Below are 272,009 nucleotides of genomic sequence, written 5' to 3'. Positions count from 1 at the left end.
CTGAACAACAGCAATGGTCTTTGCCAGCTTTAATATTCTGTAGCTCTATAGGGATCAAATCCAGTGTTCTTTTCCATCGCTGAGGCTCAGAAAAGTTATGTCACTTGTTCATGGTAATATAGTGTAGCAGGCCCTCTGGGACCACTCCCTCCACCCAGCACTTGTGCTCACAGGTTGGGACATCCAGAAGGCAGCTACTGCTACTCTCAGGACTCTAGGGGTAATACCGAGGGGCTGGGTCCTATTACTGTCACTCACCAGCCCCATCTCATATGCTCCCTATGGAAGATCAGTTAGTTGACTCAATTAGCTTTTAGCAAAGGCATTTAAAACCTCAGATGGTATAATAATAACAGTTGATACAAAATATTTACTCCCCAAAACCCTAAGGCACACTGTCCCACAAATAATACATAATTTATCGGAAGGGTGGCCTCATGCTTAGAGTACAATGGCAATGTGGCGAAAGAATAACTCGTAACTCCTTCCTGATGCTTTATGACCGAGAAATCTTTTCTTGGAACTCTAACTGGCATTTTTCTCTGGTGCTAGGGTTTACATTCCACATTTCTTGAAGCTGCTTTCTCCTTTGGTGGCTTTATATCTGTATCCATTTTTGTCTCTGTTTGTCTCCGTTTGCCTGTGTTTGTCTTTTGTGTCTCTTTCTTTGCCACTGACTAGAAGTGTTGTTTTCTATAGGTACAGTCTCTTCAATAGTATGATTGAGGAGGGGTGAAGAAAGGGGAAAAAAGAGCAAAAGGAAAAGAGCAAGAAAGAGGGGTGGGGCACTCATAGGATATAAACCTTGTTTATACATTTAAAACTTCACTGTGTTCTTACACTGGTTAGTGGGAAGGTGGAGTCCTCTCCCCTAAAATAGTTAGTATCAAATTCAAGACTTGAACCCGAGTCTTCCTGGCTTCAAATCTACCATAATGTCCATCACCTTATGCTGCTCTCTCTAAACAGGAACAATAAGGTATTAAGTATTACAGGGAAGTAATGAGATGTCTCCCAATTCAATGAGGCTGCAAGAAGTGCTCAGCTGGCCAGTCACTTGGACTTCATAGTAACCTGGTATGCCCCAGGAATTAAGAGAACCATCCTGCTATTCAGCAGCCAGCAGCAGAACATCTCCCCCACTGGCCAGCTGAAATAATAAGGAGAAAACAGAGCAACCTGGTGTTTTGAAAAGAATAAGTATTTATCCTCTAGGGATTCCAGCTTGCATTGTCTGTGTGTAATTACAGTCATGTTGTGACCTGTTTACTTAACTAGGGAGTAAAGCTCCATGATAGACACTTTGGGAGACTGAATGGAGGTGCATTAAGCCAACATCCAAGGCATTTCCTCTAGCAAATGACTTGGAATGTCTTCAGTGTGGTTCACTCAAGGCAGATCTTTTGTTTTCCAAGAATGGCATTCACAGACATACTCAGCCCTGAAATGACCAAACTGCCTCAAAGATATGTATTATCAGGTAAAAGAGACTAGCAAGAGATACACGTAGCCTATAGCAAAGACTGGCAAGGCTGATAAGTGGTCTCTTGGATCTCTGCTCCCTTAAGGCTAAGATTACAAGAGTATTGAGGAACTTGGGCTGAGTACTCTTTTCCTATGAGATAATGGGAATGTGATGAACCTTAGGCTTCTTGAGATCTGAGAAAAAGGATAAAAGAACCAAAGACAAACGCCAAGGAGTTTTTCTCCATCTTGTAGGAGACTGTGATATACTAGACAGCATACTGAACCTGAAGGCAGCAGATCTCAGTTTGAGTGTTAGCTCTGGCAATTATTTACCAAGTGTAGGCAAAGTCATTTGATTTTCCTGAACCTCATTTGTAAAAATGTGATCATTTCTGTATTGCTTGTCTTATAGGGTTGTTGTAAGAAAGGACAGAGAGGGAAGGGAAGAGAGGGAGAGAGAGAGTAGACTTTATAGATTGTGAAGTGCTATGTACATTAAAAGAGAACTTTGCCATCACTGTTAGTAAAAACTCTGTATTATCCACAAGTACCTTTCCCGTGGCAAATCTCTTCCCCTCTACTGTTTTCCTCTTCCCCAGCTCTGTTGCTCAGCTATGGAAAATGCAGTAAGTAAAATGCAGTAAGTAGAGCAGTATCTGACTGAATGTGCGTGCCTGACCAAATTCCAGAGTCCAAAATAAATGATTGGGGGGATTATCTCTTTTTTTTCCCCATTAACCATATCCAGTCCTAACCAGGAGTTCAGATAAATCTTTTAGTGTTAACTCAAGGAAACAAAAGAAGTCATCCCGAGGATTAAAGGCTTAAAGATCAAGAAACAACCTAAAATGTCATCCAGCCAAACCTCATTGTACATTAGGAAATTGAAGCCCGGAGAGGTGAGGGAATATGCCTAAGGTCCCAGAGATAGAAAATAGCAGAGCTGGGGTTCAAGCCCAAGGCCCTTTGATTCCAAATCCAATGTTCTGTCCACCATACCATGCTGCTTTGTATTTGGCCAATTCCCTAATTTGAACAAAACCCAAGTCTCAGAGTATTTATATATATATACACACACACATACACATACATATATATATACACACACACATATATACACACATATACATATATATACACACATATATATACATATACACACATACACATATATACACACATATATATACATATACATATATATATATATATATATATATATATATATATACATATCGGACAAATGTCTGAGACTCTGTATGTATTCTCTCTGAAGGTTTATAATGAATGGGGTTCCCAAAATAGATCCTTGCTGCTTTTAATCTGTTGTTTGTTATAACCCAGGAAGAACAGGAAGTTGTCAAGAAAAACCAGATAATTAAATTTCTAACATGCTTAACCTGATTTTTCATATGATCCTAACACAATAAGCTTTGAGTAAAGCCAAGTCATGCCTCTCCTGAAGAAAATGCATGAGCTTTATGATAGCTGTTTCCCTTAGGTACAATGCTTTCTCCCCCTCCCTTACCTCCATCAAGAGACTTCAGTTTTCAAAGCTGTGTTTGGGATAGTTGATCTGACTTGTTTTGTGATGTTTGTCATTTTTTTCATTTGCATTGTTGTAATCATTGTGTGCATTTTTTTGACTCTGAATTAGTTCATGTAAATCTTCCCATGCTTCTCTGCATTCATCATCTTTGTGACTTCTTTATAGCACAGTTTTAGTTGTAGACCAGAAATTTTAGTATGCATAATAATAATAATTAGCATTTACATAGTGCTTGCTATATGCCAGGCACTTTACACATACTATCTCACTGGATCCTCACAACCCTGCAAGGTAGGTGCTATTATTATCTCCATTTTCCAGTTGAGGAAATTGAGGCAGAAGTTATGTGACTTGCCCAGAGTCACTCAGCTTTGGAGCAATTTGAACTCAGATTTTCTTGCCTCTAGGCCCAGTTCACTGTGCCATTTAGATGCCTCATCATTATTTTTTATCATGTTTCATCATTTTCTTTCTTTTTGTAAAAAAAAAAATAGCATTTTTTTCTAATTATATGTAAAGACAATTTTTAATATTTTTTTATAGAATTTTGAGTTTCAAATGTTCTTCTTTTCTCATTTCCTTCCCACCTCCCTAAGATAATAAGCAATTGTACATAGCTTATATATATGCAATCATCACATTTTCTTTCACAAAATTATTGTTTCCATGATTTGCTCTTTAACTCTCTTGTTATTTAGGATTTTATTGTTTAGGGCTCCATTTGGGTCTTTTTTTTTCTTTTTTAGGCAATTAGGGTTAAGTGACTTGCCCAGGGTCACATAGCTAGTAAGTGTCAAGTGTTTGGTCTAAGGCCGCATTTGAACTCAGGTCCTCCTGTGGTTTATCTACTGTGCCACCTAGCTGCCCCATTTGGGTCTTCTTGTATGTGTATTGTCTGAACTAATTTCTAATTTTCACTAAGTCATGGTCTATAAAAGATGTATTTAGTATTTCTGCCTTTTTATATTTATTTGCAATATTCCCTAATGAATGGTTAATTTCTTTTTAAAGTCCCATGTCATGCTGAGATATATGAATAATAGCTTCATTTAGATGACTCCATAATTTTTTTTTATTTCTAGTTTTTCCAAAAATTTGTTCAATTCTGTATTTTCCCTTTAGCTTATCTTTCTGTTGGATTTGTCGAAAAACTGGGAGAGGGACATTAAAGTCTCTAACCACTAAAACCCGTGTTTTATTCTCTACATCTTGTAATACAGTTATTTTTTACATTATGTATTTATATGTGAAGGCATTTGGAGCATATAAATTTAATACTGATATTTGTTTATTATCTATGGTTTCTTTCAGCATAATGTAGTTTTCCAGTTAATCTCTATGTTGCAGTTTTTGTTGTTGTTGTTATTGCTTTATTTGATAACAAATGTGCAACTTCTGCTTTTGGGGATTCACTGGATGCATACTAGATTTTGTTCCAGCTGTTGATCTTTTATTCTGTGCCTGCTTTGGCCTTTCATGTGTTTTTTGTAAGCAACAGATTTTGAGCTTTTGCCTTCTTATTCAATTTGTCACTCTCTTTTTGTTTTATTGGATTGTTCACATTTCAAGTTTTGAGTTAGGTTCATATTTTCTTTCATTTATCTCTACATTTGCTTTTTTAGGAATTAGAATCCTCTACACACACACACACACACACACACACACACACAAACACACACACACACAGAGTCCATAAAGGCAGTACTTTGTCTCTTAAATTTTTTTAAAATTAATCTATTTTAAGGCAATCCTATTCCCACAGGCTCTCTTCCCCTTGCCCTCAAATCCTCCCTCCCATTTTTCACCTCTTTCCCTAGTTGTGGAGTTTTATTTAACTTAATTCCTGTTTATTTCTTCTTTTTAACTATTTATCTAATTGTTCTCCTCTTTTTTCCTGTCAGTTAAGTAATCAAATAAAATTTCCCTTCCTCTCCTTCCCTTAAACTTCTTTTACTTATTTTTAAAAATTTTCTGCAAAGTTTTCTAAAAATAATTTCTTTACCTCATTCTCTTCATTAATTTTCTTCCTTTTCTGTCTATTCTAAATATTTTTACTCATGTTCCTTATGCTCATTTATTCATATGATTATAAATTAACTATTTTGAGTTATCTCCTAAAATAAATTTCTATTATTACCTTATAGATCTTGCTACCTCCATAACTACCACACCATTTTCTGTTATACTTTGCTTTTAGAAGTTTCAAATCCTGTAGGAGACAGATGTATTGCCCTAGTGTCCTTTATTCCTGTGTCTTTCAATCATGTGGTCCATTCTTACCCCTTGCTTTCCTTATCATTTTGTTTTCCATCTGCCGTGAAATATCCTTTTTGGATCCATGCCCTCTCTGGATGCATGCTGCCCCCAGGAGATGTTATTTCCCCTTCTGAGGTATGGTACTATCCATAGAAGCGCACATTGTCTCAGAACAACAAATCCTTGCAGATTCTACCCATTGTAAAATCCTCATTTCCCATTATAGAATACATCTCTCTCCCACCATGGGAGTGCTCTTCAGAGGTACCTTTGTCAATCCTTGAATTAAGGATTCCTCCTTTCTTTCCCACTATTTTCTTTGGCAACACTCCAGTTTTCTCATAGCCCCTCTTCTTCCTAAGAGAGTGAAAGAATTATTTTCTTTTCACTGTTTACTATTGCCTGGATTAGGATCATCACACATTCCCCTCTATATTCTTTTTCCCTTCTCTTTGATGCCTCCTCCCATTCCAAAGTCTAGTCCCTCAAAAAGAAAAAAAAAACACGGAGGGGAGAGATGGGGAGAAAATTTGGAACTCAAAATCTTGTGGAAGTGAATGTTGAAAATTAAAAATTAATTTATTTTAAAAAAACACATTGATTTACCTGAAGAGGGTGGATTGTGATGTTTAGTCCATGGTATCTCAGACCTGGTCCTCCACTAATATTTTCCACTTTAGGTTCTATTGTATCTTTAACTTCTTATGTGCTTTTTTTCTCTTTTTTTATTAATTTATTTTGATTTATCAACAATCACTTCCATATGCTTTTGACTTTAAAATTTTTCTCCCCCTTCCTCCCACCCTCCCTAAGATGGCACACAATCTGATATAGGCTATATATATATATATATATATATATATATACATTCTTATTAAACATATTTTCAGATTAGTGATGTTGTAAGTAAAAATTAGAACCAATATGAGGAACCACCAGAAAGAGAAAACAAAACTCAACAGAAGAGAAAAAAAAATAGCAAACAGTATGCTTCGATCTGCATTCAAATTCCATAGCTCTTTCTTTGGATGTGGATAGCATTTTCCATCATGAGGCCTTTGGAGATATATCTTAGATCCTTGTATTGCTGGGAAGAGTTAAGTTTATCAGTATTAGCCATCGCACAATGTGGCTGTCATTGTGTACAACATTCTCTAGGTTCTGCTCACTTCACTCAGCATCAGATTATACAAGTCTTTCCAGGTTTTTCTGGAGTCAGCCTGCTCATCATTTCTTATAGCACAATAGCATTCCATTACATTCATAGACCACCACTTGCTCAGCCATTCTCCAACTGATGGGCATCCTCTCAATTTCCAGTTCTTTGCCACCACAAAAAGAGCTGCTATGAATATTTTTGTACATGTGGGTCCTTTTCTCATTTGTTTGATCTCTTTGGGATATAGCCCTAAAAGTGCTATTGCTGGGTCAAAGGGTCTTATGTGCTTTTATTTATTTATTTAGTTAATTAGTTAGTTAGTTAGTTTGCTTTTAGGCAATTGGGGTTAAGTGACTTGCCCAGGGTCACACAGCTAGTAAGTGTCAAGTGTTTGGTCTGAGGCCGGATTTGAACTCAGGTTCTCCTGACTTCAGGGCCGGTGCTCTACTCACTGCGCCACCTAGCTGCCCCCTCTTATGTGCTTTTAGAAAGAAGTCTTTTAATGGTCTTCCTGCTGTTATTTTATTGTTTTTCGCCCAATCAGTGTCTTTTTGGGGTCTGTTTTTCCCTTTTAATATTCCCTATAATGAGATAATTTATTTTGCTACTTGTGCTTTCCTTGACAGTTGTATCTATTTACTTTTCTTGTGTTTTCATTGCAAGGGTGTTCGAAAATGGAATAATCTGCTCACATTCTTTTTTCCTCTTATTTTTGTAAAAAGGCTACAAATGTCTTTCTTATTGAGATGAAATCTTTTTTTTAAGTGATGGCTAGGATCAGGTTTGCAAGGTAGTGTCACTTTGGCTTGCATCTAGAGTTATTTTGCTCTTCAGAAGATGTTATTCCAGGGGCAGCTAGATGGCCCAGTGGATAGAGCACCGGCCCTGGATTCAGGAGGACCTGAGCTCAAGTCTGGACTCAGACACATAACACTTACTAGCTGTGTGACCCTGGGCAAGTTACTTCACCCCATTGCCCAGCCCTCCCCTCCAAAATAAAAGAATATGTTATTCCATTCCTGTCTGTAGTTTCTTATGGGAACGGAATAGTCTTGTGTTATTTGAATTTCCTTACCTTTATATTTGAAGATCTTTCTCCTGCTCACTTGTAGTATTTGTTGTTTATGGTCAGAAATGTTAAATTCAACTATTGTGTCTTGGAATTCACATAGAGTTGTTTTCCTGCCTGGTGGCATTCTTCGAATTCTTTAAATTGGTGCTTTTGATTTTTAAAAAATATTTTATTTTCCCCCAATCACGTGGAAAAAACAATTTTAATATTCCTTGTGAACTTTTGATTTTTAAATTCTATTTCTCTCTCCCTTCCCTCCCTCTTCCTGAGATGGCAAGCAATCTGATGTAGGTTATACATGTGTAATCACATAAAATGTTTCCATATTAGTAATTTTGGTGGAAGAAAAATAGAACTAAAAAAGGCAAGAAAGAAAGTGAAAAGTTATATGCTTCAGTTTGTATTCAGACACCATCAGTTCTTTCTCTGGAGACAGATAGCATTTTTCTTCACAAGTCTTTTGGGATTGTCTTGGATCATTGTATTTCTGAGAAAAGCTAAGTCATTCACAATTGTTCATCATAAAATATTGCTGTTACTGTGTACAATGTACTCCTGGTTCTGCTCACTTCACTCTGTATCAGTTCATGTAAGTTTTTCCAAGGTTTTCTGAAATTACCATGCTTGTCATTTCTTATAGCACAACAGTATTCCATTACATTCATATATCACAACTAGTTTAGCCATTCCCTAATTGATGGACATACTCTTAATTTCCAATTCTTAGCCCCCACAAAAAGAGCTGCTATAAATATTTTTGTACAAATAGTTCTTCTTCTTCTTCTTCTCTTCTTCTTCTTCTTCTTCTTCTTCTTCTTCTTCTCTTCTTCTTCCTCTTTCTCTTTCTTTTTCTCGGATATGGGTAGCGATTTGTTTTTATCTATTTAGGTGTTCTGGGAAGTTTTTAAAAATTAAGTTTTTAATTATATTTTCTGTTTCTTACATCACCATAGTTATCCCAAGTATCCCTTCCTCTCCTCCTCCTAGCGAGCCATACCATATGACAAATAATATTTTTTTAAAGAGAGAAAAAATCAGTGTAATTGATTAATACATTGAAATAGTCTGAAAATATGTGCAATGTGAAACACTTGTGGACCTCCCACTCCACATAGGGTTGGAGTGTCTTCTCATGTCTCTTCATTTTTGTCCTGCTGATCTTTATAATTTTGTTATATTTACTTTTGACTTTTTGGTGTATAGTTGGAAACATTTACATTGTTGTATTTGCCATGAATATTGTTTTCTTGGATCTGCTTACTTCACTCTGCATCAATCAATTCACATAGATCTTTCCGTGCTTCTCTGAATTCATCACACTTGTTATTTCTTATGAATAATAATATTCCATTACATTAAATGTACCACAATTAGTTTAGTCATTCCCCAATTGATGGGCATCAACTGTGTTTCCAATTTTTAGCTATTACAAAAAGTGCTACTATAAATATTTTGGAATATATGGAGACTTTCTTCATATCAATGGCTTTCTTGGGATATTATAAATCCAGTGATGTAGTCTTTGGTTCACTTTACTTTGTATCTATTGTCCTTCTTGGTTTCAGCTTCACAGAATAAAATCCCAGAATAAGTTCATCACTTCTAAACTCACCAGCCCGCTTCTAATTCATCTTGATTGACACCATCTCCCTCAGTTTTCTTCTCTCCCTCTGACTAGAGGGCTGGAAGGCAGGGTATCAAATTCTTCCCAATGCCTTCCTTTATGGAGGGCAGAAAATAGACTCTAGGCTCAATTACCTTTGCATCTGCTGCTCTGAAACCAGGCTGGTTTCAACTCCATGAAGCAAGATGCCTCCATGCTAGGTACCCTCTGGTGCCCCTATCCCCTGTTTTTTTTTTTTTTTGCCTGTTCTGTGTGATGTCTCTCTCTTTAGATTGTAAGTTTAGAATTTTTATTATTTGTAACTCCAGCATTTAGCACAGTGCATGGCACATAGTAGGTGCTTAATAAATGTTTATTGGATTGAATTGGTTCAAAAGGTACTGGCATTTTAGCACTTTATTTGCATAGTTCCAGATTACTTTCCAAAATGGTATAACCCTTCCAACATTGTCATTTTTGCCAATTTGCAGGGTACGAAGTGAAACTTCAATGTTATTTGGATTTGCATTTCTTTTCTTATTAGTAATTTGGAGGACTTTTATATGGTTGTGAATATTTTACTATACTTTTGAGAATTGTTTGTTCATATCCTTTGACCATCTATCGATTAGGAAATAGCTATTAGTTATGCATATATTGTTGTTCTTCAGTTCAGTCATGTCTGACTTTTTGTGACCTTGTGGACCATAGCATGCCAGTACTGTCCGTGGGGTTTTCTTGGAAAAGATACCAGAGTGGTTTGCCATTTCCTTCTCCAGTGACTAAGGCTAACAGAAGTTAAGTGGTTTGCCCAGGGTCACATAGTAAGTGTTGGAAGCCAGATTTGAACTCAGGTCTTCCTGACTTCAGGCCAAGTACTCTATCTAGTGAGCAATCTAGCTGCCACTTGTGTATATATACATATATTCATGTACATAAAAACATCATTATATAATATGTATGTATACACTTTGATACAAAGATGTTTTTCTTATTTGACCACTTCCATTCTTATCCTAGGTACATTAATTTTGTCTCTGCAGAAGCTTTTCAGTTTCAAGTAATCAAAGTTATCTGATTTATCTTTTGCAATTGCTTCTATCTCTTATTTGGTTAAGAGTATATCTCCTACTCATAGCTGTGAAAGGTCTGTTTCTCTTCTAATTTTTTAATATTTTTAATATTAAGATCATGTAATAATTTAGAATGTATTGTGGAGTATGGTGTAAGGAGCTGGTCTAAACTTAATTTCTGCCAGACTGCTTTCCAGTTTGTTTGCTTTTTTTATTTTAACAGTTTTTAATCAAACAAGAAGTTCCCCCCCTCCCAGGTAATTTATTTTTTCCATTATATTAAATAAACACTGGGTTACTGAGTTCCATTGTTTCAGAATCTCACTTGTCTCATCTGTTCCATTGACCTATCTATTCTTTAACCAATACCAGATGGCTTTGATGATTTCTGCTTTATAATATAGTTTGAGGTCTGAAAGTGCTAGATTCCTTTTGTCCCTACTTTTCATCACTTCTCTTGATATTCTATATTTCTTTCTCCTCTTTTTTCCTCTCAGTCAAGTTAATTTCCCCTCCTCTCTATCCCCTTCAATTAATCCTATTCATTAGATTTTTTAATTTCATTTTTTTTGCATCTCTTTCCATCTTCTCTTTCTGTTTACTCTAGACCCTCATTCTCTGATTCATGACTCCTATAATTATCTAGTCTCAATCTTTTCTCTGTATTCCTCATGTAATCAAACTGACTCTCCCCTCTAGACAGTTTGTGCCATTGCCTCATAGAGCTTGTTCAGTGGATACCCATTTTCCATTGTGCCTCACTCCCAGAACAATTCCAATTATTGCAAGCATTAGAGAAGATACTGCCCCATGATTGGGCCGCTCTCCCACTATGTCTCTGATTATGCAGCCTGCCACTGATCTATACCCTTCTTTGATTACCTTTCTTTACTGATTTGCCTCAAAATTCTCTACCCTGGGTCTATTCTCTCCCACTTTGCCAAGAGCCACTTGCCTCCACAGGTTTCAATTCCACCTCCTTCTAATGTAGGAGAGTAGACTTTTTGAGCACCAAGTTCCCCAGACCACACTCAGCATAAGGTCCCCATCTCCCTTCATAGATCACCTCTCTTCACCCACAGAAACATTCATTCATCAGTGAAACTCCCTCCCACTACCAGAGTGAAGCCTCTTTCCTTCCCTCTCTCTCCTCACCCATTACCCGTGAGGTCTTTCTGAAACCGCAGGAGTCACCTTCCCCTCATTGCTAGTCCTGGATTTGACTCAGGCACATCACACATTTCTCTAATTCCCCTGCTCCCCTTCATGTACCCTCCCCTGTTATAAAGTACTTCTACAAAAAAAAATATATTGATTCACCTGTAGGCAGAGTGTTACCCAGCTCTGCTCCTAACACCCCCATCTGCCTGTATCTTGTTACTTCCATCAGATTTCTGTCTTTACTCCTGTCTCCTTGTGCACATTTAGAAAGAAGTTTCTTCTTGGTCTTCATGCTGTCACTCCGCTGCTGTTGCCATCCTTGGCCTCTGTAGCTATTCACTCCTCCTGCATTTCTGTTGTTTGGGGTCTTTGAAAAGCAAACAATCTCTTTAACTCTGGTTTTCTTTCCAAAAAGATCTCAAATGCCTCTTTGTTATTGAATGCCCATCATTTTTCATGCATGATTAAGCCCTGGTTTTCAAGGTAGGTCACTCTGGGCTGCATCTTGAGCTGCATTGCTCTTCAAAGCACATTATTCCATTCTCTCTTCTATTTTTTGGTGGGTGCAGAATAGTTTTTTGTTATTAGACTTCCCTTTCCTTTGTATTTGAAGGTCTTTCTCCAGATCTCTTGCAGAACTTGTCTCTGAATTGAGTTAAATTTAACCACTATGTGTCATAGAGTTTGCAGCCTTGTTTTCTCTGTTTTGTTTTGTTTTGCTTTTTCCTTCTAGAAGTGATCTGTGAATTCTTTCCATTAGAATTTCATTTTCCATGTTCAGAAGTTCTGGGAAGTTCTATTACTTTTTTCATTTTGGGCATTAAGATTTTTTTGTCCTGTCATGTTCTTCTGGGAGACCTATGATCCTTAGGTCAATATGCATCCTGTCTTGGAGATCAGTATGTTTTACTTAGTGAGCATATTTTCTTTTCATGTTATTGTTTTTTGCTTCTCTTCTCCTAGATTATCCTTCACTTCACTGTATTTGAGTTCTCAATCCATTGTTCTTTTTTGTTTGTTTATTTCTTTGGTGAAACTTGCCATTGTAGATTCTAGTTTTTTTTTCCTGTTCTCTCTTGATCAAATACCACAATTTGTTCAGCGATTCCCCAATTGACGAGCATCCCCACAGTTTCCAGTTGTTTGCCACACAAAAAGAAGTGGTTATAAATATTTTAGAACATATAGGTTCTTTTCCTTTTTCCCTAGTCACCAGACTCATGGTGGTATTGTCAGGTCAAAGGGTATAACAGTTTACTAACTCTTTGGGCATAATTCCAGATTGCTCTCCAAAATGATTGTATCAGTTCACAGTTCCACCAATAGTGAATTAGTGTCTCAATTTATCCATATCCCCTTCAACATTTGTCCCTTTCCCCTTCAATCATTTTAGCCAATCTGAAAGGTATAAAGCAATATCTCAAGGTTGTTTTAACTTGCATGTCTCTAATCAATCATGATTTAGAGCATTTTTCTATGACTATAAATGGGTTTTTTTCTTCATCAGAAAACTGCCTGTTCATATCCTTTGACCACTTATCAATTGGGGGATGACTCATTTTCTTATAGAGTTGACAAAGTTCTTTACATATTTGAGATATGAGACCTCTATCTCTGAAACTGCCTATAAAATTTCTGCCCCCCCCCCATTTTCTGCTTTTGTTCTGATCTTGGCTACATTTGTTTAATTTGTACAAAACCTTTTAAATTTAATGTAATTGAAATTATTCCATTTTACATCTAATTTTGCTCTCTATCTCTTGTTTATTCGTAAGTTGTTTGCCTATACATAAGTCTATGTTCTATGTTCTACTAATTTTCTTGTAATATTTCTTTATATCTGGTCATGTATCTATTTTGGCCTTATCTTGGTAAATGGTAGAAGATTTTGCTAAATTTCTGCCATACTGCTTTCCAGTTTTCCCAACAAATTTTTACAAAATAATGAATTCTTATCCCCAAAACTTGTCTTTACATTTGTCAAACACAAGGTTACTATAGCCATTTACTTCTGTAAATTGTATGTCCACCCTGTTCCATTGATCTACCTTTCTATTTCCTAACTAGTACCAGATAGTTTGGATAATTACTACCTTATAATATAGTTTAAGATCTGGTACTGCTAAACCTCCTTCCTATACAGTTTTTTTCATTAGCTCCTTTGATATTCTCAATTTTTTGTTCTTCCAAATGAATTTCGTTATTTTTTTCTAACTCAGTAAAATATTTTTTGGTAATTTAATTGGGATGGCATTGAATATATAAGTTAGTTAAGTAAACTGTAATTTTTTTAACATTGGCCCTGCCTACCCATGAACAATTAATATTTCTCTAATTATTTAAATCTGATTTTATTTGTATACATTTTTTTTTAATAATTATGTTCATGCAGTTCCTTGGTTTGTCTTGGCAGGTATGTTCCCAAACGTTTTGTACTGTCTATGGTTATTTTAAATGAGATTTCTCTTACTATCTTTTCTTGCAACATTTTGTTTGTGATGTAGAGGAATGCTGATGATTTAGATGGATTTGTTTTACATCCTGCTACTTTGCTAAAATTATTAATTGTTTCAACTAACTTTTTAGTTGAGTTTTGGGATTTTCCAATCATATCATCATATCATCTGCAAAGAAAGAAAGGCTTATTACCTCATTCTCTATTCTGATTCTATTTCTTTTTCTTCTCTTATTGCTATTGCTATGATTTCCAATGCAATATTGAATAATATTGGTAACAGTGGGCATCCTTGTTTCACACCTGATCTTACTGGGAAGGCTTCTAGCTTATCCCCATTACAAATAATGCATACTGATTTGTAAATGCTTTTTTTAAAAATAAATTTAAGGGAAAAAAAGTCTTTTATACCTATGCTTTCAAGTGTTTTTAATAGAAATTAGTATTTTACTTTATCAAAAGATTTTTTTTTGCATCTATTGATACAATCACATGATTTTTGTTACTTTTGTTATTGATATAATCAATTATGTCAATAGTTTTTCTTATGGTAAATCATCCCTGCATTCCTGGTATAAATCTTGCTTGGTCACAATGTATAATCTGTGTAATATACTGTTGTAATCTTTTAGCTAGTATTTTATTTAGGATTTTTGCATCCATATTCATTAATAAAATTGGTCTATAATTTTCTTTCTCTGTTTTTACTCTTCTTGGTTTAGGTATCAGTATCATTTGTTTCATAAAAGGAATTTGATAGGATCCCTTCTTTGCCTATTATTCCAAAAGATTTATTTAATATTTTAATTGGTTGGTCTTTAAATGTTTGATAGAATTCACTTGTAAATCCATCTGGTTCTGGTGCTTTTTTCTTAGGAAGCTCATTTATGGCCTGTTCAATTTCTTTTTCTAAAATAGGTCTATTTAGATATTCTATTTCCTTTTCTGCTAGCATAGACAGTTTATATTTTTGCAAACATTCTCCCATTTCACTAAAATTGTTGAATTTATTGGCATATGGCTGTGCACAATAGCCCCTTATAATTGCTTTGATTTCACTTTCATTAGTGGTATATTAACCATTTTCATTTTTAATACTAGTGATTGGATTTTCTTCTCTTTTTTAAAAAATCATATTAACCAATGGTTTATCTATTTTATTTTTTTCCATAAAACCAACTTCTAGTTTTATTTATTAATTCAATGGTTTTTTACACTCAATTTTATTAAGCTCACTTTAAAGTTTTAGGATTTCCAATTTAGTTTTTAATTGGGGATTTTTAGTTTCTTATTATATTTTTTAAATTGCATATGCAATTTTTCTACTTTATTGATGTAGGTATTTAGAGATCTAAATTTTTTTTCTGATTACTACTTTGGCTGTATCCCATAGGTTTTGATATGTTGTTTCATTATTGTCATTCTCTTTAATGAAATTATTGATTGTTTCTATGATTTGTTCTTTACATCACTCATTCTTTAAGATTAGGTTGTATAGTTCCAACTAGTTTTTAATCTGTTTACCCCTTTAAAGAATCTCTTCTTATCCTCACTCCTTACTCTCCTATTTCTTGTTCTACCCATACTTCTAAGAGAACCTCTTTTATCTTCTCCCCTCCACATACTCCTAAATCTTAATCAACACACCCTTCTAAAATTCTCTGCCTTATCCTGTCCCCTTGTCTTATATGAGCAAAAGAGCTGGGGTTGTGACCAGCAAAGTTGAGTATAATCCTGAATGAAAAAAAGAGTTATTTCATGACTGAAAGACTGTCAGGTATTTTTGACAAAAAAGACCAGAACTCAATGGAAAATTTGATATATAAGATCCAGAAGTAATATAAGGAAAACATTAAAGACCAATTATAAGTGACTCATTAAGGTCAAATAGTTTACTTCTCATATATGCAAATGTTATCTGTATTCTTAAAACTGTCATAATTACTTGGGTAGTTTGAAAGAAAGGTCGGGGCTGGGCTGAGTATGATGGGGTGATTAAAAAAAACAAAATAGGGTGGTAAAAGGTAAAAAGGACCAATTATCTCATGCAAATGGGGTGTGAAAGGAAGAACTGATACAGAGGAAGCTGGTAGAGGTGGAGGGCTGGTAGTACTGATGAAACCTTACTCTCATGAGATCTGGGTCAAACACGGAACAACATGTACATCTAAAAGGGTATAGTATTTTTTTTTCTATTCTGCCCGTTATTTTTGCTGTGCAGGCCATAAATTCTGCTCTCATAATTCTCATTTTTCTTTTAAACCACTCAGAAACAGCGTTTTGTTTTTGTATTTGCTTTCTTTGTTTTATTCCATAGGATTCTTTGTCTCATCAAGCATTGGATTGTTTTCCTTTGATTTTCAGCATTTAAATATTTATTCATAGATGCCTGAACTCATTTACTAGATCTGAAAAACACATTTCCCTCTGCTGTTACTGTTTTCCTATTGATTTATCAGGTTATATTCAAGGTCTTTGAGCTTTTCTTCCTGAAATCTCTCATAATTTCAGGTATTCCTTCCTCTTATTTTCCCCTATCATTCACTTTCTGACTCCTTCCTCTCTGGTCATAATTTCCTTAGGGGCTAGATCTCAAAGTGCCACCACCTCCTCACATGCTGGGTAATTCACAATTCACCAGCCTAGATCTCTTCCCCACGTGACTTTCAAGTGTTCAGAACTGGCACATCCGGATGAAGTGCTCTTTCCCTCAGGCTTAATGGAGTGCTGCATAGCCCTCCATACATGCAGTGTTCAAGAGCTAGTGTCTCCATAGCACTGGAAAGAAGGAAAGAAAGACAGGGTATGGGAGAGGGTTTTATTCTAAGTCTATGTCATGCCCTGGGGTCTGCAAGTGCAGCTTCACTGCCAGTAGCATGAGACTACTGGCATGAGAGGGGGAAAGGTGCTGAATAAGATCAGAGTCAGTCAATGTCAGTTCATGGGTTTGGAGGGTTTTTTTTTTTCAATTTTTAAGCCTTCTTTTTGGATTCTGGGTGTCCCTAGAATAGGGAGGCAGCTGAAGTTGCTTTATCTTGGGTGCATAATTTCTGTTTTGGAGAGGTTTGTGAGGTTGTGATGATCAGAAAAAAATGCTAGTCCTCCATCTTGTTGCTCACATGACCACAATTATCTTATTTCTCGCATTATGATTTCAGGTTTTTGACTTGTCATGTACTTCTAGGAGACCTATGATCCTTAAGTTGCCTCTACATATCCTGACTTTGAGATTAGTATATTTTGCTGCTGCTCTTTTAATGTGAATTCTTTTTGCTTCTTTTCTTCTAGATTGACACTCACTTCTATATATTTGTATTCTCAATCAGGTATTCATTTTTTTTACCTTTTAAGAGAGAGTCACTTCCATAGATTCAATAGTTTTCTATTCTGAGTACTATTTCTGCTGTGCACTATACGGATTTTGCTTTCACAATTCTAATTTCTTTCTTGAACAGTTGGGAACATTCTGCTGTGGTTCCTTGTCAGGATCCTCTGCCTCATCAAGGGCTGGGTTCCTTTGTCTTGAGATATTTATTTAGAGATATTTGGACTTATTTAGATGTCCCAGTGACCACCTTCCCTTCTATTTTAATATCTCTTCTGTTGAGTCATCTGTTTTTGCTCAAAGTTTTTAGTTGAGTCTCCTTCCTCCTGTTTTCCTTTGTCATTTCAGTCTTTTTCCTTACGTTCTCCTATTGCTCGCTTTCTGACTTCTTCACTTTCTATAGAGACTCGTCAAGGTCTGGACCTTAAAGCTGCCCCAGTCTTCTCCTATTTTGGGAAATTCACTTTGCACTGGTCTCAGTCCCTGCCCCTAAATGACTCCTAGGAGTACAGGACTGGGTCCAGCTAGATTCCAGTCCCCTTTGCTTCAGATTTATGCAGTCCAACATACGTGTTGGTTTTCTGACCCAGTTTCTTCTATTCTTTAATTCTTTGACTGTTACTATAGCAGCGTAGTGCCACCCCAGGCAGAATATGCTTCCACATTTCTATATTTCTCTCCACCTCACAAGGGAGGAGGGGTAAGTAGCATTGAGAACCTGCTGCATATGGTGTGGGCAGGGTCCAGGTGCATTGGCAAAGACTGCAAAAGCAACAAGGGACATATTCTGAATGGATTCCTGAGCACAAGCCTGTAGGTCAGGTTATGCTGCCCTTCCAGAGTGTGAGGGCCAAGTGAATACATTAGGGATCAGTGATTCTGTGCTGTCAATTCATTAGATTGTTACTTTGATCAACTTCTTGGTGTCTTGGCTGGCAGAAACAGCTGTGATTACTTTACCTCTTGCACAAAATTCTTTTTTTGAGGAGGTTTTAGGGTTCGAGAGGGTTGAAGAAAACGTCTAGTTCTCCTCTTTGTTAGCCATGTGACCTGAACTCTCCAGCCTAGTTTCTTACAAGGCATATGCACTCAGTAAATGTTTGGTGAATTGAATGGATTAAAATTTGGCTGAATTTTCATTCAGGATACATCACCTTACAGTGAACTCTAAAATATTGCCCTAATTCAATGTTATGTTGAATGTTATTCTAAGTTAAGTGGTCCATCAACTGGGGTTTGGAAATGTTTTCGCTCTGCCATAATTGTTTTGCTGATATTGGAGCTGATAGGTATATTGTTTCAAATAGTATTTTAGGGCAGCTTCCTTGAAGAGGGAGGAGGAAGTTGGAGATTGGCAACCTTTCCATGTAATGGATTGGCTTAGAGTGGAGTCAAGGTGGTGGCAGATCAGCTGGTTGCTTCAGAACAGGCTGACCTATTGCCAAGTTTGCTTTACAAATATCCATGTTTGTTAAAAGGGGCTATAGGTGCTCAGGACACTACTATTCCCTAACCCTGCTGGACAAAGGGAATAAATACAAGTGATCCATAAAGGCCCATCCACAAACAGCCAAATGTTCACTGACTCTGGTAGGTGCATACTTGGAGTGTTTGAGTCAAAAATCTGCGGTCCACCTCAGGCACCCCCAACCCATCTGGGTTTTATTCTGTCCCTAACCCTGACTCCATTCCTACCATAAAAGCCACGTGGTTTACTGGAAAAGGATACGGTTCCACTAGAGACATAGTTTTATACCTCAAAAAGTGAAGGGTTTTGCAACTTATGAGCTCATGATGTTGGCTAAATCCCTTCACTTTTTTGAACATTGGATAGACCCTCCCCCCCCCAACCCCACTGATGAACTTGCAAAGGGGCATAGACAAGAATCACTCAGGAATGGAAGAGTTGCAATTGATATCACTGTCTGGCAAAATCTACATAAATCCAATGGAATACCACCTCCACCTAGAAATACGCTGGTAAACATTTTACAACTAGCTCTCCAAGAAAACAACAACAACAAAAAAAACCTAAATTTTAAACACAATACGCTTTAGTGTTTAATCTGCATTATTAACATTTTCTCCATCACTTTCTTAAGTCTAGGAAATCAATTAAACAAGAAATAAAGCCCTGATTTGTAGCATTCACCAATGTCTAAGGTGTAAATACTCACACAAATTGAACAATTTGAGCTGACTCCAATACACTCCCAACCTGGGGGCTCTGTGCTTATCAACCAAGATGACTTTCCTTCACTATCCTCAGGGCACCTGATGGCCAGTCACCTACTGGGGCTGCCTTCTGAACCAGGCTACTCTAATTTCTGACGTTTAGAGGTATGTTTTTATCTGCTGGTCAAATCAATCAGTCCCAGCTTCTGTCACTTAGCTCTTCCCTACCTCAAGGCTGTTAGTCGTGCTTCAGCAAACCAACTCTATCCATCTCATAATTAAAAAAAAAAGCATTTATTGTTTTTTGTTTTGTTTTGCTAGGCAATGGGGTTAAGTGACTTGCCCAGGGTCACACAGCTAGTAAGTGTCAAGTGTCTGAGGTCAGATTTAAATTCAGGTCATTCTGACTCCAGGGTCAGTGCTCTATCCACTGCGTCACCTAGCTGCCCCGAAAAAAAAAAAAACATTTAGCAAAACTAGTATAAGAATATACAAGCATATCAATATCCATCCCCATAGGTCCCTCAATACAATTCAAGTTGAGGATGAAGTGGAATCATCAGTTGCCCCTGAGCCTGGATCTTCAATGAGGAAGTGTAGCCTCACACACCCTACTACATATAAAATGTGTTGGTTTTGAATGATCTCGAGGATCCCTTTCAGCTCTGCCATTGTAGGTGTATACCATATTGGCCCTGGATATAATAGATTTTAGTTTTCCTCCACCCAGGTATGAATTTATCATTCCAAGAGCAAGGAAAAAAATGCCTTATGGAGGATTTAAAGAACAAAACAAAACAAAGATTATTGAAAAGGAAAAAATCTAAGAAACAATATTAGCAGCTAGCCTTTACGTGTGTGTGTGTGTGTGTGTGTGTATTGCTTTGAGGTTTACAAAGTCACATGCTATATCATTTGCTCTTTACAACAATTATCCCCATTTTACAGGTAAAATATTGAGGCCGAGAGAGTGACTTGCCCATGGTCACATGGGTAGCAAGTGTCACAGGTGAGATTTGAACAAAAGTCCTTATATTTTATGTAATTTTTAATGATGCTTGCTTGGGGAGAAATTTCTTCTTATATTGAATGGCCAAGGATTGGCATATGCACTCACTGGCCAAGAGAAACCATGAACAGGGAAACTTCTCCTCAGGGTTTTATAGCCCAACAAAATTCAGGATGGAAATATGTCCTAATTAACCCTCATCCTAAAGTTCATATTCTGTGAAATGGTCTCATAGCAAGCAGTGAGCACATTTCCCTTGAGATGGTGGACGCCTTTGATTGACTGTAGTCTTTGTGTGAAAGACACAAGGGAGGAGTTAGATCCAGTGTTATCTTTTTTTTTTTTTGCCTCCATGACAGGTGTTTCAGGGGTTAGTCGCTTTGCCACTCACCACTGAGAATATAATTAGGACTCACATATTCTTGTCTGTAAGTCTGGAAAACAAAGTCTCTGGAGATGTAAAATGCTTCCAAATCCTTTGTGAGATTGCCTAAGGGAAAGGAGGACTGCCGTTGGATTCGGTGAGAGTAGAAAGATGTTTCTAATCAAATGTACTTTCATGGGATCATAGATTTAGAGCTGGAAGAGACTTAAGAAGCCAACTAGTCCCTCCATTTTACAGATGAGGAAACTGAGGCCAAGATCACTTAAGCAACCTGCCCAAGGTGGCACAGGTCCTGGATAATAGGGATCTGATTGGAACCCAGTACCCCAAATGTCAAATTCTGTGTGCTTTCTAACACACCAGCTGCCTTCCCTTTATTAGACACTCCTGATGGCATTGTATTATTTTCTTTCCTTCCTGGCCTAGCTCTTTGCTCCCCACCCCAACTTCCAGTCCCGACGCAGTGGTGGGATCTCACTGATTTAAAAGCAAGATTCAAAGCAGGTGGAAGAGCTATTAAAAATGAAGGCTAAAGCAAGCACTGGGGCCAGTAGAAGGATGGTTGAGAATTTCTAGTAAAACTTTACAGTTTCCTTATTCCCCTCTCTTCTCCATCTCTCCATGAAGCCCATATATCTGTGGGGGCATTGTGGATGATTGCTATTCTGTGGGGAAGCCTATTAGACTTCCCCAGTGGGAAGGCTGCTCCTGCCTGCACAAGGACCTTTCTATCCTCATTAGAGCCTGGCCCCAGCTATTGCTCTCCCCTGCCCCAGTCTACTAATTGGAGCGCAAGGGAATCCGAGGAAATGTTTAGCAACACAGGGAAAGACTAAGAACTGCCCTGACTATCCTATCAGGTGCCAAGAGTCTTCAGTAAATGGCTTGGTTTGAGGGAAGAGAAACCAGTTAGTTAAAAGACGGGCTAACTTTGGCTACCTCCAGTTAGGAGTTACTGGCTTTACACTTGCTGGGCCATATTTGTCTGTAGGATGCCCAGTTGTTGGGCCTTTCATGTGTATTGACTTAGCAGAGTGCAAACATGTTAAAAGTTCACTCTCTCCTTTATAGGAGTCTATAAAAAAGCTCTTAAACTGGAGTCATAGAGTTTCAATGAGACAAATGAATGATCTGCTCCTTGGAGCCGCCCTTTCTGAAGACTCAGCCCAGTAGGTGTGAGCAGTTTTAAGATGTTGCTTCAGCTTGAAGACTTGGTTTGGCTGTGAGGCCTTTGGCAGTGGGCTCTGGCCACCGGGAGACAGGATGGGAGGTCCAGGGAGGTGGGAAGGAGCTGCCCCTGTGGAATGGCAGGCGGTGAGCCCATGCGGACAGCCCCAGCCAGCCTGAAGCAAGGGCAGACTGGGTACTCAATCTTCTTCAGGCTATGATGGCAGGATGCTGAGAAGGCTTCTTGCCCTTCCAAGTTTTTCCTTCACTCAGCACGAGACTTTATATGTAGTGGCGGAGAAAGACAATGAGACAGAGAGAGAGAGAGAGAGAGAGAGAGAGAGAGAGAGAGAGAGAGAGAGAGAGAGAGAGAGAGAGAGGTCTTAGAGCTAGAAAGACTGAGGTTCAAATCACATAAGTACCTTTATAATCATCTCAGGGAAGTCACTGAACCTTTTTGTGCTCTGGGCAACTTTCTAAGGCAAAGAAGGTGTCAGCCTGCACTGGGAGAGGGAGTTCTTTCATCAGAGTGTTCTCTGTACCGAGGAAATCATGGGTCCAGGCCCTATCCCTAGCCTAAGTGTTCAACAAATGTGCGTGCGTGCATGCATGCATGCATGCGTCTGTTTTAATTTGAATGAAATTGCCTGAAACCAATCAGTCAACAAGCAGTCTATGTCAGGTACTGCGCTAAATGCTATGAATACATAAAAGAGATTTAAGGATCTACAAGCATGGGGGAGGGGGAAACATGTAAATAACATCTGAATATTTGATAAGCATCTAGTGTCAATGGAAAGCTTTCTCCAAATGAAGGCACTAGAAACTGGGAGCAGCACTTTCTGTAGAAGGTGGGTCTTAAGCTGAGTCCTAAAGGAAGCCAGGGAAGCCAAGAGGAAGTGACAAGGGGACAAAGAATTTTGGGCATGGGAACAGTGAGCACAAAGTCATGAAGATGGGAGCCAGGGAGGGGCCAGGTTGCGAAGGACCACAAGGCCAGAGCAGTTTATATTTGAGCACGGCAGTGATCGAGAACCACCACAGTTCTCTCAGTAGGGTGGTAACACTTCCCTAAACTTTAGGAAGATCACCTGGGCAGCTGAGTGAAGACTGGAATGGATTGGAGGGAGGTTTGGAGCAGGGAGATCAGTTTGAAGGCTAATTCAATAGTTCTGGTGAGAGGTAATGAAGGCCTGAAGTAGGTCTGGACATGGTGGCTTGGTCACTTCTTCCTTTAAAAACAACCCCCTCTGGAAGGAGAGGATCTGCTCATGGGACAGAACAAAGCAACATGAGGGTGTTAGAACCTTAGAGGATGGGAAATATGTGGGGAGGAAAAGTGGAGGAGGGTCAAACACAATTTTGGTCTACACCACCATTTCACCTGGCTGTCCTGGTGGTCTCCACAGTCTTGATTTTGAAACAGAAAGCAGTATCTCAAATTGTGAGCCAGCGTTTTCCAGGATGGGAGTTACAGGTGACAGTTCCTGGAATCACAGATCTCATTGAAAGGGTCTGATTTACATTTCAAGGTGGCCTCTCTATTTTGACCAATATGGTGTATCCAAAAGTCAGCATGACATAACTGAAAAAAATATTTAATTTGGAGTCAGAGGACCTGGGTACAAATTCCAATTCTGTCACTCTCTGTGTGATCTGAATCAAGCCACTTCATACATGTACACTCACATACACACCCACAAATTCAGAACTGGAAAGGGCCTTAGAAGTTATCTATTCTATTATCATTTTATATATGAAGAAATTGAGGTCCAGAGAAGTGATACAACTTGCCTTTAATCACCCAGATAGGTAAGTGGCAGAGCTGGGATTCAAACCCAGGTCCTTTGATTCCAAATCAATATTCTTTTCACCATACTACTCTTCTTTCTCAGTGCCCATTCCAACTTTGATTAATTAATGACTTTGGTATAGGGCTAGTGATCCCTGTTCTAAATAATGTGAATTATTTTATCTCACAGTAGAGAATATAATAATAATAACAATAATAATACCATTTACATAGCTCTTTATGGTTTGTAAAGCACTTTAGAGATGTCATCTCATTTGAACCTCACAACAACCCTGGAAAGTAGGTTCTATTATTATCCCCATTTTACAGATAGCTGAAGCCAAGACAGGTGAAGTGATTTACACAGTTCACATAACTAGTGTCTGAGGCAAGACTCAAACTGAGGTCTTCCTGACTCCAAGTCTGATACTCTACCAGGGGTGAGGAACCTGCAGCCTTGAGGTCACATGTGGCCCTCTAGGTCTTCAAGTGTGACCCTCTGACTGAGTCCAAACTTCACAGAACAAATCCTCTTAATAAAAGGATTTGTTCTGTGAAGCTTTGGATTCAATCAAAGGGCTGCACTTGAGGGCCTAGACAGCCAGATGTAGCCTTGAGGCTACAGGTTCCTTATTCCTTGCATTCACTCCACCACTTAAATGCCAGATATAATCAAGAGAGGGAAAAATAAGACATAAACTCTTTGGGACATCATATTATTTTCAGCACCTGGGAGACAGCAAACCCATTTTTGTCGAAAGGAAATCTAATTCAGCAACACTTATTTATTAAGTGACTCTTCTGGTACTTTACAATGGAGAGAAGTATGAGTATGGTGCCAGAGGACTTGGTTATGAATCCCAGCTCTGTCACTTACTGCCTATGTGACTTTGAGCAAGTCCTTTACTCCCTTTGTGCCTTAGTTTCCTCTTCTATAAAATGAAGTGGGAGGGAAGTAGGGGGTAAGCATTTATATAGCACCTACTATATGCCAGGGACTGTGCTAAATGTTTTTTAATTTTGTTGTTTTTTTTTAATACTATCTCATTTGATAATGTTGGGTAGACTTCGATGGCTCCTAATGTCCTGTCCAGCTCTTGTCTGAAATCCCATTATTCCTAGTCAGATTAGATGAGGAGATGCTTCCTTGGCAGGATAACCGTTGGTGCCAGCTGATGTCTGAGCACTTCTGTCTCATTTCTGTAACTGGGTCCCAACAATCAAACAGTACATTTATTTGTAGGTGGTTGGCCTCTCAGTGTTTTCAAGTGTGGCCTTCCATTTTGATCAGGGTCAAGTGAATTAAACAATGCCACGCGATCCTTAGTGAGAAGGAGCAAAGAAGAAACGAATGTGGTCAGGCCCACTTCACTGAACGAAACAGTGAATACCTGAAGTCCCCCAAATGAAAAGAACTGAATGTTCTGGATGGGCACATTTCATTAAGAAAACATTATCTCTATGCTCAGCATGGGGAAGACAGTTTAGCTAAGACACAATCTCTGCTTTCATGTCACTCAATTTGATTGAGGAGAGAGGTGAGAGAGGGTAATGAGATACAAGCACAGAGAATTATAATAAATAATATCACATAATAAATATGGGAAGATTTATATGAATTAATGCAAAGTGTCTTAACTACTTATGATGCCAATAAAACTGCCAATAAAACAATGTACGCTAGGAGTACAACAATGTAAGTAGAAAGAACAAATAGAAAACAATTTAAACTTGAATGTCTCAAAATTACAAAAAACAAACTTGGCCCCAAAGAACAGATTTGACAAGAGAGTGCTACTCACACCACCGTCTCCCTCGCCCACACCCAGCTTTGCAGAGGTAATGGTTCACTGTTGTCTAACACTACATCTATAGATTTATTCAAAGTGTTGAATGATTTTACTGATTTTCCCCCTCTTCTTTCTTCTTTTTTTTTAAAATTTTTTTTTAAGGCAATTGGGGTTAAGTGACTTGCCCAGGGTCACACAGCTAGTAAGTGTCAAGTGTTTGGTCTGAGGTCGGATTTGAACTCAGGTCCTCCTGACTTTAGGGCTGGAGCTCTATCCACTGTGCCACTTAGCTGCCCCCTTATTCTTTGTTATACAAGGGATGACTCTCTAGGATGGAGGAGGGATAAAAGATAACATTTTAGTGATGTAAAACAAAATATAACAACCCAATCTATTTTAAGACACACAGTATTTCGTGATGAAGATGCACAGCACTTTGTGAGTTTCCAGAGGCGGGTCAGGGGAAGCTGCCATCATACTGTGCCTGCTTGGCCAAGCTTGCTGGGTAACTTGGGTCTCTGGTTTCAGGAAGCAATGGACCCCAAGCACCTTTGTGTGAGTACCACGTGCCTGGCTTTCACACTAGTGCCGCGTGAGGGACAAAAGCCAGCACAGGATCTGGGAGAACGGCCTTAGTTTGGTTCATCAAGAACATGCTCTCGCCATAGAGAACAAGTTTGCCGGGTGCTTTTATTGTTCAGTCATTTTGGTCATGTCCCACTCTTTGTGACCCCATTTGAGATTTGCCATTACTTTCTCCAACTCATTTTATGGATGAGGAAACTGAGGCAAACAGGGTTAAGTGAGTTGCCCAGGGTCACACAGCTAGTAAGTGTCTGAGACCAGAGTTGAACTCAGGTCTTCCTGACTCCAAGCCTAGCACACTCGCATTTGCATCAACCTAGCTGCCCTATGCATTTAGGGCCCTCCATGGTTTGGCTTTAACCTACTTGTCTAGCATTCTCATCCTGTGTTTTTTTATTTATGCCACAATTTTCACAAACTGTACTACCCTCCAGCCCCATCCTCATCTTTCATTCTATTTTGATGTGACCCTTTACTTTGCCTTATCTCCCATGCTTCAAAGGTCTCTACTCCCATCTTTGTTGAAGATCTTCCCTTCCTTCCAGGCCTCACTGAGACGACATCTCCTCCATGAAACCTGCCTTCCCCTACTCTCCATCTAAAAGTGACTGATTGTTCACTGCTCACTTTAGCACTTTTCCAGATCCTCTCCTTTGCACTTATCTCATTGTCGCTATTATAGTTATTTGTCTAAAAATCTTTCTCCTGAGTAGATTGTAAGCTCCTTGAGAGCATGACCTCTGTCAAGTATATCTTTATGCGGGAAATGGATAAACCAATTGTGGTGACTGAACCTAATAGAATATTATTGTGCCATAAGACACAACAGCAATGAGGAATTCAGAGAAACACAGAAAATATGTAAACTGATGCAGAAGGGATTAAGCAGAACAAGGAAAATAATGTGGTGTAATTATAATGACCAAGCTTGGCCTTGGGGAAGAGATGAAAAAATGGACCTCCCTTTTTTTGTTGAGGATGTGGGGAACTACGGGTTTAGGATGTTGCACATACTATCAGACAAGGTCCGTGTGTTGGTTCACTCAACCGGGTTTATTGGTTTTTGTTTTGTTTTTTTTTAAATCTCATTACTTGCTGGGTAGGAAAAGGGGAGGAGTATATTCAGAAATGAATACATATAAATGGAAAAACCAAAACAAGGGTGTTTGGTTTTTAATCATCCGAAAATATCTACAGAACAATGACAACACACAGAATTTAGTAGAGGAAACACTACTATTTAGTAGCCTCTGCAGAGGCTGCTTAGGGACCCTTAGGTGGTGCCATGTATAGAGTGCCAGGCCTGGAGTCAGGAAGACTCATGTTCACGAGTTCAAATCTGGTCTCAGACACTTATCAACTGTGTGACCTTGGGCAAATCAGCCTTGTTTTCCTCAGTTTCATCATCTTTGAAAAGAGCTGCAGAAGGAAATGGCAAACTCCTATAATATCTTTGCCAAGAAAACCCCAAATGGGGTCACAAAGTTGGATATGACTGAAAATGACTGAACAAACAGCAGCAGAGGTCACTTAATTTTTCTGAGACTCAGTTTATTCATCCATGGGTACAATATTTGTACTACCTACTCTAAATATTGCGGTAAGGAAAATTCTTTTTAAAGTGTGAAGAGCTGTATAACTGTCAAATGGGATGTGGGGTGGGGATAAAGGTTGAATCTGGACCTGTGATTTCATGAGTGTAAGGAACTCCTTGGTGTAGAAACTCTGATCAAATCTAAAACAATAGGTCTATAACCTACATAGTTTTAGAGAGCTGCCTAGGGCACTGAAATATTACTATTGCTCATGACCAATGACATAACTAGTTATCATAAATTTCCAGTTAGCTTGAGGGCAGGGGTAATATCTACTCCTTATTTGGAAATGTCATTAGGAAGCTAAAAGAAATTATAGGTTGAAAAAAATCAAGTTTTCAAAGTCGATTGAGTAAATGTATATTATAAGGAAATAGAAAGACATTTAAGTGATAGTTACAATGATATTGTTTATGTATTCTGATTAAGTAATAGGTATGAAGAATCCAATTAATCATGTTTGAGCTTATAAATGAAAGCACTGAATACAAATAGTCATTCTATGGTAACTTCAAAAAAAAAATCTATGTTTGCATTCCTAGGGCCAAGCATAAAGCCTTGCATATACTAGGTGCCTTTAATAAATACTGAAACTGTTTTGCTAAATTATTCATGGTTGAGACTGGCCTGACATTACAGAAAAGAAGGAAGGATGATTTGAGGAAGTTGGATATCAACTCTGCCTAAAATAATTTTAACTAATTTTTTTTTGTGGCTCCCAGAATTGTTATCTCTAGTAGAGATTTATACCTAGACTCTAGAAGGCAGATCTAGAACAAAGATTGGACATCCAATGGAATTTCATCATACTCACTATAAGGAAGAACTTTCTGACAATTGGTGCTTTTCAACAAAGGAAAAGGTCAGATAGTGAGCTTCCTGGTACTGGAAATGTTTAAGCAGAGCCTGTGTCAAGAATAGGTAGAGGGAATTCCCACCTGACATGAGAGATCAGACTATTTGATACTTTTTCCAGCTCTGAGATTCTAGGATTTTATGATTTTAAGAATCTTATTTAGAAGTACAGCTGCTAGGTAAGGCCACACAATCAATATCAATTATTATTGTCTCAGTACAATTACTCGGATTACTCTGGCCTGCTGAATTTGGGATAGGAGGAAGAAGGAAGTGATGGTCCTAGAACATTAGAGTCTCATATGAGGACCTCCCAGATGAGAAAATTCCCTCCACCAATGCAAATTGGCACCCTCTCTGTAATTTGTAGTCTATGAGAGTTGCCTAGAAGTTGTGAGGGTTATCCGTGGTCATACAGCCAGGATATGTCACTGGAACAGCACTGGAACCCATATCTGTCTGACTCAGAGGCCAGATCTCCATCCATACTGTCACACTGCTTCTCTGGGAAGAAAGTATGAGGTTGTTGGTGGGGAGCATGGCAGGGCCCAAGACCAACTTCTCCACATCTTTAACCAGGCCTGGCCATATTGGGGTGGCTGACAAAATTTCTGTCCTGTCTTGGGACAGTTCAGAGCTAGAGTGGAGAAAAGTCCAAATCCATCAGTTCCCTCCAATTCAGCACTCACTGCAACCTAAATTTAGTCTGGCACAGAAAAACCAGCCTTCCTGGCTTTTCTGTTGGGCTACCCAGAGGAAGTGCATGTCTGGGGTAGCCTGTTTTCCAGGATTCCCAGCTAAGCTGAAGTGTGTGTGTGTGTGTGTGTGTGTGTGTGTGTGTGTGTGTGTATGTAAAACGTGGGAGGTGGGAGCAGGCTTCACTGTGTGGGGTGTGGAGTGTGTGGGGATTTGGATGAGGAGGCAACTGGGGTGAAACGTATCTCAGACATGGGGCACTCGTTTCTTTCAGTTGTTTGGATTTGCCCATAATTAAATCCTGGTGGAGCTGTCAGTGGCTGTTGACAAATATATTACAAGCACATTGAGTTAAGTGAAAGTTACTTAAAATTAATCCTGCCCTTGCACAATATTCCTATTTTCCCTTCAGAAGAATGCATTGTGCAGCCGGAGTACAATTTCTGTCAAGGTTCTGAGAGACAGAACCACCTAAAGGTGGAAATTTGCAAATCAGGCTCCTATAGAACCTAATGAGAAGCTGCAAAGGTTTCAATTATCCTCCCCAGCCTCTCTCTTTGCAGCCTGACTGACAGCTAATTATGCTGGTACCATTTTTTGGCAGTGGAATTTAATCTCCCAGATGGTAAAGCAAATCAATTTGCCCATCCACTGCAGCTGAGCCTACTTGGGCTCAGTTTTAATTTATTCTCCTAAGCCTAAGAAGACCAGTCATTTCGAGTACAAAAATATCAAATTTCTCCCACTTAGCCTGGGCAATGGGAACATGAGGCTAGGATGGCCAGGGGTGGGCAGTAAAGGCCAAAGGAGGTTTTGTAGGCTAGCCATGGTGAGAGCTAGTGATAGTGTCCTCGGTGAGGCCTTGGGGAAGGCTCAAGGGAAGGCTAATGTCACCGAGGAGCAGGCTGCTAGGATAATGGTTACCCATGAGTCAGAGAGGCATTAAGCTGGATTCTAAGGAAGATTCTAAGTAAATCTCTAAAGGATACAAGACAGAAAGGAACTGGTGGCAATTTCCAAGTCTTTGAGCTAGTGGCTGCTTTCCACTTCCCAGCAGGGATGGAAATTCAATCCTCTCCTTACCTGCATTCTTTGGGCCCAGCAATTACGCTGCCCGCTGCTACATCTTTGGGCATTGCAACTTTCATTATGGGAATGTTATGGAAGAATAGGGTACTTTTACTCTGAGACTTGAACACCTTCAATCCTTTTCTTCTTCCTGCTAAGTCTGAGAGCCACTGACTGCAAGTCATATGTAGCACTCTTTCATGCAAGGCTGCCTTGCTGCTGATATGAGGACAGCCTTCCTTCCCCTTCTGGCATAAGTCAAGTCATCAAGCATTTATTAAATGTGTACTAAGTGCCAGGCACTATGCCAAGTTTTGGGAATACAAAGAAAGGCAAAAACAGTCCATGGTATAACAGGGAGACTGTAATGTTGTTGACATAAGAATATTAACCTGAAAGCTCCATCCACACTTGGCTGGCTAGGCCAGCTCATTTCCAAACGGGCCAAAGCAATGTTCGCGAAGTTTGTGTTGTGATTGCACAAAATCACAGAACCTCACACTTGGAGGGAACCTCCAAGGCCTTTGAGTATAACCTGTATCTGTTCAAGAATTGCCTCTATGACATCCCAAATAAGTCCCCAACTTCCTGAGTCAATCCCTTCTACTTTGGGACAGCTTTAATAGTTAGGAATTGTTCTTTTTTTTTGTTCTTTCTTCTTTACCTTGAGGTATGCCTCTATGCAACTTCCAACCCTTATGCCTAGTTCCAAACTCTGGGGCCCAACAGAATAAAGCTAATCTGTCTTCCACAAGAGAGTCCTACAACTGATATCCCACCAAAGTTTTTTCATTTCCCAACTTGATATCCTCAGCTCCTTAAACTAATCCTCTCTGGTATTTCCAATCTCCTCACCATCTTGGCTACCCATCTTGATAAGCTAGCTAGATAGTGACCAGCTTATCAATGGTTTTCTCAAAAATGAGGCACTCAGAGCTAAATAGAATTCTTCAGATGAGGTCTTATCAGGGAAATCTTTTAATCTTAATGAGTTATGTAGAGCACTGAAGTTAAAGACCTGCCCAGAGTCACACAGCCTGTATGTGTAAGAGGTGAAACTTGAATTCAGGTCTTCATGATTTCAAGGCCAGTTTAACCACCACACCATGCTGTATAAATAGGTAGAGATGGAGATATCTTAGGCATCAATATTGCTACACAGGTATACATATTCATGTCCATGCATATATATATCATCTCCACCATCCTTGTCATCTTGTCATGCTTGTCAGGAAAGACAAGAATACCATGTAGGGAAGAAAAGAAGGAAAAAGAAAGAGAGAAAAGGAAGGAAAGAGAAAGGAAGAAAAGAGGAAGGAAAGATGGAAGAAAAAGGGAAGGAAAAACAAAGGAAGAGGCAGGAAGGAAACAAAAAGTGAAAAAGGAAAGAAAAAAGAAAAGGGAAGAAAAGGAAGAGTTAAAGAGAAAGAAAATTATAAAAAGAAGGAAAAGAAATGGGGAAAGAAAAAGAGAAAGCTAGCTACTAGAGTTATCCTGAAAGTGCTTCCAGTGAGTCCCCAGAAAACGAGTGTATGCCAGCACTTTACTCAATTAAAAAACATAAAGTCATATCATACACCTGCACAATAGTCCCCGAGCATTAAACATTAAAAAGAGGAAGGTGACTTGGCCCCAAACCATTTCTATCTTAACTCCATAAAGTCTAAAGATGAAAAATCATAATAATGACAATTCTGCCATGTTAAAGTCTGCAAAGTACTTTCTATACATGACCTAGGACAATCCTAATTCTGTCCCAGGCTAGAATTTGGGGGAACCAAAAGAAAAGGGGTCTTCAATATATTGGCATGGTTTGGAGGGAAGGTGTTCCTAAGAATCTTCTTAACAAAACCCCACAGGCTGGGTCAGGGAAAAGCCAATATATTTACACACCTGCTGAGCAGCATAGGGGTGTGTGAGAAAAGGATTAATGAGAACTCTTAGCATGGGGCTTGTCAGTGGGTTCCTATGATATCATTTTGCCAAAGACAGTGGGTACAGGTTGTAAAAAGAAAAAAACAAACAAAAAGAAAATGACCTCAAACAATCCCATTTAGCTTTCTCTTTTTCTTTCCCCATTCCTTTCCTTCCTTTTATATTTTTCTTTCTTCCACTATTCCTTTCATTCTTTTTTTTCCTTTCTCCCTGTTTCTTTTCTTTCCTGTTTCTTCCTTTTTCATTTCCTTTCTTCCCTCCTTTCTTCCTTCTTTTCCTTCTCTTTCTTTTTTTTCCTATGTGGCATTTTTATCTTTCTTGAGATAATTAAAGAGACAGTTATATAGCCCAGAAAAAAAGGTAGCCCACATCCAAATACAAGCATATGATTTCCCTTCACTAAGTCTGAATGTTAAAAACATCAAGTTGGAAAACTAGAACCCAAGAGCTTGACGTTTATTAACTCTGGAGAATATTGAAACTAATTTAATTCCCTCCCTTCCTCCCTCCTTCCTTTCCTCTCCTTCCCGCTTTCCTTTTATCTCCCTCCTTGTCTTCTTCCTTCATTCCTTCCTTCTCTAACTTCTTTTCCTTTCCTTTTCTTCCTTCCTTCCCTCCTTCCTTCTTTCCTATAAAATTATATTCCTGTCAGTGGCTAAAAGCAGCTGTGACCTAACACTGCAGTCTGACCATGAACGTAATGGAGTAATTTTATAAGATAAACAAATCACATGGATGGACAAGCCAGAAGGTGAGAGAATTCTGTAGGAGCTGGACTGGAAAACGAGGCAGATCTACAGTTACACATCTCAGGATGCGTCTGAGCAAGAAGACTTTGCTGACTCATGGCTCTCACAGTGCAGTCTATTCTACCCTAATTTGTGGCCAATCACAAACGCAAATGGGAAATTTGACCATTTACTATGCATCTGCTGCATTTACCTCATCTGCCTGATGTCTTTCTGCCTCAGTTCCTCAACCCGAGCTTTTTGGACTCTTGCTGCATCTTCGCTCACACCATCTCTTCCACCTGGAATGCCCTCCCCTCTCCTCTATATCTGTTCCACTACCATCTGTCCTTAAGGTTTCAAGTACTCTGTGAAGCTTTCCCTGACTAACCCAGCCTACCTAGACTTGTCTTTCCTCTGAGCTTACAGAATTTACCTCTACCACTCATTTAGGCATGTGATTCCTCTAACTGCACTTTCTAGCTCCATGACAGAACAAGTCACTTATTTCTGAAAGCCAGTTTCCTTATCTGTAAAATAGTTATGCTATTTCCCTGGGTTGCTTTGAGGAAAATTTTATAAACCTTAAAATGCTCTATAAGTGCAAATTAGTTACTAATATTAATAATCATTTTGTGTGTGGATAAGGACCCTTATTTCCATTATTAGAGAGGATACTCCCTGAGGGCAGGGATCTTGCCATGTATAAAGCTCCACACAGAAGGCACTCAGTATATGCTAGTGTATTTATGACTAAAGATGCATAGCAACCTGTCTTTAAAAGACAGATGCCATTTTTCTTCTTTCAGGACAGGGTTGTACAGTGATTCTCAGAGTCACAGAATCTGAATTGGCAAGATCCTTGGAAGTTTAGTCCAGGGACTTCTCTGGGGTCAAGTCGACACCAAAGAAGAAAACGCTGGTTCTCTGTCTAAATCTTAAACAGAACATAGCAATTAAGATAAATTAAGGGAGATAACCAAGACAATCAACTTTTACCCAGATAACTTAGGGCAGAAAAAAAAGAAAAAAAAACAAATCCTACCAGTAAGGAAAAAGTATTGCTTTAAGGTTTGCAAAATACTTCGCGTGTGTGTGTGTGTGTGTGTGTGTGTGTGTATGTATAGTCTCACAACAAACCTAGAGGCATAATATATTCTCTTCAGTTTTTACATGGGTAAACTGAGATTGGAGAAGTTAAGAGGATTGTCAATGGTCACATAGCTATTATCAGAAGCAGCATTCAAACCCAGGTCTCTTCTGACTCCAGGCATATCTTTTGATTCTTTCCCTCGGAACTATCCAAATGAATTGATTATTTTATTAATTCTATTCTTCAGAGCACAAAACCTGCAGGGCTTTCATGGAAAGGAGGCAAACTTTCCAAGGAGTCCTAATGTATTGGGGCATGATTGTGAAGCAAACATAGGCAAATACCATAGTATGTCTGTGTACTGTATGTCTGTTTCTGACTGTTCATTTGGATAGGCATACTCGTCTGCCATAGGCACAAGTTATATTTTTTAATACAGATATATAGATATTTAAATTTTCCTGTAAAAACAAAATTCAACATTCAGCACATTATTCTTCTGAATGCACAGGACTTTTTTGCCCATCTGAAGCAAACTGTTTTTGTGGAGCATTTTCCTTTGTTATGAGGTAGTCTTCTGGCTAGAAAAAAAAAGTGTGTTTTATGAGAATTTCTTTGCAGTGGTGTGGGTGTTTTTCTTTTTTTAAAGGAAGAAACATTTCTCTCAAACGCTTAGCCCTAAGGTAATTACTGTTGGAACTCATTTTGTTAAATAATTTTAATTGTGGTGTAGAGATCAGCATGGAGTAGTGGCAAGACTACTAGATTTGGAGTTAGAGAATCTGTATTTTAACCCCTATTCTACCACTTTTAGTAACTCTAGGCCTCAGTTTTCTCATCTGTAAAATGTGGAGTTCTCTTCCAACTCTCAATCTGTGGTCCTGAGTACAAGACCGTAACAGATAGCAATGTAACATTGTAAGACCACAGATTTAGAACTGGAAGGAATCTTAGAGACTACCTACTTCTTTATAGACGAGGAAACTGAAGTCCAAGAGGCAAAATGTTGTCTATGGTCACAAAGGTAGCTGGGGCAGAGGCAGGATTCAAAACCATGTCCTCTGGCTCAAAATCCAGCACTCATTTCTGGGCACCATTTTCTTTTGAAATTATTGCTACATATTGCAGACTCCCCATTCACATACAGAGTTAAAGTGTACTTAATTTTTCTGAAACTTCAGAGATCCTCTGGTAATTATGGTAAATAATTACTGCAAACTTCACAGGATCCACACAAATTATGCCTTTGTGTGAACACATGGACAAATCATTTACTTTCCAGTCCTTTTAGCGACATCTAGTGGAGTCTTTACAAAATACAGGGTTTGATTTACCCAGAAAAGAAAGCCACGCTATTCCAGGACAGGCACATTTGAACTTTCATTAGACCTTGGACTTAAATGTCCATCTTCAACCCAGGTCTTAGAAGTCCTGTTCTGTTCAATCCCTTCACCAATTGGCCAAATTCTCTCGATTATATTCCTATGAAGTCATTTCATCTGCCCAATTATCAGCAGCTTAGTCACACAAAAACAACATCCCCCTATTGCTAAAAGTTTTTGTCACTTTAAAAACACCTTAAGGAGTGGAGAAGAAATCTCTTTGGGGGAAAAATCTGATACTTTGATAACTGGGTTACACTTACAACTTTGGTTACGAATTACACAGAAACCCAGCAGAGACCATGGAAACACAAATGAATGTACCTAATAATAGTACTTAATAGTAAGCTGGCTATTTAAGCAAGCCACATTTCTAGCTTGAATATGAAGTCACCAAATGCTGCACTACCTTGGTTGTTTTAGGGAGGAAACCACCTTAGGACAGCACCCAAATGAAACCTATTATGTTGTATTATATTTTTCTAACCTTTAAAATATAATTTAAGCGTAAGAATCATAGGAGAGAATCATAAGGTGGTGCGTTTTTTTTTTCCCAGAGCTGGGCGAGTCCCTAGAGATTATTCTAGTAAAACCCTGTCATATAAGATGAAGCAGGACTTCTAAGAGTCCTTGACAATGGTGAACTTTTACCTCCCCCAGGGTGTAGCTGTTTGTTGTGTGCAGAGAATAATAAGACCACGGCTGTAGAGCTGGAAAGGACCACAGTCTTACAGAACTCTGAGAGATTACGTGATTTGCCAAAGGTTACAAAGGTAGTAAGGCAAAACTGGGAGAATGTGTATGCCAGACAAGATTGGAGCGGGACAAAGTGGTCTGTGTTTAAAACAAAATAACAGTTGCTGTGCAGCCTTTCAGTGGCGTCTGACTCCGTGACCCCATTGGATCACAGCATGCCAGGCTCTTCTATCCTCCGCTGTCTCCCGAAGTCTGGCCGACCTCATGTTCATTGTTTCAATGTATCTATCCATCTCATCTTCTGCCATCCCCTTCTCCTTTTGCCTTCAATCTTTCCCAACATGAGGATCTTTTCCAATGAGAAAAGAAATAATAGAAGCAACAAAATTATTCTAAAAGGGTTTGTGTTTCCAATTCAAGCATTCATTATGATTTTTACAAAATTCCCTAATGAGGTGGGGGGAGGTACAGACCTGAGATTTTATTGAGATAGAATCTCTTGATGAGCAGACTCTTAACAATGCAAATTGGAAGCTATTCTTCAATGAACAGCTCTAGAGAGAGTTGCCTGGGGCCTGAAAAGTTTGAATCTTCCACAATTATGAAGTTTGTAAGGGCCACAGGCAGGACTTGAAGCCCCACCTTCTGGATATGGAAGGTACATCAAAGATGTCAAAAAGGCAGCCCAGTGCTGCCCTGGCAAAATTAAAATTAATTGGGAAATATTTAAGAGACTAAATAAAATACAATACATGTGGTTTTCTAAGTCAATCTGCAGCAGGGATCTTTATGTACTGTTTTGTGGCCCCTCTTCATATTTGAGTGTGACCCCAAGGTTCGATATTAAATGCCTCTCACTGAAAAATCACATTAATAAAGTCACACTGAACACTTGTTTTTAGAGACCCGGGTCTGCAACTATAGGAGGATGGCTGCAGGAACAAGTCCATGACAAAGGTCCCTTCCTGAGCCTTTGGACCTTGACCCACACGGCTAGAAGGGAAGTATGATACGCAGCAAAAGGGTCCATCATCTTATGCAGAGCTGGAAAGGACCACAGTCTAACTCTGAGAGATTACGACATAAGACAAAAGGGTCCATCATCTGACTTTGCAGGTAGAACATGAGCTTCGTTGCCTGAAGACGTGAGTGGGAATGGATGGGCTATGTATTCTGAGAGCTGAAACAGGGGCTAGGGAATGAGAACCCTGGCCTATCCTCTTCTCTAGACAAGCAAGATCTGAGCCGTTCCTAGAGTCTGACATCCTTCCCCCGATCACTGTGAGAAGCCAGCCATGGGCCTCTCTGGCATAGTTACCCAAAAACACACCATGACACAGAAACAGTTTAACATTTTACTAAATCAATTCACACAAATTCCAAATTGCAAATATAATTAAGGACAACAGGCTTCTCTTTCCCCCCCATTTCCAGATCCATCATTAAGACAATAAGTAAACAGAAATTAGATGTGATTTGTCTTTTTCTTTTTTTCGTTTGTTGCTGATTTAGGGAAAAAAAAATGAGAACAATGTGATGAAGGAAACATCACGCAATGTAGGATTACGTACCACAACACAGTTACAAAATAGGGCTTCCTGGTTTCTTCCACATGTAAAAGACAATGTACTTCCCACTACTGTCTGCATCAATCCGGTTTTCATTAAAATAAAACTATAAAATCTCCTAGATTACACTAAACTCATACAAGGGCTGAAACAGTGCATTAACAGCAGTAACGCCAACTATCAGTGCTAACATAAAAACATTTTAGAAGGTCAAAAAAAAATTAACCTGAAAAACAAAAACAAAAACCAAACCTCATTTCCCTAGATGAGCAAAATTGAAAATAAAGGGTGTTGCCTCACAATTAGGAGTTAAGGAATTTTTTTTTCTTTTTAATTTTAAATTGGAGAAAAGGACCAAGTGAGTTTGGGCTGCTTCTGTAATTCTTTCAACTCAGTTAGCATCTAGCTTTGCCATTTCCTGCACATATATCCCTATACTCTCACTGTCAAAGAGCACGAAATAAACCGTTTTGATTGACGAAGACATTGTGGACACAAAGTAGCTGGAGATGGCTCTCAGGATCAGCTGTGCTGCTGTCTGTTTGGGGAAACCATTTCTGTGAAGGGAGAAAGTACATCAGAGTTAGCACATGATTACCCCAAATGGGGGGGTGGCGGTGATTTGAGGTCAAAAGTAGCAGCGGCTGCCCCCCCTCCCCATCAGCTAGTTATATGTGTCCTATGAGCTATCCTTCCAGCTCTGTCCCTCTGAATTATTGGTCCAGTAAGCTACGACGTCATTCTCTCAGGCTGTTTCATGCAGATGTGTCAGATCGAAATCTGAAAGGGCAAGGTTAGACCATTTACTTTTGTCTAGCGTATTTGGTCTGTGCAGTAGGCACTCAGTGTTTGCTGAATGAATGTGACAGAAAATGAACAGTGATGACTTAAGTGTTGCTCCTCCAACAGAGTCTAGACTTTGCCCTGTCGTTTCCCAAATGGACATCAAAGTGTTTGAGAATCGTACAGATACAGAATGGGAAGGGCCACTTAATCCAACCTTCTCATTTTATAAATGAGTAACTCAGGCCTACAGCAGAAGTGATTTGTCCCAGGTCACAGTTATAAGCGGCAGAGCCAGATTCTAACTCAAGACTTCTGCAAACCACAAAGCACCATTACTTCCATTGTGCCACACTGGTTATGATTCCTTAAATAGTCTAAATACCCAGAAATGGAAGCATTTTAAGGCCTATGATTCCAACAGCATGCGGATTTCTGGTAGAGGAACTCCTACCAATTCAAATTCTGCCTAAGTCACACAGAGTTTATGTAAGGCATGATATGCTCATAGATCTAACTTCAAGCCCTGAACTCTATTCAATAAGTCACAGGGCCTTGACTACACCTCTGACATGCTCATACAGAATATCATACATACACACATATTATTCAATATTATATATGCTCATACAAGGCCAGCTTGGGCCTTGAAGGGTCTGTGGGCATGCTAACACTAAAACAACCTAAATACATAATCTCAGGGCATATCACTCAATTCTCAACACAAAAGTTCTTTTAATTCAATTTAATTTTTAACAAAATAAACATACTTCATAAAGCACGTTCAGGAGTGGTGGAGCAAAACCACAGGACAGGAAAGGCTGGAAGCCATAAGCCTACACCCTGTGGTGGGTGAATTTCTGTGCATTTCTCTAAATGCCATCCACAAACACAAGGGCCTGAAGCAGAACTCGTAGACAATTCGGCTCCTAATTCTCCAACAGTTGATTTTTGTCTCAATGGAGACCTTCTTAGAGTGGGGCATCTTTGAATTTCTCCTGTTGGCATGCGCCAAGATGGAGGGAAATTTAACAACTCAACATACTTCCTGTATGATTGTTCTTCTAGATGTGTCCCATGCATGGCTCTCACATACCAAGGCACCTAAAATCACGGTTGGGCAAGAAACCCATCCAAAAAGGCCAAGGACAAACACTATGACGATAACTCCTGTTAGGGCCAAACTGGGTATTAGGAGAAAAAGCACGTCCACGTAGGACATTCCAGATGAAAGCTGGGATGCCAGTTTTAGGCAAACCTAAGTAAACCATACTACGATCTGCAAAGAGCGATCACTTTACCTCTTCTTCAGGGCCTACTTCCTACATTTTTGGGGCCTCCCTGCAGTAGCTAGCATTTTTAATACTGTGCCAAATAATAATGGTGACAGTGGACATACTGATTTTATTAGGAAACATCTAGAGTTTCTTCATTTCTTCATTCATTCAGCAAGCATTTGTTAAACATCTACTACTACTATACCTGGAAAGGCACTGGATTTATAACTTGATTCATACTGGGAATTTCCAGATGAGGAAATTCCGTCTACCAAAACTTCAACTTAGAAAGTACCAACTCAGGGCACTGAGGGCTTAAAGGAACTTGATCAGGTCCATGTGGCTAGTATTCTTCAGAGGCATCACTGGAACCCAGGTCTTCTTGGTTTCAAGGACAGATTTCTGTCCACACTATCTCCCATAAATAATTCCTATCCTTAAGAAGCCTATAATCTATTGCAACGTAAATAACGCTAGATGTTGCTTTTAAATAAATGCTTTTCATCTTATTAAGGCAGGGTCTTTTCATTCTTTTTTTATTTTTTTCAACAAACATATCCTGATGATTCCAAGTAGCTGTCCCTCCTTCCTTTCTCCTCATTCCACACCCCCTACCCCTGCCCCTGCCTGTCGTGGAAATTACATTTCCTTGGCATATATTTAGTTCTATTTATTTACCAGGATACATATTGCTTCCCCAAGTAAGCTCCTCAAGAGCAGAGAATGTTTTCATTTTTACCTTTGCATCCCCAGTGCCCAGAACAGTGCCTGACATATTATAATTATTTAATAAATGTTTGTTGAATTACTCTGAAGGCTAAGTGTCTAGTCTAGGCCTGGTTTTCATATGTAAGGAGTCAGTCAGTAGGGTTCGACTCACATTAGGCTCTGCACACATACACTCAATTTTCAGTACAGAGCATGAGTTAAATACATGTTTATATGCCTGGAGTCAGGAAGCCCGAGTTCAAATCAGGTCTCAGACACTTACTAGCTGTGTGACTCTGGGCAAATCACTGAACCTGCCTGCTTCAGTTTCCTCAACTGTAAAATGGGGATAATGGATATGGAGATAATAAGAGCCCCCACCTCCCAGGGCTGTCCTGAGGAACGAATGAGGTAATCTGTAAAAAGTGCTTAGCACATAGCAGGTGCTTTATAAATGCTTATTACCAGATTCTCCCCCTTTCCTCTTTACATGACCATTCTGGACAGATGGCCTTTTTGTAAAACCCTGAAAGGGAATACAGGTTTAGTGCAATTATTCCCAAACAGGCTGGGTGGGACTAAAGCCTTGCTTAACATACCAAATTCTGTACATCCAAAAAAGAGTGCGGGAGAATGTAATCTCCTTGAGGGTGGGTCCTGCTTTTTTTTTTTTTCCTGAATCCCCGTGTTACACAGAGACAAAAGTGAGAATGGTGACTTCGTTAATCTACCAAGGCAACAGCTTCTCCGCTGCTTCTAGTCCCAGAGTCACCTGGAGCACCCACTTGCCCAGGGTCACACAGCTAGCGTGTTTCAGAAGTGAGACCAAACCCAGGTCTTCCTGGTTCCAAAGCCTCCTCTCTAATCAATATACTATGATGCCTCACTTGGGCCTAGTATACAGTAGATGCTTAACAAATGTTTACTGAACTGAACTATCTTCTTTAAGATGTACTCTTTAGAAGACTGTACACTCATTTCAACAACGCTGCTACTGCCTAAAATATTTCTGGACTTCCCTTCAGGAAATCATCCATTCATCCATAGCCAGATTACAAGCCATTTCATTAATTGGTAGTCATACTTCCATTTTGCACTGAAAACACTCTTACAAGCTTAATCACATATTGGACTTGGCTGGCTCCAAGGGGCTTCTGATTATTTCCAGAAATTAGATCCAGCCTCAAAGGAGGAATATTTGCTACCATAGAAGATTCGAAAGCCTGTGCCCTGGGCCCTTGATGGCAGTTCCCAAAAGGGAAATCTGGAATTGTTGTGGGGAAAAGCAGCGCCACTGGATTAAATAAGCAGCATGTTGTCTCCCAAAAGAACTACTTTAAAGAGAGCAGTATTCATCTGGAGGGAGAGTCTCTCTGGTAGATTTTGAAAAGTAAGACCTCTCTTTGTTGGGGCAATGTTTTCATGGGGTTGGCAACATGATACAGTAGGAAGAATGCTGGATTTGTAGTCAGAGGACTTGGGTTTGAATCCTGACTCTGCCACTCATTACCTGTGTGTCTGTCTTCTTATGTGTAAGAGGAGAGGTTTGGACTAGGTGATTTCCATGGTTCCCTCTAGCTCTTTATCTATGGTTTTACAATCACAGTATGGAGAAGGCAGTATAGACAAGTTCTGGAAGCTGAATAGGAAAATGAATTGGCACATACCATCAGCACTCCAGAGATGGAAAAGACATACCCAGTAATAGGACAGAATGATTTCCCCCCCTTTCTTTAGATACCCATTTCTGTTCAAATTTTTTCCAGATATGTATTATATTAGCCTAATTTTAACAGAAGGGGGAAAAAAGGTGGTATGCTCTATTCCTGATTCATTTTAACATAAAATAATGCACATCATTTTAAATTTAAGATAGGAAGGTAGAGTCTGTGGCATATATGAAAGAAGCCAGCCCAACTATCTACTTTTCCCAGGATTTCTTTCCTCCATTTTGTCATCTAAGCATTTAATTTTAAAGATATCACCATGTGTGATGATGGGAATGTATGTGGAAAATCTTATCATTCTGAGTATGGCCAAGGTTAGGGCGAGGCTACATGTAGCTAAGCTCCCCTTCATAGAATCATCAATTTTAGAACTAGAACTAGGTTAATCCAGTTCAACCCTCTCATTGTATGGGAGCAAAATGAGGCCTGAAGAGATGGAATGATTTGCCCAAGGTCACAAAGGTAATGAATAAGCAGAGTTGGAACTTGACTCCAGGGACTCTGAACCCCAATTGGATATTCTTTCCCCTGTACCATACTGCCTCCTCTCATTCCCATGGGTCGTCCATGGCTGAGGACTTGGCAAAATCACACTAGGTCTACACAGACCCATTCCTGAGCTAAGCTAACATAGGCATGGGGGTGGGGTGAGTGGTGCTGAGGGTCATGTAGAGACCATTTGAATAAGAGATCATTTAAGTGTCACACAAAGAACGAAAGATTATTTTCATGCCGTAAGTACAGCTGCTTCTTAGAGTACCTGATCAGGTTACAATGATTCCATTAATTTTGCCAGCTGTGAGAACAACCCAAGCAGGCTGGACTGGGAGGGAGTGGGAAGCCTTCCCAGGACTGCAGACATAAATGGACCCAGTAGCAGCCAAAGATGTGGGAAGGAGCTCTAGAAACACATGCCTGAAGAGAAAACTCTGTTCACTGTAGGGATCAGTCTGGGTTCCTGTTGAGTCTCAAAATACCTCCTTGATGAAGGGGGAAGCTGTTGGCTGTGATTGCAGTGCCCAGCAGGGGCCCTGGCTGATGGGGAGGGGGAACGGGATTTCACCCCATTATTCTCTGGTTTATTTGGTTTACGCTGATACAATCTGCTTCTAAAGTGGCGTGTGGTTCTCACTGGAGCTGGAGGACCATCTCTATTCTGACTTCATCTGGCATACGCTATGGCACTGGGCAGAAAAGAAGGCTGAGCAACACAACAGGCATTCATTAAGTACCCATCTATATGCCAGAGGCGTGGACAAAAACCTCATAGTCCCTCCTACCCTCAAAGAGCTTTCATTCTACTGAAGGAGGTCCTAAAAAAACCAATGTCTGTGTCAATGCTTGGCCGTCTACTGTTATGTATTGTTCTCTAACAGCACAGTTCTCTACGTTACAAGTTCTTAATAAATGTTTATTGAAAAAAATAAATGATCTTATGTCTTATCTTCCCTACAGTGGAGAAAATGCTGGATTTGCAATCTTAGAACCTGGGTTCAAATCTCAAATTTGCTACTATCTACGTGACCTTGGGCAAATCATTTAACCTCTACGGGAGTTGTGGCTCCTGATCTGTAATGAACTAGATGGCCTCACAGTTCTAAATCTATGAACTTGTAAACCAGGTCATGTTTATGTGAGTAAGAGGCTATGTTACCTACTTCTTTGTCTGGACACAGTGACAAGCACATAGCAAGTACTCAAGGGCTCTCTGATCCCTGAATGACTTACAATCCTGCAGCCAGGTAATGTGACCCTAGGCCTCTCTGCTTCTTGATCATCTGAACCATTCCAATCAAATTAAGAGCTTGGGAACTGAATGGAGATCATTTTGGTCGTGTAGACCTAGCCTCTTAACATGGTCCCAAGGGATATATCTGGAAACTGATATAAAATAAGAACATACTTATAATACCTTCCTATACATAAGGATAATCTCTAATAGACCCTCACTCAGTGTTTTTAATGGTGTTTGTCTCAAGTCGCTGGAAAAGACTCAGAGCAAAGAGAGGAGGTAGTAGGAGAGAGATTATTTTAAATCCACTCCTCTACTACCAGTGTTTACTTTGCAATCTAAGCCCTCAAAATTATCTGTTTCTGCGGTCTGACAGAACCAGGACAGTAAACATTGGAGAAACTCGCTCAGGTGAAGAGAAGACAGAAGCTGTCCATTATGTCTAGGAACTTAAATTCTGGAACATTTTTCTGAGCACCATACCTATGTATGGACATGCAAGCATGCATGTACGACATACTAAACAAACACTGTCATAGATCCACCCACAAGGACACATATGATGTCATTCCTAGAATTCTGGTGAATGAATTTTTTTTTTAATATGGAATGCTTCATGAATTTGCGTGTCATCCTTGTGCAGGGGCCATGCTAATCTTCTCTGTATTGTTCCAATTTTAGTATATGTGCTGCCGAAGCAAGCACTGGTGAATGAAAGTTAACAAGGATTTATTAACAGAAAATTCTCATATTAGTTTTCCTGAAATATGTTCCAAGTGTATGCCACGTTCATAGTAAACATTTCCCTCTTGCTGTCCGACATGGGTTTTTATGACAAAAACAAATTCTTTTCACCCTTTCAGATAGGGGTGTAATTCCAGGCAGCCTGAAAGAATGACACATTGTTTCAAAGAGGGATAACAGAAGGCAACAACTTCCAGAGTGTTTTCAGTCCATGAGAACTGCCTTGCCAGTCAGGAATTAAGTCTATTTGCAGCCATTTCTCCAAGAATGTTTTCTTTTCTCAAAAGCTGAATTCAATGTAATTCAGCAAGCATGTCTTAACCACTTATGTGTCAGCAACTGCACTAGGTGCTGAGGATTCAAACCAAAAACAATTCTTCAGCAATTGCACCTTGTCCTGAGAAGAAGCACACACAGGCTTATAAGTGAGGCCTCTTAGGGAGATGATACCTGATCTAAGCCCTGAAGAGGGTTGTGTTTCAAGAGGAGGAGATTCGTTCATTATAAAATGGAGGGGAATCGAATAAGGACTCACGTACTTTACCTAAAGCTGTGCGTTGACGTGAAAAATAGAGGGGATCTTGGCAGTTTTATGTACTGGACATGGCTTTTCTGTAAAATGGGGATAATAATAGTCAGAGTCCCCACATTACAGGGCTGTTATGAGGTTCCAATCACATGTATCTATAGCACTTCGCAAATTTTAGAGCAAGGGTTCTTAATCTGGGGCTCATGAATTTGTTTTGTTTTTTTTTTAATATTTGATAACTATTTTAACATAACTAGTTTGCTTTGTAATTCCATGTGTTTTATTCATTATGCATTTTTAAAACATTACTTTGAGAAGGGTCCCACAGCCTTCAGCAAACTGCCAAAGTGGCCTACAACACAAAAAAAATTAAGAAATTCTGCCATAAAGCAATAAATAATAGCGTCAGCTATTAGCATTATTTGGCTATTTTTATTAGATTCTGAGTTTCAGTACTTTGGTGCCATCACTAAGTAAGTGAGATCTTTGAAATCTTGAAAGCAAAATTTTCCTTCATGGGTCCTCTCTGTGCCTGGGGCATAAACTGCTCTGTCCTTGCTATGTGACGAAGAAAGAGCTCCATGAATATTCTGGTTCACTTCTCAGCCTGCAGGGAAAGCCTCCACTAACACTCCAGAAGCATGACAATGAGAAGAAACCTTATGTGTATACTCAAGTAAAAAGAAAGAGGTCCCCAAATGACCATGAAACTCCCCCTTTTGTCCAGGGTGGGCTTAAAGTGATTTTTAATATGAAATTATTTTTATAACATCTGTAGTAGGAGAGCAGGGAGAGTCAGCATTTTCTTTTTGTTTTGGTGAGGCTAGGGCTGGGCACAGGAGAAACACTGGCTATGTGATTCCTTTCAATACAGATGAGCACCTACTCTGCCACTCATAGTCTTAGAGAGAGGTACTCGGAGAGGTGCAGTGTCTTGCCCACTGTCACAGCTGCCGTGTCAGAAACTGGATTTGAATCTACCTCTTCCTATTTCAAGGCCAGCTCTCTACCTACGATGTCATACTGCCTATCTTTTTCTTATTCTTCTTTGCAGTCAGGATCTGTGACTGCACTGGTACAGCTTCATTTTATACCACATTTAAAAAAAAATGGCTCCAATCTACAGTTCCAGACTTAGACACTCTCTGCTCCGGACGGTCTGGTCTATTTGTCGTCCTCCCAGCTCTCCCCATTCTGCAAGTCCAGTTTCCAAAACGATCACCTTCATGATAGATTGTAGAGCTGGAAGGGCCCAAAGAGATCATCTAGTCAGATCTTCTCACTTTACACATAAGGAAGCTGGAGCCCAAATGAGTAAAAGAGCTTCTCAAAGTCACACAGGAAGCCTTTTCTGACAATGATCTCTTCCTTCCCTGAATTCCTACTTTACTATTTCATTTAGTAAGTAATTAGCACACACTGTCTGGTGTTGGTGGTTATCTTTTTATACCTGTACATCATGTCTCTCTTAACTACACGGTAAGTCTCATGAGGATAGGAATCCAGTTTAATTCCTAGGATTATGGAATCTCAGAAATCATTTATTCTTTGTCTCTTGTTTACAATAGCTACTTAGAGAACTAATGCGCTCTATAAGCACACGTTCAGTTGCTGAGTTTGTTAAACGGATATAGTGCAAATGAAAAGAATCTTACTTTTTTTAATCATTATGATTTTGGCCAAGTGAATAAAAAGTCTCTACTTCTAGCTCAGCATTTTTGGCCCCTACTTTGTGAGTCAGACTAAGATACATGGTAGTCTCCTTTTTCCAAGAGTACTCACTGCTTATGAATAATGAAACCATCAGGGCATTAGGAAGAAAGTGCAGAGCCCAACAATCCACCAACTGAGTATGAGAGCCAGCTTGGTGTCCTAGAAAAAGCCTGACACTCAGGATAATAGAACAGGGTTCTAATCCCTGCTTTGAGACTCCGGACATATCACTTCTCTCTAGGCCTCAGTGGTCTTCTCTCTAAAGGAACCAGTTTAGATTATATGATTTCCAAATACCTAACTAATCGGTCCTTCAATTATGGAGCAATGATGCTTATGTATCATCCTTAGTCCACAAACCCCTTTATTTCTGTACTTTATAAGCAGATCTTAAATGGCTTTATCCATTTAAGTATAGACATTTGCCAAGCTTACTTCTCTGGAGAGGCAGGATGGCCTAGCGGACACTACCTTGGGAGTCAGAAAATCATGGGTTCAAGTTTGGCCTCTGACACATATAAGGTGTGTGAACATGGGCAAGTTACAACCTTTCAGCATACAGACGACTCTCTAAGACTATAGGTTACAAGAGTAACAATTATTATATAACTTGAACTCAGGTTTTTCTGACTCTGATCCACTGCAAAGTTGCCAATCAGTGGAGTTTCTATACCAAGAATTCCTTACCTTGATGAAATCATAATTCCACACCAAACAGCAACAAAAAAATTCCTCCAGCTTTACTGTTCTAGTCTTGGGTCTATCAAAAATATGTCCTTTAGTGTCAACCTGCCTGATTTGGTGCTTACTTTCAGTTCTGTCTGACCTATCAAGATTTGGGGCTGTGTATGCAGGCTACATATTAAGCTGGTTTTATCTCGAGGATACACTCATTGGCCCAGAAACGTGGAGGCCATTTCCCTGGAAATGTTACACCATGACGCATTCCTGCCTTCCTGCTGTGTCCTCTAGTACAGCTGGGCAGTGGCAATCAGAAACATTTTCTATTGTCTTAACCATTTAGGAGATGGATGAGACTATGATGTCTAAGAAAGGAAATGAGCAGCTGTGCTGCATCTGCTGCTCTTCCAAATGGACCACGGTCCTATTACCATTATCATTCCTACACTTTTGAAATGTCTTCAACAGTGTCCTGGCCTTGCTCTGACATTTGGACGAATTTGAAGCTACTTTTAAGAAATTCACAGCTTTCACGAGAAGGTGCCTTATTTAGCAATAAAACAAAGAGCCTGTTCTGAAAGCATATTTTTTCAAGCAGTGAATAGTGGAAACTTGAACAAGCTGCTATGTTAAATGCCCTCATGCCCCCTGAGTTCCTAGATAGTCAGTGATGGTAGGTGGAGTCTCAAAAAAAGTGTTTCCGGGGGCAGCTGGGTGGCACAGTGGATAGAGCACCGGCCCTGAAGTCAGGAGGACCTGAGTTCAAATCTGGCCTCAGACCAAACACTTGACACTTATTACCTGTGTGACCCTGGGCAAGTTACTTAACCCCAATTGCCTAAAATAAAACAAACAAACAAACAAAACCAAGGGTTTCCAACACAACACAATGCTAATTCATTATCTCCCATTTTATGCCATGATGCTGCATCTGTGATCTCTTTTTGCTTTTTCTCTAATTTGCTTTTCTTCTAGGACCAAATGCCAAAGACACAAGGGAGAGGCCTACTAGCTATAACCCTGAGCTTACTGGGTGAAGGAATTCCAAAGTGTTTCCTCCTGCCACCCAGTCTTTGCCTGCTCAAAAGGCTTGGAGAGCCTACCATGCAAATGACTGCAGGGCCTGCACTTGCCAAATGGAAAGGGGAATAGAGTCCTACCTAAACTGGCTTTCTCAGAATCATAAATTCAAGAAATGTTCGTGCAAAATCCCCTAACTAGAAGAGAGCAAATTGACTCTGTTTTTTTCTCCTGGGAGATTGTGTGCACACTCTTAATGTCAACCAGAGCCCAGGAAGACTTTGCATGGAGTTGAGGTTCAATACATATTGTGGTCTAACAGGCTGGAAACAAGATGTCTAGATGCCAAAGGTAGTTTCCTGCATCCCATGTTACAATGTTGGGCTTTATTTATCCAAAGCACATTTTAAAAGAAATCATTTGAGGCAAATGTCCAGTATGGAATACACACCAATGCATGCAGTATTGTGATTGTTACAGCTGCGGGAGGCTGTGGATATCGAAATACCGTTACATGAGAATGCCATCGCCAGGCCTTTCCTATAGCATGCTGGACTTAATTTTTTTTAAATCCCAACATGACTTTTATGCTGGAGACACTGAATGCCACAAACAAGCTTTTTTATTTCCCCTACTAAAACCCAACATGATTTATTTGAACAGCTCTGGTGTAATCCCATTCTTGAGTCATGAAAGGGAATGAAACTGTTTACATGGCTTTATAAGGTGATGTCTGCTTGACAGATGTCTGTAACAGAACAGCTGTGTGCATGTGGTGCCTTCGGCACTTGTAGATCTTAAAAGTTTTTCAATTTATTATTTTTAAAAAATGTTTTACTCCATGAAAAATGTAAATATGCTTGAAATAACAGATGTACTTTTATGGGAATTAATTTTCATAATTCAATTAAAAGCTTTCTCAATAGCTAAAGGAAAAAAATACTGCTACCAATAAAGAATAATATTACCTCTCACGTCTGAAACACCTTTTATCAGCGTATATCAAAGTGCATAATAAACACTAATTAATGGAGCCTCATAATACTTCTATGAGCAAGGTAAACCCTATTAATCTCACTTACTGATAAATAAACCAAGAGGCAGAGAAGTTGACTCATTTATCAAAGGTAACACAGTGAATTCAGTGATAAAGAACAGACTTTAGAGGCACAATTACTTTAGACTTCTACAAGACTGGTTTGTAGAAAGTGATTCTAAATCTACTCTGGGCCTGCGCCTATGTTACATGCAGTAATTCTCCTTAATTGCAAATAAAGGGTATTCTACCAGAAGCTTGTTGACTGCCTCCTATCTTATAAGGCACAGTCACTTTTCTTCTCAACTGAAAGGGCTCCTAAATGTAGTGATATCTACATCCATGTTTTTTTAGATCATGCTCAGTTAGATAATACTGAGAGTTTTTAATATGTGCAGAGCAAAATAGCCCACTGAAAAAAGTAGAATACATCGCCAATGTAAATTAGGCAATGTAGTTGACTGGGAAAAACAAAGCTCTCAAATGAGAGGGCCTCAATCTGAATCCCAGCTATGCTCATTTACTGGGTGACGTGGGCAGGTCACTGAACTTCTCTGGGCCCCAGTTTCCTCATCTACAAAAGCTGAATTAGGTGACCTGCAAGGTCCCAAAATACTGCAAACAAAGATTCCACCATCTACCAGATAATATCATATGGCAGGTAAACAGAATTAGCTTTCAATTCTGCCTTTAGTGGAGGATCCTTGCACAGCTGGACCATGTTCCAAGAAGATGACCCTTAGGTCATTGAGGGGGACAGCAAGACAAAAAAGTGAGAAGATGTTTACAGAATGAGGCGGTCTCCAGTCTGACCCTCTCCAGTCAAACTCGCAGCTAGGCATTTAAAGCCCTTTACAATCAGTCTCCAACCTGCCTTTTTAGTTTTGTCTTTCACTCTGCATAGCCTATCATTTGGCCAGATTTGACCACTCAGTGCTCCTCAATTTCATCCTTCCCTTTCCCACCTCTGTGCCTTTGAGGATGCTATCCCTCAGGCCTAGAGAAAACTCCCCATACATCTCCATCTACTTAAATCCTTCTATTTTCAAGGTCCAGCTTGGGTACTACTTCCTCCATAAAGCCTTCCCCAATCCATTCCTCTCGTTCCCCAGTTAGAAGTGATTATTCTTTCCTTAAATCCTTAAACATCCTAGGCTTCTATTTAATCTCTCCTCCATGTTTATCAAAACCTGATTTGCACTACAGTTATGTGTACATGACCTGAACTTCTACTAGATTGGAAGTTCCTGGAAGAGCAGGACCACATCTTATTTTAAATCTGTATTTTTAGTACCCAGCACAGGGCCCAGATATAAGGACTAAGTAATTATTTATTGGATGAAATTAAACTGAATTATGTAACTTTTTGCATCTTATCTCTTCAACTAGACTATGAACCACATGAAGATGAAGAACTAGCCTTACTCATTTTTGCCTCTAATCACCCAGCTGAGCATCCACATTAATCCCTCAATAATTGGATAAATGAATACATTCCTTGAGAATTATCTTCGGCACAAATATTTGGACTGGTGGGATCTCTTACCGGCCACTGCCAATTGATGGAAATGCAATTGATTTCAGCTTCTTGTCATCTGCCAAGGCCAAACAGTTCTTCACCGTCTTTTCCAGAAGCTCTTCGCACTTGTCAGAGCCCCATATTGGACTGTTACAGTGGATCACAAACTTGGCAGGCAAGCCATGGCCTGCACTGACAGCCGCTGGTGGGAAGAAGAACCCAGACCTTTAGCTCCCATCCATTTGCAAATAAAAAAACAATTTACATGTGTGCATGGGGCTAAAAATAAGAACAACAAAACAACTCAACCTTAAATTCAAACCACGTGCAAATAGGGTGTCATGGAATAACTGCTATTAACTAGGGATCAAAAGACCTGGGTTCTAATCCTGCCTCCTGTACCTACTAGAAGTAACCTTGGATTGATGTCTCTGTCCTCTCTTTCATCCTATTTCCTCCTCAGTAAAACAGGGATGATCACACTGCCCTGGCTCCCTCACAAAAACCGTTGAGCCAGTCAAGGGGGATAATGCATGTGAAAGGGCTATATCAATGGTAAATCACTGTACACCTATTTAAAAATTATGCTAGTTCTTTGAAGTCAGGAGGGTGAAGAAGGAACAAGAGCACTTTTAAGGTACTTGCATTTGTATCCTCGGTTCCCATGGTGGTAAAACATATGTTTAGTTATAGTCATTTACAACTGCACTGACCAGCCAAGGCACAGCCTTGGAAACTTGGCATTCAGTATTCACTGAGCTGCTGCCAGGAATGGGCTCCATTATTGTAGGGTAATCCCCTTGCTATAAAGAATAGTTATTCAGGGCCAACCACAGTGAACTGAATATGCCAGACTAATAACCCCTTTCGGTGTTCAAAGTGGTTGTATCCGCTGGTTCCTTTTGCTGCCAATGGGTTCATTTGAAAAATCATTAGGTGTGATCAATAAATTTCCCTGTTATGTCAATACAGACACATTAGGAAAACTTTGGTTTATTTACTGAGTTTAACAAATACCCTAGTATCCTGCTTCATTGGCTTTATTAGGGAAGGTCTTGAGAGTTCACACAACTAAATAATGCTATTTAGTTTTGAAGGAATTAATCAGTGTGCTTTAGGTAGGATTATTTCATTTTAACAGAATGCTCAATGATATGTCTCTTTTAAAGATCCTTCCTTCCTTTCTCATCTTAACTAATCATGAAGAATCCTCTCCCAAAGATTTAGGACCCTTCTATGCACCTAGGAATGAGACCTGGGTGATTAAATATGACTAAATAAATGATTATAAACAAATGGAAATATACAGATGCTTAATGATGTTATTACAGTGAAATGATTATAAACAAACACTTGATTAAACTGGCCATGCCTGACTTATGAACACCCAGAATTCCCTGCTGCCCAAAAGTCACTGATAAAGACTATGTCCCGGAAGTCCTGGCCCAGCCTGATGAGGAAGTGGGGAAGGTTTTCTTTCTTACGTGTGGATTTTGGTGCTTGAGGCACTGGTAGGGAAGGGAAAGCTCTTTAATCAGAAAGTCTTTCCTATTGAGGGTCTGTGGAATTGAAACTAAAAACTAATGTGTAGAATGGTGATTGAGCTTACTGATATGATCGTGTCACTGTTCACCTATCTCAGGGGTGGGTAACCTGCAGCCTCAAGGCCACATGTGGCCTCCTGGGTCCTTGAGCGCAGCTCTTTGACTGAATCCTAACTTCATAGAACAAATCCCCTCAATAAAAGGATTTGTTCTGTAAAACTTGACTCAGTCAAAAGACCGCACCCAAGGACCTAGAAGGCCACATGTGGCCTTGAGGCTGCAGGTTCCCCACCCCTGACAGGCCTATCTTACGGGTTCAAAGTGCTTTTGTAGACTAGCTTAGGAAGCAAACTGGCACATCAAACAACATTTCTATCAGAAAATGTGTTCTGAGATCCAGACAAATGACCTACAACTAAACTTTTGGTACACAGCCAGCTATCATGTTCGTTCTCAGATCATTTCATAAAGTGCAGGCGTCCTCTTCCCAACCAATCTGCAAGTTCCAAGGGCTGGGACCATATCTTCTACTCCTTTGTTAGCCATGGTTATAGCCTTTGTATAGCCACTTTCCCTATTTGGGACTTGGCTTTCTACTGTAAGATAGAAGAGTTAAATCTGACAGTCTCTGGGATCCTAACTGACATTCTGTAGTCTACTTTGAACCTTTGTGTCTTTACACGTGAGTCTGTAGTAGGTTGGCTTTCTCAACTGGATGGACTTGAGAACTTCATGAGGCCCAACATAGTGTCTCATTTCCTCTGGCAGTAAAAAAGGGTAGAACTGGTTCTATCATCACCAAATCTGTGGGCAAAATATTGCCTAATGCTTCATGCTACAAATATTCAGACCATCTGAAGGAATCCCACCACCATCTCATCCTGATGAGCTTTGGTCCTACATAACCATAGAAGGCATAAGGATCTGACATTGTCAGAAATAGTAAGACCACAGAATTCTGGACAAGAGAGAAGAGTGGCCTAGTTGCAACTGGCTTGCTAGTACTAGAGCTATCATTTCGTGTACATTCACACCCAGCAACTTGGGTGACATTGTACTCTGCCATCATCAATATGGATTAAAATTTGCACTGATCTGTATACTCAACTACATTTTCTTCCAACTTCAGATTTTAAATTGGCCTGGATAGGGAATTTTTTAAGGACCAGAAAAAAAGTTAAAGCAGTTAATGAAAAGTTTTGCCTGCAGTTCAAAATTAAGCTTTTCCCTTTTCCTTTCGTTCTGGGAGAGTTTAACTGGCAAATCAGAACTGATTTTATTTATTTTTTGCAATTATAAATAGAGGTGGCTGAATGAGGATTTTTAATTTATAACATTTATCAGCAACTTTACAGATGGTTTAAATATTGCCATTTGTAATTTATCAGTGCTTATGTGTGCAGTGTTCTTTTCTTTGTTTTGAAATTCCAGAATCTTAGACCTACAAAAACTGATGAACTGTTTTGAGTAATCATATTTTTAAAGGTGATTTGATAGATTTTAAGTTTGGACTCTATGCCTACAATAAAATTCTGTTTTGTAAAGGTAACAGCTCTTCAACTTCACTCCATTGCATGGATGGGATGGATGTCATATTGTAATTTTCATTTTGAGACTCTAAAGTAATCATGCAGGATGGCTTCCGTAACAGTGTTTTGTGAGGATTAAAAGATGGCACAGCTCAGAAATGTGCCCAGGTGGAGCAAGAACCAAACCTAGAAATTGGCAATGTTGCTTTAGTCTTACCTCCAGCGATGTCCAATGGACCATTTTTTTTCCGAAGCTCTAACACTGCTTCCACAAATTCCTTGCCACCTTTCTTCTCCAGGGTATTCCCTAAACAAGGACAGTGTCTGGTTAGATTCTAAACCTCATCACTTGGGCCCTCACAAGCATGGTAGCACGTCAAGCTACCATGCCAATTACAAAACAATTTGACCCACTCAATTTTGGAAGGACTGCAAAATAGGAACTAAATGTTAGTTTTGTTAATGTAAAACTTCAAAGCCATTCCCAAATAGCCAATGGGCACCTTTCACATTGTCTCTTGCTTTTCCTGTCTCTGTTGGACCCTGACTCAGGTATCAGTGAGTCTAATTCTGGCTGGTCTCAAAGATGCCCAACAAGAGGCCAAGAGAACTGGGACCTTTTTGTGTGGACCTGCTCCTATTTGTTTTGTTTTTGTCAGAAAAGAAGCTACACAGGGCTAGAAACCAAACCGGAAGGCATTCTCCCACCTGAGCTTCTCTGAGAAAGATTAAATTCTCCCCACTGCCCCTCCTTCCTTAAAATAAGAAGGTCTTTAAAGAATCCTATCATTCTTCCACCAAACGTCCAACTTCTTCTGTCACTGAACCTAGAACAAAAAGAGAGCACTCCAACGTTTGGTGGGAGTCATCAAGGGTTTTTATCAACTCATGGCCACCAATTATTAAATGACTTAGTTCTTATTTTGCAGTTCTGTCATCATAGTCAAATACAAAAATGGCCCCAGACAAGATTTCCTAAATTATACGAATGACCCCCAATTGTTGTATGTAAAGATGAGCAAAGAAAGAAACAGAGCTTAAAGATGTTCTATCATATATAGACTTTTTGCATTCCTAGCACTTAACACAGTCCCATGATATACATAACACAAGTTTGTGGTGATTTGCTCAAAAGCATACTGTACTGTACTGTAAGGTACTGTAATGAATTATTCCAAATTTGGTTTGGGTACATGCTACAAAAACGAGGATTGAATGTTTTAAAGAAATCTACCTTATTCATATGGGGTTCACATCTCAAAAATGGGTGGACTGCATGGGTAAAAAACTCCCAGCATGCATGAAAAAAATAAAAAGACAAATAGTTCTGTACAAATAGCAGGTACTTGAAAAATGCTTGATGATGGATTGGAATGATTACTGAATGTTCAACAATGCAGGCTCAAAACATAAAAATAGTAACTAGCAAATCTGTTCACTTGTTTGTTAAAAAATCAACTGGAAAAACACAGTAGTGCAAAGAGCACAGGATTTGGAACCAGAGGTCCTAGGTTCAAATCCTGGCTCTTCCACTCTATGAGGGAGGAAGATTAAAATAGACAACGTGTGATGTCCCTTCCGACTTTACGTTCTACTGGGGGATGTTTTTCTAAATGGAAATACAAACTCACAGAACAATCTAATGTTAAGTATTTAGAACTGGTCCATAGCATTGTTCTGATGGACAACTAGAAAAAACAACAGATTTTGGCAAATAATACTGAACTTTTCTGACTGAAAAGAGGTTGGCTTTTTTTTTTAAAAGCTCTGATTCCTGTTTTGCACATCTTAAAGTTACTTTCCCGAAGTGAGGCTGAAGTACACCCTTTTAAATAACTTACTTATGCTTTTACTTGGAAAAAAAAATCATGATATACATAACACAAGTTTGTGGTGATTTGCTTTTGAGGCACTGGAATGAATTACCTCAAATTTGCTTTGAATATATGCTACAAAAACAAGTATTAGATGTTTTAAAGGAATCTGCCTTATTCACATGGAGTTCACATCCCAAAAATGGGTGGACTGCATGGGTGAAAAACTCCCAGCATGGATGAAAAAAATAAAAAGACAAATGGCTTCAGTACAAATAGAATTTGGGGTTAAAGCTACAGTTATGTTAGCAGAGTCCTGACCTGGAAATCTGCAAGCACTGCTGTGAGTACTGAAACGGTGATAATCAAATCCCAGTCAACTCTCCTTAAGGCAGAGACATTAAGGTGTTAACCTGGTCCTGGGCTGACTTTCAGAGAGAGGTGTCCATTTTAAGATTCTTTATGTGAAATCCAGTCTTTCCCTCTACAGTCTAAAGTTCAGAAGGGGCAATAGGGTGTTTCGATGGCAGAGATCATGAGGCAAAAGCCACTACCCAATACAGATTTCTGAGCTCCACTGATCTTAAACTCAAGTGGCAGGAAATCTGATTTATACGTGACATCTGACAACGGTAGCAATGAATAGCAGAGAATAAGGGAAAAGCACTTACATAGTGCAGGCTTGAAATGACCAGAGAATTGAGGCAAGGCCGCTATGGAAACGAAAGATGCAAACCATAGCCTTGATTCTCCATTCACTAATATCTAGAATGATTGTATCACTGCTTTCACTTCAGATAATACATGCAAAATATATTGCAAAGCTTATAAAAGCTATATAAATGTGAGCTATTATTATTATTATAGCACAGTACTACTTTCACCTTACACTTTAGCTTGATTTGAGTGGAGAAGAAGCATTCTACGGTAAATTAATAAAATTCAAATTCTCTAACTGTATCTATTAACTAACACACTAGACTAGAAAATGTTAAGAATAGCATGCTACAACTATTTCTTAAGCAGATATGGTTTATTATCAATATTCTACTCAATGAATTAAATTACTTAACAAATTGCCCTATTTTTTTAATTGGAAAGGAAACTAAAATTAAATTACTCTTAGATTAAGTGTTAGTGATGTCTGAATTCTACCCAAAATTGTGGACACAAAACCAAGGCCCACTTTGATCCTATACATAACTATGCATGCATGAATGCATTTGTATTTTTTTTTTAATAAGATGAAGACATTTCCCCTAGTTAAAATTCTTAACAAAGAACATTTGCTTCTTTAGTCTAATATCAGGGTTAATGGTAAAGCAATTGGCTTATTTTCTCCCAAGCATAACTATGTGTTACTCTCATGAGAATAAGAGCATTATCTCATGCTTACAAAGCAGGCATAATAAGTATTACAGTGCTTAGAACAGCCTAAGAAAGAATTTTGGCCTAAATGACTTGAGGCTTTATGCCTGTGGTAAATTCCACTGTTAGAAAGAACTTTAGGTGATCAAAGTTAATCATCAGAAGCTAAGCATTCGTGCAGGTTCATTTCTTCTTCCAGCAGTCATGGGACCTGGGAATTTATTACCAATGGTGAGAAATTAGATTATCAGGCAGGGGTTTCTCTTAAAGAAGCTCACTTCAAAGCAGACACTAGACCCAAATGGGGTATAAGTTTAGGTCAGGTTTGGTGGAAATAAAGTTTGGATCTGGTTTAAATTGGTTCACCAGGTATCACTCCTAAAAACAGCCCCATGCTGGCATATTCTACCCCTGGCTCTATTATCAACCAACTATGTGACCTTTAGCAAGTCTTTCAAATTCTCTGGGCCTACTTCCTCATTTGTCTAATTGTGAGACTGCACTTGTATGTGAAGGTAAAGGTACTCTTGAGAAAACAGAAAACTATTGAATGGAAGGTATCACTGACACCATTGTTTTGCCAGTGTTTCAATTAATGATTCAAGAAAACTAGTTCCATTAAGGGTTAACGTGGTTTCCTTTGGCTTTTGTGTCACCTGGCCACAGAGGTATCACATCATACTGTGAGGTGGGTGTCAGGAAAGAATGTAGGGAACTCTTGTCTTCCCTAGGGTTGTTTGGAATTATCCTTGTCTGGGAAGAATTTCAACAATCTCATTCTCAAGGGGTCCCTTCAACTTTTGAATCAAAAGACCACAGTTCAAAGGAGGTCTCAGAGCAACTGGTAATTCAGAAGGTGGCCTTTCAGGTCCAAAGCATATTTAGTAGGTATCATGTGTCTATAGAGGCCCTGTCTTTGGGTACAGGTTAAAAAGACAGGTTAGTTACTATGGAAGGAGTACACAGTTCTCAATTTTGTAAAATTTACTATTAAATTGTTTTGTTATTCATAAAAGACCTTTTCCTGCTCATCACATTTTCATTTGGTCAAGTGAGGAGTGAAGCTCCTGCCTCTTTTGATACTTGGATTTCAGTTTATTTTAGTTGTTAGAACTAATTTTGGCATGATAGCCTCAGCTTATCCAGACTCTGCTTAATATTTTCTTCCTAGATGCTGCATTAGAAACCAGAATCTATGGGATTAACTAACTTGAATTACACAATGGAACAATGATCTATGGAGACACTCTACAAATACTATGTTTTCTTCAGTAATAGTGAAAAAAAATAGGACTGCTATAGACTGCAGGATTATAGCCATTTTGGGGACAGTATTAAATGGGTCTGAAGGCCTCGTCATCTTTGGCCACCTTTAATATAAGTTGACATATAGGTATTCGGTAACATTCTTTGTTTTACATTTTGGGCGCTGTATCTTTGAGCCTACAACCTCGTATTTCCACATGATATACTGTATTAGCATTTCTATACAGGTAACCCTCACTATAAGGCAATTTAATACACTTACAAAACTACAGGATCATAGAATTTAGATTTGGAAAGGATCCTAATGAGCATTTATTCCAACCCTTTGGAACCAGTCAACCCAAAGAAAACTCTTCTAGCACCTAGAAAAGCACCTGGTATGCAGAAGGTGCTCAATAAACACTTGCTTATTGATTAAATTAGCAAATGATAAGAAAGTCCTTTTCAGAATTTAGGGTTCTGAAAAGTCTTTGGAGAGGCTAAATATACAGTAATGTTAATCAATCAACCAACAAGTATTTATTTATTTATTAAGCATCTATTATGATGTGCCAAGTACTATGCTAGGCACTGGGGCTATAAACACAAAGAACTATGAATATTTTTTTAGGAAGGTACTGGTCCCATATCTGTTCTATACATTGTGAGATATCTGTATATTACACTGAACTATGGATTCACTTTTGATTCCTTTAGCTCTTGTGAAGTCTAAGGTGTGGTGTCTCCATGATGTTAAAATAGCTTATTAACCCAGTAAAAGGTTGATGGAAGATAAAAACGAATCAATTCGGTGATTAAAACAAACTGTTTCATGTAGAAAAATTATACTAATAATTAGATGATTGAGTTTTTTCTCTTCTAATTCACTATGATGATATTGTGAATGCATTCTGAAAGCTTTATTCAGGTTTTAAAAAAAGCGGTCATTCTTATGGCATGCCTCTGCCAGAGAGTGAGTCCATGTGACACGATCCCCAATGGTCATAATTATGGGTGGGGATCACCTGCAAAATTTTAAGGGGGGAACTTGTGTTGCAAAAGCCAGATTCCTCAACCAGAAGCATCCACTTGATGGCTGCATGGCCCATCACCACTGGTCTTTTTGCCTTTTACATTGAGCCTAGGGAACACAGTTTAGAGCTATGACCAGGGGACTTTGGAGGAAGGTTATTTCACTTTTAAGACCCCATGAGTCAGGACTGCTGGAAGTGCAAGATGAATGCAGCCCTGCATAGCTATCAGAACGATCAAGCTTTTGTGGCTGATGGCCCATGCACACACACAAACTCCGCAGCACTGGGCTTTCCATTACCTACTTCACCACCGCTGTAGAAGTCAGAGTTTGTCGGGTGAACGACAGCATCACTGTCGATCGTGGCAATATCAGCCTGTACAACTTGCAACTATAACAGGTAAACAAATGTAGATCAACTGGGTTGGACTGAGACCCACGCATAGGCTGTACATTCACTAACGCACCAATGGAAGTGTGGACCTACCTGGTGGATTCCAAAGTATGAGCCAAAACGGTACTCCAAGATGTGTGTGCACGTGTGGATGGGGGTGAGAGGAGGAGGGATATCAAATGTGACATGTTTCAATTAAATGTCTGAATGACAGGTCTGAAAAAATCACATGAGATCATTTCCAAAGCTTTTAAAAAAATGGCTAACACCCCTTTCACTTTGCAGAAACCTATAAAACTGGCACCCCACTGAGAAGGATACTAAAATATGGCATGTTTTTTTTTTAATTGCGGATCATCAGGCCAACCAAAATAACGAGTTTCTCCATTTTGTCAGCAGCAATAAACTCACAGGCCTTAATTTTTATCCTAGTGACATTTATCATCTTGTCTACCTTCAAGGCACCTCTCTTTTAAACTGAGAAAACAGTATATTTATGTGTAGAGAACTGGTAATTTTCCCCCTTCTCCAATGGAGTGGAATATATTTTTCAAGCCTACCACTTATTTAAGCCAATTCTGCTTTAATGTATTTTGCATTTTTAAGATATACTCTATCGGTACCACTTTTCCTCTCCCTTTGGTTGTCTTTTCATTGAAAATAATATCTGGCTAAGTTATGTAAAATACAAATATTTGAAATGGGGTTAGGCTTAGTATACATTTGTAGATTTGTCTACTCCCATACTTTGCAAAAATGTTTATGCACAATACCTGAACAGTAGAATGTAATTATTCTTCCATTAAGGAAAGCTGATGCTTTATAAAAGCAGAAATAAAAAGAAAACCTAATAGGTATTCAGCGCTGTACTAAAATGAATTCCTAAATTAGCATTTACTGGAAAAGAGTTCCTTTGAGGACTTTCGATGTATTAGAAATACCACACACAAAGCTAGAGGGAGAAGGCAAGCCATCTTCACTCCCACAAACTGCTGCTGGGGGAGCAGAGGTGTTGCTAATAACCTATCACCTATCAGTGAAGGCTAAGATGTGTTTCTAAGCATGGGGATGATACGCATAGACCCGTCTATGTTCCCTCACAGATGTCTTGTCTGGTCTATGGTGTTAGGTGGAGCTCTAGCACAGATGTTTTCTCTTCACAAAGTAATTTATCAATCAAGAGACTGAATTCCTATCTTCGTACTTTGGTCCACTTTCTCTAAAGCAGAGGTCAGGGAACCCCTGCTACATGAGGCCTTTCTGACTTCCCCCAACTTGAAGTTACTTTTCATTACTCACTCGTGTATGTGTTGTATCCCCTCAGGAGCCTGAGCTGCGAGGTGGGTAGGGTGGAGGGACACTCACTCTTCTTTCTTTTCTCTGTATTTCCAGTATCTAAAGCAGGGCCTTGCATATAATTTGTTGAATCAAATGCACTCTTTGATACCACAGTGTGCTCTAAGTAGGTGGCATTTATTATTATACTGTTTTCCAATGTAAAAGACAATGCAGTGAAGGCAAATAAATGTTGAGAAAATCAATTTGTTTGCTAATTAAAGCCAGCATGACAATTTGTAGCCATATTATATTATTCTCTTCTACTCTTCAATTATTTCCAGGCTTAGTCTGAATATAATATGTAATGAAGGTTAGAATGGAGAAATTCTCATTTTGTTGTTACCTGAGTATTTCAGTCAGTTAAAAAAAAATCCCACCTCCCCCCACCCCCAGAAGCCAACAGTCAGTTTGATCATTATGGAAAAGAATTTAGATATAAATGTATCTGCAATCAGGTGAGAAGATGCCAATCAGAATCAATGATATGTACTGAGTCCCTTATACCTGGGCTAAGGTTGGTGTAAGCTGGACACAGCTATGCAGGCTCAAACATCAGCCTAGGATTTGGGAATTTGGGTTAAACTATTTTACAGAAAAAAGTTGTTAAATAGCTAAATTCTGGGTTCCATAGTTTTCCATCTGACAGCTGGTTGTGCCAAACCCATTCCCCCAATTACCTAGGTCATCTTTAAGGTCAATGTCAGCATTGGTAGGATTGATAATGGCCTCCACCTCAAAGCCGGCTAAATTACTGATTTCACTGTGAATAAGGTTCAGCTGAAAAGAAAAGCATGAGGTGGGAAATAACAGGACAGCTGGGAAGTCACAGAAAAGCTGCAGAGAAGTGAGCCTTGCGACACAGAGGGAAGTAACAAATACTCAAAACAAAATACAGGCCACAAACAAGGCTGGTGATGGGTGCGGGGGTGGGGAGGGTCAGTGCTCAAAATGAATCCATTTCAAACACAAGACTCAAATGCTACTCAGAATGCTGAAAGGAAGATTTTTTTTTTAGGTGCCAGCCTTAGGGATACCATATTAATGTTAATATGGGGGGTCTGGGCAAAGTCTAAACTGTACTGGATACATATATTGCCTGAGGCAATGTTGATCATTCCAGAGCCTCTGTCCAGGAAAATCACAACCATGAGACTCAAAATCTCTCCTCCTTATACGAGCACAATGTTATTGAATTCCTGTCCCCTCCCAGTGGCTTCACAGTACCAGGCTGGCTTTGTCAGAAATGGGGTGGGCACTGCCATGTTAAACAAACCTATCATATATCTTTAGTACTATTCCAATCTATCTAGGAGGAAGTCTGTTCTGATTCAGTCAGGAGGCCAGTTAGGAGCTATAATGGTCTGTTGCTTAGAAACACCTAATTTCACCTGTCCATTCATCACCAGACTCTGGATTTCTCCAGGGAGAACCAAGGGGAAAGGAAAAATGGTTCCTCTTCAAGAAGCAGTTATTTTAAAATTTGCCAAACTCTTTCGGCACTACTGTCCTGAATTCCCCCTCCAGGGTATTTCCCTCGAGCAAGTTTATTTTTACCCAATAAATCAGCTCCTTTATATTCTAGCTCTCGACTGTCCTTTTATCATATTTCCATGGCAACCTTGAGTATCCAAGTATGAGGGGAAATTTTACACTGTAAACTCAGCAACCAGTGGGGTGCTGGGAATTAATTAAGGTAGAGACCAATGGATGTTAGTATCACATTTCCTATTTACTGTTTTTTAGAAACGAATGTTCAAGTGGAACTTTTTTTTTGAAATGCAATGTTAATTCTTTGTTTGGTATTTCAGGAACAAAACTTGTGCCAAAGAAAAATAACAATGCCAGAGAAGGATGCTGAGTTAGATTCTAGCCAGGGTGATGATGAGAGCTGTGGGCATCAATTTGCTTAAAGAAATGTAGGGCCTCCCCAGAGGAGAAGATGATCCATTGCTGGTAAGGAATATGTCCATCCCAAACAGCCAGAACCCACTCTAGCCAGAGCTGTCTTATCCTGGTTTTCTGGGAAAACAAGGGAAAATCATATCAGAGGAGCTGAAAGCTGGCAACAGGGCCAACTGCTGCTTAGGCTTCAATCCTCTGAATTAATTGAGCCAAATATTTTATTGAAAACAAAACAAAACAAAAGCCCAACACTCTCCAAGCATCAGAAACATAAACCTAGGTTTATGATTCCCAGAAGCAGCCAGCACATTCTCAAAATCAGGACCCTGTTTAGACTAAGAGTAATCCTTTCTTAGGAAGACAGTAGTGGAAACACACTCTATGTAACTATGCCAGACCCAGGCTCAGGGGCAGGTCTAGCCATCTGACAGTGGGAATCACTTTTAATTACTAACTAGAGAGGTAGTAGACTAGTTTTCAGTTTGAACATTTAGTGGTTTAAGACACTTTTCCAAATGGCCTTGAATTGAGATCCTCAGATGTGTTTCTTGGAACTCATGTGTGGTGACTGGGGGGAGGGAGGGGTGGCCCTCGAATAAAGAACTGCAACCTGGGACTTCAGCTGCCCACAGTCCTGGCTTTTGGAAGGAAAAAAAAACTAGTTTGGGATGATTCTCATTCATTCATTCACTCATTCATCCGAAGGATTCTTCCTGTGCATAGGAATAAATGGCATTAAAGAAAGTCAAGATTAATACTTGTTAACTATGGGTCTACCAAATGGGTAGGAAATGTGGAGGCAATTTAATGGTTACTGTGCCTTAACACATGCACAATTGTGAACAAGGATTGGTTGTTTCCAAATGATATCATTTGAGTCTTGCAATCTGACAACATGCAAATGCTGTTTAAAAAAAAAAAACTCAAATTAAGCCAATACCAAAGAAACACTGTTTCAAGGTTGGGGAAAGGGAAGAAAAGAGGGGAGAAAGGAAAAGGGAAAGAAATACTTCATTTGGCATGGTATGGATGAGTGCACTTTTTAACTATATCTATCACATTACTGCATTTTTGTATGTGTTTAAAACCATACATGCTTAAATCCTTAGAAAGTCACACTTTTTTCCAGTTATATAAACTGTTCTGGTTTTGTGTTCAGAAATGCCTCATAGGAAAGCTGGTTATTTATGTAGGATCCAGTTCAACCAAGCTATAAAATACCCTGCAGCCTTGAGCTGGCTTTGTCCTAGGGAGACTGACTCTGCCTACATTTAGTGGAATTGGATTCTCTGCTGAGAATATGGAGCATAATGTGGGCAGAATCTTATATCCTGGCCTGGTAAAGGGACAGCAATTGCACACTGAAGCCATGAGGCTCCACAGACAATTTACAGCTGGAGTGTGGAGATGTCTGTCTTTACATCTGGCCAAATGTGGGTGTCGTGCAGAGACAGGACACCAGAGAACAGCCATTACTCATCACTATGGATTATTACTGAGCAAGGTTTATCTAATGTACTTGGATAACAGACCAAAGAGCTGATACCTTAAAAAAAAGCTTTTTTCTTTGTTCTTTTTTTGAGGGGTAGGAAGGAGGAAAGAAGTAGATGAAAAGAGGTGCAGGTACCTTGATTAACTGGCACATTGTGTAGAAAAAAATGAAATTCAGCAGAGACAAGTGATACATCCAAGGAAGAACGAACAGTGCACAGAAACAAAGGCAGTGGGCTGGGCACGAGCAGGTATGGCCAAGGAGATCTCAATGCTATAGCACATAACAGACCAGCCATGAATTAGTCAGCCCTTCACAAAAATGCAAATGTAGGAGGCAGAAATAAAAGAGCTAAAGATGGAGAAATGTAAGGCCACTCTCTGATTACCCTAGTAAGAACTTGAATGGGCAACAATGGACTCCCCCTGAAAGATGGGTAGAAGAGAACAGGTCTACTAGGCAGTTTAAAACTGCCACATGGGTAAATTTAGGCTAGACACAAAGAATAATTTCTTGCCAATAAGACTGTGAGAGCACTGGAAAAGGTGAAATAAAAATGTTGGTGTGTTTATAAAAAAATAAGATGGTTTCTCATAGGTCAATCAGGACTTAAGTAAAGTCATATCTGAAGGACACCATGGATGACTTCTCAAAGTTGCTGCCTCCACAAGGAGTCCATGGTCTTAATTTTGATTAGGTCTAAATGACATTGACCTTGTTCCTCACCATTTCATGGCCATTTGTCTTCACTCTGTATTTTTGACCTTAGATTATATTCAGCTGAGCGGTAGATTGATATTCTTTTGCACTGGTCTTTGGGGGGTGTGTGTGTGTGTGTGTGTGTGTGTGTGTGTGTGTGTGTGAGAGAGAGAGAGAGAGAGAGAGAGAGAGAGAGAGAGAGAGAGAGAGAAAGACAGAGAGAGAGAGAGAAGCCCGACTAGAATGTAAGCTCCTTGAGGGGGAGGGACGATATCTTATGCTTCAGCTGTACTCCCCATAGCATCTAGCATAGGGCTGGGCGGCAGATAGTGAAATAAAACATTAGTTGAAATGAATGCTAAAACATCTGCAGACATAAATGGTGAAATGAAATGATATTTTATTAGTTTCTCTTCCTTCAATGTAGAAAATAGAGTGAGTCTTTTTAAATTTTCTAGATCTATCCATTACAGTGACAGAAAACTGCCTCAACAAATTTTCTGTCCATTCAGAGCCACATGGTCTTACTTAGAAACAACGACCATGCCTATTTGGAACAGACTTTGAATTAGCTTGTTAACTGAGCTGAGGAGATGGTATCAGCGACATACAAGCACTGAAATTTGAAGCTACTATATATACTATAGTAGATATGGTTTCAATATATACCAAAGTTTTATTTTTTCTTAATATCCTTTGGATATAAATGCAGATTTCATGAAAGTAAGGTGAATGATCAACAAAAAAGACTTGGAAGATTTTGATAATCCTCTTCTGTAATGTTGGCTGGGTGCTAGTTTATATTAATTCTCTAAAGGGGAATTTAGGTGAAATTAGCGTTATCTTCCAACATTACTCACACAGAGTAGAACATTTTCCACCATCCCCAAAGGAAAAATCCAATCCTGTTGTCTTTGTTTTTCGATCCATTATGGGAAATAGAACTTAAGGCAGTGTTTGTTCATCTTAGTAAAGAAGTGGCTTCCTGAATGTGTTTCCATGTTGGGGAGAAGGTTAATCACCCTTACTTTTCTGAGTTTCTTATAAGTAGGCCTACCGGGGGGTATCATGAAACATCCAATGGCCACCAGGCCTTCATAATGTTGATGATGGAAGAGCTGAGGCAATTCTGTGAGTTTCAAACTGGCATTTCCCTCATAGGAAGCTTTTACTTCGTTCTATACAGACACAACAACCAAAGTTCTTGTCTGTTTTCTGAGTTGGTTCAGGGAAATTTTCAAACACAACAGATGAAATAGCCACAGTTTCAGGAAGGGAACATGAGAGTCTTTCCATAATCTGGAATTTTAAAAGTCTAGAACTACAAGAGAAAGCCGAGGAGTTGAAGGTCCTAAGGCTGCTCCGTGACCATCAGGAAGATTTGTAAGAAATGACTCATCACTTCCTAGGCTGTTCTGAAAAAGTATTAACTCTATTAAGAAAATCATTAAATTAAATTTGCTATCATTTGACAGTAACTTATGGAAATCTGTGTTGGATGCTCCTTGGAGATGAAGTATCAAGTTTTAAAAGCTCTGCGAAGGGACGCTGTCTTTTAAGCAGCAATTGCATCAGAAATCACAAAACAAAGGCATATAATTGGTTCAATATCACACATTGCCTTCATTTTCACAACAGTTTTACAATGCAATATTTATATGTGTTTGTTAAAAACGTAAAGCATAATTAAAGCAATTATTTCAGGGATTGAAATATGTCAAGTACAACATCGTTAACAAGAACAATTAACTTCCAGTCCCCAAAACTCATTTGCTTTTTCATGTAAGTAGCTTAGCAACCAACATAGAGAACTGTAGCAACCAAACAGCATGTTCCTGCCCAACCCTCCTGCCACGTGCAGGAGGCACCAGTTTTTATTTTCACAGATGGGAAGTCATGATACATCCTTGAAAAATATGACTTGAGCAGTACAGAAGACTACTATATAGAAACTGTACTGATGTGAGACTTCTGAAATCTTTCCTAAGACCAAAATTAGCCTGTAGGTTAAAATGGCCAAATTAAATTGCCTCAATTAAAAGGTAAACTGAATCTGAAAGTTGGACATTGTTAATGGGGTTTTGAGGTACAATGAAAATTATCTCCGTTTATCTCCATTTTATGGTTCAGAACATATGGTGTCACTTGTTTGTCTAACTGTTATATTGGACACATGACTGGAAAATCCCTTGTCAAAATAACATTTTGTTAAATGTAAAATTCTTTCTCTGTGCCTCAAGGGGTGAAAACGAAGGCCTTTTTTGACTTCAGGGACAACAGCACCCTTTTATAATATTAGCGTCAGGGTAGAGAACAGTCATCCTAACAATGAACTATGTTATATATTGTTTTACTTTATGGAATTATATTTGGGCAGTGGGTAAGGAAGGCATGATTTGAATCACAGAGGCAGTACAATTTAGTGAAACAAGAACTAGATGTGGAGTCAGAAATTCTTAGATTCAAAACCTGGCCCTGACATTTGCTGTCAGTGTGAGCTTAAATCACTTAACTGCTTGGAGTATCAGTATCTTCATCTGCAAAATGGGGATAATATTACAGGGTTGTGAACAAAGTGCTTTGTGAAGTTTAACGTGTCCCATAAATGTGTTATTATTCATACAAATCTAACAGTGAACTGCATTATAAGGTTGTATAAGAGAGGTCTCTCCTGCTGGCTTTATGTATCTTTAGTTCCTATGTTTAATACGTGTAGGAACAAGTGGTAAACATTTTTTCCTTGTGTTGATTAGCCTTTATTTTGAAGCTGTTATTTGAAGGTGGTCTAAATACAATTCATTCTATGAAAACTTTGGGAGTACAACCGAATAACTGCATACAACTTTAAAATGCTAGAGGATAATTTTCTAACAGCCTCAAAGTGTTGAACAAAATATTTGCTAAGAGGCTCAACAGTTAGGTTGCAAAAATTCAGTCTTAGCGTTGTATTATTTATTTGTTTGTGTGAAACTGATTTCAGCAGTGTACTGAATTCCTAGAGTGTAAACTTTCTTCACCAATGCAATGTAATAATTGTCCTGCAACTTAAAAAGTCTTAAAAAGTTGCCTGGAGCACTGAGAAATTAAGTGCCTTGTCTAAGATCCCACAGCCAAGATGCAAAGGCAGAAGTTGAACCCACATCTTCATTACTTTGATAACTGGCCTTGTAGCACTACAACCTGATGCCTCTCATGGTCTATAGATACCAAATTTGTACAGAGGAACAGTTCAGTTGTATGGAGTACCGGCACTTAACTTTACCTGCATGTCTCCAAAAGTATCCAATATTCTTAACTGAAATACATATTAAAAGAACAGTGTTGTTTCAGGGACTTTCTTGCCAAGGATTAAATAGCCGAACAGGGATATTGATTTCATTGTTGTACTCTAACAAGGCTCCTCAAAATTTCCCCCTTTCCTAAATAATACTGAACTAAATGTCTGCAAGCAGTTTAAATGGTAACAGCACAAGTTACAGGCTTGCCGTGTACTTCGTCTGGCTGCTCCTGAACACTGTTGTGCAGTTGGCATTTACTAGTTTTGCCTGTTTAAAAAATTCTTTTCTCATAGCAAAGACATTTCTATGGAGCCTGGTAATGAAACATAAACGAGAAGGAAGAACAAATTTAAATGACTCGTGTACAAGTCTCACCTCTTTCCATCCTAATCTTCAACAGACTTTTGAATGTATGAATAATAAATCCATTTACATGGGAGAAGAAACTTCTGGTTCTTTTATGTGCACTGAAGCCCACACACTGTACTTAGGGGAAAAAAGGGGGGGGGAGGTGACTGGGTTGAGTTCGCTATTAAGTGTAAAGCACCGTACTTAAGTAAATTTGAAGACCCCCTAGTCCCTTCATCCAAGGAGCTTACAAAAGACTAGGAAGGAGATAGGCAAGCCAGAGTTGCAGTTTCTTGACAAAATATAAAAGAGTTGGGGAAAGGGAGAGTTTCTCCTTACCATTCACACATATAAAGAATTTCTATTTAGCAATGTGGGAAGCATTTTTTCCCCCTATTCATCAAGGCAGGGTGAGGAATTCTGACACAAAGCAGGAATGGGAGTTAGCTATAAGTAAGTAGCAAAGATGGGAGCAAGCAGAAGAGGCTGGCTGTAGGGACAAGCTGCCAGAGAGCAGGGAAAGGGGACTGGGGAGGAGGGGCTGGGGAGGGGGTGGAACACTAAGGGCTCTCTCTATGTCTTCATGTACTGAACAGGTTACCAGGTCTTGGAAATTCCATCTGGGCCAAGGAACTTAGTACAAGCTAAGGGGAGGGGGGCAGGGCTCAAGTCGCAGCACTTTTAACCCCTCATTCCAATCAAGGTAATTGATGAGTCACATTAATCTGGGATCTATTGCCCAAAGAACAAGTAAAAGGATATAAAACTATACCCAATCAATTGACTTTCTTACTTTGTGCAATTAAAAACATAAAGTGAATAAAAAATGTTAAGCAAAAATTCCAAACCCCCACACATTAAAATAACAAATTTGTGCTGTTTTTACAAAAAAAAAAAGTACTAAAAACACAGATAGCATTTGCAAAACAGAAGCTGTTCTGGTTATGTTTTACAACACTAAATTAGCATAAAATTACAATAAGAGAATAAGTACAACCTGGTTTTGGAAAAAAAAACCCAAAGGATTCAAAGGAGAAATCTCAGTGGTGTAATAAAACAGACTGAATCACCTATGATGCAAAAATAACCTCATAACTGAGGGTTAAGAAATGATGCCATGCCGAAATAGAATGGCTTTTTTTTTAAAAAAGAGGTCAATTCAACCCGTAAATTGTACCATTTAAATTTCAAAAAAGGAAATGATCTGAATATAATATCTAATTCTCTTTTATTCATGATATTTTTTAGGCAGTGTTATGTTTTCAAGGCTTAAAAGCTCTTGGTATCATTTTCATTTGCAATAAAAATAAATTATCTTTTATAAATTGTGGCATCTTTTGCAAAGCTGCATCACCAGAGCAACTAAAAATACACTGCATAAGATTAAAAAACAAACAATAAGGCTTTTTATAAATTGATATGTCAGTAAGCGAAAACTACCCTCATACACATATTCTATACAAACCAACCACCATTTAGGTCAGAAAGACCAGTGTATTGGAAAATGAAAGTGATATTCTTCCAGATATGGTTAAGTGACCCACCATCTGTTCACTTGCTTTCTGCCAAGGATTCTTTTTGCTTCTGGCTAAACTCACAGTCTACCATTTGGATAAAGTTCCACCTGTAGGAGGAAGCTTATATGATCTGCTGACCATGTTGTATACATATCAGCTTCTCAATCCCTTATATGTGAAATGCCCACACTTTTCCTCATCTCCACAGCACCTCAGTTCCCTGAACATTCTTCCACCACTCCCACCAATATTTTCAAGTCTTCCTGCTGCCCTCAATGTTTTCCCAACAGATCTGACACCTGTAGTTCCTCTGGGGTCCAACCTAGTCCTCTCCTCAATCATGGTGGTGTCTTAGGGTCCCAAAGTCCCTGAAACAGGACCAGATCACACCTCCAAAAGTCCCCAGCCTTCACAGTGGAGGACATTGTATGTGTGTGTGTATGTGTGAAAATCTTGAAGGTCTGTCCAGTAGCTCATTCAATTTTGAAAAGTGCTCGCATACCTTCTGGCCGAGGAAGAGGCTTTTGGTGGAGAGGACGGTGAATCCATCAGCAGGAGTGCCCTCTGTCGTGCTGTCTGCACTGGCTGCTTTGCTGACTTCTCCCTGCTTCTTCTTGCATAAATAGAGTTGATTAGTTTAAATCTGCATATGAGGAGGTTCTCATTTAACTGAACATTTGTCTGCTGAGGCTGGCATTGTAGCACTTCACTGCAAAATCAAGAGAACAATGTAAAACATCCAATCATATGGTTTATATTTAGAGCTGAGCAGAACCTTAAGGTTAATATAGTTCAACGCCCCTCATTTTGCAGAGAAAGAAATCAAGGCTAGGTATCACACAGGCAAAAAAGTGGCAGAGCTGGAATCAGAACCTGGATTTTGTGATTTTAAATCCAGTATTCTTCCCAGTATGCCCATGACTTACTACCAGTGATTCTCAAAGGATGGATCAAGGACAGTGCTCCTCCCTATCTCTACCAGATGCCCAGGCCCTTAATCCTACTCTTATCTTCCTCCCTCTTATCAAAATCCACTCTTAGGAAAGTATGTGATAAATTCATTCACATAGAGGTGTAACTGACTGATAACTTAGAGGATACCTCTCCTTGGTATTTGCATTTTCACAAAATCTTGAGCTAGACAAATGAATCTGGTGAAATTTCAGGCTTAGTAAAAGTTGTGTATGTACCCATAGGTTTTCCTGGCAACTCAGAAATAATCGGGTTTGCCTTATTTTATGGCAACATCTATACTTCTGTTTGGGGCCAAAATCAACGATTTGCCTCTGATCTCCCTCATCAGTGTCTCACCTGAAGCAATGCTCCTGGTTCCATGAATTCTAGCTGGGATGCTTTAATAGTGCTCAGCAAAAGCAAAAGCAGGGTGATGTGAGGTCTTCTATCCCAAAAGAATGGTCCCTGGACCCCTAAATGTCTGAGAGTCAACAAACAGTCTAGGCAAGAATGAACTACTCCACAGGTTATTCGTCTGCTCTTGTAAGGGCTCCACTGGGACACAATTCTCCTTAACAGGACTAGCTCATGAGGGGTTTGAGAACAGCACCCAAGATGGTTGTTTTTAATATGTACAAACTGGATCTCATGGGTCTCATGTGAATTTTAATGAAACAGAAATGGCTTCTTGGGTTATTTTTTGCCTCTTTTACACTCTGCTTAGCATTTAGCTGGGAGTTGAATGAACAGGTTGGTGACACTTGAGTCCAGAATGGATGGCAGTGAATATTATTATCAGAAAATATGACCGTAGAACTTAAGACTAGAAGGGTACTCAGAGATAATCTAGTCTAATCCCCTGAGAAAACTGAAGCCTAGTGGTTAAATAATTAGGCTCCTAAAACTTAGTGCTGGAAAGAATCTCAAAGATCACCTTGCCCAATGTCACATAGTCGTAGAGCCAGGATTTAAACCCATGTCTCCAAATTTCAAATCAGTTCTTTTATCTACTATGCAAAAGAGGGGATAGCACCATAGATTCTAAAAGAGTCAGCTCCGTCCTTCACAGGGCTGGCAATCAAGTGAAAGAGTGAGACAGTGGTGCAGTGGTAAGGAAAATTTGACCTTGGAGTCAAAGGAACTAAGTCTGAATCCAAACCCTGCCACTCATTCCTTGAACACTTAAAGTTCTCTGGGCTTCAGAATAAAGAGGTTAGACTAGGCCAGCTCTGAGGTCCCTTAGAGCCCTGGGCCTGGAGTTCAAAATCTGGCTTCAGTCTGCCTTGGTTGCTTCAACTGTAAAATGTGGATAATAATAGCACCCATCCTACCAGGATTATTGTGCGGATTAAATGACTAAATAATTAAATTAAACTTAAGTATCTGTGCAGCCTTAGCACACAGTAGGTGCTTAATAAATATTTCTTTCCCTATTTTCTTCCTTTTTTCCTTCCAACTAGTTCTACGATCCTATAAAGATATCTAAGTAATTTTGAAACTCATTCCAGATTGTTTCAACTTCCCAAATGTTTAGGCTGACCTATGGTTAGATTTGCATGCTTAAGAAGCAACAGTATCCCTCTTCTTGATTCCATCAGTTGGATGGCACAACCTCAGTTGTCACTCACGGGGGAAGAGTCTGACTCCTGAGTAAAACTTCACCAAAGAGGCAGCAAAACTACTGAAACAGAAACAGCTTTTCCAAGGAGCCATTTCACTTTCTTGTCATCCTTACTTAAACATTCATCCTTAAATTTGTGGCTAGAATATTTATACCTCCAAAAGACAGCAACTATACCAAGATCACCCAGGGTCTTGACCAGTCTATGATAAGAGAGAACTGGTACAAATGTCTGTTTTTTTTATACTGGGTAAAGGGAAAGATTCTGAATGAAAATTATCTTCACCCTAATTTCTGGCTAAAAAACCTTTTCACATTAGTAGACTATCAATTCCTCATGAATAATCTAAATGTTATTTGTCCTTAAGTTTATCCTTATTTATCTGTAAGTTCCTTTCCTTAACTTTATATGCATATAAAGTTTATACATATAATTTATGTCCCCATATAGATATGGATTAGATCTATGATTTCATTGGGATAAACAATTCCTGGATGAGAGAACTCCTTTCAATGCAGGTGGCACTCTCCCTGCAACTTAGAATACTAGAGAATTGCCCTAGACTACTACTGAAGTTAAGTGACTTACTGGTTGGTCAGTCACTCAGTCCATAGGTTTCAGAGGCATATTTTGAACCCAGACCTTCCCAGTTCTTCCCAGATCTATTTATGTTTACACACACACACATACACACACACATACAAGGATGCTTAAATTCAAAGACAATTATAAAAATGAAGTGCTTATAACTAACCAGATTAAAATGCATTATCTATGTACAGATGAAAAATTTCAGTATCTGCTTATGAGTCCATTGTAACAGATTCAGCTGTTAGACTTGGAAGGAGTTTAAAAAAAAATTAAATGACATAGAATTGAAAAAGAATATGGTGTGCTGGTATTGGAGGTTTGACACTTGATAAGGAGCAATGCCCTTTCTCTTCAAGTGTTTGGGAATGTTAGGAGGCATTCCAAGTATCCTTTGACAAGGTATTTTAGGAACAGGAAGAGTGGAGAAGCAGGGCTTTCCACTGATTTCTGGGAGCTGACACCACAATTCACATTAAACAAATGTTTGGAAAATTAGCTGTTCACAGGTCCAATTTCAATTCCCCTCAGGGTTTAACGTTAGCCAAATACTGGTACAGTAAGCAGACAATGTGCTTTATTGTGTGGAAGAAAAACAGACCACCATTACAGGCTTCCTGCTTTTGTAATCAAGGAAAAAGTAGAGTTTTGGAGTGATCATTCGTGTGTGGTTATTAGAAATTCTGAGCTCTAAATATAGCTCCACCAAGAAATGTTCCCCACCACCTTCCTCTCTCCTCTGTCCTAGTCCAAAAAGAAAACATGCCTGGATTTGGAAGGTCTGGAAGTTGAGAAAGGCAGTGGGAAAAAATAAATAAATTTTTAAAAACACCTGGAGGTCAAGGGAGAGGGACTGGGAATGACCAAGGGCTGGATTCTGCAAACACAACAAAGAGCCAGAGACTCTGTTTAGCAACTCAGGCAGGCTCTCTCCAGGATTCAGGAATTTAAGAGAGTCCATTCTGGACTAAACATACAGCAGGGAAGCTATGACTACAAAAAATGAAACTGTTCTGTGGAGCGACTCAGACCAGTCACTGAACCACAGCCCCCCGTGCTGAGGGGGATGCTGTTCAGTGGGTGGCCAGAGCCGGCAAATCTCTTAGACAAAGAGTGGATCTGGATTCTTCTCATAAGCTTCAGAACGAATCTACCTAACCAAAAAAAAAAATCATCTCAACTGCACATATGAGAAGAAGAAACCGTTCAATCTGCTAATTTTATACTTTGCAAGAACAAGTATGGAACGTTCCATGGAATCCCTGAGTAGCCCTGAACCACCTACGGGACTTCTGAGGGAAGTGGAATTCAAGTCTGGAAATAACTTCTAGTGAGTTATTCAATATTGCATTTCCCTTTCAAAAGGCTTGGGGCAATTCTCAGGTGGTCTGGGAAAGGTTTTTTGAACTGTTGTTTTATGGGAAGTACCTCATTGCCCTGAAAGAAATGAGCTTTGCATGGAAGAAATTTCTCCAAGTTTACTTTGACTCCACTCAAAGAGACATTAACAAATTCTAAGGGAAACAGACTCTATGGCAGACAAAAGAGAGGCAAGCTGGTGCAGGGGTTAGCGAGCCAGTCTTAAGAGTTGGAATGGGGCTGGTTGCAGTTCTGCCTCTGGCATATATGGAACAGATTGGAAAAGCACTCATTAAGTGCTTACCAGGGGCTAAGCACTAGCAATACAAACGGAAACCAGTTCACATTCTAGCTGACAGAGACATCAAATAAAGGGGAGTTCATTTTCATGTTAAGTACATGGAAGATAGAAAAGTCAGGAAGTAATCGGGCAGGAGAAGTAGCAGGGCAGATGGCAAGGCCCCAAGGACCTTGGAGAACAATGTCAGGGCAGATGGTCTCAGTGGGTCCAAGGGTTAGAAAGGAGTGGGGCTCTGGCATACCTCCAGCAGAGGCAGGGAGATTACACACACACACACACACACACACACACACACACACACACACACATACATATGCTGTTTGTGGTTCAAGTCACTTAAGCTCTCAGCATCCTCAGCAACTCTCTAAAACTGTAAGTTAAAGATGAATTGTTAATCTCCTATTTCAACAGGGAACCAACTCTACCTCAACAGCCTCCACCCCAAAACACCAATAACAACAAAAAATGCAACTTGAGGTAGTTGGTCGTAAGCTGGCCTCAGAGTCACCAAAAAATGAGTTCAAGTCCTGCTGTTAACACTCCCACTGGGCAAGTTACTTAATAAACTCCCAAGGCTGCACTTTCCTCATTTTGTAAAATGAAGAGGGTTGGAGCAGATGACCTCTAAGGACCTTTTCCTGCCCCAGTTCTGTGACCCTATGGTTAAACAGGGAAACAAAAACTACAGATTTTGTCACAACTCAGGTAAAACCAGGCTGTGCTTATCAGGGACATCCAGGAGGTGATACGCTTTTTTCTAAGAAAAAGTCTTTAATTGGTATGCTACAGGAATGGATGGAAGCTCATTTAATTTTATCATTCCCCTTCTATTATTGTCCAGGCTTCCAAAGGACCCCATTCTAGATGGAATTAGAAAGACCTTCCTTATTGGTAGAAACTACAATAGGTTGCCAATCACCATCCCAGGAAGCAGAAGCAGCCCTTCTAATTCTGCCATTCACCTTCTGTGATTCTAAGATCCCCTCCAGCTCTGATGTTCTGAGTTTGTATGAAGAACCATGTATGTTCTCCATGAAATGGAAATTAAGATTTGTCCATTTAGGGAACTCTGAAATAGCATTGCTTTTATATTTTTAAATACTTTCTAGCAGTATAAGGAAGGATATCGTAGTGAATAGAGAGTTGGTCCATAAGTTAGGAATACCAATATTCAAACCCCACCTTTGACACATACTGGCTGAGTAACCTTGTACAAGCCATTTGCTCTCAGTGTGCTAGGTAATTTTCCAAGACTACAAATTGCAGGAGGTCTCAAGCTGAATCAGAAAAGGTTTTCTCCCCTCCGAGTTCCTGTACCAATGAAGTCCCAGACCCAGGCCCTATGCTCCACTAGTCATACTCATCTGCTTGGAGACAATGTGGTACACAAGGCAAGAGGACCTAGTTTTGGGCCCAGGTTCTGCTATTGACTGTATAACCATGGGTAAGTCATTCAACTTTTCTGGGCCTCAGCTCCACATCTGTAAAATGAGGGGAAGTGGGACAAAATGGCCTGCAAGATCCTCTCCAGCTCTAAATCTATGAGGGATGAATGATGATCCTATGAACACAGTTCTTTCCTCTCACACAGAGAGGAGGTAAAGGAAGCAGAACACGGCATGCGCTGTCAAATTGCTTTGTGGTAAGTTGTGCTTAGCTGCTTCCTTATTATAAGGACTATTTTTTTTAAAAAAAGGCATCAATAAAGCACTTTTTAGAAAGGATGTGTTACCAAGGAATTGGGAGAACAGATTTTTCAAAACATAATAGCCAGCAGGATGTCCTGGGCTGTCTTCATTGGCCAAAGAGGAGATAAGGAGACTACAATGAATGCCTCTTAAGCGCTCCTTCAGCTCAAGTGTTGTGGTGCCCACCTTATTTAAAAATGCATCTGATGAGGCAAAGGGAAAAGTTTCACCTTTACTCATAAGGCCTCTTGATTTAAAATGGAAGTCACAAATCTGTAGAAAACAAGACAAATGTGCTTATAGTCCATTTTCAGCTGCTCCTCTCTGGGCAGGTCAAAAACAAGCATATCATTACGTTTCATAAGGAGACAGCTTGATCTATTTCTCCATAGAAAATACAATGCTACAAGTAGTCTGATAACCAAAATTCAGATCTGTAGGAACTTTTTCATGCTCACCTACTCTCCCACTAAGAGAAAGGCAAATCACTTCAATTTACTTGTTTTATTCCATAAATTAAAAAATAAAATTAAAAAAGAGCAAATGTAATCAGTGTTTTAGAAGATAAAGCAGAACAGTTTGCTCATAAGAGTAAAGAATCACCCACCTACCCCACCCCTCAGTAACCATTAGGCTCCCATCCCATTCTCTGAGCAGGAATACATGGCACTAAATGTCTGGGCAGCACTTGTGTTTTTCTCATTGACGCTGGAGTAATAACATTCCAATGAAGAAAACATCTGGGACATTTGGGAATGCTCCCATTCACTGGGAGATATAAAGTCACTACAATGAGTAGTGACAACTGGGGAAAAGGTATTTTTCAAGGGGCCAACATATTCCTTTGAAAGTAAATTTTCCCCCTTGAGTAATCAACCAGCATGCTCTCTTATATGTTGGACACTTAATTTTTGAGGAATGTAGATTGCTTGAAGGAAAATTCATGAACAGCACAGCCACAGGCAGAAGTATCTATATGGGAACATAAGAACTGCTCCACTTAGTTGCCCCCTAGGCTACCTGACCCATTATTTTGTACCCAACATGACACCAAGGGACAAGATATGAAGGGGTTAGCTGTCCTACATGACACACCCCATGAAGTTAAGACAGATGAGGGGTTTTTTAGAAGGCCCATATAATTCTGTTGGTCACAAATATGTCCAACTCCTTAAATCCATTTTTACTTCCTGCCTCTAACAGCTCTTGGGGGTAACAACTTCCATAAGTAATTAGTCATTGTACAAGTAGGACTTAAATTTACTTCATCCACAGTTCAAAAGAGACTCCCTCATCCGAGAGGACGTACACTGCGTTTACGTGGCACTTTGCTGTTGCTTCCCCAGTGCCTTGCACACAGAAAGGGCCTAATAAATACATGCTGGCTTGAATGGGGTTATAAGCCTCAGTTCTCCCACGGTGGTGTGGCAGAACAGCATACCTTAGATTTCCTGGGTCCTTTCTTGCCCCCGTTTTCTTTGACACAGGTTTCTTCTGCGATGGAGATTTGGCCTTTTTGGCTGGAGGAGGAGTAATGATGGCTTCCAGTTTGCCTTTAGATCCTCTCTTCTTTGCTAGCAATTCTGGGTGGATATTTGGTAAAACACCCCCACTGGCGATGGTGACCCCCTTTAACAGCTGCCGGCAAATCAGAGTGGCACATTATAAATCCATGTTCCCAGGCCTGCAGAATGACTACTTTTTCATACTGAAGCTGATCACCTAGAACCAAAGAAGGTCAGAATGGCAGGGACCTTAAGGATCATCTGAAATCGTGGCCCAGAAAAAGGAAAGGCCCCATGACTGAGCTGGGACAAGAAGACAAATGTTTGAATTTTTTTTAAAAAAAGTGCTCTTTCCCCAATGGGCCTCTCCATCAGGAAAGCTACATCATGTATTCCTACATGGGTAGGAGGTTGTACTTCATGATCTCTTAGGTTCCTTCCAATTCTGAGATTCTAAGGACTCACTGAATGTGAGCACTGAAAACGGAGTGATTTTTTTTCATCTACTTCCTCAGCGTCTTTGCATTTACATAGCACTTTTCCTCCCTCAAACTGTACACACTTTATTTCATTTCACATCAGAAGAATGCTGGTAAATGTTTAATAACCAGCTCTCCAAAAAACAGTATACATGACACACTTTTAAGATTAATCTGCATTATTACCACTTTCCCCATTACTTTCTTAAGTTTAGACAAAAAACAAAACAATAGTCAAGCCCTGATTTTGTAGCACCAGCCAATTTTTGAGGTACAAATGCTCACACTGAAAACGTAACAATGGTCTCTCGTCAGCAGGTATGAGCTACCTGCAACCCAGCAATGCTTCAGAGCCTCCCCCTTCCCTTCTGCAGAGTCAAAAGAAAAGACCTATCTACAATTAGCATGACCCATGAATTGCCTGGTATAGCATCAAACTTTTGTCTTGTGGCTCACTAGGAGAGATGATCGTTCATTCCTGTGGATTTCTTCCTTCCGAATCCTATGCTCGAATCCTACTTTAACATTTGATTGGGCAGTGGTGGTGATGTGGAGTTCTCCAAGCCTATGCCAGAGGATTTGAGTGAGAGCCACCTGACAAAATGTATACACCTGGTGCCTAACGACCACACCAGCTAAGTCCAGAGAGGCTTATTATTAGCAAGGTGACCACAGTGGAGGTATAAACTCCCAGCCCCTTCCAAGTGCACAGAACCAGATTAAAATATAATTGGCAAATGTTTTTTAAAATTAAAATAAAACACAGATAATGTTAATTTGTGGTTTTATAAGTCAAAATACAGCCCACACCACTCAGTTTTTCAACCAGAATATCTCTTAAACACAATCTACTAAAACTGTGGGTTTAATAACTGAAAATTAGCCCTGGCCTGGAGGCCATGAAGTTGCAGGTAAATGAAAGAGAAATCAAAGTGGTGACGCTTGATGCTGATCCCATCCTTCAGAACTTGCAGACATGGAAAAGCTTTTGAGGAGGGAGAGGCTGATAAAAAATTGGACTGTCTCCTGGAACGTTTGACTGAATGCAAGAAACTTCCTCAAAAGTGGTCAACTACCCGAAATCTACCTGAGGCACACCCAGGCTTGTGTTCCTACCTGGTTTAATTCCTCATCATTGGCTACAGCCAGAAGGATGTGTCGAGGAGTGACTCTTCCCTTCTTGTTGTCTCTTGCTGCATTCCCAGCCAATTCCAGAATTTCTGCTGTGGATGGGGAGAGGCAGAAGAATATGGCTCTTGGTTAGTGTCACAGAAGGGGGAAATCTCCCTCTCTGACATCTATTGTAAATTCCTCCGTTAGGCACTGCAGCTTGGCCACCTCATGAAACTTTACAATTCTGAACAAATGTCTCATTCTTTCTTGATTCTCACAACTATCATTCAACATGGTAACGTGAGAAAATTATCTTCTATCTATCTGCTATGAAGCAATACTCTGTATACGGCTTCTTCACAGGATGGTGGTTCCCTGCAGGTACCAGTGTCTTTCCCTTTCTAAGCCCCAGTTTTCTTGTGAAATGAAGAAAGGCCTCAGATTACATAAGGTTGAAGACTGCTTCCTGCTCTGACAGAGGCAGTACAGTGTAGTGGAAAGAGAACAGGCTTATTTACAATCAAAAGACATGGGGGTTCACATCCTCACTTTATGACCTTGGTTAAATCACTTAATCTACCAATGCCTCAATTTTCTCTTCTGTTCATGGGGGATTATGATATTTATATCTCAGATTAATATAAAGACCAAATAAGATGTGTACATAAAACACTTTATAAACTGTAAAGCACCATAAGTAAATGTCAGCTAATATGGATGGATGGAAACCTAGAGCCAAAACAGCACGGTGGTATATGACATACCACGCTGCCTGGAGGATGTGGGTTTGAATTCTGTTTCATATTGACTAGCTGTGTGACCAAAAGTTAGTCACTTACCCTTTCTCAGCCTCAGTTTCCTCATGCCCTTCATGTCTACAAGTAGGGCTTGTGATACCTAAATCATGAAGATTTAATGAGGCTACGAGATAATCTATGTAGTATTATGTCTCAGCTCTAGCCCTTACTAGCTGGGTGACTCCATGCAAAGTCCTTCAATTTCAGCTTCCTTATCTGTAAAATAGGAGTGGTGAAACATGCACTACCTACCTACATCACATGAGGAAAGTACTTTGTATACCCGAATGTGTGACCAAACTGAGCTATTAGCAGAAGTGTTATTGTTCTAGGATTCTACACCTACTAAAATCAATAACAACTTTCTTGAAGGCCAAAATTACTAATTCCTTCTCACTTCAAAGGATACACTTGTTAAAGAGGTCAGTCACCAATCTGAATACTAGGGCACCTTATCTAGTCTTGAATATAAGAGATTTTAGAACTTGGGAACTTTTGTGTCTATTCAGACTCCTCGTCCACATTAACTGACATCTGTCTGCAAACTAAAGCACTGGGTTTCCATGGCAAATGTTCAACTACTTCAACTAAAAAAAAAAACCAAAACAATATAGATGTTGTATACTTTGTTGCACCAAATGTGGATAAGGAATGGATCAACCAATCAATAAACATTTATTAAGTGCTACTACCTGCTACACAAAGTTCTAAGCACTTTACAGATTTTATCTCATTTGAACAGATAACATGTACCCCGCCCCCCTCAGCAAGAGATTTCTTCTTTTAGCACCAACAGAATAGACCATTAGAGTTGGAAAGCACCTTAGATATCATCCTGTTCAATCCCCATATTTCACAACATATGAGGTACTTGAGTCTTCAAGGGTAAAATGACTTGTCCTTGGTCACACAATGACTGAGACTTGAAAACAGGTCTCCTTAATCTCACCATCTAAAGCTCTTCTCAAGAATGTTATTACCTACTACTCACGCACCTTTCTAAGTATTATGCTTCAACCAAATTGCTTTCCTCCCTGGTCCCTGAACACATCTGGCACTTTCACACTGGACTCAAGTCCTCCACCAGAAATGCTTTCCCTCGCCCCTGCACTTATCCAAAACAAACCATTGTTCATGATCTGGTTTACATAGAGCCTATTTCCAGATGTCTGTTCAGCCCATGGTGATCCCTACCACTTCCAAGCTCTTCTAGTACTTAACTTTCCAGGCTACTTTTTGGGATTGTAATTACTGTTCTGTCTTATTTGTGAGATCATGTTGTCGTTTTAAGTTTTTGCTTGTGTTTCATTTCCCTAACTAGTTTATAAGCTCCCTGAAGGCAAGGGCTTCGATATTTATAACTAACCACCTTGCTCACCTCAGTGATCACAGCATAACTGATGCCTTGTACACAGCTGAGTACTCAATAAAAATCTGTTAATTCAAATTAATTCAATAAATATTTACTCAGCTTCTACTTACTAGGCACAAGCCAGTATGGTGCATACTAGAGATAAATATATGAAAAATGACAACTTCTGCTTTCAAATAACATAATATTCCACTAGAAAATATAACGTATAGACAAGTAAAAATAATATGAGCAGCAAGAGAGCATTTTACAAAGCCATTAATTGATCATACTTTATAAAGCCATTAATGGATCACGAATAACATCACTGACTTAAGACACAGAAGGGAGTTCAGAGGCCATCTAGTTCAATCCACTTGTTTTATCACTGAAGAAACCAAGGACCAGAGAGGTTAAGTTGTGGCTGAATGCGCAAACACAGGCTCTGTATATACAATATAGAATTTACTACTGTGCTCAGCCTTTTGGCCTAACTTTTTACACATAAATTACTGCATATAATAGCTATAATTGAAATAAACATTACAAGCATATTATTACTATAATGATTATTTATTAAATAGGTATCCATTGTTTTATAAATATGTTACTGCTTTTGAGAAGTCATTTTAGTTACACTGATTGACCTTTTCCTGTGTTCCTGACTTAACACCTGTCTTTAGAGAAATAGAGATGGCCCTATTTACAAGGTAATTGAACCAAGTTTATGAGTCCTAGAATAACTTAGCTTTTTGAAGTTATTTCAAGGTCAGTCACTAAGCTTATAATGGTTTCGGGTTGGAAAAGATGAACTGTGTTCACTGGAGGAAGTTAAATAAAAACTGCATACAATTCTCAGTTATTTAACTCAAAAGACTGACAGAAAAGGAGAGAGGAGTAAAAATTAAGAAAGAGAAGAGAGGAAAGAGAGAGGGTATCAAAAAGACCTCAGTGGAAACTAAATACATTAGGGGTTAGAGGATCTTCCCCTCCACCACTGAAATCATCTTTCTACTTGTATTCTAATATACAAAAGCCACTAGCACATGTTCCAGATATTTGTGGTGTTAGGAATAGATGCCAATTTCCTTCCTTCTGCAGAGCCATAACTAGGAATCTTTCTTCTTTTTCTTCTTTGGAGGCAATCAGGGTTAAATGACTTGCCCCGGGACACACAGCTAATAAGTGTCTGAAGCCATATTTCAACTCAGGGCCTCTTGACTCCAGGGCTGGTGCTCTATCCATTACACTACTTAGCAGCGTCTAATTAGGTATCTTTCTAAATGGCTAGAAACATATTCTTTACCTTTGTCATTTGGAGGGAGAGAGTAGCAATAAAGGTGAAAATAAAATTGAAAAGTAGATGCCTATCAACTGGGAAAGTACCTGTGGTTTATTAATTAAATGGGGTTCTAGTGGACCCTAAGAAACAAAAAATATAAAGAATTCAGAGAAACGTGGGAAGAATTTTACAAACGGACACAGATCAAAGAGAACCAGGAGACCAATATGACTTTACAACAATGTAAATGATGTACAACAGGTAACTGAACTCAGATTAAATACAATGACCAATCTTGACACTGGAAGCCAGATGATGAAAGACAACTTTCCTCCTTTCAACAAAGAAGTGGGAAATGTGGGTGGAGAATGTTGCAAATGCTATGAAATAGGATGACTGTGTATCTTGGTTTTGTTGAACTATTTCTTAGTTACGAGGGATGGATCTATTGCGTGGGTATGTTTGTGGGGAAGGGCTAAAACTAGGAAACTCTAACTTGAAGAATAAAAGTGTACTAATAAAACTTTTTTGAAAAACAAAAACAATTTATCTGCAACAGACTACACTTAATCATGTCATGCTTTATGAATGTTATACTACTATATTTTCATGCATTTATATCTTCTCTCTCTGACTACACTGCAAACTTCTTAGAGGCAGGAACCTTACACATATTATTCTTCATTTCATCCATTGTACATACTTATCCTAAGTCCATAATGATCACATTTTAAAAACATCAGCATTCACAATTAAAGTCAGAGATATTAGTACAGACACTAAACCAAAGGCATGTCTCTTAAATGTTTTGACAGGAATTTGGTTATGTCACTCTTCTATTCAAAAATGTTCAGCAGCTCCCCGTTGCCTATGGGGTAAAATTTCTACTCCTTTACTCTGTATCCAACGTCCTTCACAAGTTGTAGCTGTCCTCCTTTTCAGAGGCAGTTTGGGTAGAGTGAGGATAAAGTTGAATATGAATCCTGACTCAAGCCACTTACCAGTTGGGCGACCCTGGGCAAATCACTTAACCTCTCTCAAACCTCAGTTTCCTCAGTCTGAAAAATGGGAATATAAAACAATAACATAATGTAACCTAACATAATATAACATATGTCACCTACCTCACAGTTTGTTTTAAGGATCAAATTAAATAATTTATGTAAAATGCTTTGCAAACCTTCAAGTGCTATATAAATGTTAGCTTATTATTTTACATTACTTCCCTCAATACCACCAAACTGTGCTATTTTCTGTACCCTGAACACACTCCAATCCTTTACTCATCTTTTTTTTCCCTCAAGTCCTCCCTCCCTTTCATCAGCCGAATCCTCGAACATCCTTTAAAACCCAATTCAAACGTAATTTGCTTCATGAAGCTAGCTATTCTTAATCCCTCTTATTGTTAATAAAACTTTTCCTTGAGTTTCAGAGTTCTTCACCTCTCTAATAAACCTATCCACAATCATTATGTCAGAGTTAACGGAATGGGTTTTACCCTGCTTATTCTACAAATAAGCTCCAAGAAGGCAGGCGGACCAGGTATGATTAAAATTTTGTATTTCTAACCTATAGTTCTCAGCACAGAAACATGCACACAGTAAGTTAAGAGATGTTTAATGTACAAGTGGATGAAATGTGTATTCACCTAATTAAGCAAAAGACATGTTAGGTGGCCTATTTTCAACAGGTCAATAAGAAATCGTTCATAGCCAAAATAACAAAAATACCAAAAGATGAAGTGGAAGCAACGTTGAATCTGGAGTCAGAGGACTTGGATTCAACTATATTAACCTTGCACAAGTCATTTAGTTTCTCCAGACCTCATCTATGATCCTAAATGAACTGGGAAGATTATTGCCATGTATGGTATAACAGAAAACACTAGATTTGAATACAAAGAAATTCAAATTCCATCCCGGAAAGCTGTACTATGACCTTGAGCAAGTCATAAAGTTACTTCCCCTTTGGGGGCTCAGTTTCTTCACCTGTAAAATGAAGAAGTTGGACTAGATCAGAGGTTTTAATCCAAGGTTCCTAAACTTTAAAAAAAACTTTAATAATTGCAAATCAATAATTGGCTTTCTTTGTAATCCTATGATCTTATTATATGTGAGCATGCCCTAAATATAAGACCTGCCCCATGAAAGTAAAACAAAACCACTCAGGAATCCCATACGGCAGTTGCACATAACAGGCAAAGATCCTCACAAAAGCATCACAAGGAACATCACAGAAATGAAATGAAATGAAAGTGAAAGTTGACATCATGATTCCACTTTTCTGGAACAGGCAGACGACCTTTGAAAGTCCCTCTCAGGTCATAGTTTTATATTAGAGTAACCGGAAGATGTCCTTTCCTCCGTACCCTATCAACATAAGTCAACCAAAAGAGTAAGACATCTCCATGTTGTGTTTTCTTTATCTTTCATAGCTCACATTTCTGAACTGCTTTCACATTTACAAAGTGCCTTCCTAATAAAAACCCTATGAGGTGGGGAGTGTTAGGACCATTATCGTAATTTCATAAATGAGGAAATGAAGTTCAAAATTTGCCTGCAGCTACACAGCTAATAAACGTCCAAGCAGAGATTCAAGCCCAGGTCTCCTGACTCTAAGACCTTTTCTCTTTCTACTAGGTCACACCAGGTCCACTGATCATTTTAAGTATTTCCCTTTGTGTTAAGTACAGAATGATATAACTCCATTGATCAGATCATTTTAAGTATTTCCCTTTGATATTAAATAGAGAGTGATGTAACTACTCCATTGATCAGGACATAAAGGGCAATGGTTCTGGTCACTTAACCGATTTCAGGCGACCAGTAATTTATCAGATATGCTGAAACAAAGTCTTGCAAAGTTTGCTGGCCAGATCAATTTTTACTATATTTCTCTTTCATTCATTAAGTGAAGCAGTAATTATACAAACTTACTTGCTCCCCTGAGAGAGGTGCCCCAATCAGCTCAGGCACAATTTGCCAGGCACTGAAACAAAGTATTACAATAGCTTTGACCCTGGGGTAGGCAAGCTAGAATCAGGGAGACTGCAGGGTGGGCCCCTGCCATTATTAGGATCTGTACGCCCGCCCTGGGTGAGAAATAAGGAGAGATGCTTTTTGAAGTTTTTCTACTGGATTTATTTTTCTTTCTCTCTCTTTCCCATAGGTACTTGGAGAAGTTGAGTACCAGTAAGTTTAGGACTTTGTCAGCACAGGTAGGTTAGATGGTGGGTGTGTTGGGTAAAGTGGTGGACCTGGAATCAAGATGTGAATATATTTCCTACTTCAGTCACTGATTAGCTGTGATTCTGGCCAAGTCACTTAACCTTTCTCAGCCTCAGTTTCCTAATTTGTAAAATGAGAGAACTGGACTCAATAGCTCCAAATCTGTTATCCTGTGATTCTGTGCGTGACTAGGCTAGCAAGTTATTTCACGGCTAAAGAACTAAAGAATGAACAGGGACATGGGGGAGGAAGAGGGACAGGGCAGCATTACACCACTGAAGACTGCTGTATTTGTCATTGAAAAGAAAATGTTGCTCTCACAGAGGAATGTGATTCAGCTAAATCCTGTTCCTTCAGCAGGAAATTCAGTTTGAAGTTATGGTTTTCTAACGGCCGTTTATGGAAGCTGAGGTGTCCTACTTTCTTTCCTGTCTGGTAAACAGTATGAGGGGGTTCCCTGTAAGAGGACCCAGAAAGGCGGAGCTAGAGTTGTTAAAAGAATTAGGGAAGGGAAGGGACATAGAAGAAGAAAGGAATTTATAGGGGAAATTAAAAAAGAAACATCTTTGTTTTTTGTGTTTTCTTTTTTTAATTTTCTCCTCCCTCTTTACCCTGTTACTCTACGCAAGAAAGAGAGTAACAGATTCCAGCACTTATAGGGCCAATGTAACCATGGCTAGTTAAAGTTGAACCTAGAGTTGAAAAGAACAGGAATAAGCAGTCTGGGGTTTGTACTTGTATGAAAACAGTTTTTCATGAGCATGGGACCAGCAAGTGGATGGAGAAGGTAGAAAGGTAAGAAAAGATAGCGCAGTGGCTTGAAGAGGGACAACATGGCATCCAGGGATAATCCTTATTTGCTTGTTTCTGTACTTCCTCCCTACTTATCCTGTTGCTGAAACTTCAGCAGCCTCAGTGATTATACTAGGGAAATACTTATCATGGTGTTTACTTAATGGCAATGATTTCAAAACACCTGACTGCAGGAGTGGATATAGATATTCTAAGAGAGGGAAAGTAGCGCCAAAGCAGAAGACTCTACATTTTGGCTATTTGAATTCTGGTTCCCTTTCCTAAAATTCAGGGAAGACCTAGGCTCCCTTCCAAGTCTGCTATGTTGGAGGCCCCTTTCTCACACAAGCTATGCAGACAACTTATATTGTGAATTCACATGGTTCTGGGACTTAGTTTAGGAGAAAGATTTAGAATGAGAGAACTCTTTTCTTCTTCTGATGACTGACTGTATGGCTCTACCCTCCTGTAGGCCTGTTTTCTTATTGTAAAAAAAAAAGGAAGGGCTTACACCTGGGAATCCTTTTATTTATCTCTTGCTGACTCATTAGCACACATCATCACACAGGACCTATTCCAGACTTTCCCTAATTCCATTCTCATTTCCTTCCCTTCATTCTTGGATAAATGACCTTGATTTTTACTTTATTACAAAATGGAGGCAATTTAATGCAAGTTCTGAAACGTACCTCCCTTTCCTCTGAACATATTTCTGACAGTCCCTATACCTATTCTCTATGACTTCCCTCCAATCTCAGACTAAGATACAGACATCTTCTAACATTATGCCCTAGACTTCATTTCTTCCTGACTACTGATGAATACAGATTCCATGCTTATGACCTCTCTTCCAGTTTCTTCCCTCTTCTCCTTCCAATAGCTCCTTCCTGCCTTGTATAATAAAGAAGCACTGGCCTTACAGACAAATACTGGGGTTCAAGGACTACCTCTGCTATCTATTATCTGTGTCAGTAAGTCCTTGAGGGCCTTAATTCCTTCTTCTGCAAAATGAAGAGGTTAGCCATTTAACTGGAAAAGAAATAACTTGCGAGTCTCGTGATGCACAAAATCACAGATTTCGAACTGGAAGGGATGTTTGAAGCCATTGAGTCCAATCTGCTCAGGAAACTGAAGCTGAGAGAAGTAATTTGCCCAGAGTCATTTCCTGTTCTACCATGCTATAGATATATGAGCTGTGACCTGCATTTAGCCCTGTAGCAAGGTGAAACTGAAAAAGAGTACAGTGCTAGGTTTGGAATCACAAGTCTTGTATTCTAATTCCAGCTCTGTCATTTACTATTGTAATCTTGGGAAAGTTCCTTAAACCTTCTCCATCTGTTTGTTAAGCTCATAGACAAAATGAGGGGGTTGGCCTAAACAATCTCTTAGATTGCTTCCAGTTCCATTCTTCTTTCTTTCGATAGGTTATATCATATGCTTTTATTTGATCATCACCTACCATCTCTCCACCTCCTGAAAATCCCAGAAGCAGAGGAACAACAAAAATTTTGAGACTCCAAAAGAAATGGAGCCACTGCCATTGGCCAATGTGAACCTTATCCAGTACTGCTCCCTTCATGAAACAGTTCCATGTTGTATATATGTCTATGATACAATCCAAAATGGAATCCAAAATCAAGTAATACAAAATGGAGTCCAAACAGAGGTAACAGGGACTGTCAGCATAGTAAGAAGGCATGTTCCCTACCCACATGAATTTGTGAACTCCTTTATGTGATGGGAGGACTACACAAAGGGAGTACTCACAGTTACCAACTGGATAGCTGTGCAATGGTGTTTATAACTGTTTACTCAGGCACTTTTTTTCCCCAGATGGACAGTTACTATAGCAACCCCTTCATCAAGGGACACACAAGACACAGCACCCCAAACCACACCTTTTCAAAAACAACACTCCACGCCCATCCCCTCCTCCCCCTATATGGATGGCTGCATGTTTCACAATAGAAAGGGAAAAACGAACACAAAGACCCCAAACGAAACAAACCCCTAAACATCTGCTGTGCTTTCCAAGTTTCTAACGCAGTCTCCTTCCACACTCTTTAGGAAAAAAAGGGACCTAAAAGTGCTTTCCTGGTAAGAGATAAAGCAGCAAATGGCCTATAAATGAGTGGAAAAAAGAGAAGGACATGCCAAATGTTGGCAGCTTGAACATGATGTGACAATTCCCTTCTTATTTCCGGAGGGCACTGTACAGGCCAAGAGGGAGAAGGAGGAGGGGGGAGTAGGAGAAGATAAAAGGCAATGGGAGGGAGAGGGAGAGGGAAAGAGAGGCATGAGAGAGACAATGGGGCACAAAGGTAAGAGAAAAGGAAAAGGGTTGTAAAAGAAGAAGGGTGAGAAGGAGAAGAGAAAGGAAAGATGAGAAGGGAGAGGGAGAAAAAGAAAGAGAGAAATTATGGGAGGAGGAGAAGAACAAGGAAGAGGAGTTAAAAGAGGAGAAAAGGAAATCAAAAAAGGGAGACAGAAACAAAGAAAGAGAAGGTAAAGAGACAGAGAGATAGAAAATACAAACAAAATCAGCAAAGGATGTTTCTAGGCTTTGTTTTCCTGCAAATGGGTTAGCCCCTCCTTTTTATGCTTTAACAAGACACAAGGTCACAGAGACTTCAGGCATTGAATTGTGCACTAAATTATTAACAGCCAAATTCTGCTCCCCAAAATGATTCTACATACCATTTACATCAACTCTACCAAAACCTTGGTGATTTTCAGCAGGAGGTGCACTGTTTTGCATTAAATCAGAACCAGCTTCAGTTATTGCCTAAAACTTGAACTGAGCCCAAACTCTTTTAGGGGAAGGTTCTCCTAAGTTCAGTTAATTTGTTTGGGGGAAGGTTTTGTGCATACTTGAATTTCCTGACTATAGCTGGATTAGGGAAAAGAGAATCTCAGGAGCCAAGAATGCCCTGAGATTCACAGACCAGAACCCTCCTCTCGAAGAGACGGACAGAAGAACTTTTGGATAAAGTTTGGGAAGGAATTCTCAGGTGTCACAAGTGACTCTTCTTGGGACAAAAGAACCTGGATTTAAGAGCAAAGGAAACCCAGAGGAAAGTAATTAAGGAAGAGGAAAACAAAAACAGGGCCCCTCTTGTGGCTTCCACCAAGTCCACGGCTGCCTTTGTTGGGTCATTTTTGCTCAGCTGAGGACAAAAATCTATTTTCTATAAAGCATGCCCACCATGGACCTGTTTCATACACATAAGAACCTGGGGTGAAGTCTAGAGGGAATAAAAAAGGTGGGGCAAGTTTACCAATTAGAAAAGTTGTAGCTGAAAAAAAGGCAGGTTGAAAAGATGAGAAATTCTCTCCAATCTCGTTAATTCTTCATTTTGCAAAGCGGCCTAGATTTAGGCAGCTCTCATTTCAGCTCCGCTAGCTTTAAAATCTATACTGGCCCAAGCTCACCTACACTTCATAACCTGCCAGCTACATCATTTGCAATGACCCCAGGCCTGAGAGACACAGCATCCTTTTCTCTCCCCAGAGCAGCAATCTTGACAGATTCCTCACTGGCCTAAATGTCCCTTGGCCTCATTGAACATGATATTTTAAAGGCTGTTCTGACAAAATTCCTGCAGCCTTGAATAACAGTGTGATTTGGCAGCCTTTTCAGCCCCTAACCAGCTGTCAGAATGTGAGTACCTTTGACAGGTCTACTTTCCGAGTTCATCCAGAGACCAAAGGCTTAGGTTTTGGGGGGTTTTCTTCCTTAAGTTTAGTGGTTTTTTAAAAAAATTTCTTGAACTAAACCATATCTGTTGTATTGAAGCCTTTTGTCTATCTTCCCTTTAGGGAGATGAAGTCATGGTTTGCAGAATTAGGCTCATAACAACTAACAGGTGATGTGTTGAGGCCAAGCCAAATTTTTAAATACAGACCTTCCAATAGGAAAAAGTCAGGGGCCTTTTCAGAGCTGTTTGAAGAGACTCATGTAACAAAAGAAAAATTGAAAATAACATCTTGAAATCAAAGAAAAGCAAAGGCTGTTGTAATCCCAAGGAGAAAACAGGCATTTGCTACAAAGCCAACAACATGACAAGGTATCTGTTTATTGTATTTCTTTAAGTTAATCAACCTTCCATCAGCAGTTTATTGAGTTCAGGATTGTTTCACACAATTCCGGAAGGTTTTAACCCAATCAACCCCAATCTGGGGTGCCTGTAGAGTTTCTTGCATGCCTCCCCCAACTATGGTTTCCTCCAATCCCCTTGGACTCTCCCAAATCTTAGCAGTTAAAGATGGATCCACATGCATTCCTGTGCTTGTGCCTCATCTGAGGCCCCGCAGGCCTGCTGTCCCAAGAGCTAACATGTATGAAGCACATGAAGTTTTTACAAAGTTCTACACAGACACACGTATGAAGATTTCTAAAGTTCTATACATATATACAAATATAAAGAACCTCATTTGATCCTTACAATAACTCTATGACAGCTGTATTATTATTATTATTATTATTATCATCCCCATTTTACAGATGAGGTCCTAGGTACACCAAGCTGAAAGTCATCCAACCCTTAGGGTATACACACATCATAATCAATTCTCTGGGCTTTTTCCCGGACTTAAGTCTTCACTGCAGGAAGAAATTATTTATACGTAGAAGAGCACTGGACATACAGAGCACAAGGTCCCCGACTTCTTTGTATCCCTAAAAGGTGCATAGCACCTGGCACATAGTAGACCCTTAAATGCTTGCTGACTGAATGACTGGACTTGGAAGTCAGTCAGAAGATGTGGGTTGAGTAAGTAACTTCTTTTTATGTGCTGTCTTCCCTTATTCGAATGTAAGCTCCTTGGGGGAAGGGACTGTCTTCCTTTTTATTTGGGTTTGTATTCTCGAGACAGCAGAGTGCCCAGAACACAGTTAGGTGCTTAATAAATTCTTCGTCTAGCTACCTAATGTTGACAAAGTAAAGGTACAGAATAGCATGATAATCCCATTTTGTAAATAAAGTCCCTGAAAACAGGATGTATGTTCATTCAGCTGGTGAAACTTAGCTGTAAAGATGATATGGGAATAGATGATATCGGAAGTGTCAAACGTTCAGCCTGCAACACTCCCAAGTGCATCTGGAACCGGATTAAAATGTACTTGGAAAATATTTAACAAAATAAACAAATATATATATATATATATATAATAAAAAACAAAGATAATGTTAATATGTAGTTTCCAATGTCAATATATGGCCTGTAGGGATCCTTACATATGAGTTAAGAGTTTGATATCACTAGACTAGATGACCTCCCCTCAGTCTGTCTGACTCACAGAACCAAAGAATTGTAGGCAACTGATAGAATTTGAAAATTTTCAAAAGATCAAATTGAATTCTCCCCAATTTACAAATGGGTCACATCCATGCTTCTTCTTGTCTTCATGTCTCGTATTTTGCACAAAAATGTCAGTTCACTGCTCTTATTATCAGGAGACTATTCCTATATTTTGATACTTTGAAGTGAAAAAAGTATCAGGATTTTATTTTTTTTATCCCTAATCTAAATTCGCCGTGCTTCAACTGAAGCATGATTTTCTCTTGTTCCATCCTTGCTGGAGCTAGTGAGCAACTAGTCTCCAGTAACAATGTTAAAGCCTCACAAGTACCTTGAAAGGCATAAATATGCCAATTACTGTATTAACAATAACAACAATAATAACTGGCATGCAAAAGGTGAACACAGCCAAATCACCCATGCACCTCTAAATTCCCCTCCTGTATCACAAAAGGTGGAAAGCTCAGAGATCATGGAGTCCAGTAGTTCTCAGACTTTTCCACAGCACTAGAACTGGTCAGTTTAAATAAAACTTTGGCAAAACTCTTACAGTAAAATCCTCTAAAATAATTAATTTTAATGTCTATTAAACAACAAAAGGTTCATTTAAAAAACAAAAACAAAAAACCCTAAAGTGTTTAGGAATTCCTTAAAGCACAGTTTGAGAAACACTAATCTAATCCAACCCCCTCATTTTACAAATGAGGAATTATGACCCAGAGTAATTAAGAGGCTCAGCTAAAGTCACCCAGGTACCAAATAGCAGAATCAGAATCCATACTCAAGTGCTGTGACTCCAAATTCAGTATTCTTTCTACTGCAAGACAGGTCACACATACAGATTATACAGACTAGCACAGTCAGGATGAGAATCTGTACCTCCTGGTGCCTTGTGAATCCTGGGTCAAATCTACTTGTTTTAATTAAGAAACTTTTCTAGCTTCTCTCATTTACACATTCATTTTGACATAAATCAGTAAGGGCTCTGCAGCCAGCATAAAACAAACATTGCCACAAAAATGCCCCCAAACCACACACTCTACTGAAGAGTTTATAAAGATCGGCAGACTTGATTTTCCAGCACATATATGTATATGTGTGTGTGTGTGTATGTACATATACATATGTGCAGTATATATACTCTGTGTGTGTATGTGTGTGTGTATGCGTGCACGCGGAGAGGGAGAGAGAAAGAGAGAGAAGGAGAAAGGGAGGGAGGGAGGGAGGGAGGGAGAGAGAGAGAGAGAGAGAGAGAGAGAGAGAGAGAGAGAGAGAGAGAGAGAGAGAGAGAGAGAGAGAGAGAGAGAGAGAGAGAGAGAGAGAGACTCATTGTGGGGGAAGAGGGAAGGGAGAGCAATCGAGAACCTGATGTTTCCTCCCCTCGATAGTTTACACTTTGCTGTTACTCCTAACGGTTTACATATGTTTGAAAAAATGCACTTGAACCTGATTAACCTAAGTGCTGCCAGACATGACTTGATTGAACACAGAGTGTATGTCTTGGCCCAGCAGGCTCGTTATTCCTTAGAGTTGGGGGTCTTGGTTCTTAGCCCCTGACCTTCTTCTGCATTTGCCAAACTTGCATTTGTGAGGGGAGAGTCAGAGCTGACAGGTGTCAGCTGCCAATCACTGGCTAGTGCCCACACCACATTTGCTGAGGCAGCAAATGCCAGCACCATTAGTAAAGAAAAGGAATGGAGGAGGTGACCTCATCAACCCCAGCTGGTCTGAGGAAAGTATCTTTGAGCTCTAGCCATTTGGGAGGTCTCTGTTGTCCCTAAGAACCAATTTCTCCTTTTGAAGACTAAACTCATTTGAGAGGAAGTGGTTAATTTGTATATTTGTCTACTGAAATACCAAACTGCAATGCTTTGCCATTCATTCATCTCAAAAGAGAGAGGTAGGCACAACACAAAGAGATCTGCTAAAAACTGAGAACAATCAGGGAAAATTCATAAAATGTCACTGAAAAAGAAGCAACCCTCCTCACTACCACTTCAGCAAGATTTTAGAGACAGAGATCAGTCACATCTTTACTTCCTTCATTAAAAACTTTTAGTCTTATCCTCCCCATCCATCTTGTTCCTTGGAGTGGAAATTAACCACATGGTGTGTCTCCGACTCTCTCTAACAAAACTTTTGAATCTCATTTCTTTCTTGGTTTACTGGGCTTCATTCCGAAGCACTGTGAGCTTGGTGATTAAGAAGGCAATTTCTGAAACTTTATAATCCAAAGATGTGGCTACTCTCCAATGTCTAAATCAGGAGAATCTGTGGGCTAGGCATTTAGCACCCTTGTCTCAGTCTCTCCCCAACCAACAGTCAAAAGGTAGAGAAAAGATGATGTTCTAAACATCTCTCCTGGCTGCAACTCATCTGGCACTATTTGATTAATCTTCCTAAAACATGATTTTGATCATAGGATAGAGGTCATTTAGTCCAACCACCTCATTCTACAGGTGAGGAAGGTGAGGCCCTCACAGGCCTAATGACTTACCCAAGGTAACACAGATAAGTGATAGAGCCAGGATTCAAACTTAGGTTACTCTCCTCTCAGAAACATCCAATAGTTCCCCACTGCTGAGAGGACAAAGTACAAGCTCTTCAGCCTAGCCTTCAAGGACCCCCCCACAACCTAGTGCCACCCTACTTTCTCTATCTTATTCCATACTGCTCCTCTATATGAACCCTCTATGATGACCAGACCGGTCTCTTCACTGGCGCCCCACACCTTTCACATTTCTGTCTCCACCCCTTTGTTCACATCATTTCTCCTTCCCTAGAGTACTGCTCCCCCTTCTCACCACCTCTCTAAATTCGTGTCCATCTCTCAAGGACCACATCGTCATGCAATCTTTCCACAATTCCGCCATCCTCTGTAGTCTCTGCACCCTTGGGCCTTACTGCTTGTATCCCTTATTTGACACTTGGTACAAGCTGTTCTTTATTAAGAACACAGATCTAGAAGGAACTTTGGTCATCTAGGTCCAACTCCCTCATTTTAAGGAGGCTGAAGGAGGTCAAGTGACTGGCACAGGATCACAGATAGAAAGCAGCAGAGGCAAGATTTGAAGCCAGTCCTGAGCCAGAGCTTTTTCCACTGAACCATACTAATTATCTCTTTATATGTATATGTCTTTTCTCCCCAACAGATTATGAGCTCCTTGAGGACAGAAACTACATGTTGTGCACCTCTGTTTCACTCATGTAACCTGGAACAAGCACTCACAGGTAGTATGCATTCAGTAAACATTAATAAAAATAAGATACTGAAAATCGACTAATGACACTTGTCCTAATTGTTCAAACCTAAGCCCTGGGCTCTGACTGTTAAGCTTCCCATCATGCTGAAGAGAAGTAAGCATGGAGGAAACTCTATTTTGAGGGAGAGATACTATGCAACAGAAGGAAACTTTGCTGGAGCCTCCATGGGGGCTTGGTGGCTCACTCACTCTGCTGAGCCTCTCATCTCGCACCAGCTGCTCCTTCGGGCAACTCTGGCAGGTCTCCCCTTTGACTCACAGAAGATCATAGGAATTAGAGCCGAATGGAACCTTAGAAATGATCTAGTCCAAAGTTCTAATTTTACATATGAGGCCCACTGATGGGAAGTATCTCACCTAAAGTCACACAATTATTAACTATAAAGTCCAAATTGTTGGACTCTAAATCCAATGTTTTCCTAATAGGAAACCCCTGCATGATCCATCACAGAATTTAAGGAGTTGGAGGGAAGGAAGGAGAAGAGAGATGGGATGAAGAACTCTCTGTTCCATGTTTATTGTTACACAGTGCTTTAAGGTTTACAAAATGCTTTCACAATTATTCATTGATATAGGTAATGCAAGCATTATTTCCATTTTATAAATGAGGAAAATGTGACTCGGAGGAGAAGTGACTTGCCTATGACCACACAGCTAATAAATATAAGACCTAGGAGTTGAATCTAGTTCTTCTGTCTGAAAGTCTAGTGTTTCATCCTATAAGGCAAAATCCAAATCCTCCCCTTCCTAGGAGGCCAGGAAGGTTCCAGGGAAACAAGCAGCATGGAAAGGGCCCTGATTTGGAGTTCCAATCCTTCCATGTGCTATCTGGGTGATCGAGGGCAGATTATTTAACCTCTTCGGGCCTCAGTTTACTTCATCTGTAAAATGATATGGTTAGACCAGATGACCTCTAAGGTTTCTTCCAACTTTAATTTTATGATTGCTGTATTACTAAATCTTGAATCAACTAAAAGCACTGACTGTAACATCTCCCTGCCTGTCACAAAAATTCCAGAAGTAATTTGCACCTACCTACTGGGATCCTCTTTTGAAAATTCTAAAACCATATTCTGTCAGATCCAGTACAATGTCCTCATTTTACAGAGAAGGAAACTGAGGCCCAGCAAGGGAAAGTGACTTGCTCCATATCACACAGCTAGTTAGGGGCACAGCTATGTCTTCTAACTTCTAACTGCTGGTCTAGGGCTCTTTCCTCTATACCACGCTGCTTCTCTAAATAAAGCCTTCCCAGCCACTCCAGCCAACGCTGACCTCTCCCTTCTCTGAGCTCCAGGAGCACATGTGGTCTATACTGCACAATTTAGCACTTAATCATACACACTGCTGCCTGTCTTGCATGTGTGTAAGACTAGTGATTGTGAGCTCCCTGGTCAGGGTCTTCTCCTCATGCACAGTTAACACTTATGGAAGCGAAGAGGAAACTGAAACAACATAGCCATCACCCTATTCCATACGATACAGTGGGGCTGGGGGGTGAATACATGGAGGAAGTGGGCTTTGAGGACCAAGATGGTTACCGGCTGGTATCATGATTAACATCTGGCAGTAGCTTCCCTGCAGGATGCTATATTACCACCTAGGAGAGTCCTATCTGGAAGCACAGGCTCCCTGGTCCATCTCTTTTACTTTGATCACGACCTGCTCCCTCCATGCCTTTCTGAAGTTTGCACTTGCAGATGCCTGCTCAGGGCCTTGAACTTTACATCTCAGCTAACTGCCCTCAAAGGTACTTAAACCAGGCCAGACCAGGAACACCAGAACCAGAACAAATCACACTAATTTACTTAACCTAAATTGTAATTTAGAAAAAAGATTATGGTTCATGAGGAAAAACTACTAGCTATCGAGAGGACCTGTCTTTGAATCCTGGATCTGTGTGACCCACCCTCTTCAAACCTGTTGGCTCATCTGTAAAATGAGGAAGTTGGGTTAATCTAAGGTCCCCCCAACCTCTAAATTCTAGGATCCAAGCTAAACCAAAAATTCCCTGCCCCCTTCTTTTAATACCTGACCACTGCACATAGGATTGTAGATTTTGAGCCAAAAGACACTTGGCTCAAAAGCCATCTACTTCAATCCCGTCATTTTACAGATGAGGAAACTGAGATTGAGCAGGGTTAAATGACTTCCCCAAGGTTCAGCAGGGACCACCAGAGCTTGAATTTGAAACTGGATCCTATGTCTCTGGGGTCAGTGCTCTCTATTTCTATTATCCATCATTCTAAGACACCTCAAATTAGAGAGGTACCAAAGAAACAGATTCAGTATGAAGCCAGTGTACCTCTACATGGGATCATAACTGAAAAAGGCCTTGGAAACCATCTAGCCCAGCTACCTTGTTTTACACGAGGAAGTCGAGACCCAGAGAGATTAAATGGCTTGCCCAAAATGGCAGAATTAGAGTCCAGGTCCTCTGATTCCAAATCCAGAATGCTTTCCCCTAAATTAAGAATTGCCAGAGGCACAGAGAAGATAGTGACTTATTCATGAGGACAAAGCTAGTATGTATGTGTCAGAGGCAAGTCTTGAACCCTGGTCTTTATGACTCCAAAGCCAAGCCTCCATTCACTATGTCTAGCTGTCAGTTAGGTAGTGGAGAGTGATAATAGTACTCAAGTTGAGAAGACCTGTTTTCTAATGAATGATTGATACTGACTTTTAGTAGTCAATAACCCGATTTATGGACCAACAGACAAATTGTTACCCAAAGACTAACCTTGGCTAATTATTACTCCAGGGACAACAAATCAGAATTTCAACAAGAATATGAAGCCAGTGTCTCTAGGATCAATTTGGTGATGCTGTGAATTTTCCTAGGTTTCCCAGGTAGTGAGTGCAGCTTTGTGGGCAGGGCATTTTGTATACGGCTGTCATTATTCAGCCAGTAAAATTAGAATCTGATTGAAATACTGGAATAAGAAGTAGTTCCAAAGGAGGGGGACTGATGGAGGATGGAGAGGGGGAAACCCACAAAGATATTTCCCCTGACTTCTCTTCTCTACCCTAACTTCCCCAAAACCAAGGCAAAGTTATATACCTGTGTAGTTGTTGGCCATCTGTTATGTTAGACACTTAAATTATAATATTAAAGTATACGGAGAATACAGCACTTTGTACCATGGAAACAATACAGCCATTGTCTGTGTGTCCCTCTCTCTCCCTGACCCTGGCACGATGGGAAAAATCACTTGAGTATCTGGAGATACAGGAAATAGGGGAAGGGAAGGAAAAGAGAGGGAGAAGAAAAATTTATACCCTTCTGACAGCCTTACCATATCCTTCTACTAGATAATGAATTCTAAGAGGGCAGGGTTCCTGTCTTTGGCTCCCCAAATTCTGACAATCATGCTTTACAGACAATGTTTGCTGAATGAATGGATAAATGGATGGATGGAGAAGGAGAAAGAAGGAAGGGAAATGAGGGGAGAAAAGAGAGAAAGAAAAAGGAGGGGAGAGAGGAGAAGGAACAGAGCAAGGAGTTGTTTCATGTAGCTTGGCAGATCTGAAGAAGGATGAGTATTAAACTCCTGACAAAGAAGAGGCCATGTAGAAAAAGACTATCTTACTTGAGGACTATGATTAATATTCCCCCCTTAGGGCTGGACCTTCAACTGTATTTATTTATAGGTCTGAACTTTAGGTTTTGCTTTCCTAACATGTTAGTATGGCTTAAATAGCTAGGGAGGGAGGATAATAAATATATTTTTATTAGTTGTTGATATTTTGATGGAACAAGAGTTGGAAAGACTACTCACAAAACGTGTACTGGTTTCTTTTCTCCTCTCCATAGGGGCCCTGGTATCTCAAAAACAAATTCTAATAATAATTTTCAATGGTTCAAGGCACTTGGGAGACTTTTAAGAGTGCAGAACCCTCCCTAAACCCTATAGCTTAGTGATTCCTACAAACCCACCAAGGAGAATACTATTACAACCCAATTGGATTGTTCAGCCCTTGGCTACCTTTTTGCCTTAAAAAATATTGCTCATTTCGTGCTGTCTTGGCAGAAAGGAAAAGACCGTCTCTTGAAATATTTAAGACAATTGGTTGCTTTTCTAACAACTACCACCTGTCTTATCACTGACTTAGCCTTGACAAACTTAAACACTTGATTTCTACTTCTTTTTGGACTGCTAATATCATGAATGATAATGTCACAGCTGGGTCTAAGGTCAGAAATGCTCGTCTAAACCATCTTCTTTTTCTTCAGGAAAAAGACCCATGATGGTATAATCATAGTGTGTGGAACTGACATAGCATTTATCACCTAAAGATCTCACCCTCCTCAGTTATTCATTCTTTAACTGCTTCTCTATATTCTCAGGAACAGAGGGAAAACTTTAACCAGGGAATGATGCATCTTACTCAAGCTACACAGTAAGCAAGTCCTCTAGGATTACTGCAAATGTCACCTTCCCAGCTTCTAAGACCAAAAGAACATAAGTTTTCCTACTGCATCAGGATCTACTCAGCTCCAGAATCTGTGTCATAGGAAGCAGCGAGGTATCATTATGGGCCGGGCATGAGAATCCTTCCCAATGCTGACAGATTAAGGATCACAAGACCAAAAGAGGTTAGAATTATAAAGGCCCTTAGAGCTTATCTAGTCCAACCCCTTCATTGTACAGATGAGAAAACTGAGACCCAGAAAGGCGGAGTGGCCTGCCCTAGTGATGTAGTAGCACAGCTGAGGTTCAAACCTAGGACTTCTGACTCCAAATCAAGTACTTTTTCCAATCATTCTAGCTCCAATGTGTCTGATGTTGCTTCCCTTAAATTTTTGGATGATAGGTTCATTCTAAATTATTACTTTAATCCTTTTTTGAATCTGTGTATCTATTCCATCAGTGCTCTTTCTGTCAAGTGGATACACTGAAGGAGACTATGGCATTTCAGTTGACAGATATTCTCCAAATGACAGTCACCCTCCACAACCACTAAACACTTGAAACTTTTTGCTGGGTTCTGGCTTACCAAACAAGACTATATATCCAAGATGATACCATTTTGGAAGTACTAAAAGCTTGCCAATCCCCAGCATGAAATAACCCTGAAATACTAACACTGGATACCCCAAGAAAGAAGCAGAACAACCTAAGAAGATACAAGTTCAACTCAGACAATCTGTCTAGAAGTATGTAGAGCCCAATCCTAACACAAAGTCCACAGTCAGGAAGCAGACTAGCAGAATCAGTAAACGAAAAAAGAATCCCACCATAAAGAGCTAAATCCCACCATAAAGGAACACTCACGATACAAACCTAGAAGAAAATAAATGACTCCAAAACATCTCCATGCAAAGCCCCAAAAAGAAACACTGCTTAGACACAAGTTCAACTAGAAAAGATGATAAAGAAGTTTAAAAAAAAAGTTTAAATGATTTTTTAAATTGAGAGTACTAGAGGAAAAAAATGGGAAAAGAAATGAGATCTACGGAAGAACTGGAAAGGGAATTAACAACTTGGAACAGGAAGTATAAAACCTACCCAAGAGACAAACTCCCTGAAAATCAGAATGGGCAAAATAGAAGCTAATGACTGCAAGAGACAACAAGAAATATTAAGACAAAGTCAAAAGATTTTAAAAATTGAAGAAAATATAACATATCTCATTGCAAAAACAAATTATTTTCTCCTCTATCAATTTTCCAGGTCAGTCAAGACTTACTGGACTGTATGAAAGCTATAATTGAGAGAAAGACAGAAAGAGAGAGAGAGAGAGAGAGAGAACGAACCTAGACATATTCCAAGAAATCATAACACTGTCCAGATCCCTTAGAACCAGAGAACAAAGAAGAAAAAGAAAGAATCCACTAGTTATCTCCTGAACGAAATCCCCAAACAAAAATTCCCAAGAATATTATAGCCTAAATCCAGAGCTCTCAGGTCAAAGAAAAAAAATATTGCAAGCAGCCAGAAAGAAAGAATTCTAATACCAAGAAGCCACAGTCCAGATCATATGACATTTAGCAGCTATCACTATATAGGAGTGAAGAGCTTGGAATATGATATTCCAGAAGGCAAAAGATAAGAGGCTTATAACCAAGAATAACTTACCTAGCAAAACTGAGTATAATTCTACAAGAGGCAGGGAGTAGGAGGGAGTAGACCTTTAAAAAAACTGAGGACTTCCAAGCGTTCTTGACAAAACGACCAAAGCTGAATAGAAACTTTGAAATATAAACAGAGAAACTGAGAGAAGCATTAAAAAGGGAAACATGAGAAAACAATCACAAACAATCATGGTCCTGAATACGGTTCAGGACTGAACAAAGATAAACTATTTACATCCTAACATGGGGAGATGACACAGGTATCCCCTCAAAACTCTATAATGATCAGGCGTTATAAAAAGAATTTAATTATAGACAGAATGCCCAGGAATTGTTCACTATGTTTTGATGATCTGAAAAGAAGAACAGAAAGGGAGGTTGAGAGGAAAGGTGGGGAAAATTATCTCACATAATTTGGGTGAGCAAGTAGAAGTCTATGTAAACAAAGAAGAAAGGGATGTGGGGAGTGGATGACACTTAAACCTCTCTTTTATCAGAACTAATCAAATGAGGGAAGAAAACATACACAAAGAGTTGGGCTTAAAAATATATTTCACTCAACCAGTAAACAGGAAGAAAATGAGAAAACAGAAAGGAGAGAAAGCTTAGGGTAAATTAAAGGAGGGATTAGTCTTAAGCAAAATAAACTCGAACTAAGGAAGGTGGTACTCAGATACTGGTTTAAAAGAAAAGAATGGTTAACAACCTGTTACTGGGCTCTAGGTGAGCACTCCTTTTCTCTCACATCCTATTCTTCCTTAAAAAAAAGGTGGCAGGAAACAAAGAAAAGTATAGGAGAACAGAATGAAAGGAAATATATAATTAACAACAACTGAAGGTCAATGGGATGGATGCATCTATCAAATGGAGGAAGAGAGCAGAATAAATTAGAAAAGAAAATCTAGTAATATGTTGTTTTCAAGAAACACACTTAAGATATACACAGATAAAATAAAGAGCTGAAGGAAAACCTATTATGCTTCTGCTGAAATAAAAGAGGGTAACAATCAGGAACTTGGACAAATCAACAGCAAAATCAGATTTAATTTAAAGATAAAAGGTACCACAGACAATGAAATTATATCAATACAAAACACACGTGGACCAAATGGCAGAGAATCCAAATACTTAAAAGAAAAGCTAAATTAATTGCAGGGAGAGAAGTAAAACTATAACAGCTAGACATCTCAATTTATTCTTCTCAGATCTAGATAAATCTAAACAAAAAATAAAAAAGAAAAGTGAAGGACTTGAAAAGAACTTTGGAAGAGTTAGACATGATACACTTCTGGAGATCACTGAATAAGAAAAAAGAATGCATATTTCTGAGCTGCACATGGCAACTTCACAACAATTAACCAGTGTTAAGTATTAGGGCATGAATCAGAGCATAAAAACTTCACAAACAAATGCAGAGAAGCAGAAATAATAAACATATCTTTCATGGACCAAAATGCAATAAAAATTATATTCAAAAAAAGGGCTGCTAAGGAAACAAACAGGTACTTTAGTTTAATTACTGCTGGTAGAGCTGTGAACCAGTCCAGCCATTCTGGAAAGCAATTCGGAACTATGCCTCAAAAGCTATTAAACTGTACATACCCTTTGACCCAGAGTTACTTCAACTAGGTCTGTACTCCAAAAAGATCAAAGAAAAATGAAAAGGACCCAGGGCTGCTAAAAATATTTTTGTACAGATAGGCAAAGAATTGGAAACTGGGGGTGTGTATCTCAATTGAGGAATGGCTAATTGAGTTATGATAGGTAAATGTAATGTAATGCTTGCTCTGCTCTACATAGGGGAAACTTCAGTTTAAAAAACATGTTTTAAAGAAGAAATTATATGAACGAAGAGGCATCACTATCCATCTGCTCTGCTGCTGTACTCTAAGGGCCATGAGACCTTTCTATCTTACTTTCAGTGGAAACCTCACATATATGTTATCTCTCCCATTAGAATTCCTTGAAAGCAGGGACTATCTTACTTCGGTATTCCCTGTGCTTAGAAAAATGTTTTGTACATTGCAAGTCCTTAAATGCTTTTGTCATTCATTCATTCATTCATTCATTCATTCATTCATTCATGTAGGGGAGCTAAGGTGCCAAGCTAGCGGTATGAGGGATCTCTGAGCAGGTCACAAAAGTTTTGTCAATTAAAAAAAAGAAAAGAGAACCAATATTAGGCAGCTGTAAATTCAGGAGTAACAATTCATCAGAGGGAAGAAGAAGGGCATGAGCTAGGGCCTAGAAACCAAAGTCACCTTACTTCCACAATGGAATGATGATGGCCTCAGTATTTCCAAATGCCACCATTTACATGGCAACACACGGAGGAAGTGGAACAACAACCCAACTGGGAATCACCGGTATAAATACACTTCTTTACTATGAGGAAGGATTCAAGTGGCACAGTCAGCGACATTTGGGAAATGATGATTATAATAAAAACAAAGCATCAACAAAACATTTTAAAAAATAATCACTGGAAGTAGCAGCCTAACAACCAAAGAAGAAACAGAAATCAGCTCCTATCCCCAAACAACCCCGTGATTCTGCTAGCCCGCATTTACCCAACTTCTACTCCATTTTAATTCCTCTTAACAGTCTTGATTTAAAGCAGGATAGTTCTATGGAAAATATAACTGGCAGAAGATATCACTCCCACATGTCAATCGCAGTCAAGGAAGGGCTGCTGGATGACCAAGCTACTCTGTGTGAAGCATTCAAAGAACTTACAACCTAGTGAAGGCAAAAATCATACCAATTTCAGAATCCTCACAAAGTTTTCCAGCTTGTCAATACCTTTCCTAAAACGTGGCACCCAGAACAAAATATTCCAGTTGTATTCTGACGAGGTCAACAAAAAGCAAGACTACCCACTCCCTCATTCTGGACACTGTGTCTCTCAATGCAACCTAATTTCACGTTAACTTTTTAACGTATTATCATGTAATACAATTGACACCTATTGAGCCTGTAGTCCACGAAGACTTCCAGATCTTTTGCATGTGATCATGCCATGATTTCCATCCTTGTGAAGTCAAATCCTTGAACTCAAATGCAGAAATTAAAATTTGTCCCTATTAATATTTCATCTTCTTAGATGCAACTCTCAATTCTAGACAGCTGTGTTCATTTTAGATCCTGATTCTACTATCCATTTAGGTATCTTTCCCAGCTTCACGTAATCTGTAAATCTGATAAGCATGTGATCAATGCCTTCTTTGACATCATGCTGAATATTATGAGCAAATCTTTAAGTTACTACACCAAAGAACTCCCTCCAAATTGGTACTGACCCATTAACAACTACTATTTGGGTCTGGCTGATCAACAAATTCTGCATTCACCTAACTGTCCTATCATCTAGCTCATGTTTCCATCTTGTCCACAAAGACAGAATGAAAGATACTTTGCTGAAATCTAAGATATAGATAACTATACATATCAATCTAATATGTAGTATATACACATATATATATGCATATGTAATATGCATATATATGAAAATTCTGTCAAAAAAGTAAATGAAGGTAGTTGGCTGGTATGACCTATTTTTTTATCAATCCATGAAGGTTCCTATTAATCACTTCCTGTGAAAAAGCTCAGAAACAATCACTTTAATAGTGACTTTCATAATTTTTCCAGGAATCAAAGTAAAGCTTATCACCCAATTCAGATTCCAACTACAACAATATAACACCTTCTCTTGTTCCCCATGATTTTTCAAAAATTACTTACAGCAACTTGTTAATTACAACACCTAATTCCTTCAGAGCCTTGGGATGTATTTCTATTGTTGGTAACTCATGTCACCTTTAAGGGCAGCAAGATCTCTGGTAACCATTTTTATCTTTTCTTCTGGGTCTCAAGATTATCTTTCTTAGCAAGGAAGAACTGCAGCAGTGATCATACGTATCTCATAACGTTTGAGTGTCCACATAATCCTTTACACATTTGTATGGTGCTTTGCCACTGACACACTGGACTTTCACATAAATGATCTCATTTGAGCTTAATAATACCCTTTGAGAGACGTATAGCAAGGATTATTTTTCCTATTTTGAAAAAGGAAGAAACAGAGGCTCAGATCAATTAAGTGACTCTTCCAAGTTCACAAAGCTAGTTAATGGTCAATCCACAGGATGTGAACCAGTAAACATACTGGCCTGCAAGCTCAATTTAAGTCAACAGTATGATATGGCAGCGAAAAATGTGAATTCAATTTTAGGCTTATTTAAGAGTCTCACAATATCCAGAATAAAGGAGGTGGTAGTAATAAGTTGCAGTACTGTAGTCAGTTCTTTTGGGAAAGATATTGATAAATTGGAGAATGTCCAGAGGAAGACAACCAGGATGATGAGGAACCCTGAGACAAGAATTAATTGAAAAATACTGGAGACAATTAGCCTGGAAAAGGCTTAGGAAGGTCATGGTAGCTACTTTAAAGCATTTAATGAGCCTATCATATTAAAAGGAAATGGGATTAGATTTGTTCTTCTTAACCACAGATGGCAGAATTAGGAGCAATGAGTGGAAGTTCAGAGAGAGAGTGATTTAAATCAGATATAAAGAAAAATTTCCTAAAAAAGGAGAGCTATCCCAAAGTGCAATCACTGTCTCAAGGCAGGCTGTCTCCCCTTCACTGGACTTCTTCACCCGAAAGCTAGATGACTACTGGTTAAGTATGCTGCTGGGAGGATTCAGAAGAACTGGGTGTGAGCAGTCCACAGCTCCACTGTTCATAAGACCTATCTAGATCTCAGTTTCCTCATGTGTAAAACACAAGGATTAGATTAGATGACCATTATGGTTCCTTCAATTTCTATGAGGTCGACTGCAGAGTGATGAATTTTTTCCATAGTATTCCATTCCTGCCATAACAACTCACTTACTACAATATAAAGGAGTTTAAAGTTACACAGACAGAAGAAGTACTCATCCCAATGAAAGATAAAAATGTGCCAACACAAATATATAAATACTCACACACTGAGAGATCATGTATTAGAGAGCTGGCCTTGGAGTTAGAAAGACCTGGGTTCACGTCCTACCTCTAAGACATAATGGTTATGTGACCCTGGGCAAGTCCACTTAATCTCCAAGTTCCCCAGGAAGTTCTCTAAAACTATAAAATTTCAAAACAGGTGCCAATCTGCACAGTTAGGGCGAGTTCCCTCTACCAATAGAATCACAGGTCTGTTTCAAAATATGTACATAGAGGAACATAAATATGCATATATATGTACACAAATACACACATATATAAACACAGTGACATATATGCCATCTTAAAAAAACTGGTGAAGCATTCATAGAGTCAAAGAATCCAACCCTTCATTTTACAGAAGAAAAACTCAGAGACTTGTTCAAAGCTAAGTAATAAGTAGAAGACCCAGGATTTGAACCTAAGTCCTCTGACTTCAAATTCAGCACTGTTCCTATCCTCTCTCCTGACCTATTTCCTCTCCTCTCTGAAGTCACAGTGAATTTGTGGCAGAATCAGGACTAGATTCCAGATGTCTCGACTCCTATTCCAATGCTCTTTAAATCATGGAAACCCAATGATGTCCCTATTCTGTTTGGCTGCTGTAGTTAAGTGGTATTCAATGAGAATATTTGGGAAAGACTGGAGTGACTAGAGGTGAGAGGCAGTAAATTTAACCATGACCTCTGGTCTTAGAGCTAATGTCAGGGCCAGATACACATACCTTCCACCCCTAAGCTCTCTGAGCCTGGGGAGATTTACTTCCTTTCCCAAGGCCAGAAGCCCTAGCAATGATGTATGTTCACTGAAACAAGTATCCGTATAAGCAGGATGTGCTGACAAGAGAATTCTCTCACGCCCCCGATTTGAGAAGATTGGAGTAGCTGAAAAACTGATGGCAGAAGGATAGAGAACATCTGACCCAAGTTAAAGATCAAAAGTCAAGCAAGCTGAAATATGGAATAAAGAAGATCATTCTATTAGCTTAGACCAGACTTCAAGGTGTACTTTTAATGATTATACCTTTCCTCTGTGTTTTATTACAAAATGAAATCAGGCTCCAAAGTATACCTCATCCAGTCTGTCAAGTGGCTGAAAGATCACCCAAGGGACACCTATTGTTCCCTGGGTCAAGAATCAGCTGTGTAAAAATACACATTACTCAGGTCAATTAACTACAGACAGCTGCAGAAGGGACTTCTGTTACCCAAGGACACTAGGCTCCTATTAAGGAAATCTTTTGTTCAGTAGTTAATATGAGAGGGAAGACAAAGAGGGTGCAGAGTGCTGAAAGGAAGGAGAGTGGGTTGGGATTTGGGGAAAACCACAGGAAGGACAAACAGAAAGAAGGGGAAGGGAAATGGAAGATATAAGGTGAGTTCAATATGCTTACAGAGAAGACAGAAAGCAAAACCAAAAATGAGAACTAAAATTTAAACATAAATGCATGGTGTGGGATATATGCAAAAGGCATCTGAAGGCTTAAAACATCAAAATAAACATTGGTTCCCCTAAAGTAAAAAGTAGTCCCTTTGGGGGGCCATGCACTTATTCTGGTGCTGCTATCCTAGTTCATTTCTAGACCGAACTTTGGGAACTACCTTCAAAGCATGTGATAGATCATTAGAGTCGCAAGTTACCTTGGAGATCCTTCATTCTGTACTTGAGGAAACTAAAGACCATAGTCATTTGCCCAAGGTCATACAGGCAGGAAATGTCAGAGCCAAATTCCAACTATAATTCTTTGGCTCCAAATTTAGCAGTCAAAATACTATGACTCACTGATCCCAAATTCCTTCAGTCTTGCCCAACTGGACTTCTGTCTCCCACTGAAACATACCTGCTTTTTTTCTGCCCCCCCACCCATGCCTTTAGCTTACATGGGTTTCTAAACTTCCTCCTCTCTGCCTCTCCAAACTCTGCATATTGTTTAAGCTCTTCCATGAAACCTTCCCTAGTTCTCCCAGTCGACAATTACCTTTCCCCTCAGACCTCACAAAACACTTTGTGTTTATCCCTCTAACACAGTTATCAATTTTTCTTGGTCAGGAGTAATGTAGGGAATTATACAGTGTAATTACTTACATGAGGATATGTATTATCCCCCTACTAGATGGTGAACTCTCAGAGGGCAAGAACTGTGATTTAGTTACATTCCCCTGTACTTAGAACAATTCTCAGCACATAGCAGTTGCTTACTAAATATTAGGTGAATGAGTGAATGGGATGGCAGAAGCCTCTTTGGCTTTGCTCTTCACACCTAAATCCAGCCCAGCCCAGGTAGCCTCCTGGAGACTCACAGAGGGGAAAAACCCTGCCAGTTTTCTCCCATGCTTGGCCTCTGCTGGCCTGGATTCTGTCCTGAGTCTCCAGCAACAGCTGCTCCACGCTGGTGGTGGGCTCAAGTCTCACTCTTCAGGAACCTGACCCACACTGAGACCTAGACATTGATGCACAGGATGGAATATCCACAATATTTTTAAATCCCCTGTAGGAGTGAATTTGATTTGTGCAAGCAGCTAAAAGTCACTCAAAACCAAGACTGGTGAATGATGTGACAGGGCTAGTAACAGCATGTCTGGTTAAAAACGAGTCCAGATGTAGTCTAAGCAATGTCAGAAGCACAGAAACAACCTTGCAGCCTCCCAAGAGGGTGGCATTCATTTGGATATACAAGTTTTGGTCTGTTTATTTTTAAAATAAGTCACATGGCTACACAGTCAGACCTCATCTGGTCCATCTGTTAAAAGCCTCTCACTGATAGATGGTCGGCTACACCTTGAATGAAAGTGTGTGTGAATGCAAACAGACAGACCAAAACCCAACTCTTTATACATGGAGCTTTGGTTTTCTCCTACAACTTGGTACTAGACCTCACCAACCATCCCATATCTCATAGGTTAACCTATAATGTCCAAGTTAGACAAATGTATCAGAGAAGCATGGAATATTAGAAGTGGGATGGACCTTAGAAGTCATCTAGTCCACATCCCCAGTCCTCCTTAACCCAAATTTTATAGATGAAGGAACAGGCCCAAGGAGCTTAAGTGACTTGCCCAAAGTTACATGTGAAGTAAAGGACAGAGCCAGGATTTGAACCCTGGTCCTCTGACCCCAAATCCATAACTATTTGCACTGTACTACAGTGCCTCCAACACCATATCCCTTTCAGTTTCAGATTCTTATATCCTAGTGACATAAGGCTGTAGATTTAGAACTGGAAGGGACATCAGAGGTCATCTGGTCAAACCCTCTCATAAAAGAATGAGGAAATTGAGGTCTAAGAGTAGGAACCTGCCCAAAATCACACAGGAATGAAGGGAACTAGGACTGAAATCCAGAACCTTTGACTATAAATCCGGTGTGATTTTCTCTATACTTTCCTATCTATTCTACTTTCCTGACTCTGTCCACTCTTTGACCTGCAAGAGTTTTGCTGACTGAACCACACGGTTTGGCTTTGGTTAGATTCAATTTAGCATTTAATTCCATACTGTCACAATTAACTCACTAGTCTGTGGACTGGGACCATACCATATTCTCCAATCTCCCTTGCAACTCCTAACACCATGGTAGGCACACAGGAGATACTTACTAAACACTTCATACTTTGCTGACTTCATGATTTCATTATAGTGGGCACTACCTCAACTGGGAAAATCACAACCCTTCTGTGTCTTTTTATCTTCTGTGATTCTTATCTATGCCTTCCTGTGAATCTTCTACCAAGGATCCACCCAACAGAATCCTTCATCTTGTTCTCAGGGGCAACCAGCAGCACTCAGGCTGTCTTTCCTCAGTTTGCCCATCAGCTCTCTCTCATTCTGGCTCTATGATAGCAGCATCTCCTTTTCAAGTCAGACATGCCTTTTATATCTCTTATGGTTTATGCTCAAAGTCAGGAAGATCTGACACAGAATTTAAATCCTATCACTGACTTGTACTGACTGTGACTCTGAACAAATCATTTAACATCTAAGACTATGAGTTTCAGAGAAGATTACAACTGAATTGAGAGGGCATTTCCTCACCTTGGAGTGTCCTATAATAATGAAATCCCAAGTCTTCCCTTATTCCTATACCACTTCTTATATACGTTTCCACTGGTAAGATGCACTACCCTGCTTAAACCCAGCTTGCATATTTTCTTTGGCCTTTGGGATATTTATAATGTTATTTATTCTAAGATTATGGTGTTCTATGAGTCACAGACATATAGCATCACTTGGAGAACACCAGTGTTAAAGAATGCTGGACTTTCTTTTGAAGTAACAAATTCAAATCATTGAGAAGGTTTATACAATTTCCAACAGAACTTGTAAAGTTCTTGAGAAACACAATCAATGATGCAAAATGGCAGCCAAAAAAGTTAGTGAGATCTTGGGCTACACTGAAAAGTATATCGTCTAGGCAAAGGAAGTGATAAAGTGATACCAGTGTGGTGAGGTGGAGTGATAGATAGTCTAAGGATCTGAGTTTTGATCCTGACTCTGGTACTTACGTGGTAACTTTGGATTACATACTTCACCACTATGGGCCTCAGTTTCCTCATCTGTAAGTTGAGCCAAGTGGACTACTTGAGCTCTAAATTTCTTCCAGCTCTGAATCTATATTCCTAGGATACTCCTGTTATATTCCGCCCTGGTCAGGCTACATCTGTCTCCTGAGGAAAAGCTAGAGAGTTTCCAGAGAACTACCTAGCTAAAGAAGGAAAACATTAGAAATATTTAGCCTAGAAGAGATTTAAGTGGGGACACAACAGCACTTCAAGGGACATCATATGGAAGAGGGATTGCTTTGTTCAGTCCTAAAGGGCAAAAGGTGGCAATTACTGAGTGAACTTCCCAATAATTAATTTTGTATCAAAGTAGAATGGGTTGCCTCTGGAGATGCTGTGCTCCCCTTTGTGAAAAGTCATCAAGTGAAGGCTGATGATCACTCCTTAAACATATCACAGAAGGAATTTTTATTCAGGTACAGATTAGATGTTCTCTGAAGTCCCTTCCAAGGCCAAGACTCATGATTCTCTTTCTGCTTTACCAATTTGGTGACCTGCTCATTCTTAAGCTTAAGCACTCGTTCAAGACATGCATACAGAAGACTAACTCAAACAGCTCAGGCTGCATATTTAAGTACTTACTGAATAATAACAACAAACATAATTAAAGCTTACCATTATGCAATACTCTACAGTTTCAAAGGGCTTATCTCATTTGAGCCTCACAACAACTAGTTGGCATTATCAGTCCCATTTTACAAAGGATAAGCTGAGACCAAGAGGGGAAGTGAATTGCCTAAGGTTACACTGATTATAAAAAGAGCATAGTTAGGGCTTGATTCCTGATTCCAAGTTCAATGTTCTTTCACCTACAACACACTTAAGTCAATGTTCCCTTTTCTTTAAAAAGGAAACATGCTTTCTGAACCATGTTGCAAAAAAGAGTCAGCCTCGGACACTTACAAGATGTGTGACCTGGGCAAGTCACTTAACTTGTTTGCCTTAATCTCCTGGAGAAGGAAATGGCAAACCACTTAAGCATCTTTGCCAAGAAACACCAAGGACAGTCTTGGCACATTATTGTCCATGGGGTCACAAAGAGTCAGATACCACTGAACCACTGAACAACAAAGTATTACCTAGGAGAATATGGGGTAGAGATGATAGAGTGGACTGAGACCCAGTAAAAGCCACCACCAGGGCCCAGACCACAATCCCAAATACCATCTCAATTGTCCCTGCTCATCAACAGTAACTGAACCTCGCTGTTCTGGATGGACAAAGACATGGAAAAGCAATAAAAGCCTGCAAATTATGTGAGAAAGGTGCAGAGGCCACTGAGACTCTAAGAGAACAGCAAGACACCATAATGTGACTGAGAGAAATGGGCAACAGTGCATGGTATATGAAGGGATCATATTCCACAGGGAAAGGTCTGGGAAAAATCCAAGAGGTTAGGGCTTGGTGGGACTAGAAAGCCATCGGCAACAGGGATTTCTGGAAGGGTGCATTCTGGTCACCAGACACAGGTTACTCCAGATGCTGTATTTTCCTTTCAAGTAAGACGGATGATTTCGCCTAGTCATACCAGAGGAGAAACAGATGCCCAGCCTCAAATTACAGAACAACAAACGCAGCCCACATTGCTGCCCCCCCCTACAGAACTGAACAGAATCCCCCCAGGAGTGAGACTTTTAACCATGTCACCCAACATCCCCAGCTCTTAAAGAAATATCCTTTTCATTCTTCCCTCTCTTTCACCTAGGGAGTCTATGATATGGCTATGACTGCATCTACTTTGCTAGCAACAGTTTATAGACTCACAGGGTCATACAGAACTGGAAGGGGCCTTAGAGGTCATCTAGTTCAACTCACTCATCTTAAAAACAGAGAACCCAAGCAGAGAGGTTAAGCAATCACACAGGTAGTAAACAGCAGAGCTGTTATTCAAAACCAGGTCCTTCAGCTTCAGGCACTCTCCCTTCCCTTGTGGGCCAGGCTTCAAAGCATACACATAGGTGGTGCCTGGCTGACCTGTGCACATCCCAAGGACAGTCACAGAACTGCACTGAGAACACTGAAGTTGCCTCCATCTTGTCCTCACGGAGAGAACGAGCTCACTTGTGGAGGCCGCCTCATTGGGAGGAAGGCACAAGGATGATGTAGTAGGAAAAGTACCATAGTGAGTACAGTTACATCATAGAGGTTAGGGGCACAGTGCCCTCGAGATCTGGAAAATCCTCATTAAAATTTTTGGCGCTCCTTTCATACCAGAGAAGAAGTCTGAATGTTTCCTTTTTCTTTCATGGGGTGTTTACAGTATCTTATTGTAAAATTTGGGCTAAGTATTTGGTTATAGGCTCTGTGTCATTTCCTGGTCTTTGTGTGTCATCTGTGGCTTCTGTAAAACTCCCCAAAAATTCCTGTTTAATTTCTCATGCTGACCTGCAATGTATCGAACCATGATGGGGAAAAGTGCAATGTGGAAGGGATAACTATTAAAAGACTTTTGCTTGAATCCCAGGTCTGCTGATGCCTGACTAGGTGTATGGTATTATTAGACTTGTCACTTCCTCTTTCCAGACTTGTTCCCTTTTTTGTAAAAAGAGGAAGTTGTCTCTAAGCTCCCTCACAGCTGACATTTTGTGATCTAAGGTCTCTTCTAGCTGTGACATTCTCTAACCTTCAACAGCCAGAGCATCATTTCTTAGCAACAATTCTCTGGATGCTTTTTAACTGGGGACATCACTAGCCCTGGCTCCAGTTTATAAGTGGAGTGGGATTGCAGAGTTCAAATCTTGCCTCTGACGCTGACTACCTGTGTCACCTTGGGAAAGTCATTTAACTTCCTGGGACTCAGTTTCCTCATCTATAAAGTAAGGTCCCTTCAAACTCTGCATATCTGATTCTATGGTCGCACTCATGTGGTATGGCTTTTACACAACTTTGATTGACTCAGACAGATCAGAAGCAAACTGTATTGCTGGCCTATTGTGCAAAGAGGATAACAAAGAGCATTCATTTGTGTCCTATTTACTTCTCTAATTGCTTTCTTTCCCCAATGTAGCCTTGAAAGGCCCAAAAAAATTGATGACTAAGATACAGAACTTGAACAAAGCTACTACCATCAGATTTGTTACGCTGGAGGAGAGGAGAAAAGAAAAAGACAGAGAGTTTAATTTCCTTTATAACTGAATACGGAAGTCTACCTAGGGAAAAGCTGGTTGGAGGGGACCGGGAAGGGGGGGTGTTATCCACCTGAAAGTCAAAAAGTAGTACAATGAGCAATTTTTAAAAATCAGGAACCTCCATTTTAGAATGCTACAATGTCAGGGATGAAAAGGACCTTAGAAATCCAATCCAACACCATCAGTTTACATATGATGTAAATTGAGGCCCAGATAGGAGGAAGGACTTGACTAAGGTGTTAGTTCCTACTATATATCAACTTTTGTAAATTAAAATTTTGTATTGAGTAGCAGTGTGATTTTTTTTTCAGAACCCTCTGAGGTATGCAATGCAAGTGTCCATATCCCCATTTTACAGATGAAGAAACTGAATTTCAGTGAAATAATCTGCCCAGGGTCACATAACTAGTAGGTGAGAGAGTCAGGGTCCAAAACCAAGTATCTCTTGATTCCAAGGTCACTGTTGTTTCCACTTTATTCTTTTGCTGCAGAGAAACTATAGATAGAGAACATGTACAATATGGATTTGTGTGGAAATCTCCTCTACTGATGCAGATCCCACCTTATTTGTAATTTAGTAGATGGGCCTTAAGTTGGCTAGGACTTAAAGAGGTTACACATAACAACAACTATAAGAACATGATTAATAATAATAATAGCTTACACTTATATAGCACCTACAATATGCCAGGCACTGTGCTAAGCATGTTAAAATTATCTCATTTGATCCTCACAACAACTCTGGGAAGTAGGTGCTACTATTACCCCCATTTTACAGTTGAGGAAACTGAGGCAAAGAGAGGTAAAAGGACTTGCCCAAGGTCACACAGCTAGTCTATGAGGCTAGATTTCAACTCCAGTATTACTGAGTCTAGGCCCAGCACTCTCCACTGTGCCACTAAGCTGCCTATATGGCAATTTTTTTTTTTTGTGGAGGGTCCACACCTCTGATTTAATCAGTGTAGGGCAGAGGTTCTTAACTTTTTTTTTGTAGAACTGGAGGGGACCTCGAAGGCCATTTAGTGAGACCCTTTTTATTTCAGAGATAAGGAAATTAAGGCCCACAGAGGGGAAGAGACATACCCAGGGTCACACAGTATGTTGAGGCAGGACTTGAATTCAGTTCATCCTTTCTCAGTCACACTACACCTCTATGGAACATGCTCAGGTTTCCCTAATACCTCCAACCAATGATAAAACTTCCCAGCACTGACATAGTCTATGTGATCTTAGACAAGTCACTTGACTTGAGGCCCAAGCCTCAGGAAAATGGGGATGAACTCAATGACCTCTAAGGTCCCTTTTAGACCTGAATCTATGATCCTAAGACTTCAACTTTTCTTCTCGATGAGGATAACTCAAGCCAAAGTCCAAAACTTATCAATAACATTGACATAGGGCAGTTAGATATACCTAACTTCTAACCGGTGTTCTAAAATACTACTTACTATTATCTGTTATTATTCTATGTATTGAAGAAAATGTGTTATAATGGAAAAAGCATTACATTTTGAGTCAGAGTTCAAATGCCAGATATGCCACCAGCTAACTAAGCAGCCTGCTGCATGACTCTAGATGACTAACATTTTTGTTCAGCAGCAGCCAGAATGATCCTTAAAGGGGCCTTTTCACTGTGCTTGCCAAAGGATCTTGCAGGCAGGCAAATAGTGGACAACACTTTTTGAAGTGTTTGGACTTGAAGAGTAAGGCTTCAGAAATGTTCCCTGTATCATAAAGCCTTTAGTTGCTCCCTTTTCTTGCAAACCTGTATGCTCTCTTTCTCCTCCCTCTCTGTCGGTCTCTTCCTCTCTTTCCCTCTCCCCCCTCCTTTTTCTTTCTCTTTGTCTCTGTGTCTGTCTCCCCCTCCCCACAAAATCTTCCCAAAGCCAGGGAGTACATGCATATGCCTCTTTGTTCAACGATCTACAATAACTCCCTACTAATGATAGCGGGACAAAGTCCTAGCTTCATAGGCTGTTTAAACCCAGCCTCAACTTAGCTCTCTAGCCTTATCTTCCTCTAGTCTCATCTTTAACTCCTCCTGTATCATCTTCTCCCACAAGTCCTATCAATGTAACCTCAGCATCAACTCTGTCCCTTCCTCTCTAGACCCACCCTCACTCCCATCATTAGCACTCCTATGAACTATTCCAATAGCTTCCTTATAGGTCTTGTTGAATTTTTATTTCTCCAATCTATCCCTCATGCTGAAGCCAAAATAATCTTCCACAGAATCAAAGAATCACAGAAACAGACTAGAAAGGGATTGAGGGTCATGTATGTGGTCATGTTACTCTTCTGCTTAAAAATCTTCAATGGCTCCCTACAGCCTAATGACTCAAGTTCAAATGCCTTGAAAACACTCAAAGACCTTCACAACTGGGTCACACCTGAGCCTTCCAAACTTATCTCATAATATTGTCCTCCCACAAGTTCTGAGCTCTAGCCAGAGAGATCAAAACTCCTGCCTCCGACACACTTTGTACTCTCCTGCCTCCATGTATTTGTTCACACCGCTTCCTACACCTAGGATGTCTTCCCTTCCCTTCTTGCCTAACATAGAAAAGAAAAATCCCTTAGAATTGAGGTAATAAAGGAAAGAGGTTTCACGCAGGAGGCGGCTGGAGTTTTAAAGGAAATAGCCCTTAAAGTCTAACTCAAGAGCCAACTCCTCTATGAGGCTTCAATAATCCCCTCCCCTGGTCTCACCCCAACTTCCCAAAGCAGACATCCTAGAAAGAATGCTAGGCTTCAAGTCAGAAGGAACATGGGTTCGAATCCTGCTTCCAATACTTACTAGCTGTATGGCGATAGGCAAATTAACTCCTCCCAGTCTGCTTCCTTCACTTCCAAATGGAGATCATACCTGTAACATCCATCTCACAGGGCTGCTGTACAAGTCAGATAAGATTAGTGTGTACCGTGCTTTACATAAACCTTAAGGTGCTACTTAAATGTCAGCTATTTTTCTCATTTTGTGCCTCTCTCTAACGCACTTATGTTATACTATATGTTACAATTACATATCTTTCCCTGTGAGACTGTAAAATCCAAGAAGGAACAGCTTCTTACTTAAACTTTGTGTCTCCCGAAGCACAGTAATTCAGCCTACTTTAAGTGCTTGGTATCTGTTTATGAACAAACGAATATATTCCATATCCCATCCAAATTGCTGTACTCACTTTCCACCACGAAAGCCTTATCTTTTCTTACGGAGCTTGCTCATAATGTTCTCTCACTGCCTGAAATGCCTCATTCCTCCCTCTCCTTCCATCCCCACTTATTTAAACACTGCCCTTTCTTCAAGATGCCACCTCCTCCTCCATGAAACTTTCTCTAACAACACCAACAGAACTCTCTGTCCCCCATATTCCAAAAGTTCTTGCTGTCTTTATCATTCACATGGGACATGCTACACGTTGCCATACAGCATATTTATCTGTGTTCACGCCTTAAGCCCTCCCTACAACCCTTACTAAACCAAGAACTCTGTGAGGACAACAACTGGGTCTCATTCACTTGGGTCGTCCCACAGGCCTTTGCAAATAACAGACACTTAATATTTGTTGAAAGAAAATGTTCTCACTGAAGCAAAAATTAAATGACAATAAAATGATAATGCAGAGTGAGAGGGAACTCCTCATCTGTAAAATGGAGGGTTGGATTAGATGATCTCAAAGCTACCTTCTAATTCCAAATTTATGATTCTCCTCTCATTCTGGTTAAGGGAATTTAAAATGTAAACCTGAAGGTGAATCATCATCCTCCTTAACCCCAGATTCCAACATCCCACTAAAAAAAGAACAAAGAGTATTAGAGTATTCTGAATGTTGGAAGCCTATTCATTAAACACTGGTCCTCCTGCCCCCTCACAACTGCAAGATTACCACTGCCCTCTTCACAGCTAGGCCCCCATGAACTATGCATGAAAGTACAGAATGATAACTGGTCGGGTAGGCCTAACTCTCCATGAGAAGAAGAGTTAGTGTCCTGTATTTGTTAGTGCTCCTTAGCTGCTCAAATTTCCTTTATATTTACTTCTCATATATGCATTCTGCATAGGATTTATAATAACTAATACTATTAACTAATAGCTAATAGAGCACATTAAAGTTTGCAAAGTGCATGACAGAGTATCTCATTTGATCTTCAAAACAAACTTTTAAGGCAGAAATTATTGTCCCCATTTTACAGAAGGAACAGAGAGGACAAGGGGAGTTTTGGATTATTACATATGCTGCAGACATATCTGATGCAATTGGTTCGTTTGGCAGAACTGGATTTTTTTCTCTTTTATTCTTTGTTAGAAGGGATAGCTCTCTGAGTAGGAAGAGGAAAGATATGTTCAGAAACAAAGGTCACGTAAAGACAAAAGATATCAATAAAAAGAAGATTTAAAAAGCTTTTTTAATTGAAGTGAATTGAAAGTATCATACAGCAGGACACAAGGCACTCTAACACTCTACCCACTGTAGTGCTTAGAGCCTTGTTCTGGGAGTTAGAAAACCTGGGTTTTCATTCTAGACTTTTTGGTAATTTGCTTTGGGAACCTAAGCTGAGCCCCTTGCCCTCTTTGAGCCTCAGTTTTTTCCGCTGTAAAATGTGAGGATCATGAAGCCTGTGATCTCCAAGGTCGTAAAACCAATCAAAACATGACTTTTTTCAAAGCATTTACACATATGTGATTGTGGGCCCTACACAACAACCCTATGAGGGAGGAATTGCAGTATTTTTTTTTCATCTTAGCCTGTAATTTCATTGAGTTAAGGAGTTCCTGATCAATTAAGTCCCTTTATCAATGTAGATCAGTACCTGATAAGGAACTTATCATCTTAGAGAGTGTGGGGTCATACAGACAGTATGTGTCAGAGGTGAGACTGAAATTCCGGTCTTCTTGACCCCAAAGCCAGTTCTCTGCTCACTATGTTAGTTTGCTTCTACACCAAGCAAAAATAATTGCCTCTATTTAATGGATAAGAAAATGGAAGTTCAGAGTACAGGTAGACTTGAAAAATCGTGGATTCCTCATCCTCATCACTGGATGTATTTGAGCAGACTGGATGATCCCTTTCAAGGAAAGTCAAAAGGGATTACTGCTTTGGACAATGGATGACTGTCCAAGCAATTCCTGACTCCCAATCTACTGTTCTTTCCCCTACATTATCTATCTCTAGAGGATCTGACCTACTCCTTGTTGAGCACTTTATATAGGAGTTGGTTTGCATTAACAAGACAGTTTTGCCTTCTTATTTCCCAAGTGCCAAAAGTAATAGTAGCGGGACAACAAAAATATGGCTCCATGAGAGCTGAGTGTATTAGATTTGAGGAACCTAAACCCTACCTTGTTGAGACTTATATTTCCATAAATATTCAATCAACATTTATTAAGTTCCTACTCTGTGCAAAACATCATGAACAGCCTTGGAATATGAAAGACTTGGGTCAAGTTCTGCCTCTGACACATATCAGTTGGGACAAGTGACTTAATCTCTCTGTTCCCATGGCCAATCTCTGAGACATTAAGTTGTACAACAGGTGCTCGTCTATACTAACAGATTAGAGTTCTCCTTATGAAAGAAATCACAGGTACAGACAAAAAAAAATGCAAAATACAAAACAGACAGACATGAAACAATCCTAGACTTTAAGGCTTACTAGTGGGATTCTATAGGAATCTTTTTCCCTAAAAAAAACTCTTCCTACTTCCCCCAGTCTCAACTGTTTCATCTCTCCTCAAATTTTCTTCAACCACTTTGTCTGCAGCTCTCCTTTGTGGTAACCGCATCCTCCTTTGTAAAATCCTTGTTTTGTAGGTGCCTTTTGTACATGACTCATCCACACCGCCAGCTCCTTGAGGACAGAGATTGCATTCTTCATTTGAATCCCCAGGCTGTAGTACAAGGTCTCACACATAGAAGGTGCTTAATAAATGTTCATTAAATTGCATTCTTTCCAACTATCCCAACAAGCCCCTGCTACTCCACATAAATGGTCTGTCCCCTAAACATACCCCACTTATCCCTGTCTTTACATCTCTGTTCATGCTGCTGTCTTAGCCTGAAATGCCCTCCTCCTCCTCTCTTTTCTGTGCCGATCCATATTCTCCCAATCCATCAAAGCTCAACTCAAAGCCCACCTCCTCCTGCAAGCCTTCTCTAAATTCCCCAGCCCACACTGATCTCCCCCTTTCCTGAACCTACGTCTATATCACATTTTAGCATTTAAACATATTATTCACCGATTATTTCTTTGTGCATAAAGTCCTGTCAGACTGTAAACTTGAGAGGATAAGCTCTACAGCTTTTACTTCTCCTCGGTGTCTCCCCCTTCCCCTCAAATACGAAATGGCTGTCCAGCAAGCATTCACGCGACATGTTAGGTGTTCAACCTGAAACTGCATTGTGGAGTCAGACTCACCAGTCAGGTATTCCAGCACAGCAGCCATGTACACTGGAGCACCCACCCCAATCCTGTACTTGGGGTGTCCTTTCTTAATGTACCGCAACATCCGCCCCACAGGGAAGATGACTCCAGCCTTTGCTGACCGGGAGGTTTTGGTGGACTTCTTCTTCCCACCCCGGCTTGACATCTTGTTTTTTTCCTGGATGTGAAACAGCACACTATAAAGGCAAAGGGAAAAAGCAATCAGATCATCCACTCCAATTCTGGGATCACCTGGAACAGGACATGCATGCATGCACTAAGAGTCTACCTCATATCTGCCCAACTGAAGGCAAATAAGACAGTGGATTTGGTTCTTCCATCTAGACTTGCAAACACTGAAGTCCTCTTTATTCTCTTGGAATGAATTTGCTCCTTTCTCCTTTAAATGATTCCACTTCCCATGTCTGACACTGTGACTGACATCCATTTACTTTATTTGCCATTCCATTTAAATATTACCATGAAAATGATGACTGTCCTTAAGTGCCTCTATACTGTATACTTAAAAGAGAAAATTGGATTTCTTTGCTAGGTTCTCTATGCTTTATATTTAATCATTATATTTACACAGAGCTAAAGCCTAGCGCTTATCTATTTGCTGACCATACACATTCTGAAGCTACTTCACTTGCATGGAGAATAACTGAATCTTAAAAACCATGACTAACTTAATGCTTCTGGTTCTAAGTGACAAGAGGAACTAACTTCCAAGGTCTCTTTGGAATTTAATTTATGGGTACCCTGGACTTGAAGGTTCTACCAAATATCTGCTGAGTCTAGAGAGAAACAGCCATCAGTTCCTCTCACTCCTCTAACCTGTTACAGGGGATGCTGAAGAATCAGGCAGGCAGCGAGAGGAAGCAAAGTGGGGGAAAGCAGCGAGACTGACAGCTCATATTGCCATACTTACATAAAATATACCTTAAAGATACTGGGGAAATGCTACATTTGGAGTCCAAAGCACTGGGTTCAAATCCTGGCTCAACTTATTCACTACTTATGTGACCTTGGGCATAGGATGTAAGATATTATGAGGGCAGGAATGATTTCACTTTTGCTTCTGTATCCCTAGGGCCAAGCCTAGTTCCTGGAACACAGTAGGTCCTTAATAAGTACTGCAATTTAAGTTCTCTGAAGCCTAAAAGATACTAAGGTATAGTAGACAGGATGCTAGACTAGAAGTCAGGAAGACTTGGCTTTAAATCCCACTTCTGAAACTTAGAGGCTGTGTGATTCTGGACAAGTACATAATCCCTGTGAACCTCAGTTTCCTCATCTGTAAAAGGAGGGAGTTGAACCAGATGACCTTTAAGGGCCCTTCCGACTCTAAATCTATAATCCTATCCTCCTAAAAGGCTCATAGTTTTGGAATAGTCAGTTTTCTTAAAGCACTTGGTACCCTGACCCAGTGTGTGGGAAATTATTTTTTATTAAATGAATAACCAATTATTAAATTAGAATTGAGGCTTTTGCTCTTTATTTCTTCATTCAGGGACCAGCCCCTGGAAGTCAGTCAGCCAGTCTCTGAAGGACAAGACTGATGGATAAAATGAGGCTGGCAGATGAGACTGCCCAAATTCTCTGTGAACATGCTCCAAAATCTTGGTCGGGACCCCACCCAACTATGAGACCTCATTTCTACTTAAAGTACAAACAGAATCTAATCTAGGTGAATTTCAGCCCTAAAGCATTGAGTCCATGTCCTAGTGCTGCTCCCTCCCCTCACTGGAGATTAGGGTAACCCAGCTCATGGAGAAAAGCAACCAGAGTGGTCTGGGTAGAGATGGATTCCTTTGTCCAGATTGCTGGAGGTGGCTAAGGCTCATGATCAAGTCACATTCTCAGCAGGAGGGCATGAAGACTTTTTACCAACCTCTTCATTAATTGTTCACCAATCAGAGTTGATTTTTATCTGTCAGGGGCATTCTCTTTTCCAAAAGTACATTAAAGCTTCCAGTCTCTTCGTGTTTTTTGTCTTTAGTTACCAAGAAAAACCACTGACCATCAATTTATTGATTATTAGCTAGGTTAATTAATAAATTGACTATTAATTACTCAGAAACTGTCTCTTGGGTTTTTCATTTGTGTCAGGCATGATGGAACAATGAAGTTGGTGTCAAGAAAAGTAGTTCACTTTACAATTCATAGAATATTTTCCTCATAATTACCCTTTAAGAAAGTAGTAGTGTAAATACTATTTTTCCATTTGACCAAGGAGAAAATCAAGACTTAAGGGATTAAGTGATTCATCTACGTAACTGGTAAACAGTTGACCTAAGACTAGAACCTAGGTCTTCCAGGTTGAAATCCAGCATTCTCTCCACTATAACTTGTTGCCACAATATAGAATTCTCAGCAGAATCACTGACTAGCGATTGGTAGCTCACATGACCCCTTTATCTGCTCAGTTTCTTAATCTATGAAATGGAGCTAACATTATTAAATAAGCTCTTAGTCATCATCCAGAGGGCCAGCTATATAGAATGTTATTTCAGCTCACTGAAGGCCATAGAAATATGTTTATAAAAAAGCTAATTACAGTCTCATAAACAGCACTACCAGGTACACTCTGTTCACTGCATCACACGTTTTCCAATGATGCAACATATTTTGTATCTGTCTTACTATTTCATTCTTCCCCTTTGGGGCTCCAATGCCCCTTGAGAGGCCTGGTTCAAATGTGAGTAAGCTTTATTCTTAGAAAAATCAGACTCTATGACAGACAAATCTGATAGGAGCTAAGGCAGCTCAAGCCTTCATTCAGAATCAATCCCAGAGGTAGGTGTCCAAAGGAGACAGATCTTATTGTCTGGAATACATCTATGCCACCAAAGGATGGCAAAGAGTCAGTTGTCCCCTAAAGGCTAGATAAAGCAGAAACAGGGTTTATGGCTTACTGTCAGAAAGGCAGTCCTCATAATTATGAGCCTTGCTCATTTAAATGAGAACGTTTACATTTAATGTCTATCAATGCAATGCATCTCATTCCTTTACAATACTAAGAGGTCTAGATGGACTGTGTCTTATGTCAACTTTACATCTTCACCACCATCTAACAGTACTTTCAACAATAAGTCACAGCTCTAGCTTCTGGAAATTAGTCCAACTCCCTCATTTTAGAAATAAGGAATGGAAAGATGGCAGAGCAAAAGCAGTAACTTGCTAGAGCTCTCCCCCAAACCCCTCCAAATACCTGTAAAAAATGACTCTAGAAATGAGGAAACTGACATTCAGAGAAGTTAAACGCACCAAGCTGCAAAGTCAGAGTAACAGAGGTAATAAATTACAATGCAGGGCTGCAACCTGGGCCACCAACCTCACTGGCCTGCTGTGAAGAATGCTTAATAAAAATGTTTGTTGAATGAATGAATGAATATTCCCTACTTACAGGTGCCTCTACCCACTAAAAGCAGGAAATGCTTGGTTCACATAATGTCTTAAGGATCCAAACTTGGTTTTGAACAAACATTTTGCTACCTTCTGTGTAGTGTTACTGTAAATTATTTCTTAGAACCATAAGTCCAAATAGAAATTTCCATTGAGTCTACGGATATCAAAGTCATGTACTGCTATAGTAATTTTTAAAGTGGATGGGTGTTTCTGTATTTTAAATAGAAGCATATGAAAAAGTGATAAATATTTCCTGAAATTAATTTAGCTCTTTATTTGAACTGTGACTTTAGCTTATAACACCCTTCAACAATCCCTGGGGGCATGGCCTACCTTAAGTAGTCAGTCATAGCTGCCTTCAGTGACTTTTGGCTAATCACAACGAGAGAAGAGTATGACCTCTGCTGGAGAGGAACAATTAGACTTCTGTGCTTGACATGCTCTGAAGTACATCTTGTTCCCTAGAATTAAAGTTCTTTGTCCCATTGTGTACTTAGGTATTCACAGGATCTGTTTCCAGCAGCTTGCCCTGAAAAACTGAATAGCCCCAACTTTACATTTACACCTGGCCTATGGAAGGGCCAAACCACCTCGCAAAGTTGACGTGTGTGCGCCAGAACAAAGCCTGGTCTATTACAGCTATATATTTCAGACTTACAGAAACTAAAATTTGAAAAAAACTGCATAAAGGTTTTTTATCTCTGTGTGAGTAATTTTTGCCGGCTAAGTATATAAGATAAATAGTTACGAAGTTTAAAGTTTAGGCCCCAATTCAGTCAAGCAAGGCAGTGAACTTTCAAACACACTTGCAACTTCAGGAAAGGGAAATGTACTTCAAACAAGGCGTTGCAAATGAAATAGCCTTTTTCACTCGTCTCACGTTGGGGTTCAGAAACTATGGCCCCCTGATTCTAGATGAACAAGGGCATTAGCGGCTTTTGTTTTTGTATTCCTCACATCTGAGTTTCAGAGAAAGTGACCACCCCTCACCAGGGGATGCCTGGTTGTACAGGTTAAGGGGACTGTATTATAATAACCTTTTCTTCTAATGAAGCACCTGCTCATCACAAATGAGATTCAGTGTTAATTCCTCTCCCTCTTGCATGTTTCTGAGATGTCATATTTCTGATTTACTGTCTCTCTAGCCTAATACTCTTCCCTGAAGCTGAGCTTCTGGGACAAGCAATCAATCTAGGGAGGAAAGCTCTTCTGACTTTGTATCAAATGAAGTGCTTAACCTGGGGTCTGTGAATTTCTTTTTTACATTTTGATAATTTTATTCCATTATGTAATTGGTTTCCTTTGTGACCCTATGTATCTTAATTTATGCAATTAAGAACATTCTGAAAGGGGGTTCATAGGCTTCCTCAAACTGCTAAGGTACCCATGTGTAGTACAAAAGAAATCAATGAATAACAGCAATCTCTTAACTCCTTTCAATTTTGTATAGTGTAAACAAAACAGCATTTTGAGGGTATTTTTCATACTTAATGCACTTTATAATCATTTCATTCCAAGATTTTTAAACCAAACTGGAGAAGGCATCTACCTGACCAGCATGCCATGTTAGCCACATAGAATCGAGCACCCTCACTCTACAGTCATGTTTCACAGCAAATCATCTCTAGAATAAGTTTCCATATCAGATTTTTAAATATCTCCCTTTAAACTGAGACACACTCCAGAGGCCTCGGGATGGAAAATGCTGTCCACATCCAAAGAAAGAACTATGGAAGTCGAATCGCTCTCACTTAATTTTACCTTAAGTTGAATTTTGTTTCATCTTTCCGATGGTTCCTCCTATTGGTTTTAATTTTTACTTACAACTTCACTAATGTGAAAATATGTTTAATGGGTATGTAAACGTAAAGCCTATGTCAGATTGTGAGCCGTCTTGGGGAGGGTGGGGGGGGAAAAAGGGAAAAAAAATTTTCAACTCAAAAGCATATGGAAAAAAAAATTAATAAAAAAATAAAATAAAATATAGTGTAATTCCATATTAATTAGGTTTTGACATAAAAAAAATAAACTGAGACACAGATAAAGGCATGTTTTTACCTTTCTGTATTTATTTAATGCTTCTGTATTTCTTAATGCTTATTTTCTATTTTCCCTCCAAGGCTAAGGTGCTGGGTGACCTTGCATGGATCCCTTCTCCACTCTCATCTACCCTTAAGTAAAATCAGAAGGCTGATAAGTCTCTAAGGTTCCTTCCAGCTCTGCTCTGCATTTAAATCACCTGCCTTTCTTTACCAACAGCTACCTCCCTACCAGAAATTACCTTGTATTCATTTGGTGTGGATTCTGTATATACTTATGAACATACATATTATTTCCCTCAGATAGACCATAAACTCCTAGAGGAAAAGAACTGTTCTGCTTTTGTCTTTGTCTATCCACTGCCCAGCACAGGTCCTGACACATAGTGGGTACTTAATATAGAATTACTGATTAGTCATTATGGAAGAGTAAACCGGAATGTGCATTCTAGCTATGTAGTCTACTTTCTCATCTCTAGAAAATTTTTGAGAATGATCTACACATGCCTGACAGTATTCTTGATGAAAGTATCAAACAACCACAGGGAAGCTTCCCCAAATAGGTCTGTAGAAGCATGAATGCTATCAGGTTGGGCAATATGGTTTCAGTCCAGCTGCCTGATGAGAGCTAAGAGCCTATGGAGAATAAGTGCCTACAGACAATGTATACAACATACTAGATTTACATAATGAAGAAATCAAAGTCATGAATTGCTGTCAGCTCCTCTGACTCCAATCTTCTTAATTACAAGTCTAGCATTTGGGGTCAGAAGATCTGAGTCTTGAGTCTTGGCTCTGCCACCTACGACATCTTGAACAATGCACTTCCTCTCTGTACCTCTCTCCTCATCACTTAAATGAGGGGACTGCACTGGATCAGAGATTCTACGCCTTTTCTTTTGTGCCATGGGCCCCATTCTTAAATGTTTTGAAATGAATAAACTAAAATACGTAGACTCACAAAGGAAACAAATTATTTTCAAATATAGCTATCAAAACATATTAAAAACTAGTTCATGGACCCCAGGTTGAGAAGCTCTGCCCTAGATAGGTTCTTAATTTGTTCCATGAAGTTTCGATTCAGTCAAAGGGCTGCACTTGAGAACCTAGAGAGGCACATGTGGCCTCAAGGCTGCAGATTCCCCAACCCTGGGTCACTAACTGATCCTTTCCATCTCTTAAATCCAATAATCCTAATTTATCTCTCTACTCCAAATTGAAAATATGTTTTTCTTAGACTTATTTTTATGTAAAATACATACAATCTAGCCCCTTGAACTCTGATCCTTCCCATCTGAGCCACCCTGGAGCCCTCTCTGCTCTCCTACACATCCATCAATTGTTGTATGTTTAGGAAAGTGATTGGACATTTGGTTACTGTGATAGCCATTGTAAATCTGTCCGGTCCAACTATTGTTTGATCTATCACCTGGTCAGAGAGAGGAGCTGAAGTTTCTGACAAAGTGACCACTTATGAAAAGCATTTCCAGAAATTTATTTTGCAAAGATCCTACTCTTTTCCTACCCATGAATCAATTACAGAAAATCACCCCATTGTTTTGGAAAGCCACAAATTTGACCCCTTTCAGCTTTAGCACTAAATTAGCTGTGACAAGAATAAAAGTCACTTAATTTCTCTGATCTTCCATTTCCTAATTTATAAAGTGAGGAAAATAATACCTGCACAGAAAAATGCTTTGAAAACCCTAAAATGCTCTAATACTCACTTATTATCACTCACCTTGACTGAACACAGAATAGTTGGAACACTGAGGGGTATATCTCATATAGAAAGGGAGAGGGACAACCCTCTCCAACCCTTGCCAGTCCCCAGGGGAGGAGAACACACAGGAACAGGTGTTTGAGGACCTCATCATTATATCCAGCTCTACCACTTTCTAGCCATACTGCCTTAGTTACGTAACTTCCTCACTTGCCTTCTCTGGTTCTTAGATCAAACCCTTTATTTTATAGATGAAACCTGGGAAGGGGAGGTCACACAAGTAAGAGAGCAGCAGAACAGGGATCAGTATGTTTGTGGGTTAGATAGGGAAAATAAGCTATGTTCTGCCACCTGCACTAGGCTATTGAGATCAGATCAGGTGACTTATGTAAACTTAAAAAAAAAAAACAAAACCAAAAACTGCCCCATCATTAGAAGAGAAGAGCGAGCCCTGGAGTCTGTGGCACCACAACAGCTTTCGAGGCCATCCATCACCTGGCCCCAGCCCCCTATCCCACCACACAGCACACTGTTCCCCAACTCTGCACCTTACTTCTCCACTTGCTGGTCTTAGTCCTGTCATGCTGTTCCTTCTCTCTTTAATATCTTCCTTTTCCCCATTCTCTCTAAATCCTGCCCATCCTTGAAGTCCATGTCCTACCCTTCCACCTCTAGGAAACCTTCCCTGACCACTCCATGTCACAGTTACTGTTGGGATGGAAGTCGGAAGCAGCCATTCCAACACTGGATTTCACAGTCCTGTATCATTCTCATTTTTTCAGGTTAACTTTGCTCCCCTCCCTACTTCCACAGCCACCATCCTAGTTCAGCCACTCCTCAGCTCTCATCTGGACTACTGTATTGGCCTAATTGTTCTTCATACCTGCACTGTCTCCCCCTTCCTCCTATCCTCCACTGAGATAAAAGTGGTTTTCATAAAGCACAGGTAAGACCATGCCACTCCTTTGCTCAGTAAGTAAACTCCAATAGGGAAACCAGTGCCTTACTGCTTCTAGAATCAAGGGTAAACTCCTGAGTTTGGCATTTAAAACCCTTCATAACCTAGCTCCCTCCTACGTGTCTAGTCTTCTATCACTCCTCTTCATGCACTCTGCGGTCCAGACAAATGGGCCTTCTGATTGATCCTCATGCCATCTCCAAAATGGACTTAAAGGAGCCTGACCTGAGTCCTTCGGTTCCAAGTGCACTTATCGCTCTGCATTTATTTCATACAGATCTGTGAACACACTGCACCTCCCTAGTAGGTTGATAGTTTCCTGCCAGGTAGGGACTGGCTCCCTTTTGTATTTGTTTTCCCTATGCCTGACACATAGTAGGGCTTAATAAAAGCATATCAGCAGACTGACTAATCATAAAATTTATAGACATTATTTTCTAGTCCTATCCTCTCCTTTTATGGATGAGGAAACTGAGGCTTAGAGAAGTTAAATAATCTGCCCAAAGTAACACTGGTAATGTGTATCAGAGCTGGGACTTGCACTGCCTACCTCACAGGGCTGTTGTGAATACAGTGCTTTATTACATATGATAATAATAGCTAATATTTTCATAGCTCTCATGATGTGCCAAGCACTGTGCAAAGCACTTTACAATTATTATCATCTAGGCCTCTCTTCCAGCTGATTTCCTTTCCTAATTTTGGGAATACATCCCAGTTCTAAGCAATACTATGTGTGTGACTTTTTCAGGACACCATCATGAGAAACGCCTGTCATGCCCACACCAGAATCCATTAATAGCAATTCCACTTCCAAAGTACATAGCAACTTTCCTCCAAGGAGTTCAAAGTGCCTCATTCACATACTTGTAAGAGGGATGAGTAGGCCAAAGATGATTCTTTTCTCATCTATTACAATTCATGAAACTGAGGCCCACAGAAGCTACAAAACTAATCTAAGGTTAAATGTGAATAGCTTGGCCAGAATAGAAGCCAGATATCCTGATTCTCCAGAAATGTAGGAAACAAAAAGATGTCCTAAAGTTCTCTCCAAATAAGCACCTCTGCACATCTTTTAAAAGTTTCTGTCTTGCAGAAAGCCAAACAAAGGGTTTTTTTTTTCAGACTCGGCAATTTAATTCCATTATTAGACAGACCTAAAAACCAAGTAGCAAGAAGCAAATAATCGAGACAATTACAAAATGGCTTAAAGATACATTATAAAGGTTTTTTTATTAGCTAACTAATTAATACTTGTACATTTGCCACAAATAAAAATATTGATTAGAGTCTGATTGGTGACAGCTATTTAAAGGTAATTACATCCTACTGTAAGGATGACAGATTCCGTAAGATTAGTGCTCAGATCAAAGCCATGTTGTCACAGGATAACAATCTCATGGAGTTGGATAAATGCCCACTTTCTACACAAGCATTTGTCACCCTCCCATCAACTTCAATCACCAAGGCCATCTGAGACACTTAATTCTGGAGCATGAGACACTAATCCTGTTACAACATTCCCTTCCATTTATTCCCATCATACAAAATGATTAACCGTGTCACTGTTGTCACTCCCAAGAGGCATAGGATACAGTATAATAACCATCACTCACTGGGCTAGGGTTAAAAAGCGTCACTCTGATTGGCTTAAAATAGGGACCTGCTCTAGTTTTTCAGCCAATCAAGAATGTCATCTGTCCCCATTCATGCACACAAACACACTTCTTTGAAAGCATGCTGCACTAGCTAAATATTCTACAGTCAACCATCCACAATCCTTTGGAAGCAAGCCATGAAGTGCTACAGGTGAGCCCAACACACATATATTCCAAAGACCCAGTTATTCTGTGCTTTGGAATACTGTATGTCCTTTTACCTGCTATACATTTGTCTTCCTAATTTGTTTATTTGGGGCTTAAAACCAGTGCGCATCTGAACATCAGCCAATTGGCAGGGAGCTTCAATTTGCCTTGGAAAATCTACTACAGAAGGGATAACACCGATGTAGACCCCCCCAAGCCATGTTTACCTGCTTACAGGAAATTTTATCAAATGTTAATACCCAGTGAGTAAAACTAAAATCCCTCCAGTCCTCATTTCCATACTCATTACAACCACCCCAATTCAGGAATCCAGTTCTCTTGACTGTAGCCTATGCTTTCTTAAATTCATCCTCCATACAGCCACCCAAGGTATCTTCCCTTCGAATTACTTTGATCCTGACATTTCTCTACCCAAAAAACCTTCAGGGACTCCCCACTGCCTAACGATTATAGTATGAAGTTCTGAACCTGGCACTTTAGACTTCAACTCCAAACTACTTTTCTAACCTGATCCTGATTTCCTCTTCAGTGTCTACAATCTAGCTGAATAAGACTATTCCTTTATCCATGCTATTTCTGCCCTTCCCCATCTTTACACACATTCATCCCTAATGGCTAGAAGATAATCCCCCCTCCCTTCAGCTCTATCTTTTAAAGTCCCTATTTTACTTCAAGTCCCAAGCTGACTTCAGATGTCACCATATCTATTCTCCCTGGGGTCATAGCCACGCATCACCCTAGATTGTAAGGTCTATATCCCCAGACCCAAGTACCAGCCCTTATACAAATGAGGTGCTTGCTGCATTGAATTAAGACAAATGGCTGATTCACAAAGTGATTTCCTCACCTCATCCCCAGTCCGGAAGGGTGTGCCCCAATACAAAATGGAAAATATCCACTCCAAAGGAAACCCATCTAATAAAAGCTCCCAGGAACAGTGAGGTGGTTCTGTGAAAAGCCATTCCCAAACAATAATACATTTCCAAGGTTACTGACTGCTAAATGATTCTTATAAGCTATTCACACAGAACAGCTAGACTTTCTTCTAATTATCAGCGAAGAGAACATAAGCTTGTGAACTTATATATGGGAAACACTGGCTTGCAGACATTATTGGAACCACAAGCTGGAAGTTACCTCAAAGGTTATGTAGTCCAACCCTCTTATTCTGTTCATCTGGAAACTGAGGCAAAGAGAAATGAACTGACTTCTCCAAAATCATACAAATCCTAAGTGGCAAAGCTGGGATTTGCACCCAGGTCCTCCAACTCCAGATCTGTTGCTAATTCATTGTACCAAACAGCCTCCATGAAACTGGGATGATATAAGAAAACACAAGCAGAACACAGAAGCGGGTAAAATACTTGGTCACCATGAGCCCTTTTCTTTCGGGGTTTCAGAGAATCCTTCTGAACTAGGAGACAGAAAACTACAATCTCTACCGCTGTCTGCTCTTTCCACCGGCCCTAGATCATGAAACAACAGGTGAACAAGCTCCTGAGCAGCTGCAATACTCTCAAAAGTAGGGGGTTATTTGGGTGTTTTCCTTTGGATTTGTAAGTAAAGCAAGCTCTACTACACTGCTTGGTGGCAGTGATAGAGGTAAAAAACAAAAACAAAAACAAATGAACTAGCTTGATATTATGATGTCTTCTCCGAAGTAAATTTTTGGTAGGCTACCTTGGAATAGTATTTCAAAACTTCCTACTATTTGGGGACTCCTTAGATAGGACTAAGTGAGTGGGTACTATGAACCGACCCTTATCAGTTTTCTGTTAAAATAGCAGCTGTCAGAAAGTTTAAGTATATCTACGTGCTGAAGCCTAACCTGTGCATTATCCAAAATTACAGAGGTTCATTACCGTTAGTTCTGCTATTCAGGCCCAAGCTTAACTATGCATCTTCCACATTGAGAGCCCTGTCAATACTGGAAGACAACTATTATATCTACCCTCAAGTCTTCTCTTCTCCCGGCTACACATCCCCACTACCTTTAACTTATCCTCATACAGTATGACCTCAGGACTCTCCACCATACAGGTTGCCATTCCTCCAGAACTTTTCTAGGTCTTTCCTAAAATGGGTGCCCAGAACCGAAGACAATGCTCCACATGTGAGCTAAACAATAACACAGTGGGATTCTCTTTTAATGCAACCTAAGATTTCATTTTCATTTGCTGGCAACTGTATCACAGTTGAAACACATTGAGCTTGAAGTCCACTAAAACCCCTAGATCTTTTTTTTTTTTAATGAATGCTATCTCAAAGTCATCACCTATTAACAATAACATATTTAAGGCAGCTGGACGGTGCAGCAGGTAGAGCATTGGGCCTGGAGACTCTTCCTGAGTTTTGTTCAGACTCTACCTCAGATACTAAAGTTGTGAACCGTGGACTAGTCAAATCCTCACTGCCACCTCCCAGTATCCTCATCTATAAAATTAGAGGGGGCTCGACTCCAAGGTCCCTTCAAGCTCTAAATCTATGATACTATTCAACAGTGCTTTAAAGTTTATAAAACACTTTCCCTCCCAACAACTCTGTGACTAATTCTGCCTTTTTGCCACAGAGATACTGCAAAGATTAAATGAGATAACGTAAGTGAAAACACTATGAAAACTATCAGTGCAAAGCACTGTACGTATATAAGGGGTTACGGTCATTTCAATCATTATTTAAAAAAAAAAATTTTTTTGGCTAGGCAATGGGGTTAAGTGACTTGCCCAGGGTCAAGTAAGTGTCAAGCGTCTAAGGCCAGATTTAAACTCAGGTCCTCCTGACTCCAGGGCTGGTGCTGTATGCACTGTGCCACCTAGCTGCCCCCCAATTATTATTTTTAAAAAGAAATCATGACTTTGTTTCATTGCAGCACTTATCCAGGGCAAGGCTATGAGGCTGTGCAGAGAAAGATATGACTCAAGTCAAGACCTAGGTTGTAGTCCCTTTGTGCTACTGACTTGCTACGTGACCTTGGACATGCACAGTGCCTGGCAAGAAGTAGATGCTTAATGTTTGTTGGCTGATTGATTTATAAGTCCTTATCCCCTTTCCTTCAAATGATTATCACATGGTATAACCGCAAGAAACCTCATCATCCTAGTCACTCTTTTCTGGCCACTCTGGTGCTTGTCAACATCCTTCCTAAAGTGTAGTACTTAGATCTAAAAACAATACTAAAAGAGAATGTAAGCTCCCTGAGGACAGAAGTCTTGTTTCTGTATCCCCTGCCTGGTGTCTGGAACACAGTAAGCACTCAATAAATTCTAGCTAAATGAATAAAAGGGATATATTGTCTGACAGAAACTTAACACACTTGGGAGTACCAGAGGATCACAAGTTTAGAGCTGGAAGGGCCCTCTGACGTGGTCCTCCCATTTTGTAGAGGGAAAAACTGAGGCCCAGATAGGAGTGATTGATCAGTGACCAACCCCAAATCTAGCACTCTTTCCGACTATACCACTGCATCCCCCAGTCTAGGCACTGTGATTCTCTTAAGATGAAATGAGCTTTGGCTGCCATGTGTGTTGGTTTGTGCTGAGCTTGCTGTTCATTAAAATCCTCCGTCTGTTTTTCTCATGGGGAACTGGACAATTTCTGAGGTCTGAAAATAGAATGTCTCAATGTTCAACCTCTCCTTGGTATAACTTCACGCTTCCTTTACCCTTCATTTCCAGCACTGTGTGTGTCAGCTTTCAATATCAGCACTGTGTCAGCTAGGTGGTACAATGGACAGAGTGCTGAATTTGGAATCAGAAAGACCTCAGTCCAAATCTTGCCTATAGTAGCTGTAGGGTCCTGGGCAAGTCACTTTACTTCTTAACCTCAGTTTCCTCATCTGCAAAATGGGTATAATAATGGCACCTGCCTTATACGGTTGTTGTGAGGATTAAATGAGAGAATATTAGTAAAGTGTTATAAACCTTAAAGTGCTTTATAAATGTTACATACTACTATTATTAAATTAAGGATACAAACCCAGATTTTTGGAGATTGTGGAAGTATCTATCTCATTGTGAAAAGCAGAGAAAAAAATACATAATTTTTAAATCCTAAGTTTTTTTTTAAAGGAAAAATGTTTTTATAAAGAGGAATTGTAACTTTCTCATGGTATTTCGGAGGTATAACATATTAAACTTGGTTTAGATTCATAGAGAGTAGCTGGTGCCAAATCTGGGAAATCAGAGGTACTAATTCCTGGTTTAATTATACCATGGATGGTAAATTAATGTTTGCTTCCATAAGCAAATGGGTAAAGGTGGGCCCCAGTTGGCAAAACTGAGTTCCAAGGCTGTGAATGAGTGCTACCAACTCCACAAAAGCAAATAGTCTTTAAGGAAAGCCTAATCTTAAAAAGGAAGGAAGCACCTTGAACTGTGAAACCTCAAACTATGAGTGTAAGGGAAAGGAATTGGCAAGACCCTATAATTTTCTATTCTTATAAGACGTTTATGGCACCATTAAAATCTTACAAGTTTTTCACAATAAGTGCAAGTTCTGGACTTAAGATTTACTTGCTCTTCATAACCCATTTGGTCTCTTTTGAAATAAAGCATTTTCTTAACGTGTATATAAGAATTAAGAATGCAGTCGTAATCTGAATTTCCTTTAGGTAATGGAGGGAGTAATGGGCTGTCAGGGGGAAAGGACTCACCCACTGGTGGTCAGATGTGACAAATAACATTCAAACATCCCTCCCAATCTCTACCCACCCTCCCTCCTAGGAAAAGGGAGGCAAGTCTTTAGTCCCAATACTTTCTCAACCCTACAAAGGATCAAACATGTAGAACCAGGAGGGGCCCTACAGGTCATTTCCGACACTCCCCCTCACTCTACAGATGAGGAAATCAAGGCCCAAAGTGCTGTGACGTGCCCAAGACTACATAGGGCAGTCTGACAGAGTCAGGTATCGAATTCAGTTCTTCAGGCTCCAAATCCAGCACTTCACCAAGCTGCAACAGAAGGGAAATATATGCCCTTCCGGAAATCACCTTCGAGAAAAAAACTAAAGCTGTAAACAGAACTACCCAGAAACTAAAGAACGTGGAGTGCTGGTCGGTACCCAAAACCTCCACCGTTCTCTAAGAAGAAGAAGCTTGTGCAAATAGCATCTTCGGGTACCAACCGGGCAACTCGGTCCAACCCTTCCCCCAACTGAAGAGGACCCCTTGCCAGGGTAGCTCCTCAGACTTCTTCCCCCAGGGGAAGTAATGACAGGACCTGGAACCGCCAAGGCTCAAATCCCCCCACATGCACATCCACCTCCTTCCTTGCAGGGTGTGCTTCTCTGCCCTCACTCCCTCTGCCAGTATTGTTCTGGGGAGCTCGGAACCCCCCTCCTTCCCGAACAGCCCCTTCTCTCTCCCATCTACTCTCGTAACTCCGGGGCGCCACGTTGCCGCCGATGCCGTCTCTTCTTCCAAGTGCAACTTTAGGCACCTTTAACACAAGACTCTGAAACACCGCCCTGGGCGCAGGCCTGGCCCAGGAGCGGGGATGGTTGGGAGGGGGAGGGGAGGAGTCCTTTTCTTCACCTCTTTCCAGGTTCTGCACCTTCCCTTCAAGGAGCCAGAGGCACTGGGCTCTACCCCTCTCGATCCCCGCCTCCAATGGCCGGGGCTCCCCGAAGGGCGGGAACAGCTCCGGGAGGCTCCGCCGTCTCCAGGGCCCGGGAGGGGAGTGGGGGCGGGCGAGAGGAGGAGGAGGGCAGCAGCGGCGGCGGCGGCGGCAGCGGCGGCAGCAGCGGAGCAGCAGCAGCAGCAGCAGCAGCGTCAGGGATAGGATGCTTGCTTTTTTTTTTCTTCCAAAGGAAGTTGGTTTCCGGGTTTATTTTTAAAAATTAAGAAGCTGTCGGCCTTGCAAGCTTCCTTGCAAGAAAGGAAAGAAAGCAAGGCGACCTTTTAAAGGAAAAAAAGGGGGGGGGGAATTGGGACAGAAACAAACGAATTCTTCTTTCCTTTCTCTCGCTCTCCCAGCAGCTGGAGCAGGTTCCCCCCACCCCCGGGCTCCGAGCAGCCTCCCCCCCACCCCGCGCCCAGACCAAAAGACATACAATGTATCCTGTCCGGGCGGCCCGGGCCGCCTAGAGCGAGAATTCTCAATGGAAAGCCGGGCGCTCCGCGGGGCAGCCCACCAGCACCGGGGGTCGGCGGCAGCGGCTGCCCCAGCAAACAAGCGCACGGCCCCAGAGGAGCGGGAAAGACCGGACCCTCCCCCCACCCCCCGCCGATCACTTACGGAGCGGCTTCCAGGCAGCAGGAGCAGCAGCAATATGTCTCCTGCCTCGGCCGCTCTCGCTCTTTCTCTCCGCGCTCGCTCGCTCGTCCGGTCTCTTCCCCCCCACCTCCCTCTCGCTCGCGCGCGCTCGCTCGCTCTCTCCCCTCTCTCTCCCTCTCCCTCCGATCAGCCGCCGTGTGAACTGGAACCAGTCGGCAGGATCTGTGTGAATTCCCACAATGCACCGCGAGCCACTCGTCACATCCCCATCCTCGGCCCGTGTCCGGCTGGCAGCGGTCCTTCCCTTCCCCCTCTCCCCTCCTCCCAACGCCGAGCTCCCGTGCACGCGCCCCATCTACACCCTCCTTTTCCAATGCGCGGCCTCGCGCGTGCACATACGAGCACGACCCGAACCGCAGCCTGAGGCTCTAGAGCACTAGAGCCCAGCTGCCCAGCTGTCCCCGGTCTCGGAGTCCTCTGCAGGAGATCCCGGCTCCTTGTCCTGTGCAGGCTCGAGCTCCGCTCCTGCAGTCTAAAGGGCCTTCTCTTTCGCCTCCCGCAGGTCAGGTTGCTGCTTCCCAGTTCAGTTCGAGAAACATTATTAAATGTCTGCTGTTTGCTAGGCACTGAGGTGGTAAAGGCTCTCAGGAAACAAAAGGCACACGCAGAAAACAGTCCCTACCCTCGAAGAGCTTGCATTCTGCGGGGTGGGGTTGGCCTGTCCTGCTGGGTTTGCTGAAGATAACCACGTTGCTACCTCTGCATTGCTTGCTGTGAGGCGGAGAGATTAATTCCATCACCTTTCTCTTACTTCTTCCCCTGAACCAGTAGACGTAGTTGTCCCTAGTCAGATCCTTCTTAGGGCTTTTCCCGGATAATCTCAGACTGAAGTGTGGCTGTGATTCTGGCGACTGCCTTTTGAGAAGAGTCGGGGGACTGTGGAGATTTGGTGGAGCAAACTCAAAACACACGTCAGCTTTCCTGAGCCATCCTTGGAAAGAAAACGGTGCCCCTATGAATAGGGATGAGGACCAAAGCAGGAGAAAGACTTAGAAATAACCGAAGACTACCCAATCATCAACTCCCTCTACCCCAGGTAGACAACTGGAAGGGACCTGATTGACCATTTAGTCCAAACCCTTCGTTTTGTAGATTAGGAAACCCGGAAAAAAGGAGTAACTCAAGGTCACACGGCTAGCATATAGCAGAGCCAGTGTTCAAACCCAGGACCTCTCGTTCTAAATTCAATGCTCCTTCCACTACACCACAGCACAGCATTCATTGCAAATGATTATGGAAGCCTTCCTTAACATTGACCATCTCTCAGGTTGGTTTAGAAATGGAAAAAAGGAAGTGGAAGAAATCACTCTTCCTTGTGATTTTCAGATTCATAATGTACAAAAAGGCTACTGAGGAATAAATTCTCAAGAACTATGAAAGGAGAGAGGACATCACATACTTGAGGAAAAACCTGTGTGTGTGTGTGTATGTGTGTGTCCTCAGACCACTGAATTCCTTGATTAAGGAACTCCGGGTGAAGAGAATCTTTGTATGAATGCAGCAGTTTATTGGCTCAGAGTTGCCTGGTGCTTTTAAAGTTTTAAGAGATTTGCCCAGGGTCGTGTAGCCAATATGTTAGATGCAGGATTTTAACCCATGTGTTCTTGATTAGAAGGCCACCTCTCTATCATCTAGTTTTCTCTCATTATCACTCCAAAAGGGTGACCCAGAAAATGTCAATAACTACTGACCTGAATGCCATTCTCATCTCTACAAAATCTTTATGTGATTAATGGACACTCAAATTATAGCACTTAGAAAGATATGAGGAAAACAGACTTTCGCAAAAGATATTCCACAACAGAACACATTTTTACAGGCATATAATTGACTGGAGGGCACAAAGAATACAAGATCCTAATGTGTCTATTTTTCATTGACTATAAAAAAATTTTGATTTATACAGCAGTATATCACCTAAAAGGCTCTCTTCCAACAAAGTGTTTCCCTTTCATATGTTGAAATCGTATAAGACTGCTTAAAAGATATAACAGCAGATAACTTTGTTTTCCACTATGATTATTATTATCGAGAGGCATAAAATAGGGAGATATAGATGTGACAAAGATACTTCCTACTGTTTATTGGCTCAGAGTTGCCTGGTGCTTTTAAGGTTTTAAGAGATTTGGCCAGGGTCGTGTAGCCAATATCCTTCACAAAATACTAGTCAAGGAGGTATTTTCTATAGATTGTGAGATCCTCCAGTTGCTTCTGTTTTGTAGGCGACATTGTGCTGATTACATTAGGCACTGGAATATAGCAGAGTTCCCTAATGAGCTATATAATCACTCAAAAGAATTTGGCCAAACTTCCCACAGGAAAAAACAAATAGATGAAGAATATCAAGACCATGATATGTAGTAAGCTAGGCAATTCATAGAATTGGTCCATCAGTACATGAATCTTGGATATTAACTGTGATTGGACAATGAACTGGGCCTAGAATTGTATAGGAGGGGAGCAGGCTAGATAGCTTTTTGGAATTGTGTACCATTTTTAATGACCTGAATATTTTCCAGGAAACAAAGACTTATCTTTTTTAACATCAATATTCTTTCCATGATTTTATTTGGTCATAGCTTATCACAGTCTCTGAATACTTAAAGTTTCGGTTCCCCTCAAGGATAATGGAGAGGTACTTGGTAAAAATGAATAGGTTGTAACATTGCTAGTGCCAAATTACTTGGTAAAAGTTGCAGAAATAATATCAAATAGAAATACGACTGGAAAAGGAGGTAGGCTGAGAATAAATGAGAAATGACTTGATGGGTAGCTGACTGGTATTCACACAATGTAAAGAGATCCTTGGCACCTTGGTTGGACTCGTGGACTGAGGGAATAGGTAAGACTAATGAGGCATGAAGAAATGTGGCAGGAGTTTGCCTTCTCCTGAAATCTCCAAAGGAAGGATAGATAACCATTTGTTAGAGATGTTGTAAAAAAAAATAGGAATATACAGAAATGGATTGGACTAAATAGTAACCTCTGTTTAACTCACACATTCTGTGAAAGTGCTTTTACATCTGACATCTTATTTGATTCTCACAATAATCCTGTGAGGTAGATAGGGTAGTTATTGTTTCTTCCCTAATCTCTAAATGTTGAAATCCTATGCATTCTTCAAGGTCCAGCCTTGTCCAGGCTTTACCTTTTCTTCTCTGATTAGAATGATCTCTCCCTCCTCTAAACTAATAATCTTTTGTTTGGATCTCTGCTATGGACTTACTATATTCAATTTTATATTACAGTTATATGGTTGTTTCTGTCCATATCTCTCATCTCCTCTACTAGCTAAGCTCTTTTAAGGTAAAGTGTGTGTCTTATTTATCTTTTTAAAAATCTCCTCCAGCACCTAGTAGATGCTTAATGCTTGTTAAATGAATGGATGGATATATGGATGAACTAATGAACTCCCATTTTATTTCCTATTAATTGGGAATGTATCATCTTAACTTCTTATTTTGGTAATTTTGTTTTTCTCTGTTTCTGTAATTTCTCTCTTTTTGGCATATTAATTATTTAGCATGTCATTACTTCACTTCCATTTCGGACTATATCTTTTGCTCATGTTTCCTTTATCGATTACTAGTTTTTATTGAGCTGTGATCTATAAATGTTTAGTGGTTTTGCATTTTTTGTTATGCCCTAGAACACAATCAATATTTTTAAACAATGTGATTCTGAGAATTATGTATATTCTTTAATTCATATTCCAAAATACTAGAGGTTTTTCCAAATCTAATTTTTCCAACAATCTCTTCAGCTTTTTTTCTTTCTTGTTTTTCCTTCTGTTAGATTTTTCCAGTTCTAAAGAAGAATATTAAAGGTCCTGTGGTTATCATTACTATCAAAATCTTTTTGAAATTCCATTAGCTTTTCCTTTAAGAACTTAGATGCTTTGTTATTTAGTGTATATATATTTAATAATGTTATTTTTTCACCATCTATGGTACCTCCAAGCATAATGTATTTTCCTGCTTATCTCTCCTGACGTTATCAATTTTTATTATTGCCTCATTGAAATCATAAAGGCAATTCCTTTTTTGTAATTGTATGAAGCATAATAAATTTTGTTCTGGTACCTCATTTTCATTTTGTACATGTCTCCATGTTTTAAAAATGTTGTGTACAGAAAATTGTTATTGGGTTTTACTTCCTTATCAGTTCCACCATTCCCAATTGTTTTAATTATTTTTGCCCCTAATAAGGCATTCAGTCCACTCATGTTTAAGGTTAAAAGAACTTATATTTTAATCCATTAAGTTCTGTTATATTAAATTTTAAATTAGCATCAAGGCATTTTAATTTGGTTTTTTATATGTATCTGATAATCATTGCATCCCTTACCCTGCCCCCAGACCATTTTTTTTGTCCTGTCCTTTTCCACCCAGAAAATAGTGTTACAGAATCTTCCCTTCCCTTTAAGAAACTGTCTAGTTTCTAAGTTTGAATGGTATTCATTTGTAGTGCCCCTTTCTAAGAAGTGCTAATTTAATTCTCTCTTTTACTCCTTTCTTCTCCTAGAATACTCTAAATTCTAATTTCTCTTTCATGGGTTTGGTGCTAAACATTCTTTCTTCGTTCTTTCTATGATTCTCATACAAAGTGGGGCTTCTGGAAAACAAAAGCCTTGCTCCTTACTCTATCTAGCCCAACTTAATGCAATTTCAGATCTCTCTCAAGCCTTTCTTCTCTCTCAAGCCTCCTTTCTGCATTTCCTCTCCTTTCCTTTCCTCCTTCTTCTTCTTCTTCTTCTTCTTCTTCTTCTTCTTCTTCTTCTTCTTCTTCTTCTTCTTCTTCTTCTTCTTCTTCTTCTTCTTCTTCTTCTTCTCTCTCTGTCTCTCTCTGTCTCTCTCTCATATATTTTTATAAGGACCCATATTAATGATGGAGGCATGATGGAAAGAGCTCAGTATCCATAGTCAAAGAACCTGGTCTGATTCCAAGCCCTTTTCACTCACCACCTAAGAATACGACCTCATCCCTCCCTTTGAATTTATATACCACTGCCAATCTTCCATTTCAGATACATCCATCTTAGGTTCCTTGGAATAAGAAGCAGTCCCAAGAAAGATTACTACCCTGTAGAGAAGCACCTATTCCTAAACTGATCTGAACTTGTGGCAAGGCCAAAATCATTCCTCCTCCCATCACACTCAGGGGAATGCACCACAATAAAATGTTTTCACTCTTGTCTCTCACCCCAGTGCTCTTTTCTGCATTTCCCAAAGACCCCAGACAGGGCAAGAGGCAAAAACAAAAAGCCACACTCTTCTCTCTTTAAAATCCCAGACTTGGTAATTATGCTTCTCCAGATTCACCTCTTGTATCTCCTCTCTTCTTAGCCCATTTCAAAAATCAGTTGTGCCTTTCTCACCTCAAATATAATGATTTCATATGAGGGTACATTGTTCTAGTGCAAGAAATACTGCTTCAATTTTTTTCTGCATTCTTTTGACACATCCCTTTAAGTTTGCTCATAGATACTTTTTTTGTTGTTGTCTTACTGCCCCTAGGAGAGTGTATTTTTTTTAAAAGCCTTCTGTAGCTCAAGAAACATAGAATCACAGATTTGAGAGTTGGAAAGATCCATACCAGCCATCTAGTCCAACTCATACGAAAAAAAAAAAAGAAGTTTTCACTATACCACACCTGACAAGTGGCTTTTGCTTGAAGATATATGAGGAAAGGTAACCCACCACATGTAGAGGTGGTACATTCCACTTTTAGATAGCATTAATTGTTAGGAAGTTTTTTCTGGCATCAAGCCTAAATCTCTTTGCAATTTCCATCCAATATTCTAGGTCTCGTCCTCTAGGTCCCAAAATAACAAATCAATCTGTCCTCTATCTGTCCGATAGCCCCTCACATACTTGAAACCAGCTCGTACTTCCTTATTGCTAGAAGTCAGGCCCCTCTGAAGAGTCCACATTAGCTTTTTGGAAATCACGTCACACTGCTCACTTAGCTTGCAGTCCACTCAAGCAACCAGATCATTTTCAGAACAATTACTGTCTAACCATGCTTCCCCCATCTTACACTCATGAAGTTTTTGCTGATACCAAAGTGAAAGACTTTACAGTTATCCAAATTAAATTCCATCTTATTAGACTCAGTCCAGTGCTTTGGTCTACTGAGATCCTTTTGGATTTTGCCTTTGTCACTCACTGTGCTAACCATCCCAGTTTTGTATCATCCACAAATCTGATGACAACAAGTTATCCAACTTATTAATTTTTTAAAATATTTTAAAGAATGGAGCCAAGCAGATATCTCTGGGAGTGCTCCATCAGAAACCACCTGCTACATTGATACTGAATCATTAACAAGTACTCTTTGATTCTAGCTCTTTCAATCTCCATAAGATGACCATGAGATATTTTATCAAAAGCTTTGCTAAAAATTTAGATAAGCCATATCCACAATAGTCTCCTCATCTACTGGTTTTAATAATCATATTAAAAATGGAAATGAGATTAGTCTGACATGACCTATTCATAATGAAGCCCTGATATCTCTTTGTAATCACTGTATCCTTTTCTAGATGTTTGCCAACCAACTGTTTAATTCTAGAATTTTTCCAGGAGTTAACATCAGATTCATTGACCTATAGTTTTCAGATTCTGTTCTCTTCCCTTTTTTTAAAAACTGAGACATCATTTACTGTTTTCCAATCTCATAGTAAAACTTTTATTTTTTATGATCTTTCAAATACCACTGACAAGTGGCTTGACAACTGCATTTGCCAGTTCTTTCAAGACTCAAGAATACAAGTCATCTGAGCTAAGTGACTTGAATTCAAGGGCCAGTAGCTATTCTCTTACTATTTCCTGAATTATCTTGGCTACCGACTACCCAGTAGTCATTTTGTTCTATAATTTTCAGTGTAAAAGGCATTCTTTCTCTTAATTTTTTTTTTACAAATAAACATTTGTTTCTCCCCCTTCGCGCTTACCATTGAAAAGAAAAAAAAATTCATAGCAAATATGCATAGGCAAGCAAAACAAATCTCACATTGGACATGTCAAAAACTATGTGACATACCACATATCACCTCTCTCTCAGTAAGGTACCATTTTTCATTGTGGTTGGTCATGACATTGATCAGAATGCTCAAATTTTTCAAAGTTGTTCGTTTTTGCAATATTTTTCTGTAAATTGTTCTCCTGGTTCATTTCACTTTACATCAGTTCATATAAGTTTCTCTGCAACCATCTCAAATCATTTCTGATGGCAAAATTCCATTACATCAATATGCCATATTTTGTTCATCCATTTCCTAACTGATGGGCATCCTCTTAGTTTCCAGTTTAGAAGCCATTCGCCTTTTCAGAGACAAAATGAGAGCTGAGCATATCAATCTTCTCTTTGTTGTCAGCTTTCATCATCCCATCCCTATTAGGCAAAGGTCGTATCTCTTCTTTGATCCTCATTTTTCTTCCAATGTAGTTTTTAATCTAATTTTTTTGCCATTTACTTCTGTAGAAGCTTCATATCATTCTGAACTTTAGTCTTCCTGACAATCTTTTCACAGACCCATCCCACATTCATTCTACATTACCTGCTTCTACATTACCTATTAATTCTACATTACCTGTTTCTATCTTCTGTACATTCCATTTTAAACTTTTAATTAGCCTCATTAGACTAATCCCATTTTTCTTCCTTTTTGGAATTATTTTCCTTTATGTCTTTAGAATTTCCTTATGAAGACTCTCTAATCCTTTTTAAGCTTACTTACTTCCCTTGAAGCATTTTGGGCCATAGAGTCCTACTTCTCTCTCTCTTCTGGACCCTTTGAACTCTTTGTCAAATCTAGGAGATGTGTCAGACTATGCCCATATTTTCCATTCTTCTCTATCACAAAATCTGAGATGAACTGATGGGCCTCCCCCTAAGTTTCCCATCATTTCTATCCAGCAACCAGTTCCTTCATCTTAGTGAAAATCAGATCCAGAATAAATAGAATTTTCTATTATTGGTTTGTCCACCTTTTGAAGGATAAAATTATTACTAATGTAAGAAGTTTGCTACATGGGTTCTGTTTTGTTTTGGCCAATATAACTTATGTATGTCCTCATGAGTCTGTGGTTACTCACAAGGAGGCAAGAATAGGCATTCCTAGCATCTCCTTCCCCCATCTTTCTTCAAGGAAGACTTTAATTACTGCTGGAAGGAAGCAGGAAGTTGGAGCCAGAAGCTGACCACTCCGCTCTCCTTAGAGAGAGAAGGCACCAGGCAAGAATTATATATATTTACTCCCTTAAATATTATCAGTCTGGGGGAAGTAGTTTTCAGGTTCAAGCTACAGCTTCTGATCACAATTTCCTTAATAGGGAAAGGAGTGTCCCAAGCTTCCTATCAGTTGCTAGTATGAGCACACATAGCAAATTGCAAAGAAATCCATTTATTCAAATTGATAGCAAATTAGAAACCCATGAAAGTGTACATAGGAAAATATATGCCAGACAATACAGAGAGAATGAAATCTCCCATTGGGAGTAAGATAGCTCAGCTCAACCAAGAGAGAGAATCTCAAGTCTCACCCAAGGGGAAATTCCCCGAAGTCTCCGGAGTGGCAAGCAGGGAATATGGACATGATTAAAGTTTCACCAGCTTCTCTACATGTCAGCTTCTTCTCAGAATCTTTCTCCCTTCATGGTCTTGAAGAGACATTGGAGTCATATGTCTTTCTTGATGTTGGAAGCCAGAAAAGCAGTGATGTCTCTTTTCTCCTGTTCTCACCAACTCTACCCTGCTCCTCACACTGGCGAAGGGCACTGAGTAATCAAACTCCAGTAAGGAGAGAGCTCCATATAATTGGTCCTTTGAGCCAAGGGTTACACTAACACAAATAAAGAGCTTAATAGTTCATCTGCTTTTGGCTGAGAGGACTATAAATGCAAGGAGTGAATTTCATTTGCATAGTCCTTTATTACTCTCTGAAGCCAAGAAAACCACCTTGTTTACTGTGCCTGGTCTGTTTGTCTCTGCTCTAGAGAGTTCTCTCCCTGCTGCCTTGTATCCTTCCTTGCCCCACTCCTTTTCTGGTCACCACCCCATATTTACTAGAAACTTCTCTTCTTTATGGAACATAACTAATTGATGTATATGTGGCACAGTGGAAAGAATGCTGGGCCTGGAGTCTAGAAGACCTGAGTTCAGATGTGGCCTCAGATACTAACTGATTGCCCCTGGACAAGTTACTTAACCTCTGTCTGCCTCAGCATCTTCATTTGTAAAATGGCAATAATAATAGCACCTACCCTCGCGGTTGTTGTTAGGATCAAATGGTAAGTGCTTAGCACATCTTCTGACACACAGTAGGCACTCAGTAAATGGTTTGCTCTCCCTTTCTCCCTCCCGCCCTGTTTCTGACCTTCATGAGATCCTACCACTTCCTGTAAAACTCCTAGTCGTCTTCCAAATCCCAGAGCAGAAAGCCTGGAGTAATCTGAGTGTAGGGTTAATAAGGCTGGCTCTTTCTGGATCAGTGATTCCCTTCCTTCTCCTGCTGCATCCTTAAGATCATCTCATCTGATACCTGCACTCCCTCCTCTTCATACTCTTGTGTGTCTCAAGTTAAGCTTTTCCTTGTGTGAATTAAAGAATAATGTTGTATTGCTGTATTACTTACTACGGTGGTTCCTAACATATCTTGTTCTATGAACCCCTTTTAACAACAACGGCAAATGTTGTGAACTCTTGGTCAGTTTAATATGCTACTCATAATATTCTTTTAGATTTATTCATTAAATGCTTATAATATACCTTTTGCCCCCAAAAGCTCCAAATTAAGTTTACATTAATTATAAAACACAAAATTATATTCTACCTGAAATAATGAAAATTCTAAATATACAATTATAAAATCTCAATTATAAAGTAATTACAAATATTTTATGTGGCAAATTATTTAAGAATTAAAAGAGCTTATCCTAAAATATGCTTACTATTATCTATAAAACTTCATATTAAATTCATTTCTTTTATAAATTTTGTTTTATATAAATACCATTTTATTTTATAATTGTTTTAATTTTTTAAAAATATTAATTTATTTGTTTTTACATGAATTCGTAGTCTGATCCTTCTACTACCTTCCTCCATTAAATCAAGAAAAGAAAAGAAAAACCCTTATCATGAGCATGTATAATCCAACAAAACAAATTCCTACATTGGTCATGACTGAAATTGTATGTTTCTTCCTTTCTTTCCTTTTTTTTTTTTGACACATTCTTTAACTCTTTGTCGTAAAACCATGTAACTCATTGCAGATTAAGTGTATCTTTGACAATCCATTTTGACTTTAGTCTTTATGATAGCCCATAGATTTTCTTTTCTTTTTTTTCTTTAATAGTTAAATAACATTTTAAATGAAAGAAGTTAAAACTTGGAAAAGGTTTAACATACTGTAATAATCATATATAAACTCAATTTTGATGTTGGACTTTTCCATTTGAGCAAAAGTTTACGATGTTTGACTCAACACCAGACAAACAGTCCTGAATCAGCTTCCATGTAGATTTTATTTCTATATTTTGATTTTTAAAAAGGATAAAATAAAAATGCTCCACAAATATGGGATGGAAAAGAGTAAGATACTTTTTCAAGCTTTCTTGTTGAGAGATGGAAATTCATTTTAAAATTTCTAGTCAAAAATTTATGAGAATGTTGCTTTTGAATGATATTTGTAGTTCAAAATCTGTTGGTATGTCAATTAAATTTTCTTTTTTTATCTATTAGCAATTCATCAACCAGAGATGTAAAATGTATATCAAATGGCCTATAAATCCAATTTAATTTATTGGAAATTTCGGGAAAATATTCATTGAAAGTCACTTCAAAAAATTTCAGATAGTTACTGTTGTCTTTCTTAACAGTCTGATCTAAAGATAGCTCATTTTCTAATAAGGAATTACATAATATCACAAAGTAATAAGTATAGTTCTTAATTGTATGGGTTTAAAATTTTAATTCCTTAGCTTTAGTTTTTACTTTGTCTTAAACATTGAATTTGTTTGTATTTATACCCTGTAACTATGTGTTGAGTTCATTTCTAAACTGTTAATAATTCTAAATATGCTAAACTTTGTAGCCATGCTTTATCACTTGTAAACTTATTCACATAAAAAGAATACTCGGTGAAAAGGACAACTAATTTATTTCTCAATTCAAGTAAGTGAGTAATAACTCATTTATTTGCCATGGGAAAAGCACACATTCATGTGTGTTGTAAGTGTAACATGTGCACTGCCCATCTCTCTGCACAAAATGGTAAACAGTTGAGAGTTAGTAGGTTTTGATTTTTTTAAATGAATCATTTTGACAGCAGCTAACATATGTTTACATTGTTGTGGCATTCTCTTTGATGCAAAACATTTGTGTATGTTGCATTGTGTCCATGTTATATTCACATTAATTTTTTTAATATGTGAAGCAATGTGCCAATGTATCTAATTTCCCAGTTATTAATTTTGCTTCATCTATGCAAGTTCTACAAGAGGATCAATTGATTTGTTCTTCTTCAAACTACGAATTAGATTAAAAATGTCTATGTCCTATTAACTGACAACAAAAAATCATTTTTATCACCATGCAGACATCTTTAAAATGCAGTTGAAACTATATTTGCTAAGTTAAAAATATCAATTGTCTTACCTAATTGTAAAGCTAAATGTCCCTTTTTGGAACTATTTCTATAATAACTGTTTCAACATCATTTTATTTATTGTGTGTCCTATAAGACACTGTAGCGTTAGAAATGGGCATTATCTCTAACTTCCAAATGAAATCTCCAAACACACACTTGAAAATTGCTTTCACAAACAGCAAAATTAATTTTTCTGCAATAGAGTGAGCTTCTATTTTTTGCAATTTGATAATTTACCAAATATGAAGCTTCAATCACTTTTCTACTTTATTGTTTATTCACAGAAATAAATGAATCAACATTGTGTTTTCAAATCTTGTCCTTTGCACTTAAAAAATTAAGCAGACTTATCAAGTGAAGTCAAGTCAGCAAGCATTTATTAAGCACTTACTTAATATGCTTACTTATTAAGTACTTACATGTCAGGTGTTGTGCTAACCCTTGAGAATACAAGCAGAAAGACTGCCCTGCCCTCAAGGAACTTACAGTCTAATGGCTGGAAGAAAACACATAAAAGGGAGCCGAGAATCTAAGGGGAAAGGAGAAAGACAAGGATAGCTGACACAGGGGCATCATAGAGAAAGTCTAAAACAGTCAGAAGTGCAGCCTGGATAGAAATGAAGACATGGCTGGCCTGGGCCTCCTCTTTCATATGGAGTTTCTGGGAGAAACCAATCAATCAGAGGGAGGAGCTGCAGGGACAGAGAGCACTTCCAAAGGGTGAAGTCCAGTTATGTTATAAACATTGTTTTCATATTTCAATTGTGAATGTTGAGGTAAAAGAGAAGGTTTTAACCTGCTATTTGTAAGAATTTAAATTACACATTGTTGTCATGGATATTCATTATCTCCATAAAATGAAAAAACCATGTAATGCGTTCTTCATTATATTTCTTTTTTTCATGGCTGTCAATAATACAGATTTCTTGAACATCTTTGTTTACTATTACAGAATTGTGATCTATTGAATGACTTTTACTAATTTCGTGATCAAAATATATTGAATCTAAGGGAATATTTTGAGATTTCTCATTAACATCTTTTTTCAACATTCTTTTTTGTATACTTCTACTCTGTAGCCAATAATTCATTGAGGTTGCTATAATTCTAAAAATGGGAACCATTGGCTAACAACATATAATGGCCCAACTGAAATGGACTGGTTCACTATAGTTATTTATCTTTTTATATGTTTTCCCCCATGAGTTTACATGTCAAATGCCCTGCTCATCTCTAGTTTCCAGTTTCCTCCCTTATGCTGAAAGTCCACCATTTTTTCATTAATGATAAAGCTTGGGAAGATATATTATTTAGGGCTTTCCTTCAAGCTCCTTTGCATTTTAGAATATCATATTCCAATTTTTCCTTTGATTTCTCGCAAATGATGAGTAGCTTTGAGCTATTTGAACTGATTTTCCTTGATAATGACTCTGTGACATTTCTTTGTGGATTAAACTTAGAGCTACTTTCCATTGACATCCCATGGGTTCTGAAAAAGGTGTCTTTTTTCTAATACTTTTGGTCAATTTTTCTTCTTTGGACTTCTGAGGTATTAAAATCAGGCTGTTCGTTTTATTGTGTTTTTCTGGAATAATCCTTAAATCTTCTCATTCTGTCATCAAGCTTAATTTTCTTGGCATGTGTTCATTCAGTCTTTATTTTTATTTTATTTCATGAATTTGTAATCTCCCTCTGCATTGTAGAGTTCTAAATTTGTTATTCTCTTTATCAAAGACTGCATTGTTTAGGAGACATTTTCCATCATTGCTTTAGTTTTTGTACTATCTGGTTCATCTTTCTGAGTTCTTTTAGAACTCTGATTAGATGGGTGGAGAGCTCACAGAATTTATTATACTACTTTCTATTTCATTGGAAAATGTTCAATTTCCTTGTAGCCTTTACTCACTGTCGGATGCTTTTTTCTTGATTATAGCTTCATTGTTCCTTCTTCACTCTTCTCTAAGCTGTTTTTTCTGTGATACTCTTCCCACAGTGAGTTCTCTCCTATCCCATCACTGCTGAACTAGAAACTTCTACTGGTTGTCTGAGCTGAAACGAGGCAGGGAAATTTTGCATTTGCTTCAAACACTGGCACTTATAGGCTAGTCTCCCCATGTTACAGAAGAAAGTATCCATCCCTCCAGGAATGGGAAATTGCTTTTTTTTTAAGCCCTTCATTAATAACTCTAGTCTAGCAATTAAATATTCATTCTTAAGTACCAGAAATAACAACACTGCTGCCTTAACCACTGCTTTAATGAGGAGAATAAGAATATTTGTAGGAAACTTATTAATTCTTTCTTCCTTCATACTTCTGGAACCTCTCTGTTTCTTCACCCATGACAGTTGGTAATGCAGTAGATAGAGCACTGGACCTGGAGTCAGGAAGACTTTAGTTCAAATCTTATTTCTGACACTAATTGACTGTGTGACCCTGGGCAAATCGCTTAATCTCTCTCTATGCGTCCTGGGCCATTGCCAGTTCTTTTGACCTTTGTCTTACCACTGGACTCTGGTGACTCTGGACAGGAGAGTGAGGCTGATGACTTTGCACAGCTCTGCCCCACTCATATCCAATCCACATACAAGTCAAGGCATAACCTTCATGATGTCATTGGTCCTTTTCAAGAACAAAAAACAAACAAACAACAACAAAATAGGGATAATAACAGCATCTATCTCACAGAGTTGTTATGAGGATCAAATGAGATAATATTTGTAAAGTGCTTAGCATATTTGCCTGGCACATAGTAGGCAATATATAAATGCTTATTCCTTTGCTCCACAAACCTTTCTTCCTTTGTTCTAGTCTCAGAGAATAAGGTAGTTTTTCTTTTTATCAAGATAAATGCAATTCTGCATAGGTGAAAGGTATATCTGGAGTCACAAACACCTCCTTCCCCACCCCCAGGACTCATCTTCTTGCTCACTTTGTTTCCAGGTTCAATGGTAGTCTATCCTTGTCCAGAGTGCTGCAGAGAGATTTTTTTTTCGGGTAGTGATTGGACTAGACGGTTATTGAAGGACCTTCCAATTGTGAGATCCTATGATTTTATGAAGAATTCATGTTGCCCAGGTTTTGAAATGAAATTGGACATATAGCCCATTTAATTGAGAATGAGTTGGGTTATATTTGATAAATTGCTTGGTGCTTTGAATGTTTTCAAATGCTGGCAGCCACTATAACACTGATGCCTACAACGTTATCTGCTAAAGATATAAGATACCCTAAGGCCAATGTTGTTGTAGAAATATTATACTGATCTATGGGTCAGGCATTCAAGAAGCTGACAGGACTGGAGTGGTAAAACTGGTCATTGCTATACCTCCTGCTAGGCTATTGGAAGGCAAGGAAAATAATACATTTCTTTGCCCCTCCTCTGTTTTTCCTTCATTTGTAGAGTTATTCCCAAGTGGAATACATACATGCAATATGAGAGGGACTGTGGTGAGTGTTTTGGAATTATTCTTCTGATGCATTGAAACCAGATGCCAAGAAGAAGTTCTGGAAACCTATTAGATGAAGTCATCTGTGAAGTGATTAATAATTGTATTTGCAGTTTTGCTATGTTTAATAAACCACATGATTAAAGAAAATTGATTGCCTGCATAATGCAAATATAGGATACTAAGACTGAATACTAGAAAATTTCCTAAAGGAAGGATGTGACCTCTAGAGCTATAGATTGTTATCTTTTTTTAATCAAACACTAAAAGGGAGCTGTGATCTCACTGATTTGGGAACTTCCTCTAACAATGCAAATTGTGTGAGAATTGTTTGGGGCCGGGGAGAAGCTGTGTTAGGGTAAGGGGAGCCATATCAGAAAATTGCTTACCACCCCTTGGTGGTAAGGTCCTAATGATCTTCTAAAGGACCTTCCATCATTTAAATAATTAGACAGTCCTCCTATCATGGGCAATTCTAAGATAACAAAAAGGAATAAAGGGGAAAACAAAACAAAAACATGGAGGAATTCAAAGGCCAAAAGGCCTAAGGCTTTACTTCCCTTTTTCAGAAAGACTAAGTCTCAAAGTTTCACAGTCTTGGTCCATGTGATGAATGATTTCGCATCTTTCAAGTTTATAGGGATTCACCTAATGAACGAGGAGACAATGAAGCAAAGCAGCAGTTAGAACATTAGAGCCATGGTGCAGATAATAACATCTCCCAGAAGTCATAGATTTCCTCTGCTGGTGTGAGATGAAGATGATGATGAGCAAGAGTAGTTCCAGGAGGATCAGGGCCTCTGCACAGACACGTTTGACATAGTCAATGATTCTTCACTCTGCATCGGGGTTATCTGTAGTAAAGTGGTTAAGAGATCATTAAGTCCCTTCCAGGCAAAATATCTTGGGATCTAAGTTGATCCTGAGGCTCTGGCTGTATCACCACCCACTAAGTATTCCTTGTTCCACCTGCCCAAATCTTTCCCTCCTGAAAGCTTTTTCAGAGCAATAACACAAAATCTTTGCCCCCTTAGAGTCCTCTGAAGGGCTGCCTCCTTCTTCCAGTGGCAAAATAAGGATGCTCCTGTATTCTCATCCAGTGACTCAGAATTACCACTAAATCAGTTAAAAGGTCTCCTTTCTTCCAGATAAAGACATGCCCATCAGAATTATACAGCAACAATTCCATCTCCACCATGCTGTTAGATAACAAGATGCCTCCCAACAATACAAAAAGCAAGGTGCCTGCAAATACCATCTCTTGGCCCCCTAAATCTTTTTGGGAAAGGTTCCCTGAACCATCCCAAAGGAAAGGAAGCCTGCTAATTAAAGGGGACATGAGCTACTTCTTCAGGGGATTTAAAGCCTTATGAGAGGGGAAGAACTTTGAGGCTGAGGAAGCCAGAGAGGATCAGGCAAAAATATGTCCCAAAACCGTCCATTCTTATGTGGTTAGGCTTTCTGGATACTGGATCCAAGAAACCACTGGACAAGGGAGCTCCTTTCTCTTTCCAAGGAAGCCTCAATTTGTCACCGACATAACTTGTGGGCAGTTGGACACCTGACATGGACAGTCAGATACGTAATGATGCACCTGTTCATCATTAGGGGCAGCCCTCTCACCCTGAGATAAGAGTTCCATTTTGCGATTTGGGGACAGGTTCAGGGCCACTTGGGTCAGGAACAGCTGTCTTGTACTTTGTGAGAGAGGATTATATGGCTTTGTGCCCAGCACAGTATGGTATCACCATCCAAATGTCCAAACTGACATTGGACCTATTCCCTGGCCTCTGCTACTCTTGTAACAGTTCCAACCTGGTTTTTTAGCATATGTCTCCAACTGATGGTGACACCCCATCCCCGAACAAGTGGCAAAGCAAGTGTCAGTAGCTCACTCTGGACTGTGCCTGGAGTCCTTTGAGCTTTGCCCTCCCACTATATTTTCCAAAACTTCACTGAGCAGGTTGGACCCTCAGTTTTCTTAGGATTGATTTGTCTCTCCTATCACCTACCATCTGCTCTAGGGCCCCTGCTGCTGTGGCCTCCTTTGGCCCAGTCAATATTATGTTATCGATATAGTGGTGTAAGCCTAGTGCCCTGACAGAAGGAGGAGGCCTCTAAGGTTGATGCTCACCATAATGTGGCAGTAGGAAGGAGACTTGAGGAAGCCATGAGGAAGAACAGTGAAGGTGTATCGGACTCCTTCCCAGATGAAATCAAACTATTCCTGACTTGTTTCAGCCACAGAAATAGAGGAAAAATCATTGGCGAGGTTGATAGTCCCATAACACTAACTCTTGGCCTGGGTTACCTAATCTCCCTGCTCTAAGGTAGAGAAAGCTGTTTCTGGTGTTATTCATGAGAACACACCCCAAAATCTGAAATATTTTTAGAAAGACATTTATTAGGTCATTTGGTAGAGTTGAGAGAGCCAGAAAGGAGGTGGCCCTGAAAGGTTTATAGTACAACACAGACAGTTCTCTGTCCATAAATTCTCATTACGCAAATTCAACTTTACCTAAAGAACTCTGAAATAAATCTGCATTCAAAAAAACCCAAACAAACCTATGTTAACTTTACTGTACTCTCTCTCTCTCTCTCTCTCTCTCTCTCTCTCTCTCTCTCTCTCTCTCTTTTCTCTCTCTCTCCTCCTCCTCCTCAGCTTAGTGCTCCACACCCTCATCAAGGAAAAAAAAAACCTAACTAAAAATAAACCCTCCAAGTAAAAGCCGAAGAATGGGCACACGGAGAGACTGCCACTGCTGCTGCCCCTGCTGGATCATGACTTGGATTGAGATCTCTGGTTCAGAGAGGGGAAACTTTTGCCCCAGTACACCTCCCACCATGTGCACCCCAAAGTGTCTGTCTTCTGTCTGTCCTGCCCCTGCCTGTTGCTCTTTTTGTCCTGTTTGTGTCTGTGTCCAGCCCCCGGTGTCTTCCCTCCTCTTCTTTCTCTTGTTTCCGGCCAGGCCCCGACATGGCTGGCATCCCACTGTTACTTCTGCTCTTGCTTCTCCGTCTCCCACCTCCCTTGCCCTTGAGCCCTGTTCTGGGCCTTCTTTCTCCACAGGTGTGCAGCCCCTTTCTGCCTTTCTCCCTCCATCCCTCATCTGCAGGCAAATTCACATTAAGTAAAAATCACTTATGTAGAGGTCTGCTGAATGGCCCACTTATGTAAAGTGAGAACTGTCTATATATGGTATCTAGACAAGAGTACCCGCACACAAACCACATGTATAGAGTTAAGCAAAACTGCCAAGGGGGCAACTTGAAAGCAAGGTAGATTGAGGTAGATGTGAGTAACTGTGAATTTTCACTAAAATTTCAGTGAAGCCGAAGCACAAGCTTGGGTGGACTTATCATAAGTCATGGGTGTGGTAACCCAAAACAAGAATGCTTTGGGTAGATCCAGGACCTGGGGGAATCCAAAATACCTTGTAGCCATCTTCAGCATTCTTAAAGAATTATTGGAGTCAGGTGAGATTCTGGGTGTGGACAACCTTTAATCATATAGTGTCAAATTTAAACAATATAGCTATTTTTCCTGAACAGTTCATATGCCATAACTTATTTAGCCATTCCCTAATTCATGGGCATCCCCTCAATTTCTAATTCTTTGCCAACATAAAAAAAGAGTTGCTATAGATATTTTTGTACATATGGATCCTTTTCCTTTTCATTTGATCTCTTTGGGATGTAGGCTTAGTAGTGATATTGCCAGATCAAAGGTATGCATAATTCTATCGTCCTTCGGGTATAGTTTCAAATTGTTTTCCAGAATGTGTAGAGTAATCCACAGCTCTATCAATAGTGTGTTGGTGCAATGATTTTCCTACATCCCCTGTAGCGTGTGTCATTTTCCTTTTCTGAAATCTTAGTCAATCTGATGGATATGAAGTGGTACCTCAGAGTTAAGTTAATTTGAATATCTCTAATTATTAGTGATTTAGAGTATTTTTTCATATGGCTATTGATAATTTGGATTTCTTCTGAAAATTGACCATTCATATCCTTTGGCAATTTATCAATTGGGAAACGGCTTTTATTCCTATAATTTGACTCAGTTTTTTATAAATCTTAGAAATGAAATCTTTACCAGAGAAACTTACTACAAAGATTTTTCCCCAGTTTTCTGCTTCTCTTTAAATTTTAGCTGCACTGTTTTGTTTGTGCAAAAACTTTCAAATCTTATGTAATAAAAATTGTTCATTTTACCTCCTGTGAATCTTTCTATCCCTTCTTTGGTCATGAACTCTTTCCCTATCCATGGATATGGTAAGTAATTTCTTCCCTGATCCACTAATTAGCTTAACATGTCACCTTTTGTGTCTAAATCAAGCACCAATTTTATCATAGTATGCAGTGTGAGATGTTGGTCTAGGACTACTTTCTGTCGGACTACTTTTCAGTTTTCTCAACAGTTTTTGTAAAATAGTGAGTTCTTACCCCAATATCTCAGATTTTGGGGTTTAACAAGAACTAGGTTACTATGCTGTATCTTCTTTATCTTGTATATCTAATCCATTCCACTGTTCACCTTCTCTGTTTCTTACCCAGTACCAGATTATTTTGATGATTACCATCAAATACTACCATTGTAGTATTGTTTGAGATCTGGTACTCCAAGGACTCTTTTCCTTCCGTTTTCCCCTCTACTGATTCTTTTGATACTCTTGACCTTTTGTGTCTCCAGATGAAATGTATTATTTTTTCTAACTATTTTAAGTAGTTCTTTGGTAGTTTGATTAGTACAGCACTGAATAAGTAGATTAATTTAGGTAGTATTGTCATTTTTATCATATTGGCTCAGCCTATTCGTGACCAATTGACAGTTCTACCATTATTTAGATCTGCCTTTATTTGGATGAAGAATGTTTTATAATTGTGCCCATAAATTTCCTTTGTGTGTCTTGGTAGGTACGAGTTATTTTAAATAGCATTTCTCTTTCTGCCTTTTCCTGCTGGATTTTGTGGATGATGTAGAGAAATGCTAACTATTTGTGTGAGTCTGTTTTATATCTTGCAGTTCTGCTAACGTGGTCAATTGTTTCAGTTAGTTTTTCAGTGGACTCTCTACTTTAGCTATTGTATCATCTAAGAAAATGATCATTTGGGTTCCTCCTTGCCTATGCTTATTTGCTCAATTTCTTTTTCTTGTCTTATTGTTATAACTGACATTTCTAGTAAAATATTTAAATAGTAATATTGATAACAGACATACCTTGCTTTACTCCTGCTCTTATTGGAAAGGCTTCTAGCTTGTCACCACTAAAGATAATGCTTGCTCTTTTGTTTTAAGTAGATGCTACTTACCATTTTAGGAAAAGCTCCATTTATTGTTGTACTTTCTAGAGTTTTTAATAGGAATGGGTGCTGTATTTTGTAAAAAGCATTTTTTTTTTTTTTGCTTTTTTGGTGAGGCAATCTGGGGTAAGTGATTTGCCCAGGGTCACATAGCTAGTAAGTGTCAAGTATGTGGTGTGAGGCCAAATTTGAACTCAGGTCCTCCTGACTCCAGTGCTGTATCCACTGTGCCACCTAGCTGCCCCCAAAAGCATTTTCTGTGACTATTAAAATAATCATACAATTTTCATTGTTGTATTTGTTGTTGATATGGTCAGTCATGCTTATGGTTTTCCTAATATTGAACCAGCCCTACATTCCTGGCATAAATTCAACCTGGTCATAGTGTGTGATCTTTGTGATATATTGCTATAATCTCTTTGCTAGTATTTTATTTAAATTTTTTGAATTAATAATGATTAGGGGAATTGGTGTATAGTTTTCTTTTTCTGTTTTGACTCCCTGGTTTATGGCTCAAAACTATGTTTGTGTCATAATCCCCTTTCCTAGCCACTGGTGGATTCTGCTGTCCTTTTTATTGTGCATTTCTGGATTATGTGGAACCACTTTTTTTTATTGTTGTTTCATCTGGAAGGCTTCATCCCGGGTCTGGGTGACGTTGGGTAGTATGGGAAGAAGTAGAAAGTAGGAAGCAGAAACCCTTTCATATTTTCAACAATTATTTATGAAGTACTACAGTGTGCAAGGACCTGCTGTTTCTCCTTGCCTTGCCCCACTCCATCCCCAATCTTAGTTATATGTAAAAACTTCTTTTTTTTTTTTTTAGCAAGGCAGTTGGGGTTAAGTGACTTGCCCGGGGTCACATAACTAGTAAATGTCAAGTGTCTGAGGCCAGATTTAAATTCATGTCCTCCTGATGCCAAGGCCAGTGCTCTATCTACTGCACCACCTAGCTGCCCCCTAAACACTATTCATTTAAAAAATAATTGCTGGAGTTGCTTTCTCTTTCTTCCTGTTATATTCATTGGATTAAGAAAAAAAACCTGTTGCAGTATATATTCTGATCATGTCTCTTTAACCCAGTGCATTAATGGCATACAGTATCAGGGATAGATTGGCTATAGGTACAGATGTGGGGCCTCCAAGGTCCACTCTTGCTTTAAATTCTAGTCTTTTGAGATTTTGTATCTGAATAAGAATAGTCTCCATGACATGTCTGAAAGTAGTCATCTAGCCTCTAACTGAGTACAATGAGTGATAGGGGATTTTACTGTTTCTTGAGGCAGCCCATCTCATTTTTGGATAACTGTAATAATAACGAAAGTTTTATTTAGTTGAGCTGACACACTGTGATGGAAAGAACACAGAATTTGGAGTCAGAGGATTTGATTTTGAATCCCAGCCCTGCTTCATGCTACCTATATGCAACTTTGGACAAGTTACTTAATTTCTTTAGCTGTAAAGTGAAGGAGTTGGGCTAAATAATACCCGAGATGCTTTGAAGCTCCAAATTTTATGATCTCATGACTTCAAATATATTATGGCCCATGATCCTGCAAAATTTGCCTCTCCAACAATTCCATCTACTGTTCTCATATGGTCCACTGGGGTCCAGCAGAACAAATCTAATCCCTCTTTCCACATGACAAACCCTCTGAATATTGGAAGACAATGATCCTCCTTCCCTAGGTCTTCTTTTCTCCAGGCTGAGAATCCCCTTCTTCTTCAAAGAATCCTCCATGACAGCCTTCCATTCCCTTCCTATCCTGGTGGCTGTCATCTAAACAAACTCCACTTTATCAAAAACTTTGTTCAACATTATTAAATGCATTGAGGGATGAGAACATTAATTGTGAACCTCCTTTTTTATTCACTTAAAAATGCCAAATAAGTCTCATGTGAACCCTTTCACAAATTAAACTAAACCCGAAATAGATTTGTAGAAATGATTTAAACAATTTCCTTATAAGGAAAAAATGCTTTGTTTTAAGGGAACAATGTTCAGCCACATTACACATTCTTATCCTATCTTAACTACAAGGACCATGAGCTGGACTCGTTCCTAATCCAAACAGAGTGAGTTAAGAATTTTTTGGGGGGTGACTCTTAGTTCATCAGAGGGCCATATAGGGCCCTATCTTCAACTCAGACAGATGATGAGACTCAGTAGTTATTTCAATAATGGGAGATAGAATCTTCCCCTTCTTAGGAAGTTGGATTTGGGGTTCATTTATCTTGGAGATTTTTTAACTATCCTCTCCTTCTAGCATGTGTGAATTCCTCTTAAAAATATATTGATAATTCGCTGATTAGCATTAGGCAGCCTAATAATAATACAAACCATTAGATTTTCTAACCAACTTCAGAAAGATTATAAAGCAATGATGAATCTCCAAGAGAGAATGTAGGGATTTAAAAGGGGTGAATTTTATCTCAAAGAAGTGTTTGGCTCTCATAATTATCTATGAGACCATAAGTAGAAAGTAGATTTCATCTTTAAGAAAAAAAACTCTTAAAAGTCTGTTTTTTCCCTTTAAGAATAATAAGAAGGCATATTAAGAATAAAGTGCTTTAAGAATAAGATGAATAAGAATTATCTGACTTATTCCAACTCTTCCTGGTGAAACAGGAAACAATAACTGTCTTAGCAAACTAGAAACATTTAGCCTTTGGACAGCTTCAAATGCCCTGATTTCAGATAGCACGGAGAGTTAGGAAAGAGGAATTTGTTTTTTCAGCTGTATCTTTGTGATGTTTAAAATTTTGAGAGACATAGTTTCTGGGTAATTAATCATTTTATTAATAATGCTAGCATATTATTAATAAAAAGAATGGTCATTTGACTATCATTCTTGGACCAAAGATGAAACATGGTGGTGGGCTCACAGTTTATATGCCCTTGGAAGAGTGGATGTTCCTGAGGGTGGCAATCAACTCTGATTGGTTAACAATTAATGAAAGAGAATGAATATTATGATGAGAGGTGGACCTATTCTATTGAGGGGCTAGTAGATATGACTTCGATCATGTCATTTACTTCTAAAACACCCCTAGCCTCTAGACAACTGATCTGTATCTCCCACCCAAGCCTGAGTAGAGCGCAATGGGCCAAGGTTTCACCTTAGATTAAATTCCTTTTAAGTTGGGTTATTAATAATTATTTTTCTCAACTTAAAGGCTAGAGCTAAGTAAGCTAGGTGAGGAGGCTGCTTCGTTCTGGTGAGAAGGCCTGGGCCCATGTTCAAGGAACATGATTTCTTTGTACATCCTTGCAGTGACATCCTCAGAGGATGTAGGACAAGATAATATAATTTCCTCCTCCGTGTTAGCACTTGAATATCTATTCTCCATTTCCATTTCAAAACTGCTTTAATTTTACAGCACTTCCTACTAGGACAACATCTAAATTAGGGCTTTCCTTCATAAATGTGTGTGTGTTTTCTTATTGATGAGAATACAGGCAAAGCCAGCTGATGGTGGCACTAGGAAGCCTCCTTTTCCCAACCTACTTCTGTCCTCTTCCCTTTTAATTCCTTAAGTGCAATTTTTGACACTGGCTTTGACTTTTCCTCTCACAGAAGAAAGCTTCTAATACTCATTTTTTTATTTGCATTTATGAAACTTGTGGGATCCCTCCCAGGAATACTATGCTTTCTTGAACCCAGAGAGGGCTTACCCTTAACCCAAAAAGAATTCATGCTTTCCAATTTTATTTCCCCAAATTTACCTACAAACTGGTGCTAAAGGTTGCTAGAGCTACTCACTATCTTTCAATAGTATTACATTCATGCTCTTAAAATAAACATTATTATGAGGAGTCCAGCAAAGTTGGCAGAGTAAGAGGAAGTATAGCGCAACTGTCTCTCACAAAGAACCCCTCCAACAAAGATCTGGAAAGATCACCAGACCAAGCAGTAATATGAAAATCCCGAAAGAACTAAAGAGTAATTTTTTCTAGTCCAGATCACCATAGAGTGACAGTGGACTTCAAGCAATGGGAATGGGGTATAGCCTATAGAGGCTTCCAGGAGAGAGATTAAATTGGAGCCTGTGGCTATATTCCAGGGAAGGAAGCAATCCTGCATCCAGCAGAAACTAAGGTGGAAACTAAGGTACTTGCAGGGAGCAGGAACAGAAGCCAGCTATTAGGTGTGCTTCTCTAACCCTAGAGTTGGGTCAAGAATCCAAGTGAGCTGAGGATCTTTTTTTTTTTTTTAAACCTCTGGCTTTATACCAGGGCAAGGATCTGTCCTGAGGTTTTTTGCAAGGCAAAGAGCAGGTACAGAAGCAAGCAGCAGTTATATGACATTGGCTGTGGAGTGAGGTCACAGATTTAGCCTACAGGGAGAAAGAATTAGGGGAATGGGTAGCATGAACCTCATGCTAATCTGAACTGGTTAAAGAAGGGTAGAATACACACTTGCACAGTTTGGTGTAGAAATACAGTTAACTCAAGAGGCAAATAGAAGGGAAGAAAGGAGAGGGACAAAATAAGGAGGGCAAATATAAAGAGGGATTAGTTTTTATAAGCAAAACAAAGTTTAACCTCAGAGCATAGATTATGAAAAGATGTTTAAAAGAAAAGAAAGAAAGGACAAGAACTTGTGACTTGGGTCTGAGTGAAAGGAAGAGAGAGGGGCAAGGGAGCAGAAGCAGACTGTATCAAGCATAGAATACTGGTGCTGAGCACACTTCTTTTTCACAACCTCTTCTTTGTAAAGATGAGTGAGGAGTAAAGAAGAAAAGGTATAAAAGACTCATTTGGAAGCAAACATATAATTAATAATCATAAAATTAATAATCATAACTGTGCCTGCAAATGGGATGAAATAACCCATATGTAACCCAAAATGTAAAAGATCAGAATTAATAAGAAATTAGAATGCAACAAAATGTTCATTACAAGAAACATACTTATAGCATAAAGATTCACATACAGGTAAAATAAGGGGATAGAGCAAAATCAACCATGTTTAGGCTAAAGTAAAAAAGGCAGGAGTAGCAATCATAATCTCAAACTCAGCAAAAATAGATAATTAAAGTAAGTAAAAGGGGAAACTACATTATGCTGGAAATTATCATAAACATCAAATCAATATCAATATTTTACACATATCCATTGAATGGCATTGACTCTAAATACTTAAAGGAAAAACCAAACAAGTTACATGGAGAAATAGTAAAACTACAACCTCAATGTACCCCATTCAGACCTAGACAAATCTAATCCAAAATAAGACAAGAAAGAAGTTAAGGACTTTAATCAAATTTTAGAAAAGTTAGATATAATAAATTGCTGGTATCTGAAATGAGAAAAGTATAATTCAAAAAAAGGAAATTATTAGAAACTCTATCACTCAAATATGTGCCAATAAAATTAGCCATTTAAATGAAATGGATGAATATTTTAAAAAAAAATTAACCTCCCAGACAGAACAAGAAAGAGAATTTAAATGACCCAAACTTAACAAAAGAAATTGAAGAAACCACAAAAGAACTAAAGAAAAAACCCAGGGAAATGGAGCCAAGATGGCAGAGTAATAGAAAGAAATAGAACTAAGCTTTCCATCTTTTTTTTTTTCAGGCAAAGACAAGTTTTATTAGAACATCCACCATATTGGCCAGACTGTTAAGGAGTCTGAACATTAGTGAGCAATAGCTAGATTTTAAGAATCTGAGCCTAAGCTTTCCATCTTTCAACCCTCATAACTCCTGTACAAAGATATCTATCTGCTGTAACTCCTGTACAAAGAAAATTCATCATACTGAGTCTTGATCAGGAAATCCAAGGGAAAAAATCCCAGTGAGTCTTTTTTTTTTCCAGCCCCGGTTGTCATAGGGAAACAGACAAAGAGATTTGCAAAAAAAGGGGACAGGATTTATTTGTGAACAGCTGCATGCAGCATTCTAGAGTAGGAACTAAGAGACTTGAGGCAGGGCAAGAAGAGGTCACAGACCACTACAAAATGGAATAATGTTGTGCACAATACAAGAACAAGGCTTGACTGGGACTTCTGTCACTCAATATACAATTCTGGATTACAGATCTAGGGCAGACCAAGAAGGGGACCTATGCTTAAAGGTGGCATTGAGGTAGGAACACATTCAAAACAAGTAGCAGCTATGAGGCTTTGACTCCAGGAGCAGAGCAGAGGTCTCAGTTCCAGGTCCCAGCCCAGTCTGAAGCCTGCAGGGGAATAACTAAGGAAGGAATTCTAAACCAAAGGGAAGCCTCTAGTTCTGTTGATCTAAACCAGCAGAGGTTTGCAGCTAGCACACGGCAGTTGAGTGGAGCAGCAGTCTACTGTAACTTCAACCAGGAGCAAGTCACTTGTACCCAAGTGCACATCAGAAATTTGCTGTGCTCATATCAGGATAGTAGTGATAAAACTTTACCCTTGGGAGCACTGAAAACTTAAGTTATCACTGAGAACTTGGAATAACACAATACTTAATAGCTCAAAAAAGCACCAGTAAGACCCAAAAGTAAAGAAGCTCAGCCCAGACATTTTCTCCAGAAGTAGGCAAAGCCTAGTTCTGACATAAGTTCTGAAGTCAAGAAGTAGGCTGGAAGAATGAGCAAACCAAAAAACAAAATACAAAAAAGCAACAAAAAAACAAAACCAAAACCAAAACCCAATCCCATTATGAAGAGGGATGATAGGAACACTCAAGATATAATCTTAGAAGAAAAGAATGACTCCAAAACATCTACAAATGACTCCTCCCCCCCAAAAAAAGCCCATAGCTTGGAGACACAAATTCAAGTAAAATTCCTGAAAAACTGAAACAAAAGTTTAAAAATTATTTTAAAATTCAAATGAGAGTACTAAAGGAAAAATGAAAAACAAATGAGAGCTACAGAACACAAAATTGGGAAGAGAATTAATAGCTTGGAACAAGAGGTACAAAATTTTGTCCAAGAAACAAACTCCTTAAAAATTAAATTGGCTCCATAAGACTCCATGATATAAAAATTAAAATTAAAACAAAGACAGAAGATTGAAAAAAATGGAAGAAAATATAAGATATCTCATATTTAAAACAACTGCCCTAGAAAACATATAGAGATAACTTAAGAATCACTAGACTTTGTGTTGTTGTTACTGTTGTTTGTCCTTCATTCCTGAAGAGGACCAGTGACATCATGAGCATAGTATCTTGACTTGTGCATGAGTTGGATTTGAGTGAGGCAGAATTGCACAAAGTCATTAGCCCTTCTCTCCTCTAGAGTCATCGGAATCCAGTGGCAAGACAAAGGTCAAGATGACTGGTGATAACCTTGGACTAGGTAGTCCAAGGAAGTAGGAGAAGAAGAAGAAGAAGAAGAATGAGAACAAGAAGAACAAGAACAAGAAGGAAGTGAGGAGGAGGAAAAGAAGAAAGAAAGAAGGAAGAAGAAGAAGGAGGAGGAGGAGAAGAGAAGAAGAAGAAGAAGAAGAAGAAAGAAGAAGAAGAAGAAGAAGAAGAAGAAGAAGAAGAAGAAGAAGTAGGAGGAGAAGGAGGAAGTAGAAGAAGAAGGAATCATAAAAGTGCCAACATCTCTTGGAACTAGAGGATCGGGTGGAAATGGAAACAATCCACTGCCAAAGAAATCCTAAAATGAAAACTCCCAGGAATATTATAGCCAAAATCTAGTCTCCAGGTCAAAGAAAAAAAAACAAAACCACTGTACCAGGCAAAAAGAAAGGATTCAAGTATGATAGAGTCAGAGTCAGAATCACACAACATTTTAAAATACCACTATGAAGGAGTGAAACATTTCAAATATAAGATTCCTGAAGGTAAAAGACACAGACTTACAACCAAGAATAGCTTACTCAGAAAATCTGAATTTAAATCCATCCTACAGGGAAAAAAAATAATCTTGAAAAAAGATTTCTGTGTACATCACACAACACAAAACGAGGATTCAATATAAAACCATGAATCTCCATTTCCTATTGTTTACTTTCTTTTTTTGTTTTGTTTTTTGCTAGACAATAGGGTTAAGTGACTTGCTCAGGATCACCCAGCTAGTAAGTGTCAAATGTCTAAGGGCCAGGGCTCTATCCACTGCACCACTTAGCTGCCCCTTATTGTTTGCTTTCTAAAAAATAAAACAAGACTATGTAATAAATACTACACATTGTTTTCAAAACTACCCTGTTTTTCTGTGTTTCCTTGTGAGTTTTCTTTTGTTCTCTGCTGCGTACTTCTTGTATTTTTTTTCTCCCTCCATTCTTACCCTTCACTAGAGAAGGCCATCATTTGGCACAAATATGTATATAAACACACACACACACACACACACACACACACATAAAACCATATTATATATACTTCTATTTATCAGTTCTTTTCTCTGGAGGTGGATAGCATCTTTCTTCACAAGTCCTTTGTAGCTGATTTGAGCATTTATAATATTCTAAATGACTTAGTCATTTACAGTTGTTCTTAAAACAATTGCTATTAGTGCATACAACGTTCTCTTTTTCTACTCATTTCACTCTTCATTACTTCATGCAATTCTCTCAATGTTTTTTTTCTAAAATCAACCAGCTCATCATCTCTCATAGCACAGTAGTATTCCATTAAAATCATATATTACAACTTGTATAACCATTCCCCAATTGATGGGCATCCCCTCAATTTCCAGTTCTTTGCCACCTCAAAGAGAACTGTTCTAAATATTTTAGAACATATAGGTTCCTTTCCTTTTTCCCTGATCATCTTGTGAAATAGAACCAATAGTGGTATGCTGAGTCAAAGGGTATAGGCAGTTTAATAACTCTTTGTGCACAATTCCAGATTGCTCTGCAAAATGCTTGGATCAGTTCACAGTCCCACCAATAGTGCATTAGTATTCCAATTTTTCCACATCCCCTCCAACATTTGTCATTTTCCTCTTCTGTCTTTTTAGCTAATCTGATAGGTGTGATATAATATTTTAAAATTGTTTCAATTTGTATTTCTCTAATCAATAATGATTTAGAGTATTTTATATGACATATATAGTTTTGATTTCTTCATTGTTCATATCTTTTGACCATTTATCAATTGAAGAATGACTCATATTCTATACATTTGACAAAGTTCTCTATATATTCAAGATATGAGACCTTTATCTGAGAAGCTGTCTCTAAAAATTTTCCCCAGATTTTCTGCTTTTCTTTTACCCTTGGCTACATTGGTTTTATTTGTACAATTTTTTTTAATTTAATGTAATCAAAATTATAAATTTTATATCTCACAATGTTCTCTATCTCTTGTTTATTCATAATTGTTCTCCTATCCGTAAGTTTGATGGGTAATGTGTTCCATGTTCTAATTTATTTTTGTTATCTTCCTTTATATCCAGGTCGTGTATCCATTTTGACTTTATCTTGGAAATAATGTAAGATATCGGTCTATACCCAATTTCTGCCAGACTACTTTCCCGTTTTCCCAAATTTTTTTTTTTTACCAAATAGTGAATTCTTATCCTCAAAGCTTAAATCTTTACATTTGTCAAACACAAAGTTACTACAATAATTTATTACTGTGTTATTTTATACTCTGTTCCATTGATCCACTTTCCTGTTTCTTAGCCAGTACCAGGTAGTTTCAATAATTATTGCTTATAATATAGTTTAAGATCTGGTACTGCTACATCTCCTTCCTTTATACTTTTTTTTCCATTAATTCCTTTGATATTCTTGACCTTTTGTTTTTCCAAATGAATTTTATTATTTTTTTCTAATTCAATAAAATATGTTTTGGGGAACTTAAATGGGATGACATTGAATAAGCAGATTAGTTTAGGCAGAATTGTCATTTTTATAATATTGGCTCTGCCCATCTATCAACAACTAATATTTCTCTAATTATTTTAGTCTGACTTTATTTCTATAAAAAGTCTTTTATAATTGTGTTCATAGAGTTTCTGGGTTGTCTTGGCAGGTATACTCCCAGTATTTTTTACTGTCTACAATTATTTAAAATGAGATATCTCTTAACTATCTCCTCTTTCAGGGTTTTGTTGGTGATATATAGAAATGCTGATTTATATGGGTTTATTTTATATCCTTCTACTTCTCTAAATTTATTAATTGTTTCAGCAAACTTTTTAGTTGAATCACTAGGATTTTCCAACTACATCATCATCTTGTCTGCGAAAAGAGACATTGCCCATTTTAATTCCTTCAATTTGTTTTTCTTCTCTTAATGCCATTGCTAGCATTTCTAAGACAATAATGAACAATACTAGTGATAGTGGACATCATAGCTTCACATCTGATCTCATCGTGAAAGCTTCTAGCTTATTCCCCATAACAAACAATGCTTGTTTATGGTTTTAGGCAGATGCTTCTTATCATTTTAAGGAAAAATCTATTTATACTATACTTACAAGTGTTTTTAATCTTTTTTCGGCATCTATTGATATATCATATGATTTTTGTCACTTTTATTATTGATATAATCAATTACGTTAATAGTTTTCCTTATGTTAAACCATTACTGCATTCCTGGTATAAATCCCACTTAGTCACAATGTATAATCTTTGTGATTTATTGTCATAGTCTTCTACCTAATATTTTATTTAGGATTTTTGCATCCATATTCATTAATGAAATTGGTGTATAATTTTCTTTCTCTGTTTTTGCTCTTCCTGATTAAATATCAGCACCATGTTTGTTTCATAAAAGCAGTTTTGTAGGATTCCTTTTTTGCCTATTATTCCAAACAATTTATTTAATATTAGAATTATTTGATTTTTAAATGTTTGGTAGAATTCTCTTGCAAATCCATCTGGTCGTGATGATTTTTTTCTTAGGAAGTTAATATATGGCCTGTTTAATTTCTTTTTCTAAAATAAGTTTATTTAGATATTCTATTTCGTCTTCTGTTAATCCAGGGAGTTTATATTTTTGAAAGTATTCTTCCATTTCACTTAAATTGTTAAGTTTATTGGCATATGCTTGGGCAAAATAACTTCTAATAATTTCTTTGATATCATCTTCACTAGTGGTATGCTCACCCTTTTCATTTTTGATATTAATGATTTGATTTTCTTCTCTCTTTTTAAAAAATCATATTAACCAATTACTTATCTATCTTATTTTTTTTCATAAAACCAATCTCCTAGTTTTATTTATTAATTGAATGGTTTTCTTTCATTTAATTTTATTAACCTAACTTTTAATTTTTAGTATTTCCAATTTGGTGTCCAACTGAAGATTTTTAATTTGTTTTTTTTTCTAATTTTTTAAATTGCATGTCCAATTAATTGGTCTGCTTTTTCTCTATTGATATAAGCATTTAGAGATATACATTTTTCTCTGATTACTGTTTTTGCTGCATCCCATAAGTTTTGGTATGTTGTCTCATTATTGTGATTCTCTTTAATAAAATCATTTATAATTTCTATGATTTGTTCTTTAACCCACTCATTCAAAATTAGCCTGTTTAGTTTCCAATTAATTTTAACATGTATTTCCATGATCTTTTATTAAATATAATTGTTATTGCATTTTGATCTGAAAATGATGCATTTAATTTTTCTGCATTTAACTATAAAGTTTTTATGCCCTAATATAGGGTCAGTTTTTGTGCATGCACCACTGAGAAAAATGTATATTCCTTTACATTCCTATTCACTTCTTTTTAGATATCTGTCATATCTATCTTATCTAAGATTCTATCTATCTCCTTGACCTCTTTCTTATTTTTTTTTTGGTTGGGTTTATCTAATTCTGATAGGGGAGGGTTGAAATCCCTTACTATTATAGTTCTGCTGTCTATTTCCACCTGTAATTCATTTATCTTTTCCTTTAAAAATGTGACTGGTATAGCATTTAGTGCATATAGGCTTAGTATTGACATTACTTCATTATCTATAGTACCTTTTGTCATAATGTAGTTTCCTTGTTTATTTCTTTTAATTAAATTTATTTTAGCTTTGATTTTCTCTGAGATCATGATTTCTACCCATGCTTTTTTTTTCACATCAGCTGAAGCATAATAAGTTCTACTTTAACCTTTTATTTTTACTCTGAGTATATCTCTCATTTTAAAATCTGTTTCTTATAAACAACATATTATCAGATTCTGGTTTTTAATCCATTCTGATATTTGTTTCTGTTTTATGGGTGAGTTCATCCCATTCATGTTCAAAATTATGATTGCTAGCTATATGTTCCCTTCTATCACTGTTTATTCCTCTCTCCCTCTCACCTTATACCTTCTCAAACATCTAATTTACTTCTAACCACTGCCTCCCTAATCTGCACCCCTTCTAAGAGTCCCTCCCTATCTATCCCATCAGCTTCCTATTTTTCTGTAAGGTAAGATGACTTTTATACTCTTCTAGATGTATGTTATTCCCTCTTTAACCTAGTTCTGATGAGAATAAGGTTCTAGTACCCTCTAGTACCCTCCACTCCTTCCTGCCTCCACTGTAATGCCTTATTTATAGGAGATAATAGCTCCATTTTATCTCTTCCTATTCAATTTTATTTTTTAGGATCATCCCATCATAATCAACTCAGCCCCCAGCTTTCTATCTATGTATGCTCTTTCAAACTACCCAAATAATGTCAATATTCTTAAGAGTTACAATGTTTTCCCATATAAGAAGTAAACAGTTTGATCTTATTAAATCCTTTACACTTGATATTTAATGTTTACCTTCTTATGTTTCTCCCAAATCCTGTAGGTCAAATTTTCTGTTCAGTTCTGATCTTTTTGTCACAATACCTGGAAGTCATTTAATTCATTAAATATCCATTTTTTCCATGCAGGATTATACTTAGCTTTGCTGGGTAAGTTATTCTTGGTTGCAAACTTAGCTACTTTGCTCTTTGGAATATAATGTTCCATGCCCTTTGGTCTTTTAATTCTTTTAAATCTACTAAATCTTGTATTATCCTGATTGTAGTTCTAAAGTATTTAAGATCTTTTTTTTTTCCTAGTTGTTTATGGTGTTTTCTCCTTGACATGGAGTTTCAAAACTTAACTCTAGTGTTCCTGTGAGTTTTCATCTTAGGATCTCTTTCAGATGGTAATTGGTAGATTTTTTTCAATTTCTATTTTACTCTCCAGTTCTACAATTTCAGGGCAATTTTCCTTAATAATTTCTTGAAGCATAGTATCTAGACTTGTTTTTTTAACCATAACTTTCCGATAGTCCAACAATTTTATATTGTTTCTCCTTGATCTGTTCTCTAGGTCAGCTGTTTTCTTAATGAGATGCTTCATATTCTCATGTATTTTTTCATTCTTTTGATTTTGTTTTATTATTTCTTAGTGTCTCACAATGTCATTAGCTTCTTTTTACCCAATTTTATTTTTTAAGCAGTCATTTCCTTCCATAAATTTTTGGATCTCTTTTTTCCAATTATTGACTTTGTAAATAATTTTCTTGGTTTTCTTGCATTACTTGCATTTTTTCCCCAATTTTTTCTCAACCTCTCTTATTTGATTTTTAAAGTCCTTTAAAACTCTTCCAAGAACTTTTTGGGCTTGTGACCATTTGACATTTTTCTTTGAAGTAGAAGTAGCTGTTTTAACTTCACTATGTTCTGGATTTGAGCCCAGATCTTCTCTATCACCCTAGTAGCTGTTTAGGGTTAGGCTCTTTCTCTTTTGTTTACCCATTTTAAAAGATATTTCTTTGCTGTTAATTTGCATTAGAGTTGGGCTTTAGTTTTGAGGTGCGGGGGACAATGTCTCAGGGTTCGGGTTTTTCACATTGTTGTTTTCTGAGCTCTATCTGGGAGCCTGAACACAGGTACTCCTCTTTGCCTCTGTGCCCTGCCAGGCCTCCAGAAACACTGTCACTGCAAATGCTCTTGCTCCATGTAGGCTCTCCCTGTGGCTGCAGCCTTCAACTCACCCCTTTGCCTTGGAACCAAAACCAAGGACTGTGACCATACTCACTGGTGTGTATGTGTGTGGTTTTTTTCTCCTTACCCACAGCCACAGCCCAGGATTATGTCTGATCATCCCACCTGTGCCCCACCTCCAGCACTAGTGGAGGGTCCTGGAATCTTCCCCTGATTAGCCACCTGACCCCCCACTGTCTGTGGGGCAAAAGTTCCTGAGGCTGCAGCTACCACAGGACACAGCTACCCCCCAGAGACTGTTGTTTGTTGATTCAGTGGTATCTTCCTGAAGGTATCTGCACTTCATTTGGGCCAGACCACCTCCTAGAGAGGTTAGGTCTTTCCTAATGTCCTCTAAAGTTGTCTTAGACTGAATAACTACTTTACTCCAAATTTTAATTATTTCTGCCACTCAAAGTTCACTTTAGGGCATTATTCTAAATTGTTTGTGGGGGAATTTGGGACAGCCAGGTTATTTTCTGCCTTGTTCTGCCATCTTCCCAGAATCTCATGGAAAAAAATTAATCTTTAATGAAATAGGAGCATTCCTAATAAAAAAGACTATAGTTGCATAAAAACTTTAAAACACAAACACTGTTGTCAAGGGAAGTATAAAAAGAGGTAAGAGGGAATGAATAATCATGAGAGGCTAAATAGTGAGGGAAATGATATATGTGTCCCCTCAGAATTCTACTATCTTTAAGGGTCATAGAGAGATTCTAATAAAACAGAGGGCCTGGGAATGATCCTGTTATATTTTGATGATCTTTTAAAAATGGAAAGAGAGAGGAAAAGGAATTCATAAAGAAAGAAAAGGGAGAGAGGATGTATGGGTTAAATTATCTCACATAATCAGTGTGCACAAGTAGAAATGCAAACCAAGAAGGAAGAATGGCTAGGAGGAGCATGAGACACTTGAACCACACTCTCATCTGAAGTAGTCAAAGGAGAGAGGAAAACACACACACACACACACACACACACACACACACACACACAGAATTGGTGCTGAGTGAGGGAAAAAGAGGAGTAGAGTAAAAGCAGATTGCAGTAAACCTGTAGCATATGTGCTGAGCACACTCCTTTCTCACCATCCTCTTTTTCATAAAGAGTGGTAGGAAACAAAAGAAAAAGTGTAAGAGAAGAGGATTAAATGAAAGATAAATTAACAGTAATTATTATAAATGTGAATGGGATGAGCTCACAGATAAAATATAAACAGACCAAAGAATAGATTAGAAAGAAGAATCCAATAATATGTAGTTTACAAGAAACACAATCAAAACAAATATTCACACAATTAAAATAAGGTACTGTAGCAAAATGTATTATGCTTCAGTTGAAGTATAAAAGGTAGGGGTTAGTAGTCAGGATCTCAGATAAGGAAACAGTAAAATAACCTTAATTAATACGAAAAACAAGAAAATTATATTGTACTGAAAGATATCATAGACAATGAATTAATATCAATAGTATACATATGTGCACCAAACGGCATAGCATCTAATTACTTTAAAGAAAAGTTAAGTTATAGGGAAAAATAGACAGTAAAACTATAATAGTTGGAGACTTCAATTTATCCTTTTCAGATCTAGATAAATCTAACCAAAAATTAAACAATAAAGAAGTTAAAGAACTGAATAGACTTTTTAAAAAAGTGAGATATGATAGACCTCTGGATGTTATTGAATAGAAATAGAAAGGAGTACAGATAGTTTTTGTTTTACATAAGTGAATTTTTTCATAGACCTCTATGTAAAGTTATTTTTATGTAATGTGAATTTGTCCCTGGACATGTGGAAGGGAGGAAAGGAGGGAGGCAAGAAGGGGACAGTACACCCATTGAGGGAAGGGGCTGGCACATAGTTCAAGGACCTGTGGGAACTGGGTACAGAGAATCAAGAGCAGGAGGAGAAACATGCTGGCAATGAGGGGCCCTGGCCAGAATCGAGAGGAAGAAAACATGGAAAGGGGGCAGATACATGGGGACTGGACATGGACACAGAGAGGAAAGGACAGGCAACACTGCAGGGTCTGGGGACAGACACCTGGTATTCAAGTGAGGACAAACTGAAGACAGATACGTGGCCAAACAAACCATGCAGGAGAGTGACTGAAGCAGGATAAGGGTCTCCTCTCTTAGCTCAAGAGGTCTCAAGCCAAGCCCCAATCTGGTGTCTGCTGCAGAGGTGGAGGCTTGTCCTCGAGTCCTCTACTTTCACTTGGAGCGGGTTTTTTTGGTTGGTTTTTTTTTTTTGGTGGGGCAGCTGAGAGGCTGAGGATCACCGAGAGAGAGAGAGAGAGAGAGAGAGAGAGAGAGAGAGAGAGAGTGAGCGTGTGCACAGTACTATTTTACTACTGTGTGGTAAAGTTAACATAGGTGTCATTTTTAGGTTGTGGATTTCTTTCAGAACTCTTTACATAAAGTCAAATTTGTTTAATGCAAATTTACATAAAGCAAAAACTGTCTGTATATATATTTCTCAATTGTACATGGCACCTTTATAAAAATTGGGTCACAAGCAAATGCAGAAAATCAGAAAAAATAAACATCTTTTATAGATCGTAATGCAATAAAAATTATATTCAATAAAAGATCACTGAAAAAACTGTTAAAAGTAATTGTAATCAACCTAAATTACTTAATTCCAAAGAACTGATAGCTCAGAAAACAAATAATAGAAGTAGTAATAATTTAATTAATGATAATAACAACAATGAGATAACATATCAAAATTTTGGGTATGCAGTCACAGTCAGGACAAACTTTATATCTCTAAATACTCTCACTAATAAAAGAGGAAAAGAGCAGATCAATGAATTGGTTGTGAAACAATAAAAATATACATGAAACCATCAAATTAAAAACATCTAATTAAACATCAAAATAGTTATCCTGAAAATCACAGGAGAAATTTAAAAAGTAAATGCAAAATAATTAGATTAATAAAATTAAGAGTTTTTAAAAACAATAAAATTAGCTAATTTGTTTAAAACATTTAGCCATTATTATCATTTTAACATTTTTGAAATTTTATTTTATATTTTATTATGATGATGGCCTTTTCTGATGCTTAAACTCATCTTACATCCCTACTATGAGCTTTACTTGGTCACAAAGCATAATATTCTCAATGCATTTCTATATCCTGCAGGTTAATATTTTATAACTGTTTTGGCACTTGTATTAATTAGAAAAATCAGTCTATAATTTTTTTAAATGTTATCTACCAATAACCAGTGCCATATTATTTTTCACAATGTCCACAAGGGATGGTGTTCTGTCATTTTCTTTCTCTGCTTTGTCTTTCCCTGATTTAGGTTTCAAGATTATATTTTTATTATAATAAAAGACTAGAAAGGTACCTTCTTTTTATTATTGAATACAGTTTATGTAGTATTAAAATTAATTATTATTTGAATGTTTGGTAAAATTCACTTGCCAATCAATCTGGTCCTGGAGACGTTTTCGTTAAGAGTTCATTTAACATTTGTTAATTTTCTTTTTTTTTTATATTGGGTTATTTAAATGGTGTGTTTCTTCTTTTGTCAATCTGGATATTTCCTATTTTTGTATGTATTCATCCATTTTCTCTAGCTTTTCAGTTTTGTTGCCTTGTAATTAAGCAAAATAGTTTCTGATAACTTCTTGTATTTCTTCAATTGTGAGTGCTCCTTTTTCATTTTTGACATGAAAGAAAAATTTTCTTCTCTTTGTATTATTCAGACTAGACAAATTTTTATTTATTTTATTAATTTTTCTTGAAAATCTCCTAGACTTATTTATGTTTGATTTTTTTTTTTTTGCTTCTTTAGTTTTCGGAATTTCTACTTCAGTGCTCTGTTGAAGGGGACTGATTTGTTGTTGACCTAGATTTTTTTTTTTTTAGTTTTGGGTCCAGTCCACTGATTTGTTCACTTTCTCCTTTTTGATGAAAGCATTTAAAGATAGAAAATTTGTCCTAAGACCTGATTTAGCTTCATCCCATAGGTTTTTGGTGTGTTGTTGGAGCAATGGATAGAGTGCTGGGCCTGGATGGATCTCCTTGAGTTCAAATTTGGCCTCACACATATAGTAGCTGTGTGACCTTGGGCAAGTCACTTAATCCTGTTTGCCTCAGTTTCCTTATCTGTAAAAATGAGCAGGAGAAACAAATGGCAAACTACTTGAGTATCTTTGCCAAGAAAACCCCAAATGGAGTCACAGTTAAACATGACTGAAATAACTGAACAACAAAAAATTATAATTATTATTTTTTGATGAATTTTTCTGTTGTTTGTATAATTTTTCTTTAACTTGCCAGCTTTTTAGAATTTTGTTATTTAATTTACAATTTCTTTTAAATTTGTTCCTCAAGGGTCCTTTATTGGACATAATTTAATTGCATAGTGATCAGTAAATGATGTCTTCAGTATTTCTGCTTTTCTACATTTTTTGATGATATTTATGTTCCCAATATATGGCTCCCAATATAAAGATGCTATATATAAATAACAAGTAGGTGAATTACTTTCTATTCAGTAATTGCCAAATATTTATCATCTCTAATTATTTTAAAGTTCTATTCAGGTACTTAACTTCTTTATTTATCTTTTGTTTAGATTTGTCTGAATCTAAATGAGGCACAATGAAGTTCCCTAATCATTACAGTTTTACTATTTCTCCTTCCAATTTAACTTTTCTTTTAAATATGTAGATGTTACGCTTTTGGGTGCATATATATTCAGTAATGATATTGATTCATTATCTCTGGAACCTTTAAACATAATGTAACTTCCCTGCTTATCAATTTTTATCATATCAATCTTTACCATTGCTTTATCTGAAATCATGATTGCTATCCCTGCCTTGTTGATTTATGCTGTAGTATTATAGATTTTGATCCAGCCCCTTACTTTAACTTTATGTAAATCTTTATTTTCAAGTGTGCTTCTTGTAAGCAATATATTGTTGCATTCCGTTTTCTAATCAGTTCTATTCTTTCCATTTTATAGGTCAAGTCAATTCATTCATGATCATGGCTATGTGTATCTCTTTCTATCCTATCCTTTTGTACTTTGTCTTTTCTTTGCTCCCATGACCCTTAAAAATAAAAAGGCGATAAAAGAGAGGGACTTGGCCTGATGCTTGTGATCTATAAATGAAATTGTCTGGATTAGATTTGGAAACTAAAAGATCATTCTTGGGTCTTCCAGGTCATATGAACAACAATATGGAGGACTAGACATTTTCTGTGATCTCCAGGACTTTCAAATCTTCCCAAAATGGAAATTATGCACCAAAGATAAGACATCTTTAGCTGTCTCCATGGTCTAGGACACCAAGAATCCAAACAAATGTTAAAAAAAAAAGTAGGTCACCCAATACCCCTCCCCCACATTCTCCTAGCAACAAGGCTGCACCAGAAGATCCAAGGTCTTGACATACAGACTTTCAACAAAACCCAGTCCAACACAGTCTCCCCTTCCTCTTTCCAGTACTGTAAAGTGGCTAGTGTATGAGCAACAGCCTTTTTAAGAGCAAAATCTTGGTGGTGGCTATGATAAATAGCTAAGGCTATGGCAGACAACCCCTTAGCACTTGTGCTGCAAAGATTTGATCTTCCAGTGCCAAGGAAAACTCCATAACACTCATGTGGCAGCTTTCTGAATTGCTGGTGCCAGGGTGAAAAACCCCATAGCATCAGGACTGCAAAGCTCTAAACTGCCAGTGCTGGGCTAGTGAGCAAACCAGGGAACAGAAGGGTCAGGACAGTTCGATGTATCTGTCTGGGGATTAAGAGGCACCGTACCAAGTCCGAGGAAAAGAGCAGTTCCCAAAAGACAATTGGGGCGGAGATTTAGGCTGGTGAATTGCTCAGTATGGGAGGAAGCAGAGGTACTTTGAAATCTAACCCCCAACCAAAGTACAATCAGAGGGGAGGGAATCAGAAAGTGAGCAATAGGGGGAAATAAATGAGAAAAAAGATTGGCATTACCAAAGATGTCAGGAAGAAGAAAACTCAAACATCTTGAATGTAAACAGGTATATCAACAAGAAAACACTAGCAACAGAAGGATATATGGCCTCCAGATTTAATAAACAAGCTCAGACATCCATGGATAAATACTGCAAAACAAAAAATATTTTATACCTCATGAAGTAGAGAACCCTTGGATTTTGAGCAGAGCATGAAACCACAATACTCTATTCCTCAGTGGTTCAAAAGAGAAATGAGAATTATGAAAACAGCACTCATTGCCTGCACAGAAATAATAATGGACAAGAATAGAAAAATTGGAATCTGTGCCAGCAAGTCTTACCAAAGAAACAAAAGAGAGAATAATAGATTGGAAATGCAAATTTATAAAAGTGAAGTAAAGTTGAGAAGAAGAGAAACATAAAACCCAGTAACATCAAAAGAAAATACGCTCACTATGGAAGCGTTACAAATTAATCTTGAAGATAGGGTGTGTGGAGGAAAACTGAGCATCAGGAACTCAATGACAAAAAACCTTAATACTATAATGCAGAAGATAATAAAAGGGAACTGTCCAGAACTTCTGACAAGTGATGAGGACACAGACCTTCAAACATAAAGGAAAGTAAATTTGAATAACACAAGACTATTCTGCACTAACCAGAAAATGTGGGAGGAAAGAGAATGATTTGTTCTAAAGAGCAATAGAGTTATGGATGAAACCTAGGGTGACTTATCATGCAAATCTTAGCTTCCATAAATGAGAAAAGATAGATGTTTAATAATATAGAGGTATTTGAAACATTTTAAGAAAGAAAATCAGAAGTAAAGAGATTATTTGCGTCTGAAACACATCCATAGTAGAAATGCAAGAGTGGATAAATACAGCATCCAATGACAGAAACAGCAACAGAGTGATAGCATAAAGAGCAGTAAGAGACTTCTCTCTAAATGTACACAAGGACACAGCAGGAGAAAGCAGAAGTCTGATGGAGGTAACAGTGAAGAGGCAGACCTGGAATATTATGGACAGAACCTGGCATAGCCTACCGGTGAATCAATGTTGTTGTGTTGTTGTTGTTGTTTTTTTAATGAGACTATAATTACAACATGGGAGGTTACATGAAGGTGTGTGTGGGGCGGAGGAGCAATGCACTTAAATCAAATGAAGGGCTAGCAATGAGAAGGTGACTCCTGTGGTCTCAGTAAGAGAAGAGTCTCCAGGCAAGTGGATAAGGAGAAGTTGAGGGGAGTGTTAAAAATGAGGGAGGCAAAGGAGGCATAGTTTTGGTGGTGAGAGAGTGGTCTATACTGATGAATGCTTCTTTGGGTGACGAGAGATGTTCTGTGAATGGAGGCAGGGACCTTGCGCTGGGGGTAGTGTGCCTATCTTCCCACAACCTCCTCCCACATGGACTGTTGCCAATTTTGTTTTTGTTATTTTTACCAATTTGCAGGGTGTGAGGTCAAACATTAGGGCTGTTTTGATTTGCATTTCTCTTATTATCAATGATTTGGAACATTTTTTCATGTGGTTGTAAATACTTTGCAGTTCTTTTGAGAACTGTTTATTCATATTCTTTGACCATTTATCTATTAGAGAATGGCTATTATTAATGAGATGTAGGGTGTGTTCAGAGAAGACTGGTACCTCTGGTGTGAAGGTTGCTCTCCTCTCCTCCCTCCCCTCTCCCTCCTCCCCTCCCCTCCCCTCCCCTCCCCTCCCCTCCCCTCCCCTCCCCTCTCCTCTCCTCTCTTCTCTTCTCTTTCAGGTGTTCTGCCCAAAGGAAGAGAATTTTTGATGGCTGAAATCTACCTAGTTAACTTGGTGTTTACTGGCTAGACAAGCCTTAAATCCAACTCTCTCTGGATCTCATGGATTGGACAATAAGTCCCTGCCCAAGCACCGCTTAAAGGTTATTTCTGGGCCCTTCTGGCTCAGAGTGAATGTAAACAGTTAACTATTTCTCTTTTGGCCAGCAACCCTGATGGTCTTTCCTTCCCAGTTTGATTTGATTTTATTTTTTTAAAGGGGCCATTCATTGATTCACTTCTTAAAGAGGCCTATTCAGTGAATAGGCATTGCCTCAGGCAAAGTGAGAACTTGAAAAGACCTTAGCTTAAAGGGGCCAAGATCTCCCACTGCATCCTGGGCCATTTCCAGTCATCTTGATCAATATCTGGCCACTGGACCCAGATGGCTCTGGAGGAAAAAGTGAGGTTGGTGACTTTGCACGGCCCTCCCTCCCTCAAATCCAGGTCAATTGCAAGTCATGTCATCATCTCCGTGATGTCCTAGTTGTCTTTGAGAATGAAGAAGAAACCACACAACTTAACATAAAAATTTTCCTCTAAGTACTATATTGGCTGTACCCACAAATTTTGGTATATTGTCTTATTGTTGTCATTATCTTTAATGAAATTATTGATCATTTCTATGATTTGTTCCCTGACCCACTCATTCTTTTTTGTTGTCTAATATTTTATTTTTCTCCAATTACATATAAAAACAATTTTCAACATTTGTTTTTAAAACTTTGAGTTTCAAATTCTCTCCCTTCCTCCCTCTCCACCCCTCTCATCGAGAAGGAAAGCAATTCTACATAGGTTTCATAGGTGTATATACATATATACATATATATATACATATATATATATCATATAGTCATGCAAAATATATTTCCATTTTAATCATATTGTGAAAGAAAACATTCCAAAAAACTCCAGAAAAATAAAGTAAAAAAAAAGTATGCTTCAATTTGTATTCAGACACATCACTTCTTTCTCTGGGGATGAATAGCATTTTTCATCATAAGTGCTTCAGAGTTGTCTTGGATCATTGTATTGCTGAGAATAGCTAAGTCATTCACAGCTGATCATCTTATAATATTTTACTTTGTACCCAGTACATGTCACTTTGCATCAGCTTCTATAAGTCTTTCCAAGTTTTTCTGAGAGCATCCTGCTCACCATTTCTTATAGGACAATAATATTCTATCACAATCACATACCACAATTTGACCCACTCATTCTTTAGGATTAAATCATTAACTTTCCAATTAATTTTTAACCTAGGCTTTGAAGGCCCTTCATTGAATATAATTTTTGTTGCATTATGGTCTCCAAAGGGTACATTTGATTTTTCTGCATTAGTTTATGAGGTTTTTAAGTCCTAATACATGGGCAATTTTTGGGAAGGTGCCATGCACACAGTTGAGAATAAATATGCTCCTTTCTATTCATGTTTAATATTTTCCAGACGTCTATAAAATCTAAGTTTTCTAAAGTTCTATTCATCTCCTTAACTTCTTTCTAGGTTTATCTAGGTCTGAGAGAGAAAAATTAAGGTCTCCCACTAGTATTGTTTTTACTATCTATTTCCTCCAGTAACATTTAACTTTTCCTTCAAGAGCTTGAATGCTATGCCACTTGGTCCATATCGGCTTAAGTACTGATATAAATTCATTGTCTACCATAGACATAGATAGAGCTTTAAAAAAAATGTAGTTTCCCTCATTGTCTTTTTTAATTAGGCCTGTTTTTTGCTTTTACCCTGCCTGAGATCATAATTGCTACCCCTGTCTGTTGTACTTCAGCTGAAGCATAATAAATTCTGCTCCAGTACCTTGTTTTAACTCTGGGAGTATCTTTCTGTTACTAGTATATCCTTGTAAACAACATGTTGGATTATGGTTTCTAATCCATTCTGTTATCCTGTTGTTTTAAGGGTGAGTTCATCCTGTTCACACTTACAGTTATTCTTACTAACCATATATTTCCCTCCATCATTTTTCTCTTTTATTTATCCTTCTTGTTTTCACTCTGTTTTCTCCTGAAAAGTCTGTTCTGCTTCTGATCACTGACTTCTCTAATCTCCTCTTCTTTTTATCACTCCCCCACCTTGCCTTTTAGCCCCTTCCCCTCCTACTTCCCTGTTGAATAATATGAATTTCTATACACAACTATATCTGTGTCTGCATCTGTCTATGCTTCCTTCTTTGAACCAGTTCAGATGAGAGTTAAGATTCAAGCGTTACCTTCTCTTCTCCTTTATTTTCCTGTCCATCGTAAAGTCTTCCTTCTTCAAGGGGAGAAACTGTTTATCAGCTATGCCTTTTTTTCTTTTTCTTTTTACCACTTATGTTGCAAATGTCAATTTCAAAAACAAACAAACAAACAAACAAACAAACAAAAACTAAAGTTGAAGCTTTCACAGCAACTTGAGGAATATGACAGAGAATTAAAAAAAAACTAAGATCACTTCGAAGTATATAATTCTACGTTTTGCAGCATGGGTGACTTGTTGCTATGAGAAGCTTATGTTTTGCCTCCTGGCTGGTATCTGACATTGCAGCCTAGACAACACTGCTGCCAGTGTTTTAACTAGAGCCTGGCATTTGACTGCAGCTAGCACTCCTCTCCTTCAGGAACATTAGTCTAATGGCTGATCTCCTCTTATTCCTTGCCCAGTTTTCCACTGAAGTCACTGTGCAACCTAGCCAGGGCTGGTTTTGCTGTGCCCTCCCAAGGAGAGAACAGGAGTGGAGATGGATGGATGCAGGAGGGCCCACAGAGGAGGAAAGAGAAGGCTAACAGCCAAGCCTTTCTGCAGCTGCTGCTTTCTCCAGGCCCAGGAAGGAGAGCCTTTTTATGTGAGATAATTGTTCTCTCTTCACCCTTCTCCCAGTGCATCCCTCTTTCTTACTCTTCCTTTCTTCTTTTGATTTCATCCCAACATAACAGACTGACACTTAGGCTCTCTGCCTAAGTAAGCTCCTTTTAATTGCCCAAATGATGATAATGTTCTTAGGGAATACATGGATCATCTCATAGAAGAATGTAAGCAGTTTAACCTTGTTAAATCCCATATGATTTCTTTTTTGTGATTACCTTTTTATGCTTGAATGTCAGATTTTCTATTCAGCTCTGGTCTTTTCATCAGAAATTCTTGAAAGTCCTCTATTTCATGAAATATACATTTTCTCCTCTATAGGATTATACTCAGTTTTTCTTGGTTGGTTATTCTTGGTTGTATTCTTAGCTTTTTTGCCTTCCAGAATATCATATTCCAAGCCTTCTGATCTTTTATATAGGCAGCAGCTAAATCCTGTGTGATCCTGACTGTGGCTTTAGAGTATTTGAATTATTTATATCTAGCTGCTTGCATTAGTTTTTCTCTGACCTGAAAGACCTGGATTTTGGTTATAATATTCTAGAGAATTTTCATTTTGAGATTACCCTAAGGAGATGACTGGAGGATTCTTTCAATTTCTATTTTGTTTTTGGTTCTGAGATATCTGGGCAGTTTTCCTTTATAATTTCTTGAAATATGACGTCTAGGGTTTTTTTTTTTTAAATCATGTCTTCCTGGTAATCCAATAATTCCTAAATTATCTCTCCTTGATCTATTTTTCAGGTCAGTTGTTTTTCCTATGAGATATTTCACATTTTCATCTATTTTTTTCAATCTTTTGGCTTTGTTTTGTTATTTCTTGATGTTTCACAAAGTCATTAGTGTCTACATGACTGACTCTAATTTTTAAGGAGTTGTTTTCTTCAGCAAAGTTTTGTACCTCTTTTACCAATTGGCCAATTATGAATTTTAAGGAAATATTTTCTTCAGTATTTTTGGTGCTTCTTTTACCACGCTATTGTTTTTTCATAACTTTCTTGTACAGCTCTCATTCTACCCCACTCCATCCCCAATTTTTACTCTACAATTTTTTTTTTTGGCAAGGCAATCAAGGTTAAGTTACTTACCCACAGCTAGTGTCAAGGCTAGTGTTCTATCCACTGCACCACCTAGCTACCTCACATTTGATTTTTTAAATTATTTTAAAAAATCTTTTTCTTTAGCTTTTCTAGGAATTCTTGCTTGGCTTTAGCCTGATCTGCATTTTTCTTTGAGGCTTTGCTTGTAGATGTTTTCAAGTCATTGTTTTCTTCTGTGTTTGTTCTTGAGCTTCCCTGTCACCATAGCAGCTTTTAATGGTCAGGTTCTTTTTATTTGTTTGTTTACTCATTTTTGAGCCTATTTTTTTTTTACATTGGACTTTGTATTAGAGTTGGGTTCTGCTAATCTCTCAGGGTAGGGAGGGTGTCTGTCCTGAGCTTCTGTCTTTTATTTCGTTTTGCTGCTTTTACAGGTCAGTCTTGGGGCCTGGTGTAAGTTTTCAGGGCTTCCAAAGTAGGGAGGGGTCTGTTCATTGCTTTCCTGGTCTATGCTCTACTCCTTACTTTGGTAAGGCCCCTGTTTCCCTATTACCATAACCACTTCTCTTCTCTCTGAAACTGTGACCTAGAACTGGGTAATGGGCAATGGATCTGACATATGGCACCCTGTCTCGTACCCAGCACTGGTACAGAAGTTATTGGGGATCCCTTTGTGACTGGTACTTACATTGCCGAGTGCTGGTGATGCTGCTGCCACCACCATTGCTACCTACTCACCACCACTACCACCTGGTGCCACTATGATTCTAAATAATGTCACTACCAACTGGCACTATGGTTCTAACCAGCTCCTATCTCAGTTTCTGCAGACCTCTCTTGCTGTCTTCCTAAGCTACAGTAAGCTGGAAAATGACTCAGTGTTACTTTTTAGGGGGCTTTTCTGCTCAGAATTTGGTTTGATGTGATTTTTTAAGTTGTTGTAGAGGGCTATGTTGGGAGAGTTCTGCTGGTCTCATTTCATCATCTTGGCTCTACCAGTAGCTTTGGTATTTGAAAAGGAGAGGAGTTGGAACTCCTCGGGGCAACTGGCATCTGGGGGAGCAGAAGGAAATAGACCCAGGGAGGAGGCAAATGGGGAAGAAAAGGTAATTGGAGGACAGCATAGATCAGTGGTGGACTTCATAATTAGGAAGGTGGTGAGGGAAGCATCTTACAATGGGATGAGACTGACACCTGCAATAATTGGGATTGTTCTGGGAAAAAATCACAATGGAAACTGGGCAAGCTCTACAAGATAGTGGCAGAAATTTACTAAAGAGGAGAGCCTAGAATGGATACATTTTAGTACATCTAGAATGTAAGCTTTGATTGCACAGCTAGATAATTTATAGGGGTCCTGAATTAGGAAGTCTAGAGTACACAGAAAGAGAGCATGAATAATGAGGAGAGTAAGATGAATACTTTTTGGAAAAAGACACAAAAAATGAAATTTTAAAAACTAATGAACAGCTGAAAGGGAGGAGAGGAAGAGAGAATCAATATGTCTAACTGAGAGGGAAAAGGGGGGAGGGGGAGAATTATATAGCCATATAAAAGCAGGGAATAAAAGGGAACTAATAAGCAAGACCCCAAAGTTAAAGGAAAAAAAAAAGAGGGGGTAAAGGGTGAAGGAAAGAGAACCAGAGGAAACAGAGCCATTAAAAAAAAATTAAATGAAGCACCTGAAGGACCTTAGTACTGTATTTATAGCAGGATGGAAAAAAATAACTTGAAAAAAAAACACCATTTGAGACAGATATAAACCTAACTCTCATAATTTTAAATGTGAATGGATTAAACAATTCAATAAAATGAAAAGAGTGACAGATTGGATAAGAAAACAAAACCCTAAAATCTGTTGCTTACAAGAAACACCATTTAAATGAACAAAAACATATACAAAATAAAACTGAGGGGGACGGATTTTTTAAAATTTGCATCAAATGAATCTTAAAAAAAGTAAGAAATGCAACCATGCTATCTGACAAAGCACAAAGAAATGTTTTAAAAAAAAAGGATAAACAAGGTAACTATTTTATTCTTTGCCTAGGGTCCTTTTCCTGCCACTAGGCTCATGGTTATCTCCTCATTTCCCTGGGGTCCCTGGGCTCTGGGTCAGTGCTAGACCACTCTTCTAGTTATCTTAGGGCTGCGTTAGACCTTTGACCTACGTTGACTTGTCTGCTTCAGGGTTTCTGCAGGATTCAATGATCCATCTATTCATCCTCTGGGTAGAGGAATCTACAAGTAATTCTCTGTATTTTCTCAGTTAATAGTGAACTTTAAGGTTTTACTGGGATGTTTGTGGGTAATCTGGGCTTCTTTAGGTCTTAGTATGCTGTTATAGTTCCACAATCCACGTTTTCGCAATTCATAAGATACGCACAGATGGACTAAAGAAATACAATGACATTAAGGTTCTACAGTACTCCTCTTCACAAGGCTAACACCCCAACATCATGTTATACGTGTATAAGGGTAGGATGATTCATTCACTCAATCCGCCACTTAAAATAAGTGATGTTTCATAGGATTTAGATTAAATGTGGAAAATCCTTCAAACTTTAATGTGTTTCACGTGAAACATGCTCAGAGAGGCCCAGGAAACTTGGGCATACCCCACTGTCATCTATAAATTACCAAGCTAAGAACTGGAGTCAGTTGAGAGGCTGGAGAAAGCTAGTGCCTTAGCAATACACCCCTAAGGAGCAAAGATAGGGCAGAGCTGTGGCAAAGAAAGTTTTTTATATCTATCTATTTATCTATCTATCTATCTATACACACACACATATATATATGCACACATATGTATATACATATATACAATAACTCCAAGGAGAGTTATTTGATATATAGGCATTTTGGAGCAGAAGACTGGGAGAACGAAGGTCCCAAGGAAAGGTTTGCTCTTCCCTAGTTTCCCTTCCTGGTGCCTGTCTATCCACAGACACTATGTTATAATGTCCCCTTAATAAAAGGATTTGTTCTGTAAAACTTGGACTCAGTCAAAAGGCTGCACCCAAAGACCTAGAAGGCCACATGTGGCCTCAAGGCCACAGGTTCCCCACCCCTGCAGTATAATATCATCTGTTGTTTCATTAATCAAACATTTATAATAAATTGAATTTTGCCTAGACCGCAAAGAGTTAAGCAGTTAACATCATCCATACTCATACATAGATAACCCTAGTCCCAAAGCCCATTGGTATGGGACTCTCTGCTCATGGGTGAAGATCAATGCCCTGCGTGAATTCTATCAAACATTTAAAGAACAATTAATATAATACTATACAGACTATTTGGGAAAATAGGTGAAGGAGGAGTCTTACCAAATTCTTTTTATGATGCAAATATGGTGTTGATACCTAAACCAGGAAGAGTCAAAATAGAGAAAGAAAATTATAGACCAATTTCTCTAATGAATATAGATGCAAAAATTTTAAACAAAATGCTAGCAAATAGATTGCAGCAACTTATCACAAGAATGATACACTATGACCAGGTAGGATTTATACCAGGAATGCAGGGTTGGTTCAATATTAGGAAAACTATCAGCATAATTGAGCATATCAACACCAAAAGCAACAGAAACCACATGATAATCTCAATAGATACAGAAAAGGCTTTTGATAAAATATAACACCTATTCCTATTAAAAACACTAGAAAGCATAGGTATAAATGGAGTTTTCCTTAAAGTAATAAATAGCATATATCTAAAACCTTCACAAGCATTATATGTAATGGGGACAGGCTAGAAGCATTTCCAATAAGATCGGGGGTGAAACAAGGATGTCCATTATCACCACTGTTATTCAATATTGTACTGGAAATGTTAGCTTTAGCAATAAGAGAAGAAAAAGATATTGAAGGCATTAGAATAGGCAAAGAAGAAACAAAGCTATCACTCTTTGCAGATGACATGATGATATACTTAGAGAATCCTACAGAATCAAGTAAAAAATTACTTGAAATAATAAACAACTTTAGCAAAGTTGCAGGCTATAAAATAAGCCCACATAAACCATCGGCATTTCTATATATTAGCAACAAAGCCCAACAGCAAGAGATAGAAAGAGAAATCCCATTTAAACTTACTGTAGACATTATAAAATATTTAGGAGTCTACCTCACAAAACAAACCCAGGAACTCTATGAACACAATTACAAAACACTTTTCACACAAATAAAATCACATCTAAATAATTGGAAAAACATCAGTTGCTCATGGGTAAGCCAAGGTAATATAATAAAAATGACAATCCTACTTAAGCTAATTTACTTATTCAGTGCCATACCAATCAAACTACCAAAAAATTATTTTATATTTAGAAAAAATAATAACAAGATTCATTTGGAAAAACAAAAGGTCCAGAATATCAAAGGAACTAGTGAAAAGAAATGCAGGGGAAGGTGGCCTAGCAATTCCAGATCTTAAGTTGTATTATAAAGCAGCAATCATCAAAACTGCTTGGTACTGGCTAACAAATAGGGAGGTGGATCAGTGGAATGGTTAAATATGGAAGACACAGTAGTCAATGACTATAGTAATCTATTAGCTGATAAACCTAAAGACCCCAGCTTCTGGGATAAGAACCCACTCTTTGAAAAAAACTGCTGGGAAAACTGGAAAAGAGTATGGCAGAAACTAGACATAGACCCAAATCTCACACTATCTGCCAAAATAAAGTCAAAATGGGTTCATGACTTAGATATAAAGGTGGATACCATATGTAAACTGGGAGAACAAGGAATAGTTTACCTATCAGATCTATGGAGAACAGAAGAATTCATGACCAAACAGGAGATAGAGAACATTATGAAAAGCAAGATGGATCATTTTGATTACATTAAATTGAAAAGTTTTTGCACAAACAAAGCCAATGCAACTAAGATTAGAAGGAAGGTAGAAAATTGGGAAAGGATTTTTAGAACCAGTCTCTCTGATAATGGCCTCATTTCTAAAATATATAGAGAAGACAAATTTATAAGAATACAAGCCATTCCCCAGTTGATAAATGGTCAAAGGATATGAACAGACAGTTCTCAGATAAAGAAATTAAAGCCATCTATAGTCATATGAAAAAATGCTCTAAATCTTTATTGATTAGAGAAATGCAAATCCAAACAACTCTGAGGTACCACATCACACCCATCAGATTGGCCAACACGACAAAACAGGAAAATGATAAATGTTGGAGAAGACGTGGGAAAATTGGAACACTAATACATTATTGGTGGAATTGTGAAATGATCCAACCATTTTGGAGAACAATTTGGAACTATGCCCAAAGGGATACAAAAATGTGTATACCCTTTGACCCAGCAATAGCACCTCTAGGGCTATATCCCAAAGAGATCAAACAAATGGGAAAAGGACCCACATGTACAAAAATATTTATAGCAGCTCTTGTTGTGGTGGCAAAGAATTGGAAATTGAGAGGATGCCCATCAATTGGGGAATGGCTAAGCAAGTTGTGGTATATGAATGTAATGGAATACTATTGTGCTATAAGAAATGACGAACAGGCTGACTTCAGAAAAACCTGGAAAGACTTATATGGTCTGATGCTGATTGAAGTGAGCAGAACCAAGAGGACTTGGTACACAATAACAGCCACATTATACGATGACTAAAATTGTTAAACTGAATCCTTCTCAGCATTATAAGGAGCTAAGACATCTCCAGAGGCCTCGGGATGGAAAATGCTGTCCACATCCAAAGAAAGAACTATGGAAGCTATCACTTATTTTTACCTTCTGTTGAGTTTTGTTTCATCTTTCTGATGGTTCCTCCTATTGGTTTTAATTTTTACTTACAACTTCACTAATGTCAAAATATGTTTAATAGGAATGTAAATGTAAAGCCTACATCAGATTGTGTGCCGTCTTGGGGAGGGTAGTGGGGAGGAAGGGGGAGAAAAATTTTCAACTCAAAAGCATATGGAAGCGATTTTTGATAAATCAAAATAAATTAATAAAATTTTAAAAAAAAAGATCAATGCCCTGCCCTTGTGGGAGAGGCAGGGAGGAGTCGGTGAGAATGGTGGACTTCAGTCTCTTCAGTATTGTCTGAGTCTTTTTCCATGTGCTTCTGTTTCCCTTTGAGAGCTGGATGGAGGAGGCCACCCCACTTCAGTTTGCTGAAGGAAGACTCTGGGAAGAAGTGAGTAGAATTGGCAGTCTTCATCATGTCCCTATTCCCAACTTTAGGGCAACTTACACTGGGACAGTCTCTCTTGGTGGATCTTGGTTATATCCCTCCCAGTGGGAGGGCTCCTCACTCTGAATAGTCTGGCTTCTACTCTCCTATGTATACCTGCTCTGATTTCTGTTTTGATATGATTTAGATACATAGATTTCTTTTGGCTAAGTACTATGTGTGTTCATTGTGGAACTGGTAATTGGTAGGAAAGGGATCAAGCCTTGGATATAGAGCTGGGGTCCTGCTTCCCCTTCCCCCCAATAATTAACAGTAATCAGAATTTAGCTTGAACCAGAAAATCTCATCCTCTTAAACTAACAATATTTAAAAGTGCAAACAGACATAATTCTATCCAGTACCTCCCCACTTCTCCCTCTCCCGGAAGAAGAGAGTAGCCTCTAAGTCTTCCTTGTTGAAGGATGGAGGGAGAAGAGGCTAGAGATGTTTATTCTTCATCTCTTGGACATTTTATACACACACACACACACAACACACACACACACATATATACATAATAAAATATATCATATGTAAATATATAATACATATATTTGTTGTTCAGTTGTGTCCAACTGTTTGTGACCCCGTGGACCAGCTGTCCATGGGGTTTTCTTGGCAAAGATACTGGAGTGGTTTGCAATTTCCTTTTCCAGTTTTATGCAGGCAATAAAGTGATTTGCCTAGGGTCACACAGCTAGTAAGTGTCTGAGGTCAGATTTGAACTCTGGTCTTTCTGACTGTGAGCCTAGTGCTTTATCCACTGTGCCACAAATACACACACATACATGTATACAGACCCATATGTATATGCATGCATACATGTATGTACACATATACATATGCATATACATGCATATATGTATATATCTTTCTCTCTGTTTCTCCATTTTTACATCACTAGGTAAAGTTAGTCAGAAAACCTATCTTCCACTTAAATGTTGGGAATTTTCCTAATGGGGTTTCGGTGTGATTGTAACTGAACTTATAACATTTCATCTAAAATAAACTCTCTAAATCAAAGAGGAAGGAACTATAGGGGTGTTGCTCATGGGCTTACATGAGTTAATTAGTGTGACAGGGCATAACATAAGAAGCAAGTTCTGTGAGGCTTTTGTTGTGTTATGTTTGGAGGGACATGATTGGACCCATGATACATATAAATTATTGTGATAAGTTGTGTTGTGGCAAGGTTCTACAGTATTTTGTGCCACATTTGAAGATATCTGGATATTTTAAAGCAAGAATACAGGATTTGGAGTCTGAAGTCCTGGATTCAAATTTCAGTTTGGCTCTTTAATACTTATGGCCTTGAGACAGTAACTTTCACTATCAGTTCACTTATGTGTAAAGTGAGGGAATTGAAACAGATGACCTATAAAATCCCTTCCCATTCCAAATCCTATGCATTCCCATTTGGGGGTGGTGGTAAAGGGACTTGAACTACTGGGCTAAGATCTTCCTTGGGAAAGTCATTTGCCCTCTCTGGGCCTTAATTTCCCCATCTATAAAATTAAAACCATGTCCAAAGTCCCTCCAGCTCTGACAGTCTTACCAGTCTGGTTTGGAACTGTGACAGCATCAAACTGAACAGTGAACTGAGGATAACAGTGGTCATGCTAGCAGACTGTGGAGTTGGGAGCGTCATTCATTTGCCCTCACAGTGCCTCAATTTGTCAATCTAAGGAGCGGGAGAAAATAACATGCATCTCTCCTCCATCTTCCTAGTATCCTCAGCTCCCCCTGTTTCATAGAGATATGGAAGAGAGCCCTCATGCGATGTTATGCAAGTATGAATAGGACACACATTTTAGAGCTCAAAGGAACGTAGAGACTCAACCCCTTTATTTTACAAAAGAAGAAAGTGAAGTACTTTCTCCAAGTTTACGTAGCTATTTAGCAATAGAGCTTTGAGTCAAACTCAGGTTTTGACTCAACCCCAACATTCTTTTCCCTACATGAGACCTCGGGGGCGTTGCTCCTCATTACACTCACTCACCTCTCTTAAGGGCAGAGCCCAGAGCCTTGTCCCCTAACTAGGCAGCCCTATAAACCTGGGTAACCTTTTACGCTTTGATGTTTCCTCAGTCCAAGTATGGCAATTGCCTGCTTAGCTCTGATCTCTAATGGCAGCTAATAATTCACACAGCCCCGTGGGAGTGACCACTTGATCCACTCCAGCAGCAATCGCAGCTGCGGAATGAGAGGCTAGGACTGGGGGGCAGGGAGGTGCTGCTAAAGATTCCTTTCATTCTTCAAGTCTCCTTCCATAATCTAGTGGCAGAGGCATAAACAGCCCTCCTGGCCTTGGGGATGGTGCTAATATCATCGAGGATCCCAGCCTGGGTCATCTGGAAGGTTTGAATCACCCTTCCTCCCAGCCACACCATCGGGTGGGAATTAAAATTTAATTTTGAAAGTCCTCTGCTCTGGAGCTGGTAGTTGGTCATGAACATGATTGACCTGCTGGTTTCTTTCACCTTTGCATGCCTTGGGTTTTTACTATCTAAGGAAATGAAGACTGAGTTGCAGCAGGAAATTCCATGTAGGCAGGTGTTTCTGGTTAACCCAGGAGGAGCTGGGCTAGTAAGGAAAGGCAGGAGTCTGGTAAGGAGTTTGGGAATCTAAATGATGGCTTAGGGCTCAGTAACCCCTCCTCATGGGTCCTGGCAGCTGAAAAGCTGGTTGGCCAGTAAAAAGGGGGAGAGGGAAAGGGTGAAGCTATATCTAAAACGTGGCTGGCTTGACTAGAAGGGAGAATTTCATTGTTTTATTTCAGTGACCCAGCAAGAAGTCAACTTACATTTATTAAGTGCTCACCATGTGCCAGGAACTGGGCTAACAAAGTGCTGGGAAGACAAAGAAAAGCAAAAAGAGTTCCTGTCCTCAAAGAACTCACATTCTAATGGGGGATACAATATGCAAAGAGCTATGTATGAACAAAGTATATACAGGATAGATTAGAGGTAATCTCAGAGAGAAGGCACTAGAATGAAGGGAGACCAGGAAAGGCTACTTGCAAAAGGAGGGAATTTGGTCTGAGCCCTGAAGAAAGTCAGGGAAGACAGGAAAGAGAGAAAGACAGAGAGACAGAGACAGAGAGAGACAGAAGGACAAACAGAGACACACACACACACACACACACACAGAGACAGAGAGAGACAGAGACACAGAGAGCAGGAAAACGACAGAGAGTGAAAATCCACTGAGTCAAGAGATGGAGAGTCTTATGTAAGGAACGACAAGGAGGCTGACTTCACTGGGTCCTAGAGTCCTTGAGGGGAGTAAAGAGGGAGAAAATTTGAAATGTAAAAAGGGCCCAGCCTAGGAAGGGCTTGAAAAGCCAAACAACTCAATAAAATTATAGTAAAAATTGTTGGAGAAACAAAAGATCTAGAATATCAAGGGAAATAGGAAAAAGTGTTAGGGATGAAGGGAAAACAGCATTTCCAGACCTCAAGTTATATTATAATGCAGTAGGCATCAAAACCATTTTGTGTTGGTTCCAAAAACAAAGAAATAGATCAATGGAACAAATTAGACAAAGGTAAATCAGAAACAATGGGATTCGATAACCCAGTTTTTGATAAACTGGAAAATGTAAATTATTTAGAGATCTCCTTATTTGATTTTAAAAACTGGTGGGAAAAATGGAAAGCAGTGTGGCAGAAATTAGGCTTATACTAACAGCTTATGCCATATTCCACAATAAATTCTAAATTGATATGTACCAGTAATATTAAAGATTAGACTATTAAAAATAATAGAATGGAAGTAGATCATAAACATTCACTGCTGGGGTAGGAGATGAATTCTTAATCAAACAAGGGATAGAGACAATTACAAAAGATAGAATAGATAATTTTGATCGCATAAAACTGAAAAGCTTCTGTATAAATAAAATTAGTATACTTAGGATAAGAAAGGAAATGGGAAAAATGGGTAAACAGGAAAAATCTTTGTATTAAATTTCTCATGTAACAATTTGTATGTAAGATATATAGACAACCAATAGATATATATCTGTATATGTGTGTGTGTGTATATATATATATATATGTATATATACATATAAATATATAAAATAGATAAATATATGTATAAAACTAAAAGCCATTCCCCAGCTGGTAAGTGGGCAAAAGATATAAACAAGTAGTTCTCAAAAGAATTACAAACTATTAATGCCTATATGAGAGAATGTTTGACATCATGAATAATAAAAGAAAGGCAAATCAAAACAAGCCTGAGGTTTCACCTTACCAAAAACAGTGACAAAAGAATGGAATAGTCATGTTGGAGGAGCTGTTAGAAGAAAGGCACCCTGCCGTGTTGTTGGTTGTGTCTGTGAATCAGAATGACAAACCATTTTGGAAAGCAATTTGGAATTGTGCAAAAGATCTGACTAAAACGTCCACGCCCTTTGATCCACAGTCTCCACTACTAGGCTTCTACCCTTAAAAAAGTCATTACTCAGCTCCCAAAGACTTGTGATGGAAAATGCTGTCCATATCCAGAAAAAGAATGATGGAGTCTGAATGCAGACTGAAGCACATTATTTGCTCTCTTTCTCTCTCTTTTTTTTTTGTTTCTTCTTTCTTGTGGTTTCTCCTGTTGGTTCTAATTCTTCTTTACAAAGTGACTAATGTGAAAATAGGCTTAATATAAAAGTGTATGTTGAGCCTATATCATATTGCATGCCATTTTGGGGTGGGGGAGGAGAGAGATAGAGAGAAAATTTGGAACTCAAAATCTTATCGAAGTGGATGTTGGAAACTAAAAATAAATAAATAATTTTTTTAAAAAAGGCATTAGTAAGAAGAAAGTTCCCATAGACATCAAAATATTTATAGAAACGAAGAATTAGAAACTAAGTAGACGCCCCGCCATTTGGGAGCTGCTAAATAAATTGAGGTACATGAATAGAATGGAATATTACTGTGCCAATCAGTGTTCATTGTTTTTATCTTCACAACATCTCTCGTATACGTGTGTGTAAGTGTGAGTGCCCCCCTGTATGCTCCCTTCTCACCTCTGACACTGCCCACCCTAGTTCAGACACTATTCTCCTCAGGCCTGGACCTCAATCTCTCTCCATTCTATTCCACCTTTCATTCAGCTTATCAAGCTGATCTTCCAAAACTCAGGTCTGACTATATCACACCTCTATTCAATAAACTCCAGTGGCTCCCTATTAACTTGAGAATCAAATATAAAATTTTCTATTTGACTTTTTTTAGCCTAATCTGCCCGCTTCCTACCTTTCCAGTCTTCTTGTACCTTCAATCCCTTCATGTACTCTGTGATCCAATGATAATACCCTGTATGCTGTTTCTCAAGCACAAGGCACCCTGCTTTGAAACTGTCCTCCATGCCTGGAATGATGTCCCTCCACATCTCCACTTCCTGTCTTCCCAGGCTCCTTCTGTGTTGTTTAGTCATTTTCAGTCATGTCCAACTCTTTGTGACCCCTTTTGGAGTTTTCTTGGCAAAGATGCTGGAGTAGTTTGTCATTTCCTTCTCCAGCTCTGGTCTCAGATACTTATTGTGTGACCCTGGGCAAGTCACTTAACCCTGTGTGCCTCAGTTGCCTCATCTGTAAAATGAGCTGGAGAAGAAATGTCAAACCACTCCAGTATCTTTGCCAAGAAAACCCCAAAATGGGGTCAAGAAGAGTTGGACACAACTGAAAGCAACTGAATGACAAAAAGAGGTAATAAAGAGCCACTGAAATTTATTGAATAGGGGAGTGAAATGGTCAGACAAGCAAAAAGGTCAAATCATTTTGATAATTAATTGGAAGATGGACTGGAGTAAGGAGAGATTCTAGGTACGGAGACCAACCACAAGGTTATTGCAGTGGTCTAGACATGACTGATTCAGGCCTCACAAGTGTAATGGCATGTCACAGGTGATAAGGGGGCATATGTAAGAGATGTTGTGAAGTAGAATCCACAGGACTTGGCAGGAGATTGGATATGGAGGGTGAGTGAGGATGAGGAGTTGAGGATGGCATCTACCTTGAGAACCTGAGTCATTGGGAGGATGGTGGTACCCTTGACAATAATAGGGGAATTAGGAAGAGGAGAGGGCTTGAAAGGGGAGGAAGATGATGAGCTCAGTTTTTACATGTTAAGCTTAAGATATTTTTATAAGACAGTCTGCAGTTGAAATACAAGCCTGGAAGTCAGGACTGGATAAATAGATCCAAGAATACTCTACATTGAGAAGAAGTCTAAATCCCTAAGAGCTGATGAGAGCACCAAATAGTATAGAGGAAAAAGAAAAGGGGTCAAGACAGGCCCTTAAGATCACCCACAGTCAGTAGGAGTGACCGGGATAAAGATCCAGCAGAGGAGACTGAGAAGGAACAGTCAGACAGGTTCTTCCAGTCCTGGAAGAACCAGGACAGAGCGGAGTCACAAAAACCTGGAGAGAAGAGGGTAACCAAAAGAGAGGATTAGGCTGTTTACAAGATCAGCCTGATTTAACTGGCTGTTACTACAGAAGCCAAAGTCATACAAGACTGGATGTGATATCCACCAGGCCGGAGGTAACACATCCATTCCTCCATGAGATGAACAGAACATAAATGTTGGGTTAGGAATTTGCAATTAAACCCTCCTAAAAGCTAGCTTTCCCCTACACTCATATTCTTTTCAGGACTCCAAATTCCAAGGACAATCTTCACAACCTCAGCATTTTCACAGAATTATAAGATCAGATCTAAAGCTGGAAAAGGAATTAGTTAACTGAAAGTGAGGGGTCTTCTGATTCAACACCCTCATTTTGCAAATGAGGAAACTAAGGCCCAGGGAGGTTAAGTGATTTACCCGAGGTCACACAAGTAATGAATATTAGAGGTGAGATTTGAACAAAGTATGCTATCTCCTCTGAGTCCAGAGACTGAAGTCTTTCTGGTGGCAACAATACCAAACAAAGGCTATCTACTTGATACTTTAGTTTAATGATACTGAAAATCAACTTTTTCTCATGTTTGAAATTTGTTAATGACCAGGATCCTGTTAAAAGATAAACAGTACATAGGAGGGAAAACTGAGACTCAATAAATCAGTTAACAAGCATTTATTAAGTACTTTCTGTGTACTAGGGACTGTACACATACAGAGGAAATACACCATAGCAAGAGAATTGGAGAGTGTTTTAGTCCCAGATTTTCTGCTCCTTCACCGGGTGAGCTCGGACAATTTATTTCCCCTTTCTGAGCTTTATCTTCCATTTTGGAAAATTAATGATTTGGACAAGATTATCTCTGTGCTTCACTCAGCTCTCAAATCCTGTGTCTGTGACTATTTCAGAGAGTGCTCTTTGATAAATTAAAAAGCAAGCAGATCTCTAATCCTCCTTCAATTCAGGGTCTTAGTGGGTGGTATGAAGACCAGTGATCACTGGCATCTTCCCTTGGTAAAAATAAGAGTTCAGAAAACCCTCCCTTTAGCCTAGGTAGGGAGCAAGTGACAGAAACTTAGACAGTCCTCTCTGCTCTTCTTTGCATCTTAAAATGTTTTTGTTTTAATGACTACAACAGTATAAATGGAAAGAATAGCAGCAACAGTAAAACAATTGACACTGAATGATTCAAAATTATATTGTACAAGCTTGGCCCTAGTGAAGATATATGACCACCCTTCTTTGCAGAGATGCAGGACAATGGGTTTGGAACATTAGATGTTAGAGTTTTTCTGACATATGTGGCTGACAGCATCAGTGTAAGGAGTTTCCTTCTCATCATGGATTTCTCTATATTGATGAAATCACAGGCTTTGTCTCTATTCCTATCCCTGGTTAATTTTGCTAAATTTTTTTTCTTCCTCTTAAAAATAATTCTTTATCATACAGGATTACTTTCTGGGAGAGGATGGGGGAGAATATTATGGGAAATACGGATAATGTAAAAACTAAATATAATAAAAATTAATTTAAAAAAAAGAGAAGTGTTTGTTGATATGTTAACTCATGAAACAAGAAATTTGGTGCTAATAAGCAATGGCAAAAGATTGATTTTCAATGTCACTAAACTTATGCCAAGTAGATAGATAGTCCCTTTATGGTATTATTGCCACCAGAGAGAAAGATCTCAGGCTTTGGACTCATAGGAAATAGAAGACCTTGTTCAAATACCATGTCTGATGTTCACTAATTGTATGAGCAGGCAGCTAGGTGGCGCAGTGGATAGAGCACAGGGCCTGAAATTGTGACGACTCATCTCCTGAGTTCAAATCTGGCTCAGACACTTACTAGCTGTGTGATCCTGGGCGAGTTACTTCAGTTCCTTATCTGTAAAAAATGAGCTGGAGAAGGAAATGGCAAACCACTCCAGTGTCTTTGCCAAGAAAACGCCAAAGAAGGTCAGAAAGAGTCAGAGAAGCTTAAAATGACCAAATAACAACAAAGACATGTTAACCCAGAAAAGAATACACACACACATGCATACAGTCACATTAATACATACAACTATGGAAATATATATATATACACATATGTATGTGTGCATTTTAAAGACATAGAGAGTTCCCTCTTCTTTAGCTAGCCAAATTCAACCCAGTGCAGTGGAAAGAACTCCAGCTTAGGAATGACAGGATTGGGGATTGAACCCCATCTCTACCACTTCCAACCAATACGACTGACCTGAGACAAGTCACTTAAATTTATTATCCTATGGTTTGAAAATGAGGGGATTAAACTAGATTGTTTCTAAGGTTCCTTCCAAGGTTCATCTATGATTCTAAACCTCTCCTCCCAAAGTTCAATTTCAATTGCTCCTTTTCTTTTTCTTTTTCTTTGTGAGGTGGGTTGGGGTTCAGTGACTTGCCCACACAGCTAGTGTTATGTGTCAGAGGACAGATTTGAACTCAGGTCCTTCTGACTCCAGGTCTGGTTCTTTATCCACTGTGCCACCTAGCTGCCCCCCAAATTTCAGTTGCTCCTTTTCAAGAAAACCTTTTCTTCCTCCTTTTTATGAATTCCTTTGGTGCTTATTCCTACCATGTAATCTAGGACTAAGTAATGTAGTGGGTTGTTTGGCTTTTGTGTATATTAGGCCGGTTTCCCCAGTTAGACTACATCGCTTTCTTAAGGTCAAAGGATATGTCTTCCTCTTCCTCTTTTAGCATTTGCCCGAGGGCAGATATAAAGGAAGTGGCCCATAAAAGCTTGTTGAATTAAATTCAATCATGGGTAGAAAATAGTGGCTATACACAAATTTGCTTTTATTGGGGAAGGGCAAGTGTCATAGGGGATCCTGGTAGGGTTTTTTAAAAAGGGACACAAAAAAGAAGAAAAGAATGCAGTGAAGTACAGAAAAAACAGAAGAGAGCAGCAAGATATTCAGAAGGAAACAGACAAGGACAACGTGGGTCCTACATGTTAAAGTTGATGCATATTTTAAAAAATAACATTCAGTACATTCAGTTTCATATACAATCCTCATCTTCCATCCTTTGTGTATGGAAGTGTTCGTATTTGTTTGTGACTGTTGGATTAATAATAAAAGCGGTATTAAAAAAAAAAAGAAAGCAGTTAAAAAAGAAGCTACATTTCCGGAATTCCTGTTCCCTTTCTCTCTCCACGGTGGGAATTGCAGGACAGCAACACACTGGCCTCCTCCCTTCGTCTCTCTACCTTTTTGTGGTCACCCCCATTCTTTCTAGTAGGTAAAGCCCGATTATGACACTGGCTGGAAGCAGGCAGATTTGTCATCCCCTGTTTATCCTTTGCTCCGAACAAGCTCTTATTATTGGTTGGATCATCTACAGAAAAGGGTTCAAACTGTTATTTACAATTTACAGGAGCACTTTTCTCATGAAAACCCTGCAATTATCACAACATAGATTGTGCCAATATTATTATCCCCACTTTACAGTGAGGCAAAAAAGGCAGAGAGAGTAAAGAATTTAGCCCCCATCATACAACTAACAAGTATAAAAGCCAGAGCTTGAAGGCAGACCTCCTAACTTTAAGATGTTTGCCATCGGATCAGGGTGCATCTCCATAGTGGTTTGATTTTTTTTTGCATGGTGTTTTGGTCCAGACCTCTGATTTCTTTGAAGTAGGAAGTTCCCCAGAAAGGAAACTCCCTCTAGAAATGTAGATCAGCAAATATTCTGCTGTATTTATAGTTTTAGAGAACTGCTTGAGGCGCTGAGAAATTAAATATGTCCAGAATGACATAGCCCTTATATGTGATTTGAACACAGGTCTTCCTAACTCTCATAGGCTGTTTCTCTATCCACTCCACCTCTCCTCCTCCCTTTCCATTAGTACTTTTCTTCTTTTCTTTTCCTTTTTTTTTTTTTTTGAGGCAATCAGGGTTAAATGATTTGCCCAGTATCACACAGCTAGTAAGTGTCAAGTGTCTGAGGCCACATTTGAACTCAGGTCCTCCTGACTCCAGGGCCAGTGTTCTATCCACTGTACCACTTAGCTGCCCCTCCATTAGTACTTTTCAAAAATATAAGTTGATATTTTTACAGTACTTCGTAGTTTGCCAATAAATTTTCTTGCAAACACTCTGGAAAATCTGGCTCCAATTCCCTTTCTCACTAGGGGTAGGAGAGTTTTCTGGATAGCAGCAATGGAGTTTCCAACGACCATATTTCAGTGAGAATCATAGAGCTCCCAGCCTTGATGGAAACAGTATAAAAATAGTTAAAAATTCCAAGGCAACCTCCCTCTGCTCCTAGAGCGTGTTGGGAAGTGTCAATACAACAATCTGTACACAACGCCAAGTAATTGCATTCTGCCCTCACCAGACAAATGGAAATGTAATTTGAAATCATCTGTCATTAAAGAAAGTCAAAGGGCCACATGGAAGTACTTTCATTCCAGTCTTCCCTGAAAGGAGCAAGGATGTTACTGATTAAGTGGGGTGGGTCAGATGGAGTTGAACTCATAGCAGTTGGGCAAGCATTAGTAAGAAATATTGGAAGATTTGGGCTGTTGAATAGAGCTCCATAAGAAAAGGGCTCCACATTCTGTCAAATAGAGAGTATCTAGCTGGTGAGGGCTCCTTGATCAGATAATTTCTTAGAGATGTATAGGGGCTATCACTAAGGTCTTAAATATACTTGGACCTTAAATTTTGGAATCCAGGCAGCATATCCAGACCCATGGCAAGCCAAAGACACTCAAGCTCCTAGTACTCAGCAGGAGAGAATTGCATTCAGCCTTTCAAGAAATTTATTTGCTTGTGGACTGTTGTAAACCAATCTATCCAAGATCAGATTTTCACCAGCAAGCATGGAGGTAGAGGTCTGAGTCATCTAGACTTGAATTAACTGAGGGGTGAATCTGTAGAATAAGATCTCCAGAGTTATTATAAAGCACCATGCTTTTGCACATAACAGACCCTTAATAAATGACTATTGAATGAATGAGTGGATTAATTAATTAATTAGATTGCATGTTCAGGCAAACCCCACACAAAGTTGCCTGGACGCAATGTTGCTTTGTGATAACAGCACCAATAAATTGTTATCATTGTTACCAAATCTCAAAGTCAGGAAAAACCCTTGTAACATCGTTCAATCAATCATTCATTTTAATATTGTTCCTGTGGCAAAGTGAATGAATATGGACAAAGAATTCTATGAGGACTTAGATGAAGTGTCTAAAAAAATGCATGATACTTTATATGTTGAAATTAATAAGTTTCAATATAGTTACTGGGCAAATTTACTTGTATTGATGTTCAGTATTAAATTTTTAATGAAACATTTAATTATATGTAGTGAGAGCTGCTCCCCCATCCTGTAGCATAACTCATCATAGCATCATCATGTAGCGTCAGCTGAAAGGGAGGAAGAGCTGACATCTCCCCATCTTCTCCAAGGATTACCTTATTTCCTGCCAGGAGGGGAAGCTGGAAGTTGGAGCCAGAAGCTTGGCCATGCTGTTCTCCTCAGAGAGAGTGGGGTGCCAGGCTAGAATTATACCTACCTGTTTCCTTAAATATGACTAGTCTAGAGGATGTGGTTTTCAGGCTCAATCAAACTTCTGATGACCATTTCATTATTGAGGGGGAAGCAGGGACCTCAACATTTATATCCAAGGTTTGACTCCTTTCCCATAAAATACCAATTCACAATGAATACACATAGCCAAGAAACTTATTTACCCAAATCAAATAGCAAAAACAGAGATCAAAGAAAGTATGTAAAGGGGGCAGCTAGGTGGCGCAGTGGATAGAGCACTGGCCCTGAATTCAGGAGTACCTAAGTTCAAATCCGGCCTTAGCCACATAATACTTACTAGCTGTGTGACCCTGGGCAAGTCACTTAACCCCATTGCCTAGCCAAAAAAAAAATAAAATAAAAAGAAAGTATGTAAAGGAGAATACATACAGAAAATACAGAATGAAGGATCTCTCACATTGGGAGTGAGATAGCTAAGTTCGACCAAGAGAGAGTCCTAGATCTCACTCACCCAAGAGGATGTTTCTCCACATCTTTAGGGTAGCAAGTTGCAGATAGGGACATGATAGAGAATGCCAGCTCCCCTCATGTCAGCTTCTTGCCAAAGTCTTTTCCTTCAGCAACCTGAAGTGGGGTTGACATCATCCATTTTTTTTCTCTTGAAGCTGGAAGCTAGAAGCTCCTAAGGTGATTGCAGCACTTGGAGAGACTCAAGTGTTTGGAGAGACCTGAAGAGACTCAAAACCAGTCCAAAGATTTGAACAGAGTGGACCTTTCCTCTCTCTCTCTTTCACCAACTCTTTCCTGCCACTCACACAGGTGCAGGGCATTATCTTCACAAATGAGGAGGGACTCCCATATCAATAAAGTTTGGGCCTCAGGTAACACACACACACAAACACACACATACACATACACACACACACACACACACACATATAGACACTCATATATAACACATAGTGCAGCTTTAAGATTTAATAGTTAATATCTCGTTCTATATTTTCATGGAACTAACCTGTGCAATATACCCTGTAACACATTTTTACCTATCATTTCTTTTTTTCTTTCTTGGAAGAAGTTAAAGAAGTTAGCTGAAGGACCATTCAATAAAGTATTATTAAGTGCCTATTATATGTGGGGCACTATGCTTGGCACAGATGTTTTGTATCCCAAGAGTTTTTTTACCAAGTAGGTTTTTCCATCCTCTCTTAGGGCTGATTTCCACTTCAGATTCTTGTCATATAACTTGTCTTCCCCTTTCGTCTTCGGCTACTTCACAGCTTTTTAGGAAGGCTTTTTTTTAAAGACAAAGACAGAGTTTTGAGACTGACTTAAGGTGGACAAATAGACAAAGACAAAAATGAAATAGTCCTACCAGAGGAGCTTATATTTTACCAGAGGAAACAGCTTGTCAGCATTATATACAAGTATTACCAAAAAAAGACATTATTAGGGGAGCAGGCAATTACAACTAGGAGATGGGTTCAGGAAAAAGATATATGTAGGCTTGAGTATTTGAGTAGAGCTTTGAAGAGAGCTAAGAGTACCTGTGCTCAGTCCTTCCTGGAGAAATACCAAGGAATGAGATGATAAGGAGGTCAACATTTCTGAAAGACTGGGGCAGAGTCAGAATGAAATTACAGAAAGGTGGATATAAGGAAAAACTTCCCAACAATTAGAGCAGTCTGAGGAAGAAGCTGTTTCCTCCTCACTGGAAGTCTTCAGCCAAAGGCAAGATCACCATTTGCCAGGGATGAGGTAGAAGGGATTCTTGTTCAGACATGAGCTGGACTATTGAGAGACCTCTGAGGCTCCTTCCACCTTGGGGATTCTGGGATTGTATGACTGGCTCTGCAGAAGGTACTTCAGGCTTGTGAAGCAAAATTTCCCCAGGCTTTGGGGGAGGTTTTTTGGTGGATGTTTTGTATCCCAAGAGTTTCTTTACCAAGTAGGTTTTTCCATCCTCTCTTAGGGCTGATTTCCACTTCAGATTCTTGTCATATAACTTGTCTTCCCCTTTCCTCTTCGGCTACTTCACAGCTTTTTAGGAAGGCTTTTTTTTAAAGAGAAAGACATAGAGTTTTGAGACTGACTTAAGATGGACAAATAGAATTCTTTGGTTTTTGACTTTACTTTGTTTACATTTTATGTCTTTATTTTATTTATTACAAATAGGATTCTTTCTTTATCTGAAAGGGCTTACTTTTCTGAGATGCTTTCCTGACTTAGAGGAGAACATGCTCCCTGATACTAAATATTTTCACTAAAATAAATACATATATAAATGAAGATCTACATATGTTTTATATTTCATTCCAAGTAAGTGGTAGGAAAGGGAAGCCTGAGCAAAATGACATAGGACCATAGATCTAGAGCTGGGTAAGTCCTCAGAGGCCATTCAACCCAAACCTCTCATTTTATAGACGAGAAAAATGAGCACCAAGGAGTTTAGGTATCTTAACCAAGGTTGCACACAGAGTAATGGTCAAAGGTAGGATCTAAATCCGGGATCTCTGCTTCTGTAGCCAATATCCTACCACATGGCCTCCCATGAGCCTATGATTCTACAATCTCAAGCACTCTACTTCAAGTTGCAAAAAAAAAAAGGTTGCTCCACCAACCCACACATTAAAAAAACTAGAAACTAGAAAAAAGAAATTGAGAGGTATGATGTAAATAATCTACCCAGGATATAAAGTTGTAGGCAATCAGCTCTGGACTTCCTCTCTCTATTGTAACTGTAGTGGTAGCTTCCTTTCTCCGCTTTTGTTCTTAGAAAAACCAGGAGTAAGGTTCTAGTTCTGCTTAAAAGAAATTTGCACAAGCTGATTCTGAACCAACCGAACCAACTTCCTCACTAGAAGCAATAACAACTCGTGCATCTGCTTTGGACCCATCTGCACATCCCATTTCCAGTTATGTCTCTGTGTTCTATTAGAATTTCCCCATGTTTTGGGTAAATTGATGGGCTATTGTTGTTTCTAAAGAGCTGACGTCAACTATATGGCAATCTGGATCTAAGTTCCAGGTAGCACACATTCTTTATGGTTTGCCCATGATCTTCATGTTATATTGGAAACTGAGTTTTAAAAGTTTGCTCAAGGACTTCAACTTAACATAGGAATGAACATAAGGACTCCTAAAAGGTCGGGGAGGAAAGATAACTGGCTTTCTTTTAACCTTCTGACTAGATGACAGACCCTTAAGATGATGAGCTGGGTGACCTAGATATCATAGAGATCCTATAATTTACAATTAGAAAGGACTTTAGAAAGCACTCTTTGGAGTTATGAGGATTGGGGTTCAAAGCCCTCAAAATTCATCCTGGCTCTGCCACTTTTAGTCTGCGTGACCTTAGATAAATTATCTGATCTCCACAAGTCTCAATTTCTTCATTTATAAAATGAGAGTGTTGGGATAGATGACCTTCAACATCTCTACTAGCTCTAAATTTGTCAACTTATCTAGTCCAATTGACTTGTTTTACAAATGAAGAAACTAAGGAGCAAAGAAGAGAGGAGTCTATCTGTAGTTAAAAGCAGAAGTAGGATTCACGCACAAATCTTCTGACTCTAAATGCAATGTTCTTTCCAGTCTACCATGATGCCTCTCTTACCTCATGATATGACCTATGCTTTTATTACATGAGGGCCAGGGTCTTGGATTCTAGCCAGTTTCAGACATTATTTCCTGCTCTAAGGGAGTGAGGTTAAGAGTGAAACTCTTCCTGGTCAAGGAGGAGGCTTTTCTTCCTGTTTCAGACATGCATCTTCCTCAGTTTATAAACTTGAAGATCTCACATATTGTGATATTAGTTGCCCAGCACAAATACTCTAGTGGTAAAGCTATTCTAGCGAAACTTGTTCATCTTTTTTCTTCCAATCTGATATTATACCATATCCCAAATGTATCCTAAGCTTAATGCTCAGAAGTCAGCACTTGGAAAATTAGTTCCCATGACCAAAGACAGCAATGCAGTATAGCGGAAAGAACACTGGATTTAGAGTAAAAAGGACCTGTATGTAAATCTATGCTTTGCCATGTTTATATGGGACAATTATTTAACTTTTCTGAGTCTTAGTTTCTTCAACTGTGATTGTACTAGATGATCTCATAAGCCATTTCCAGCTCTAAATCATAAGAATGACCTCAAGTTTCTGCAGGAAATACCTTCATCCCAAGATATATTCACAACCACTAATTTTTTTTTAATCCCCATGAAACTTTTAGAAGAGAGTAGCAGAGATTGTGATCCCTACTGTGGGCAGAGCAATTGGCCCAGAGAAATTTCAGTGTCTTCATAATGGCACAAACTTTAAGCTTTTTGAGGACAGAAACTGTCCTCAAATATACAAAGAAAAAAAATTATACAAAAAAAAAAAGAATTTGTCTTCGTATATCCACTGCCTAGCATGGCTTTCCTGTTTTATCCTACTATCTCTTAGTTGGAAGGGACCTTAGAAGGCATTTTATTGTAGTCCAATCTTTACTTGAATTTCCTCTATTTAAAGTGTTTCTATTGATTACTTAAGGAGCACTAGTGAGGGGCTGCCCAATATTTTTCAAGGCAGCCCACTCTGCTTTTGGATAGCTCTCCTTATTATGGAGGTTTTCCTTAAGTAAGGGTGAGTTCAAATCCTCTTCAAGCTTTGGCTGGCTCTGTCTGTATAGTAAAGGTTAGGAATGTTGTTAGGCAAGTAGGAGATACAATGGCATTGCTTCCTGGGCTTATATTGCCTTTCCCCTTTTCCATGGGATATATGGGGTATTCAGGGGAGACCAGCACCTCTTGTATGAGGGCTTGACAAGCCCCTTTCAGAGCTGCTCATCCACCTTTGGTGTCCACCTGTCATTCAATTCTCAACTGTGTCTCCAAGAAGTTGTAGCATATGCGGTGGCCACTGTCTGGACAGAAAGGCTACATCAGGTTTAAGGTAACCAACAGGCTTCAAATCCATCATGAATTAGGGGAATGTCTACCCCAAGCATGTGAAGATTTCTCCCGCGGAGTGGGCAAATGAGAACAATTTGTTCCTTTAGTCATGAAGGTGCCAGGCACTGTGTTGAAGATGCCAAGGTCATCCAATGCGTGCTGGGCCATTGCCAGCCATCCTGATTTTTGTCTTGCCACTGGACTTCAATGACTCAGGAAGAGAGAGTGAGGCTTATGACTTTGTGCAACTGGGCCTCATTTAAATCCAATTCAAGTGCAAGTCAAGACATCACTCTGTGATGTCATTGGTCCTCTTCCAAAGCAAAGGATACACAACAACATCTCTATGGGAGAGTAGAAGAAATTCTTGGAATAGATAAACTGAGCAACCCCCAAACTTCACACTTGTTGGGCAAATAGCCCCTACATAGATGATAACTAGGTATAGTGCAGACTTCATAAATTAAAATCAAGAGGCATTGCCCACCATAAACTAGAGTGAGGTCTCTGAAAGGCAGACTCAAGGCCTGGAAGAGAAAGTTAAGTACAAATTAAAAACAGAAGCCTCAGGGTACTGGTTGCTTAAGAAGAATTTCTTCTAAGTCCTAAAGATTTTGGCTCCTGGGTAAAAGTATCTCTTAGAGATGAAAGACAATGTAGCATATTTTCCTGAAAACAATAGATGGGCTGCTTATTAGAGGGAGAAAAAAAGTTTAGTAGCTTCCCCCACCCTAGTGTGGTTGAGGTAAGGACTATTGTTTTCTCTAAAAGCTGTTTACCAAAATGAAGAAGCCCTTAGGATTATGACCCAAACTGAGAGCTTAGCAAGACCAGGTCTCCTTGGGAGGAAAAGAATAGTGATTTAGCTAAGGATATTGGCTAAAGAAGCTCCATCTTTGCCATAACTGTGTTTGTCAGATTATGTGTCTTATGGATGTAACATAACCAGCAGAACAGTGTCTGGTGGAGACAAAGTGCCTAGAGGAGACCAATGAGGAACACATTCCTCTGCGCTATGATGCTGCCAGAAGACATTAGTGATCCTGCCACATGGGAGGCACGAGATGCTCTGAACACATGTGTTTCCTGCATGACAGTCCCATCCACATGAGTTCTCTCTTTTTACTCCCTGGTGATGGTGTGTATTTTTGCGGAGGTCTGTGACCTAAGTTTATGTTTTGCTGCGACTTTCCTTAATATCCTGTACTTACTCCACTTTTCTTACTGCACTAAATAACCTTCGGTTTGAATGAACTGTGCCCTCTGGCTGACTCTTAAAGGTATACACATAAGTCAGGGCTCATGAGCTATTTTGGAACAAGTGGGGAATCTTCATGACATTGTTTCTTTTTCTCCTGAGTTAAATCCTTCTCTCTGACTTGGAAAAGCTGGGGAAAGGTGAACATGGGAGATACTTTTCCCTTATTTTGCATTTTAACTAAAGTGCAAAACTATTGGTTTTTAATTACTTTGTGCATTTTTTTTTAATCGAGTCTTTTTCTTGGGGTTGTTGACAAAACCCAGGGTGTGTCCCAATCTATGGAGGCCAGGGAAGGCAAGGCAAGTTAATCAATGATGAGACAGTTATTCAATGTATGAAGTATATGTAGGAACTACCAGAGTCAGAAATAGATGAGCATACTAATTCCTGTTCTTCCTGATCATTTATTCCCGAGGCAGCCACCAAAGCTTACCTGCACCCTGTTCTCCATGCTCTAGAACATACTGGTCAGCCAGAAGTGGATCTTTTTGTAGGAAGAGATTAAAAAAAAACCAACTAAACAAAAAAGCTTATCTGTTTCTGATGTTCCTACCCCTTTCTGCCTTTCTTTTCCTCCACTTTACCTCCCAGTGACAGATAAAGGACTATCTCTGGCAACAAGGGTTGATAGTGATTCAAAAGCAACAAGTATCACCTCTTGGCCTTTTGGCTAAGATTAAATGCTGAAGCAACAAACAGACGTTAGCTTGGGTTAAGAGGTAACCACAGGTGGAGTACAAAAAGAGGTGGATTTGAAATCAGAGGACCTAGTCACAAATCCTAGCTCTGTCTTTTGCCTGCATACAACCTTGGCCAAGTGACTTAAAATCTTTGGGTCCCAAATTTCTTCATCTATGAGATTACCTCTAGAATTACCTCTAACACCCCTTCCAGTTCCAAATCTACGAGCCTTTGAAGACCTGAATAAAAGGTGTAAAAGGAAAGATCTTGCTTGACTCAAGGGAATTGTTAACTTTTCACCCAACCCAACCTTTGAACTCATAAGGGAAGGCTGTCATAAAACGAAATGAATGCTGAACTTATAGACAAAAGAGCTGTATTCAAATGCTAGCTCTTTCACTTACTACCTGTGTCATCTCTTCACCTCACTGGGTCTCAGTTTCCTTCCCTATAAGATGATAAGGTGAACCTGCCCTAATCTCAAAGCCTTACCTGTATGGTCTTGGCTAGTCACTTCACCCATTTCTGTGACCTTGAGACTCCGGATCTTCAAGATGGGACAGCAGTACTACCTAACTCACAGGGTCATTGGCATCAGAGCATTTTGTAAACTTTAAATGGGAAGGCTTATGTGAAGCACACTCCAGGAGGTACTGAGGGAAGGCAGATGAGACATTGTCCCTCTCCTCAGGGAGCTCAAAAGGAAAGAAGACATATATACAAAGAAGTAGAAGATAAAATGAATTTTTATAAGTTTTTAAGAGACATACATGAAATTGCAACGGGGGATCAAAGAAAGCTTCCTGGAGGAGGTAGTGGCTTAAGATCTGGGTCTTGAAAGATGGGTTGTATTTTGACAGGGTTATTTTAGATGAAGGGAATAATTCAGGCAAAAACAGGGCGGTAAGAAATTGTAAATTGTGCTTCGTGAGCACAATTGACACAATTGACCAGTTGGGCTGATGTAGATAGTTTGTGGAGGAGAATGGTGAGAGATGGAGTTGGAAAGGTAGATTGAGGCCAGATTATGTGTAATGAAAGCCTTGAATGGACTTTATGCATTGGGAAGCCATCGAAAGATTTTGAGTCAGAGTGAGGAAGGGGAGTAGAATAGAGAAAGGTAGATGGTTACACCTGTGGATTTGAGTAAGTTTAATCTATCATCTATCTATCCACACATAGGTGGATACATGTAAATGTATACATGTACACAGTATATGTATATGCAAGTACATATACACATATTTGCATATGCATGCATGTGTACATACACATATATCTATATGTATGCATATATATACATACATACACATATGTTGTTGCTTGCCCTTTGTTTTTGAAGACCAATGACATCACAGGGTGATGTCTTGACTTGTTGGTGAATTGGATTTAAGTGAGGTAGAGTTGCACAAAGTGCAACTGCAAAGCTGACGCCTCACTATCTTATCCATAGTCGTCAAAATCCAGTGGCCAGACAAAAGTCAGGATGACTCTTTCCCCAGATGCAGTGGATTGGCATCTACTGCATGTGACCAAGCTCTAAGCACTCCATAGGGCCTGCTTCAGTGGCCTTCATGACTGTTGGAACAAATTGCTCTGCCAGGTGTGAAGGCTTGCCAAGCCCTTTTTAGGGCTGCTCATCCACCTTTGGCATCCACCTGTCCCCAGTTCTCACCTGTGGCTCTAAGAAACTGTAGCATGCACAATGGCCACACCCTTGTTAAAAAATAAAAGGCTAAACCAAGTTGAGGGTAACTGACAGACCTTCAACACGTCAGTGAGGTAGGGGGATGTCTACCCCAAGAATGTGAAGACATACACACACACACACACACACACACACACACACATATATGTGGGGAGCAGCAGGTGGGGAGACCTATTAGGAAGTTATCATGGTAATCCTCTTGTTTTGTGCATTATTCAAAAGGCTGAATGAACTGAAACTGAACTGAGTGAGATCCAGTGAAAATATCCTACTATCTATTTTGGGTTGAAGTATGTTCATTTCCCTTGACAGCTTATATAGTACTCTTGTTTGATCACTCAGAAAAACAATGTGACTTGTTGAAGGTCCCACAGAAAGGAGGGATTATAGAAAGTTTGTGAAACGATAGTTCAGAGCTCCAGCAATTACTCTGTTTTAACCTCCTTCATGTAAACATACACCGTGTGCCCAATGAGCCCTGGACTTGGAGTCAGTAAGATCTAGGTTCCAATCCTGCCTCAGACACTAACTGTGTGATCCTGAATAAGTCACCCAACTTCTCACAGCCTCATTTTCCTCATCTGTAAAATGAAGATAATAGTAGCATCAACTTTACAGGGCTGTTGTGAGGCTCAAATGAAATAATGTATGTATTGTATCCCCTCCCCCATCAAAGAATTTTTCAAGAGAGAAAAAGAGGTACATTAGCAATGATTCCTTCATCTGATTATATTGTTTTGTCTGCAGCCTCAGGTCACTTTTACCTGCCCAGCTGACTAATTTCTAATCACATTTAGTAGGTAAACATTTATTCAATATCTATTGCATACAGAGCCTTGTGTATGCATTTAGGGAATGGACGGAAGATGACTTCCCAGAAAAAAAGTAAAAGACAAATAAACTTTGTCCCTATAATCAAGGAGTTTATCAAGGCTCACCTCCTCCTCCCTTGGTAGCTCCCTCACTTCCTGACCTCTCCTTTTCCTATTAGTCTCTACCATCCCTTTAGCACCATCATTAAACAGAATTAAGAGAAACAACAACAATAATAATAATGGCTCACATATATATATATATAATATATATATATATATACACACATGTATACATATATATATATACACATGTATACATATACATATATACATGTATACATATATATATACACACATGTATACATATACATATATACGTATGTATATTACATATATACAGAGAGAGAGAGAGAGAGAGAGAGATAGTGCTTTAAGGCTTGAAAAGAGCTTTATGTGTATTATTTCATTTGAACCTTATAACAACCCTGTAAGGCAGGTGCTATTGTCTTCATTTTATAGATGAGGAGGTTGAGTGACGTATCCAAGATCACACAGTAAGTATCTGAGGCAGGGTTGGAATTTAGGTTTTCCTGACTCTGAGTCCAGGTCTTTATCCACCATGCCACCTAGCACAAGGCCTTGGGTACACAATGTATGTTTAAGTTAAGTTAAATTGAGTTGAACCAGGGTATATAACAAGAACTGCAGGACTTCTGAGGACAGCAAAAGTGAATGGCTTAAGAAAACATACTTAAAACAAGCAAAGTAACCACCAGGAAAATGCAAGTAGAATGAGATAATTATAGTCTTCGCCCAAGTCCAAAGTTAGCTGGTTATGGCTCTGAAGCTGAATGTCATTATTGCTTGTCTCTCAGCCTATTTCCTCATCTGTAAAATAGAGATAGTATTAGTGCCTATTTCACAGGGTTGTGAAGACCAAATGAGGTAACATATAGAAAGTGCTTTGTTAAGCTTAAAGCACTATGTAAATACACAAGTAGTATATTAACATTTTTATTATTCAGGAGCTATAGAGTCAAGGCAACTCCCCTTACCTGTTATGTCCTCCACTCTTTTTTTTTTAGCAGATATATTGGAGCTTTTGTCTCTCTAGTCTGGGGAGAGTTTTTGCTTTGCTTCATCATTTAGTGTGTTTTATTATACATACTGTACTATGACATGTATTAAGGAAGCTAGGTGGTACAGTGAATAGCGCTGGGCCTGGAGTCAGGAAGACTCCCAAAGAGTTCAAATCTAACCTCAGACACTTCCTAGCTGTGTGACCCTGGGCAAGTCACTTAACCTCGGTTTGCCTCAGTTCCCTCAATTGTAAAATGGGGATAATATTAGCACCTACCTCTCATGGTTGTTGTGAAGCCCAGATGAGGCAATAGTTGTGGAGCACTTGGCTCAGCGTCTGCTGCTGGTCATCTGAACCTCTCATGTTTTCAGATCTCTTGAGCCCATGAGGGACCTAGCCACCAAATCAGGAAATATCCAACTCAGGATCTCTGTTCAGTCACCCGGTAATCGGAGAAAGAAACACAAAATAGAAGAGGCGGCCAACACTTTGAGATAAAATCTCAGACTCCCCGAGACAAGCAGATGCTCTCACTACGCGTGAGAGCAACTGTCACAGCTTTTGGGGGAGGGGGAGAGAGGGAGTATCCCCTCCTTCAAAGACAGTCCAAAAAGAGTTAGAGTCCCAAACCACATGTTCAAAAGAAAGGGATAAGAGAGGGATAGCAGAAGTTGTCTCTCCCTTTTCATATTGAATGGGCAAGTCTTGCTCCTGCTTAGTTAAATCCTCTTCAATACAGCCCCCCTTCCTGGGGTGGGTTGGAGAGAGGTGACACACAGGGACCAATCAGAAGCCTGAGGGTGCTGAATGTCCGTTATCTATGCGTACACTGAAAAGGGCCAGGACAAATGTGTTACAGATACGGCCTACCTCCATGGAAGGGGCCCAGTCCTTGAAGGTATACCCACTGTTACAATAAGATCATCCATTTAGTACTGGAAGGGACCTTTATGGCCATCCCATCCCATCATCTCCTTATTTTACAGATAAAGAAACTGAATCTCAGAGAAGTTAAGTGACTTCCGTGGTCACACAACTAGTAAGTGTCAAAGGCTGGATTTGAACCTAGATCTTCCTGAGTCCAAGCCTAAGCGATTGTTAATTCTGTCTCTTTGGCTTCTATGTCTTTTTTTTTTATTTAAATTTTTAAAATGTAGACGAGACCTCTTCTTTTGTCACTCTTCGTTCTCAAATTATCATTCCCGTAGTTTGTCTCTCTTTTAACTTGGCAGAAGTCGGGTAATGGAGGTCAGGAGTATAATGTGAGCTCGTGAGGGGCTGGAAGGCCAGCTTAATCCATTTGGAGACCCCAGTGTTGGCTGCTGCTACCCTCTCCAAACATCTAGCTGGGACTCTGAACCTGCAGCTTAGGCTTCCTTGGCCTACTTGAAACACCTTAAGAGCCCAGAAGGGTTTGAGTAACCACTCTCCCTTAAATCCAAAGCCATTCTTAAACAGTTTGGGTGTGTTCTGCATTCTGTGTTTCTCTCTCCATTCCTCACCCCACCCTCTTCCCTTCTCTCTCCTTTCTCTGTTTCTCTGTCTGTCTCTCTCTTTCATTCTCTCTCAGAAACATTTTCCTTGAGCACTTAGTCACAATGTAAAAGTTCCAGATTCTCGCTGTATTGACTCATAGGAGGCAAACATTTCTCTGCAGGAAGTCACCCTGCTGTGCCCTTCTGGCTGGTGGGCAATTCCTCTAAGGACTTTATACTTTGCATCAGAAGCCTTGGTGTTTTGTGGATTCCAGCACAACCCATATGTGTGGTGTTTGTTCCTTATTTGAACCAATGAGTGATTGTAAAACAAAAGAAAGGGGACCTATTTCTCCAGGTCAATTTTCTCCCTCTGTAGAAAGAAAGCTGCCCCAGCTATGAAACATTTACCAGCTCCAAAGAGAGATAATAGCTTCCCTCTTCCCTGACTAGTCAGTCCCAGGGAGGGAACGCATGTTTCTAATCAGCTCTGAATGGGACTCAAGCTGTAGGTTGGATTTCACTTTAATCCGTCTTTGATTAAGGTGAAAGGTAAGGGGGGATCACAGTCCCACAAAAAGAACAGAGTTAATTAAATTTTCCATTTCTTCTTTAAGACTTGGGGCTTCGTTTTCTCCTGCTGAGTCTCAGATGGGCCCTCCGAGCCAGAACCGTACATTACCTGTACATGCCTTCGTAGAGGCAATATGGTGTCACGGACTTAGAAAGACCTGTGTTTGAGTCCTGGCTCGACCTTTTACTAGCTATGTGAGCACAGGCAAACCATTTCGCCTCTTTGAGACTTAGTTTCTTCATCTGTAAAGTGAGGATAATGATATGCTAAGGTAACTATTTCACAGGGCTCTTGTTAGGAAGGTGTTTTGCAAGCTGTAAAGCAGTGGTATTAAAATCAAATAGAAAAGGATTCCTGTGGGCAATATATTGACTTAGAAAATCACAAATTGACATTATTTATGTTGTATTGTTTGTGGTTATTGTTGAGTAGTTTCAGTCATGTCTGATTCTTTAAGACCCCATTTGGGGTTTTCTTGTCAAGGATACTGGAATAGTTTGCCATTTCCTTCTCCAGCTCATTTTACAGATGAGGAACTGAGGCAAACAGGGTCAAGTGACCTATCTAGGATCACATAGCTAGCAAGTATCTGAGATTGGATTTGAACTCATGAAGGTGAGTCTTCCTGATTCCAAGTCCGGTGCTCTACCCACTGTACCACCCAGCTGCCCATATGTTATATTATATTCTTACTTATGCTGTCAAAGATTTCCCAATTCTATTTTTAATCTAATGTGCGTACCACTTGGGAGCTTTACCTGCCCACTTGCAGAAAGTTTGACACCTCTGCTATAAAGCACTATAACAAAGGGAGCTAGCTCCATCTTGTATTATGGAAATATAAGTAGAACAGCTAGATTTGGATGAGACTGGATTTGTGGAAATATAACATGCACTAGAGACAATTGTAGCATGATCACCAGAGAATGACAAGACCCAGGCTCTTGGCTAAGCTGTATAACATTTACAGAAGAGGACTGACACACAATGTACGTGAGGATGGACTTGTGGGAGCCATCTCACGGAGCTCAGTTTGTGCCCTGGCCGCTTCTGGTGATAAACATAAGTTTTTTGGCTGAGGCACTCCCTATGGAGCTGAGCCTGTGGCCTGACCACATTTGGTGACACACATGGTCTAGCTCATGCTAGCACAATGCATGACTAGAGGCTTCTGGCAGATCCTGTGTTCCCCAAGATGGGCAGAAGGGACTCTTTTTTATTTTATTTTTTTAGGCAATTGGGGTTAAGTGACTTGCCTGGGGTCACACAGCTAGTAAGTGTCAAGTGTTTGGTCTAAGGCCAGATTTGAACTCAAGTCCTCCTGACTTCAGGGTCGATGCTCTATCCACTGCACCACCTAGCTGCCCCAGAAGAGACTCTTTCAAAGATAATTAATGGCTGAGCCAGGAAAAGCCATCCACACAGTAGAATTTAAGAAGATTCTCTCGTTCCTCTCTCTTTCCATTTATTGAGCGTGTTGGCACACTCCTTATTCTTCTAGCTGGAAAGAACCTCTGTCTCTCCTTCCCACTCCACCCCAACCCTGGCAATTAGTTCACCCAGGTTAATGAGAGCATATGCTTATCTGGGGAAGGCTGAGACTGTATCTCAAGTCCCTTGCTGCCTCTTCTAATTTCTATTTCCTTTCCTGAGCACCAGCAACCGAAGAGGGATTCTGAGATGGATGTTCCTAACTTTGGTAGCAACCTTGTGTATGGGAGAGGTTAAAAGCTCCTGGGTCCAGGTGCTGGTGACCCAGAAAGAGGTCATATCTGCAAAACTTTTCAGAGGAGGTGACTATCAACAGGAAGAAATTACTGTTGAAAACATGAAGGAAGCTCTAGACAGGGGATGGCTTTGCTAGGAGACTTGAACTTGTGAATTATGCAGACAGCACAGAACTGAATAGAGGCAAATAACTTGTTTGAGTCTTTTCATACTTCATGCATGTTCTATGTCTGTTCATGAGCTCCTGTGAGTACTTTACAATCAGTAATAGTTTAGGTTTTTTACATAAATGTTTACATCACCAGAGTTTCTCCCAGTTTCTCTCTTTTTTTTTCCCTTCCAGAGAACCTTGATATAACAAATAATATTTTGGAAGGAAAAATTTAAAATCATCAAAACTGATCAATACATCTAAAAATATGTGTAATCTACTACAACTGTGGACCTCCCACCACAGCAATTCTCAAATCTCTTCTTTGAAACCATTCTTGTTCTTTGTAATTTGGCAATGGCCACTTGTTATAATCGGATATGCTTTTTTCTTCGCTCTGATTACTTCACTCTACATCAGACAGAAAAAATCTTCCATTCTCCTTTGTATTCATCACTTCCATAATTTCTTACAGCACAGTAATATTCCATTACACACATGTACCTCAGTTTGTTTAGCCATTCCCCAATCAGAGGGCATCTACTTTTTTTCTTACTATTTGCTAACACAATAAGTGCTGCTATAAATATTTTGATTTATATAGGGACCTTCTTCTTACTGTTGACCTTCTAGGGATATCAGACTGGTAGTGGAATCTCTGTGTCAAAAAGAATGGAAATTTTAGTGACTTCCTTTGCATCATTCTAAATTGTTTTCCAAAATGGTCATGCTAATTCACAGCTCCACAGACAATGCACTAGTGTGTTTATCTTCACATAACTCCTTCAACACGTTATTCCCATCTTTTGTCCTATTTGCCAATTTGCTGAGCTGAAACCTCAAAGTTGTTTTGCTTTGTGTTTATCTTATTATAGTGATTTAGAGCATTATTTCATATGGTTATTAATACCTTACAATTTTTCTGAGAAATGTTTGTTCATATACCTTGACCATTTATCTATATAGAGCACCAGGCATGAGTTAGGAAGCCCTGAGGTTGAAACCAGCCTCAGACACTAGTTGTGCGATCCTGGGCAAGTCGCTTAAGTCCTGTCTGTCCTAGTTCCTCATCTGTAAAATGGGGGTAATTATAGCACATTCCTCTTAAGGTTGTTGTAAGGATCAAATGAGATAATAATTATAAAGCACTTAGCATAGTGCCTGGTACATAGTAAGTTTTATATAAAGGTTAGCATATATATCACATATTTGTATATATCATATTTATATACGTATACACATAACATTTAACATATATAATATATATGTTAGTTGTTTATATATCTTGAATACAAAACCCTTATCTGAGAATTTTGATCCCCAAGAATTTTATGCATTTTGTAGTTATTTTGAATGGTATTTCCCTTTCTATTACTGCTTCCTGGATTTTATTATTATTATATGGAAAAGCTGTTGATTTTTGTGGGTTTGTTTTGTAGCCTACAACATTAGTGAAACTATTAACTTTCTCAGTTTTTATCTTTACTGACTCCCTAGAATTTCCTAAGTAAACAATCGTTACTAGCAAAAAGGGATAGTTGTATCTCCTCTACCTATCTTTACACATTTAATTTTTCTCTTTTTTTTTTTTTTTGCTAATTGCTAGCATTTGTAGAACTCTATCAAGTAATAATGTGAGAGTGGGCATTCTTGTTTTTCTCCTGCATTTATTGAGAAATACAGTTTATGTTTTATACATTCGTCAAGGTGGCAGGCTTTTATACTTCACGCATTTCTTTAATGATGGAGAAAATAAATAGATGACCTATATATTATCTACTTTACATACTGAATACCTTTCTGAGAGGGATTCTCTTCATCTCTTTTTGGGGAGATGCTAGACATGAGCCAAATATAAGATTTATTTAAGATATTTTCCCTGAAGCCCTAGGTTGGATCATAATGAGCCAGAGAGTTTGGAAAACATTGTGATACACTTTTTAAGAGGTCAAATTTCTCCCAGGACTGTCTGCCTTAGGCCTCCAGAGCCAGTTTCTTAGTGAGAGGGTATAATTTCTGCTCTTCTCCCCTCCCCCCATTCCCTAGGATCTTATATTAATTACTTACTCTCTGGAGGCTTCTGCTTATGAGAAATGAGAGATAATAGAAAGACTTGCATGAATGTTGATGGTCAAGACAATGTTTGTAAATTCTTTCTTTTCCTTTAGAAGGAAGTTTGTATCCATATGTAATAGGAATCTGGACACAGTGTCTGATGCAGACAGTTATCCCTAATACCCTTTCCTACTCAACCACCTTGGAAACTGCCCTAATTTTGTAATGGATTGTAGCATGATGATAACTGATAAATTAGCCCTACTATTCTGTGGGAAACGAAAGGCAGAAGCCACAGTCCCAGTGTAGGTGCTTGGGAGACATGCATAGCAGCCACATATGACTGTAGTGTTTCTCAGAAAGTGTGAAAACAGGGAAAGCCATCACCCACAGCTGGCAGTTGCATTGAGGATTGGATTTTGGGCTACAGGACAAAGACTATCTGATGGAACCATGGAACAAAGTCATGGAACAAAATCTGGATTTGCTGAAACTGTTTGGTAAAGGCTAGTGATTTTTCACACTCTCCCACTTTAACTGGTTCACTTTGGGAACAGACTTTTATGTCTGTTCTCCAAATCTCCATTTCTTAAGAGTTTGCTTTCTGAGAAACAATTCAAGTATAGTGTAGCCACAAGCAGGATAACACAAGATTTAGCAGCTTCCACATTAAAGGACTGGAAGGCTTGGAATATAATATTTTGGAAGGCAAAGGAGCTAGCATTACAACCAAGAATCACCTACCCAGCAAAAATGAGTATAATCCATGAGGAGAAAAAATGGATATTCAGTGAGATGGAGGAATTTCATGCATCCTTGAGAAAAGACCAGGGCTAAATAGAAATTTTGACTTTCAAAAACAAGACTCAAGGGAAGCATGAAAAGGTAAATAGGAAAGAGAAATCATAAAGGACTTATTAAAGTTAAATTGTTTTCCTACATGGAAAGATGATATTTGTAATTCATAAGACCATTCTCATTATTAGGGTAGTTAGAAGGAGTATACATAGACATAGGGCACAGGTGTGAGTTGAATATGAAGGGATGATATCTAAAAAATAAAATTAAGGGGTGAAAGAGGACTGTACTAGAAGAAAGAGAAAGGGAGAGGTAGAATGGGGTAAATTATCTCACATAAAAGAGGCAAGAAAAAGCTTTTACAGTAAGGGGAAGAGGGAGGAGGTGAGAGGGAATGAGTGAGTGAACCTTACTTTCATCAGAATTGGTTCAAAGAAGGACTAACATACACACTCAATTGGGTATAGAAATCTATCTTGCCCTACAGGAAAATAGAAGAAGGGGAAGGGGATAAGAGAAGGGGGGGGTGATAGAAGGGAGGGCAGATTGGGGGAGGGGGTAGTCAGAAGCAAAATACTTTTGTGGAAGGACAGGGTGAAAGGACAGAGAGGATAGAATAAATGGGGGGAGAATAGGATAGAGGGAATTTTCACAACAGGAGTAGTAGGAAAGCATTCTACATAACTACACTTGTATAACGTACATCAAATTGCTTGCCTTCTCAATGAGTAGGAGTGGGGAGGGAAGAAGAGAGAGAATTTGGAACTCAAAGTTTTAAAAATGAATGTTAACATTGTTTTTACATGTAGCTGGAGAAAAATAAAAACAGTAAATAATTTTTTTAAAGTTTACTTTGTTTCTCTTTTTTAAAAAAGCTGATTTTCTAAGATAAATGTGCTTAAATATTGTTTTGTTTTTCTATATATTTCATTATTCAAATGAAGCAGAGGAAAGGCAATAAGGGCAGAACACCTAGGAGAGAGAGAAATAAATTTCACAACTACAGTATTTGCCAGGGTAAATTTTCCTGACTAGGGTCTTGAGTTGAATAAGAAAAGAATTATTGATTCAATTATTTTGGAACTTCTCACAGCAGGGAGAAAAAATGTGGACCCAGATTTTTCTAGGCCAATGGTTCTCAAACTTTTTGATTTCAAGACCTTTTTACATGCTTAAAAATTATTGAGGACCCCCAATTCAATATTTACTGTATTTAAAATTAAAACATCTTAGTATTATTGTGAAAAATTTTGATCCCCCAGACTCCCTGAAAGGGTTTGGGGATCCCATGAGTGCCTGGACTATACTGTGTTCTAAACAGTGTCAGCCCATATTTGGTGAAAGCTATGATTGATATGTTTTCTTTTCAGCTTGAAAGGAAAACCAAATCACATCCAAAGGATAGAGCCAAAGAAGTTGACGAGAGAGAAAATCAGGTCCAAAGGGAGTAGGAGAGATGTAGTTCTGTACATGAGGATGAGGCCATTATGGAGCCATGACTAGCCCTCACAAGAGCAACAAGAAAGCACCCCCAGAGCTAAACACTTGGCATTCGACTTGAAACAGATTTTTTTCCACTGGACTTAAACCTTTCAGCTGCTTCTTGATATGAATCATGCGTGTCATACAATATGGTGGCTGATGAAGGATTTTTTTTCTTCTTATGCTTCTGTGCTTAGTTTTGTCTTAGTTCTCTTCTACTCTATCTCATTGGAAAAACAACTGTCCTGGAAAATAGATCAAGTAGAGATAATTTAAGAATTATTGGACTACCTGAAAGCCATGATCAAAAAAAAGAGTCTAGACATCATCTTTTAATAAATTATCAAGGAAAACTGCCCTGATATCTTACATGAAGAGGGCAAAATACAAATTGAGAGAATCTACTGATCACCTCCTGAAAGAGATCCCAAAATGAAAACTCCAAGGAATATTATAGCCAAATTCTAGCGCTCCCAGTTCAAGGAGGAAATATTGCAAAGAGTCAAAGAGACACCATTCAAATACTAAATCATTCCTGATGAAAAGACCAGAGCTGAATAAAAAAAAAATTAACATTCAAACACAAGACTCAAGGGAAACATAAAAATGTAAACATGAAAGAGAAATCATAAGGGATTCAATAAGGTTAAACTATTTACATTTCTATATGGGATATATGTAATTCCTAAGAACTTTTATCATTATTAGGGCAGTCAGAAGGAGTCTGTAAAGATAGAAGGCACAGGTGTGAATTGATTATTTTGGATTAATCTAAAAAGAAATGAAGGGGTGAAAAAGAGCTATGCACTGGTAGAAGGGGGAAGGGAGAAGAAGAATGGAGGGAAATTATCTCAAATAAAAGAGGTGCACAAGAAAAAGCTTTTACAGTGAAGGGGGAAGTGGTGGAGGAGGGGAGGTGGGTTAACTCTTGAACTTCACTTTATCAGAATTGGTTCAAAGAAGAAAAAATACACACACATATGCACATATATATATATAAAATACACACACATATATTATATATATATATAATATAATACATATATGTATATATATGTGATATATATACATATATATACATATATATGTAATATATACATGCACTCAACTGAATTTAGAAATGTCTTACCCAATAGGGAAATAGGATGGGAAGGAAATAAGAGAATGGGGGGGGGTGATAAAAGGGAGGGCAGATTAAGGCAAGCAATGGTTAGAAGCAAAACAGACTTTTGAGGAAGGATAGGATAAAAAGAGAGAGAGGATGAATAGAAGAAAATAGGATGGAGGGAAATACCCGGTACTTATAACTGAAAATGTGAATGAGATGATCTCACCCATAAAATGGAAGCAGATAGCAGACTAGATTAGAAACCAGAATTCAACAATATGTTGTTTACAAGAAATACACTTGAAACAGAAATATATACAGAGAGAGTCAAAATAGGGGTTAGAGCAGAATCTATTATGCTCCAGCTGAAGTAAAAAAGGCAAGAGTAATAATCATGATTTCATACAAAGTAAAAAGTAAAAATAGACCAAATTAAAGGAGATAAACAATGAACCTACATTTTGCTAAAAGGTACTATAGACAATAAAGCAATATAAAATATTTTTTAGCAAGCTTCTCTGACAAAGGCCTCATTTCTCAAATATATAGAAAACTGAGTCAAATTTATAAAAATAAGAGCCATTCTCTGATAAATGGTCAAAGGATATGAACACATAGTTTTCAGAAGAAGAAATCAAAGCTATCTACAGTTATCTGAAAAAATGCTCTAAATCACTATTGAATAGATTAAGGCAAATTATAGCAACTCTGAGGTACCACCTTACACCTATCAGATTGACTAATATGACAGAAAAGGAAAATTATAAATGCTGAAGGGGATGTGGAAAATAGATACACTGATGCATTGTTGATGGAGTTGTGAATTGGTGCAACCAATCTGGAGAATAATTTGAAACTATGGCCAAAGGACTATAAAACTATGCCTCTCCTTTGATTCAGTAATACCACCACGACGTCTGTATCCTGAAGATATCAAAAGAAAAGGGAAAAGACCTATATGTACAAAAATATTTATAGCAGCTCTTTTCATGCTGTAAAATGACAAGTATGATGGTTTCCTAAGGAAAAATCTAGGAAAATCTATGTGAACTGATGTAAAGTAAAATGAGCAGAACCAAGAAATCACTATACAGAATAATAGCAATATTGTAACAATGCTCAACTATGAAAGACTTTGCTACTCTGATCAATAAAACAAACTAAGATAATTCTGAAGGACTTTTCAGAGGATCAAAATACCACCCACCTCCAAAGAGAGAACTGAGTGCCAATTGAAGTATAACTTCTCATTTTATTTTTCTTGCTTCTTTTCTTTTGTGACATGGCTAATATGGAAATATGGTTTGTATGATTTCACATGTACAATTGGTATCATATTGCTTGCCTTCTGAGTAGGTAGGATAGGAGCTTCAGGGAGGGAGAGAATTTGGAATTAAAAAAAATTTTAAATGCTAAAAATAAGGAAAAAAGAAAACTGATAGATTAAAGGTACAGATCAAAACATGCTTCTCAAAAATGGCATATGTATTGATTTGTTTCATCTGACGATTCATGTTTATTTTAAATGTTCTATTAATTGAAATTAATTTGACTATAAATGGTTACCAAAAAGTTCAGGTAGTACAACGATGTACAATGTTATATTTTCATTAAAACATTTACAGGAGTCGAATTTTCACCTTTTTTTCAATGATAATCTGAAGTATTGACCAAATTTAGAAGAAAGTCAAGACTGAAATAGTTTATAAAGACTTGTAGTGTAAAATATATCCTAATAAAGTAAATCATGCCTAAGTAAAATAACCAGAAGGCTTTTAAAATGAATATTTAATTGGATTGCCCATGTAGACACATCCTGAAAATGGGAATTGTTGTTTAATAATTAGTCTAAGCTGTAGTGAGAAAAATAGAAATCACCACGGAGAACAAGAGTATAATTTTAGAACTGGAAACTTAAAGGCCATCAAACCCAATTCCCTAATTTTAGAGATGAGAAAACTTTTGTGGAAGGTCAAATGACTTGCCCAAAGTGACAGAACTACTAAAGTGTCTCAGGCAGGAACTGAATGATGTCTTCCTCAGGCCAATAAACCTTGCTGAATGCCTTCAAAATGTCCTTTATCAAGGAGATTATTCCAGCAAATATTTGAAGGTGCTAATGAGATACAAACCTGTCTTCATAAATCTCAGAGTACAGAAGTTTACTCAGTAATTTATAGTTGTACTTAAAGTATATTGATATTTGTAATTCAGATGCTATGTTGATTGTTTAGGGAGTTTTCTATTTGCATATCTGTTTTAGTGATCAACCTGTAATATGCTTATTGTCTAAATATTTATAAATAAATATACCTCACATAAAAAATACAGCCCCTTAATCTCTCCACCCCCACCTCACCCTGGAAGAAACACCACTTTCATTCTCTATCCTCCCCAGAGGAAGTCAGGACTTCGGCTCCAAAGGGAAAATGGAAGATCTTAAAAACAAATTTTGGTTAGACACAGTTTTTCAAATGCATTGGTCCTGGTATTCCAGGTAAGTTTTAACCCCAAATGCTAAAGCTGAGCAAACTGATGTCAACTTCTTTCACAGAGGCAGTGAAGACTACATTCAGAACCCCAGATTATTTTGGAGCTGAATATAGTAAATGTGTCCCTAAGACCCTCAAGCTCATTTCTTTTGCTTGGCTTCACTTCTCAGGCCCAGCCAAGCCTACCCACTATTTTCACTGCTGTTCTGGTTCTCCTAAGAGTTTCTGACTCCTTTTCTCCTTTCCTTCTCTAATATCCCACAGTGGTACCCTTGTGTGTGGGGTCAAGTGCCAGGAAGCATGAGGAGAGTCAGGAAGCCTTTAGAGCTTAACCTAGAATCTGTGAATTTGGAAGGGAAAAAAATAAACAAAACTACATCTTTATTTTCACTTACCTTTAATTGAAATTTCACATTTCCTTCTGTTGCGATGTAGGCAACAAGCATTATTCTGAGACTGCATATCAAAATTTTCTTTGCCTCCTTTGCTTTCTGTTCTTCTCCTGAACACTGGGCACTGAACAGAGATCTTGGGATGATTGTTCCTAGCCTTGTTGGTAAACTTGTGAGTTCGAGGTCAGAAGCTCCTGGATCTGGGTGCTAGTTGCCCAGCAAGAGATCTCTGTAATAGGAGAAGATGACCACTGCCAGAAAGATATTGAGACTAAGAAAACCCAAGCCAGAGCATGATTCATCAGGGGATCATAACTTGTGAGTTGCGTAGACAATGCATGTCAGAAGTGAAAGAGAAATGTTGTTCAGCAGTCCTTCGAAGTGTTTTACATTTTAATGTAAAACATTATCAGTCTCCCTGCAGAATATAATGGAAATGGTGGGTGGCTAGCTCATATCTGACAAAGTGTATTTATAAACCCTTTGAGTTTTAAGCATTTCTTTAGTGGCGGAGAAAATGAATAATAGTCCCACACCTGACCCAGTTTGTACATTGAGTATCTTTCTAAAAATGGGAAAAGGGTATCCTTTGCCCTACCCCGAGCTGCCGTGTATACATGGTGTCAGATGCTCTTTTTCAGCACTAGCAACATAACCCCAACCCTGGGGCTCACTCTTACTACTTTGGCTTGCCAACACAAGCCTCCCAGAATCATCCAGGAGAAAATCAATCTCTTTTGCTGTCAGCAGCCTTTCCAGCTGAGCTCTATAAATCCAGGAATCTGCCAGGAAGAGGCTGCAATGGGAGAAAATGCAGCCAGGTTTTGTTTCCATACCACAAATGCAAAGCTATGCAAGACACTTTCCCCTACATTGGAAGGGTAGGTACAAGGGATGAGGAATTTGGGGTTCTCTTTCATAAAATGGCAGCCTGTGCAACCTCTTTGATGGCTGACATCTGTAAGATGGGTATAAAGCCACCCCCAATCCCCACCCTGCTCTTATTTTTCCAGAGTTCAACCCTGGGAATGGAGTGAATTCCTTCTAAGTGGGAGCAAAAACATTTGTACTACCTACTTCACAGGCTTCTCCTGAGGAAACTTAAATCACTATGTGAAGTTGTGATCATGATGATGATGAAATGATCATCACTTCAAGTCCTGGGGGAAGAGATGGTTGAGAGTGAATGACTAAAGGGGAAATCCACTCCCCGATATATGCTTTGGAACATTTTGGGCTATTGCTAGAAATGTTGGAATTAAAATTTGGGGCCTAAGAAATCTTCCCACACATCCTTCACCAACCATCTCTCATTCAACTGTCCCTCCAAGAGAACTGTAAACTACCTTTAAGTAGTTCCTCAGATGATGATTTCTTAGTCCCTGGTCCTTCTGTCCAGAAGGTCTCTTTATTTCTATAATTTCCTATCCCTACTCTTTCTTATTGTTATTAACTAAGTCTATTTCCTCCTACTAAATGAAATGCATTTGCTGTCTCTTCTTGGAATCTGTGCACTGCAGTAGGTTATTTTCATGTTTCTTTTGATATGTTATTGTCTTCTTCTATGCTTGAACATGAGAGAATGGAACTTCTTGCTTAGACATGCTGTAATGCTCAGGTTGGAAGTTGTTGGTTTTTTTTTTCAAGTGGCCTGCCAAAAATAGAAAGGCTTAAAGGTGTTGGGGGAGGATTCCGGATTTTCTAAAAATTGCTTCAGTATACTGTGTGCCTGCCTTTGGGGTGCAAACATGTAAAATTACAAAGTTCATCAAGAAGAAAGACAAGTTGGTGTATCTGTGAACATAGGGCCATCTCCAGTAGTCCTGATCTATATCTTGCCATTGGACTCAGATGACTCCAGAGGAGAGAGTGAGGCTGGTGACTGCACAGCAATGCTTCAATTAAATCCAATTCACTCGCAGGTCATGGCATTACCTTCCTGATGTCATGGTCCTCTTTGAGAATGAAGGACAGACAACAACCTGTGAGGCATTCTATATACATGGGGCTTTACAGACCCAGTGAGGTGGGACCCATTTTTCTGAATTTCCAGTGAATTGGTGCCAATGGGATTTGTGTGTTCACTTTAGGTGACGAAGAGAACTTTGAATGCGATATTATTGAGAACTTTCACTCATCTAGAGGAAAAGTGGAGTGCACAGTTGTGAGGAGCATTGAACTGAGGAGCCAGTAAACTAACATACAAAGCCCACCTTGTTAATTGGGGAGCAATTTTTCCTATAGGGTAGAGATTTTTTTTGAGCCTAAACTATGAGCTCAAATGACATTAAAACATACAAAGTACCTGCCTTATGTAACCCAGCTTTTGAGCATACCTAGTTAAATCTAGCTATAGACAGTAGCTGTGTGACCCTGGGCAAGCCATTTAACCCTGTTTGCCTTACTTTCCTCATCCGTAAAATGAGCTGGAGAAGGAAATAGCAAACCACTCCAGTATCTTTGCCAAGCAAACTCCCAAATAGGGTCATGAAGAGTCAAACACAACTGAAACAACTGAACAACAATCACAAAAGTTTGCCTAAGAGCACACTACATCCCTAGCACGTGGGTGGGAGTAGTCTCTGGAACTGGCTCCCTGTATCTTTAAAAGGAGTGCCTAACTTTCTCCAGTGAACTGAACTAGGGAGAGGGGAGGGGCTCTCCTTCCTCCGCTCACCTCTTTTACCCTGGCTCGGAGAAATGAGCCTGGGTTGTTTCTGTTCTGTGTTTGTCCTCAGTTTCAGGTGCTAGAGGTGATCCTCACCAGACCTGGAGTTGGAGCCATGGAAACCTTGGGGCCAGGATTGCAGGAGGGGGTGTGTCTGGATTTAGGCCGGGGGGGGGGCGGGGGGCTTTGGACTTGGACCCCGGACTGTGCTCTGTGGGAACCAAATCCCCCTTCCCCTTCGCAGAGACTGAACAGAGATTACTCTTCCCACATGTTGTGGGGGAGGGGTTTGCATATTTGTGATATACCTTCTGAAGATGTATCCGGAAGATACATTGCTTTGCAAAAGCTGCGCTGTGTGTTACAGTTAAACAATACTGTGAGGTCGTTTGCGCAGGTATTATCCCCGTTTTACAGAGGACGAAACTGGGGCTCAAACATGAAGTGACCTACTGACCCAAGGTGCTTTCGATCTCAAGTCCCGGTTCTTTTTCATGAATTGCCTTCAATTCTATGCTTCTTCTGCCTATATGAAAAAAAAGTTTTGAAGTATGAAGAGAGGACTGGGCTTGTCAGGGTGAATTCATACATCTCTAGAGCCCCAAAAGGGAAAAGAGACGAAGGACGAAAGGCTGCTCTTCTTTTCTACGCCTTGCCCTTCATCCTTTTCATTCTGGGATACAGAATCCACAAAAAATGCTAAAGAAACGAGCCTGTCTCTTAAAACCTAGATCGTTGTCAATCTTTTATTTCTGTGTAGGAGAGGAAACCACATAGGCTATAAATAATCAAGGTCTTAAAAAATAAAAAAAAAATAAAAAGTAAAAAAAAATCAAGATCCTTAGGACAGGGTATGTATCAATCGTAGGAAGGGTGGTGCATGAAGCCCACCTATTTTTTTTTTAATTTTTAATTTATGGAATAAAACAAGCATTTCCATAACAGTACATAATAGTACAAAAAAAAACCCCACAAAGATTGCGCATCAAACTGCAAATCTACTATGTACAACTTGCTATTCCTTTCAAATATACAACAAAATTATCTTAAAACTTTCATCTGACAGTTTCTTTACATGGATGAGAAGATAGGGGCCCTAGAAGGGTGAGGAGTGGTTTGTTTGGTTTAGTGAAGGTTGTTTTGCACATGAAAGCAGATTCTTGGCCTGGCAAACAATTGATCCAGCAATCAGCTTTTTAAAAATACCATCTTATTTTCAGGTTGAATCACCAAGCTGTGGCTTTCTTGTTCTGTGTGTAACCAGTGGCTTTTTAATATATTATGGAGAATGTCGAGTGGTTTCCATTACTGAATTTAGAATTTGCATATAAAGTGGGACTCAGCATGGGATAGTGGCTAGAGATCCATGCTGGAAGCTAGAAGGACTTGTGTTTGAGACATTCCTTTCATACATAATAGATGTGCAAGAAGCAACAACCTCTCTGTGCTCTAGCTTAGCCTATAGCTAAGATTCATAGCTGTGGAGAAAGTGCTGACCTGCATTGGTAAATAGAGTTTTCTCACCTGGGATTTCTGTATACAGGTCTAGTCCCCATCCTTGTCCCCATGTAAGATATAAACAAGCCCCAAATAGAAAGCATCATATATCCAAACTTAAAGAGACCTTTTCTTATCTCCGTGAGATGGTGTTATCACCCACAGATGCCATTAATGTAGAAACTTTTTGCAGTCAGCAAAGAGTTCCTTTAGGCTAGGACTCCAGCTGTATTTAAGTTTGCTGCATTTAAATGTCAGGCTCATAAAGTGTACCTTTCAAAAAGGTTTTTATGCTTCACGTGCCATGTTAAGTAGCTCCTCCAAGTCTTTCTCTGACGCTTTATTGTAGGGTGGAGATAATTCTTGTGTTCTTAAAGACCACGTCAGTGAATGGTTAAGTTCTCCAAAGTTCTACCAAGTTGGAAACACTTCAGGACACCTACAGTGAACTGGATATCTGTCATTCGATACAAGATCTAGCTAAGCTTAGAAAGGCTCGTCAGTTGCTGGCCACAGCAACTGATAAAATTGTCTATTGAGGTGAGGAAGGGACCACGATCTGTGCTATTAGATCAGCTATTACCTATACTTAGGAAATGACTGTTTTGGCATGTTAAAACCTAGATCATTGGGTAAGAGGAAACCCAGAGAAACAATAACTATCTGACTATTGTTAGTCTGAAGTATAAGTGCCAGATAGTGTACCATTGTTATACCACATTTAGGGAGGCAGGACAATTGCCCTGAGGGACAAGAGGGCTATGTTGTTGTTCAGTTGACCCCATATGAGGTTTTCTTGGCAAAAATACTAGAGTGGTTTGCCATTTCCTTCTCCAGCTCATTTTACAGATGAAGAAACTGAGGCAAACAGGGTTAAGTGGCTTGCCCAGGGTCACACAGCTAGTAAGTGTCTGAGGACAGATTTAAACTCAGGAAGATGGGTCTTCCTGATTCCAAGTCTAGCACTCCATCCACTGTGCCACCTAGGTATACCACCTACTACCAGTGCCTCTAGCAAGGATATCAGCCTCTGGTTTCCTCTGAGGCTGCCTGCAAGCAGTTGATAAAAGTAAGGAGAGCCCAGGACTCCATTTGTGATGAAGACCAAAGGAGCCATGTGGCAGAACAATGTGACTTTGGGAAGTCTGGTTACCTGGGTGGCTTTCCAAGTGTGTATTTTCATATAAATTTTATGTGAAAATGGGAAATGTTTTAAATCGGGCTATGCTATGATATGCCTGAGATCATTGGTCAGACAGCACCAAGAAGGAGTGATGACTGTCCAGTGCCAAGGACAGCTGCATGAACCCTTTCCCCTTCTCTTGAATCTGGAGGTGTCAAAGGTCGCAGTCCTCTAGCAGTCAGGGGTCAAAGGTCATGGTGAGGGAGCTGGTCCCTAACTGATGGGGTGAAGAGGGCAGGTGAAAGATGCTTGGCATAGTGAAAACTGGAACCCCCATTTTTAGACTCTTCAACCATATAGACTGTAGTACCAGGTGCCAGCCATTCTACCAGGCACATGCACAGATGGACACAGACTGCCCAGAGCCCTGACTGTTACCCTCTGAGTACCTTGGACCAGTCAGGGATGCCTTTATACCAACTCTGTATCTTGTTACCCTTTTGGCCTGCCTTTTCTATTGTTCTTACCATCATGGGCATCCTACCATGAAGCCCCTGTGGGTGCAACATCCAAAGGATTGTGACCACCTTCAGTCTAGATAGTAATTCCTGGTAGTGACACTGGCCACCTTGCTTTTCCTCATACAGGACAATCCATCTCCTACTCCAAGCATTTTCACTGGCTATTGCCCATGCCTGGAATTCTCTACCCCCCCCCCCCGCCCCATCTCTGTCTCCTGGTTTCCCTGGCTTCCTTTAATGCCCAGCTAAAATCCCTTCTTCTATACAAAGCCCTTCCTTATCCCCTTTAATTCTAACTTATTATATAATTGCCTTTGTTGTTGCTAATGCCTTCCCTCTATTCACATTTTATCCTATATGTAGCTTGTTTGTGCACGGTTATTTGCATGTTGACCCCCCCCCCGTTGGACTCTCCCTTGAGGGCAGGAATGACTGAAACAATTGAACAAGCGACAAAAAGGACAAAAAGGCAATAATCGCCCTTGGACCGACTGATTGACTAGGGGTTATTGGGTGGGCCTCTGGTTATTGACAGGACACTGTTACAGATACAGAATGAATAGTAAAGAAATGGGACCTACCCTTCCAGCATTCCCTCCCTTCATGACAAATTTGTATCACATTTTTAAATTTAAAATTTACTAAGTAAATACTCCTGTGAGATAGGTGAGGCAATTATTATTCATACCAGACACAAGAGGCAACTAATGTTTATCTAGAGGTTAAGTGCATTGTCTATGGTCACAGGGCTGTTAAGCGGTAGGGTTGTGAATGCCACCCAGGCCTGCTGCCTCTCAAGGCCAGGCCCTTTCTGTTACATTATTCTGTCTCTGTCCTGTTTTCAACCTCAGCAAGACGTTTAGCACATTAAGCATGAACAGTGAAATCAAGAAGGGGCGGTAGTGGGAGAGAAAATAGTCAGCTTATTTCTAATGACTCGATTAGTTATTTTGCCTTTCACACCTGAGTCATGCCTCCTACAGCCGTGCTCCCTTAACCATCACTCAAATAGCCGAAGACCTGACACATCTAAGCATTGAGACAGAACCATTTAGGTGGGAAGAAGGCAATGATTAGGAAGCTCCAAATTCCTGGATAATGACAAGAAAGATGATGGAATGGCCCACCTCAAGGGAGAGTGGGGTCCCTTTTACTGGAAATCTTCAGGTTAAGGCATTGTGATTGCTTGTCAGATATTGTGCACAATCTCCCAGCTCCTATTTTTGCATGGCCTGGAATGCATTCCCTCCTCATGTCTGCCTTGATTCTCAAGCACCACAAGCACCCCCTCCATTATGAAGCTTTTAGTGATCCCATTCTTCTTCCCTATTGGTGCCTTCCATGCATCCAAATTGCTTTCTATTCATTTTGTGTATACCTAATATTGTGAATGTAATGTGAAGTTTTGAAGGGTGGGGCTTGTTTTGTTTTTACCTTTGAATATTCAAGTCCTCATCAATAGTAAATAGTCAATAAACATTTATTAAGCGCTTACCACAGTGTGCCAGGTGCTGTGTTAAACACTGAGGATACCAAAAAAAAAAAAAAAAAGGCAAAAGCTAATCCCACTCTTCAGGAAGCCCTAAATGTAAAGTAAACCACTTTGAATAGAGGTGCTTAATAGATACTTATCAAATAAATGATGTAGAAAGAGATCGAGCTAGATGGCTTCTGGTGTCCCTGTCAACTTTAAGTTCCTTGATTCTGTCACTAATTGACACCACTCACTGTCTTGTTTAATGTGACCTTGAGGAGATCACTTAGCCCTTCTGGGCCTCAGTTTCCTCATATGTAAAATGAGGGAGTTAGAAGACCTGACTTCTGATTTGCCTTCCCACTCTAGAACTTTGATTCTTTGATTTCTGTCTCTGACTTTTCAAAGGAAGAAATACATATGTGAAGGTCATGTATTACTGAAGCTGGGAGGGAGAATCTTTAGCCCAACACCCTCATTTATTAGATGAAGGAATTGAAGGGTCATACCCAAGGAGGGAGGGAGTTGGCTGCAATAACAGCTTAGAGGCCAGGTCTCTTATTTCCTAGTCCAGGGCTCTGTCTACCCATTAGGATTCAGCCTCTTCCGTGACCCTTAATGCCTTTTTTATTTCATTTCCATTCTTTCTCTGGATGATAACACAAGGGTACATTTGATACAGTTGAAGAGCAGAAAATTCTATTAAATATGCCAACTTAATGAAATACATAAATTTTTATTAAATACAGACTTTCATAAGCCTTAAGTGCATTTGAGGATTTAAAAGCCAAAGGTAACTTCATATCACCACAAACGTAATTGCTACGTATGTTGGTACATTCCTTCAGTAACTTACATCTACCACACTGGAGACAGAACACAAAATTAACAACATAAAATAACCCACATTTAAGCAAAAGGGTGATATAGGGAGGGAAAAATCAAACACCATATATGAAGACATGCTTACACATAGTTTCCCCCATCTTGGAGGCCCCATAGGGCCTTTAAAAATATATGAAGTTATACAGTTACCTTCCATAGATGTAACCATTTAAGACATTTTATTCCTGCTAGAATTAGCTCATTATTTGAGCTGGGCCAGCAGGCTGTGCCGTGTTAGACTCTAGGGAACTTGTTTTAATATCTTAAGATCTTGTAATCACCAAGGGAGTTCTTTTTACCCAGTGGGCTAGTGAAACTTACTGTCCTGAAACTCCCTTGTGGGTTATATTTCTATTTCTCCTCCTTTGTCCTGCTCTGCTGGGGAAAAGGTTGTCCTGAGATACTAAAAATTCAAGTCAAAACCCCCTCAAATGCTGGAGTTTAATTCAACTCCCTGGTCTCTTGTGGGGGCTCTGGGTCCTCTTGGATGTCTTCAAACTCATCTGTCTCTTCTGCTTTTGCCCTGTAAATCAGGGGTGAGCAGCTGAAATGCATACAGCAGGCAAACTTTTCTTTAGAAGCACCATCCTCAACATGAATAACCATCTGGACTCCAGAAAATATGACTTTGCTAACTGCTGTCAGTGGGACTCGCTCCAGGTATTTCAAGGTCAGTCCATTCACCCACACACTGCTGCTTCTGCTCAAGATCTTCAGACAGAATGTCAGACAGATATTTCCCTTCTCCAGATATGGCTCCAGGGATATATGGTGGCGAGAGACTCCAGGAAGCCTGAATTTGAGATGGGCGTTCTGGCCTCTCCCAATGACTAGATGGGTAGTGTCATGCTCCAGGTGATGAGGGATGTCTTCAAAGATGCCTTTGTCCTGGTTAGGGTGATAGAGGGCTATTTGAAGGACAGTCATTGATCTCTCCATGTATGTATAGAGAAGCTGAGACCCTGGAATGAGCCTGTGAAAGGACATAGCAATATGGATTTGAATAAGTGGATTGAGATATTCTAGTCCCGCAGATTTGCCTCCTTGTGTATGTATTAGGAAGAAATACACAGGCTTATGTGCTTCAAATGTTCTTGAATGCATTCTCTTAGCATTGCTTCAAGTGTCATCAAGCAAAATTCAACAGAACTATTTCATTGTCCATGGACAATGTAAGCCTGCTTAGTTCAATTGAATTCAATAAATAATTATTAGACTCCCGCTATGGGCCAGGCACCATGTCAGGTGCTGAGAGAACAACAAAGATGCTTCAGTGCCTGCCCTCCCTGAGTTTACATTCTACCAGTGGGAATGCAATGTGTACTGGTATTAAAGGTGAATAGAAGGAAGTAAATCAATGGCAGTGGTGGTCAGAAAAGGCCTCAGTAAGACTTGACACCTGACCTCTGCTTTGAATACAGCCAGGGGTTTTCTAAGACTGAGGTCAGTGTCAGAACAGAAGTTAGTAATGAAGTTAGAGGTCATCTAGTTCAACTCCTTCATTTTACAGGTGAGGAAACTGAGGCCCAGAGAGGGCCAGGAAGTAAAACCAGTTTCTTAAAATTCAAATCTTTCAGTTACGCCAAAAACCTTTTTTCAAAAAATTTATTTTTAGTTTTCAACCTTCACTTCCATAAGCTTTTGAGTTTTTATTTTCTTTCCCTCCCTTCTGACCTCCCTCCCCAAGATGGCACGCAATCTGGATAAGCTCTACATATACATTTCTATTAAACATATTTTCACATTATTCATGTTGTAAAGAAGAACTAGAACCAATAGGAGGAACCACAAGAAAGAAGAAACAAAACAAAACAGAAGAAAAAGAAAGCAAGTAGTATGCTTCGATCTACGTTCCAACTCCATAGTTCTTTCTCTGGATATGGATAGCTTTTTCCATTGTGTGTCTTTTGGGGTTGTCTTAGATCCTTGCATTGCTGAGAAGAGCTAAGTCTATCAAAGTTAGTCATTGCACAACATGGCTGTTACTGTGTACAATGTTCTCCTGGTTCTGCTCACTTTGTTCAGCATCAGTCCATGCTGATCAAAAGCTTTCACACTGGCCTTGGAATGCCATGGCAAGGCAAGGGACCCCCTCTGCTCCAGTTCTTGTTCTGCTATTAACTTACTTGGTGACTTTGGGCAAATCATTGAACTCCTATGGGCTTCATGATCCCTCCTGGCCCAACTTCATAGGGCAGTTGAGATGGAATAATTCACTCAATGCCAAGAAAGCTGAACAAGAGGAACCCTCAGACTAGGTGCTAGTATAGTTTGCTTTTTAGAGTTAGTTTTCAGGTTTCTTGTTCTTCTGTGCTATTTATAGTCAACTTGGTGGCATGATGAACGGAGCACTGGGACCAGAGTCAGGAAGACCTGAAGTTCTAATTTGACCTTAGACACTTACTAGCCACGTGATCCTGGACAAGTCACTTTACCTTTACTTGCCTCATTTCCGTAACTGAAAATGGGGTTAATAATAGCATCTATGACCCAGGATTGTCATGAGGATCAGATGAGATAATATTTGTAAAGCACTTAGCAAAGTGCCTGGCATATATCCTGATTACCCTCCTTTGGAGAAACTGAAGCTTGTTCATGACCTTCCTAAAATATGGTGCCCAGTAACTGAATTGCAGATGTGGTCTGGCCAGAGCAGAGGACAACAAAACTATCATCTCCTTTGGCTCATCATCACATGAGCTTTTCTGGCTGCCAGATCGCTATGTTGATAGCTTGCTAGAAGCCCCAACCTACTTCCACAAGAGCTATTGTCTAAACATGCCTCCTCTAACTCTGTATCTGTGTCCTTGATGGGACATTCATTCCTACATCTTATTAGATCCATTCCATGACTTTAGCCTGTCAAGATTTTTTTGGATCTAGACTTTGTATCCAGCATGGCTCTATTCCAACTTTCTTTCACCCACAAAGTTGATAATTGTTCTAGCTTCAGCCAAGTCATTGATAAAATAGATAAGGCTGGAAAGTACCTTGGAAAGCAATGATTTCTATAAGTCACAGAATATAAGTGACTTGCTAGTGAAAGAATAAGACTGGAAGCCTCATCTCTAGGTCTCTCCCAAGGGCAGAGCAATCTTTTTTAATTTTATTTTATTTTTTAGTGAGGCAATTGGGGTTAAGTGACTTGCCCAGAGTCACACAGCTAGGAAGTATTATATGTCTGAGGTTGAATTTGAACTCAGGTCCTCCTGACTCCAGGGCAGGTACTAGCTGCCCCCTAGGGCAATCTTTATTGACCAGTTGTCCTGTGGGAAAAGTGGCTGCCATTGCTACTTTTAGTGCCCTTTGACCCTTCTGAGTCTTCCTTGACCTCTAGATTGCCAAGGGTGGTGTTAGTGTAAAGAAGAAGGTTTCCCTCAAGAAATGAGATCTCCCCAATCCTTAGACCTAGCTACTTCTCTTTCTGATTCACAGCTCCCCTCCTCTTTCCTGCCCACCAGATCACCAAGTCTCCCTCTGTGACAAGCCCAGGGTGCAGGCTCCATCAGGCCTATTCCTTGTAAGCATTAGGTGAGATATTTGTAAATTGCTTACTACAGTGCCTGGCACATCATAGGTGCTTAATAAATACTTGCTTCCTTCCTTCCAGTACAATGAGGGGGCTGGATTAGATGGCCTGTATATCTATGATCCTGTAACTTCTAAGGCTTCTTAGAATTGTGACATTTCAAGATCTGATGAATGAATGATTTGACCTGGAAACCACCAAAGATTTCTTTTAGGTGAGCTTTTCAATGCCCTCCTAAAAAGACTTCCTGTTAAAGAGCAATTCATATACTGAGAAGCTTAATTCTTAAGTTAATTCTTAATTAATTCTTAAATTAAAAAAAATTATCCAACACTTCCATGAAGTTGGCACTTCATAGATGGCCCTAAACTTGTCTCCTGCTTTCCTGCTGCGGTGCTATGGAAGGTCACAGGATAATAGGATCTTATCTCTAAAGCTAGAAGGGACACTACGGACGAGGAAAAAAAGAGATGAAATGCTCATAGTATCTTTTTCGTTCCAAATGTAATCAGTGCTTACTTCTCCCTAAACTCAAGTAACCTGATGTTTAACTTAAGTAACTGAATTTTCTGATGAAAATCTGGCTCAGTTCAACAAACGTTTCTTAAGCACCTGACATTAATAAGGCTGTGCTGGGCATAGTAGAAAGGAAAAAAATGGCCAGTGAAGACCACTGTGCCTTATCTCATACCACTCAAATATCTTCCCTCATTATCTCACATGAAGAAGTGTCCCTTTGCTTTGCTAAGACAGGTAACCTCTAGTAGCTGGGTGGTACAGTGGAGAGTACTGGACCTGGAGTCAGGAAGACCTGAGTTCAAATCCAGCCTCAAACACCATCTGTGTGACCCTGGGCAAGTCACTTAACCTTTGTTTGCCTTGATTTCTTTAACTATAAAATGGAGATACATAGGGTTGTTGAGAGGATAAAGTGAATTAATATTCGCAAAGTGCTTTGCAAACCTTAAAGCAATGTATAAATGCTATTATTATTAAGACAAATCTCTCTACACGTACCTTTAATCCTATTCTATCTTGAATTCTTGAATAGATTGCACCCTCTATGACCCCCACTCTCTCACTAATCTTCAGTCTCTCCCTGTGTACTGCTCATGTCTCCCATCCTTACAAAAACCCTCAGTTGATCTGAATATTCCTGCTAGCTATCGTCCAATAATTCTCCTCCCCACTTCATCGCTAAGCAACTTAAGGAAGCTGTCTACATTAAATTCCTCTCCTTTTCCTCTCTTTTTAACTCTCTTCACTCTGTCTGACCTCATTCTCTGAAGCTGCTCTCTCCAAAGCCCTGGATCATCTCTTAATCTCCAAACCTAATAATCTTTTCGCAGTCCTCTTCATTCTTGGCCTCTCTGCATGCTCTCGCAGTCAATCACTGTCTTCTCCCATCTCTAGGTTTTTGTGACTCGACTCCTTCCTGGTTTTCCTTCTACCTGTCTGACTGCTCCTTCCTAGACTCCTTTGCTGGATCTTCATCCAGGTCATGCCCATTAACCATGGGTGTCCCCCACAGGCTCTGTTCTTGGCCCTCTTTTCTTCTCCCTCTATTCTGTTTCACTTTGTGCTGTCACCAGCTCCCATGGATTCTATTATCTTTATGCTGAGATTCTCAGATCTTCTTATCTAGCCCTGATCTCTCTTCCAACCTCTAGTTTCACATCTCCAACTGTCTACTGGACCTATCAAACTGAATATGTCCAAAACTGAACTAATTATCTTTCCCCTAAAACCTTCCCATCTTTCTAGGTTTTCCGTTACTATTGATGACACCACCATCTTCTAGTTACACAGGCTCAAAATTGCAGTGTTATTTTCAACTCCTCATTTTCACCCCCATATCCAATCTGTTGCCAAGTCCCAAAATTTTAACTTATACCACTTCTGTCATATATATCCCCTTCTCTCCTCTAAAACAGTCACCACCCTAATATAAGTTGTCAGCATTTTGTGCCTGGACTATTTCAATTGCCTTCTGGTTGTCCTCCCTGCCTCAAGTCTCTCCCTACTCCAGCTTACCAAAGTGATCTTCCTAAAGCTCAGGTCTGACAGTTTCTTCTACTTCTACTCAATAAACCTCAAAGGTTTCCTATTACTTCCATAATAAGACATAAAATCCACAACCTGGCCCCTTCCTACCTTTCCAGTCTTCTTAGACTTGACTCTTCCACATACTCTATGATCTAGTAACAGTGACTTCCTTGTGGTTCCTTGAACATGGCACTATATCTCCTGACTTTTTTCACTGGTTGTGCTTCACATCTGGATTGCTCTCCCTCCTAAGCCACTGCCTGGAAATCTGTCCCTCCTCAGCTACTTCCTGGAATGCTCTCACTCCTAAGTTACACCATCAGGCTTTCCTGGCTCCCTTCGAGTCTCAGTGCAAATCCTACCTTCTTCAAGAGGCATTTCCCTGTCCCCATCAATGCTAGTGCCTTGCCTCTGAGCTAACCTCCAATTGTTCCTATTTGCTTATTTTCTCCCCCATTAGAATGTGAGCTCCTTGAAGGGACATGGGCAGGGACTACACACACACACAAACACAGCCTTTGTATCCCTAGTGCTTAGCACAGGGCTAGCTTGGAGCATAGTAAGTACTGAATAAATGCTTCTTGACATAACTATATCCAGTAAGCTACTGAAAAGGTCTCTATGTTTCAATGCTACTGGCTGAAGAGCATTCTAAAATTTAAGTCTACTTTTCCTACTAACCTTTTTTTTCATGCTTCAGAAGGCCCTTGCAGACCATCAATTATTATCAGGGGATACAGGTAGTGATCTCTGCTCTTATGTCCCTATGTAGAAAATGTATCTATAGGAAAAGAGTAGGGAAGGACCTTACAAATAATTTGATACAGCTCCTTCACTTGACAAATGAAGAAGCAGGAGCTACAGAAGTTCAGTGACTTGCGTTAGGAAATAATTCATGGAGGCTGGATTTGAACATAGCTCCTCTAATTCAAATCCAGTGCTCCTAGATACACTGACCCTCAAATTTCTTTGTTAAAACAAACAAAAACTCTTTAATATTAATTTGCTTCCTTGCACTTTGGTCTAGTCTCTTCAAAGAGCAGTGCATAAAGAAAACTGATTACTTAAACATAGTGATGATAAACCTGGAAAGGTTATGCTCTCCAGGGGTGGGGAAACCTGTGGCCTTGAGGCCACATGTGGCCTTCTCGGGCCTTGGGTGTGGCCTGGCCTTTTGACTGAGTCCAAGTTTTACAGAACAAATTCTTTTATTAAGAGGATTTGTTCTGTGAAGTTTGGATTCAATCAAAGGGTCCCACTTGAGGACCTAGAGGGCCTGTCCTCCCTGGAGGTCTTCAAGCAAAGGCCAGATTACTGGGCTTTATTAAAATGATTAATTATTAAAATTACATATTCCTAACTATACTTGTTAGGTATTCTGTAGAAGGGATTCTTATTCAGGTACGGATCCAGTCAGGCAGGAAACAGGCATTTATTTAGCATTTGCTATGAGGATACAAGGAAAACTAAAAACAGTCCCTGCCCTCAAGAAGCTCACATTCTAATGAAGGAGACAATATATACATAACTAAGTATATACAAAGTGTATAGAAGGTAGTCTGAGAGTGAAAGGTACTAGTAGCTGGGGAGACCAGGAAAGGCCTCCTGTAGAAGGTGGGATTGGAGCTGAGTCTTGAAAGGAAGTCAGAAACACTTGGAGGCAGAGTTGAGGAGGTAGAGCATTCCAGGAATGAGGAATAGCCAGAGATAAGAGATGTTAGTGTCATGTGCAAGGAGCAGCAGGTGGACTAAAGTGTGAGAAGGCTGGAAAGATAGGAAGGAGCCAGGTCGCGACGAAATTTAAATGCCAAACAAAGGATTTCATAGTTGATGCTGTAAGCGATAGGGAGTTACTAAAGTTTATTCATAAGAAGATGACATGATCAGACCTCTACTTTAGTAAAACCGCTTTGGTTACTTGAGGTACAAATTGGACCAGAGTGGATCTGTTTAACCCTGTAGCCTTGCCTTCATTAATTAGTGGACAAAGAATGGTACAGAATCAGAATTTCCTTTTAAATACAATACTTGGAGTAATAATAATAACCTCTTATACATGTCAAATACTTTACAATTTTCAAAGCATTTTTTATACATGCTTCATTTTGCCTTTGTAACATCTCTGTGAGGCAAGCCATATTAAGTTATTGCTAGTGTAACATGAGTGAGTTATTAATGAAACATAGCTAGACCTGTCACCACCCATGTCACCACCTCTGGATACTCTACAACCCGTCAATGTCCTTCCTAAACTATAGTTCACAGAATTGAACGCAATACCCCAGATGTGACCAGACCAAAGCAGAAGACAAGGGCTCTCTTGCCTTCTCCTCCTGGGCATTATGCCTGTCAATGCAACACCCTTCCCCCCTTTTTTGGCAGCCAAAACATCCTACTGCTTCCTATTTAGCCTGCAGCTCAGTCATACTTCCCCCCTACATACACACCAATGTTTTTTCACATAAACAAATATTTAGCCGTGTCTTATTAAGACAAGAAGAGAAAAAGACGCTACTTTGAAATCTTTGTTTCTATGTGTGTTTCAGCGAATAACTCGAAGAAACATGCCTTTGAGTTAGAAACAAGTCTTTCTGGCTTAGTTGCTACATATTTGGGGTATACTTTCAAGACTCAGCTCCAATCCCACCTTCTACAGGAGGCCTTTCCTGGTCCCCCCAGCTACTAGTACCTTTCACTCTCAGACTACCTTCTATATACTTTGTATGTCCTCAGTTATGTATACATTGTCTCTTCCATTAGAATGTGAGCTTCTTGAGGGCAGGAACTGTTTTTTAATTTTCCTTGTATCCTCAGAGCAAATGCTAAATAAATGTCTGTTTCCTGACTGACTGGATCCGTACCTGATTAAGAATCCCTTCTACAGTATACTTAGAGTATCTTTCCACAACCCAGTCCCAGGCCAGTGTGTTGACTTAATTTACCTTGCTGTCGAAGCTACATCTGGGGTGTCAGAGTCTCTGATTGGAAGCAGTAGTTGATCTTGTTACAGGTCTCTGTTTTGTTTGGCTCCTCTGGCCCAGGAAACTATTTCAGCAGTCTCTCATTCAACATTCTCTTCTAGTTTCCCTTGAGGAAAGAGAATTAAAACTACCCACCTCCTCCTTTGCAGAAGTGCAACTGTATTGTTGGTGAGGTTGGGAAATTCCTGCAACGACTTCACAAAAGGGTATAAAATCTGCTGCTTCAGCCAGTCTCTGGATTTCAAAGGTTGGCAATGCCGTAAAGGGATATTTCTTCCTATGGCTAGTTCTGTCCCTATCTCAAATGCCTCCTCTCCAAAGGCCTAGAGAATTGGGGAAAGTACTTTAGAAAATAGATCCAAATTGTAAAGTCAACAAAAGGTTTGTTTTTGTAGCTTCCTCTCCCACTATCCTTATACTGGACAGCATCCCCACAGGGGTGCCCCAAGGCCACATGTGGTCCTCTAGGTCCTCAAATGCAACCTTTGACTGAATCCAGACTTGTCCTGTGAAGTCTAGATCCGGTCGAAGGGCTGCACTTCAGGGCCACATGCGGCCCCAAGACCACAGGTTCACCACCCCTGCGCCTAGGATCTAGCCCGATCCCTCTCCTCCCCTCCGACATCTACCCATTCTGTGCCCTATTCCCTCAGTTCCCTGATCACAACTAATATAAAAATCTGTCAGTGCCCTTCTTGGGTAATGTATATTTTGATAATGGTTTCTGGAATAATAATAATAATAATGATAATAAAAGCTAACATTTATATAGCATTTACAATGTGCCAGGATTGTGCTAAGTGCTTTATAATTGTTATTTCATTTGATACTCATGACGATCTTTGGTAAATTAGGCACAACATATTTTACAGATGAGGAAACTGAGGCAAACAGAACTCAGGTGGACTGCCCCAAGGTAACACAGCTATTAAGTGTCTGAGGTCAAATTTAAATTCAGATCTTCCTGAATCCAGGCCCAGCACTCAATCTCACTGCACCACCTAATTGCCCCTCTGGGAACAGTATCCTTAAAGGAATGAATCTATTCATCTCTTTCAGGCCTGTGGCTGACACATGGGAAAGAGATTTGGGGTCAGTTTTTCAATGTCCATAAGTCTCATGATCCATATCCCAGCTTTTGGATGTCTATAAGTCCCATGATCTATATCCCTTACTTTCAAGTTTAGCTCAAGCCTCAGTGTCTAAATGAAGCCTCCCCTGACCATACCAGCCCCTGCTGATCCCTCCTCTCCTCTGAACTCCGTTGAGGCAGCATGGCCTACAGACAGGCCTGTCCTTGACCATATGTATATCCTGTTACTGAAGGATCAGATACATGCAAACTGAGAATGGAGCTTCACCCCAGAAGCTGCCTGTGCTTGGAGGTCCCTGAGTTGAAAGCCTGAGTCGGTTTCTTACTGTCTCAACCCCAAACCCTGAACTTCCTCAGGGGCAGGGCCCAGGACTGTTTCTGCTTGTTCTCCCAGACTAAGAGCTCCCATAAGGACAAGGACCATGTCCTTTTCCCTGCCTCTCCCACAGCCTAGCCAAATACAGGGCTGGGCCCACAGTAATCATTCAGGAAAGACTTGTTGGTTTGAATCAGCTGAGCATCAGCCAGGATCCGGCCTCTTAACAACAGACTGGAGGAATATTTGACTTCTTTCCTAATCAGAACACATTCCTGAGCTTCAGCAGAACTGCCCTGCCTTCCCATCCCACCTGACTGCCTCTAAGGCATACTCAGGAACTGTTGTTTTGGGAGCAAGTTAGATCTGACAACCTTGGAGCTCAGAGGAGGTAGGCCCAGAAAACCTGCTCTTGATGGCTCCAGGGTAAGGATGGGTCTATAGCTTCTTGTTTCTTTAACTACCTAAGCCCCAGTTTGTTCTGGATCAGAGGTCCTCTTATCCAGGTCTCAGACTCTGCTTGAATGAGAAGCACAAAATTTATAAGGAGGATGACCCAGTTAGAAAGGACAGCCTGAACCCAAAAGGGAGAAACATATTTTAAACTATGTAGTAGGATAGTGAGGCAGAGATTTTTTGCTCAGACTCATCTCACCAGGTCTATATGGCCTGTGCCTAGCATTGAGGAATTCATCCACTTTCAGAAAGGCATGACTCTCTCATCACCCAGCTCCCCCTGTCTCCCCCCTAGCTCCATACACTGCTCTGCCCCATCCAGTCATATTCTTGCTTCTAAATGATTTAGATACTTCTGTTCTGAGGTCTTTTGACTCACCAGAAGCTCTATTGAGTCACTTACCCTTTAGAAATGGTCAAGGGTAAGACACTGGGACCCCTTTTGTTTTGAAAATGACCTGGTCAAGGGGCAGCTAGGTGGCACAGTGGATACAGCACCGGCCCTGGACTCAGGAGGACCTGAGTTCAAATGTGGCCTCAGACATATAACACTTACTAGCTGTGTGACCCTGGGCAAGTCACTTAACCCCATTGCCTCGCCAAAAAACAAAACAAAACAAACAAAAACAGCAAGAAAATGACCTGGTCCGCAAACAAAAGCTATTCTCAAGAGCTCACAAAAGGCTTCTGTTGATCTGGATCTCACGATGTTGGCCTCCTTCAGTCTATACTCCTGCCAAGCCCCTGAGAGCAGTTTGGTTCTTTAGACACGTAAATGGTTTGGAAGATGAATCAGGGACTTTCTTTCAACTACCCAGCATCCAGGCGTGTTTTCAGAGAACCAGGACCAGGGAAGCAGAGACTGCGAAGATCAGTCCTTTCTAGCCTTAAAGTGCTATGGTGCTCAGTCCATTGAAGTGTAAGGTAAGGAAGGCCGTACAATGATCAATCAACTAACAAATATTTATTTAGCACTACTGTGTACCAGGCACTGTGTTAAGTGCTGGGGATGCAAAAAGGAGCAAAAGACCATTCCTGCCCTCAAGGAGTTTATAATCTGAAGAAGAAACAATATACAAACAAATATCTACAAAGCAAACTATATAAGGGATAAATAGAAATTAATTAAAAGAGAGAAAGCATTGGAATTAAGAGGGGTTGGGGAAGACTTATTTGCAAATAAGTGGAGCCCAGAAGTTGTTTCTAAATTGGGTGCCCAATGACCTGGTTTACCAAAGCAACTGAGGAAGAAGCTATATTCCCATTGCCTTTTAACTGACCCCTGCTTAGCTGGCCTCTGGGATCCCTAAGCATAGTTGCTGTTGGCAAGCTTATCACTGTGATTGGCATGGGTACTCTCAGGCACGCTACAGAATGAGCAGTCCCTGTGTGCAGCCAAGTCTGGAACTGGGGGAAGGTTAAATAAGGGGCCATAGAAAGGAAATCTTGAGGGACTTAAAAGCTAATAATAACGATAACAATAATAATAGCTAACTTTATATAGTCCTTACTTGCATCAGGCATGTAGGCTAAGTGCTTTACAATTATTATCCCACTTGATCTTCACAACAATCCTGGGAGGTAGGTGCAATTACAATCCCCATTTTACCAATGAGAAAACTGAGGCAAACAGAGGTTAAATGACTTTCCCATCGTCACCAAGCTGGTAAGTGTCTGAGCTGCATTTGAACTCAAATCTTCCTGACTCCAGGCTTGGACCTATGCTACCTAGCTGACCTCTATTGACAGTGGAATCATAAACTATTAGAGGTAGAAGGAACCTAAGTGTTGATCTAGTTCAATAGCTTTATTGCACAGATGAAGAAAGTAAGGTCCCAACAGGAAATGTGACTTTCACAATGAGGCAGTCAGGATTTGAACCTAGAGCTTGACTACTGGTCCACAGATCCTTCCACAAAGACCTTCTGAGGAAGGAGAAGGTGAGCCAGACATAGTACGAAGAACTCAGACCTAGAAGTCCAGAGACCTGCTTCCTCTGCCAGCTGTCTGATTTTGGCTAAGTCACTTAACTTGCCTATGCTTCAGTTTTTCCATATGTGAAATGGGTGTGTATATGTGGGGGGTGGGGTGGGGTGGATAGGCATACAGAGGAAAGGTTGGACTAGATCTGGGTCTCTGAAGTCCCTTCCCACAGTTTGACCCAAGCTTATCTCCTAGTAATATAAAAAGCTGAGATCTTTGTTGAGTTCTTTGATTATATCTTCATGTAGCAAGTATGGACATGCTCATTAACATCTCACTGAGATGACTGAGGACCTTGTCTTGATGGGGCCTGGGTGCTTAGAGATCCATTCTACAAGTCCAAGATTAAATCTTAGGTGTAGGAATGATTTACCTGAATCTGACTATTGTTGCTTAGGGATTTCTTAGTATTGGGCCTATAAAAGAAGCTAGAAAGTCATGCTGAGGCCAGAGAAGGAGAGCAGAGATAAGAGTAGCCCTGGATAAGGACTTAATGGCAAGTGTCAGAGACATGCGGCCCCAGAAGAGGATGGCAGATCACATGATTCAAGAGAGGTCAGCAGCTAGGCCCATGAGGAGTGGTAGCAACAGTCCTCTACAGTTGCCATTCCATTACAGTTGCCAACATGTTAGCCATGTTGAAAAAAAAAAGCAAAGACGATAAAGAAAGTGAAAAAAGTATGCTTCACTGTTGGGAGTCGGATAGAATTTTTTATCAAGGGTCCTTTGGAATTGTCTTGGATCATTCTATTAGACGTCTTGAACTTAATACCCTGAAAACATCTCAAACTCAACATGTCTCAAACTGAACTCCTTATCTTTTCCCTAAAACCCCTCCCTCTTTCTAACTTCCCTATTACCATTGAAGCCACCTCCATCCTCATAGTTGCCCAGGCTCAGAATCTCAGTATCATCTTCTACTCTTCACTTTCACTCACCCCTCATATCCAATTTGTTGCCAAGACTGTTTCTACTTCCATACCATTTTTCTTCTCTAATGTGGGCCCTCATCACCTCATGCGTAGATTGGTGAAATAGCCTTCTTGTTGGTCTCCCTGCCTGAAGTCTTGCCCTTCCCCAGTGAATCCTTTAATTAGCTGTCAAATTCATCTTCCTAAAGTGTAGGTCTGATTATATCCCTCCCCCCCATTCAATAAACTCCAGTGGCTCCCTATCAACTCAAGGATCGAATGTAAAATCCTGTCTGTCATTCAAAGCCCTTCATAACCCGGCCACCTCCTACCTTTCCAAGTCTCCTTCTGCCTTACTCAGCTTCTCCTTCCCCCAGCTCCCAAGTAACACTGGCTCCTTTACTGTTCCTTGACAAGACTGTCCATCTCGCAACTTCATGTCTTTTCACTGGCTGTCCTTCATGCCTGGACTTCTCTCCTTCATCATTTTTACCATATGGCTTCTCCAGCTTTCTTCAAGTCCCAGCTAAAGTCTGACCTTCTTCAGAAAGCCTTTAGTCCCTCTTAATGCTAGAGCCTTCCCTTTGCTGATGATCTCCGATTTGTCCTATATGGCGATCTAGCTATCTTGTTTGCACATGGCTGTTTGCATATTGTCTCTCCCATTAGACGTGAGTAACTTGAGATCAGGAACTGGTTTTTGTTTGGTTTTGCCTTTATATAATTAACACTTAGCACAGTGCCTAGTATATAGTAGGGGCTTAATAAATGCTTACTGACAGACTGACACCTCTGAGATTTAATCAGACTTAATCCTTCACAAGGTAACTAGGTTAGCAAGTAGCCAGGCACATAGTACCAGGCCCCATCAAGGATGTTCAGCAATTTTAGTGAGATGTTGATGAGCAAGTAAGTGTAGTTGGGGAGAAAGAAGACTGATGCTGGAGTCAGAAGACCTGGGTTCAAGTTCTTTTTCTGATGCTTACTGTGTGATCTTGGCCAAGTTACTTCATCTTCCTGGGCTCAGTTTCCTCCTGTGTAAAATTAGAAAGTTGGATTAGATTGCCTCTGTGGTCCTTTTAACACTGACTCTAGAGCTTATGTCCATTTTGTCCACAGAGTAGGTAGTCAAAATCCCAAACAAAGGCCTCATCTTTTGGCTTCATTACTTTTGTTGGCTCCCTCTACCGGCGAATAGTCCATGAGAGGAAGGGTAAAGGGTTCTTACTGAAGTAAAAACCTGTTCAGGTATCCTTGGCTCATCCATGGGCAGTTTTGCAGAAGGGAACAAAAATTCTGTGCCCTCACAGCACTTACTCAATTCTTTTCTCCAAAGAAAAAGGAGAACTGAAATAGGGAAAAGAAAATTTTGAAATGACAAGGAGAAGCACATTATATTTTCATGAAGACATTCTGACAGTTGGTGGTAGAGCAGTTGTGGGAAGGCAGGCTCATTGGGAAACTGTTGGTGAAATTATGAATTGGTCCAAACATTCTAAAAAAAAATTTGGCGGGGGCAACAAGGTGGTGCAGGGGATAGAGCACAGGCCCTGGAGTCAGGAGGAGCTGAGTTCAAATCCAGCCTCAGTACTAGCTATGTGACCCTGGGCAAGTCACTTAACTCCATTGCCTAGCCCCCCCCAAAAAAAAAGAAATTGTAAGAGAAAATTCACTAAATTGTTACTACTTTTTTGACCCAGAAATTCCACTGTTGGATCATAAACTCCAAAGAATTCAAAGGTAAAAGGAAACAACCCATATACACAAAAATGTTGATAGCTGTGCTTTTTGTGGACACAAAAAACTGGAAACAAAGTGGGTGCCCATTTACTGGGGTAGGACAACAAATTATGGTACATAGATCTAATGAAATATTATTGTACTATTAAAAATGACAATATGAGGAATTCAGAGAAACAGACTGATACAGAGTGAAATGATCAGATTCAGAAAAATAATATTAAAAACCTCTATAATTATGTAAATGAAAAGAACTCTGAAACAGAGTTGAATGTTGTATAATTATAATGTACAATCTTGACCCCAAAGATGACATGAGGAAATGTAGTTACCTATTTTCTTGGGAGAAGTGGAAAACTACATACACAGTCAGACACAGTCACTGCGTTGGTTGGTTTTCCTTTGTTACATGGTTACTGGGTGGGCTTCGGATGGAGTAATATCAGGAAGTGATATTTTAAAATTTAAATTAAAAACTATTCATATATAAATATATTTTAAAATGTTTAAATATTTATTTAAAATATTTTTAAAAGGTATCAATAAAATATTTACCCCTTCAAAAAATTTATGCAGGATTGATAAGTGGTAAATTTGTCCTATCACAGATGGATTACTCCTTACAAATACAATATCTATGCAAACACCTATTGGAGAATTACCTTACCCCAACATTCATTCTAATTGCTGTTTGCTTATGATCTTATTTGACTTCCATTTGGATGACTCGTGTCTTTTTTAAAATGATATTCACATTGAATATCTTCAATTCATTTTGCTAATGTCATGCCCATTTTCCTATTCTTAGAGGACAGGGAACACTAATTCAGACTCAACCAATATGGAATCCGTGGTCTCTGGGAAAAGGGCTAAGCAGTAATTCATGGCTTTGGCTGGGTGTAATGGATGAATCGAAAGATTGACAGGCTGGAAAGGGAGAGGCTGGAATCAGGGAGCCCAGCGATGCTCAAAGCATGAGGCATCACCATACCAAAGTCAAAGAAGAGGCGCTCCTGGCACTAGCTGAGATGCTTAAATGCAAATGTGTATGTCTTTCCCATCTTAGTCAAAATCTTATTGTGGAAAAAAGTTTCTTATCTCATCCTCAATACTGTATCTCTCCCTAACTCCACACCAGCTCCATCCTTCCAGCCTCCAAACCCCTGATTCATGTCATGTTTGGTGGCAGCAGAGAAAAAGTACCAGACTCATAGACTGAGAACTTGGATTCAAATGCTGACTCTGCTACTTAGTATTTTTTAAAATTTATTTTATTTTGAATTTATGAAATAAAACAAGCATTTCTATAACATAGTATAATAAAAAAGATGTTTGCACATGCAACTGCAAATCTACTACATACAACTTGCTATTCCTTTTAAATATAATAAAGTTAATAATAAAATATAATAAATATAATAAAGTTAACAAATATAATAACGCTAAATATAATAAAGTGCTTTTTTCCTTTTTTTCTCACCACACAAGAAATGGCTACCATTAGACACAAATATGTATCTATATGTAAAATCATTGTATACATACTTCTATCTATCATTTCTTTCCCTGGATGTAGATGTCTTCCTTAAGTTCAATCTGCATTATTAACGTTTCTTACAATCTAAGACAATGATCTAACATTATTAACATAATTAACATGAACTTTCTTAAGTCTAGAAATCAACAAAATAATAAATGAAGCCTTGCATTTAGTGATTTCTGAAGTTTAAGGGCTTACAGTGAAATTTTAACAACTGCTTTCTTGGCTGCCTCTAGCACACCCCTTAATCTTTCATCGCCTGTCCCACTGCTCGCATTCACTTCTACCGGTCTCTCCCCTGTGTGTTTGTGGGTCTTGGTATGTATGTGCCCTCTTTATAAGGACTCTGCATCTGCAGTAATGGGCATGTGAACACAGGCTGGTTCCCTTCTCTTCTCCTAACCCCTCCTAACCCCCAGCATGGATGGGTTTGGACTAAGATGATCTGGATTTGAATCTGAATCCTAACTCTGTGACTTAGTCCCTGCATGCACTTGGGCAAGGCCCTTCTACTCTTTAGGTCTCAGCTATAAAATGAGGGAGTAGGACAAGATGATCTCTAATGTTCCTTCTGGCTCTGAATCTGTTATCTAGCTTGCCGTACTCCCCCTGAGCCTGCATTTCTGCCTTCCTTTTTTTTTGTTTTGTTGGCAATGGGGTTAAGTGATTTGCCCAGGGTCACACAGCTAGTAAATGTCAAATGTCTGAGGCTGGATTTGAACTCAAGTCCTCCTGACTCCAGGGCTGGTGCTCTATCCACTGTGCCACCTAGCTGCCCCTGAGCCTGCATTTCTGTTGCTGCCTTTCCTGAGGATGCTGGGATCCCAGCTACTCTAGGGTGGTCCAAGAACACTCTCTTCCAGGAGCTTTTTCTTTACCACTCTCACACCACTGATTATCAGAACATTTGATCCTCACAAACAAGCAGGATTTTTTGTTCCCAGTTTAATAGGTAAATCATGTTGGCAGTTAAGATAGCTACAGCACTGAACTTGGAGTCACGAAGTGGTTGTTGAGTTGTTTCAGTCGCATCCAGCTCTTCATGACCCCTTTTGGAGTTTTCTTGCAAAGATACTGGAATAGTTTGCCATTTCCTTTGCCAGCTCATTTTTACAGGTGAGGAAATTGAGGCAAACAAGGTTAAGTGACTTGCCCAGGGTCACACAGCTAGTAAGTGTTTGAAGTCAGGAGTCAGGAAGAGTCTTAGGGACTTACTTAACTGCAAACCACTTAACCTCTCTTAATTTTAATTTCTTCATCTATAAAATGGGGATGATAATAGTATTTATCTCTCAGGACTGCTGCCAGGATCAAATTTAATGTATGTAAAGTGCTTTGCAAACCTTAAAACACTACATAAATGTAGTTATTATTATTCTTTTAATATTAATGCTAAGCAAGTATACAGAAGTTAAGTACCCAAGATGCTTACTTTAGCATCCTCAATTTAATGTTGAATCAAGTCCAAACTCAACATGGCAATTCAACCCTTTCTATAATCTGACCTCAGCCTACATTTCCAGCCAGTTTTAAATCTGTGATGTAATCCCATACTCCTCCCCTAGTCAGTACAGTTTCCTCACTATGTGCAAACATACCTGGAAGGATGCTGACACCTTTAGCAAAATAACAGCTTAGGAAGAAGCAAGGGTTGGAGTAAAGATAATAGGGAAAGATGTTGATTTTCAGATGCCTTTGATTTTGCTATGCCTGTGGGGTGAAACAGCCACGGAGGGGAGCAAAGTATTAAGAGAACAGGTGGGGGGGTTGACACAGCCAGTGGTTTAGGGGAGACAGTGATGTGTCCCCCCAGTGACCTGGCCCTCAGACTCTTAATGGTGGCTTCAGGCATGTGAATATTTGGACCTCATTAACCAGAGAAGCCAGTGTTTCTTGGAATTTTGAAGGGCATATGAGTGGCTTGTCCTTCCTCTGCTTCTATATTCCCCCCCCTTATGGGATGTCCTGGAAATCCAGGTTATCAGAGCTGGAGGGGATCTTGGAAATCATCAGCTCCTTTCACTTATAGATAAGGCCCAAAGAAGGAAAATTTCTGCACCAAAATGATAATTAACAAGATGGTGGCTGGGGTTGGAAGCCTAGGACTGACTCCTAAGCCAGTGGTCTTTCCATTATCCCATTCTATCCCAGGTATTTTAACTACATCCCCTCCTTGGAATAGGATGCCATCCCAGTTCTCAATAGCAGTTGGTGGACATAGCAGATTTCATAAAAGAATTAGACAGATCAATGTTGCATAAAGTAATAGGGCTTTATTATTGCTTTAATTCACTCAAAACCTAAAATTAAATACATGGGGGAAGAAGCGTGCGGTGAGGGGAAGAGAAAAGTATGGGCAAGGAAAGAGATACAACCAGGGTGGTTGCTGCCAGGAGCCCAGGTATAGACAATGGTCTTCAGGACACAGCAGGAGAAGGAAGGAGGTGTTTGATGAAGGTCCTTCAGAAAGACCAACTTTGGCATATTCAGCTTTGACAAGCTCTCCATTACTCCTCCTAATTGGCGCACATGAGATACCTAGCTCGCAATCACCTTTACGCCAGGGAAAATCACTGAGGTAGCTGAAGATCTGGTTTTAAGCAGGATACAAGTTCTTGCATGGTGAAACTTGTTGGTTTCTCATCTCTGAAGTCACAAGCAGGGAGGTCCTTATTGGCCCTGGAAGGCCAGGCTGAATCACATAAAGTTGTGTATAAGCACAGAATCTGGCAATTTCTATAAAACTGTTGGAAGAGGAGGCATTAGGTAGAACAGTAACTAGAAATTCTTTGACTTTGGACAAAACTAGTTGATTCCAGTAGAGGGGGTAATGTGTGTGTGCGCGCACGCACGCGTGCATGTTATGTGTGTAACATATAAGATAATTGAATTGTGGGTGTAGTTATGCTGGGAAAGGATGGCTTCTTCTCTAGGCAATGGAGGAAGAATGGGTTCTGTAAGAAAAGTACTATAGTAATAGGACCTTGGGGGGTAACCCAGAGGTAGTTGTGTGACATGGTGGCATGGGCTATCAGAAGATTTCAAAGTGAGGTTCAGAGAAGGTTACCTTGAATGTGCACACCCTGGGACAAAGCCCTATGTGTTCCATCCTAGTTATAACTCTGATCTTTGGTGTTAGGCAGCAAATGGAGGCATGTCCAGGGTCCAGAGCAGAGGCACAAATGAGTCTTGTGAGGTTTAGGGAGGCGTGTATGACTCAGGGTTATTTTTGACTATTAAAGGGATGAATGAAAGTCTTTCCTAGGGATACTCTGAAATATGTCTTCAGTGACTTTCTTCTTTTCTGCTCCAGCATTCTGTCTCCTAAGTGGGAGAAATGTTAAGGTGAGTAGAGAGTGGTGGGAGACTGCATCTGATCATTGAAAGCAAAATGGGTCATGAGTTCATCCTTGGGGGGGTGTGGGGAGGTAACTTGTCTTGGGTAGGTGACTTTGTTACATACAAAGGGCCTTGAGAAGATTCATAAGATCACAAGTCTACAGCTGGAGGGCATGTTGGAGGACATCTAGCCCCAACCCCCTTATTTTACAGATTAGGAGATGGAAGCCCTGGTAGCTGAAGTTCCATACCCACAGGTCTTGGTAATAATCAACAGAAGTGAAATTTGAATCCAAGTCCTTCTGATTCCAAAGCCACTTTTCTTTCTATTGTATCACAGTAACTTTAGACATGCTATGCCTAGGAAGCTGTAGCTATTAGGACCACAGCAGCAGAGTCAGACAGAAGAAACCATCTGTGGAGGCTGTGTCACTTACTATACAGCCATCTATCTATAAGCAATGCCACAATGAATTTGGACAACTGTAGGGTTTTCTCTGCTGTGGGAGAGAGGAAAAATGCTGTTTATGATGTCAGGTGAGACCAAGGTGTTCCATGATTTTGTTTAACTGTTGTTTTCGCCTTTTTTTTTTAAACAAGAGGAGATTCAGTGTGTGTGTGTGTGTGTGTGTGTGTGTGTGTGTGTGTGTTTGGGGGGAGGGAAGACATATTCAGAAATAACTATGATGTCAGAACAAAATAAAACGTCAATGAAACTCAGGCAAGTCCTTGGATTTCAGCTTCTTTATCTGTAAAATGGGGGGGGTAGACTAACTGTCCTCTAAGGTCCCTGTCAGCCCTAGAGCTCTGATCTGCTCAACTTTAAAGTAATGAAGGGGCAGAACTGTCCCTCTGGGGAGAAGCTTAGCTGAGCCTTCCATCCCTTCCCATCTTACTGGACTTGCAGGCCTATGTCAATCACTCTAGTCTCCACCAGGTGGCAGCATTACAAAATCCAAAAGTTCCATAATCCTATTGCTATTATAGGGATTGTTGCTTTTATACAAGGAAAGCCCAGCAAAAGAATGCCCTGCCAGGGAAAAAAGGAAAATGTGTCTCTTTTCTTAATGAGGGAGAAAAGAGGAGTTATTTCTGAGCTTCTTTAACACAAGAAGTGGTTTCCCTGTCTCCTCATCCCCCCACCCCATCCCAGCCTAGCTTTTTTTTTTTTTTAAACAGACCTGCACCTTAAAAGGTAATTTAGGTCAGTTTGGGCACTTTTACTATTTACAGAGCATTTTCATGCTCTTAGGAACTAGAAGGAGACTCAGTGGTCAATAAGCTCCATGGCTCCGTTGTTGTTGTTCAGCCATTTCATTTGTATCTGATTTGTTATGCCCCCATTTGGGTTTTCTTGGCAGGAATACTAGACTGGTTTGCATTTCCTTCTCCAGCTCACGTTGTAGATGAGAAAATTGAGGCAAACAAGGTTAAGTGACTTATCTAGGGTCACACAGCTAGTCAGTGTCTGAGGCCAGATTTGAACTCGGGAAGATGAATCTTCCTGACTCCAAGCCTGACAAGCTATAGGCTGCACTACCTAACTGCTCCTGTGAAAGGAAGATTTATCTATCCTAAATTGCAGCAGAATGCTGCTGATTGGCTGTGTGCTATGAGAAGGTCTTAAAAATCATAAAAAACAAATCAGAAAGCTGAAACTGCTATTGGCGAGCAGTCTTCTCTAGCATGTTAATAAATCTTTTTCTCTTCAGTTTGGCTACTTGAATTGTTTGTCCCCTAGTCAGCAGATCCACCTAGTGGGTGAGATTCTCCCTGGGCTCTCTAGGAACCCAGGCTGAGAAATTCTCCAACAGCACCAAGGGGGCTCAAAAAACATGTGTTGAGGTATTATATCCAGGCTTGCTATAGAGAGAAGGCTGACACCAGGAGGTAGGTGATGGATCTGTCCAGGCACAGGCCCATGAGGGGGCAGCAAATCATAGAGCAGGTTCCCTTGGCCTAGAATTGGCAGGTTTGCACCCTCCCGCCTCCTCTCTATGCTTCTGCTCTCCAGTGTCTCTGTGTTTACTTTTCTACCACAATTTATGGCATGGCCAGCAGTCATTGGGTTTTGCCTGCGGACGTGGTGACACAAAATTGGCAGCCTGGACATGCTGGTGAAGTCCCACAATGCTCCGGCTCTCCCCTACCCACTCAGCCCACTGAGGCTTGTCCTCTTTGAGGGGATCCTGGAGGGGAAGAGCTTCCATCCATGGGGAGAGTTTTTATTTCATAGAGATTATTCCCAACTACTTTGGTCCATAAACTATATTAGCTTTTTTTTTCCTCTTCAATTTTATTATTCAATTCTTGGAAAAAAATGTGTTTTTCCAGGTCTGCTTCCTGTACAGGATAATATCTGCTCTACATGGGAGGTTGGATCACAAGCTGGTTATAAATTTGGGTCTGCTCATGACAGCTGTGCCCTGGGAACAATGAATCATGGGAAACTGGAATGGAGATTTAGGCTGCTCCTATTCACTGTACAAAAGACAGGTGAATTTGAAGCTGCTGTTCCCCAAGAAACTCGAGAGCCTCTGTGCTCCTACCAGAGACCAAACTCTACCTAGAAGTCGTGGTTCTGACCGATGTAAGTCAGACTTGCGTGGATAGAGTACCAGACTTAAAGCCATGAAAGCTAGGGTTCAAATCTTGCCACTGACACCAGCTTGGTGACTAAGGTCATCACTTGGCTTTTCTGACCTTTGGTTTCTCCATCTGTCAAATGGGGATAATAATACCTATAGTACCTACCACACAGGTTGTTGTCAGGATTAAATGGGATAATTATGTAAAGCACTTTATAAACATATAAATTCTCTATAAATATTAGCTGTTATCCAATCAATCAGCATTTGTTAAGGATGAACCATGCTGGGCATTGGTGATACAAAGACAAAAACACAACAGTTCTTGCCCTGAAGCTTATATTCTACTGGGGGAAACAACCTGGGTGGATATAAGTAGATATGAAATACATACAAAGTAAATACAAAGAAAGTTTGGGGGAGGGGGACATCAGGAGAGGAGATTGTGCTTGAATTGAGCACTGAATGACCTAAGACAGAGAATGGAAGTTTATAGTGAGGCTTATTTGGGGTGGATGTAAAGAAAAAAACCTTTCAGTAGTTAGAAATGTTAAAAAATAAAATGCAAAACAACAGTAGCAGATCCAAGAGAACAGTATTGTTTTCAGAGCTGACATGAGAAAGAGAGGTTTCTTTATATGGAATCAAATCTGGATCTTTGCCAGGGCTTTCCTTAGGAGTGCTGAGCTGGGAAGGCCCTTGGAAATCATCTAGTCCAGGACCCTCATTTTAGAACTAGGGAAATTGAGATCCAGAGAAGAAAAAGCACTTGAGCAGCAGGTTTGTGGCATTTATCTAGCTAGACATCATCCTTTGGACAGGGTCGACATCACAAATACTATGTCAAGAGAAACAATAAGGTCCCATTGCCTACTTCGGCATACTAGGCTGGTTGAAAAAAGCAAGCAAGAAAATTATCTCTGGTTTGTCCTCTATTCTTAAGATGGTAGCCTGTTCCCACATACAACATTAGATTGCATCCACTATGTTCCAGGCACTGTCCTAGATGCTGGGGATATAAAGACAGAAAAGATATATATGTGTATATGTGTATACACACACACACACACACACATATATATATATATGTATATGACTTCTAAAGTTCCTTCCAGCTTTAAATTCTATATTATCTTGTGGTAAAATTCAGTGAAAATCAATCATAGGACATAAGATTTGAGCCTGGAGACATAGTCATGACAAACATAATCAATACAGTGCATTGTTGGTGGAGATGTGAATTGATCCAACCATTTGGAACGTAATTTGGAACTATGCCCAAAGGGCTATGAAATTGCACATACCCTTTGATCTAGCAATACCACTACTAGGTCTGTATCCCAATGAGATGAAAAAAAGTAAAAAGGACCTATTTGTACAAAAATATTTATAGCAGCTGTGTGTGTGTGTGTGTGTGTGTGTGTGTGTGTGTGTGTGAAAGAATTAGAAGGATGTCCACCATTTGAGGAATGGCTGAACAAGCTGTGGTATGTGATTGTGATGGAATACTATTGAGCTTACTAAAAAAAAAAAAAGAAGAGCTGTATCCTTTCAGAAAAACCTGAGAAGACTTACATAAACTGTTGGAAAGTAAAATGAGCAGAACCAGGAGAGCATTGTATGCAGAACAGGGATATTGTATGATGATCTCTACTTGGTTATTCTCAGCAATACAATGATCCAAAACAATTCCAAAGGATTTATGATGAAAAATGCTATCCATCTCCAGAGAAAGAACTGATGGAGTCTGAATGCATATCAAAGCATACTGTTCACTTTTTAAAAATTTTTGTGGGGTTTTGGTCTGTATCTTGTTTCATAATATGAAAAGAAAACAATATGACTAATATGGAGATATGTTTTGCATGACTGCACATGTATAATCTATATCGAATTGCTTGCCTTCTCAATAAGGGGGGAGCGGAGAAAGGGAGGGAGAGAAATCAGAACTCAAAGTTTTAAAAAATTAATGTTAAAAATTGTTTTTGCTTGTAATTGGGAAAAACAGTATTCAAAAAATAATTAATACAATGGAAGTCAGTCACAGAACACAAGACTGGAGACTTGGGCTCTACCACTAACTTACACACCATGATCCCTACTTTCTCTGTACAGTGAAAGGATTGGATGTTTTCAGGTAGACCAATAATTTTTAAATTGTCTCTCCTGGATCTATTTTCCAGTCAGTTGTTTTACCAATGAGGCATTTTACATATTTTTCTATTTTTTCATTCTTTTGTTTCTGTTTGACTGATGCTTGCTCTCTCACAGAGTTCCACTTGCCCCTTCTAATTTTTAAGGAGTTGTTTTCTTCTACTAAATTTTGTACCTCCTTTTCCATTTGGCCCATTTTACTTTTTAAGATTTGTTTTCTACAGCTAACTTTTGTACTTTCTTTTCCAAGCTATTTTCTCTCTCTTGCATATCTCTCATTTCTTTTCCCAGTTTTTCTTCTACCTCTCTTATTTGACTTTTAAAATCCTTCTTGAGCTCTTCCAAGAAGGCTTTTTGGACTTGAGACCAGTTCATATTCCCCTTTGATGTTTTGGATGTGGGTATATTGACAACGTTGTCCTCTTCTGAATTTGTGCCTTGATCTTCCCTTTCCCCATAATAAGAATTTATGGTCATTGTCGTTTCTGCTTTTTGTGTGTGGTGTTTGCCTATTTCCTGACTCAAAAAAAAAAAAGTTGAGCTGTCCTGCTGGAGTGAAGGAAACACTTACTTTTTCTTGCTCACCCAGGCCTTGCACTTAAATATTTTCCTCCTGCTCACCTGGGCCTTGCACAGGGATGTTTCACTGCTTGTGGATGCCTGTCAGCCTAGAGCCTCCTGGAGTTGTGCTTCCCAGAGTTGTGTTGAAGCACCGGGTGATGTGGCTGCTGGAGAACATCGTCACCGGTGATGGTTTTCTGAGCTGCTGTCTACCAGTTTCCCTGACTGTAGTGAGGCTTTCAGGCGGTCCTGGTGTTGGCTCATGCCTTCTCCACCTACCTGGGTCTTAGGATCTCCCCCTGGTATGCTGAGGTGGGGCTTGCCACTGGCTTCCTGGGACACCTCCAGTTCTGTACTGCTTTCCTTCCCCGAGAGCAAGAGGAGCCTTTCCCATTAACTCTCCACACATCCTGGGCTACAAGACTTCGGTGCCCTGTATTTTTACTGGCTCGGAGTTTTTCCTGGGTCAATATTTTCTGGGCTTTCAGAGGTCAATAAGGGAGGATGAGAGCGACTTACTTGTTACTCCACCATCTTGGCTCCCAGAAGTGGAACCAAGGATTGGATGTTAATTGTCAATGTCAATGTAAAAAAATTTTGCATCTTACCAGGTGAAATTTATAAGTAATAATAATAGGGACACATTGATGTATTACTCATTCTGAAGATATTTAAAACTTTACATCTACTGAAATGCTTTATGGAACAAGCCTACCCAGAGGCAGATGGATGCCTTAAATGACCTACCCAGGTCTTTTTCTGCCTTAAAACCTAAGGCTTCTATAAGACAATCAAATGCTGCCTTTTTAATCTTCTTGGCTTTATAGCTAAGCCCAACTTGATTACTATTGTAAATTCTAACATCTATTTGTCACTTTTACTTAGCTGCAAATCCTATAATACCCATGATTCCTGACCAATCATGAAAAGGAAGGGATTTGGTCTGTAGAGAGAGGCAAGAGTGGGGGTTGGGAATTTTCAAAGCCCACATTCCTTGGCACGTTTAGAGGACAGTATGGTAGACCAAAATAAAGCAAAAGACATTTAGTTCAGCGATTATTAGAGCTTTCTGACCTCTTGGCCTCTCAAAACTGAAAAGTTATTCATTCAGCCAGTTTTGGGGAATGAGGCAGGGGGAGACACAAATAGGATATCCTCTCTTCCAACCCTGGGCTATGGCTCCTACCCTGCCACCAAGAGCCCTAACCAGGCAAGAGGATGGTAGAACAGGGAGAGTCAGGGATGCCAACATACATGTAGGCCTATTGCAAGAAGATTTAATAAATAAGCAAACAAAAACAAGTTTATCAAATGGGGAAACTGAAGCAGGGGTTCCAAAAATTTCTTGAGCATAAGAACCTATTTTTAATGTCAGTTTTGGGATCCCCTTATATGATAGTATTTATAGTATTAGTAACCATTAATTAAGAAAATGCATAATGAAAAAATAGCCATGCATAGTATGCACAAAGATTTGTGAACCCTTATGATACCATTGTTACCCTCAACCTTATCCCGTGGTCTGTAATTAGGAACCACTAAATTACAGGATCTAATTAATGTTTCACTCGCTGTATCATCTTGGGCATATCACTTCCCATCAGTTGCCTTCTTTTTCCCTATTAATAACATAAGGGTAATGATTTCTAAGATCCCTTCTCTCTCTGAAATTCTCATAAAATGTGAAAATTCTATGAAAAATCGTGGTGTTGGGAGGAAAGCATTTTACTAGGAAGAAGCCTGGAATTGGAGACAGAAGTCCTGGGTTCAAATCCTGTCTTTGACATTTAGTCACTCATTCTCCTCCTGAATAAAGTGGAAAACTTGCATTACCTACCTTGTAGGGTTATTGTGATGAAAGCTCTTTACACACTTTGAAATGCTAAAGAAATTCCAACTAGTGATGTTGGCATAAACGATTACATTATTACCATTTTATTGTTCATTTTAACAATACTATTATTGTCATTATTATTATTGTTATTATTATTATTATTATTATTATTATGAGGAGGATGCCCGTGCATAACTATATTTGTGGTATGATGATAAAACACTGCATATTCAAATCCCAACTAGTTGTTTTCTTCTTGTGTCGCCTTTGCCAAGTCACTTGGCCTTGATGGGTTTTAGTTCTCTCATTTGTAAAATGAGAGGTTTAGACAAGGCTGTGATGCTGTGAACCAGTGAACTCAAGGGACACAATTAGGCGTATAGTATAACCCAACAGGTGGAATAGCAGAGTGCCTTTTGGAATTCAGAATTCCCAGGGGTTACTGCTCTTTATAAATTAACTGAAAGACTCCTACAATGACTGGTGGAGGTGCCAGATGGTTTCCTCCTGGCCCAGGCCCCGGGTGATGTTTGTCTCACCTTTTTCATGAGATAATAGGTGACATCGCCTATGGAATTGATGATTAAGAAGCTTGTGCAAAGATCAGACAGGATTCATGCCCTACTCGAATTTATCGGCTAATGTGATAAGAATAAGATGAGTTATTCTGGACCACTTAACTATGCCACAGTCAGCACAGGACAAAATTTGGATACTTAGATTTGGACCACAATCCTACTGACCGATGGACTGTGTTCTTATCCTGAAGCTTAGCATCTTATCCTTCCCTACAGCAGACCCAGCCTGACCTTGGCTTCCACATCCCTTTCCCCTCCCTATCCAGGGAAGCAAGGAAACTTTGGTCAGGGGCAATAAGAGATTTGTGATCTAGTCCCATCTCTGAGAGAGGCCAGAGGAGAAGTGTCAAACATGTGGTCCACAACAGTCCTGAGTGCTGCCTGAGTCAGATAAAAATGAAGTTCCTGTCTGATTTCAATGGGTTAATATACTAATTAAAAAGAAATAAAAATAGATGTGGTTTTCTAATATGTGTCAATATGTGGCCTGAAGGAATTGTTATTATTTATCTATTTAATTATTAGCAATATAATGTTACTATATTGTTTAATTGCTTAGTGTTCCAAATTTCTATTTGAATCTGGTACCACTGGTCCAGAAGCTCTCCAGAATGATGAAATGAAGATATACAGAATGTTTAACCTGGAGAAGAGAAGATTGAGGGGAAGCTGAATGACTTCCTCAACTATTTGAAGAGGTGTTGGATGGAAGAAAGATTGGCTTTTCTCTGGCCTCAGAGGGTGGAAGCAGGAGTTTTGAGGGAAAGTTGCAGAAATATTGATTTAGTTTCATTTTAAGGAAAAACTTCCTAACATTTAGGGGGCAGTGGGCTCCCCTTCATCAGAGGGCTTCTAGCAGAGTGTGGATGACCATTTATGAAGGCTACTCTAGGGGGAATACTTGTTCAGGCTGGAGTTGGATTAGATTGTTTCTGAGATCCCTTCCAACTCTGAGAAGGACTCTGGTTGTAGGGGAAGGTTGCAACCTCTGAACTTCAGTGTATTAAATGAATACAGTCTATAGAACGGGGTTTTTAGAATATCTGCCCCAGCCTCTCTCATGGGGCTGTTACGAAGATCAAATGAGATAATAGATGTGAACGTGTTTTGCACATTACAATACATATAGATGTATGTATGTATGGAAACATGTATATATACACATACATATTTTTATCTTCATATTAATGTATATGTGTATAGATATAGATACAATAGGGCCCTAACCAGTGGAAATCTCATACACACAGAGTACTCTGCCTGCTCTCAAACCACATGAAGAAGCTTGATTAATTTGCTTCTGTAATTGCATGATAGCATGTAATGGAGGTACTTGTTCTCCATTTCAGAGTATGCATAATTATTCTACAACTGTTTCCTACCTGTCTCCTGCACAGTGAAAAAATACTGACCTAGAAATGGATGGCATTCTAAAGGCACTGACCACCTGAATGGCTTCCTCTCATTTGCCTGCCTGACTGTGGCTGAGTGAGAAGGCGAGGACTGCTGTAAGCCTCCAAGTAAGGAGGGAAGAGTGCCATGTTCTACTCTCCCACTTGGGGTGATATGAAGTCATGAGCATGTGGCCCTGCTATAACTTCTTTCCTTGTTATTTCTATTTTTTCCTGTCTTAGGTGGAGGAGGATTGGAAATGGAAAGGACTAAGCTGAGACCCTGAGAGCATCAAAAGATTGGGAGAGCCACCAAATATTAGTGAACAGCAGTCTGTACTGGGGTTTTCAGAGAGCCAAGACTCATTTACTAGCATGGGAACAAATAGCACTCAACCCAGAAATTGCTTAATCCCATAGCAAAGATGTTGGGTTCTATAAGCAAGGGAGAGATTATCCATTAGCTATGCTGAAGCATCTACAACATGATAGGGCCAATGGATGACAGTAACTGCTCTAAGGTTGAGGACTCTCTGCTCAGGGACTGAGGCAGCACAAGGAAGAGTGTTCCTCCTAGGTACTGGGGGGAAATGTTTGAACTTCTTTTCTTGCTATAGTTTCTCAATAAATATTAATACTAAAAATATAAGTCTATTTCCTGGAGAAGCATAGGTCACTAAAGGCATTAGAAATTTAGAAATTTCCTTACAAATTTCCTCCAGGTAATCCAGTTAATTATCCTATTTAATTCTAAATAAAACTATCTCTAGTAAATTCCAATTCTAACATTTCATAGTGTTGTGGAGGTCACTGTGGGTTCTTTTTAAAATTATTACTTAAAATAATTATAGGAGGTATAAAATGCTGGGGACACACAGGAACTATTACTATAAAATACTCTTTACATAAATAAAGATCTACATAATTGGAGAAATATTAATTGCCCCCATATTGCCAAGCCATATGGTAAAATGGAAATGCTTCCTAAATTAATTGATCTATGCCAAAGCATCACTTTATAGAGCTAGAAAAAAATCATCATGAAATTCATCCAGAGGACCAAAAGGCCAAGAATCTCTAGGAAAGTAATAAAAAAAAGTAGATAAGAAGGAAGTCCTAGAAGTATCTTATCCCAAACTATACAAAATGATTTAGCATCAAAATAATGTAGTACTAATTAAAAATCAGAGAGGCCCATCAGTGGAACAGATTAGGTTTCCAACATACAGAAGGAAATGAACACTATAATCTAATGTTGGATAAATCCAAAGACTCCAGTTTCTGGGAAAGGACTTTTTTTTTTTTGGACAAAAACTGCTAAGGAAAACTGGAAACCAGTCTGGAAGAAACAAGGTATAGACCAACACCTCTCACTGTATATCAAGATAAGCTCCAAATGGATAGATGTCCTAGGCCTTAAGAGTGACATCATAAACAGATTAGAGGAGCAAGGAAGAAATTACTTTTTCTTATGGGTAAGAGAAGAGTTCATGACCAAACAAGGGATAGAGAAAATCAGACAATAAAAGGTTCAATTCTGTTCACATAAAATTTGAAAAGTTCTTACGCAAAAAAAAATAATGTAGCCAAACAAAAAAGGAAACAAATAACTAAGAAAAAATTTTTGCAGCAAGTTTCTTTTACAAGGCTTTCATTTGTAAGACAAATAGAGAACTGATTCAAATCTATAAGAATGAGATCTATTCAGATAAGATCTATGTTCAAAGGATATTAACAAGCAATTGTTTTTTCTGGGTAATTAATCATTCTTTAAAATAGCATTTCCCGGTTCCACTTCCAGGAGCCAAGATGGCGGATTAAAAAGGTAGTCACTCTCACCCTCCCCTATCAAGCTCTGAAAACCCAGAAAATATCACCCCAGGAAAAAAAAACCCTGGAATAGCGGAACTAGAAGAAAGATGGGGAGCAGCAGTGCAGCAGCCCAGCAAATGAGTCTCCCAGTGCCTCAGCAAAAATAAGGGAAGCAGAACTACAAAGGGCCCCGGGCGGATAAGCACCCTGCAGCATTCATCTGAAAGGAGCTGAAGAAAGCAACCTAGAGTCTTCCTAAAGTCCCAGCCTTGCTGATTCCAACCCAACACCAGGTAAGCTGTCAGAACCCTACAGCCTCCAACTATCAACCAGGAGGAGATCCTGAAGCCCAGGTGGTAGAGCAGGCAAACACCAACACCTGGACCTCCAAGTGCCTCAGTGAGGGCAGGGGAATCAGTAGAAATCAGCTCAGAAAACCACCAGATGCCTTGGCACTGTACCACATAGGAATCTCCCAGTGCATTAGTAGAAACAAGGGAGGCAGCATTGCAAGGGGCCCCAGGAAGATAAACACCTTGCAGCACCCATCTAAAAGGAGCTGGAGAAAGCTAAAGGAAAGGAAAAGCAGGCAACCTAGAATTGCCTGAAAGTTCCAGCCTTGCTTATTTCAGCCCAACATGAGGTAAGCTGCCAGAACCCTACAGCTTCCAACTGCTAACATAAGAGGCCCCAGCACACAAAGCCAGTGACCAAGACCTAGGCTCCCAACACAAGAAGCTTGGGTCAGTGCCCTCTGTTCCCCAGCAGGAGAGCTCAATCTCCTTAAAGGCCAGGGAACAAAGAAACCATGAGTAAAAAGAAATGTATCATACATTCATATTATGAGAAAAGTGAAGATCAAGACAGAAATTCTGAAGTGGACAACATTGTCAACAAACCCACACTGCAATATCAAGAGGGAATATGAACTGGTCTGAAGCCCAAAAAGCCTTCTTAGAAGAGCTCGAGAAGGATTTTAAAAGTCAAATGAGAGAGGTAGAAGAGTCCTTAAAAAATACAATTGGCCAATTGGAAAAAAAAGTACACTGAAGAAAACAAATCCCTTAAAAATACAATTGGCCAATTGGAGAAGGAAGTACAAAAACTAACAGAAGGAAACAATCTGTTGAAAACTAGAACTGAACAAATGGAAGCTAATGACTCTATGAGAGAGCAAGAATCAGTCAAACAGAAAGAAAAAGATGAAAAAATAGATGAAAACATAAAATACCTCATTGGTAAAACGACCGATCTGGAAAATCGATCCAGGAGAGACAATTTAAAAATTATTGGACTACCTGAAAATCATGATGAAAAAAAGAGCCTAAACAGTGTCTTTCAGGAAATCATAAAAAAAAACTGCCCTGAAATCCTAGAACCAGAAGATAAAATAACCATAAAAAGAATACACTGCTCACCACCTGAAAGAGATCCCAAATTGAAAATGCCAAGGAATATAATAGCAAAATTCCAAAATTACCAGATGAAAGAGAAGGTGCTGCAAGCAGCCAGAAAGAAACAATTTAAATATCATGGAACTACAGTCAGGATTACACAGGACCTTACAGCTTCTACATTAAAAGACCGCAGGGTGTGGAATATGATATTCCATAAGGCAAAGGAGCTTGGATTGCAGCCAAGGATCAACTACCCAGCAAAAATGAGCATGATTTTTCAAGGGAGGAGATGGATATTCAACGAAATAGGGGACTTCCAAACCTTCCTGATAAAAAGACCAGAGCTCAACAAAAAATCTGTGTTTCAAGTACAAGATTCAAGAAAGACATAAAAAGGTAAATGGGACAGAAAGACACAATATGTTGTTAATAAGGGTGGACTGTTTACATCCTACAAGGGAAGATGACACTTGCAACTCTTGAGAACTGTATTGTTATTACACCATGTTAAAGGAGTATACATAAAGGGGTGGATATTAGTTGACTTTGATGTAATGATAAAAAAAAATCTAATCAAGTGGGTTAAATGGATCCAAGTAAGTGGATTAGTCTGATCTTAGAAAATGTACTGAGAAAGGAGGAGGCAGACAAGGGTAAATTACATTACAGGAAAGACACAAATCCTATTACAGCAGAGGGAAAGAAGGGAGGGGGGTGAGCATTGTTTGAACCTTACTCTCATCAGATTTGGCTCAAGAAGGGAATAACATAATCAGTTAGGTATAGAAATCTAACTTGCCCTATAGGCAGTAGGAGGAAAAAGGGGAAAGAAAAGGAGGGGGAAGAAGGGAGGGAAGAAGCAGTAAGGTAAAGGGAAGAAAAGGGAAAGGGATAATAAAGGGAGGAGGGACTGAAGGAGGTGGTGGTCAAAAGCAAAACACTAGTGAAGGGGGAAAGGAAAAGGAGAAAGAAAAGCATAAAGGGGGGAAAGGATGGAGAAAAAGACACAGATAGTAATCATAACTGTGAATGTGAATGGGATGAACTCTCCCATAAAATGGAAATGGATAGCAGAATGGATTAAAAACCATAATCCTACAATATGTTGTTTACAGGAAACACATTTGAAAAAGAGTGACACATACAGGGTAAAGGTAAAAGGCTGGAGCAGAATATATTATGCTTCAGCTGAAGTAAAAAAAGCAGGGGTAGCAATCCTGATCTCAGACAAAGCAAAAGCAAAAATAGATCTAATCAAAAGAGATAAGGAAGGAAACTACATCCTGCTAAAAGGCACCATAGACAATGAAGTAATATCATTACTAAACATATATGCACCAAATGGTATAGCATCCAAATTCTTAGAGGAGAAGTTCAGGGAGTTACAGGAAGAAATAGACAGCAAAACTATACTAGTGGGGGACCTGAACCTCCCCTCTCTGCACTAGATAAATCTAACCACAAAATAACCAAGAAAGAGAGGTGAATAGAACATTAGAAAAGTTAGGTATGATAGACCTCTGGAGAAAACTGAATGGGGATAGAAAGGAATATACTTTTTTCTCAGCAGTACATGGCACATACACAAAAATTGACCATGTACTAGGGCATAAAAACCTCACAATCCAATGCAGAAAGGCAGAAATATTAAATGCATCCTTTTCAGATCATGATGCAATAAAAATTATATGTAATAAAGGGCCATGGAAAGATAGACTAAAAAATAATTGGAAACTAAATAATCTAATCCTAAAAAATGATTGGGTCAAACAACAAATCATAGAAACAATCAATAATTTCATTCAAGAGAATGACAATAATGAGACAACATACCAAAACTTATGGGATGCAGCAAAGCAGTTCTTAGGGGAAGTTTTATATCTCTAAATGCTTACATAAATAAAATAGAAAAAGAGGAGATTAATGAATTGGGCATACAACTAAAAAATAGAAAAAGAACAAATTAAAAATCCTCAACTAAACACCAAATTAGAAATATTGAAAACCAAAGGAAAAATTAATAAAATTGAAATTAAGAAAACTATTGAACTAATAAATAAAACTAAGAGCTGGTTTTATGAAAAAAATAAAATAGATAAACCTTTGGTTAATTTAATTAAAAAAAAGAAAGAAGAAAACCAAATTACTAGTATCAAGAATGAAAAGGGTGAAGCTACCACCAAGGAAGAGGAAATTAAAACAATAATTAGGAATTATTTTGCCCAACTATATGCCAACAAATTTGACAATCTTAGTGAAATGGATACATATTTACAAAAATATAAATTGCCCAGATTAACAGAAGAGGAAGTAAAATACTTAAATAACCCCATCTCAGAAAAAGAAATTGAACAAGCCATTGATGAACTCCCTAGGAAAAAATCTCCAGGGCCAGATGGATTTACATGCGAAATTCTATCAAACATTTAAAGAACAATTAATTCCAATACTATATAGACTATTTGGGAAAATAGGTGAAGAAGGAGTCTTACCAAATTCTTTTTATGATACAAATATGGTGCTGATACCTAAACCAGGAAGAGTCAAAATAGAGAAAAAAATTATAGACCAATTTCTCTAATGAATATAGATGCAAAAATTTTAAACAAAATACTAGCAAATAGATTACAGCAACTTATCACAAGAATAATACACTATGACCAGGTAGGATTTATACCAGGAATGCAGGGTTGGTTCAATATTAGGAAAACTATCAGCATCATTGAGCATATCAACACAAAACCAACAGAAACCACATGATCATCTCAATAGATGCAGAAAAAGCTTTTGATAAAATACAACACCCATTCCTATTAAAAACACTAGAAAGCATAGGTATAAATGGAGTCTTCCTTAAAATAATAAATAGCATCTATCTAAAACCTTCAGCAAGCATTATATGTAATGGGGACAGGCTAGAAGCATTTCCAATAAGATCAGGGGTGAAACAAGGATGTCCATTATCACCACTGTTATTCAATATTACTGGAAATGTTAGCTTTAGCAATAAGAGAAGAAAAAGAAATTGAAGGCATTAGAATAGGCAAAGAAGAAACAAAGCTATCACTCTTTGCAGATGACATGATGATATACTTAGAGAATCCTAGAGAATCAAGTAAAAAACTACTTGAAATAATAAACAACTTTAGCAAAGTTGCAGGCTATAAAATAAACCCACATAAATCATCAGCATTTCTATATATTACCAACAAAGCCCAACAGCAAGAGATAGAAAGAGAAATCCTATTTAAACTTACTGTAGACATTATAAATATTTAGGAGTCTACCTCCGAAAAAACCCAGGAACTCTATGAACACAATTACAAAACACTTTTCACACAAATAAAATCAGATCTAAATAATTGGAAAAACATCAGTTGCTCATGGGTAGGCCGAGCTAATATAATAAAAATGACAATCCTACCTAAGCTAATTTACTTATTCAGTGCCATACCAATCAAACTACCAAAAAATTTTATTTTTAGAGTTAGAAAAAATAATAACAAGATTCATTTGGAAAACAAAAGTCCAGAATATCAAAGGAACTAATGAAAAGAAATGCAGGGGAAGGTGGCCTAGCAATTCCAGATCTTAAATTGTATTATAAAGCAGCAATCATCAAAACTGCTTGGTACTGGCTAAGAAATAGAGTGGTGGATCAGTGGAATAGGTTAAATATGCAAGACACAGTAGTCAATGATGATAGTAATCTATTATTTGATAAACCCAAAGACCCCAGCTTCTGGGATAAGAACCCACTCTTTGAAAAAAATGCTGGGAAAACTGGAAAAGAGTATGGCAGAAACTAGGCATAGACCCAAATCTCACACCATACCAAAATAAAGTCAAAATGGGTTCATGATTAGATATAAAGGCTGATACTATAAGTAAACTGGGAGAACAAGGAATAGTTTACCTATCAGATCTATGGAGAACAGAAGAATTCATGACCAAACAGGAGATAGAGAACATTATGAAAAGCAAAATGGATAATTTTGATTACATTAAATTGAAAAGTTTTTGCACAAACAAGCCAATGCAACTAAGATTAGAAGGAAGGTAGAAAATTGGGAAAGAATTTTTACAAAGTCTCTCTGATAAGGCCTCATTTCTAAAATATATAGAGAATTAAGACAAATTTATAAGAACAAGCCATTCCCCAATTGATAAATGGTCAAAGGATATGAACAGACAGTTCTCAGATGAAAGAAATTAAAGCCATCTATAGTCATATGAAAAATGCTCTAAATCATTATTGATTAGAGAAATGCAAATCCAACTCAACTCTGAGGTACCACATCACACCTATCAGATTGGCCAACATGACAAAACAGGAAAATGATAAATGTTGGAGAAGATGTGGGAAAATTGGAACACTAATACATTGTTGGTGGAGTTGTGAAATGATCCAACCATTTTGGAGAACAATTTGGAACTATGCCCAAAGGGCTACAAAAATGTGCATACCCTTTGATCCAGCAATAGCACTTCTAGGGCTATATCCCAAAGAGATCAAACAAATGGGAAAAGGACCCACATGTACAAAAATATTCATAGCAGCTCTTTTTGTGGTGGCAAAGAATTGCAAATTGAGAGGATGCCCATCAGTTGGGGAATGGCTGAGCAAGTTGTGGTATATGAATGTAATGGAATACTATTGTGCTATAAGAAATGATGAACAGGCTGACTTCAGAAAAACCTGGAAAAACTTGTATGGTCTGATGCTGAGTGAAGTGAGCAGAACCAAGAGACTTTGTACACAATAACAGCCACATTGTGCATGACTAATATTGTTAAACTGAACCCTTCTCAGCATTAACAAGGATCTAAGATCTCCAGAGGCCTCGGATGGAAAATGCTGTCCACATCCAAAGAAAGAACTATGGAAGTTGAATTGCTATCATTTTTTTTCCCTCTTCTGTTGAGTTTTGTTTTCTCTTTCTGATGGTTCCTCCTATTGGTTTTAATTTCTACTTACTTCACTAATGTGAAAATGTGTTTAATGGGAATGTAAATGTATACCCTATATCAGATTGTGTGCCGTTTTGGGGAAGGTGGTGGGGAGGAAGGGGGAAGAAAAATGTTAAATTCAAAAGCATGTGAAAGTTATTATTGATAAATCAAAATAAATTAATAAAATAAATTTTTTAAAAATACAATAAGATAGCATTTCCCCCCAATTACGTGTCAAGACAATTTTTAGCATTCATCTTTACAAGATTTTGAGTTCCATATTTTTCCCCTCCCTCCTTTCTAGTTTTCCTAAAATGGTAGGCAAATTGATGTAGGTTATATATGTGCTACCATGTAGAACATATTTCCATATTTGTCACAGCTGTGAAAGAAGAAACAAATCAAAAGGGGAAAAAACATGAAAAAGAATAAAATAAGTAAAAAAGTATGTTCCTATCTGCATTCAGAGTCCATCAGTTCTTTGTCTGGATGTGGGTAGCATTTTCCTTTGTGAGACTTTTGTACTTGTCTTGGATCATTGCATTGCTGAGAAGACTTAAGTCATTCATAGTTAATCATCACATAGTGTTGCTGGTACTGTGTCCTGTGTTTTTCCCAGCTCTGCTTATTTCATTTTGTATCAGTTCTTACAAGTCTTTCCAGGTTTTTCCGAAATCTGCATGTTCATCATTTCCTATTGCACACTAGTATTCCATTACATTAATATACCGCAGCTTGTTCAGCCATTCCCCAATTGATGGGCATCCCCTCGATATCTAATATTTTGCTGTCACAAAAAAGGGTTACTATAAATATTTTTGGATGAGTAGTTTCTTTTCCCTTTTTTGTCATCTCTTTGGGATACAGACCTAACAATGATATTGCTGGATCAAAAGGTATGCACAGTTTGGTTGCCCTTTGGGTATAGTTCCAGATTGCTCTCCAGAATGATTGAATCAGCTCACAACTCCACCAACAATGCATTAGTGTCCCAATTTTCCCACATCCTCTCCAGCATTTATCATTTTCCTTTTTTATCATATTAGCCAATCTGAGAGGTGTGAGGTGGTACCTCAGAATTATTTTAATTTGCATTTCTCTAATCAAAAGTGATTTAGAGCACTTCTTCATATGCCTATAGATAGCTTTGATGTCTTCATCTGAAAACTGCCTGTTCATATCCTTTGACCATTTATCAACTGGGGAATGGCTTGTATTCTTATAGATTCAGTTCTCTATACAATTGAGAAATGAGACCTTTATCAGAGACATTTGCTGTGAAGATTGTTTCCCAGCTTTCTGCTTTCCTTTTAATCTTGGTTTTATTTGGTTTTTTGGTGCAGAAGCTTTTTAATAATTTAATATAATCAAAATAATCTATTTTACATTTTGCAATGCTCTCTATCTCTTGTTTGGTCATGAACCTGTACTCATTTAATTTCTCCTTTAAGAATTTGGATGCTATGCCACTTGGTGCATATATGTTTAGTATTGATATTACTTCATTGTCCATGGTACCTTTTGACAAGATGTAGTTTCCTTCACTATCTCTTTCTAATTAGATCTATTTTTGCTTTTGCTTTGTCTGAGATCAGAATTACTACCTCTGCTTTTTTTTTAAAAAAATTCCAGCTGAAGCATAATAGATTCTGCTCCAACCCTTTACCTTTACAATGTGTGTCTCTCTGCTTCAAGTGTGTTTCTTGTAAACAACATATTACAAGATTCTGTTTTTCGATCCACTCTACTATCATTTCATGGGAGAGTTCATCCCATTCCTATTCACTGTTCTGATTACTGTGTATTTCCCTCTGTCCTGTTTTTTCCTCCTGTTTGTCCTCTCTTTCCTTTCACCCTTTCACACCTCACCAGTGTTTTGCTTCTATCTACCACCTCCTCTGATCTGCCCTCCATTCTCTCAGTCCTCTTCCATCTTTACTTAATCTCCTCCTCTCCTACTTCCCAGTCAGGGAAGATGGATTTCTATATTCAACTGAGTGTGTAAATTACTACCTCTTTGAGTTAATACTGATGAGAGTAAGGTTCAAGTGATGCCCATCGCCCACCCTCCCATCTTCCTTTCTACTGTAATAGGTTTTTCAAGCCTGGAAATAATTTACCCCATTCTATCTCTCCCCTTCTGAACCCAGTATACTCCTCTTTCTTAGCCTTTAATTATTTTTATGTCATTCTCTTAAATTCGCCTTATACCCATTC

The 272,009-nt window shown here is 39.2% G+C and overlaps 2 protein-coding genes and 1 non-coding gene across 3 annotated transcripts; all 3 read right to left on the bottom strand.

Moving 5' to 3' along the window:
• Nucleotides 1-37,412: 37,412 nt before the first annotated feature.
• Nucleotides 37,413-137,804, bottom strand: MACROH2A1 (macroH2A.1 histone). Its single transcript, XM_020991241.2, is given in 10 exon segments — nucleotides 37,413-38,196; nucleotides 51,136-51,310; nucleotides 54,399-54,488; nucleotides 62,051-62,150; nucleotides 71,112-71,222; nucleotides 78,563-78,594; nucleotides 78,597-78,759; nucleotides 80,222-80,328; nucleotides 121,398-121,600; nucleotides 137,595-137,804. Coding segments are annotated over 9 exon segments (1,116 nt in total). The 5' UTR covers nucleotides 121,570-121,600; nucleotides 137,595-137,804; the 3' UTR covers nucleotides 37,413-38,030.
• LOC144456099 (U6 spliceosomal RNA) lies at nucleotides 44,465-44,571 on the bottom strand. Its single transcript, XR_013485001.1, has one exon. It is a non-coding gene; the product is annotated as a U6 spliceosomal RNA (small nuclear RNA).
• A 94,617-nt stretch (nucleotides 137,805-232,421) lies between the features above and the next one.
• TIFAB (TIFA inhibitor) lies at nucleotides 232,422-241,305 on the bottom strand. Its single transcript, XM_020991112.2, has 2 exons — nucleotides 241,108-241,305; nucleotides 232,422-233,563 (listed from the first exon to the last, which is right to left on the bottom strand). The coding sequence occupies exon 2, from the start codon at nucleotides 233,527-233,529 to the stop codon at nucleotides 233,032-233,034; it is 498 nt and encodes a 165-aa protein (XP_020846771.1). The 5' UTR covers nucleotides 233,530-233,563; nucleotides 241,108-241,305; the 3' UTR covers nucleotides 232,422-233,031.
• Between the last annotated feature and the right edge of the window lie 30,704 nt (nucleotides 241,306-272,009).

The sequence above is a fragment of the Phascolarctos cinereus genome, unplaced genomic scaffold (assembly GCF_003287225.1).
Source record: "Phascolarctos cinereus isolate Bilbo 61053 unplaced genomic scaffold, phaCin_HiC Scaffold_2;HRSCAF=192, whole genome shotgun sequence".
In the NCBI taxonomy this organism is placed as follows: Eukaryota; Metazoa; Chordata; class Mammalia; order Diprotodontia; family Phascolarctidae; genus Phascolarctos; species Phascolarctos cinereus.
This window is presented reverse-complemented; position numbering and strand designations above follow the sequence as displayed.

Excerpts from the sequence above, each read along its gene's own strand:
- TIFAB (XM_020991112.2), bottom strand. The coding sequence starts at position 233,529 with ATGGAGAGATCAATGACTGTCCTTCAAATAGCCCTCTATCACCCTAAC.